Below are 257793 nucleotides of genomic sequence, written 5' to 3' on the forward strand. Positions count from 1 at the left end.
CTTATTGAACTGGTCCAGAAAGGAGCATATGGCGGTGACACAGTGTAGTAACGACGGTACTGCAAAGTCCAATATCCAACATGGAAGGCACATGTGTGGCAAATAAAAACAAAACCTTCTGAGTGGCAAGTGTGCTGTGTTCAGTAATGACAACAAAACTGTTAAATTAAACATTACGATACAAAAATAAATGGAGAGTACAATAAATAAGACATTTTGATCCTGCTATGTACAGTACTTACACCTGATTCATTTACATTATACACACGTGGGCGTAACAGAGGTCGTATGAAGGACGGGTTTGAGCTGTGAGTGGACTGTAGCACCAAAGAGGCAGGAGGTGTGGACAAGCACCTGGAGAGGACTGCAGCTGAGATGAATGAGAATAGATGCTGGAAAGAAATCATGATGCAAACAGCGTTAGCACTCAGTTACTGCTCATGATCCTGCACAGCAACATGAAAACCTGACAAAGAAAAGAGGTGGATTCACTGAACAGAGCTGCAGAGAATATCTTTACCTGCACAAAGGAGCTTATGTTTTCATCTGTCTGTGCAGGATTACACAAAAACTGCTCAAGTGATTTCTATGAAATTTTGTGGAGGGGTGAGACCCAAGAAAGGTCACCATTACTTTTTGGGGCAGATCCAGAGGAAGATTTTTTTTCACTTTCACATAGTGAGATTGTACACTTTGATATTGTTATTGATGCACACTCATCTATATATAGACAAAAAGTTTGACAGATGTGCAATCACTCAACCTGGTAAAAGCCAATCATGTTTGAACATTAAAAGCATTAAAACACCTGCTTGGTTGTTAAAACCTGAACAAGTCTTTGTTGTTGTTGAAGTTACAGCAGCTTCTAGTCCTGTGATCTGAATCTTGTCTATGGTCCTTAACTGTTTGCTTTACTTTAATTTCCGATTGTACCTTTGTTTCAATAAAAAATGACATATTGTTAAATGTATATTTAAAATAAATCTCAAACCTGTGTGATTGCATTAGGTCGTTTCCAGGGTTACAGGCAGACTGGAGCCAGAGGACGGTGTACATTTACCACAGTAGCCTCCACACATTCCTGACACTCTGCTACCATCCTGTGGGCACAAGAAGAATTACAAAAATTAAATATACAAATTTGCTGTTGTGTTTTAGGATTAGTAGGTTTTGTCATAGTGTGATGGTGACACACATCACAGGATGACAGCTTTCTTGCTTTTTGTTGTTTTGTCTTTGTCCTGTGATTAAGAAATATTTTCCAAAACTCAATATACCGATCTGTCAGATTATCATGGGTCAATTCTGTGAAGAAAATAGTGTTGACAGCGACAGCAATGGGTTATGTTACAACTAGTCTCTTGGAAATGTATCTGGATAGGATTGTTTTGGCTTCACTGAAATGAGCTTTTCCTTTTTCTTAAGACTCACAAAGAGAAACTGAGGCCCAGCGCACAGCTCGTTATCAGGTGTGAATTGGGTGATCACCCTCAGCAACAAGCAGGGAAACACAAGCTAATTAATCACTTGCAAAATTTGCAAGCAGCATAATGGACAGCTCCATGCAAGCCTCCAGGAGCCATAAAGGAAATTGAATCAGACGAGGACTCCAAAAACCACTATCCCACGACATGAAAGCAACAGAGCACAGCAAGTGGTTCTTCTGATCTCCTCTGTAGTACTCTCCCCGTCCCACTGTCACAACCTGGCTCTATTTAAACAGCCTCGAGTGCATGGAGAGAGGCCGGCCGGCTGTGGATATCAGGCTGTGAACACTTTTTGGCTGCTTCTCTTTCTCCTGTTTTGCGCCTCGCCAAAAAGCCCTCTCCGGCTTGATCTCCATTTCAAGAGCAGAGGGTGGAGGGTGTGCACTTGAGGGAGCAGCTGCCCAATAAAGGTCCCCTCTCAGCGAGCTTATGAGGAGAGGCTGGGAATACAGAACTCGCTTGGGACTATGCCCGACAGGAGCCCTGAAGCCAGGAGGTCATGCAGAGAGGAAGGAGAGGGGAGGTAGGGAGCAAAGAGACATAAACAGGGAATATGGAAGAGAGCACTAAAAAGAGGTGCTGAAGATAAGTGAATGATTATAAAATCAAGTTTGCACAGAATATGTGTGTCCCGAGCTGCCAGTACCTCTGATTTCCGTACATCAGTCACTGCGTAGTTGCCCTGTGAGATCCACGAGGTTTCGTCAGCCACCTTCAAACCTGTTCCTGAGAGGTTGATCCTGAACTGACCCTGAAGAGGAGGGAGAGAGACGCAAAAGGAATATGACTAAGGATTCACATAGAAATCTATCTAAAGATCTGACTAAGACAAGGAAACAACTAAGTCAACGTTTTGATCAAATTTAAATTGACTAGCTTACTGTGAGCAGCAGAGAGAAGGGAAAAGTGTTAAAGGATGGAGAGAAGGGAATATGATGAATTCAAATCATTCTTGGAGATGGTTTGAAAAGCACAGAGAATGAAAGAGTTGAGATGACATTAGAACAAAACTATTAAATATAAGACACGAAATTTAGCAATGATAATGCTCTTTGAAAGTATTTTATAAAGGGGGCAAACAAGGCAAGGCAGTTTATATAAAGCACATTTCATCCACAGGGGTGGATTCCGTAAAAAAGGAAAAGTACAATCGTAGTTAACGGCAATAACATCTGGACAATATGTAAGTACCAAATCTGTTCAAAGTATTTTTGCTCAATTAAATGTCTTAAAGAATAACTGAGCCATCATCAGTGTTATTACTTGTACTTTCCTAATATGACAAGTTTCCCCCTCAGCATAAAACAAACAGCTGTTGTCATGCCCACCTGTGGACAACGGGCGGCGCTGTAGCAGTCTCCAGCTGTGGCGAACGGAACTCTCTTGCCTTCACGGGTGAACGCAAACTTCCAGTCTGTAGCTAATAAGATAAAACAACAGACTAATCAAATCAAAACATTCTGGGAAATTATCATCTTGAAATTTGTTGCTCTAAGACCTTAGATGACCTCGCACGATGATAGCTTACACCTGCAATAATGACCAAGGCACCAGCAGTAAATCTGGCCTCGGTTTCAGGGTCAGTTTGATGGTAATATCAGTATAATTCCATCTACTTAGAGCAGTTTGGCCTAATCCCCTCAAGCCTTGTAATTGTGTGCGGCTTAAATAAACCTTGAAGACATCTTGATCCCATTAACCCTCATGAGCACGGACATAATTAAATGGCAGAGGAAGCTCTTATTGGAGAGTAATGTAAAGTTAACATTGGCACAGGATGCTCTTACTTGTGTGTGTGTGTGTGTGTGTGTGTGTGTGTGTGTGTGTGTGTGTGTGTGTGTGTGTGTGTGTGTGTGTGTGTGTGTGTGTGTGTGTGTGTGTGTGTGTGTGTGTGTGTGTGTGTGTGTGTGTGTGTGTGTGTGCGTGTATGGGCCACTTACTGATGATGTTCATCTTATTGATGTCCAGGCGAACTTTGGAGAAGGTGGTGATGCCAGCATTGGTGTAATCTCTTCGGCAGTCGCAGTCTGCACTTCTGGAGCCATTTGCTGGGCACTGGGTGGGGTCATTCAGCCTGGGAAACACACACACAGAGACACACAGAAACACACACACAGACACACACACACACAGACACACACACACACACAAACATACACACAGATATCAACTTTACACTTGCATGGAATTTCATCATTTACAGGCAGAGCACTACCAAGAGCCTAATCTTTCATTTTGAGAGCATTATTTCTTCATTTCACGTTGAGATTTTATAATGCGCTTCCTCAAATCCCTGCCCTGTCTCCAATAGACCGTGCTCGCATGCAGATTTGATCTGCTCAGATACACTGCTGCAGCACAAATGTCCTGTGCTTCAGTTTGAGTCCTTCTTCTCGCTCTCTGGCTGCTTCTGTGCCCTCGCAAAACTTCTCCTCTCAGATTTCTAATCTGGCATTCTTTGTGAAATGACCATGTAAAAATTCTCCAACCTAAACCAATAGAATGCCAGATATGAGTCTGACCAATGAAATCCTCACGGGTCATTGTGGGAGTATGCACTTTACTTAATAAAGCGTTCCTTAGGAGTGATTACTCACCAACATGTCAAATCAAGGAACTAAAATGATTATTGTATTGTAATGGTACATCGTACTTTTTAAAAAGTTTAACTGGCTAGATATTTTTCGCCAAAGCAATACACCCACGAACATATGTTTGGCTTTCATGTTTTCATTTATGTGAGCAGCGTGGCAAGGCCATAAACAAACAAAGGATCCTTGTGCTTTCATGATATATGATTTTAGTGCTTGTTATTTGTAATGGGTAAATTAAGTTAATTATCCATCCATCCATCCATCCACTATATATACACTTCATCCACTGAGGGTCCAATGGGAGGCTGGGGCCAATCCCAGTTGACACTGATAGAGAGGTGAGGTACACTCAGGACAGGTCGTCAGCCAATCAAAAGACAGACAATTACAAGCAACCATCCACAGCTACAGTGAATTTAATCCCAAACCGCATGTCTTTGGACTGTGACTGAGTATTTAAACCAAAACGCTAAAAACTGCAGCCCCTTGCCACCCAATGGTAACTAGCTGAGACATTAAGGCAGCAGAAAACAAAAGCAACTTCTCAAACCAGTGACAACATCAATATCTACATATATACACAAATATTCTGTAACTGATAAAAAGCTCAAATCATTTTTGTGCTACATGTTACATGTTTGATCCAATCAAAAGTAAATGCCACAGCAAAATTACTGGACATTAAGATCTATTTTTACTTTATATTTTATCACGTGAGTAGAAGTTATTCCAGAGAGAGGCGGTTTTGAGAAATAATGCTCTCAAAATGAAAGAACTTGCCCTAGAATAAAGAACAGAGGGAAACTCTGTAGTCAAGAGTCACTGGAATTTCTGTGATGAATCAGAATGCTCTCATTGTTATCCTGTAAGCTTTAGAGTTTACCTGAAGCCAAAGATCTCTGAAAAATTCTCTCCTTCTCCCATCATCAAGGTGATGTATTCCTGAGGAGTCTCCGTCTGCATTCCTGCACAGTATACCTGAGGAGAAGAAACAGGTGGACAGAGAAAGGAGGTGTGGAGGCAGGGATGAAGGGATAGAGGTGAGAGAAACATTAGATGAAGTGTATATTAGGACAAGAAGAGTAATACTGTTTGTGAGAATTTGAGGAAAAGCAGCAGAACAGAAGATGGTAATTACAAGCTTCCAAAGAACCCACAGTAAAACTGACCCTGAGCTTTAAAGTCACTTTAATGGCAGTGACAAACTTTCCACTGACTGTGCTTTATGAGACCTGCTGCATCTGTTTGCCACCTTGGGACCAAGCTGCTGAGCCAACAGAGTTTCAACATGTCAGACTGGGGAGATGAATTTGAGGCACTTTGTTTTGTACTGCAGACACAGTGTGTCTAAGTCAAGAGAAAGGAGACAAAGACCTGCATATAAACTCTCAAAAACACCTCGGAGGTTGCACTTACTCAAGTGAAAGTAAAAGTACCACATTAACTTCAACTGTTTAAGGTTTATATGGTACTTTTAGTATGTTTACTTTGAAATATACTTAAAAGTATTAAACGTAAAAGTATTTTCTGAGTGTAACCTTTTTCCAAATGTAACAGTGAAACACTTCCTGCTGCTGCTGCAAGAGGCGGGGTCTATTGTTACAGCCCCATTCTGATTGGATAAGTGGAACGATTCCCCTCTCGTTATTTCTTTCTTTCAAAAAAACATAAATCCATCTATATCGCTTATCTTTTTAGGGTCGCATGGGTAGCTGCAGCCAATCCAAGCTGACATTGGGCAAGAAGTGAAATACACCCAGGGCAGCTCGCCTAGTTAAATAAAGAGTCTCGATTTAACCTTAGCACCATCTGTATGTCTTTTGACTACTGTATGTAAGGAAGCCAGAGAATTCGGAGAAAACCCAGACCGACATAGGGAGAACATGCAAACTTCACACAGAAAGAACCCAGCCAAATTGGGATTGGAACAGGGAACCTTCTTGCTGTAAGGCGACAGATATAGGATATACAGATATAGGGTGATATATGTATATATATGTAGTAAAAGTCAAAATTACCTGAAAATAATTCAACTTCGGTAAAGAACAGATATACAAAAAAAATGTCTTAAGTACATTAACTGAGTACTTAGTTACATCCAACCATTGCCTGTTTGTTTATTTGTGAGTCAACAAGATCAAATACCTTGAGTGCTTTTCCTTGAACATTGAGAAAGTGTTCTCTGTCTGGGAGGAGCTGGTTCATGCTCTGGACCTCCTGACAGCTGGAAGGCAAACGGCCTTGAGGACACAAACAAAAGAAATAAGTAAACTAGCGTATTATACAAAGATTAAACACAGAGCAGGCATTCAGACTGTATACACACTCACGTGCACGCATGCACACACACATTTCAGCAGTTAAATCAAGTGTGGCAAATCGCATCGAATCAAAGGAAAACGAAAATCCTCATTGATGGCCCATCCCATGGCAGGGAAGTAAATAAACAGGACAGTAAATCTTTGATGTTTGCTCAAGAGCATAAATATTTCACTAAAGGCCGAATCTCACAGATCGACGGATCAAGTCGAGAAAATATCTAACACTGAAATCGGTGACAAATTCACTTGGCCCATACGTAACCCTCCACAATACCCATGACCTTTGTTAAAGAGCAGCGGTTTTCTCGCAGTACTCACAGTTTGGATTTCTGCAGACTTTTCTGGCTTCTGGCTTGGCGTCGGGAGAACACCTACTGCTTTCCTGACCGTCTGCAGACAGGCACTGCACCGTCCTCTCCATGACTGCGTCACCACAGCTCACTGGACACTGGAAGGGAGGAGCAACATGGCAGGGTCAAAGAAAAGCTTGTGGATGACAGGTTGGCCAGAGTGTCTATCTCTCTAGAAATTGTGTGTCCATTTTTGCCATTTCAAGACTGGTTTGTTATTGACCCAGGTCGGAGACTGATGCCAGGTTAACTGGCTTCATTTATGCAAAACCATGTACACAAATATTGATAAATATAGATAAAATAAATTAAGCATAAATTAAAATCTTTAATGAGATTAAAAACCTGCAATGTTTGCATTTGCTAGATTATACCAACTTAAATTCAGAGAAAGATTCAAAGACTTGTTTTTGTTTTAAATAAGTCTTCAAAACTGAAAAACAAACATGGTCTACTTTTCTTTTGGGAACCTTAGGTTTAAAAACAATGAAATATTGATAAATGACTGGACGACATTTAGATGCATGACTTGACTCACCTCTCCCCAGATTCCAACCCTCCACTCCTGTGGCAGCAGGCACGGGTCCAGATTACAAGGCATGTAGCTCTCAGGAGGGGTCCCGGGGCAGTTGGACAAAGACTGATGGCCGTACTCATAGTTGTCAGTCTCCACATGCACCTCGCTGCAGGAGATCAGACGCTGGCGGTAGCCCTGGCCACAGCTGGCCGAGCACTGGAGGAGAGGATAAATCAAATGGATTCAAAGATGGCCCTTTACATGAGTGGTCCCTTTGAGGAATCAAATATTACACTTGACGGTTAAGATCTCAAAGCTTTTAGAGGGACTACAAAATCAGGTAGATGAAACACGCCATCTTTGGCTCTCACCTCAGTCCAGTCCCCTGTGATCCAGATGAATTCACAGGCCTGGGTGTTGCAGCTCTCTAGGTGTGGAGGTCTGATCTGCTTCACACAGTACATCTCGTGGACCTCCTGCTGGTTGTGGTCCACGCACTGCAGAGCACGCTGTCTGTGGCCCACACCACATGACTTACTACACTGTATTGGAAACAAGACAGAGACAGATGTTTTACAACGATACCACATCCCACATGGCATGAGAGGTAACAGAAGGAACATCACGATAGTTCCATTGGTGGAAAGTAATTGGGGTTAAAACTAACTATTTTGAATAAGTAGCTGCAAGTGCAACAAGGAGGCTTCAGTTTAAGCACAGTTGGGTTTCTTCATCATAAATAAAAGTGTATCTGTGCATTGTAACAAAAAAATAAAGGATTGTGTTCTGTTGATAATGCAGGACCTTCACTTTATGGGGAGGATGGATTAGAAATGTCATAACAGAAGATAAGAGCTGGGAGGAAGACACCACTGTTGTTGGTGAGTGGAAATTGCTGGTTCTCGCAGCTAAACTGAATTCCTGGCTTGAAATTGCACACAGAGAGTAAAAGTAGTGTGAAGTGTCAGAAATGTAAAAGACTAGAACTACGCTATAATGTGGCAATCTGCCATTATAGTCACGTTAAATAAGTTATTCTCAAAATGGTTTCTGTCATTTCAGCTGAGACGGACTCACGATTGATTACTTCACAGACTCCAAATTACGTCTTTGGCTCAAGATAGCAGACTTTGTATCCAAGATATTTTGGCTTCATTTTAAGACAGCAGATGAAAGAACAGACACGTTGTCTTCTACTGAGGGACGACAGTGAGATTGATTTTCGTATCTAATCTGTGACTACAAGCATGAACACACATCATTTTCAGAAATTAGAACTACTCCTTTAAAAGGGTTAGAATAAGCATTAAAGATGGTTATCATGTACTTTACACTGCCAGGCTCATAGTCACTAAATACACTGCTGTTGATTTCTTTTAAATCCTATTGCGATGAGGTGATGCCTAGAGCATTTAACTATAGAAGCTCCGTGCCATAGAACCACCATGACAGTTTCTACTCTATTCAGTACTAGGTCTACTAGGTAACTCAACTATTATGAAATTCAAGTCTCTAGTATAATTCCTGCACCCACTGTTTCAGGAAAGGCTACTTGCGTCAGAGACGCTGGGTGTTACGACTGCAGCCTCCGCCAGCTGGTCTTCATCACTCTTTACACGCTTGTCAAACAACTGAAATGCCTGGAACTGTTGCTCTCACTTGTGCTGTGCAACAGAGGAATGAACCTTTACCCTGCATGATGGCTTCTGAAAGGGATAGTTCACCAAAAAATTAAAATCCACTCGTTACTCCCACCTTACTGCTCCTGCGGTGTCATCCAAATGTCCGTAAGTGAAGAATACTGTTGTTTTTTTATTTTCGAATACTCACCATTTACTTCAATTGTATTGGATTTGGCTGAAACGCTGTTTACTACTTAGACTCCAGAAGTGTTTTGTGGACTCAAACACTTCACCCACCCCCTCATCTGCATAGTGGTGAGTAGATAATGAGTGAATTTACATTTTTGGGTGAACTATCCCTTTAAGTTTAAGCATGTTTAAGTATACTTTAAGCTACAAATAAAATTAATTAATGACAAGCTCGGCTGCTTTTTGAAAACTTGGATATTTCCTTACTCTTTTATGAATTGCATGTTTACTTATTATTACTTTGCAGATGTCAATTTTTGACTTTGCTCTTTGCTGGAAAAAAGGCAAACTTCCAAGATACAGGACTAATAAGACATTTAAGGATCTAAGATGATATAAAACTGATGTACAGTTAGACATTTATTTCTAAGCCAGTGACAGAAACACATGCTGAATGTTAAATTCTACCAGGTGAACTTCTGTAATCACCTCCAGCCGTTAACTGGGACAACCGGTCAGGGAGCTCCAAACACTTCTCCACATAATTAGGCTTCTCTTTCAGGAAAGACATCTCACACTGATCAGTGACCCAGATTCAACATCACTCCTGAAGAGTCTCCTGCTGCAGCTGCCTGTTCTAATAACCCCAGCTCTCAACAAGGATCTGTAGCCTCTGGCCTACACAAAATTGCTGAGCATTACTCAGCAGGAATGCAGCCGTTTAATATAGCCTAGGTATGACTGCTACCTTATATTAAGCAGCGACACTATTTAACCTCAAGTCCTCTCAGAATCGGTGTAGGTTATAGATACATGGTAATATTTATGCAGAAGATACATTTTTGACTAAAATAGACATTAAAGAAGTAAGTGGAAACTGTGATTGACATCTAGTACCGTCCAATGGGTGCAGATCTAAGGTGTAGGTCGGTGTGCTTGAGCTCTCGTTCAGGCTCCACCCCCACCCCACTTCCAAGTAAGGTTGCTTTTGTTTTCAAAAACCAAGATGGCGCTCTGCATACTGCCACACTCGAGGCTCCAAAACAGCAGTTCACTAACGGGTGGGTGGCGTCTCTGTGGTTGCCCCTTTATTTATATTAAAAATGTTGCTAATTACTGATTGGTGCATGGACAAAAGTAGTACGATCCATTTGGAACTGAGACCTGCCCCCCGTTAAAAACCACGAAGGGAGCACAGATTCAAAATAGACAAAAAAAAAACTACAGATAAGTCTATAATTAATTAAACAAAATAACCAAAATAGTTTGGCAAAAAACATTTTATGTGCTTATATTGGACCACATCCATCATACAAAGAAGCTAACCCAGAAATTTGGTTTTCAAGGCCTTAAATTTAATTTAAAGGGCCCATTTTTACACCTTTCTGGGATTTAATCTGAGGTATTGTTACCCATAAGATGATAAATCAGTGGTTTAAAGTCAAAAAAACTGCTGCAGTGTGTATTTCCATGTCCTCTCTTCTCCCTCTCTCTGGAGCTGCAGGCAACAGGCTGTTTTTGCCTGCCTCTTGAACCCCTCCTCTGATTGGCCTACTGCACTTTGAGTGACACCAAACCAGGCCTATCACCGGTCTCATTCTGGCACATTGACGATGTCTCTGGTAAACACAGCTGAAAGTCACATTGTTATGTTTGGGTACAGCTATAAAAGATCAGCCACATATTCACAGTAAGTAAGTTACAACATCCTCATGTGTGTTAAAGTTTTAGAAGGACAGTCGGCCAATGTAGGTGTAACGTCCCGAGTTACAGTACGGAGTTTCATAATAGAGTTTCTATCTATACGGAGTAACGTCTAGGTTACTGGTGGTGGGTTCGGAGGCTGGACTGGTACCGGCTGGGTGGGGCTGAGAGACGACTGCGATCCTGTATTACTCATACGGGGGAGGAAGTACGAAACAAAACGTTACGATAACATAATTCTTAGAATGGACTGAGTGAAGAAGTCTGCATAGTGGCTGTTTTATACCCTTCAAGTAGTTACGGATAGTAAATCCCCAGAAAAAATATTTAACACAATATAGGCCCTTTAAGGAGGCATGTAGGATTATTGTTTTTATTGTTTAGATAATTTTAACTAGGGCTGGGAGATAAAACAATATAAATAATTATCAGCATACAATTTTATCAATAGCAATATAAGGTTTAATATATCAATATATATTGCTTAGGCATTGTATAAGCAAAGTGAGGACGTATTAATTTTTAACTTAATTTTTTTTCACTGTTTATCAAGTATCTGTCATTCTGTGCTCATAAAAAAGCATCTAAACCATGCAACTTTAGGAGCAAAAACGAGGCTTTAAACTTGATAGGAAAATATAATGGGACATTTATCATTAGAATTATTGATTTTGATATTAACATTTATCTTGATGTAATTTTAGGCCATATCTTCCAGCCCTGTTCCTCAAAAGAGTGCATTTATTCAGGGGTGTTACAAAAAAGTAGGAGAAGCAAGCCGTTGCTGGGGCCCTGAGCTGGGATGCGGCCCCTGAGGCCCTGAGCCACCTCTGCTGAAAGCATGCACTGGGGAAAGCATTAACCACATTAACTGAGAAGAGCAAGATTAAGAGGGTTAAGCTTATAAATGTTGATTTCAATAAATCCTCTCCTCCCCTCCTCCTCCCTCCTCTCCTCTCCCCCTCTCCTCTACCTCCCTCCCTCTTCTCTCCTCCTTCTGGTCTGAAGACTAAAGGCATCAACTCATACTTCAGCAGTTATGATAGAGCAAGCTCATCCCTGCCTGCTACACACTGCCTTACTCTCCTCTTCTCTCCCCTTATCCCCCTCTCCCCTCTCCCCCTCTCCTCTCCCCTCCTCCCTCACTTACCGGCTGCCACTCTCTTTCTCTCCAGTGGTACCGGGAGGGACAGTCAGCAGCCCGGCAGCTCTGGCTGGATGCAGGTCTGAGGCGCTGTGAGCAGCCGCTCTCCTGAGGACTGCGTCGGTCTCCAAGCTGACAGAAGACCTCCCGACGCTGGAGCCCGTCTCCACAGGACGCAGAGCACTGAGGAGAAGTAAGAGCTTTTTAAACTGGAGATTTTAAACCTTTATTACGGTCTTTTAAACCACTGTCTCACTGATAGTCCCGTTACATTGTAAACCTCGCGATACACAACACGCCTCGTGGCCGATGAGAACGGCATGTCTACTTTAGTTAATACTTAAGTATTACAAGTAATTTTGAGTAAGGTTACTTCTTCTTCTTATACTATTATAATTAACTTTAGGTGATGTTATTTCTTCTTTATTAAGTTTTTTAGCAACATTATTTCTACTTTATTAAGAATTTTTTGTAACCTTAAATAATGTCAATTCCACTTTATTAACTAAATGTGATGTTATTTCTACTTTATTGAGTATTATACTTGACTTTAAGTGACGTTATTTCTACTTACTTAAGTAAGCTTATTTATCTTATTAAGTAGGCTATTATAATTAACTTTGAATAACATTATTTTCAATTTATAGATTATTATTTGCAATTTAAAGCAACATTACTTCTACTTTATTAACAATTATAAGTAACTTAAGGTAGCTTTTCTACTTCACTAAGTATTACGTAATTTTATTTGCACTTTATTAAGTATAATACGCGATTTCAAGCAACATTATTTCTACTTTATTAGCTCTGTGGTATTTATAATTTTTTTCTCTTTAAAGGAATTTACTCAACTAATGAGTTTTATTCTATTCTATTAACATGTATTATTATGATTGATTAACTAATTTTGTGACATTTTGCTTAAACTTTTATTGAATTTATAATGCTCACGTTTATATCCAAATGTTGCTGTTATATATTATTATAATTTAATTTGATATGTAAATGCAGATGTTTTTATTCCTCTGTTTTTGCATTACAGTGCTTCTTTAAGTGTTTTCAAAAATAATTAGGCATATGTTATATGGGCATATGTGATATTAAAGTAACTGCAAGCCTCCATTTTCTTATTACACTCATTGTTGATTATCAAATAAAATATTTGTTTTTTTTTATACCCTCAAGGAAAAGTGAAGCTTGAAACCTCGAAAGTAGTTTTTTTCAGCGTGTTTTCTTTATGCTGCAGCAGCAGTGTTTTCAATGAGAGTATTTCCTGCTGTAATGCAGAACACGTTTCTACAGAGAACAGGAATGAGAGAGGGTTGAGGAGTCGGTTCTGTTCAGCTCAGTCAGGCAGGAATAATCACATGACGTGAAGAATGCTGTCTAGCTTCCATCTAAGATGTGTGAACTACATTTTTCTGTTGGTCTTTTATATTTGTCTTTTCTCTTGGTCTTTTCTAACAGAGGAGCTGTTGACGAGTGCTGGAGATCTACATGACAAGCAAATTACATAATTTGAACAAGATAATCATACATTTACTGTATACAGATTTAAAGTGTGTGTGTGTGTCGGGGGGGGGGGGGGGGTGGTTATGTGATGTGATGTGGTGAAGGTGATAAAAGTTTGTCTATGTTTGTGTGTGTACATGAGTCAGACCTCCATCACACCACCACAGCTACAGCTCATGTTTTTTCAGGTTTAAGGAGGAAACGATAAACACATCCAGATGATCATCAGCGGTGAGATCAGACAACGGCACTGGAACCACGGCAGAGGAGTTCTACCAGAGTCCACGTCCACCTCAGTGTGTTGCAGGAATCAACAACCCGTCCTTCAGGGTGTGACACAATGCAACATATTTCACTGTATATTATCTGTTCTGACATCTAAGCTGCTGAACCACTGTAGGTAGCATGTTGCACCATGGGTAATCATGCTGCGCTTGGCTTGGAGAATCCTTTTCTCTTGGCGTGTGTCCCGCTGCACAGCTGTTCAGAGCAGACGCACATCCTCTCTGACGTATGCAGCACATATGTGGCTCTGCGCTCAGACTCTTGGAGTGAATTCAAGCAGACAGAACATGAGAAAAGAGAGAGACAGAGAAAACTGAAATTAAGAGCAAATGGAAGCATAGAAAAAAGGGGGTGCATCCAGCGGCCCAGGTGCAGTCATGATTGGCAACTATGACGTCAGTGAACTGGATCTTTTTTTAGGGCTTTCAAAGACAAGGCCAACATGTGGCTTCTATTGGGAAAGATAGAGAGAAAAAAAAGTGAAGGATTGAAAGAGGGCTTGAGAGAAAGAGTGATCAGTCAAGGCGAAAAGAGAAACAAGGTGAGGGAGGATAAAAGGGACAGAGAGGAGAGAAAAGTGAGGATCAGAGGAAGAGAAAATAGACATCAGATCAAAGAGGTGTTCAAGTCCGTCCTGTTGTCCTTCGTACCGTTCTGTGGTGTCAGAGTCGCAGGTTTACATTTCCTCAAACCTCTGTATGTATCCGCCCCGGGCCTGTGCAACACCCCAGCAACCCACCGAGTTATAAATGTGTGAAAGCACCCTGCCTTAGTTAGTGGCCTGGCATGAGGCATAAATACAGTCAGGTGTCTCTGCAGCCGGTTTAACACGTATGCACAGATCTGCCTGCAAGCTGATAAGCATTAAAGTGGAATGAGGGAGAGAAAGAAGAAAAGGAGGCAGCGTGAGAACATGCGTGGTGGAGGAGTGTTTTATGCCAGGGTCCCACCTCTCCCCAGTTGCCAGTCTTCCACTTGGGGCATCGTCTGCCTCGGCAGCGCCTCTGCTTGCCGGGTTTGGGGGACAAGCTCTGGCAGTTCTCCTCGGTAGCGCTGCGGCCGGATCCTGTCACACAGCTCACCTTACGGGACTTGAAGCCTCGTCCGCAGGAGGCCGAGCACTGCAAGATGTCAGAGGAGAGGAGGGGGTAAACAGACAGGTATGCTTTGTGTAAAAAACAACCTGTACACCAATGAAATTATTTTTTCTTTATATATTCAGTTGAATAAATCTGAATCTACATCTGCTGTAATTAAAAACAAGTTTATTGATCAGATAAATGTTGATTATTGTGTGTGCTTCTTTTGACTCCACAAAAAGAAAGTAAAGAAAAAAAAGAGCGATCCCCATTCTAGTTCCACGTGGACAGCAAGTCCAATGGCAGAGTGTGCCCGATTACCCCGGCAGTAGTTTGTTTCAACTCCGGGTTCACTGAGTTACTGAAGGTCTAACTCATTGTGACAGGCAGACACACACACACACACACACACACACACACACACACACACACACACACACACACACACACACACACACACACACACACACACACACACACACACACATAGCAGCGGCATTACAGGAGGGAGTGGAGAGGGGCTGGACCGTGCTTGGATAATCAAAGGGGGGCGTTGCATGCAGGGATGGATGGGAAGCGACAGGCTCAGAGTTGAACGGGTACGTGGCCCAGCGTGCGGTGCTGTCCTGACCAGCGAGGGACTGTACCGGACAGGAACACGCCTTGACCTCTCACCCCATTCACTGAGGAAGACGGTTAGTGAGGCTCATGAAAGGAGGGACTAATAAAATGCTTACTGCTTCTTTTTTTTTCTAAAATCCAGGCACCCTTCACACACCCGTTTGTTTCGTAGTTCACTAGATTTGTTAAGATTACTTGTGTTGTTCAACTAATAAAGACAAAGAAAAAAAAAGGAAAATAATTGGATAAATATTGTGTGATTCTGTCGTGCTTGACTTTGAATAAAAATGACAATGACTCTGTTTTTTGTATGTGTTTTCTATCAAGAGTGGGATATAAATCATAACATGTGTGAGAGGCAGACGAACCTCATGGTTGTAATAAGCAACTGAAACATATCATGTCAAAATATCAAATATTACCAAGGACCATAAAAACAAATATCATATTTTTTATGTTATTTCCAGAAATGATGACAATCCACATTTGTAATGGATGAGCTGTGGAGAGTAACTAATGGAGACTCCCCAGTATAGGTTCAAATCACTATAGGAAAGTATTTTACAGGCTCCCAGGCTGTTATTCTGCTTAAATGTCACGTCTTTCTCAAACAGTTCAATATACCTTTTTACAAGGGCTGTCCTGCTGCTGTGATGCCCTCACAATACCTTGGGAATCAGTGCCCCCCCCCACTCAACCCCCACCTCCACTCCACCACCCATGCAGGGCTCATTAACTTTGCCCACAAGTTCACCGGGGTTCTGTAATTATCCAGTGCAGCGCACTAATACAAACATCGCTGCTGCTGGCACACACTTGACCTCAACATTTCCGACTTCATCGCGTAATGAGAAGTGAGCGCAATTTAATTTACATCAAATAACGCGACATGCAGCGTTGACAGTGTCAATCGTCGATTTGACCTTTTTGAACTGACATCCAAAAGCAGTTCCCAGGATTATTGCAAACACAAAATGCTCAATTCATATATAGATTTATTGATTTTAAGATGTATTGAACTAAATCTTCCTATTTCCATCCTCAGCACAGTGTTAGGAAATCCTACTTATCTCTTTGTTTTGTTTTGTTGTCTTATTCCTGGATCACAGGCAATTTCCCATAAGTCTGTCTGTGCTGACAGGATGAACCGGGAAGGGGCCCCTCCCTAGATCAAATGGGACCCTTGACCTGCCAGTACACCACCGCATTGTCTTGCTGAATCCCCCTCCTCCCTCTTTAGAGTCACTGTCATGGGCCCCCACATTGGTCAACTGTCATCAACCCGTACTAGAATGGTGTAGAGGGGGCCGGACGAAAGGGGGCCAAAGGGTGCTGGCGACTTCATAGCCAAGCACGCGTCACCAGGCGTCCCAGAAAAAAGCCGCCGGGGCAGGCATTAAGAGTGAGTGAACACAGTAAATGAGATGAGAGCTATACATCGAGGCATTGTCACCACGGGACAAAGATTTACCTTCAGGGAGGAGGCTTTGAACTTCTGACACAGACGGTAAAAAGCAGGGTCGCTCAAAGAGGTCAGCAGAGGCCCTGACCGCATAAAATAACACAGATATTGCTCAGTGATTTGTGCATTTTCATTCAGGAAAAACACCCCATTGAAAAGAGTGGCGGGGAGGAATGCTTCATAAGCTGTTTGCCAGGCATCTTGTTTTAAATCCATCCGCTAAAGTCGAAGGTAAAACTAAATGATAAAGGACATTTCCCCTTTCACAGACACAGTAAACAATCCTCAGTTAAATATTTCAATAGAGGATGAATGTTTTTAAAAGTTGGTACTTGCATAAGTTGTCTCACTTTCTGATTTTTTTGGACAACCAGATGTCAGTTGTGTTTTTTCCCCTTGGTCTTAGTTTGCTGGGACATTGGCCCGGTCACTGCATGTGATAAAATTGTTTTGATTAAATAAGAATGAAGAAAAGCCTTGGATGGTACCTCTACTTCACTTTAATCGTAACCTTTTCTGGAAATGAACAGAAATCCAACAAATCCATAAAAAATTAAATACTGACATAACATTATAATGAAGTAACAATAAATACAAGTAATTACATAAATATACAGAAATCTTCTTGAAACACAGACTTATACTGCCATTTGTGAATAAGAGACATACAATATACTTATTTCAAGAGCCTGTTGGTGTAGAGTTTGTGTTATACTGCAACTGAAAAATTGAACTACATCTAGGATGTGATGCGGTAATTCTGTGATTCAGCCTCGATCGGACTTTACGCTGCTGTACAATCACAAAATCACGTGGGAGTCATGACGAGTGATAGCCCTCATTTTAAATGATGGGTGGTTAAAGTGTTAACAGGCCCTTAAAATAAGGTGTGATGTCAGTACAGACATTTATGACCAGGAAGAGTCAACTGGGTGGGCTCTGGGCTGCAGCCAAAGGTTTCCCCTAACCACAGATTCTGGATCAGTTTTCACTGTCGAGTTTTCAAACGAATGGTACAAGCAACAAGGTGGGAGATGACACACCCTGGATCTGTGTTTAGAGCCATCAACTCCACTGGATAGCCTCAACAACTCATGCTTAATCGTAGCCAGCCAAAATCCCTCCAGGATAAGGCAGGGGGGCAATCATAGCAGAGACTGAGGTAGACACATTAGGTTGGCTCAGAATAAGAGCTCTGGATACAAAACACTATTAACTTCCCCTGTGGTCACAGGTGTCATGTGTTCAAAATATGACATTTTAACAGCCCATTCTCTTAAAGGTTAAGCACGGTGTTTCATGGACATTCAAAGACAATTAAACATTATTTTGACAAATCTGTGATAAGACTTTAGCATTTAGCTGATCACTCTGATCAATCCACTAACTGCTCATGGAAAGAAATAAAACAAATACAGAAAAAGGCAGCATCAAAAAGCGATGTGCCACAATAAACACCAAACTGACCAAAAGTGTGATGGTTCATAGTTGATATTGATATCTCCCTTGTTTTTGGCCAAAGCACCACTGTAGTGAAGGGTATCATAGTTGAATGGCTAGTTGAGTTGTGTTTAGTTCCAAGTGAGGTATTGTTGAGCATAGCATATTTAGCAACTCCAAGTACTTACTGTACAAAGCAAATATTAACTAACACAATATAAATACACTCATATCAAGCACCTTTGGAGCAGAGAGCTTTAAACCTATTGTTTTGGCCACACTAAAAAATCTGGGTCAAAACCCTCTGCCAAACTGGAATACAATGGCTATTAGTTCTAATTACCACAAACTCTGTGAGACACTTTATTTTACAGTGCTGGTACAGCTGCTGTTGTTGATGTTTAGTACTGATACTGGACGTCTCAGGGACTTCTGAGTCAAAGATTTTCCTTCTTCCATACTAATGTCGTTTTTTGGGGCAACACCGCTGTTGGTTTCATAACAGGGAGTAAATGCATCAACTGTAAAATAAAGTGTCTAAATATAGGATTAGTAACTTCTCTATAAAACCACATGTGCCTTGAGACAAATTGAATTCTTAATACAATAGCCATTTCTAAGATGTATATAGTACAAAGATGTATAGATAGTACACAGCCCATATACAGTCCTATATAAGCTGGCGCTTTCAATGTTCACAACAGAACGCCAAACTGTACTGTGTAGCACCGCATATTTGGAGATTATGGGCCATTCTTTGGATAATAAAAGAACAAGGCATCATACTGTATATTCCTGATATACAAAAACATTCATCAGTATTTGCATATGAACAACGATTGGCTAAATGTGCGAATACAAAGAGCTAAGACACAAAATAAATCACTTTTTAAAGTTAATGCTATATACAAAAGAGAAAAAGAGAAAAAATATCTTAATAAATTATCTTTAAAACAATATTTTACAAAACTAACTTTGATTGTGATACGAAGTGATCCTGAATTTTTCAAATACGTACTAGTACACGGCTCATCAACAGTTTTATGGTAACTAGGACTGACAAAGAAAAAATGTTCTTATGGTCACAACTGTCACCGGAGCATTTTGTGATGATGACTTTTTTTTGGCATATTGCAGGCGAGTGTGTCTTTGCCATTGAAGTGCAACAGAAACAACTTTTACGAATGTCTCGAGGATACATTGACCAATCACAGGAGCCAGAGAGGGAGCGGGAAGCGGTGGGGGGTTAGAAGTTAGAGTAGAGTGGGAGTGTGGTTTCTCCAGCACAAACACACTATAGTCATTCTGCCCTTGTAAGACTGTTTGTGAAAGAGTAACACTACAGGTATTTGAAATAAAACGTGAGGTTGAAAAACAAGATGTAAAGTATTTTTTATGAGCGTACCGAGCTCCAGGGGTCTGTGCTCCAGTGGGGGCTAGACGGGCATGGCTGAGTATTGCACTGCTCGCGATCTGGTGGCTTGTCGTGGATCTCGCAGCTCAGGTCGTTGAAACGCTCGCCGTTTGGACGCTGACACACCACCAGCCTTGTCTTGATCCCACCTCCACATGGCTTTGTGCACTGAAGACAGACGGAGAGGGGAGAGGTCGTGTTTTTCAGGTGGGTATGGGGAAGGGGTTTGGGGGTATAAAATAAATAACACCCCAAAAGAACAATTTTCCACATGAAAAGAGAAAATGGAGAACCTCTGATTTGTAAACCTCTGAGTCAAAGTAATTATTCAAACACTAATGAGCATCTCAGAGTTTATACTTTACTGTCTTAGCTCCACATGTATCTATCCCTGGGCCACGGTGAGGTGCAATCTCATGTAGAGTAAAGTGGTGTCTGTCTTACCTCTCCCCAGTTGCCATAGATCCACTGCGGACATGGCCCTGACTCACAGGATCGTTGCTCACTGGGCCGACTGCGATCCTCACAGCTGTTGGCAGGGTAGCCGTTCTCATCCTGGCACACAACCACACGCCGCTGGAAACCTCCTGCACATGTGCTGGAGCACTGGTGTTAAAAGGAGAAGAATGTGCACGGTCAGACAGGTGGTTCTCACAAACAGATGCTGAGTGAAAAAGGAGGTGTTAATGAGTCCTCAGAGGAACATAGCTGTGTGTGATATACATTTAATTTAAACAAACAGCAAGGCTAAACTCATGGCTGTCTTTGTCAACATAAAACTAAATGGTAGGTTAAATGCACTGGAACAAATGACCAGCACACACACAAAAATCAGCTATGTTATATTCGTCTTAGGTCAAACGAGCGACAACGTTTGCTGTCCCCGGGACAGAAGACGGAAGAGTGACCAGAAATAGCTGTGATTGCTTCCTAAACTTATTTTAAGGTCAAACATATTTTTGGACATTTGACATTATCACTGACCCAGTTTTTTAAAAGCAGCTGAACAATACAGAGAACGAGATTGAAGGAAGGGGGCGGGGGGGGGGGGGGTTATTGAGGAAGTTGGGTCACACAATCCTGTTACGTCACAATGGACAAGGCCAATGTCCTTAAAAGGCAAATGACATTGAGCATCTTCGTCACTTTAAGTATCACACTGCAAGGAAAAAATAACTGGCTCACCAACTGTATAAAATGACTGAAATATCTAGAGGACGAATTCATTGGACACCCAAAAGGAAATGCTCCATATTTTGGTTCCTACGCCTATTCACTTCCTTGCTGTGAACAAGATGAGGCAAAACTCTTCTGTGCAAACCTCTCATGTCTGTTCAGTAAATATAAAGCTGAAGCCACAAACTGGTTAACTTAGCTTAAAGACAGGAAACTGGTTACGAGCTAGCCAGGCTCCAAAGGTCACAAAAGCAATGTATATGGATACTTGGATAATTCTACCAATCTCTAATTATTTTTCCATGAATCAACAGAGATTACCTAATACACAATGATAACAAGTGAGCAACTTCTTATTATTAGGATCATACAAAAAACATCATCATTTCAGTGCTGCTGCTCAAAACTTCTCTGGTCTTCTAATGTTTGTGTCAAAAGTTTAGCTGCACAAGACTTAGCACAAAGGTTCAAACACTGTGATGCTGCTGAGTGCACATTAAGATAACTCACCGCGCCCCAGGGTCCGGTCCGCCATTGGTGGGATTGGCTATGGGGCAGGTTGTTCCTGGTGCTGGCGTTTGGTGAGGACGGCAAAGGTCGGGACTCACTGGAGCGGGACGGGCATTGAGACATAGCGCAGTCCTGCTCTGTGGTAGGACGATCGTCTTGGTCACACTCACTAGCATTCACCTCCTGGTCACTGATGACACACACTACCTGCCGTGTCGTCTTCCCCTGGCCACAGGTTACCGAGCACTGAAAACACACACACACAAATACAGTGCATAGATATCAATGATCCGTATAAATCCAATGCAAATAAATATCTGAATGCAGGCAAAAACAAATGGATCGACCATTTGACCACAACACCTGCATATGCAACTCAACACAGATGTGTGTGACGTGTAAAAAGTAGTTAGAAACACGTGTCCAATTAACATGGAGCTTAATGTCAAGTTGTTTCTATTTTCAGACCAAGGATATATGACACAATATCCTTGATGCACTGCACTGTACCAATGTAATCAATGAAAAAAGTTGGTTCAATTAGCTCCAATGCTAACAATTAGCTGCAGCTTCAAATTTTTTGCCGTTTCTGAGCATCACTTTCCCTGTTAAATGAACGAATGGTTGTGGCAGTTGGAAATATCATTACATTACATGTCATTTAGCTGACGCTTTTGTCCAAAGCGACTTACATTTTTAGTACACTCAACATTTATGAGGGGCCATTTAGGGGTTCAGTATCTTGCCAAGGACACTTCGGCATGCAGATGGGGAAGAGTGGGGATTGAACCAGCAACCTTCTTGTTGGAGAACGCCCACTGTACCCCCTAGGCCACACCGCCCCTGTGTCAGTTGTTACTATTCAAACTAAGCTGTTAAGAGTTTGTGTGTGTCTGTGTCTGTAAGCAATTGTTAAAAATAGTTTGAGTAAGCAGAGCCTCCACTCTGAAACACTACTGAACAACTAACTGAGTGAAGAAAATCCAACAGAGTGAGACGTCTTTTTTCTAGAGGCTCTCATCACTGTCAGGGTTGGCATCTCCCAGCTGAACCTTCATTCATATCATATCAGTAATTTATCCCTGGACACAATTTACTATGTATTACTATAAACTATATGCTTGTGCTTTTTCAATGTGTCAGATATACCGATGTCAATATTCGACATCTAAATATTTCTAAATAGGCTATAAGTATTGGATAACAGCAGATACCCAATATCAAAGGACTCAGATCTAGATACAAGCTTAAAGTAGAAATTATTTAAAAAACGACCTAGTGTACCTTTTCTATTCACATATTAATTTAGCTTGTATCTGAATGTACATGTATCTGTATCTTTCATTCAAGGGAAGTGAGCTCATGTGCTCTTCAAAAAAAAAGAATCAATGTTAAGCTTTGAAACATGCATATTTGTTTACTCGATCCCTTTTTTCTCAATTCCTTCTTTTTCACCACATACTGAAAGTCCTGAAAGTCCTGTACACCCCAAAATTGCCCCTGACTGTGCCATCAGGGAATAAATGGTGTGAAGCATGTAGCAGCGCAGAGTGAATGTAATGTCAAGGGCTTTGAGTGGTCAATAAGACTAGAAAATCAGTATATACAAGGGAAAGAAAAGAAATTCATTCACAATTTAGTGTTTCCTATTGTCTCAGATGTGGAGGTGTTGACCACAGCTGTTTGTTTCTAGGTTGAAAAACCACCCCATAGTTTGGTGGAGGCCATAAACAGAGACAACCAGCAGAACAATGATAATTATATTTAGATGGAATTTGATGCCACATGCTTTAAAACTGACCAGACATTCTACCGACCAAAACAATGAGGAGGCACATTCTAACGAAGGTCCAAGACCAACTGAAATATGACTTAGTGTTGAGGATGTGGACACAGATCTCATTCCATTCAAAGAGGACATGCAGGACATTGCCATGACTTCGGGACTGCCTGACAAAGCAGTTCTTCCTACAGGACCCAGGAAAATAAACGTTCCTTTTCCTAAGTAACACAGGATAGATCTTACACAAATCTTAGCACAGACCACTCTATAGCTTGTATAAGGTGATCTTTTATACTTGTGCAACAGCTGTCTGGTCTAAAGCCTTGCCTGGGATTACTCTGTCCAGGGGTTTACAGTGTGCTGTCAAAAGTTATGGATTTCACATGATCATAGGTACAGTTAGATGGTCTTATACATAAAGCTGGTGTATATGATGTTGCACTAAGTAAAGCTGTTGGATAACGTACTGTCATCTGTACCACAATAACAAAAGTCTGTCATATTGGAGTGTTCTGTCACTGCTAGATAAAGTTATGTTGCTCTTGGTTAGTAAGTCGAGTGGGTGTGTGTGTGTGTGTGTGTGTGTGTGTGTGTGTGTGTGTGTGTGTGTGTGTGTGTGTGTTTGTAGCTGGGATAGGCCGCTCAAATCGTTTTTAGCCTTGGGATGAACCATTTCCTTTTAGGGGTCAATGAGTGTCTTTGGCTTTGTATACGTGTGGGTGTGTATGTGCATGTGCAATTGTGTGTGTGTGTGTGTGTGTGTTTGTGTGTGTGTGTGTGTGTGTATGTGGTGACCAGACCTGCAGTCTAGCTGTACTGTATCACTAGGACTGTGATGAGAAACATCTGTAAACAAGACCGGAGCCCCTCTCTACAGCCCCTTGCATCTCCCAGCTCCAGAGTGCCTCACTCCAACTTTCTATCTCTCACTCACACACGCAAACACACATGCACACACACAGTGGTCTTTCTAAAGTTGTGAGGACACTCACGTGTTGTTGCTCCTTGACACGCTAAACCTAAAACCAGTTCTTAACCTTCAAGCAGTCAAATAAAGTTTTGTGGACCAATCTAAACATCCTCACAATTCTGAAACATTGAACAATACGTTGTCTTCACATCCATAGAAAGACACATACTGCTTCTCTAGCCTCATTCCAACCCAACTCCAAACCTCTGCACACATTTGCCTTCCAGCTGCAGCTTCCCTGCAGACCTCTACAATTGCATGTGCACACCCTATTGTCAGTGTAGGTGAAAAATGATGTAGAGAATACTGAAATACAACTTGTAGGAGGAAAAACATCTGGATGGCAGTATTGACCCAATTTAGGTTAATCAACAGGGCTGTCTGTCAGTATAATTAGATGCAGATCTGAGGGGAAGTGCTCGATTCTACAGGAAAACTCCTCTCCTAATGTTCATTTGAAACTCTTCTCTACCACATTGGGTGAGCTCATACAGATCATCATGTTGAGATAACTTATGTTAACTGGGTCAGATATAAGTGAATAAGTGATTATAACAGGTGGTTTTCTTACCACTGTCCATTCCAGCACTTTCCACTGTCCGCAAGCCACTGCTGAGCACACTTCTCTGGCAGGGGGTTTGGGTAAGTGGGCGCAAGCTGACTCCTCTGCCACACCGCCCTGGTTGTCCCGGCAGCTCACATAGCGCATCCTTGTACCTTTGCCGCAGCTGGCAGTACACTGGTGTGCAGATGAGAAAGGTTAAGAGGCTGGAAACCAACAAACTGTGCAAACTGAGGATACGAAAGGACAACCAACCTGAGTCCAGGAACCAAACCGCCACTGGGTTTTGTGGGCCTGGTGGGAGGGGACTTTGGTCCCTGGGGGAACAGGGTGGCTGCTGGGACACTGAGCCAGTTCACAGTCCTGTGGAAGGAAGGACACATACACCCGTTTATGCAGCGATTAACAAAGTGAATATACTGTAACAACATCTGTCCCTGGCCACAAAATACCATGAATATCAGAGATAGCTCCCCTGACATGGGACAGTCATTAACAACTTAAACTATATTCCTTCGGCTCTACATTAGAGAGCAGTTGTGTTTCCCATCAACATTTTCCCCCCACCTTGCCAAAACAACATTAACAGGGTCCGCCCCGTCAGTTCAAACTATGGATTGTGGCAGTAAGCCACTCAGCATAAAGCCCTGATCCCTGTCATAACAGGTCACAGTGGAGTGGTATTCAGGGCTCCAATGCCCATGCTGGCGTGGTTGCAAACTCCACCCCTAATCCACCCCCTTGTCCCTCACCTTCCGCCCTTTCCTCTTTTTCTCCTCATGCCCTCTGGTGCCCTCTGACCCCCAGTCTCTAGGAATGAGGGCCTTAATCAGGTCACACAGGATCTGAGCAGGCTCCACATTCCTCACTCGGCCACCTAATAGCAACAAATAGGCCTTGTGGTGGTGTGCGGTAGTAGCTCTACGCACACTTCCAAGTCGGTCACATTTTAGATGTCAATTCTGAATGAACTGCTAATATATGACATAGTCTCTGATGAGTCTGTGACTTTGTGTGTAAGGGTGCGTGCTGGAGCTTTAATGTTGTAGCTGTACAAATACTGTGACTCCAGCAGTGTTCAGAAGTGCTGAGCCTTCCTTCGAACTATGTGAGGGAAATATTGAGCAAAGCCTCCACCTCTCTACTCCTTGTGCTCAGAAGGACTTCTATCCGTCTATCTCTCCCTCGTTTTCTGTGCCTTGCCTGGTGGCAGTCTGCAGTGGGACAAGCGGCCTGTTGGCCAACTTCATGGCTGGCTGGTTAGAATCACAACAAGGTGGGGCGACTGCTTCAGGGTCACTGGTTCTGTCGGCCCAGGCACCGGAATTAAGTGCCGCTTCTACTAGAGGGGGGCCTCATCCTGGGTCTGCATGCTCAGCCCTCTAAAGGGGGTTTACGCCCAACGCTGATCAAACAAAACCATCATTCAGCTCAAAATAGGCTCCTTTGGTTTTTCTGTCTATGTGTTTGTGAGAACAGTACAGATCCACATATTACACACATGAACATCAAATTTTTCAGTCTGCATGGAGAAGGAGTAGGAGACAGTGCCAAATATTTAAAACTGTAAATTGACTTTTCAACTAAACTGCTCTGTAAATTAGTAATTTTTCATCCAATAAATGTAACTTGTGATATTTATCTTAACTGGTTTGTAGTTGAGTGTCCAAGAACAGCCGTCACAGCTAAAGGGTGTTTTGAAATGAGGGTATGGACAAGATTCAAACTAAGACTAAATACTCTTATGATACACCTGACTTCTGCCCAACATTAAGTGCATCTTACACAAAAAGTATTTTGAAGAGTAACTCTGTAAGATCGTCCTGCAGCGTTTGAGCTGAGAGGTCTTCAGTTGTATCTCTCTTCATGAGGATGATGAGGCCGGTAAACACCTTCCCCTCTGTTTCTCTCTCCACCAGACTACATCAGACAGCATAGCTTTATTGAGTTCAGGTGGACATGAGGTGTGTGTGCTTATCTGTGTCTGTTCAATTGCAGTGTGTGTTAATACGGATGCTATCTTCTCTCCTCACAGTATGAATCAGTTTGTCACTTGACCTTGGAATAACTGTTGCTGCGATGTGGAGATTAAGAGACTGTGGGACGCTGAGAGAACTAAAACAAACATGTTACAGAGAGGGAGAAAGGATGCAAAGAAGGGAGAGAACCCCCTCCTTACCTGGGTGTCGGTGGGTCGGGTGGCAGCGTTACATTCAGTGTCATCCATGACAGCACCATAAGAGCCGACCACACACTTCACCGCTCTCATTTGGTAGCCTGGCCCACACGAGGTAGTGCACTGGGTTTAAAGAGGGGAAAAAAAGGAGCGGTGGGGAAACATTGAGCAAAAGACAAAAAGAATGCAAGAAAAGAGGAAAACAACAAAGCAACCGCCAAACACAAACAAATCAAAAATTGCAAACCAGGGTAGGCGAGTAAAGAAAGGGTAATTTTACTCCTCCACTTCCCTGACAACATTCTTTAGTTTCATGCAGATACAAAAAAAAAATCAAAAGTCAACTTCACGAAGAACCGTAGCTCATTTACATCGTATTGTCCTCTTTCCGTTGCAGGCGAGTCAGAGGGTACTACCCTGCGTTCTCTTCTGCCTCATTGCCTCCAATGAAACAGGGTCAAACTTGTGTGGCGGCGACTTCAACTACCATTTGAACACGCTTCATTAAACAACTTCAAATATACCTTAACATTTGCCATGGGGGTTGGGGGTGGGCTGCATAGAGATGTCTAACATTTTTGGTTGTTCGCTTCTCTATGCGCACACACAACTGAAGCTAAGCATGCACACAAACACAGACACATGCATGTATGCATTAACCTTTACAAAGCTTCCTACAAGAGCAAGACTTCCCTTAAAACCCATAGCTTTTGAATATTAAAATGTTCCCAAGTGTGCTCACACAAAAAAAAGCAGCTTGGCTTAATATCATCTATCAACCAGCTGTACCACTGCATCAGCACTAACCCCACAATTGCCCTTACTGGACAGCGTAGCACAAAGGGCACACTAGTGTCTGCTGTTTACAAGAAGGTGACTCACCTGTCCCCAGGGTCCGACCTGCCAAGATGCGCACTCCTGCTGCTGGCACGTCTGCACTGACTCAGGTTTAGACAAGCCACAAAAGCGATCGTCAAGACGGTCCTCGCCGAACTGACACCACGTCTGACGGTGCTTGTAGCCTTTCCCGCATGTAACAAGGCACTGATGGACAAATGTTTCAGGGTTCAAAATGAGTAAACAGTATATGACATGATGACTAGTTGTTATCAGTCCAAAACAGGGAGTGTTTTTTGAGTATATTGCTCACAGAATGCATACAGTAAAGTGTAGGTATCGGTATTTAGCTGCACCACATGGGAGATGGGAAACATTTCTGGAATGCAGCCCAAAGCTCCCCGCTCTCCAGCGTGTAATCTGTGCAGCAGTTTGCAAAATCTTACCCTGCAATCACCAATTTCCCAACACTCACTGTACAGGAAGGAGGGGAACAACTCTCCCGAAGCCGAGTGCTCAATCAACACTGTGATTTTACATTGGACCCAGATCATTGCTGGCTTACTATACTACAGTATTTACACTAGGTTCTGTTTATCTTTATACAAAGTTAAACCAGCTACGTAAACACCAGTGTGAGGAGGATAACTCGCAGATTAATATGTAGGCACAAGATTTATCAAACTACAATTTGATATATGAACATTTAATGTAACGTTGTGTATGTGCTGAACCTATGCAGTCCCTTTATTGGAATAACTATACATGAGCAGCAGTTATCAGACTTCCTCAACAAGAACAGTACTGACCTCAGACCAGTCACCAGTCTTCCATTGTGGACAGAGGAATTCATTGCAGGACTGGACGGTCAGCTTGTCCCTTTGACTGCATTTGCTCTCATCGCCACCGGCCTCAGCTGCCTTTCGACACACTGCCCCTCGACGGCGGCTGCCCCCACCACAGCTCTTGGAGCACTGCGGCACACGTTACAACTTCAGCAAGTATAAGCATACACGCAACCCATGATCAACGCAAATCCCCAACGATCTTACCTCTGACCAAGGCGAGTACTCCCAGCCACCCGGGTTACAGTCGCCGTGGCAACCTTCCTTGTCATCAGGTTTGCGCTGACCACTACAGTAGCGGTCATCAACTTTCTGGGTCTTGCCATCTGTACGGCTTATTTTGGCACAGTATATTTCCAGGGTACGATATCCAAGACCGCACTGAGCTGTGCACTCACTCTTACGGGCCACGTGCCACCTGTGTCAAAGGTGATAGGATAATTGTTTTAAATCCCCATGTGAAGAAAGACTCATTGACTGGTTCATGTGAGCAATGAAGGATGATTACATTAGTAATACCAACCTGAGTTCACATTCAGTATTGCAGGGCTCAGTGATGACGGCAGGTCTGGCTGTGCCGTGACACCTCTGGTCAGATACCACCACCCTGTCTGACTCTCTGCTACAGAGAATCTTCCTCTTCCGCTCTCCTATGAGACCCAATGACAGAGAGTTTGGACGGTTAGTAAATTTAAAAAGTTAAAGTCTCTAAGCAGAAATACTGAATCCACAGCAATATTTTCATGTATATATACAGTATATATATTGTTTTTTTTTATATGGTTGTTTGATTTTGTTTTATGTCGCATATTCAGGTTTTTAAATAATAAATAAATAAGTTGTTCTTTGGTTAGAAACTTACAGGGGGTACATAGACATCTATGAAGAACGTTGCAATCTGTGGTTTCATAATGCTATCCTTAAATAAAACCTTTTATTATTTATAAAATACCTTCCACAGCCTGATTCAAGCTTCTGCAAGATCCTGCAAGTAGTTATCGGAGGCAACAGCTTGCTCAAGCACAATGTAGATCATTACAGCATCACTGAGAATACCAGAAGCTACGGGTATGTGTGCTTCACCTTGGCTCTCGTGTGGACAAGCCTGCACTAAATCACAATGCAACTTCTGTACAGTAGGGTAGAGAGAGATTTAAACATCATGTGGCCCCAAGAAAGAGATTCGCTATCGGTACCTCATGTTACCAAGTTTTGCAGCTCAGTACTCTGAGAGCTTAGTGTGTCCCGGGCTGGCAGAAAAGCCATATAAATCGGAGAATCAAAAGTGCTGAGGGAATTACATAGTTTGCTGTTTATCCTGCTGTGTGAACTTGTTGGTTTCTCTTTGGAATTTACTGTAGGTTGTTCACGCAGGGCAGTGTCAAAAGGCGGATGAAGAGATTCTCAAATAAAGTGCTTGAGTCATAACACATAGCGGGTTTTCGAGTTTACCTGCAATCCGCCTCTGCACACCCACACACCCCGACATATCCACACTCATGCCAAAGACGGCCATCTGCCACAGCGTACTCTGAAGTTGAGCTTTAATCACTTGTTCCAAACCTATAGGTCTAGCATGGGCTTGTCAAGTTTAGCCAGACAATCTGCTCTCCCCTATGCCTCTGGCACAGCGGTTCACATATCTCCTCATCCCTGCACTCACCACTACATTTATCATTGGCTACGCCCATCACCTCACCCTGCCAACCCCTTGTGCCTCCCCCTCACCTTGGCACAGGCGGCTGCACTCCTGCCAGGGCCCATAAGCATCCCAGAAGAACTGCTGAGGTTTGTCCTCTATAGGGATGTTGAAGGAGTACCTGACATCTGGGTTGTACAGGTTCCCCACAGACAGCACCTACGGAAAGATTCAGACAATATTGTATGTTTTATACTGCAGTCAGATTATGGGTATTTATGGGCAACAGACTGTCCACATCTTCAGGAGTAAAAGTAAAGCCTGCAGAGGTCTCACACTTTAAGATTCACTGCTGCTAAGGTCTCTAAACTCATCTTGCTTGCATTTTCCAATCTGGAATGCTAAGCCATGGTGACGGTTTACCTGGACAATGATCTCCTCCTCGATACGGTCAGTGCAGTTGATCCTCTCAATGACATGGTCAGAGCCACTGTACTCGATGACGGTATTTCCCACTTTAATTTCCCTTTTGAACATGCTGACCACAAACTCTCCATTTAGCAGGAACTCTCCACGGCTAGTTGATATGGCTGCAAGGAGTCAGAGAGAAACCGTGAACTTACTGTAGTTGGTCACACTGACACAGAGGATCACAATGAGCCGTATGAAGAGTAAGTTAAACTAGTGTTGCCTAATTGGTACAAATATACAAAATAGAAGAAAATATGTATAATACTACTAATACTACTAATATAAGTATTGTGACAGCAACTGTTGACAATAAATATTGTAATGTTAAAGACATTATAAAACTTTAAAATTAAAAAGACTTTTTTGTATAATCCTGCTAACTAACAAACAAACAAATGAAAACAAAATCTCCTTGATGGATCTGTCTTTGGCATGTGACAGGGCAACTCAGCATCACTTTGGCTAAAATGTTCATGAGGCACGTGCAGAAGGCAACAGTCAAGCCTTATTGGGGTCAAATTACCCTCTGTTCCTGGAGAATCCCATCCAGGGGCATCATGTTCTGTTAACAGCCAGTCTGCTGCACTCATTCACCCTAATGTGATTATGGAGCTAATTTCCTGCTTTAACTTTCCTCGCCATTTCACACATTACACTAATATGTTTTGGAAATCGACCCTCATTCCAGCAAAATTGTCCCCACTTTGGGCCCCTAATGACTGTTTCCATCCACAAATAAATACAGACAGAATAAATGATGACAACTGAAAGGTCATATTCAGAAGTGACATATAATTAAACATACAGGCGAACAAACAGGCATAGAGAATGAAAGATAATAACAATAACAAGACATTTAGAGACACATGTTGACCTTAATGGAATGGTACCCAGAGGGCTGTCTCAGCTCAAGTATTAGCACGTTCGCGTCAACAAGGCATGTATACGAATAGCTGACAAATCAGTTATATCCAGAATGACAGACAGGTAAACTGTATGATACAGAAACAGACATATACAGACACACACCTACTGTATACAGACACACTAAAGCATATAAACTAATGACCTGGCGGGAATGGTATCGACAGGCCTAACTTGGGTATATTAACACTAAAGGCTAACTCCTATGCAGTACATGACGTTACACACAAGTCTGAAGACTGTCATCCACAAACACAGACAGGCAGAGATCAAACATGCAGCTCAAAAGCAGAAATAGTTATTTCTTTAAAAATAAATTTATGACATCTTACCGAGGTAGTTGTCATCATCTGGTTTCCCTGAGTAGCTGTGTTGACGCACATCTATATTTGTAGCACCACTGGGTATTCGCACTATTTCGTTATAGCCTGCAAATGAGAAAGTAGTTTGTTTAAAACATTAATATACCGAGCTCTGTGCCTTGCTAACAGGAGAGCACCACGGCCAATGTTTATTCTGATGACTGAGCACAGATAAATTATGTGTTGAAGCAATGTGACTTGCTATAACAAAGGGAGGGACTGTGGCTCACCATAGTGGACAATGTTGAAGGTGCCTGCCACAGTTTTGCAGGATGAGTTGTCACCTCCACACACGCCACATTTGTCCCTCCTGGCTTTTGAGTTCAATACATGGTCACAGCCTGCTTGCTGCTCAGAAAAGAGGAAAAAGGGAGGTGGAAGTGGAAGACAAGTTTGAAAAGAAAGAAAGAGAATAATAGTGAGAAGATATTTAAACATGCAGCTAAAATGATATGTAGGCTCCAAAAACAAATATGTCGGACTGATCTTCAAAAAAAGTGATGCTACAGTTTCAAGGAAAAAGTTAATTGCTGCATCATTAACATGTCACATAAACCGTCTTCCATTTGGCATCAACTTATTCACTTCTTGATGAAAAAGTGATTATTAAGCCAGAGTCAAACCCACTGACCCTTGAAATAATTGCAAAAGAACTTATTGAGTTACACCCATCTGAAATAAATTTCCCTTTAAAAAGATATATAAATAAATAAAAAAAATCACACAATAGAAATGGCATAAGCTGTTCCTGCTTGTAATTGGCTGAAGCAAGAGACATTTTTTATTTTCTATCAAGGATGAAGAGCTTAGCTTGACTGCAACAGCACAGATCTTAATGCACATGCCAAGACCAGAGGGGAAACGTTTTGAACCACAATCTAACCAAAGCACTGTGTGTGGCTCAGAGTGAACAAAGAGCAGCCCACTGCTTGTTTCAAGAAGCATACTGACGATGATGCACGATATGTTAGTAATCAAGCTTTCAAACTAAAACCTTTCTGTCACAAGGGGTAAGGGACGTAAACACAGTCTGGTCTGGCAAAGGATTGAACTGCCTATTGAAGGATGCAGAGATATTTATATCCACTCTTTGAGTCAACATGCAGGAGTGGTCCTCGACAGAAACTATATTTGTGATACCAAAAGTCGCTGTACATATGAATTTGAACCATGCAGTCGTATATTGTGAAGTTCAAAAGGCTTAAGGATCTCACCCTGCACAGGCCCTGGACACAGATGTCGTTGGTATCAGGTCCACACGGCGTGCCATCAATGACCCGGTCCCTGAGCTGATAGTAGGCCGTGCTGCCTGCCACCCTGCAGAACAGCTTACACCTGTCCTTCATCAAGACTGAAAGAGGATGAAAATGACAGAGAGAAATACTTAGTACCAACAGATATCAATGCATAGCTCATTTTGTATCTACTCATCATTGGAAAAAGGAGGCTTTGCTGGTGACCCACTTCCGCTGTACTTGGGCACCCAGCGAACATTTGGAGGTAGACCGTTGATGTTGAAGTGCCTGCCGTCAAAGGCAGCACATTGCTCCTCCCTGAAGTCCTTCTTCTGCTTTGAGCAGGGCTCAGAGTTACAGGAACGAAACTTCATCCGCCGACCAACACAATAAATTCCTCCATTCCTGGGCCTGGGAGTGAAATCAAAGAAGTTTAGTGGCTTTAATAAATGTCTTAAAGCACACTTTATAATGCTTTTTGGGTTTTCCCTTTCCTTTTTTGTGTCCTGTAGCTTCTTTGTACATCTAAAAAGTTCACTAGGTTACAGAGGCCAAACTCTGCAGCAGCAGGAGTCCGTCTCTCCCACAAAAGGCCTTTTTTGCATTCCTGGCTTCTTTCCGTTTAAGTGTCTATGTCACCAAGTTACATGTAAAGGCTCACTCATGCTTAATAATGGTTAAGTATACATAAAAGGACAAAGCCTTCTGTCCGTTCTCTGCTTTCATTTTGTCCGTACTATTGCATGTACTCTGAAAGCTTACTATTACGGAAGAAACAACAGAAACAGCAGTACCGGTGGAATTTTTCAGGGGGCAGTGTAGTCAATAATTCAACCATGCGCACAAGGAGGAGTCTTTAACAATAGCAGAACTTAATGAGGAGAGACTTAGTGAGTTGATGAGAAACAACAGGAATCTATATGATCTTACTCTGCCTGGGCACAAGGACAAACATCCGCTAACAACCTCCACTAATGCTGTGTTTGTTGTTGTCAGAAACTCAACTCTTTTGGTATGTAATAGAAGAATAAATTAGCCTTAACACGCATGCCTACCAGCTAGCTTGTCTCAAATTGGTAGGAGACAGCCTGATAGATCTGCCTGTCTTGATGAACATGAGTTATGGAAAGAATTTCCTCAAGGTAGATTGATCTATGGAACACTGACTTTGGCAGCAAAAATGGAGACAAGGTCTACTAGGCATGCATAACTACAAAGAGAGGGACTGCTCACACAGGTCGGTTGCATTCGCGCGCAGCGACCTTGATGCCTCCGCCGCACGTCCGTGAACAGGTACCGAAAGGGCTCCAAACTCCCCATGCCCCGTCCACAGGTGTGGCATCGTGCTCTTTGGCTATACACAGGCCATGCTTGCAGTGCTGTAATGAGAGAGTTGAGGAAAAAAGAGTGACGATAGAAGAATGAAGGGAGCAAGAATGGGAGAAGAGGGAGAGATGGAGGTAGGTGAAAGAAACAAAGAAGACAGAAAATGGAAAAAAAAGGCACAGAACAGACAGAGTGAACGCATGAAATATTATCCATAAAACTGGCAACACTTCTATCTGATCTCCCATTCTTTGAAGCTAATCTGGGAGAAATTATAAAGTGAGGCAAATGGAAAAAAGGGTAACCGAATAAGACGTTTCATGGCTGTGTCTGGCTGGACTGAGGACAGGAAAACGTCACACTCGAGATCAATAAATAAATCTCAGCTCATAACAGGAAGATAATCTTACATTGTTAAACAAACAGACCCCAGATTAAGTGTTTTTCGTGTGGTGCACTCAGGCTTAGCATGGGACGAGAGTTTGGTGTAAACACCAAAAGGCTTCAACATGTGTGTGTATCTTTATTGCTTTCAAGTGCTCACAGTCTTAGTGGCAGGAAACAAGGGGTTTGTGAGAAAATTCTAATTAAAAGCTACACTAAGGCTGTCACCTCGAAAGCGACTATCATGTACGACATAACGTGTCAGTTAACATGTCAGTTAAGTGCAATTTCTCAACTTTAAATGTCTCAGTGGCAAATGTTTGGAAACAATCCTTTCGTCATTTTGTCATTGCTTTGTATCTAAACACCTGTGAACAATTTTATGGTCATGAGTCACTGCAAAAGCTGAGAGATCAAAAAAGGTAACTGTAGTGAGGATAGTAAGCTCACATTACAGAGCCATATGAGTATGACACCATCGTGTAATGGATAAAATGTGGTATTCCCGTGGAGTGTTAAAACATTTCACAACTTTGATCCCTTTAGACATTCATCCCAAGCTTTTTCTCAAATAAAACACAATTCCATCCCTTCTGTCTTGCATCTGGAAGATTTAAAATGAATCATACTTAAAAGAAAAAAACTATGTCTAATCATCTGTCTTTAGTTCCACATGACTTTTACCTTTCCAGGGGAACAATCTGTGCCATCTGCCCACGGCATGTGTTGGGTCCTGCATCCCTGCTGGGCACCCTCTGGACTGGTGCACCACAACCTCCGACACTGAGTCTAATAAACACACAGACACACATATGCATGCACATAAATGTAATGTTTAATAAGCACAGTGTAGACAACTCTGTTAATATATGGACTCAAATTGGCAGAGATCCAGCGTAACCCTCATTATCGAACACTATGCCAGAAAGTGATACCACAGACTGAATTTACTGTATCAGCTTTTTTGCCAAATGTCTCTCAGCCAGTCGATTGTTTGACCTTTCAGTCTGGGTGGATTCATGTGCCAAGAAAACTATTTCCCAGTTCCAGGTGTCAAATGTAATATGGAGATATTTCTGCAAAATCCCTTTAAAATTCAAAATGAATGTACAATAGCTTGGCGGTTTGATGTAATGATTCCAGCTTGATTCTATCTATCTTGAACATAATTTAAAATGTATTGTCTTACATATTAATCTACTCTTGTTTGTTTGCATCTCAGAAAGATCTATAAGTATGTTGTTAAACACAGCGATTGACTTTAAGGGCTTCACATTGAACTGAAGACGTCTGCAGCACATGATCACAACACAACAGGCTTCCCTCACACACCCACATGTGCAGCATGTCAGTTTATTTTCAGGACACTGGCTTCACTTACCATATAAGGGCACACCTGCGTCCCCGGCCCAAATATCAATTCGCACTGTTTATTGACATTGTATATCCGTCCAGGCAGCTGCTGGGGGAGACTGTAAGGCCTAGAAACGGGTTCGTCAAGCAAGCATTCGCCATATCCTGTGCTATTAAGAAATAAAAATAAAATGACTTAAAGAAAAAAGAGAAAAACAAGAGACACAGACAGAAAAAAGACTCAGTACATATCTAGAACCCGTACAGTACACTGTGTCCTGACAGGTTTCTGTTTATATTCAGTCCACTACACCCATCAAGCACAACTATAAAACTGGTGACTGGTTTTACTGCTGGGGCTGATCGTTTCAGGAGTAGTAGGTAAAAAAAAGTGAATCGTTGCCAGATAGTTTTTCCTTCAGAAGCTGTAGTCTGTTTTTTCTCAATGGATTGAGGAGTCTTTAGAAGAGAGGAGACAAGAGGCTGGGACAGCCCCGAGGAATTGTTACTGAGTTTATTTGTGTTTCTGACAATTGCTCCTAAAAGGGGACATACTGCATACAGTACACACTCTGTGAGCATGTCTATGTGTTTCTGCAAATACACTTGTGATATTTCTACAATAGTTTCTAAATATAGCATCTTTATGAAGATATTTGGCCGGAGCGTATAAGGTCATGTTCACCTGATTCAGAATAAGTTATTAATTGATTTCTCCATTAAAGCAGAAAAGCTTTATCTACATGATCTACTGCACATTCAAGTTTGGAACAATACTGAGGAAAAGAGTGTGACATACTCGAGGAACTCTGTGATGTACTTCCTGCTACACTTGGACCACATCCAAGGGTTTGTGTTGTAGTTCAGCGTGGGAGCCATCACATGTTGTTGAATCTTAACTCCGTCCTCCTTGCACTTGTTACTGTCGTCATGAGGCATGTTGAACCTGGAGGGGGAAACAGAAAATAAAGGCTCAGATATTTATACAAAATAATACATTTAAGGTTCAGTGTGTAAAATTTAGGAGAAAGGGATCTCTTGGCAGAAATAAATGTAAAATGTAAAAAGTGATGTTTTCGTATGTATGCTTCATCCAAATTGTCCGAGTTTTTTTTACACTAGAATTAGGTCTTTACATTTAAATACTTTATATTTACATTGGGAGCATGTCCTCTCTAGGGAGGCCACCATGTTTTTACAGCAGTACACACTGGAAAAACTAAACAACATTGGAGTTTTGATGACAACTGAAGCTACCACATGTTCTCTTTCATGTTTGGAAGTGGAGGGTGAAGTAAGGGGTATTCAGCTGCAACATGCAACTAAAAATGGGCCTATTAAAGACGTACCAGCCTTTCTGATTGCCGGTAAACACCGATATGAAAACTTTGATTTTTGCTGAATAAACAATGTATAAAGAAGTGCATTTGTGTTTTCTTAATTAAAGTATTTATGTTTTGTTTTTATTTAGTTGATGTAGAAACTGTAAAATATCAAACCTCAGTTACATTTCTTTGGTAAAAGGGTTCGATAACAACATCGTTGGAATAATTTCCATCACTAATATCAGTATTGGCTTTTGCCTCTGAAAATTCATATTTCCACAATATTAAATTCTAAAACACTGCACATTAGATAAAGCGGAGGAAAATACTTAAACATCAGAACACAGTGGGAATAAGGGGAGCATTCAGCCTCTGCAGGGTGAACAAATATGATCCCAGCTGGTGGTGCACAGGTACAGCACCACACTGCCCACAGCCCCCCCTTTGACCGCTCAGCTCCCCACCTGACAGGTACCACATAACACTGGGCTCTGGGAATAAGTAGTCGCCAAGCATTATGTCATCACTCGATGTGGATAAACATGGATTTCAAGAGGCCTACTTTTTGTTTAGTGGTTAGAAAGAGCATTTGTTAGACATGATGAGGACCGTTAAAGCCAGTAACAGTCGCCACTATCGCAGGCTAAACCCCTCAGCTCTGGTTGGACTCACGGCTTTGTATAATGCAGTTTATGCTGAAGGTCAGTGGCCAGCAATCACAGGTTTTACTTATGTTCAGAATTATAGAATCTTTTGTCTTTCCCTCTCAAAATGAAAGGCAGGCTAGACATCGTAGTAAGAGATGTGATCAAATACAAACAAAAGCATCAGAAATGATTGCGAAAAGAGGAAGGAATGTACGTAAGTTGTGTGTGTAAGATTCTCTGATCTCCATCTGCTGGTGAGGCATTTGTGGATTCTTAGAAAGCTCTACGCATACCCAAAACTTTCACTTGGGAGTTGTGATGACAGTACTTGAGGTAAATAGTGAGTGGAGACATGCTGTACTTACACATGGCCAAGTTCATGGGCGATGGTGAATGCTGTGCTCAGTCCGTTGTCCTCACTGATGCTGCAGCTCCTGTATGGATCACACACAGTGCCCAACTCGGCAAGTCCTAGGAAAACACACGATCAGGATGAGTTTTACTCATTCACACCAGCATAATTTTTCATCAGGATCATATAATGTCATCAATACAAAGATTAGGTTGTGGTTATTTCTTAAAGAGAAATCCACTTACCTAAGGTGTCACACTTATCCCTTGCTCTGCAGATGTCCTGCCTGAGGTGAACACATGGATAATGATGTGATGGTCATGTTCAATGGCACTTTACAAAATAACACGCACCGGATAGATTAAATAAGACCTAAAAACCTGTTTCAAACATATGCTATGATAACAGTGTTCAGGGAAAAAACATTTTGATATTGTTCCGGCACCTGGTGATGAGGATGGCGGTGTCGTGATGGGAATGGTGGTTGTCATCCACACTGTTCTGAATCTGCTGCCAAATGCAGAAGTTCTTTAAAGTGGTCTGTGCATTAAATGAAATAACTGGACCCTCCTGAGAAACACAAAAACAAAAGTATTAACAGTTGCCATTCAACTGATAAGTATATAAGTATGGATATTAAAGCAAAGGTTGTATTCTTACCGGCTCATTGTTTATTATGACTAATTTTACAATCACAATGTTAATCAGGTTGCCAATGCTGGGGTCCTTGTAGATGGAAGACACCTGAAAGTAGGAACACCACACAACCTCAAACCTCTGAAATCACTTTAAAAAATAAGACATAATTCATATTAGTTAATATTATTCTCATGATGTTAGCTTAGTTGGCATGGGAGAATGTATGTTTTGTCTGAATCTTTCATGGACACCCCTGCCGCAGTATAAAAGCAAAAGCCGGGGAATTTGGTTGATTGGAGGATCAAGTTGATAATGGCCTAAGCCCCTGTGGAGAGGCCAGCCTTTGCCAAGAAGAGAATATAGGTCATCTCAGCCAGCCCCAGACGCCTGCAGAAGCTGGTATTTGGAGTGGCCGCGAGTATGCTGTCTATGTGACATACCTGAGCTTATTTTTTAACATTCATCAAGCTGTCAGACAGACTCTCCCTGGAGCTGCCCTCTCTTCCCCCTGGCCGTTTGAAAGTGGTGTTTACCCCTGCCCTAGGCTGCCCTAGGCTGCCCTTTCCCTCCATTGGCCCTCCTCCACAGGCCGCTGAACTAACTCCCAAAACATACAGCAAAGCAGGACAGGTACGTACATTTAGTGCACCAATGTGTCACATAGACAGGTACTCTCTGTTCATGTGCAGGAACACACACACACTTGGAAGCACAATTTAATCTCCCAGCCAACCACCTCCACCAGCCAAACAGTCTCTGTTAGCAGCAATTAAACCATTCAAAAGAGCAGGACTTACTATGGACATTAATGTGAGTATGTAGTGCTGCAGGTTGCTGCCATGATGCTCCACCATTTTGCTGTCAGCCACCAGCATGGCTTCAACAAAGCGCGGGTAGGAGAGGAAGCGTTTTGATCTCCTGTGAGGTCCTGAGTCACCACTGCTATCATTTGATGGTCTAGCGCTGGCACTGCCGCTGCTCTCTGATCTGAGTAAAGCATCGCCGACCAGGCTGGAACTCAACGACTCCACGTCACCGAATACACCGGCGCTGACCACTTGGACTGCTTCGGACACAGTGTTCACCTCTGCCGCTGGCCGTCGCTTCAGCTTGTGCCTCTTTTGTCTGTGTTTGTGTCCTGGAGAGAGGAGCCAGAGGGAGTGAGGGCACGTGTAAACAAAGATGCAGGGCTGAAGGGGGAAATACATTCACTCAGAAAAATAAGACATGATATAAATCAATGTTTGTCATGAGGGTGTGTTTACAATAAAACTAAAGTTGTGGGTTATGCCTTCAAATGCGGAGATGCATGAGGTGAGTTGGCTTTCTGGAAGTGGGTATTGTTAATATAGATTCTTGCCTCTTTCTCTCCTTTGTTTATTGTTGCTGAAAGAGTGGGTTGACAAATGAACAAGGCTTGGAGTCCCTTTTTTTTCTCTCTCCCCTCTTACAGAAGAGGGAAGAGAGAAGGGGGCAAAGAGTTCAGGCTAGGTAAACCTGGCACCCAGCCATAAAAAAATGGAGCACACATACCAAAAGAAGGCAGTGCAACAACCGGGCAGTGGAACTTCTCAAAACTGAAGTGAATTAAGTCAGATTCTAATCAAAACATGGCAACAGAACTTCTGAACGCCAGTCTCATTTTTTTCCTTTTTCTTGATTTCGAAGCGCAGGCAGAACCCCCTCACTGGACCACCAGCAAAGCATCCGTGTTTTCTTAGTTTTGATTATTTAACAGTTTCATGCCGGCATCACTTTGCTATTGTACAATTTACACTGCACGTTTACGGCAGTGGGTCTACCCGACTTTCTTATCACAGAGGAAGTACGAGAGTCAACAGGAAGTTCAGCCAGTAAACTGAGATGGGATGATATAAGGGTGAACTTCCAAATAATTTTCCTGTGTGAGAGTTGGAAAGCTTCCTCACTGCCGAGCGGCAGTTGTAGGAGCTGGCCAGTGCAGGCTAGCATATGATACTTGAGCCAAGATGGTTTCACACCAATCTCTAACTGTTTGTCATTCAAACATTTTTGCTCATGGGGAAAATTTCCAAATTACATAAGGCCATTTTATTGCCATATAATAGTGGATAAAAGTTGCATGGTGCATTGTGGTATATAAATCCACAACAATTATCCCTGAGAAGATTTATTAACTGTTACTAATCTTATGTTACATTAAATATTCCAGGTCTGCACAGAGCCTTTCTTCTTTTTAATCGTTGTCTTGTCCACACACAGAGAGGTTTTGCTTGATTTGTCCAGATAGGCTACTAACTGATTCTACACTGCCCCGGTACAATTACTTTAATAGCTCAATAAGCTCAGCTACTATTACATAATGTGTTTCTGTTGAAACTGATAGTGGAGATTTCGGGGTGATGCAACGATTACGCCTGCTTAGGTCTGTGGGAACTAATTGAAAGGTTGCCGAACACATGCACATATAGACAAACAAAGAACAAATTCTCCACTCCCGATCCACGTGTAGCCCATGAAAACACTGAATCCCTTAAACATACAAATGATGCAATGACAAATATATACTGTATTGTATAGTCCCTGCAAGGTCTATTTGAGGAGCAGCATTGTGCTGGTTAGGTTGAAAGAGTGTTGACTGCATGGAGCAGAAATGTATGTCAGTTTATTGGGTGAGGTGTGAACTAACACTTTCTGCACTTCAAGAACTTGTGCATGTTTTTGTTTGCAAGCTTATGAAGTAGAAACTTTAGAGTGAGTTTGTGTTGAAATTTGTACTGACACTCTCTGTGTGAATTGCATGCATGTGTACCCATCATGTAGCACGCCGTACCTGAAATGTCACAAGCTGAGTTCTCCCCAGATGTCTGTTTTTTGGGTGCACTCTTCTTGTAAACAATATGAGGTTTTGTGTGTTCCTCTTCATAGTGTTCTCCTTGATAGCTGTGTAGGGGCTCCACAAAATACTCCCCTTCTGGAGACCTGAAGGTGCCAAGCTGGATAGCAGGAAGAAAAAAACGCACTGCACTTAGTATTCATCCATGCATCTATTTTCTCTAAATGCTCATTCTTTTTTAGGACTCAACATAAGCAAACATAGAGAGAACTTGCAAAGCCTATACAGACAGATCCAGGGGGAATATACAGCTCAAATATCTTTTAGAGAAATCAGCGAGCCGCCACGCCACACCAACAAGCGAGTATTTTTTACTTTAAAATATTTACAGCAAGCAAACAGTGGAATGTGGCTCATTTACAACTCATTAGAGAAAAGAAAAGAGAAATGCTTGGACCTGAGGGGTTTTGTGAAAAGGTGAAATAGGTTAATTTGCATGCATGTAAAAATGGTCCTAAATCAGGTGGAAAAGGATAATATGAGAACTGTGATGCCTATCATGTAAACAATGAGACTGCATGTTCTTGGCAAGCCGAATTTCTTATTACATGTGTTCTACATGGCCTGTTTAGTGTGAATGGCTGATTTGGAGGTCTATGATGTTCTAGATAAGGTTAATGCCAAGCCAAGCACATGTGGCTTGTTTCTCATCAGCTGTGGAGAATCGTTATGGCAGCTCTGGGGGGGCTGATACAAGATTGGCACAATTATCTGTAACACAAGTCATATTTACAATCCTTGATACTTCAGCATGACTAGTCTTATCATCAGAGAAATATCATGTTTGGCTACATGCACAAAGACTTGCAGCATCAGGGTGGTCTGTTATTCAGCATGGGGGCACAAGAGGAAGCTGCCTGCTAACTTCCACTTGAGCAAGACTCACGACCAGCAAGCTGAATTAACTGAGCAAAGGAAACCGTCCCTGCAACAAGAAAGTGAATGTTACATGGTCTTAGGTTGTAGAGAAATACAATGTAACAGAGGCCAGCAGCATTACTGCCTGTTTGATGAAAATGTGCCTGTAAATGTCACCTCAACTCCCCTGCAGCAATGCTCAAGCATTTAATCCGATTTTACATTAGGTTAGACATTGACCCTTTTTCTCGTAGCCGTCACTTCAGAGTGGTTTGCATCAGAGTACAAACTCAGAGTGCAATTTTTCTGCTCCAAAACTAAAGCTTCTTCACCCCAGGGAGGAGAGGGAGCCAACTCGTGATGACGTCAGTGCCACCCGTGCTTGCGCTGTGCTCACTACGTAAAGACGTAACTGACTGTGAGAGAGAGGCATGGGAGCAAGATGTAGACTGACCATTAAACTTGACTGTAGGCAATGGATTTGGGATCCTCGCAAGTCTGCACAGCTATTAAGAGAGTTGTAGTCTTTTGTAGGCTCTGGATCATACCACAAATTTAAACTTCACCAAGTTATTAATCTCTGGTATTTTTCTTCTTTTTTAAAAAAAAAATACTTGCCTTGATTATGTCTAAACTATGAATTTTTTTCGTTAATTCTATGACAGGTGCAAATCTGTAGATAAGCCTGTTTGATGGTGAAGTAACGGGTGTGTTTTGCACGATCAGTCAAAAAAACAGGTGGTGCACAAGTTTGTGAAAGTTGAAGTAGAAAACCAGCCAATGGAGAGGCAGCTTTTCAAGCCTTGTTTGAGCAGCAATGGCCTCCTAACAACCCACGGTGGAAAAGTAAAACACCCGCTCGTAAAGTCATCACATGCACGGCTGCTCTAACCGTGCGTGGAAACTCACCAGTCCGGAGCACAGGCTGATGACCGCGGCGTGCTCTGCCTGTGCATTGACATGTCCTTTATAGAAGCAGTGCCTCAACTCCGTGTCCTCCTCCTCCTGCTCCACCTCCTCCGCATCTGCTGCTAAATCCGTTATGTTGTCCCCTCGGGGAACTCCGAGTATTGTCACAGTGTAGAAAGGTGCAATAAATCCCGAGTCCAGCGTGAGGTTGAGCAGATAGTCCTGCCCGAAAGCAGAGATCCTGTAGTGGATATTTCGCGAGGCCCAGTGGTCCGTGCTGTTGCCGGTGGTCTCGTCCAGACTTCGCCTTTTCCTCTTGAAGTGCACACTGGTGGGGAACTTGTCACCGGCTTCATTCACTCGCAGCGGTGTTACAATCTCATAGGAGCCCACCTCCTCTTTGACTGGGGGGAATAAACACAGAATAATGGTGTTAATAATGCGGAGAAGTAGCATTCAAGGAGGGTTAGTTCAGATGTGTTGGTCAAAACATAAGGATTGTGTTCACAGCGTTGCAAGGAAATGACAGTCAGTGAACTTTTAGGTATCTAGAAAGCTGCGAGTCATGTGCTTGGCTGAGTTCAAAAACTCATTCATTCTGCGTCTGTTCGAAAAAAATGAACTTCGTGAGGAGGGGGGGTGGGGGTGAGGGGGGGTGCGGAGGCTGTCAGAGGAGCGACATACTTTACCTGCACTCGAATTCAAAAGTAATCTCCCGGTGGACGCGACTACATTCAGAAAATCGGGGAACAGTAGGAACCCCCAGCCCCAGAAGAGCACATGCATGATTGTCCACGTTCAGAGAGGAGTGCGGCAGCCTGCAGTCCTGTAGTAAAGCCTCTGTCTCCCTCAGGTCGCTCCGGGCTCTCCGCCTCCGGTCCGCCGGCCTCATCCAACGCTACAGTCCCCGGCTCTTGAGGAGGTGGTCTCCGGGCGGTGGTGAAGTGCACTGCTGGGACCTGAGCGCTCCGCGGTGTCCCTGCATGCTGCTGCTCAGACAGTCAACTGCGATCCAGCTCCGCCGTGTGCACCAGCTCTCTCCACAACTAGGGGCGGGATCACCCAGGCAAGGTACACTGCTGCTACAGTGAGGGAAGCCACTCCCGTTATATACTGTAGTGACACGGGTGGTCGCTCACATGTGTCCACAGGGGATGATGTGATATGATATGTGACTGACTTCGCCTCACTCTGTGCCTCCGAATGACCAGACAGTGTTTCCGAGAACTGACTTAACGAGGTGCATACATACATTGGACATTCTTGCCTATACCTCCCAGAGCCTGAGGTTCAGCTTTAGAGGGGTGGGCACATCAGTGTGACCATGACAGTGAGGTGGGGCCCTTATAGGAAATCCCTGCCCTGGGGCCACATGCAAGATAATCTGGGCAAGGCTGTGTACTTAGAAGTTCACGGGATCACCGAGTGACAAAATGCAAACTGGCATGCAGCACAGCCGTATACAGTAGTGATCTGAGGTCTTAAGTAGGTGCTGTAAAATGTATTGTGTGGGGGATCATGGTAATGGTTTTATGAGCTATAGTCTCCTCAGCAGGACAATGCTACAGGCTGTATGGAAGCCTTTGTAGGTGCCTCTGTTATGTGGAGGATCAAAGAGAGGGCTATCCAGTCTGCCTCGTGCTCCATACATGCGAACCCCCCCAAACGCACACACACTCACACAGACAATACACATCATTCTCTGTTCACTTTTTGATATATAATCCAAATAGGCACCAGTAGACTAATACATCTTTTATCACTTTTATCACTTTAGTACGTCTACACTTTACTTTACATAAAAGCTATGCTGCTATACGTGCTGTACTTGAATCTGTTTACTTAGAATTAGGAAATGTCTTGTTGTCTTATCCGTTGTGCCCCCTGCACTTTATGTTTCACCGTGGGAGAGACTGGGAAACATTCTGATATAACGATTTCTTTGTATGTCTGTAAATGTAGAGTAATTGACAAATAAAGCTACTATACTATACTATACTATACTATACTTCTGATATTAGCTCACCACACCGCATATGAAACAAACAGGGATGAGTGCAACACAAGCACCTGCCAAATTAGAGCTGTTTTATTTTTTTCATAGTCTGTCCACAAGAGAACTGACAAGTTCATTGTTCAACCAAAACTGTCCAGCCTAGTACGTAGAAAAAGTTCTGAAACAAATAAATGAATAAATATAAATATGAGTCCAGTTATGTGATGAATAATATAACAATAATATCAACACTTCAGTATCGATTTTGGTATAGCGTATCAATACTGCTATAACACTGCAAATTTGCCCAAAATGGGAATCCTATAGGATTTTCTTTTCTTAATAGCTTAAAAAATATATAGAATCAAAATCTTCCATAGCAGTGGTTCTCTAATACAGGTCCATGACACACTGCCAGGGGGTCTGTGAAACTTTCTAGATTCATCCGTTAAAATGATCATATTTGTGTTTTCTGTGTTGACACGGTGAAAATATTTTCACATAACTAAGAACAGGTGTAAGAAAATAGGCCAATATCCCAAGGGAATATTTTCTATCTTGAAGAGGGTCCTGCATGGCTGAGAATTTTTTTTAGAATCTCTGCTTTATAAATTGTCTCCAGTGGGATTGATACAATAGTTTGAAATGAATTGAAACTACAGTAGCCTACCAGGGCACAAATATGGGAACTATGACCTACACCTAGAATTGCAGGCCTTTTGACAGCAGAATTGTTATAAGGCGAAACGAACCACTTACTAAACCAGTATGTGACGTTCACTGGTTAGCTGGTTTTTGTCCTTAACTCTTGCAAACTTTGAATACGTTGTTAAAAAAGCATAAATCTCTTCAGAGAGACCAGTAATCAGGTGTGAGTAGTATTATGTTTCTCTTATTTCTGTCTGTCAGTCTGTTCCTCTCAGTTTTTAAACTCAACACAAAGATTGGTATCTGACGATCAATATTTTAATTTTTTGGGACTAGCCATCTTCTAACATGATATTTCATACTTCTTGTCTACTTAATATAATTGTCCACTTCTGCTGGAGCATGAAAAACATAATACATATCCATATTCACCATGGCAGAACAAACATCAAAAACATCAAACTCATGTGGGTAAAACTTAGTGAACTGGATCATTTTGAACAGGCTTACTTACAAAGTAGACAGACAACAGAGATAAGAAGAGGATTTAGCTCAGCAACTCATTTGTAAAATAATTCATAGTTAGCTTAGCCCTGCTAAATAAACATCATGTCTACTTTAAACACATCGTAGTTACTTATTTGATATAGGAATAAGAAAATTCTGACTCACCAGAGAGTAAGTAGTTTTCCAAGATATTTATAGGAAGAAGAATAAAACGATGTTAAGCAGGTGTAAAGTTAAAACCTACATGATTTAATCTGAAAGTGAAGAGTTGAGGTTTTTATGATGATGTAAACACAACTGTTGTTAAATCAAAGATGGCGGTAGATTGCTTTTTCCTCACTTACTGACTTAAGTGCTCCCTTAGCAGTATTGCGTCCAGTGCTGCCACTAGTGGCTGGAAGCTATACTGCAGCATGTGATGACCCTACATACAACAAACAGCAACTAACCACACCATTAATGGCTGGTAGCAAAGTTTTGACCTAATATAAAAGCATGGGACACACATTGACAGAGCTATTACATAAACAGTAAAATGGTCTTAAATCACTTACAGATTATTATAATACATATTCAAACATGAGCTGTTACGCCAAGTAATAATTCTATAATTTTCAATCCATAAAATTAACCTGTGCTTGAAAGTTTAAACTTTGACAAAGCATTTTAACATTCTAGCACATATTGAATATTTCAGACTGAATGCAGCGTGGGTGCAGCATCTCTCTGAGTTTTACTGTTTCAGTCTTAACAGTCCTGTACTTCCACTGAGGACAGTGGTGAATGGATAATTAAAATTGGATGGATATTGTACTATACCTGGATCAATCTGATTGTGCAAGGCAGCAGGTAGCTCAGAGGTTATTAATGACAAATACACAGCAAAGGATTCCAATCTGTCTCCTCACCATCTAAACAGTGCATATTGGCTTGACCTCCAATAAGTGGGAAAATATGAACAAATTGTTACAATGCAAACAAACTAATGCCTTTTTTATAACCAATAGATGAGAGAAGACAAAATTTAGTTCCATTATAACTTAAATATTTGTATCATTTAAACAAATGAAGGGTTGCTATAAGGATGTTTTATAAGACAATGAAGAAAACTATCTTAACCTGTGTGTCAGTGATCCCTGAAGGAACGACAGGGATTAAAGGACATGTTTGCAGCAAATATAACAGAGCAAAAACAGCCCAGAAACTTCTGTTGACTCTGTAATTACGCTCATTACATGTGCACGCCTGAGGTGCTGAGTCATAAAACATTTTCAGTGGGAACATGATTTCAATAAATTTCACACCAACTCTACATAATCATAACGTTTTGCTGGTCACACAACCTCATCATTTTTTCTAACGACTCATGGGCCACCCTGCACTTTGCAGTGGTTAGCACTTATTTTCCTCTATGATGGAACTAATTAGTTATGGTCTCGGGGGTCACTGAAATGAGAGCATTTGAGATCTCTGGATGCAATGAAGTACTCAGGGATCCCCACATACTCGCTGTGTAGAACTCCCATATCTGCTAACCTTTGCACAGGAGCTGGTTTTCCTCTGCTCCTTTTTGTTTGGTTTTGTGGAAACTCTTCCTCTGGGTCGAAACTAAAACATCAACAAAAATCCCCTTTAAACACAACCCTTCATTCATAAATGGTCCCCTTTCCCAGAACTCCCCATAAAACCTTTTTTTACAGCAAAGGGGTCACGTGAGTAAAAACAGTAGGGAGAAATTGCCCCTCAGCTGTGTTTTGATGTGCAGCAACTACAACTTTAAGTGAACCATTTACCCTGTAATGTGTTGTCTTAGTTGCTGTATAGTTGTTACAGGCACCCCTCATTTCCAACTAAGAATAACTAGTTCAGGTTTCTCAATGAATGGCCATTTGACTCCATGCAGTCGGTGCCGACATGTGGCAATGAAAGGCGACTTCTCCACCTTTAAACTGCAGTGTGTGGCTGCGATCGTCAGTGAACTGACCTTTTTTCACTCTTTCTCAATGGAGCAGTCACTCCAGCTGTGTGTGTTCTCATTGGATGGTCATTGAGGTCATCGGAGTCACCCTTCCTGAGTTGTGTGCAGGCAGCATCGTTCAGAGCGGCTATCAGTTGAGTAAATTTCACTTCCCCTCCATATCAGATCAGAGGCCGATATGGGAGTGGAAAGCTTGAATGAAGCAGGCAAAGCCTGGCATGGGATTTCAAAGAGATACACTTTAATTGTGGAGCTTTCAAAAAAACATGCAATGACAGGAAAATTACATTCATTTCAGTATGGAAAAAATATAGATAAATCAAACAAATACATGCATTTTAATCAGGAAACAGGGACAAAAATGAGGACATGGGTAAAAATGACACAAATGATTGACACACCATGTTGCCTACAATGTAATCTCTGTCAACTTGTATAAGCATCTATAAACATTCTGCATGTGAACAATCTGGAGGCAAGTGACAAGATTTCAGGGATGGTAGTCTTTTGGATTCAGTTTCTAGTTTGACCAATCACATTTGAGCAAGCTTTGGTTGCCTATATTCATATGCAAATAGTTAGTAGAGATTGTCCACAATGTCATCTAGACCTAAAACACCTGCAAAAAGTATCACTGTTTATGGAAAACATTCTACACTGGAAGTTCCAAAATATTGGCTGCCCTTAGAGGTTTACTTGTCATCATATAATAGGCTGCAGGACTATCTACACTGTGACTTGTGCCATGTGTTTTGCCTTTAATAATGTTGTTTTCACAGTTTTTGTGAAAAAATAACCCAAATCTATTTTTAGCAAGAGACCCTTAAATTGAATTGCTTTGTTGTCAGCCTTTTACTATGATGCAATGATTAAGATAATTTTGTAAAATAACTCTCAGTAACTGCTATGAGGAAATCTCCTTATCTGTTTCAACACACTTGTAAAGTGTGTTTCTTTGCATAATGCTTCCCATTGTGAGTGAGTCCTGCAGTAAATGTTTCCCTGGGAGACAGAATATGATTCCTGTGGCTGCAAACGTATTACGTCTTTCAGCATGGGACCACTTGATCTTGATCTTACAGCAGTAATTGGGTAAACAGAGACAGAGACCTCTCTTAGACCTGCAGGCACACACGTAATACAACACACCAGCACAGATGGGCACACATGTTCAAACATCAAGCCCTGTCACATGCCCTCACTCTTTTAATTGGCGAAGTTGACAGCAGGCGAAGAGAGGAGGAGGAGGGGTTAAGCTTTTAGGATGAACCTGCTATGTTGGGTGAGAGCTGAGCAAAAACAACGCTCAACATCTGAAGTGCAATTAGGGCTTTGGGGGAGCTTTCACAGACCACAAGATAGGGTGTCTGGACTCTGTAGTACAGCAGCTGTCAGCGGGTCGCTCCAAATCAGAACGCTTACCAGATTTTCTGGCTCTCGGTGGAATGGCAACAATAGACCTCAAGCCAGAAACCAAATTAATCAGAGCCCTTCATGAAGAGAGGTGGTGGAAGAAGCAAACAGAGGTGAAGTGCAGTGTATAGCCTGGATGGCGATGTGACATAATGTATGCCACACACCGACGAGACGAAAACTCTTTGTTCCTCTAAATTCCAAAAAGCTCTCAGTGATTCCACGAACTCCTTTGTTTACAGAGGAGTGGGCTAGGTGAGTCATTCTCCCTTCTCTCAGCCTTTCTCGAAATATCATAACATGATTACGTTGAGTGCACTTGGTAAAGGGCTTGTGGGAATGGAAGGATGGAAGGCATCGTTACAGGCAAAGATATCTGTGGTGTTAATGCGTGTGATCCACCTCTCTCAGACTGACTCGCCAAGATAATGATGTTGTGAAGTAGTGATCTTGTTCGACGGAGTCCTGATGTCATCAGTTTGAGGTCTGACCCCGGCCCAGGCACGGGCCCCCATCGGCTCACTTGGCATCCTCAACTTAACAAAAGGACGTCACGATGACCTAATCACTCTCTGCTGCAAGGTAAAGTTGAAAGAAAAACTTAGAAAGATATCGTGACACTCCTTACCATCTGAGTTTCTGTATGGACACAGCACAGCTGGAGCGACAAGCTGGAACAAAAGAGGGGAACAAGGGTGTGTGTGGGAAGAGTAAGATAATCAGGCTCCCTCTGAAAACATACATTTACTTAAAATTCCTCCTTAAATTTGACGGGATCTTCATGTTCTTCCTCTCCGGGTGTTGCAGGACCAAAAACATGTTTTTAATAAAAACACTTTTCGTTATTGAGGATAACAAGGTAACAAAGTATGCAGAAACACTTTTCTCCCATTATTTTAGCCTGCTTTATCATAACACAAAAGAAAAGAAAAAAGAAAGGCAGACTAACAAACAAACAGACAAAAACAAAGAAAGAAAGAAAAAAGGATGTACAGACATACATATACGCACATCCACATACACATAGTTTACAGTTCATTTAGTACAATATGCCGCAGTCAGTCCAGAAGCATCCCCCATGGCCAAAACTGGTTGCCATAGTTTAATAAATCCATCAACATTGTCATGGAGGGTAGAAGTCTGTTTTTCCAAAGGGAGTATTCTCAGTACTCCTTGTACCAATTGTCCATTTAGCGTCCTTAAAAATCAAAGATTTAAGAAGAGTCTTCCTTGCTTTATGAAAGTATTCCAATCAGTTTAGCATTGTGGTTGTTCCTTGCACCATCCACTCTAATACACAGAGTGCACTGAAGTGGGGACAATGTGGAATCATATCCCAAACACAGGAGTTTAATAAGGCTATGGGTAGTATAGGCTACATATGAGAACCCAGATGTTAATCCGAAACACATGTGCTTTTTCACCACATGTTCATGCCTGATCATGTAAAAATCTTCGTGCGTGTGAAACGGCATTGCCTCTTTTAACATACGCTTATGTCATTACATGTGGGATTAATGAACAAAGGTGGGTAATGCAAATATAGCTATTTATTTCAAAGGTTGTAAACACCAATTTTTTTTAATAAAGTGCTTAGAAAAAAGTAATCTCTCCATTTGAATGGAGAAATATATTCAAAATATTATATGTGTTCAATTATTATATCATTGTTGGTGAAGACGACAAGAAACCCTCTTAACAGCTTCTGTCTCTTTTTCTCTTTCTATTGTTCAATGTTGTCTCAACTTCTTGCAATTGGTCCCAAAGCCCAAACTATCCCCAAAAAGTTTTCACATTGCAAACGATCTGAACCATGGTTCAGTTTGATCCTCACCCAGACTATATTTTGGTACATAGTTTCAGACCCTGGTCCGAGGCACCTTTCACACCTTGCATTATGGTTCAGACTAAACTGAAGAGTCGGAAGGTCTGGACCAAACAATGTAGTTGTGAAGTACCCGTCATTCCAGAGCCGGAATCGCTTCAACCTCAACACGTAACTGTACTGTAAGACCTGCTTCTCACTGTGATGCACCCAGCCCTCTGTACTATTGGGTACAGTTTAGTGTTCTGGGTCAAGGGATCTATTTTGTGGCTGTCAGGGTTTGGAGAATAAGCTGGCCCAGGTCCTGCTGGCAGAGAATCTGTGTAAATGGGTTATCTGGGGCCAAGAGGAGCCAGCGAGATCACTATAGCTGACAGGCACAGAGCATTGTGTACCAGGACCTCAGATTGATGTGAGGGGGGGATGTACAGGAACACAAAGGTTGTTGAGTAAAATCAGCAAAATTTGTCTTCCTTTTCTTATATATTTCAGTAAGACATAGAGTATCATCAACTGAGCTTTAATATGATTGAGATGCATGCTTATTCTAGGGTGTTAAACTAATGTTGAGGTGACCCATGGTGTGCAGCGTCACCCGGAACATTTCCATTGCTATGAAAGCTGCCAAATAGAGGGCTGTGTTTCAGTGGTTACGTGTTCACTGTCTGTCTCAACCTAATCTTTCAGAAGCTACTTAGGATTATAACAAAACAAAGAAATTGTTTTTCTGCAAGTCTGATTTTATGAATAAATAATCGTATTATGGGTTTAACACAGCAGGGTGAATGGCACAGAGCTGTGACTGACAGTGTACAGTGCAAGCTGTGGAAGGCTGTGGATATACACACAGGAATCAGTGTCAGGGTGATTTTTCTTTCCACTGTCACAGAGTATTTGCTTATTGAAGGAACTGCTTGGGTTTCCTCTTTGAGATGCTTTCAAACATGTACTAACATTCAGACATTTTGTGTGCGAGAAGGGCAAACGCTTGTTGCTCCGATCATTTTCGTTACCCTCCAGCCCTTTATTTAAGTTTTCAAGACACCTCATGTGAAAATACAGCAGGAAAATATCCAGAAAGTTCACAGTGAGTGCGTGTGATTGTGACGTTTCCAACATGTTACAAATAGCTAACGTATAAATATCTCAGGATGAAAACACATACCATACACGTAGAAGACACAAGTGAAGTGTTGAATGAACCTTGGAAAGACTAGGTTCAAAAGCTTTTGGCGATGAGGTCAGATGGGGTTGTTGATGTGCTGTAAACAAAAACATGTGATTTATGCATTTTTCATATGTATACGAGAAAGCTCTGGAAAACCAAATTAAACGTCTGAAACACTTGATATTAGAGATAAATTATGTAGGGATTTGGCGCTTTGCAAATAAAAGTGAACTGAATCATCTTTATATATTGTTAAAATGTTACACAGTTAAATGAAAACACCATGTGTGGATTTTATTCATGTGATTAAAGTATCTTTAAAACTAGACAACAGATTGGTGCAGTTTATGTGCTGCCTCCAGCCCAGAGAACGAGGAACAGATGAGCTTTTTGTCAAAATATGGAAAAACCACAGCGACCTTGTCCTGGAGCTCTTAACAATATATTATGTATGTTATACTTTAATCATGAAAACCAAGAGAATGCAGAAAGCATTTGGTGTATATAACAAACTAGCAATGCAGCCTTTCAAATGCAGACAGTTGTTTACGCATGATAGGAAATGAAAAAGTCAGCAATCTGATGTTAGCTGTGTCGAGCCTCATCTTATTGACTCCATATAATTGCTTTGTATAAGTCACCTCCATAAACAGGACTGCAGGGTCTTTGAGGGCCCCAGGCAAAAGGGACCCCTGCTCTACCTCCCCCCAATAATCGCAAGATACCAAACCACGTAAAGCTCAAGTGCAATCTCATCACCACCATCCCAGGAACATCACACAACACACACACACACACGCAAACATTTAGGAATTCTCATCTTCAACAAAACCTCTAAAACATACTTAACCTTATGCAAGCATATGCAAGGCTCCATAGTGGGACCAAAAATCTGTGACGTGCGATTAAAAATGTTCTTTGGCCGAACCGGGGCACCAACCATTTGGCAGGTCTGTTTCATCTGGTCTGCAGAGTTCACACTCACATACAGAAACCAGTCTGGCCCGCCCCCCCCCCCCCCCCCCCCTCCCTCAGACACATGGACAGTGAAGCTGAGATGGGAGAAGAGGTTCGGTGGAGGAGGCGGTAAATAACACAGGTGTAACAGGTTGGAACAGGTGACAGGAGATAGGAAACACAGAGGATCAAGAAGTGAAGTGACCTGAAATGAGGGAGTTTCTAAAAAAAAAACAGGAAATGAAACAACATTACGATAACTAAAGTAGGAGTGGGACACTAATTTAATCATCTTGCCTCTCCTGTCGCAACGCCCCTGTCCATAAGTATTTCACTGTATTAAGCGAGTGTGAAGCACAACTACATATCTTTGTACAGCCAGTATGTCCATGCTTGATTAGATTAGAAAGTGAAAAAAGATACCATCTTAAACAAAATTCTTTCAGCCATGACAACTGTAATTCAAAGATAAAAAAAAATAAAGAGCTGTGACTATATCTGCAAAGTATCACACCACTTTTTATCTCTGCCCCCTTTAGTAATACTCTCACATTACTGTACGGCCTTACTTCTTATATATAACTGATACATAACAGTTAAAAACTGTTGAATAGAATATGATCTCTACAGACTTTTGCTGCATGAAAAAAGTCTGTATTTTGTCAGTCCTGATGTGGATATGTGAGTGTTTCTGCCGTTGCACTTGTCATCATATCTTTTCAACTCGATGACTGTGAAAGCCTGGATTTTGACCTGATGTGCCTGACCACCATGATGTGGGGTCTGTCTCTGGAAGAAGAAACTGAGGGAAGTCTCTTTCAAACTTTATCAGATGGTTGCAGATTTTTATAAGAGATCAACAGCAATGACTTACATTAGTTATTGTTTAATTCTGTGTTGGAACATTTTTTTTTTTTTTTTTTTTAAGGTATACCACGAAGCCATATGGTTTAGGAGCAATGTCAGTGAAAGCTAGGATGTTACATTACAATCTGCGTTTCAGATAACAAAGAGGTAACATAGAGGTGTCCGGCCTTAACATAAGGGGCCACAAAGAGATTTCTCAGTCTTGTGGAATTGTTATTGTCATTTTTTAAGTTGGATTCATGCTTTTGTTGGAAAGTCCTACAATGAACTCACTCAGTATTTTTCTGGGCATGAAAATCCAAAAGACAAATGATGACCATAAGCCCTTCTAAATTCTGTAGCCTTAAATTAGACATATTGGAATTATTCACCTTATGATCCATGGTTTTGAATCCAGATTTTTTTTTACAGGTATAGATTTGTGCTGACAATACTGTTGTGATGAACGTGTAACACACTCTTGCGGTCCAGGAGTGTTTGGCCATTCAATCCATAGTTTGTGTCTTCTGTGTACATTTCTGTTTAGGATCATATGGCTTCAGAGGCACAGGAAATAGCCCATGTCAGATGGCCAGGATTCCTTTAGATCACATCCCCAGGAGATAGTCATACCTCAGTCAGATATAGGGGCACCAGTCTATGAAGGAAATTGGGTACGGTAGACAGGATTGCTCATGTTTAAAAGACACATGTGATGTTTTTCCAGGGTTTCTTTCCTCTGGTATGTTATATAAGTATTTGTGTATGTAAAGGTTCTGCAAAGTGAAAAAGCAAAAGTCAAAGATAAAAACGGGGCTCCTCTGGTCCTGAGGCTCCTGAAACACCTCATTAGTAGTCTAGTAGTAGATATTTCTGGGTCATCATGATGCCCCACATTTGCACAATGCACACCTAGCGACTAGTCTGGCCCGCCCCCTGACAAACCAGAGCTGAAGACCAAAGCTGTGTCTGAAATCGCTGTGTTGAATGTTTAGTGACATTCTTTATACCCTACTAACCAAGCAATATATACCATCATGCATTGCACTCGCGGCAAAGAGACGAGAGGAGAGAGGGCAACAGGAACAGCCAGACCTCTCATAGAAATGTAAAGCAGAGCAGAGCAGATCATCAAAGCACAAACTACAGCAAACAAGTTTACGTCTATATTAAAGATGATAATTCGACAAGCTTTTACTCAAAAAGTGTAAAATAAAGATAATGCTGTAATTACAGGCGCAGAGAAAATGTAAACTGCGAATGACAATAACATGTCTCCTTTAAACTAAAAGCGATATTGAGGGTAAACACATATTTTCAACAATATTTTCCCAAAAGTCAAACACATACTGTTAACCTAGATTTGTGTGATTTTTGATATTGCCTTTATATGTATATTGGCAGTTCAGTTTAAGAAAAATGTCCAGGCGCTGTCAATGAGTTTCATGGTTCATGCTTCTTACAAGCCCGCGGCCACATGGGTGAAGGCAAGCCAACCAAAGAGATCAGCTTTGCTCACACTTGCTGTGCTCTGCTCTTTCTGTCATGTTTTTCACATTTACTCCCACTTGGCTCAACCCTGGAGGTTGAGTTCTGAGGTTGAGTTTCAATCCAGTTTAAGCAACGGCTTCCCACAGCTGAGGTCATATCATCACACGTCAGTGTAGGGTTTGTTCTTGCCTTATTAGAGTCTCCCATGGGACTTCAGTTCTCTGTCACACCTTTGGTCAAATGTTTACATGGTAATTTAACCTGAGTCGCAACGTATATTATAAAATACCTCCTTGTTTTTGCAGAGATGATGTGAGTATAATCTGATCCAGACATTTTGAAGAACAGAATGATTTGCCATTTGACTCATATATGGCCTTTCCACACATGATTAACCTCTAATAAACTGATCTCTGCGTACTGTGGCTCACATTACAACATGATAGGCTTTAAAAAGAGATGAAACATAATTTCTTAGAGTTGTTGTGTGTGAAAATGTGCGTTACTGTACCTGATGTTTTAGACGCTTAGTTGAGTCAGAGTAGTTTCATGAGCGAGCAGAAAGGGTGAAAAACTCATCACACCCCTCTCTTGCGGCACCTCATTGTTAATCACATCCTTTCAGGTCGGGGCTGGAGAATAGCTGCACAATAATGGTTTAATATTACAGGAATGACGAACCGACACAAAAACAATGCAGAAAGTAAAAAGCTGTGTGTGATACTACTGGGTTAGAGGAGGAAGAAGCTGCATTGTTGCCTGTGTAGGAGGTGCAGGACTCTGTTTTTCAGATTAAAAGAGTCACAATGTTCATAAGCGGCATACAGACCTCCTGTGAAAATATTATCTCCATATTACATTTTTGTTTTGACCCCTCCAAAGAAGCATACCACAATCACTTAATCACCCAGCAGTGGTCAAATAAGGGCTCGCTTTTAATCAGTGTGGAATGGCAAGTCAGGCTGCACAGCTGGGTTTTAACAAGCGAAGAGACGTGAACAACTGGACTGAGTTGCTGGCAAAACATGAACAGTGAATCTGAGCCTACACAGTGTAACACACATTTCATGAGCAGCCTCGCTTACACAAACCAAACCACCAAGGTACTTTGGACCAAAACGCCACAAGCAGAGAGCGGTGGGATGCTGACAGAGGTGAGTTCTTGAGTAGGATAAAAAAATATATATATATTTGGTGAATAAAAGATGAAGATACTCTGCTTGACTCTTGTATCTCTGTGCTGTCCTGTTGGCTGCAGATGCCTTTAAACTCTGCAATAGGGCCAGAGTGGCAGATCGGGTGGCACAGGAAGATTCATGGTGGGGGTCGGGATGGTTGGAGGGCTGCGAGGTCCAGTGACATGGAGGATAAACACAATAGATGAACACACAACACCATCACTCTGCTCGGATGCACACGCCGTGTGACCTCTGAACTTAAAGGGATGATAAGATTACACCACAGACATAATGTGAGCAGATGACTCTGGAAAGGAATAAAAAGACAAGATCGAGAATACAAAGTGAAACGGAGGAGTTTTTTTCAAACAAGCTTGTGGCCTTGTGAAGGTACAGGAAAGGACCAGAAGTTGATGGTCTGTACGGTCTCACACAGCATACATGATAGGAATGAAAGGTTTGTTAACTGCACAATGGTTTGTTATGACTCTACCTAAGTGTTGATGTTTATTGTCTCTAAGCTGCAGCAGCCATGGGCCGTTATGCTGCTGGCAGGAAGGAAGACAAAGAAGCAAATGCCAGCTTTTGAGAGAGGGGACTTGTGCCAAAAATGTTGATGATTAAATTAAGTTTTGTTCTGCTCTGGCTTTCATTAATGTTACACTCACACATTAAGGAGATATATTATGGGGATTAATTATATAACCCTATTATGTATCGTGGTTAGCTCATGACATACCAACACTAGTGACCCCTTATGGTACAGCAAGATATATCAGTATCCCAATGAAAAGTCTATGTGGTCCCACATGTCTAATGGACCACGCGATGCAGATGGCAGAAAACCTTTTTTGGCTTATGTCCTCAGCCAGCAACTTGCAAAGTGTTTGGGCGCCCTCTCTGAGTCTGGTATCCATTTTTTATAACACTTTTATGATCCACACAGTCCAAGAAAGGCGGTCATTCAGGGTAATTTTTATTTTCATCAGAAACAGCTTTAATACATTTATCATCAGTGGCAGTAAAACCTTGTTCAGTTATTTGGAATAATGTTTGGCAGCAAAAGCTAATAATTCAAAATGAATATTTTATTTGCTTCTTCCATTCTTTATACATGGTGACTCAGTGGTGCACACGGAGCTCGGTCCCGTCTCCTTCACTTGTCGATCTGTGTTCTGCTCTCTCGCAGTCTGTTGGACATCCTGCTGACACTATTTTAGCCCCTTTCGCAAGGGTGTGCTGACCGCAGCCTGCCTTTGTAGTTTGTGTACTAAATGCACAGCAGAGAGGGATCCCTTCTGGGCCTGTGGTTTCCTGAAACGAGCCATCTGCAACTGCTCCACTCTATACATGGCCCGGGGAAAGAGGACAGGCACAAATAAAGTGGATTCATATACTGTTAGGACCTCAACAAAGAATTCATTCATTTCGTCGTCCGGCTGTGGACAGGATTACTTCGACCCATAAAACCTTTAAATGGGTTCCACTCATGGTAATTAAAGTCTATCAAAGTCGATTTTTTTCAATGCACCAAGGCCAATGGATGATCAGGATCGATTCTCATGTTTCACTCTTTTGCTCTACTTTCCTCCTCCTTCCTTCTTTTATTGTTCTTTAATGCTTTCCGTCCATTTAACCTAATGACCCATCTTTAGTGTCTACATGATCGGGAGTCTTGGGCGTGGGTGCTGGGGGAAATACGATGAGTGTTTAACAACCGGGAAGCTTCAGGAACAAGCCGATCTCTATTCATACGATCATCAAATGTTTCAGTAGCTCAGTGATGAGCAGCAGGACAATCGGCAACAAGGCTGTTCCTAATGCTCACTTCAGATAGCGAGCGTGCTCCGGGAAGTTTCGGTGTGTGATGGGTAGGAAACAGGAAAGAACGACAGAGGAAGGAAGGGAGAGAGTAGAAGAGGGGGAAAAGAGCGGAAATCCTATTTGGCAGGATAAGGGCAATTTCCTCCAGAGTTTTCAAACTCACCAGAAATCCTTTAGAAATGTTTAACGTGTGTCCTGAATTAAAAGAATCTTTCAAGAGTGCAGATAATGGTAAACCATAATCACCAAATTCAAAGGTTGACCTCTGTGAACAGTCGTACATGGGTTTCTTCAAAATGTATGTCTGACTTCTCTAGAAGCTTCAGCCAAACGCATGTCACCAGCCAGTTTGCGTATATCCCTTACTACAGCAACTCCCATTGTTTTTGACGACAGGCCATAAACTTGAAAACATTTTGGAACATAGAAATATCTTTAATATAAGGGATGGAGTTCATGTTCAGTGTTTAAAACAAGAGCCCCTCAAACTCTCATATTACTGTGGACACGGCTTCCTAAAGAAACCCATAAAAGTGTTGGGTAAAGAGGCTTGTTTTTCATTCGCTGCTCTGCATTATATTATATATATATATAAATATGAATATAAATCTTACAATCCCTCAAGTACTAAGTTATTTACACATCAACTGCTTAGTATCTTCAAACCCTAGACTATAAAGATGGACGACATTACAGCTCCCTAAAAGTGAAGCCAAAGCCTCTCAATCACCATCTGGTGGCCGGCTGCAGTGTGGGTCATAAATCCAGCATCCTGTGAGTGGATGGAAGATGGGCCAATCTAAAATGACAAGATGAAGGTCAAATAATTTTTTCTCACAGATGGTTTCTGTCGTTTTAAGTGCTTCTTAACACACAAAGTAAGTTTGGTTCTAATTTAATGCTATATTGATCCAGTGTGTGTTTCAGAATGACATGCGACTCTTCCCCCGATTACGACTGCTCAGACTCTGACCCAAAATGTGCAAGATGGCGGCGTTTGATAGCAGGATGTTTCGGCTTCAATTCTGGATAGTGGGAGGAAGTGGAGACAGTTTTTCCATCTGAATATACAGTCCATGGTTCAAACCAGGATAATTGTCAGTCCATTCATAAAAGGTCAGTCTTTTCTGGTAAAGAAGAGCAGGAAGCTTTTGTGAACTATAAGAACTGCCAGATGAGCTCAAACTAAAGATATTTTTGGAGTCAATCCCACAGACCTCTTGCCACTCTTTACACATTTTAACATTCACATTTCAAGTGTTCCTTCAATCTAACAGACTCATTATTCACTCATTTAAAGACAACCACAGTATCCCGACCCTTGAGTCCACAATCACAAACCCTGTCATTATTCTTGTGCCCAAACTGAGAATTTCTTCAAAATTACAACAGAACAATGTGAGCTCACGAGAAGGCCACATTCAGTACGACTGAGGGACGCTACTGCCAAATTCCTTCAGCACTGTTGAAATCAGGGCGTATTACAATAAAGCCAGCATATAATTGTATCATATAAAAATTTCAGAGGCATAAACATGTCATCCCTCATCCCATAGTTGGATTTACAAAAAGCCTCATTCATAAAAGACAGCACTAAATTTGATTATTTCAGATTTGCTTGCCAAGCCAGGGGATCTGAAAGAGGCTGGAGCAGCTGGAGGAGACGCTGCTGTTGTGCATCTGTGATCAAATACACCACAACCTGCTGGACAATAACCTCATAATTTACATTTCAGATTTTCAGCTCATAACTAGTATAAAAATATGATTATGCACATAAAGAGCTGAGGATCATGGTCTGTTGCAGCTTTCCCCCTCTCACCAAACTCCATTTCATACACCCCACAGAGCCCAAGTGGCTATACACAAGGACCGGGCCATCAAATGAACAACAGATGAACCAAATTAGATTTGGTTCTCATTCCTTCAAAGCTTTTAACCTGAGGATTCCTTCGGTTTTTGTTTTTATCTGATAAGGAAGCCATCAAGTGCCCTGCAGGGTATGAGGGTTATGAGCCGGCCCAACACCCTCCTCTCAGAATATCCCGCCCGCCATGGTTCCCTCCAAGGAGAAAACATCCAACAAGAGTTGCTTAAATTAGCTGTGATGGATTTATTCTTTTGTCTTTCTAAGTTCTGTTGTTGTCTCCCCAATTTATTGAGAAAATTGGCTTGGGAGATGGCGGACAGAGCAACGCTTATGTGTCGTGACACTGGTGTTGCCACAGATATTGGTCTAATTACAGTTTGCAAATGTTTATTCTATGTGCTCTTTCACAGCTTTGTGTTTCCACATTTCTGATGGAATGGCTCTGGGATTTCCATTGAATAGCCACATGTTTTTGAGTCTGTCCCCGTTAGATACATTTCCCTGTGGTTGTAATTGTGGAAAATACCCCAAAACAGGATTCAAAAATGTCCCATTAATGCCTCTACATTTCTTTTTCTCTCTACGACCATTAAACACTTTTTCTTTCCTGTTTTATTTTTCAGAGATTGAACGTCAATCATGACGTTCAAACAGGGAAAAAGGAGAAAATGAGCACTTCCATATGAAACCACGTATTTAATACTTGTGTTGCTGTGTCCTGAACATGCACAAACGCACTGTGTCCTGAAGCACAAGCATTTTCCATTCCATTCTTATATGAAGCTGCAGATTCTGACATCAGCCTCCTTTTTTTGCCGTCGCTGTCTGGTTGTAATAAAGCTGCAGAAATTAAGTCAGCAGTGCCCTCTGAACCTGTGGCATCTGTTTCTGATGCTGAGATAAGCACAGTCATGCTCTGTACGCTTTGATGATAACAATACTTTTACGAAAGATATTAAGGTGTGTGAGTTTAAAAGGTGCCTTGACAAACAGAAGAGTTGGCAGGAGGATCGGGAGATAACAATCCTAAAAAAATTTTTTATTTTATTTCACTCTACCAGGAACAGAATGTGTCACATGAAGAGATTTAGCTAAAATCAAGACATATTACTTTCACTTCTTACGTATTTCACTGTCACTCCATCCTGTGGCATCTTGTCTGCATGAGGGTTCTTGGTGTGCAGCCATTTCCACTGTTTAAATCAATGTTTATAAGAGGGTCTGCCTGACCCTGATATGGGTTGGATGTGGCAGCCCAGGGGAGCAGGGACCGGCACCCTCCCATCCTGCCTGCTGAATGGAAATCAAATGGGAGATCTTCAAACGCAGCCAAGTATCATTCTACTACGTACTCCGATCTGAGAGCCAGAGGAACTCTGTATACTCACCATATCCTTTCACAGGAATCATCACCCACTGCCCCTCCCTGCACACACACACACACACACACACACACACACACACACACACACACACACACACACACACACACACACACACACACACACACACACACACACACACACACACACACACACACACACACACACACACACACACACACACACACACACACACACACACACACACACACACACACACACACACTACACCCTACACCCTACACCCTACACCCTACACCCTACACCCTACACCCTACACCCTGACCCCTAACCCAACACTATGTCCCGCCCCCCATGCCTCTTGGCAGGAGTGACGGCACTGCTGGTGAACAAATCGTTTCCAGCTCAGGTCACATTTGGGATGTTTAATCTGAGGGGGGAGTCCAGATGTCCTCTGCAAAAAAAAACACAAGTAAATGGCGTCTGTTAAGTTTATGAGCACCGTGATGTTCTTTGGGAGAATCTGTTCTGCAAAAACTTTAGAGATGTTCTCCTACCTGTCCTTCTTCTTCATTGCTTCATTATGAACACATCTTTGCTTTAGCCATAAAGTCCCAAAAACAGGCAGAGCAAAAATATTCAGAAAAACTTGGACAACTGAACAAAACAACAAGTGTGCAAACATGTGGCACTGCAAACATATGTGTGTGTGTGTGTCCGTGTGAGTATGTGTATGTGTGTGTGTGTGTGTGTGTGTGTGGAAACATAACAATACAAATGTTTGATGGTAGTGTTTCTAGGAAAAGCTCTGAGTGGACCTGAGATGAGCTCATGAATGGAGACGAGCTGAGCCACATGGTGCATAACTCTTAAACAAGATATTATGGAAACAACCAGACAGAATTCCGAGAACCCGCAGGAAAAGCTGCAGAAGAATGCGAATGCAAATGTTTGCATACACTACATATTACAGATGCATGCCCACAAACATTGCAACACAATAAGTATTTACTTAAACATTTGACATTTATGTGCATATGGTATATATCTATGAATGCATTGTAACTGTAAGACTGAATGATTGGATGTGATATGTGGAGATAATTGTCCCTATGTTGTGTATTTTATGCCATTTACATGGGCTGTGAGTGTATTGTTGGTACTGCATGTTTTTATTGTACTTGCATGCTGCATTATGTTTTTGTGGAAGGTATTTGGAAACCTGCAAAAATGTTTTCCACATCAACATCAAGCTCTGAAGATACACAGGAAAAGGTCAAGGAACAAGCGTCTGCAACATTTTAGCTACAGATGTAGGGTGCAGCCTGCTCTTTAGTAAAACCACACGCGACCTGGTAATGAACTTTGAAGAAGATCTTTTGGGAATCATCCATGTGTCGACTTTACCATGGCAAAGATAATGAAATGGATAAAAATCCACAAAAAGGGTATACACCATATGCACTGGGTTAGTCAGAGGATCACCAGTCAGAGGATCATCAGTCAGAGGATCATCAGTCAAAGGATCACCAGTCAGTGGATCACCAGTCAGTGGATCACCAGTCAGAGGATCATCAGTCAGAGGATCATTAGTCAGTGGATCACCAGACAGAGGATCACCAGTCAAAGGATCACCAGTCAGAGGATCACCAGTCAGAGGATCATTAGTCAGTGGATCACCAGACAGAGGATCACCAGTCAAAGGATCACCAGTCAGTGGATCACCAGACAGAGGATCACCAGTCAAAGGATCACCAGTCAGAGGATCACCAGTCAGAGGATCACCAGTTGAATGTTGGAAAACACAGCTGGATGTATTTCATCTAAGAGCAGTACGCAGGTTGGACACTGAGGACACCAGAGGAGGTATCTGGTGTCAGGCCCAGAATGTTTCTTGATTTGACCAGGAAGTTAGAGAATGCAGTAAAGAGATAATCACTAAAACAGGAAGATCTTGAGTATGGAGATGGGTTGGCATTTTTAGACCATCTGAAATATCGACTTGGGGTTATAGAGAGTCAGACCCTGTGGACTGTTATTGTGAGGATTTGAAAAGTGATCGAACAACTGCCCTCCACTGTCAGTTCCTATGGAAAAGCTCCATAATTGACAATTGTTTTTGTGGACTGTGCACACTTTGAGGATTCCAGTGCTGAGAATGAACAGACCCACCGAAGCAGTAAGTAGTAACACTTGATGACTGACCTCCAGGTGATGTCGTCCAGCCGCCATTACTTCAAACGACGGAGTTCCAGCTGTCATCAGACCTGTTGATGCTGATGATACCAAGACTGGTCCTGATGGAGTTCTTCTGCAGAGTGAAGGAGCGAGTGGTTTCCATCTCTAAAGTTCCAGAGAACAAACCTGTATTTATCAAACAACCCACAGATGCAGTTTGAACTGGTTTGACATCACCTTAATGTTTTAGGCACCAAAGTTTTGAAATCAAAACTCACATGGAACGAGTGAAGAGCCGCAGGGATTATAGGGAGATGTTTTGGAATGTTTCATCTGATGATACCGGAGTAAAGGCTTTTGACAAAGTCCAGTCTGGACAAGATAAAAGCATGTGTGACCTTTTCTAAATCTGCTGATGATAAGAGTGACCTGAAGTTTGTTAAATGTCTCACTTGTACAAAGCAGTGCTGCGGCCCGGTGTTGGAATTGTAATTATTTCGGAAAGAGTCAATCGAATGCATAAAAACAAAAGAAAAGAACATGTCAAACGTTGTTCAAATGTTTCATCACTGAGGGCAGCTCGCAAAGTGCTCCATGCATCGACTGATGAAAGGTCCAGACAGTGATGGTCAGATGCAGTGTCTCAGCATCATGTATTTTTTAAACAGGTATACCATAGAATTAAAAAGTTTACAAAAAACAACATCCCCAGCAGGGACACAAGCTCAGACATGATTTCTACAAAATGCATTGAGGGAGATGATAGGAAAAGTTCAAGGCTATGCCCAGAGCAACTGACATTTGTGTTCTCCCCATACAATTGAAACTTTCAGAAAGATGTCTGGATTTTAGCGCATGTCTAAAAGCAGCTATAGACAGGTGGACACAAAAGACACTCAACCCATCCATCCATATACTGCTTGTCCTTTGACGGTCACAGGATGGCTAACTGGAGCCAATCCTGACATTGGGCTAAAGGTGGGGTTCACCGTGGGGAGGTCGCTGCAGCCAGTCCATGACAGGGTTTCTTTTTGAGCATGTTAACAGAGCCTCAGAGAGCTCTTTGATTACCGAACAGGCAAAACTATATAACCTCACACTGTATGGAGTTGTAAAAACCTGGAAAGTAGAACCCATGAATCACTGTCCATAACAGTTATTGGCCACCATTCATTATAACAGGCTCCATCAGTCGTGTGACACCAACTTGCAGCTTCATTTCTAGTTGTTTCTTTATTACTCCACAGCCTTGTTAGTAAAAGAATTGACTCACTTGGGACCCATCAACTTTTTTTTTTTTTAAAGAAAAAAACTTTTCTACTCCTCTGCAAGTTTGTGCAATCTTCTACCAACTGTCATACAGCACAAGGATTTACTGACCAATTACACTCCCTATTTCCTGTGGATTCTTTTCCATTTATTTTCAGAAAGAAGATTAATAGTGGCACTTTGCTTTTTAGCTGAAACTGTTTAAATGCAACCACCCTCTGGTCTTCCACTGTTTGGGATTCTAGCAGAAATACTGTGGCCTTCAGTTCGGGGTTGCTGTCCATATGTAAATGCAATAAATAAGATCAGTTGACAAGGAGGTAGGAAAGAGGAAGAACGGCAAGCAGGATGCAATTAAAGACAGTAGGAGGGAGACTGGGGAAAAGAAGGAAAAAATATCCCAGTCCACCGGGCCTGAAGAAATAATGCTGGATATGTGGGATTCTCATATTCTGCCCATTCCTGTACTTTAGCAAGTGAAGAAACAGTCCTGTCGATGAGGGACCTTCGGATGTAGAAAAGGTCAAACAGTGATATTTAGAGGGATTACAAATTTTATTTACATAAAAGGAAAATTGGGTTTCTAAAAGCCTCATTATGAATTTAATGATTTTATGCCAATGTTGAATGTGGATTATGTTTAGACTAACTGGTCACTTTATCAGGAAACATCACTAATACTGGGTACGACCTCCATTTGCTCTCAAAACAGCCTCAGTGCTGTGTGGCATGCCTTTAACAGAGGAGTGGAAACTGAGATTGTGCTCCATGGTCACATGACCTCATGACGTCATTTCTGCACATTCGTCGGCATCACATTCAAGCAGCCATTTCTGTTCTCCTACCACATCCTGAAGGTGAACATGATCAGCAGCAATACTCATATGGGCTGCACCATCACAACCTCGGACAGTTTTTAGATTTTCTGCCCTGTGATTTTTTTTTGAAGGGATGATCAAACAACTTGTCTGTGGTGCAGGTATGAAGGCCGAATGAAATGTGCCTTTTACAGCCCAAAAAGCTTTAACTGTTCATTTGAACCTGATCATTCATCTCTGTATTCTCATCATCAGTCTGCTAACAGCCAAAGCTAATTGCCGGAATCTTCTGCGATTCTAAATCCACAGAAACGTCAACTTTGATGTTCGTTTTGAGGATGCTTGAAAACAAGTTTGAATGCACCATTGGTAAACACTTACACACCCACTCACACAATGTGGACATTTACTTCCATCCCTTTATGCCAATAATGCTGTGGTTTTTGCAGTGTTATCAATGGATCCTTGGGAAGTTATGGAATAGACTAAATAGTCTTGTTCTGTTTGATACACACTCAGTGTCAGTGTGTTCCTGTTTAGCTTTTAGTTGATATGTCTAGTCTGTGACTTCATGGCCAGGTGGATGATCAGACCACAGCCTAATATTCATCTCTTCATCTGCCTTCGTTTATCAACCCACGACTCCTTCTCACAATCATCACCGATGTTACTGAGAGATATCTGCAGCTCTGGTGATAATTCATAAAGAGACTGATATTTGATGATACATTCTGGTGTTAAACACAAGACACAACAAAAATCAAATTATAAAAGAAACGAATGTTGGAATGAGCCCAGTTAAAACTACACTCATCACTTCAACAGGAAGATGAAAGATAAGTGTTAGAGGCAGTTTTTGGTGAAATCGCGGCTGCTTTGTTTGTTATTGCCTGGTGTCAATCAACCACTTCATGTTTTGGACTTTTTTTTTTCAAACGCAAGATGGTTTGTTTGAAATATGCAAGAGTTTCCATTGAGTTTCATGTGTTCACAGCCTCAAAATGAGCATGAGCTGCTGTTCTTTCATTATCAATCCCTCTTTTGTTTACATAAATTCCAACATCCCTCACAAACACTGCGACACATTTGTGATCCAGGGACTGTTTAGCCTGTGTGTTGTTTGCAAATACTTCCTAAACCACAAAAAAGTGTTTCAATGCTGATTCTGAAACATTTTTTGGATCCTATTTGTCATGGACTTGTTGACTGATTAACAAAGAAATATAAAACACTGAAATCCTGCTCTTTTTATCTTCTAGGACCGTTGATGCTGCAAGTGAGCACATGGGATGGGTGAATGAGTTTGTGCTGAATTCCATTATATTTCTTCCGTCAGGACAGCTGCATCTATTTTTGTAATTAGGATGTTTTAATTAGGCTTATACTTTCATGATGGGTGGAAGCACGACCACAGCTGAGTCTTGCTCTGTGAGAGCTCGGAGGAGACCCGGGATTTAAACTGTGCCAGAAGAGCTGCGGTCGGCCGACCACAAACCGCCACATGCATTTTATCTGTCTGCGCCACTCAGCAAGAACATCCTCGACGAGGTCAGCGCCACATCTTGAACCCTTTCTTCTGCCAGCGTGCGGCAAAATCATGGCACCTTTTTCCCCCCTCAGGAATAAAGTTAACTTGTGTGTCACTGGCTACAGTTCCATGGCCAGCAATATTCCAAAACCTGATAAAGCCAATAGTCTAAATGAGAAACTGACGTGTAAACAGCATTTTCACATTACTTTAACCAACATACAATCATATTCAGAATAAGCAATAATCAAATCAAGACTTGTTGAGGATGCCAACCTCAGTCTGATTATTTAGACATGTATACGTCTTATAAACAGAATTACATCCTGTCGAGAATTTGTCAGTGTCTTTGCAACATATGGCAGTTACCAACTCCTTGACGACGCATGGCCTGGGTGTAAACAAAATGTATAAATAAAAAGGACTTGTAGCTTTTGAAAAATTGGAAAGAAAACACTCAAAACGGTATACAGCAACACCGTACATTCAAAATAGTTTAGGTTTAACCAACACCTGCCGTTATGTCGTGAATAACAGCAGACTCTACTTTTTAACAGTGAATCAAATCTATTAGCAACTTATGTAAACAAGAAATAATCAAGATTTTCAGATTATTGGTATCCATGTAAACGTTGTCACAGTTGGGGGGGGGTCATGTAAACCAACATTTCTGAATCATAGAGTTGCCAGAGAGGAAAAGCACATAAAACCTCTACTGAGAAGCCGTGACGAATTAACCAGGCTTTAATTGAATAAACGGATGGGTTATACGTAACGATATGACGACGTGGACCGGGGCTTTGGTGTGGAGGATGTATTGCTAATTCTTCCTTCCTGGCTTCTCTCAGGGCTGTGGCATTGTGTTAGAGTGGTTTTCATCTGCTGAATCTGGCTTTCACTACCACAGGAAATAGAGACACATGCCTGGATTCAGGTTCAAGGCCATCCATGGCGGCGTAGGCCTCAGCGTTATAAGGAAAATTAAATTAAATTAGATTTTCATAGAGAATAGGTTACTTTCCAGAGATGAATGAACACCCTGCCATAAATTAGCTAACTGGGCACTCTGTGAATGTCTGCTTTTTAAATCCAAGATATCTAATGTTTTCTTCACAGAAAGAAGACGAGCATTGGACAACCATGACCATAGTGACCGTACACGACCCTTCATTACGCCTATAAATAATAATTTAAGTAGACTTTTTCAGGCATCAGCATTGCAAACTGCACCACATGAGAATAACTGGAGAAGAAAGCTTGATAAACCTTCAAAGAATCCGTCATGGTTTGCTTCCAAATCCCCATAAATATGAATGTGACCACAGAAATCCCCAAAACAAAAAACAAAAGTCCCCAATGTACTGTAACATGAATCATGACATAACAACCATCCATCATCCTTTGTCTTTTGTTTATCTAGGCTCAGGTCACAAAGCGAGCTGGCCAAGTAGGGTAACCCAGACATCCCTGTCCCTAGCCACGATTTCCAACTCTTATTAGAGGATCCGAGGTGTTCCTGAACCAGATGGGATAGGTTGTCCCTCCTGTTAGTTATGTGTCTAGCCTAGGGTCTCCTCATATATAGGTGTGCCTGGTAAACCTGTAACAGAAGGTGACAACATCAACTGTTCCCTTTCCGCTACTCCGATCACCAGATGTCTAAAGTCCTTACCCTCTAAAGCTGAGCCCAGACAGCCAACGGAGGAAACTCATTTTGGTCACTTGTATTCCAGATCTGGTTCTTTCAGTCACTTCTCCCTATTCTGGGTGACTATGCTAGCTCTATGGTGCTGTTTTATCAAGATTTTCTTAAACGCTTCATGTCTGGCCCCTCCCCTGTGACCACTTTTCCATGGGAGACCCTACCCGGGCTACGATGCCCCAGACAACATAGCTCCCAGGCTCACCAGGAATCAGAAAGAAAAAGTAGATTTTATCAAAGGTGTTGGTCACTGGAGTTTCAATACTGGCAATGACAGTCGTGCCATTCAATGACATCTTCACAGGTTCAACTAGAATGGCACTCAGTAGATCACGTACCTCCGCCAAGTCCCAACAGTTTTCCTTAAAGTCAATTAAGCTGCACCAGATTTCAAACACACGTAGATATCAGTTCCCTAAATGCTTGATCAAGATCCATGAATTTGAAAATGGGGAAAATGTTGAAAATTGTCCTATCTCGCTATGTTAAAGAATCCTGGCTCTGTCCCCTGATCCAGATTCATGTTATGGATTCTTCCCTAACGCTGACCATATCCTTCCATCAAGGTTTATGGTGATCCATCAAGTTTTCAAGCTGAATAAACCTGCAATGAACCTGTCAAGATTTGCTTTCAAAACACCATAAATATGAATGTGACCACAGAAATCCAAAGAGAAGGAAAATCACTAGCCTCAAATGTACTTTTACTGTGACCCACCAGGCAGTAGATTACACACATGTTTGTCACTGGGGTTTACTTACTGAGATTGTTCAAAGACAGTCGAGTCATTCATCTCAGAGTGATGATTCTCAGAGAGTCATCAGCACATTTGGAATGTACACCCCAGATATGTGCAGTAGCTGTAATAGTATTGCATTAATGATCTTAAGCCCTTTTCTAAAGTGTGTAAAACTTCATTCTCCATGTCTGTTGACAAATTGTCAGAAACATCAGTAACGAGGGGAGAGAGACATGTTCCTTGAGGAAAGGTTGGACTGATAATAGCAGGGAAAGAGAGAGATAGAGATGGGAAGTGTAAGTAGTAAGAGTCGATTTATTTACAGCTCTGCTGAAGGAACGGTGACCTCACAGAGCAGCTGCATCTCGTAGGGAGCATTAGAACAGGAGTAACATGGGGGAGGAGGAGGAAGAGGGGAGAGAGAGTCAGATCAGAGATCCTCTTTCATGCCCCAGACTCAGCTTCAAAGTCCTGTCAACACAGCGGGAAGGTAAAACCACGAACATGGCGTCCACACACACATGACATGAATTCTCTGTGCGTCTGCAGAAGCACATGCAAACATGGTGAACATCCAGACACAGCTTGGGCTCACTGACAGAAACAAACTAGTTCTGATGAATCTGTGAAAAAGGGTTAAAGGAGATGACACAGGAAACGCTGTCATGAGGAGAAAGTGTCACTGCTAGATGGCAGAGATGGAGGAAGTACACAACCAGTTTGCTCACGTATAAGTACAAATGAAAAGACCAAAATGTACTCAAGTAAAAGAAAACCTACCAACTTAACTTAATACTTAAAATATTTTTAAGTAAAAGTAACTAATACAACAGTGTACTCCATAACTGTGACAGAGTCTTGGCAGTGGCCTCTTCTGAATCGATTTCAGGTGTTTCTTCACCAGTGAAGGTGTGAAGTTAATATCGCCAGTCAAAGTTCACCAAAGTTGAACTCCACACGAAGCCTCGCCACGGGAAGAAAATGTTTTATTGGCTCCTTGCTCGTACAGATTGGAAGCAAATGGGAGGCAGTAGTGGAGTAAAAGTGAAAAGTACCCAAATATAAATCTACTTGAGTAAAGTATGAAAAATGTACTTAAGTACAGTAATAAGGTAAATATACTCAATTTTATCCAGCCACTGTAAGATGTCAGGTGTTATTGATGTGTAACTTATCAACAGAGCAGTAGAAGGTAAAAAGAATAAAGACCGACAGGTTGTTGACTGGCAGGGTGTGACCAGGATGTCTTATCGGGAGCAGGAACATTCAAAAACCCCACCTGAAAACGCTCTGACATTGTGACACATATTGTATGCAAATTACATGTTTGTGATTTACTGCTTTGTAGTAAAAAATAAGTGAAAACCCTGCATGAAAAGTACCTCTACGGACCCCACCTATCACCATGACCCCTTTCTTTCCCAAAAAATCACCACAGGTTTTCAACACTGGCAGGAAGTTTTTTTTTCTAATGAACAGTCCTCCTTCTTCCTCTGCCCCAGTGTAATATTCCCACACTGCGTTGTTGTTATTTCACATTCCACAAAGGTATTGTCCCATTTTTGTAGCGAGGTGTACACCAGAGGTTTCCCAGTAAGTGGTGTAATGAGCAGGGGTTGACAGGGGTTGACAGAGGAGAATTAATGCCCGCTGAGTCTCTCAGCTGGGGACAGATGAGGGCCAAAGCAGAGGCCTTTTGTCCCCACCAGCGGGTCCCTGTCGCCAAGTCTAAACACCAGAGTCCCAGGCATCGTCTGTACACTCTGTACACCCGCACGACAGTCCTGCAGGTTTTTTTTCATGTACTCCTCACAAAGCCTGAGTTCAAATCCTCAGATTAGCCAATGTCCAAAATCTGGATCTCATCACTGAACACTTGTGGAGTGGGAGCAAAACAGCTGACCTCAACCCTTTAGCACAGGCACTGATGCTCTGAGTACGAACAGAAAGACATGCAACGTTTTGAGGAGACAGGGTTTCAAACAGGATTTAGAATTAAAAGATGCCCAAAAAAACACAAAGCCCATTTAATTCCAAATCACACTCACAGGAGCTAATAACTACCGACTTGTCCATCTATCCTCCGCTCTCAGACATTGTTTCCACACAGAACTAAACGTCCACCCACAAAGATGAAAGATCATTCCTCTAAACAGCCTCACTCCCAGGGTGGGAGGCTAAACGAGAACCTGGTGGTGTGGCAGCGGACCAGCGAGGCAGATGAAAAGCTCTGTAGGCTGATAAGGAAGCCGGGCAGACTGGATGATGAGAAACCTGGCCTGTAATGGGGTTTTGGCGATTTGCTGGGTCTGCCTGCGTGCTACTGGCTGTGGTTGGGTCAACTGACAAGGCCACCTATAGAGATGGACAGAATCAGAGGAGGGGGATATAAGCGGATCAGATAGAGCTGCAGGGAGAGATGGGTCTGACTGTAGAAGCAATGCCACCTCCTTATTTTACACATCACTGCAGCAGTTTCATTTTGTTCCAGCTGAGCTTATCCATCCATGGAAAATACGACAGGACCTGCAAACTAAGTACACAGCGTTTCTTTATAACCTAAAAGAAAGTGAGACTGTTTGTGACTAATGACAGATGCTGTCATCCTGTTATCAGTCAGAGCTTATCTGTACTTCTGAGGGTAAAAGTTGTCGGGCAGTAGCAATTTTTGTCCTGGAAAAATCATCACAATGAAATATTAAGCCACAGGGAAAACAGAAAGCGAGGGAGGGAGGAGGAGTGAAAGAGAGCGAGAAAAGAGGATCTAAAAGAGAAGAAAATAAAAAACGCTGCCACATCTTCACCCAGTTCTCACTCCGATCACGTCTCTGCCTCTCCTATCTCCTCCCTCCTCTCTGTGTCTCTGTCTTCAATCTCACAGGGCTTCAGATCCCCCTGCCTGCACACACACACACACACACACACACACACACACACACACACACACACACACACACACACACACACACACACACACACACACACACACACACACACACACACACACACACACACACACACACACACACACACACACACACACACACACACACACACACACACACACACACACACACACACACACACACACACACACACACACACACTAACCCACCTCCTACTCAACCCCATACGGCTTGAGCTCCTGGCCCCATTGTAGCAAACTGATAGCTCTAACATCCAGGGAATGTGTCTTCATCAAAACACTCTCCCATCTAATTCAAAGGAAAAGGGGGAGATGGTCTCACCTTCTCCCCCTTTTCCTCCTCTCACCTCTTCTGCCAGGTGTGAGGAAGAAGGCAAGACAAGAAATTGGAACAGACACAACGGTGCTGTCGGTGATCAGTGGGATCAGACACCATGAGACGGACCAAAGGCTGCAGATACAGTGAAGATGCAGATATTTGTCATTATCACTGAAATGTGAGGAGATTATAGTGAAATTCAAACTAATAAATTTTTTGTATACTTTGATTCTAATATCAATCAATCCATCGATCAATCAAATGTTATTTATACAGCGCATATTCACAATTAAAAATTTGCCTCATAGGACTTAATAAGGTGAGACTTCCTCTGTCCTTAACCCTTAACTAGAGTGAGGAAAAAAACCTGTTACACTTTAATATTATACTACAGTTAATATTACTCATTGCTCATGCACTCCTTTAAAAATGTGCTGCATTTAGTATTTTCCAATAGTAACTAATGTTGATGGGAAATATTTTGAACTGTTAAACATTGTTTTCTGGTGGATATTATTGTCTATATTTCGGCCTCAGGCGAGATAATGAGAGAGCAATACAAGAAGTGCTCGATGCAAAACTTCTGCTGAAGACTGTGGAGGTGGTAGCAAGCTGTGGGAAAGGCTACACAGTAGAAATTAAGTTGAGAATCTTTAGAGAAAGTTCTGATCACACTTGAATGAGCTAGAAATGTGTAAAGCACTTGACACGTCATTTTGTAAGTAAAAAATCGTCACGCATGTTCTACGTGATTACTGATGACTAACCACTACATCTCCTACATCATCCCGTGTGTGTGTGTGTATGTGTGTGTGTGCGTGAGGGAGGAAGCTGAGTCAGCGTGGAGCGGCTTATTTGACCACTGTCAGTCTGATGGGAGCGTTCAAACACTCAAGGCCCCCAAACTGCTCTGATGGCTGATGGTGATAATCCCTGGTGACCTCCGTGTCTGACATCATCACTGTCAGACAGAGGTCAGTGACAGGGTCAGCCGGGAGGGCACAGGGGTGACTGACCCGAATTTACCAAGACAAGACAAATGTGCGTGTGTGTCTGTATAGGAGTTGAACTTTGCATGCATTTGTAAGCTCACGGGTCAGTGCGTGTTTAAGAGTTGTTCGGGATCATCAATTCATTTTTCTTACGCTTGAGTTGTCCCATGCAAAACTGAAAAGCTGTTACCAAGTTTTATTAGCATTAGATAAAAAGGATCGACTGTTTTTTATTTGAAAAAGGTGAGGAAAAGTAAAGGGAACATCCTCTAACTGTTGCTCTGAGTCAAACCACAGACAAAATTATTGCAAAATATCCCACAAGTGCAACAGCAGCTCTGGAAATGAACTGACCCAGCTTCCATAAACGCAGTGACATCACACTGATGCAGGACTTGTACCAGTGGCAAAGACCAGAGCAAAGTTGTAAACTCCAGCAAACGTCACAGCACTTGTTTCCCGGAGAGCGTTCGCAGGCCTGCTACGTCAGCAGAGCGGAGCAGAGGAGAGGAGCGTAGCCTCGCACGCACGAGGACTCACTCTGTAAGTTGAGTTACAGAGTGTTCTGGAAAATGTCACTGAGAGTTTATTTCTACGGAACTGAATGCTTGGACAGACACAGACACAGGTGTGAATACAACAAAGTGATGCAATAAGCATCTGTGTATCAAGCTTTTAAACACACGAAACATCAAACTAAACTAATCTAGAGAAAGAAGTTCATCCCTCAGACAAAATGACTGTGAGAAAAGCAGTCACAAGCGTAAGGGAGACTGAGATTGTCTGTGTGATTTCTATTTGTCTCTCCCTGGAGAGATCCCTTCAGACTGTGGAGAGGCTGGTCAGCCGAGGTCGTGGAGCATGCTCAGTGCCGGTTTCCCACAGAACCCGTAGGGTTTGCGCCCCGGGTCCTGCTGTGCGTCCAACTCTTACTACACACTGCGTCACACTGCCCATGGAGCGTCACTTCCCTGAGACACAGTCAGCCCTTCGTCTTCCTCTCAGAGCTCAGCTCCTTTACACATTTGTCCTCAGCTAACCTTAGATAAAGTAGAAACTGAGAATTTTTGGAGTCGGGAGCAATTATTTACCCCTTAAACTTTTTACTTTGTGGTTATGTGCCTGCATGGGTCCCTCCAGGATGCATGTCCTGGAGGGACCCAGTCAGGCTTCATGAGGAAGTCCACGTTCATTCAACACAACCCATCCTGTTGCTCCAGGTATGAGACACACCATGTTCTGTCCAGCCACAGCCCTGTCCTGTTAATCACTAAGCCACCACCCCTACATTGTCCAACGTGGGGCGTGTGCAGGTGTCTCTGGAGTGGAGGAGAGGAGGGTCCCGTTTCCCACACCCACACAAACACATACACATACCACCATTTCACAATCTTCATTCACCCTTTCAGTGTTTAGACGTCCGACACACATGCTACTGTACTGTTACTCACACTTACCATCAGAGGATGCAACACACAACAGCAAAGAATTCATGGAAGGAACAAAGATTCTCTCACATGTACACACACACACACAGGTTTGCGCAGCTATTCTTAGGAGGACTTTGAATTGATTTCCATTCAGTGTGGACAGCCTAAACAAAAGCTTATAACCAAATTTAACCATGACCAATACAATTCTAACTCTAACCTCAACTTCACCACAATTCCCATCTTTTCACTTACCTTAACCAAGACCACAGAAATGAGGTTTGGCCACATTAGGACTGAGCCTTGCTTTGGTCCCCATAAGGTCAATGTTCATGCTGGGAAAAGTCAAAAAGAGGTACCAAAACAGAGCGCACGCACACACACACACACACACACACACACACACACACATACTTGTACTTCTTACTTTTACCATCACAACTTAATGCCTAACCCTAACATAAACCTAATTTTAACCCTAAAATCCAAGTGTTAACCCTCAAACTCTTAAACGTGAGGACTGGCCAAAATGTCCTTAATCCATAAGGTCTATGCTCAAAATGGTCCTCACAAATATATAAGTACAAGTTAACGCACACGTACACACGTACACACGTACACACACACACACACACACACAAACACACATGTGCGTAACTCCCACCAAGTATGGAGACCTAGCTCAACACTTGGCACATACAGACTCTTGCCTGATGCTCGTGCCTCAGTGCAGGAATATGTCATCACTCATAAAATTTCATTGCTCAAGACGTCATCCTATGAATCAAAGCTTTTTTTGGCTTCTGGTACAAACTATTAAACAGAGGCAGGAAATGCTCCTGTTTGTTCTTCCTGTCTGTGCACATGCGTTTTTTTTTTATATATTTCCCAACTGAAAGAGATCAGTCAGGATTTATGGTCAAAGCTACAGCCCCTCCTTATTTTCCAGTTATCCTCCACTCCTTTAACACTAGTAAGTCTTCCTGTGGAGATATTAACATACCGGCACAGAAATAGATCTTCACATGCACTACACAGTATCAGGTTCTTACTTTAATGACAAGTGATATTCTCCTTTTAGAGGCCTGAAATCTTGAATTTATGTTTTTTCCAACTCCATTGCTGTTTTTCTGTGACCCTGCTGTGTGTTTTATTACTGTGGCTCTACAACAACACCACGAGAACTGACCATGTAAAATTAGTGGTAAGTATTCCACTGAGACAATGCAGCTGGAGACTAAGGTAATAAAGCAGGGTCCTACAATAACAATAAACATGTCAGTAGATGTGCAGTGAGGAGTCATGCATGTGGCCTGAGGGCTACTTCTCTGGGTTTAATATAGAATTAAAATTCAACCCCTGGTCAAATGGCGATTGGGCGTCCATTTCTCTTTCACTCAGAGCCGTCAAACACACATAGTGCAATACCACACATAAGCTATATTCAAGGATATTCAAACGGATTGTGTTGTTCAAAACAACTGGGCTCACAAATCACAGTGATTGAAGATGCTTCCAGCGGCGGCAGAGACAGGAGAGGAAAAGAAGATTAATGAGGAATGTCAGGTAGCTGCAGTGTCTTACCTCTAAACCTCACTGACGTCATCTATCCCCTCCATGGAAAAACAAACCTGCGTCTGTCTTTGGAATGGAAGGTGAATTGATTTATTATGATCATATCTTGGTAATACCTGCCACTCATTCCAAACTGTATATTTATTTCATGCTGCAGGAATCATTTATGGCCTCGTAAAGTTGATATAGCAAACAACTACCACAAGTCAAGTATTCTGTGCTCCGCCTCCAGCTTTGGTTCCTGACCAGCTCCCGAGGGATAAAACCAGCGTTTAGCTTCCAAACGCTCCTGTGTTAACCAGCCAGTTGCTCACTTTGTGTGTCTGCAATGTGGTGCTTGGTAAGAGGCATACGGCCGCTTCGTCAGAGCTTGTTTTCTGAAAACAGCTGCGGGGTACAGAAAAACCATAACACTGAGCCCAGGGGATCTGAGGGGAATTCTAGGGACATTATTTTCTCTTTCAATACTAGGAAAAACAGGGATATACATTGTTCTGTTGGTGGTCATATAGAAGTACTGACTGGTTTAGCTTCAAATTGACATTTTGATCCCGATCATCTGGGTCAAAATGTATATACAGATGCACAAATTTGAAGTAAAACCAACAGAAAGGATTTTTATACAGGTGCTCGGTCTCCCGAGCATAGGTTCTTGTGTCTTTGAACGCACCTTGGTGTTCTAATGCTGGTGATGGAGAGCACAGTCCAATTCCTAATCTCCACAGGTGTTTATCTGAATGTGGATAAGTGTGGTGGCCATATTATACAGTTCACATCATTGTCACACACACTGTACATTTTCAGATCAGCCCTATTCAGCTAAATATCTAAGGTAGCGTGTGATGTGTTAGTCACTCAACACGTTGTTAAATAAATCTGACCTTATAAAGATCTGAAGGGTATCCAAATGTCAGCTATTTAAAGGGTGCATTAAAGCTGCATTAAAAGGGGAAGTTCAAAAAGGAAAATTCACTCATTATCTACTCACCACTGTGCCGATAGATGGTGGGTGAAGTGTTAGATTCCACAAAACACTTCTGGAGTTTCAGGGGTAAACAGTATTGCAGCCGAATCCAATGTAATTGAAGTCAAAACATACCATGGCTCCTCACTGCTCGTGTGGTGTCATCCAAGTGTCCGCAACAACCGACATTCATATCCGACCTAAAATAAGGTCATTTACATTATGTTGTGGCCCAAATGTCCTCAGACACCACCGAGAAGTATGGAGGGATGTTATGTTATTTTTTCTCTTGTTTTATTACATCTGAGGAAGAGGTCACTTTGGCTGCAACACTGTTTACCCCTGAGAATCTTAAAGTGCTTTGTGGACTCAACACTTCAACCACCCCTCCATCAGCATTGTGGTGAGTAGATAATGAGGGAATGTTTATTTTTGGGGTGAACTATTCCTTTAATCAATGTTTTCAGATCATAATACTCCAAATAACTACAACATATGTATCGTGAACAGTAATTAACAGAGTAACTCTAATTACACAGCTCTGCAGTTAACCCCGGCCCTACAGAACAATTTTAACAATTTTTAGTGATTGTGTTGTTTTTATTGCTGGTTCACCCTCACAGCTCTCATCAGCAGCAGTTTCACATGACGCAGGGAGCAGTTTACACAAAAGAAAATCTACCGACAAACCATCTTAATGCTGCTTAACCAGCACTTAATGTCAAATAGAGAGAAGTTAACACGTTTCTAGTGAAGCCAATGGAGCATTGTGCCGCTTAACAGCCAGATGTTTCCCTCAGGAGCTGGTAGAGACCAAAGCAGAGTTAAAATTAGTTGTTATTGGACTAACTTCACCAGGTGGTCACAAACATGAATTCAAATGAATGTGTAGCAGCAAAGTGTTTGCTGACACACTCACCATAATGAAATCACAAGGTCAGTGTCATGTCTACAGTTTAATATGCTGCCCCCAAGTGGACAAAATCTTAATGCAGGTTTAAATAAACATAAGTAAATGAATACAACACAAAGGACACCCATCCTTCTTGTTTTTACAAAATCCCTAAAGCACAAATGAGCTTCTCCAGGTGCAGCAGCTTGCTCCCAGTGGTCAGGATGGAGCCTGGGTTCCTGTAATGGCTGCGGTCTCATGTCCACTCCAATGAAGCTGCATCTGGTCAGCCGCTCCACACCAGTTCAGTGCTCCCAGCAGGACGTTAACATAATGCCACAGTCGACCCAAAGTGTTGGTTCAAGACCTCAAACAGCCTCTGTCATAATTCAACAAAGAAGAAGCTTTAAAGCAGAGAGTTTCAGGAGGGTTTGATGCCACTGAAACTAAAGTCCTCCACTGTCTCAGTTATCCACAGCCTGTTGGCTCACTCACAGTCAGTGGGCCCCACAAAAAGGCTTTCGTTTGCAAAAAGTGTCGATTCAACATTTATTATTTTCTGCTACAGGCCAGCAGCAGGGTTAAAATGCAGATGTACAGTATATATCTGATCTGTGTTTTACTTGGCTGAATGAGGTTTATTAACATGCTGTGGATCTCTTTGCAATCCCCCCACCCCCAGCCTCCCAGTGGTGGAGATTGACTCTGTGTGTGCACTGCTCAGCGCAAAGCCATTCAGGTTGTGTACATTAGATAATGTGTGGGCTCGGTTATACGTGCCCCAGCCAAACCTGAGGGACTGAATTAACGCAGTTCATTTAAACAATGGTTTTGTGTGTTCATGTACATCGTGGTGTGTGGGTCTGGCTTATAGATGGCAGATCTTTTACTGTACAGTATGTTTGTTTTAAGAGAAGCTACTATTAAAAACGGGGGGGGGGGAGACGTGAATGGTGCCATGAGAAAACACTTAACCTGGGCTAGCTCAACGGGTTTCTCCGCAGAGGACTCTGTGTCCTGCCCCGCGGCCTCCTTCTAACTTCCACCATGCTATAGATCAATTGGTGCTTTGATGTTGTGATGCATAAAGGCTTATGGAAAATGCACCGTGCAGCGGTCAGGCAATATCTCAACTTGAAAGCAAAGCATGTTGTGTTTGTGTGTGAGCGTGTTTGTCGGACAGGCGTACACAGCGTATAGGGAGGAGGGTGAGTCATGCTTTTTCGTGCAATAAACACAGAATCAGCCCACGCAGGGCCTGTCCTCTCACCGTCCTTGCTGCAGGACTTTTTATAACACTCACTAAATCACATGTCAGTGTCACAGGCCTCTCAAACCTTTAGGCAGTAGGTGGACGTGTGTTTGGAAGTGCAGAGCCCCAGCCAAAAAAAGGAAAAAAAGGGAAACTAAGTGTGCTCAACTCCGCTGATATGACTGACCCACTCATATCCAGTGTAACAAAATAAATCACTCAAAAGTTTAGTGCTTGCTCAGTGTTTCAAGTTGGAGCGTGAGATTAAAAAACTGTCTCCGGCATGGAGAGAAGCATTTCTCACGTTTGGATAAGTACGTTGAATTTATCCTCCCAGTGACACGTGCATGACTCTGTGTACACCTCCCTCACCCTGTTTCACCCGAGCTGCAGCGGAGCACGTTTCCCCACAACGTCAGTGACCCTGAGCTGCTGTGTGACTGGGTGACATCAGCCTGTGCTAGACTAAATCAATTCCCTGAATAAAGAGGTTTTCAGAACATCATCTCCTTCTGACCCTGAATGTGACAAACACAAACACACACAGACACACAAATATTCCTTTGGTGACATATGGACCCGTCTCTCTCTGACAGAGTCCTTGGCCTCACATGTTGAATGAGTGGCGGCCTGGCAGGACACTGGCTGCTTTATAATGGAGACATAGATTGCTCTGATTTTGGAGAATCAGTCACACTCGAGGGTCTGTCGGATGCAGGAAGTGGTCTGTCGGATCTGTGTCGTGTCTGCTCCCACAGCAACACAATCACAGTGGGGGGCTGACCAGTGATCATCACTGATACCAGGGAGGGAGGATGTGATGACTTCAATCTGCCACTAGATGACACTGTGGGACACACAGTACCTGATATGTTCCCATCGACACTGTGCAGCTAACACGCAATGTTATATCAAATGTTTGTGTTTTGTTTGTAAACCATGATTTTGACTTTAAATTAAAAATTCATGTTCCTTATCACCATTCCACATGTTTTTCCTCACGAGAAATGATAAGATATATATGCTTAATTGTGCTCAAGATAACTGTTTGTAACTATTAATTTAAAGGTTACATTCAATCTTCAGTATCTTAAAACAGCGAAAGTGTCCATTCACAAGGTAAATCTATGAGTTCCGGTTGTGGCTGTAGAATTCTAGAAGAATCTGGGGTTTCAGCAGAGTTAAAAAATTATTAAGCTTATTGTGTAAAGCATTTTCACTGGAGTTCTCTTTTAGGAAAATACAGATTTACGTGAATAAACTATGTTGACACATTAGAATAATAATTTCATATTTATAACTTTTTATTTAGGCACCATGTTTCAGTCACTTTTTATTACGCTGAATACATTTGTTGACAACAACACCCCCTTCAATTATGCAACATAATCAGAAGATTGAGTGGAGGTTATTAAAAAGTGTGAATGATTTGACTGTTTCTGAACAGTTCACTCATTTATATAATAGAAACCCTGCATTTCACTGGCCACAGGCTGTAAGTGATGACAATATGTTAACGTTCAGACAAAAATGTATTACTCACAAAAAAAAAGTAAAATAATGGATATGATTAATTTAGTAGTTAATTTATTCTGCTTATCAAAATAAATGGAGAATAAAGAGACTCCTTTTGTAATCTGAATGAAGTCATCAGTGTTAAAGACGATATTGATGACATGTTTCACTTTTCACCCACAATGCTGTACTTCTGCAATAATCTTGGATATTAATCATACTGACTTCCAGTAATGCCTGTGTCTTATTCCCTGTGCTGCAGCAGGAGCATCTTCTGGTGTTTCTGTCTCCACAGACCTGCCTCTGCCTCTCTGCCTCTGAGGTGTGTCACATGCATTGTGGGAGTTCAGGGTCAAACCTCTCCTCCTCTGCCCTTTCATCACTGAAAAAGAGAGCCAACACTCACCTACTCAGGGTGACAATGATGAACCCTCTTCAGCGGAGTCCTCTGCATCCGCTTGGTCAAACTGCAGAGACTTCTCCTCTTGTTGCTGCTTTGCCCAATCAGAGTCGCTCGTTCAGTCAAGGGCCCAATTACAGAGGCATCGGTCCGCAGTGAGAGCTCTTTTAGTGAAAGGGCAGTTAATCAAGGAGATGGCCTCTTCAATTGCTAGTGTGGCATCGCCAAGTTGCCCGGTGGCCATGTTACCACGGGCCAGCGTCCATCACATCCAGTGGACCCAATAGTTTGTTACATCTCTGAGCGGCCCTGCAGCGAGTGTCTGCTACAGTTCTCTCTGCTGCTTGCAACCACCATCAGGAGGTAAAGTGAGGGGTCCACTAATTAGGTGGTTGGTGATTGGATCTTTGGCTCTTGCTGAAGTGTCTTTGGACAAGACACTACATTTAGGCTCTGCATGACTCGCCATCAGTGTGTTTTGTTGAAGTGCTGGGTCTATATACATGTAGACGCAGTCCATTTACCATTCCATGAATTCTACGGTCGGTCCATTTGATTTTAGAATCAAAAGTATAACAATGAAATCAGTAATCATGGGATAGACTCATGGTAGTTGCTGCTCCTTGCACCATAATCTAATTTCTTGGTTCCCCTGTGCATTTGCACTTTACTGGAAGAGCTTCAGAAAAATAACTGCAGCAAACAATAATAAATAATCGTGATCCATTATGAGTGACCAATGCAAACAGTGTGAGCCAACTTGATAACATGCTATCAACATGTTTTCTCCTTCATCATCTGTCGTTTGCCTTGGAAATTAGAGCAGAAATGGGAAAATTCACGGGAAACGGATATGACGCAGATTAAAGGCAACCAACATTAAACGTCTTGTTACCTTGAATAAAATTAAGGATTTCTCTGAGTTTGAACATTGTAAGAAACGTTTTGGACGATGTTAGTTCACAATTCAGGGAATATATAACATAGGTCTAGTTGTTTTTAGAGATTTTGATTTAGAATTGTATATTATGTAATCATAATATAATAATATCTGGTAGAAGGAGTGAGTCTGAATTATAATAAATTATTTACTGAGCAGCTGATGAACTGATCCCTTCTCTCTCTAGTTTCATCAACTATCAAAGACAGTTTCTTTTGTTTGTGTGGACATCACAAGTATAAGTAATTGCATATAACTCCTAGTTTCCTGTACAGCATATTCTTATTCATCCGCAGTACAACATTCACCACAAGAAACTAACCCCCTTTCATTATATCACGATGCACATATATTACATATAAATGTGTAGCAAGCATTTCCAACTTGTGAATCTATAGCAGACCACAACACTGTAAATCATGCTTTACTGAGGAAGCATTAACATTTTGTCAATTCCACCTCCTTTGTATAAACATAAATATGTATGGTGCAGGTGGTGCATTCAGAAATGTGTCAGGGTAGGTTTTATTTATGGATGGGGGTTACAGAGGAGTGCATTCATATACACGGTGCTATTGCTTTCAGAAAATGTGTCCGCTCCATTTGGATACATAGAAGGAATTTAGCCTTGAGACGACGCCTCATGTAAAAGATGTTTTTAGGAAGGAGCCTCCAGCTGCACTTGTAAATTCAGTCCACAACATTTAAGCTATGGGTTTTCTTGTCCAAGGACCACAACCTGCTGTGTCTATGAATTCATAAAACACTCTGAACTGATAAATCAACCTTAAAAGTATCACTTTGCTAGAACTTTGTTTTATTTGTGAGCGTATCACTCGATGTAGGTCGGGGATGATGGGTTACACACTGTACACTATCCGATGTCTCTTCTCCCTTTTCCAAATTACTCACCCACTTAAGAACATCTCGGTACGGTACTCCTTTTGTTCGTTGCCAAAGAATCACTCTCCCCCCCACCCCCCTACCTCCACTCCCTTGAAGCAACTTCACAGCATCAATATTTAACCTGATATTGTCAAATCTAAAAAAAGAAACGCTGCTGAGAAGAGGGCTGAGCTTTCAGACGTGTTTGTCTGTGGACCGGTGCTGAACACGTAACTCGATTCCTCTCTGGAGTTTGACAACAACACAGACACACACAGGGTGGATCACAATGGAGGACACACTACAGCCATCACTGATTATGCCTTCTGTCATAGGGCTAGGCACAGGCAAGTAAACCGATGGACAGATGCAGCACAGCACTTGACAGATATCTCTATGTCATATACAGCTCTATGGAAGTCACAGAAGCAGCTGAAATTTAGATCCATTTTTCTATCCTGCTCCTACGAGCAGCGGCAAAACTACGTAGCTCTGTCCTCTCCCCATTCATTACCTCTCTCTTTGTAGCTCCACCTTAACTGCGCTCTGAGGATCGTGTCCTAATCCCATCTTCAACACAACTATCTTCACAGCAATGCACGGGGGCTTTGTTTCGTAGGTGGAATGATTGCAACGTCCTAGTGAGGTCCCCCTCCCATCAGCCTGGTTGCCCCTCAGCTGGATTCTGGCATTCAGCTCCTCTGCCTCACCTCTCACCAGTTGGTCTAGTTATTAACTCTTTAACGCAACAACTAGCAGGTATACACAGGGTTTTTAAACCCACTTAAAAAGGCGATTGACTCCCTTTCCCACTGCCAGTGGAGGAGTTTTCCATTCGGTTGTTTTTCTCTGCAGAGCTCACTCACGTCACTGTTGCATCTTGCACGATACAAAGACGTTTTTTTTTTGTTGTTCCCAAGATTTGAAAAAAAAAGGTTTGTGGCTATTATCGCACCAATGCCCAGTCGTTCAATGTGCGTCATAACGTCGTGCAGAAAAAGAACAGCGTCAGCATCTGAAACAAAGAAGAAGAAACTAACGTGTTCACGCAACTGTCTGTTACATCACAGCTTATCAGAGCCAATGAAAACCTGTGTCTACTGCAGAGTCAATTGACCTGGGACAGGATGCCATTGAATCCATTCACATCAGAGACAAAAGACAGATATAAGTGGGTTTTGGACCAATGGAAAAAGGGGCTTTACAGTCCTAAAGGCTGTGATCCTGTGGTGACATGAGTGTGATCGATATTTTTCTTGTCGATTTCACATTTACTCAGCTACAATCATCACAAAGAAAGATTTTAATGGAAAAACTCCTCAGACGACCTGGGTAGTGTCTTCTTAGAACAACCATGGCCCAAACAGCCACACACAACAATGAATCATTCAACAGTGCAACAGGCAAAGCGGACGTTTGCACATGCATTTCTTATGACAGCATAACTATTTAATCTGCTCAGTCCAACACAAGGACATTTCTTTTTTTTTTAAAGAGTGGATGAGTCACTCTGAAAACTGCGTTATTCGGAGGTGTACAATTTAGCCTTTTTTGATCAGAGGCATGGCTTGCATGAAACAGGATGCAGGATTTGGTTTTGACATTGACGGGAAGAAAAACACTCCAGTCTGCTCAGCACACACAAGTGGGGGCTTTGCTGGTTGTTAGATGCTCATGCATGCACACATCTCAGCAGAGGAGGAGAGCCGGGGGCAACACCTATGGGACAGGCAAAAGTTCAGAGTGTTTCTCAGAAGGAGTGTTTCCACCGCAGGGACACAAAGCCTCTCCGCAGGAAACCACCTCTGGAACAACTCGAGTATTCTCTTGCTCACTTCGCTGTCAGCCTCCCACTAAATGGGACTTGGTTCTGACAAATGCATGAAATCATATCTAAAGTCAAACTCACCACTCTTGCATCATCTGTTGAGCCACTTCTTTGCCGTTAAATCCAAGTATTACACAGTGAGCTTATTTACATACATACAGCTGGTTACATTACTCTCCAGGTTTTTGGACTGATGACACTATAGCAGTCAGCCACTATGGGTGGGTGGGTGGGGGGGGGATAACTGTCATGCTGTCCTTCTTTTTATACAGTTTATTATTCTCTGCAGCTGATTAAAGCTTCTTTTTTGCAAATATATTTGCCTTATAACTGTCTAAAATAAGCCATAACAGTGAGCCAGCATGCACTTAAGTCAGAACCCTGAAACTGAAGCATCAATATAGAAAGTAGCCGCAATTTAATTACACCTGCAAGGTGTAAACAAACACAAATAAATAAATGTACTCTGTTCAGCAACATATCGTTGGCAGGTTTTGAAAAGTTCAATCTGAACCATCATGGTTTAAACCTCATTTTGTAGTTTTGAATGATTCTCGACAGCTTCATGATTTGACTAATTCAACAATATACTGATCAGCCATTACATTAAAACCAGTTAGCTCACATGTTGTAATGTTTTGGCTGAGTGATGTGAGTGCTAGAACAAGAGTCAGTCTCTTTTCAAATGAAGGGAACTGGAATCAGGTTCAAAACGAGCAGCTGGTAAGGCAAATATAACACATTCTGTTGGGATCTCTGAGAGATTTGCTTACAACTTCATATGACCACAGGGACTTAACAAAAAATCTATATGCTTCAAAAAAAAAAAGGAAGGAAAGGCAGCATTTAAAAACATTCACTGACTGAGCTGATGAGACCTGGTGCCTGTGGATTTCTGTCTAACAGCTGCTGATTGATGAGTGTGACCGTCCAGTAAAATAGCCTCAAGTGTTACATGCACATACACCACATCCTATTGATCCCTGTAACCATGACAAGAAAAACACACATGTGCCCTTTGAACCAACGTGTTCCTTCACTGAGAGGCTGATTTCCAGGCACAGTCAAGCGTGAGGCAGTTATGAGGACAAAGAGCAGAGTTAGTTTGTAGGATGATGAACTTCCTCTGAGAAGAGTGACTTGAGCATACTTTTTTTGTTCTCTTGAGTGAAAGCATCTTGAAACCCCGAGCACAAATCCTGCCAGAAATCACTTTTCTTTTCATTTGCTTTTCTCCTAGAGCCTTGTTTACGCATCTACAGCTCCTGTCTGCTCCAGTCAGCTCAAGGATGGAGCCCGTTGCTTTGGTGTTTCCATGGAAACGCGGAAGCAAGAGGGCTCCAAGGTCGCAAACGAGGGAACCCCGAGCCGAGCTGATGGGCGAATAGAGGCTTGATGTGGTGGGCGCCGTATTCTTGTTGTTATTGGACATTTCATTACCGCCTCCCCCCGCCTGCACTGACATGATAAATTGTCAGCTGACACGGGCTGTTAATCATTTCTGGGGGTCGCACAAGCAATAAAACACAGAGCTCTGTTCCTGCATCTGATGACAGGAAGGAGCGGAGTCCGTCCTGCTAAAGAGCGAGAGAGGTTTCAAGAGAGGGGAGGAGAGACGAGGAGAGGAGAGTGGGATCGGTGCTGGAAAGTGGATTACATCCATTATTTAGACGCTGCTTCCCCTTCTCCGAGAGGAGGGAGAAAAGAGAAGGGTTTGCAGGATGCAAACATCTCTTTGTCCTTTTGCAGGCTGCAGTGGATATGACCCAACTATAGAAATATATATATATATATATATTACGTAAAAGTATCAGGTATTGCGGGGTATATGTATTAGTTGTTAACAAGGATTAACAATAAGACTATCTCTGTGCAAGTACAAGTGTGTGTTCCTCTTACTAACAAGAAGCCTGATTCGTGTAAAAACACTTTCAGATCGTTGCTTCAAAAGCACAGCGATGCGCTGAGGCTCTTTTGAATTGTGGAGAAAGTGGGCCAGAAAAAAAAAAGAAGCTCTGATACGTTACTGTTTGATCGCGATGCTTCATCTCTGGTTCTTATTTCCCCTTATGAGCCGCAGATTGTGTCCACAGGGTAATCGAGAATGCACACGTTTGAACATATGGTTTTAAGTACCTTGGCATGTGCCGCAGCAAACTGGGAGGAACTTCACATGATGGAAACTAAGAACATCTTCAGTTTGCTGCATGTCAGACATGTGGACACGTCAAATGTCAGAGGGAGGCATGGGAGGAAGGTGCAGTCGATACAAGTTAAACAGAAATTATCATAGTGAGATATTTAAGTTCCAGTATCTTAACTCTGAAGGTCGGTAAATGTTATGAGAAGAGTTAAAAGGATAAACATGCAATGAACCCCGTGAATTTATCAGTATTTCACTCTCTGCCTCATCTTAACATATTAATCAAGCAAATGCCTGACTGAACACATTTCCCTGTACGAGTAAATCCTTGCTGGCATTCACAGGTCACCAGGAGCGACCACTCTGTTCTCCGCCGTCAACTCAATTGTCGTTTGTAGGGGGTGGGGTCAAAGTCCTTTACCTATCGCTGTCACCGTCCTGAAATACACAGCTTCCCTCGCTGCCTGGTCTCTATCAAATGAAAAACCTTCGAGCAGCCACGATCCGAAAGAGGACTATAACTGGGGAGGGGAGGCGAGTCAGCAGAGCGGGCACACATGAAGCACAAATCAAAGTAAGAAGTGAGAGGAGTGGGGGAACATTTTTATGACTGGCTTTGATGTTATGAAAAAAAGATGGACGCGCTTTGCTTTACTTTTCTTCAAAGGGTCGAAGAAGAACGCACATAGTTTGGGGAGGCCTGAGATAACACTTTTTTTGTCTTTCTTTTGTCCAAAAGATGAGAACTCTGCAGACGTCAGACTCTTAGATTCTACTTTCTGCTGCCACCTTTGATCCGTTCATATCACATCGTAGTTCATTCAATATCAAAATGATTCGACAGGATGGGATGACACAAAGAGATTGAACCAAAACAAACACACATGCGTTCAGTTGTTGAATATATTATTTTATTTTAACATCATCATCATAGTTAACTTTTAATTTCCCCCTCATTCATTTAAAATGATCACCTCTGAATGTACACATACTGCAAACTGTCAAAAATATACAAACAAATGCAGGCTTGTGCTATAGTCTGGTCAAATGTCTAAAAAACAGTGGCACTGGGGGGGAGAGAGAGAGAGAGAGAGAGAGAGAGAGAGAGAGAGAGAGAGAGAGAGAGAGAGAGAGAGAGAGAGAGAGAGAGAGAGAGAGAGAGAGAGAGAGAGAGAGAGAGAGAGAGAGAGAGAGAGAGAGAGAGAGAGAGAGAGAGAGAGAGAGAGAGAGAGAATGAAGGCAGGGCAGAGACAGCAAGAGAGGGAGAGAATGAAGGCAGGAGAGAGAGAGCGAGAGAGGGAAAGAGAGAGAGAGAGAGACATTGAAACCGGTAAAGACATGCACAGCATCATTGTGAGCACCGGTTACAGTCATCCAGGTGCGCGGCTCTTCCATGGGATCCGTGTGGAAAAGTACAGACATGTCTTCATCTGACAGCGCGTCACAAAGCGCCTGCCACATATCAAATCAAACCAACAAAAAAAAAGTTGCTCGTTAATGGAAAACTGTTAGGCACATCATTGTTTTTTATGGTTTTACATTTTCTGGAAAAGTCTGAGTTACTGTAAATGTAGAATGCTTCAACAAAAACAAGGGAGAAAAAAATGAAACATACAATCGAAGAAAAGAAAAAATAAACAGCTTTCAAAAAAAATCATTTTGGAATCACTGTCTTGTTCGTAACTCAATGCTGTTACATAATGTGTGTCTGTGTGTGAATACATAGCTGGGTGCATTTCTGTAGAACCAAGTGGTAATATGAGCTAGTACTTGAGGTGTATTGTGGGTTGCCTGCTGTGATTGGCTGACAGCCGTCCAATCAGATACTCAGGTCTTTGGGGTTGTCCTTGTAGGTCTTCTTGGGCTCGGGGAGCGAGGGCCTGGACGACTTACTGGTGTCGGTCTGGAGCGTGCTGTAGTACTCTTTCACTTTAGCCGCTACGAACATGTCATCATCCTCTTCGTCTTCTGAGTTGTCTCTTCTGGGACTCCTGATCGGGGAGATGTCACGTCCCAGGCTTCGGGCTCGGTACTGCGACTCGGGAGTACTATCTCTGCTGTTGTAGCGCGTGTCCCTATCCGTCCTCTCAGGTGAACGCCCCCTCAGCAGTGAGCTGTACCTCTTGTAGGCGGAATCTGAGTCGGGGGTGCGCACTCTGGGCAAGGTGGTGTCTCTCTGGCCCCGAGTCGCCATGTCCCTCAGCAGGCTGTCCCCGTTGTAGGCTCTGTCCCCAGAGGAGGCTCTCATCAGCAGGCTATCCTCGCCATACAGGTGCTCCTCCCTTCGCAGTGATGGAATCGTGGGCTCGCGGTTCAGGCGGTCCAGAGCCGGGGCCTCTCGGAGGATGCTGTCCTCAAACGGGAAGCTGAGTTCAGGAGTCTTGGGTCGCTCCTTCAATGCGGCAACAGCCCCGTTGGGCTTTTCATTGCTGTAGCTCGGTCTCTGTGGGGAGGCATACCGGCGGTAGGGGTCGGAGGAGTGGGCGTGGCGTCTTGTGGGGGACTTGTGCCGATGGCGGTGGGGAGAGCGTTGGGGAGACCTGTGGCGGCGAGGCGAGCGATAAGGAGAACGATGGGGAGAGCGGTGGCCATGGCGTCTGTCAGGGGAGCGACCATGGTGGTGTCCCTTATGACGGCTATTGAGGGTGTTGTCTGCACTACGAGTCCTGCCATTCTTCCTGTCGGGCGAACGGTGGCGACTACGATGCTGCCCGCTGGAATGGTGGTGGTGGTTGTCACTCCCCTTGCCATCCTTCTTTTTGAACACCTTCAGTGGGTCCTTCCCCGTAGACTTTTTCTCCTTGTGTTTTCCCGTGCTGGTTTTCTTGTGTGGGGAGCTGTGGCGATGCTTGGAATGGTGCGGCTTGCCGGTGCGGGTAGACTTGTGGCCCGACTCCTTCTTGCTCCGGGATGGTTGTTGGGGTTCTGGTGGGTAACTTAACTCCGATGGTGCGTTGGTTGCGGGCAGGGTGCTCACTTCCGCAGCGTTTTGTAACCCTGTGGCTGCGTTGGCTGTGATGCTGTCGTTAGGGCTGCCGTCTGCAACACAATGTGACATACAACCAGGGTAGGAGGATGAAAAAAACAGGTAGACTCTCACAGTAACCATGCTGAAGCACTCAGATATGAAGCTGAGCACATTTCCAATGGAAAGCCATTCTGATGTTAATGCCAGCAAAGATGGCAAGTTGTTAGATGGCACGGCGACAGCCAATGATAGAACATGAGTGTAGCTACACAAGAGAATAAAAGGCAGTGAGACAGTTGTATAGTAGCCATCGCTTGAGGACCCTTGTTACCCACAACAAACCTGTAACCAGGGAAACCTGGGGTCACTGGAATTGGACTTGGCCGGTCAGGCGACCTGACTGGAGGCTGGTTACAGTCAGTGCCAACGTGCTGCATGTTGGTTGCTCGTACTGATTAGCCATGCTCTTTCATGCAGTCATGATGCCTTCAACAAATCGTAAATGTCTCAAGAAAACGAAAGGCTTGCGTTGACTTCCAAAGACTAATGCCGTATTTAGGTTTAGGAGGCATTTTACTGTAGTCAGTTTTGAATAGCTTTCCTTAGTGGATTTCATTCCTCTGGTTTCACTAAATCATCTATTTAAGCAGCCACTACATTTCCATAATCAGATGAAACCTTAGGCTAAGCTTTCAGTCTAAATCTTAAGGAAGGTCTACAAACTGCAGAGCAACGACGACAGTGGAAAACTAACACGGTCTAAAGAAGCAAAGACACTGAATCTAAACCAGTTAACAAGAACAAACGAGCGCTGTGCATTTCACCTGTGGACTCGTTGGCCAGAGGTCAAGTACACATAGCGCAGACATACAGTATGCATGAAGAATCCATCACAACGACTACGGCGACACTGGCAGTGCATTTTGGGTGAATGGATTTGTATGCATGGAGTAGAGCACGGGCACAGGTGATCTGAGGCCACACCACACACATCAGGATGGACGGAGAAAGAGATCGAGAGAGAGAGAGATCGACAGGAAGAACCCAGACGACAGCGAGGGACAGTTACAAACCGTGGTCTGATTTTGGAGGACAGAGGCCTCCCCCATCTTGTCATTTCTCATACATGCAGTGAGATGGGGAGCGACCATCCCTGAAGGAAGACAAGAGCCCAGTGCAATACGGGGGAAGAGGGAGAAGATACACAGAAACAGAAGAAAAGAGAAGAGCACAGTTGTTTAGATCCCTGGAACCGACATGAAGGAAGAAAAGGAGAATTATTGTGTTGATTTTTTCAATGAAAAAAATGTGTTTATTTGATCATTGAGTCACCGAGAATAAAGAGACAGTCCAGGAAATACCCCAAACCCTTCAGTGGAAAACACCAGTTACAGAGAAAAGTCCTGCATGTGCACACACACACACACACACACACACGCACGCACACAAACAACCGCACAAACACACCTATAGATGTGAACACAGAAGCAGCAGAAACCCCAAAACAGAAAGTAAAGACAGTGAGACTTGCACATTCACAACAACAGTATATGAAGCGGTTTACATTGCTGACAAAAAATGAAAAAAAAATACTGGCAAAACTGTCAAAAGGTTGTTCCAACTTAAAAGTACAAACAATGACCCAAAAATATACAACTTTACATGATGTCGTATCAGAGAGGGCTGTCCCGAATTCCTCAAAGCTTCGGCAGTGACCATTGTAATCAAATGAAAGTCAAATGCTGCTAATCTAGCCCAAAAATTCTAATTAGTTTAGTTATTCTCAGACAAGGATATTTTTTATCTAAACTGTGAGTCTTACTTGGACAGTGACAAGTTTCGAGCACAAGCAAGTCAAACATGTTGGATATGAAACTGGCAAACCTACGACGAAAAAATAGTAGGTGTAGCCTAGACGTCGCTAAAGTTAAACTGAAGCTTGAAAGACTTTCCAATAATGACTTCCGCAAAGGAGATAATGTTTTCACATGATGTTGGTTAGATTGTTTGTTTGATACGCAAAAATAGATGCAACCAATTTCTATGAAACTTGGCGGAAGGATGCGGTACAGGTCAGGAAAGAAACCATTACATTCTGTTAGCGGATCTGATCAGTCGTCGGAAATTTTTTCTTCCACTTTCCTCAACATTGGGAGTTAAGAAATTTAAACTGATTTTCCAGGGAATATTTCATTGATTTGACGAAAATAATTATCATATTACTGAAACGTCAAAGCTCTTCAGTGGCATTCGGGACAGCCCTAGAATTGGTGCAGGTACAGACGTCACAATCTTAGCCCAAAGAAAATAACACTGATGAACTTTTCAAGACAAGTAAATGCATCTCCACTCAAAGTAAGAAAACCCCCCAGATATGATGACTTGTTACTATCAATCAAAACTGGTCAATACGAAGAAGAAAAAAAATGAAACGTTCCATAAATATTATGGAAAATAGACATTAAAAGGGAAAACAATCCAATTTACACTTTTGACAAGTTCATGCAGCAATAGACTTTTATCCATTAATATGTGGCTTGGATTTATGGCTCTGTACACGGAACAAAAATATTTGTAAAAATGCATCTATTCTTTTCATCACTGTACAAAATGTCTTTATAACTGGAGAGGCTCTTTTTCTATTTTCAACAGGGATGGGTGGAGTTCCTATCGTCACAGCTTTTCAATGACATTAACAGTGGGTGCAAATAAAATCCATGGATTAGTGAGTAATATCAAGCACAGTATCGTGAGAGTTTTGTCTTTGAAATGGTAAAAAAAAAAGCATCAAACAGCCTTTTGTTCAGCTCAATACAGATCTCACTTAAAACCCTAAACGAGTTCAGTAGCTTACATTCACCTTCAATAAATATTATAAATATGTCCTTACCAAAGCTGCGAGATATCCCATTTTATCAGGGTTACAACTTTCTCTTCCTCTGAACTAGTGTTTAATGAGGAATCAAAGCCCACCGATAGCACTTCTTACCCACCAGAAACATCGATTTTTTTCAATACTCCGTCATTAAAACTCTGTAAACAGTTTCTATTTTCATGAAGCACTGAAATCAGACCCACCACCTTCCTGTGAAGTCCCGGCGGAGTGCGTATGCTCAGTGGCCAGACGGTGAGGAAGTGACAGCGGGAAGACACAGAAACTGAGAGCAGGTGAAAGCAGGGCAGGGCGACGGCACCCTCGGGAACACCCTCCACCCCCTGCTCGTCCTTCACCCCCCCAAAATCCCAAAGCCCAGATTTGACCTCCACCAGAAAGAGAACCACCACCAACCAAACCCAGACTAACACTCCCTGGAGGGTTTGTCCCAGGGATGAGTGAAGGGTCCTGGGAGGGCAAAAAGTTCTTCCCCCGCTTTTCCCTTCAACCCACCACTGTCCACTGGGCGTCCCCCCTGGCTCAGGGTGTGAAGATGGGGGAGAAGGGAATGTTTTCGTAGATTGACCCACCATATTCCGGCACAGAGCCGTCACCCCTCTTGAGCACCAGATGGACGCGCCGGCCTCCGCTCTTGATGAGCTCGATGGCTCTTGCGTGCTTCATGCCCTTTGTGCTCTCGCCGTTGATCTCCAGGATCTCATCACCAACCTGTGGAGAAATATGGGCAAGGGAACAGAGTGAGACAGAATGCAGGGAACAAGTGACAGTGGGAAAGATAGGAAAGACCACAGGAAAGATGAGAGGCACAGAGGTTCAAAGGGACACGATGACAGAGGAGGGGAAGGAGAGGGCGGACAAATTGAGAAGACATTACACATCAAATCGTCTGAAAGATAAAGTGCAACAACAGCAACATTTTATATTAACAGTTTTCACAAAGGGCAAATTATATTGGAGTGCAGCAACGTTAACGCAGAGAGAGGAAAATGAGAACGAAAGGGGGAAAACCGGATCCAGAAAGACAAAAAAACACTCTTTGCTTCCTGATTCTTTGCCTCCACGCCTCAAGTTATCTGTCAGTGTTGTCAGCACCGAGGGAATTCCTCTGGCAGTCTGGATCTCTCACTGACACCACTCTCTGTCTCGCAGAGCAGCTCCTATTAATACCTCTGCTAATGTGGTGCACAAACACAAATGTATGTTTTCCCATATTTTGCTTGTACAAAAAGTGCTAATACATGCACACCCACACACGTCCTAATCGACCGTAGCACATTAAATATACAAAAAAACACCCTATAGCTCAAACATACTGTATATACTGTATCTTCCAGCATGCTCTCTCTCCGCATATATAAACCCACAGAGAGAATCAATTAACCCTGTGCTGCATTTTCAATCAAGCAGCCTGGGGGAAGCGCTTAAGTAATTCAAATTCAGATCAAGAGACACAAGAGGAAAAATCCAACAGTAAAGAATATATAATTGTGGTGTGTAAATGCTGGCTGTTGTTTGTGTCCGTACCCTGATCTTTCCGTTCCGTACGGCCGCTCCGTCCTCAGCTAACCTCAGCACGTACAGGTCCATGTTGTATTCTCTGCCTCCGCGCAGACTGAAGCCAAAGCCTTTGTTGTCTCGGTCCAGGTCCACTGAGTAGAACTCAGAATCCTGATGGAGACAGACCACACATCCACGGAAAGTCAGGAAAGGAGAATTTGCATGAAGGTCACTTTTGTGATTCAGATTTGAAGTATATGTGTATGTGTGTCTGTGTGTCTGTCCTTTGAAGTGGACCCCTATAGAACCCCTATAGAAACTCAGATGTTTTTAATAGCTGTATATATGTGTGTGTGTGTGTGTGTGTGTGTGTGTGAGCGTGTGAGCATGTGAGTGCGTGCGTGCTTATGCTCAGGTGTAAGGATGCTGAATTATTGATGCCTCGGGCTGTAGGTGGACAAAGAGAGGGGGCACAGGCAGAGCGAGGGATAGAGACTAGGAGAGAGGGAGAGAGGGAGCCAGGCAGCACAAGGACATGCAGACGGCCATAGCAGCTCCCGTCTTCACGCCCTCGTAATCTCCTCTGCTGGAGAATCAATGCTATCAGTGAGAAACATCTCTACACCGCCAGATTAATTCAGCGGCGAACACAGTGGACTGAGAGGTTACTTTGAAAGCAAACAGGCTTTCCTCAGCGCAGCCGCCGATAATGTGGCCAAGAAGACAAGAAAAAGAAAATAAATAAATGAGAAGGCACCTTGTTTGTCCTTGGGAAGCTGGATGGGTGGATTGGTTGATGCATGGAGGATAAATAGGTTTGTGGGGGCTACAACAGCTGGATGGATGAATAAAAAGGCGAGTGTGGATGTGGATGGATTGCTGGAGTGTAGATTACCGGGATGTTGGATGGATGGATGTATGAATGGAGTGACAGGTGAATGGATAACCATAATACCTTTCTTACCTGAGATGAGACTTGTGTCGGGGCCTGGGGAGGAGGTCCTTGTGGGGGTTTGAATTCAAACGATTCTTGTTTTGGTTTGGTGTTATTCCTGAGACGGAGAGACAGCATTGTGTAAAACATTTAAAGCATTAAATGATTCAATTAATTCGCATATTTTCCACACTTCTTCCTAAAGGGGACTCATGATGGCTATTTCCAGCTCTATATTTGTATTCTGGGACTCCAATAGAGCAGTTCTGTATGATACACTTCTTGAAAAAAAGCCCTATATATGTCAAACTGCCTGTTATGCAGCCCCTCAGTTGAAGCCTCCTTTAAACCACACTGTTCTGATGCTTGTGGACGCCTGCAGACAGGCAGAAAACAAAGTATTTTGAGCATTGCTTCATCCTCTCATGCTTTAGTATTAACTAAACTATAAGGGGCTGGGAGAGATCATTTTTCAAATGCAAATCCATCATTTGTCTGAATTCAATCTGGATAATGAGAGTGGACTGTACTACACTTAGCAACAACAATAAAACCTGCCTATTGTGAGACAGTAGATAATAGTTGTGTTTGATGGAAATGGGCTAAAATGTTGCGGTAAATATACAATATGTAACTACAGCCTCTAGGGGTCTCTAAATCAGGACAATAACAAAATACCTAGTTTGATAATGTCATGAACCAGCATGGAATCATGGGAGTTGTTGTCTTTACCACCATCTCATATTATATATTTAAGTGGATAAACATCTACTGTCCCAAAATACTAAAGCTACCATTGTTGGTAAAATGGTATTATACTGGAACCAAACAACTGGATAGCAAACATATAGGTGGACTACATTAAGACCTACTACTCAATAGATTGCTTTGGGAGAACAAGTTGGACGGATTACCATATAAAGAAATCTGGAAATCACTGAAGTACATAAAAGTTTTCCAACCAGTTAGATGAGTTCCGTGTAACATCTGAGCTTCACAGAGTCTCACAGGAATAACTTTCACATATATCTACCTCATTATTTGAAACAGCATCCATTTTAATATAGACATTTAACACTGCAACATTACGAATATGACAGAAAATAAAGAAAAACAAAAGGTTATTCTTAGTTGACAAAAAATATCTAAAGCACTCGTTTCCCAGCATGCTCCTTACCTGGCCTCCGGCGCGGCTTGTTGCTGAGGTGTGTGAGTGGTGGTTATGGTGGCAATCTTCTCTGCATTGGTCAACAAAGATGCATTTGACGACTCTAAGAAGGAACGAGTGAAAAGAAAGGGAAAGAAAGAAGCTTTAAGGACATTTCCATTAACAAATGTGAGGGTAATTTTGAAACTGCCACATGAATAAAAATCACTGGGTTTGGCAAGTTGATGCAAAGAAATTGGCTTCATATAAAATAATTAAAAAGAAAAAAGAAAAGTGAAAACCATTTCAAGAATTGATTTGGCAAATTACTGCTTTTCAGTCCAAAACATTTTTCGCGCTGTCCAAAAGCCTTTTTGCCTCCAGCGAACATCAAACTCTCAAAAGCTGTACTGAATACGTTTTAGTGACATTTTCTTTTTCCACACAGCTTCTAATTCACTATATCAGAATTTGCATAAAAGTGCTCCATTAGAAAAGACTCACAAGAACCTATGTGATGGAATTAAATCCATATTTTAGACATGGAACATTTTCATTTTCCCACTTGAACACTGGCGTAGATTCAGCAGCTGTCACCTTCAAACATTAGCTGACCTACGGCGACCGAGGCTACATCCATACACCAAGATTTAGTTTGAAAAGGCATCAACTGGAATTGCTCTTGGCCCCGGTTTAGTTTGAAAACTCTGGGGCAGTGGTTTAGTCGACAATCACAACCACTTGATCCACTGATTTGAAAACAGCGCTTCACCTTCTTGCTTTCAGTCATTTTGTCAAGTTTATTTTCCAAATGGCGAGCATGTAATTTTCTGCTGATGTGAACTATCACTTGGCGAAGGCCATTAAAAGCTCCTGGTTATTCCATCTCTTATCTTTGATTCAATTACTTAGAGTTATCAATGAATCACGCTGGGCCTTAATGACAGAAACACATATCATTACTCTTCTCTCCGCGTAAAGAATCCTTTCTTCTCCTTAACAACTTAATCTTCTTGGCCATCTAGAGGTATCCTTTATTTGATTACAACGCTCCTTTGCTCTCCTCTGTAAGTCACTCCTCCCTATTCCTCTCACGGTCAGTTAGTCTCTCATCTATTCATCTCATCCACTTCCACCAGTCCCTTCGAAGCCTGTTGGCTTAACTCTTTGATTGCCCGTTCCCCCAAGAGGGAACAAAGTCAACCAATCGAGCTGCAGTGTGGATAGGGCGAACTTCCTCTTGGACCGTGGAGGGGTTGAACCATCGAGTTTGATGTTTTAGGTCGGTCCTCAGCAGGAGGTTTGTCGGTCTGCGTTTCATTCTCACACATTTTCTGTTGCTCATTTCTCACTTCCTTAGCTTGTCCCTTTTACCCTATTCGCCCCTCCCGCTTATTGGCAAAACCCTCTCATCCTGCTTCCTCTCTCCATTTAGCTCCTCTGCAATGGTTTTCTGTCTGGAAATTAATCGAAAAAGCTTTTGTTTCTCTCTATCTTTCTATGGTGCTGACAGGCCACTGCCTCTTTTCCCCTGGTTTGCATGAAATCATTTACGACGCGCAGGAGAAGCACTGAGCTGTTTCTGTAATTTGTCTCTGGCCTTCGTTTGACGTCCTCTGCCCTGAACGGACAAGAGGAAGGATGGAGAAAAGGTACAGTCAAAGAATGAGAAAGAGAAAAAGGAGTGGAGAAGGAAAGAAAAGGAGGGGAGATAAGAGAAGTTGGAGGGCTGTGCAGCAGAGGCATGAGCTTTAATGAAGGCATTAGCAGAGGGAGAGGGGAGCTCAATGGAAAGAAGCTGAACCCGGCCTCACCTTTGAAGAACCTCATGCGATCGTATTTATTAACGTCGAAAAGTTGAGACAGGAATGATTCAGACAAAAATAGTCCTGCTCAGCCATGTGTAAACACAGGTGACGAGAACAAGTCACTCAAAGACACAACTCAGCAACGCAAGCCACAATCTTTCCCTGTCACTCTCTCTCAGTCTGCGTGTGAGGCGGCAGCGCTTTGTTTGACACATGCCGGTAAACACAGACCGGAGGATTCCGATAAGGCGCATGCCGTTATTTCTCCCTCTGTGTTTCTTCTTGGCAGAGCAATTTAGTCTCACCGTTCTCATCAACCGCTCTGCAGGAAGACAAAAAAAAACCCCACACTCTTCATCCATAGGAAGTGAGCCCAAAAGCAACGAGCAGCAGAAGAATAGATACAATTTCTAGCAGCGCGAAGGTTGACAGGGAGTATCGCCTTCCTCTCGCACATACACACACATTTAATTAAACATTATTTGTGAAGCATGCCAGGGTGGTCTGTCAGGACAAAGTAGAGCGAGCTCTCAGCTGCACAACACAACGTGCACAAACTTCCTTTAAAAAACTTGGGCAGAAAAGACACAACAAAATATACAGAAGAGGTTCTGACTAGCTCTTCTCAACCAAACCTTGAACTGAATCTAAACTTAACCTAAACTTACACTTAACCCAAGTCTAACGTTAACCTAACCTTAACCTAACCTGCATCTAAACCACACCTAAACCCAACATGAACCTAAGCCTAACCTTAACCGAACCAAAACCTAGACCTAAAGAAACGTCTTCACCTTTAAATTGAATGATTTAAATTATGGGGATTTTTTTTGTCATCATAAGTAAGACAAGTCCCTATTATGTGACAGTGTAAATAGATTTAAGTCTCCACAACATGAGCTACACCTGGACCACACACATACCCCCCCACTCCACCACACACACAGAATAACAGAACATCTACATTACTCTTGCATGTTTTAAAAGCGCAGTCACGCTGAGGGCAGAAATGCAATGGCTGGGAAAGTTCCCAAATATCCCAGCTGATGAAGAGTACTGTCAACACTGCGGGGGCGTTCCAGTCCCTTTGAAAACAAGTGAAGGAACGCCGAGCTTTATGTAACACTACTGGCATACATAAGCACCAGCCATGAGAGGTACGACACAAGTCCTGCTCCTTAAATACACTCAGTCTCTGTAACAACACTAATAATAACTGATGACTGTATTGTTTGACATCCGTCATCGTGTCATGGGGCCCGAGACACTTGCAAAATCTGCACTGTTACTTGGACAACCTTGAGGAACAAGCTCTTGCTGACTAATAGAAATTATTTTGAGATGTGGCTGAATGCTACCAGCTGAATGGGTTAATGTCAGAATGTGCCGGTTAGCAAGATTCCTCCCCCGTCCTTGAAGGCACCTCTGGGGGTCCTTGAGGGTGGCCCCATTCTGGGAGTAGTTTATCATGGGAATATCAATTATGATGATGAGACCAAAAAAAAAAAAATCACATTTAATAGCAGAGCTGAATTTGGAAGGCTGGCTTAAACCATCTACTCACCGTCTCCAGGAATGATGCGTAGCGTGACGGTGTTCCCGGCCTCCTTGATGAGGTTGACAATGTCAGAATGCGACTTGTTGGTGATGGAGCATGCGTTCACGGCCAGGATGCGGTCGCCCACTTTCAGCTTCCCGCAGCGGTCTGCCGGGCTCCCCTCGATGATGCGCCCTATTTTGTGGGGCATGGCAACACATGCATTGCCAGCTACGGTCACCATTGACATGTGATGCGTGATTCAGTGTGAAGTGTTGTTGGATTGTGAGCGGAGGGAGAGAAGGAAAAGGAAGGGAAAAGGAAGGGATAAAGGGGGAACGGAGCAGAGAAAGAGGATCAGAAGGTTCTGTGTTAATTCAACAGCCAGCCGAGCAAAAGTCGTTGAGAGAACCTGATCAGAGTTACGGCAGAACAAAATGCAAGCGCTGGCAAAAGGAGAAGGGCAAATTTCAACAAGCTCCAAAAATAATCTGTCAAACTGTAATTCTTAATACTTTTCCTGTAAATTGGCTTTTCAAATTAAGCAGTGAGGAACCTGAGCTCAATGCAACATTCATGTGTCTATCCTCCTCCACCCTTATGTCTCATTCCGCCTCGTTCACTTCGATCTGCTGCAGCATCACGTTTCCAAAACTGGTATCATTAGAACATTTCTATGAAATATGTTGTCTACATCTACAATGCTTGCACCTCCAGAAGGTTTGAGACGACAAACATATATCAGAGCTGACATTGCTTAAACTACCCAGAGGCCTCTGTGCAACCCAACCCTTTCCCTCTCTCTCTCTTTGCATCAGTCACTGCAGAGAAAGTGAGTGTGAAATCCTTTCTTTCCCCTTCTGACTTTTCATTCTCATTCATTCATCCTCTGCCTCTGTTCTGGCTCTTTTGTACCTCTACATACTTGTCTAACCCTGACCTCTTCCTGCCTCTTCAACTGAATCCATCCATTCTGAACTGTAAAAATATAAAGTGTAGAATCACACACAGAGCGATGAAGAGAAAATAAATACCAAGGTGCTTCATTTTTTTTTTTATCAAAAAAAGTGCTTCTCTGAAAACCATCAGTACGGGTGGACTAGTTTCTGACTTGGTAGACATCGAATTCAGTTCGAAACTTTCATGCTGCCACTGACTTTCCATTAGATTTTTTACATGTCAGGTCAAATCAAATGGAGCTTTAACCGTCTGCTTGTGCTTTCTACACTGGCCCAAAATGGAGCTTTGCACAACTTATGAAAAGATGAGCCTTTCAGTTTTTTTCAGTCCACCCACACTGACAGAGACGAGAGCACGGAAAACAGTGGAATGCCACGATGGTGTGGGCAGGAAGCCACGACAGCGGGGCAAGAGTGCAGTGCAGAAAATAAATTATTAGTTTGTAAAAAGCATAGAAGAGTCAATTTGAACAGAATCTATTTTTGCAGGGATGTGTGAGATCTAAGAGCGGCACCATTATAAGATTAAAAAACCCATATGGTATTAACTAAAAGCTGAATACATGGAAAATAATCTTCATAAAAAGTAATTTGAAGTCATTGCATCTCTCTGATCGTACATCAGAAAAAAACTAAATCCACTTTACATCGATCATTTCCCCCATTTATCCTTCTTGCAGCTCTCATTCTCATCAAGTTGTCATTAGTCTTTCAACGCTAACCTCCTCAGCAGAATCCATTTAAGCTCAGCTGAATAATACAAGTGCCTTATGTAAGACCCACTTCACTTGTGATTAATTACGAAGGCCTTCTGTGAGTGTAGCAGCAGACGAAAGAAAAGGTTTGGGTGTCTTGGTTTGACAGGCCCAGATGAAAATGAGAAAGACAAAGCGCTTCTTTGAAGGGTATCGGTATCGATCTGGTGGGACTGTAAACAGCCAGAGAGAATCTGTGCAGCTTCTCAGGCTATTTCGTGTTCAGTGATTTTACACATGATTAAAAGGTTGCGCATAAGATAGGAAGATACAAGGCTCCAGTGATTAGGAAAAGCCAGAGTGTGTTTCATGTAGTGTAATTTGGAACTGACTTTTGTAAAGACATGTATGTATGTACAACCAACAACAAACGTGCCTGAAAGATGAAATGTAACTTTAAGAACACTGAAAACAGACAGGTGTGGCATCTCTTACCGAATGTGGTGCCGGCTTCGGGCCGCGACACGGACGAGACGATGACGAAGCCGAATCCTTCGTTCTCGCCGCGGTGGATCTCCACGTCGTATGGCTGCATGGTGGAGGAGGCAGTGGAGTTGGCATTGAGGGGCTGAGAGGAGTTGGTGGCGGCCACGGCCGGGACGACGGTGTTGCCGCTGCCCCCTGCGCCTCCGCCCCCTCCCCCGCTGCCGATGCCGGAGGTGGAGCCGCTGCTGGAGCTGACGGTGTTGAGGGAGTTCTGGCTGCCCTGGGGGGTGCGCTTGCCTATCTCTTCTGTCAGGCTGGGTGCCTGGGTGCTGCTGTGGTGGGAGGATGCTGGCGACGGAGGGACGTCTCCCTCAGCTTTGGCTGGAGAAGGCAGAGGAGGATAAAGTGAGAGGGTTAGCATTAGCCGATTAGCATTGGAAGAGCAATCATGTGGAAAATGACAGAGCAGATGGATTTATGGAAGAAATAAAAAGGAACAATTTGTAGACTGGGTATGTGAGATAGAACAGAGGCATCATATTGACCCCAGGAGATCAAGAAGAGGGTGTGTTCAGGAGAAAATGGAGATGAAAAAGCTGAGTGAGATACATGTGCATAATAAGGCAAGATAACAATTAAACAAAACGTTCAAGATATGACCACACAGCTGACTATGACATCATCTGAACAATCTGAAAATATAAAAGATTGCAAATAAATTCAGACGTTTTTTTTTTCCTAACACAAGCCACTTTCTCTTGATGATAATAGACATGCTGGCCCGACAGGGGAAAAGCCTCTCCAACAATCTCCTCTCGGATCTGTTTTGAACAATAGATGAACTAAAGATGCAGCCCGCCTCTAGTAACTGGACATTTCATTCCACATTTCATTTCCTGTAGAGCTGCTTCGAGGACGGCGCTTCATATTCTCGGGACTTAGAGGCAGACGGGGGAGCAGCAATGCACTAATGTCTGGCCACTGTCATCGTACTGAGAGCGGACCACCCTCTCCATCATATTTATGGGCCTTTCTGCTGAGTGCTGCTGAGCAGAGCGGTGCACAGGTAGTGATGGGGCGGGGGCGTTTACACGCGGTGGCAGCCCAGTGCGTCCTGCCGCTACACACCCAGACTATTACTGAGGAAAGAGAGGTGGGAACCCCTGCACACTGTAAAGCAGGCCTCTGGCTCCTGAGGGCTGTTCAGTGACTGAATACTGTTGCAGCAGTGGATGTGCTTGTGTGTTGGAATCAATACAAATGTAGACATCTGATTTTGAGTTAGTAAAGTAAATGATTTTACAATAAAACAAACTCATACCGAACACAATTACTGTCATGCTGGAATATCATAAAAGCAACTACAAGGAAACAGACACTGTCAAGGTAAATATCTATCTGCTAGTTCCAGAAATGTCTGTCTGTGTGTGGCTCACATATCTAGAGAACCATTCATCTTATCGGCTTCACCCTTGGCATGTGTGTTTTAAGAGGTGCAGTGTTGAATTTGGTGTAATTTGGACACGCAATACATTTTATATGAACAAACTTACAATAGTTGCAAATAAAGGAACAATTGGAGGAACAATTGGAGATAATCTCAAGTTCACTTCAGCCTTTAACTTTTCTTTGTTTTCATGCAATTAAAACAATTCTTTATATTTTTATTTCCTTTTCTTTTAAATGTCATTTAAATATGATATTTTGTCAAAATCCTTAATATATTTATCAAATAATGTTGTTACGATGATATTCATGATTAGTATTTTTTCTGCAATGGCCAATAAATGTAGTCATGTTCAGTAATTATCACTATATATTATATTTCTATAGTAAAGTATATATTGTACATGGCTGAGTCCACAATTCTCATTTGGATTCAAATAGCACAAGTGATTCAATGAAAACTAGGGCTGCATGTGATCCCGTGTAGTACGGTCTCAGGGTTTCACAGCTGCTCACTCTGACATATTTCTCTGCGCTCAGTGTGATCTGTTGGATGAGGAGTTGTGTTGAAGTTACAGGCTGCAAACTTCCAGCTCCTCAGCGAGGTAGCTGTGCTGAGCTCCGCTGTCATGTGGAAAACAACTTGGCTGCGAGCAGCAGAAGTTCGTGGGTCAGGGTGTGATAGAAAGAAACTCATTCCCGTATCCGAACAATGTGAAGCTGCTTGGCTGCATTGTAAACAAGCAGCATTATTAAACAAGGAGCACTGAATCACACTTACTGTTACCAAGGTAACAGTGGGTGTCACCAAGTCAACTTTTCTGGCCTTGTTTTCTCACTTACGCCTTATGTATAGAATAAATTTGCATTAAATAACACAGTCTGAGCACAGTCTTTGAACTTGAGCCATACAATATATCAACCAACTATTGGAGAGAACATTGACCATTGACCCGTCAGCAGTTATTTAACAAGTTGTACTCCTAATACCTCCTTGCTTCTTACCGGTGTAGTTGGTTTTACGCCGCACAGTGAGGTTGACGTGGCCCTGCTTGGCCGCCTGCTGCATCAGCTGCACCACCAGTTGGTGCGACTTGCCCACCACCGCTGTGCCGTCCACGCATGTCAACTCATCGCCCGACCGCAGGCGCCCGTCCTCGTCTGCAGCACCAAACTTCACTATGTGGCCAATGTAGATCTGTTATACAACCAGAGAAGATGGACGCCACTGGTGAGACTGTGATCATGAATGGGTAAAGACCAAAGCCAATAGCTGCGTGATTTAGTTTTTAGGTTACATATGGGAAAAATGCATTTTCTCGGAAAAAATAATTGCACACACATAAATAATTATGAATAGTTATTAAAGGCATCCTATTTTTCACAGCAGCTATAAAGATGACATGTCTGCTGCGATTTAAACGTCACTATTAGGTCTTTACTCTTCTTTACTGCCTGCGATATTTGTCACCCGAGCCGAACTCTTAAGTTAATCATATCTTTTTTTCCCCTCTCAAAAACGCAGTGCAGACCAGTGAACGAGAAAAACTTTGCTTCTTTATAAAAGGAAAGAAAAAAGGCACTGCATGCGAGATGGATTTTTTTTTTGACTGATTGAGGCTACGTTGGTCAGATCAAAGAGTAACTGTGTTGCAGAAATCACTGATCTGAATTTGAATCCAGCACAGAAGCTCAGAACGACACAGGAGGAGAGATAGAAAACAGATGCAGAGAAAATTCGTACTGCTCTGACCGGTGCTGGGAATACAGTCTCCTTTTCATCATGCAGGTTACTTGTCAGTTATAGTTAATAGATTCACAGAGTTTTAGACGGAACATTGAGGTGACTGGAATACAAACAGAGGGATTCAGCTATGAAAGAAGGTTTGAGGGAGATAAAGACTCACCGGCTCTCCGGCCTCATTGCCTCCGAGAATCCTGAAGCCGAACCCTGTGTCCTTCCTCCACAGGAAAATGTCCTGCTCCTGGAAGTCTGGTTCTGTAAAATCAACAATATTATTATTTGCATCGCCGTGTTAATATAGAGCAAAGCTCATGGGAGTTCCAGTACTAACAAGCCCTGAGACATTCAGTTACACCCCTTCATTCAAAAGATCATGGTCTTGCTTTGTCATATAGAGGGCTGCAGGCAACGGTGGGGCCACAGTGGATACTCTTAGGAAATCAAACCATCCGCCTTCTTATGTTGACATGCAAAAAATCCTCCTTCCAACTGTTCTAAGCTTTGTCACCAAGATGGAACTATGCGCAAACAGTCTGTCTGAAGGCTCTGGGGAAAGAACAAACAACAGATCCATCAAGAGATAAAAAATATCTATTTTGGGTAAAGAGCGTAGGTATATGGCTGAAATAAACTATCAAAAGATAACACTCTCATTAATCGGTTCCATAATTAGAAATGGTCAGGTTTCAACTCCCCACTGATGTCTGAAATAGCACAGTTTTATGTTGTCGTAGCTTTAAAAAAAAAAAATATTCAGTGACTTTCCCGCAGAGTGGACATTAGTGTTTAAATAGTCCAAACTGTTTCTTTTATGAAGTGATGTGTGACATGCAACTCCACTTCTACTCTTGCCCACATTCAGTAGCACTTCCCACCAAAGACAGGTGCTAATACATACCGGGATGGGCAATACATTATTGAGCAGAGGGTGTGAGTACGTCTTGTTCACACACCACTCCCATCCATAGTAGACAGAAACGTGCGTGTGTGTGTTAGTCACAAGAAAGGTGATGTGCTATAAAAGAAGTATTGCACTGCAGCGACTGACAGCTCATGGTTCATGAGGCAGGGGAGCCTCAGGGGGGTTACTGGGGAGCCAGGGGAGCAAACGAGTGAGTGTGCACGAATGTGGCCTCCTCCTGACGCACACACGAACGGATCTGCTTTAAGCATGTGTATATTTATTCACATATGCACGTATGTGCATGCATCTGTGTTGTATTTACTGACAAACACGGACCCAGGTGCAAACTCCCAGGGAGATTTCCTTTTGCATCAGTACAGTTCTGCCGCTGACAAGACCACAACCGCCACCGAGAGTCAGCACGGTGGCAGAAGGCGTGAGCAGCCTGCTCCCAATCTGTTCCTACAGTCAACAGTTAAAATCCCCGCGGAGCGCAGCTATCTCTTTCCATCTATCACACTGTAAATGTGGAGGAGCTGGAAGTCAGGGGCTAACTGTGGCAATCTGCACCTGCACACAGGAGGGTCAACTGCACTGTTACACCCTGCTCCTGCCGATTAATAGACCCATGAGTGATCTCCAAGGTAAGGCAACTGAGCGCGAGGGGATCGATCAGGTGGCCGGACCTGTGCAGACCTATGAATGTTATGGCTGCAAATAAAAAAGCATGGGTTGTTGGAACAGTGGGGGGCTATAAGTGGAAACTTCAAAATGAAGGCAAGTAAGGAAAAGTTGTTCTCTTACGTCCCTGGCTTTGTTTTTGCAGGTGTTTAATGCTGGGTGAGTTTTCGAGGAGATTTTTGTTTTCGGGAATCGTTTTGCCTCATAGCATTTGAAGAGCTTGATCTATGCAGACATTTTCATTAGACCTAATGTTGTCTCCAGGAATGTTTCTCATATAGCTGAGGCTAAAGTCCTATGGGATGTACACTGCAGGTGTTTAGGAGAAGAGCTCGGTGCAGTTTGAGGAAGTGGAGGATTCACCTGTTCTCCCTATCATTCTCTTTGTTACTTCTTATACATAACTCACAATCTCTGGATCTCTCAATGCTTGACCTTTCTCTTCTCCTAACATTTATCTTTCCCATCGCCTTTTATGTTTTGCCATGTCACTTGAATTTCATTATCCTTTGTGCTCCCTTTTAGCACTGAGCAAACTGGCTCACGCAGTTAAGAATAAACCCTTTTAAGACTCCATCAAGTTAGAACAGGTATGTAGACAAAATCTCCCCCCTTGCTTTTTGTTTCTTCCCCTCTCCATCTCTATTCTTCATTTTTTTTTCGTTTTAAATCTTACACTATTGTCCACTCAGCACTTCATGACAGCTTACCAACAGGCGTCTACGCTATTAGACGTTCAAACTCCTTTGTTTTTTTCCCTGACTTGACAGTAGATCTGAGGTTATTCTTTTTAATTGGAGCTATCCCCCTGCTTTGGCAAAACTCGACGGAGATATTTAAATTCACTGACATCCACTACACTATTGCTGCTTATTAAATGTCCATGTGTCTCTAAAGGGAAGTCTGGTGTAAAAGTGTGTCAATGGTGCCAAAGTCGACAGCTGGACCAAAGTGGGGTAGAGTAAAAAGGACTGGACCAACATCATGTGGACCAAAATCAAGCTAACTCTGTGGTGTTGAATAAAAGAAGAACTGTAAAAGAACTTGTGAAATGGTGCTGATTCACTTCCCTTTTGAGATTTAGATGATGTCTGTGTGATATGTATAAAGCTAGAGGCAGAACGTGATTAGCTTTAGCTCGTCAGAGTCTGGAGGGGAAGGAAACAACCAGCCTGGCCAAGTCAAACAAATCTGCCTACCAGCCTGAAAGCTACATTTTACTAATTAACATGTTGTGTGTTGTTGGTTGAGTAAATATCAATGCTAACTATTATAAACTTAACATGTAAACATTACATTATATTCTTTATTATTTCCATTGTTAATTCTAGGTGAATTGGTTTTAAATGTTATTTTCATGTTAGCAGTATTAAAACAGTCAGCTGACAGTTTATTAAGTACACCAAGTTAGACTTGTCTTGCAACAGTCCTGCAATATGTATACTTTTGGTGCTGTTCACGTAAATTTTCACAGTTGGGAACAAATTTCTTCTGATTATACAGACACCTCTTGAACGCACAATAAGTTTGTGATGTTGTTGAAATATGTTGCATGATACTGATAGGTGTTTCTATTATTTTGTCCACCCAATTTATATCAATGAAGGTGGGCAAAATAACTGAACATTCAATTTTTATGGATGTGTGGTTAACTATAGAAACATTCCAAGCACCAAACTGAGACCAAACCTCAGGACAAGAGGACAAGAACAGGTCAGGTTATGTTTCTGTTGTGTAAGAATATAAAGCAGTTACTTACATGCACGAAACCTACAGCGTCTCTCATCCCATTTCGCTTCTCCAAAACGTGCAGTACCATTTTAAACACACCAGTTGACCAACAGCCCCATGCAGCCCTCATCCAACCGCCACCAAAAATGTATATACTTACGCCTACTTTCATACATGCTCCTGGATTGGGCCCAAATCTTAAAGGGGTCCGGCTTTCTCTGGATGGTCCCGTCTGCCGGGATGTCCTGGGGCGGCAGGCCTGGCAGCGGCTGAGAGGGTGGCGGGGGAGCGGAGTTCTCGTTGAGAGGCGGAGCCAGGGACAGGTGCACGGGCGAATCTGTGTGGGCGCTCCGGTGGCTGGAAACGCTATGCTGGGAGCTGTTCTGACTGTCCTTCCGTGATAACTGCTGTTGGAGAAGCAGATCATGGAGGCGGAATTCAGCAGTGACAGACAGGTGGAGATTAAAAATGCATGCTCAGCAGTGGGAAAGGACTGGGAAAGAAAAGGGGGAACCGGGGTTGTGGTTTGTGAGAAGAGAAACAGACGATGAAACCATGAATTTTTTGAGGGAGTAGAAAGATAAAAGATTTCTGCTCCTCCTGGTAAAAGCAAAAACAGCTTCTATGAGTGTACAATGTCAACCACTGTTGTGTTGCCGCTTTATTCAACATCAATAACAATCAAGCTGTTTTATTTTGGTGAATTCTTTTAGCAAACAAAGACCTCAACAGTTTCTCATGATTAAGTCATTCAGCTGTTGGAGAAATTAAATCGTGGCTCAATTTATGAGGGTGCATTGCTTATTCCTTTTGTTTAACAGTGTGGTATGTATAAACAAGAAATCATCTCCTGCTGCATGTGTAAAGATATTCACAGAGAGTAAAGCACTCGTGGGGTTTGAAATGAAGGCAGAATTTCCGTGGTGGAGCCAGAAATGTAAAACTCCTCATAAATTGCCACTGGCCCCTCAATAACATGGGCACTTAAGCGCCCGCTCAAGGATTTGAGAAGAGAGGCGCCTGAGCAGAGTAAAGCACATACAGTCCTGACCTCGAGTACAAGTACCCTGTGAGCAGAAGCAAAAAATCCTTCCCATGACCTTTGTCACGATGTCTGGATGCACAAAAACATACACCTTGAAGCAGCTGAGGCAAGTGGCTCATCTGTTCACAGATATCAAAGTGTTTGGCTTTCAAAGCGCAGCTATGTCTTATGTCAATAACCTCTGCAATTCATGTTTATATTCATCAACCTTGTTAGACATAAAAGATAAGAACTTTGGCGCTTTAGCAAATATTAAGTTGCTCACTCCATCAGCGTTATGAGAGTAACCACACTGTGTTGTGTGGTGAAAGTAAAAATCAATGGGCTCATACATTTAGTCACAAACGCCGGCCTTGTTTGGTGCTTTAGTCGGAACTCAAGACTGATGCTTCCCACTGACCACAAAAAATTATTTTTAATACCTTTTTTATTCCATCAAACAAAATGGCACCTCCATAAGTCATTGAGGCAGAGTTACGTCTTGTTTTCTCTCCATCCAAATCCAAAATCCTGCTCCCCTTTCAAAAACAACTTCAAGTCTCTTGTTCTTTATAGATGTATTAGCATGACCTTCTGCAGTCACTGTGCTCTCCCTCTGTGCTCCAGCTCTGCTCTAATACATTCGTTTCTCCTGCTCCAATAACTTATTAAGGAGACAGAGGGAGGGGGGAGGGGCCGGAGCAATGAAAACAAATCCTTGCAGCTTCTCCGAGACTCGGCTGTGTCCTGCTTTGCCACCAGCAGGCCAGACTTCACCACCTCATTACATCACAGCATAGGCAGCTATCTTAAAGGGATGGTTCACCGAAAAATGTAATTTCACTCATTATCTACTCACCACTATGCAGATGGGCAATTTATTCAGTCTCAGGAGTAAACAGTGTTGCAGCCAAGGCGACCTCTTCTTCAGAAGTAATAAAACAAAAACGAAAAAACATAACATTCCTCCATACTGCTCGTGTGATGTCATCCAACTGTCCCGACATTCATATTAGACTCGAAACGAGGTCATTTACACCTTAATGTGATGCTAGCAGAGCAAGAGTTTGTGAGGATGAACACGCCTCTGAGGAGGATAACAGAGGACATTTAGGCAAAACACATGGTGTAAATGAAGCAGTATGTAATATGAGCAGTAAGGAGGCAGGTTTTTGTATTTGTTTCTAATGTTTTTTAACGTCTGAAGAAGGGGTTCCATTTACTTCAATTGGATTTGATCCGGCTGCATCACTGTTTACCCCTGAGAGTCCAAAAGGGTTCTGTGGACTCAAACACTTCAGTGGTGAGTAGATGATGAGTGAACAACTCTATGCATGCATTAGGATCATTATCAACCATCACCTCTGTTATCTAATATATGTCAAACCATCACCATCATCTTATATATTTTAAGCACCAACACCACCACACCTCAGTCACCCAAAACTTTCCACCTCATCTACAAGGCATCACATACCCTCCGAGTGTAATCTCTGTACGGAGGTGCCAGCTCTAAATCATCCTGCAAAAAAAATTGACAAACACACGTTCAGTCACAAAAGGGTCAACAGTGAGAATGCATTAATGCAGCGGAAATCACAGGAAGAGGCCGTCGCTTGGTTGCGATCGTACATTCCACTCTCACACAGCAATCATTAGCACCCGGCGTGATGCCGATCATCAGCGTGTTAGCAACTCAGCTCACGCTGGCATCAAAGCCCCTCGTCCCAGCCCCCACCGGGGAGGAGAAGAGGAGGAGGGGGGAGCTGATGTGAGGCTACAGGGATCCACCCCCACACACAGTACACAGCATCCCACGTCTACAAACAGACCCACAACATCGGCACAAGTTCCACCTTACAGAGGGGACTTCGAGATGAAGCAGGAGAGAGGAGGCAGTGAGAAGGAGCTGGATATTTCTTTTTTGACAGATGGAGATGAAGGATAAGGGAGTAATGGATGGCAGGGAAAAAAAGAGAAGTAGAAAGAGAGAAAAAACAACGACTTACCAGTTTGGGGCTCTTCTTTGCAGGGGCCACCCCTGTGAGGGCAGACAGAAGAGAAACAGAGAAGAGAACGTTACCAATGAAGTGACCGTGTTAATTCCACGCTGAAGAAAAATAATTCAAGACAAAAAAAAGACAGATAACGCAGACTCCAAAACAATGTCACAACTAGCTCTCCTATCCCTCGTCTCCTTCTCCCTCCTCTTCCGCTTTCCCTGCTTTTGGTTCCTTTGCTCGCCCATCCACGGCTGGTTGTTTGAGAAGCAACGAAGGGAGGGAGGGAGGGAGTTGTGGGGTGGAGGGGGGCGTAGAGGCAGGCAGCGCGATCTATCTGCATCACTGCCGCGGCCAGCGCTCGGCTTGACTGGTGCAGCGGAAGAGTGGGGCCAGCCCCGAGGGCTCGGCCGGCTTCTCGTTACAGACCCTGGCTAACGGACTTGCAATGTCAGCGTGTGTGTGTGTTCGAGGGGAGGACAGGGAAGAGTTGAGGAGGAAGGACAGAATCCTGGAGAGCAACACATCCAGAGAATGAAAGAGAGAGAGAGAGGAGCAGAGAGGAGAAAAAGCGAGCTGTGCTCTGGAGTTCCTGGCCGTAGCATTACCCATGGAGAAGGAGTCCAAGATACTGAACATTAAATTATAGGCAACCGTCAGTTCCCCTCTTACTGAGACCATCTTCCTGTGTCCGCTGAGCGCTGCGCTCCAGTGTCGAAGGCTCCAGCATCTATAGGCAGTTGGCGCGTCCTCCCCGTCTCTCCCTTTCCTGCTGTCTTTTCCTTTTTTTCCCTCTCTCTCTCTCTCCCTCCCTCCCTCTCTCTCGCTCACCTCTCTGCACAGTGCCCTCCCTCCCTTCTCAACCCTCAGCATCATCACTCTCTCTTCCTCCCATCCTCTCCCCCTCCCTCCATCTCAGTCTCCTTCCACCCCCACATGCTGATAAACATCCATGTAGCTGCACACAGCAGCAGACAGCTCCGTGCACGCATGGCTCCTGACACACATCGTAGTTTGATGAAGGTGCGACAGAAAGGCACGCGTGAAATATATTGTTGTATGAAATTATGGAAATGAGAGTGGGAGAAGGAATGCATCCAAACAAAGAGAAGATGCAAGACTGGTTTGGTGTGTGTGTGTGTTTGAGTGTGTGTACCTTTATAATGCTTAAAATTCAAGAATGTTTGGTGTATAACACACACACACACACACACACACACACACACACACACACACACACACACACACACACACACACACACACACACACACACACACACACACACACACACACACACACACACACACACACACACACCCCCCCCCCCCCCCCCCCCCAGGTTCGTGTGTAACACATGTACAGCATGGGTGAGACTCAGCAGTGTCTGATCTGAGAAAATGGGCCACTATTGTGTGTCAATCCTTTAGGGAAACTGAGATGATAAGATCACACACACACATACACACTCTAGTCGTCTTTATCTCTCAGACATCTGGGTTCATTCAAAGCTGACAGCCCCAGCTGTGGTGCGTCTGCAGCTTATTTCTTCTCTCCTTCCTCTGCTCTCCTCCCTCTCCTCCCCTTTTCACCTTTTTTTTCATCATTCAGCAGTGTGTAGCCCCCCCCCACCCCACCCCAAATCAGACGCCTATGCATGTCTCGAGGTAAGCATGCTGTCAATCAAAGTGTAATGCTGGCGTTTGATTATTATTCATCCATCTACTGCAACTGATCTGCCGCTGTTGTCTCTCAGTGCGCCCCGGCCCTCTCTCTCTCTCTAGCTTATATAGAACCATAGGTATAGAACCAGTCCTACACAAAATGGAAACACTCGAGCAAACGCACATTTATGATTTGAGGTCAGACAGCAACATTAAAAGTAAGTCACAATTTTGTGATGTTAAATGAAATAATCGAGTTCTACTGATTAACTGTTTATCAGGTTGCTGTTAATCAGATGACTGATGAAGGAAAAAAGCATTAGCTGCAGCCTTAAAACCATTTAAAACTGAATACAGCTGTGCAGAGGTTTGCATAACATTGGTATCTGTGTGTGTGTGTGTGTGCGTGCGTGCGTGCGTGCGTGCGTGCGTGTGTGGGGATGTCAGAGTGTGCTTGAAGCTCCCAGATCAAAAGGTATTGTGGATGTTTGGGCCAACCTTCAGGCCTAATTACATACAAGAGGGAGAAGAGAGCGGCCATCGGGCCTGGCCTGCACTGACAGCCTGAGTGAGAGAGTGCTGACTAAATCCTCTGCACCCCCCCGCGCTCAAAATGTTGCCCAGTCCTCCACAGCTCATTTCATTTTAATTACTAAATCTTCAAAACTGTAGCCCTTAACATTGAAGAGTGAGGGACTATTTAACCTACAGGGCAGTAAATACGTATAACGTGTGTTTTTTATGATTAATGACATATCCTCAGATTATTATGAATTCCAGTGAAACCAAAATAATGACGTAATCAATAAATGTGATTGCAGAAATAAAAAATGACTGATATTTACAGTCTTGTTTCACCGTCTGGAGGAAAGAAATCCATGTATTTCATCAACTTGTTAGTCTGGTTGACTCTTTTGTTTGCATTGGAAATAACAGGCGGTGGAATGAAGACGTTTGTACGTTTGAAAGCCATGGCACAGAATTGCCACAGGACCCCTGGTGTGGATTAATTGTATTCTGCTGAACTCTGCACAGGTTGACAGGACACACGGCGCCCCACGGCTGCAGGCAACAGTTTCCTTCCACACACAGGAACTGTTGTACCAACCTGGCAGCTCACCAGTCACTAAACGGCAGCCATTACTAAGCAGATTATGTTGTCTGTCCACAGTTCCCGCGTGTGTGTGTATGTGTTCCATGTTGCTAGATCTCAGCTGGGAGTGATGGCTTCCAACAGGCAGGTCCATCTGTCACCGTGGCGACAGTGCATGGTGACCGCAAGAGAACCGACAGACGGTCTCCAAGCAACGGTTGTTGTGGGGAGCTGCTCTCGACGTGTACGGTGAAGGAATGAAAGGCTCCAATCAGCTGCGATGTGACAGCCCAGTGGAGTACGCCTTTATTTAGCTCTGTGTGCAGGTGTGTGTAAACAGTGTGTAAAAATGTGACAGAGGAGCACAGGCAACAGGCAGGCTGAGCTTGCACGTGAACAATTGTAGGGGGAAAAAACTGTAAGGGAGCAGTTTTTCTTGTAATGAATATCGTGGCACTATATAATCTAAAAAAATCTGAGCTGCGGAGTGGTGTCTCCTCTGTATTGTGTGTTCCACGGCTTTGAGAGAAAGCAGGGGTGAAATCCGCTCCTCCCACAAATGCACACGTTCATCCAGAGGAGACCCGAGTGCAGATTATCAGCAGAGCATTGTCATGGAAACAAAAGATGGTGCAACGGTGGAGATTTACGACTCGCCCCAGTGGCTGTGGAGGTGTGAAGATGTGTGAGATTGGTGGTGGGGGTGGGGTGAGGGAGCCAGAGGCTCACCTTGTCCCTGTGCAACAAGCAGTGATTCACCGGCACGAGCTTCCAGCCAGCCAAAAAATGAGCAGAGGTGAGTCGTGGGCACCCATAGGCAGGCAGGCCACCTCCCCCCCATCATCATTGCTTTTCAGGACTGCAATGCTGTACATTATGGTGCCATTGGAATGTGCAGTCAGCAGAATTTTTAATGCAAAGTGGGCAAAAATACAACACTTCCTGCCCATACAGTGAATTGATTTTCTATTTTTTCTGTGCACAGACCCATCATCAACGTTTATCTCTTTCTAATGGGTGTGTACAAGGCTGTCTACAGTATATGGGGCCTTATGAATGAGGGTGCCGGTAACTGTGGGGTTTGTTTATGTGGGTTATGTAAGTTCAAGTAATTGTGTTTGTGCCTCTCAATGTGTCTTCTCAAAGAACACTGATCGGTGGAGTGCTTTTTGACAGGAGGCACTTACAAGCTGTCTGTGCTTTTGCCGACCATTATGCCAATAAGAGCCATGTAGTGTGGCATTGATCCACTTGGTGTTTTTACCCTCTTTAAAAGGTGCATGCCCAGAGAGGGAAAAAACCAACAGGAAAACACACATTTCAACCTGTCTGTCTTCAAAGGGGACAATAAATCTCCTTCAAACTGCACTTAAAGGCAATGAGGGGAAACGCAAACAAGTACAAACAAGAGCAAGTACACCCTCCTGTGCTTTAACGCTATGGATGCTTCGCACATGAAGGCTCCTCATGGTTCCCAAGTAGCCATGCGGATAATGTGACGTCTCTGAGACATCTCTGGGTATTTACCCGTTTATTGAAGGGCAGATAAAGGAGGTAACTGATCAGGCTAGGGTTCATGAAATTGTTTAACACCACTTGCATTTGTCAGTCCCTCGATCTGCCATTCGTCCTTCTACTGGCTGCAAGGGACGGAAAAAACAGCCCATCTCTCCTTCAGGAGAAGAGGCCTGATTGCCTAGCAGGGACTAATAATGCATGTCACCGCTGATTGATTCGAGTCATGAAGTGGGGGAGTGAGAGGATTGAGAAGAGAGCTTAGCATCGTGGGGGTTTCTGCGCTGCTGTTTCATCATCTCTCTGATCCTCTGACGTCCGCCCCTTCTCTCTCCCTTTCGTCCACTGCAGCCCTCCACCCCTCCATTTCCTTACATGGCTACAGGCAGTTGCTGAAGCCAGGCACATATCACCTTGCTTTCATTGCAGCACCTGCCTGGCCTTACAAACAGGTAAAAAAAAAGAAAAAGAGAATAGAATGGGGCTCAAGACGCAAATAGGCTTCATTTTTCTACAGATGACTAAACACACATGGGCTATTGAGAGGCTGTGTTTCAAAAAATTGTGCACCCAAACAATTTCTCTCTGATAAAAGGCTGTGCAGCAGGTGCATGCTTCCCTATGGACACTATAACAATTATTCTTACTTAAATGGAGCACAGGAGAGGAAATGAGCGTCTGTGCTACAGCAAAGCATCGGGGGGAATTGGATTATGTCATTGCCTCAGTAGGGGCAGGAGAAGACAGACAGAGGGGAAATGAGTACATTTGAGCAATGTATTTAGTAATTACACAAATGAAAGAACGATGTTTCATGAAATACAGACTTGATTCAAGTCATAAATCATGCCCATGTGTATAGGTAGTACATCCCAGAGTACAAAATGGGTAAAATCACATGTGTTCGACCTGTGAATCTCCAGCTCAGATAAAGAGAGCAAAAAAGCAAACTTTCCATAAGATTCACTTTTTTTCTAGTCCAGTCTGCACACTGTTCCTTGTGTGGAATGAAAACACTTGTCATAGTTTCACACAAGCGGACACTGCTCTCGGTGGGAGATGGGTGAGGGGCACAACGCTGTGCACAGCCTCCTTAACGAGTGTGTGCCTTAACGCACAGATCCTCAGGGATAGTCTCTCGCCTTCATGTGGGCGAGCGGGGTGTGAATCTACATAACGGCAGTGGGGGGTAGAGACAGAAAGAGAGGGATACAGGGGGGGGATCTCCACCAATTAAGACTATACCGGGGTCTTTTCTGCTGCAAATCTTTAATTGGATGCATTACTGTTCCTGTTTGTGGTCCACTGTGAGTGTGTGTGTCTGTGTGTGTCAGTGTGTGTTTGCATGTTTGGATGCAACCGGTGTTTGCAGGGGGAGGAAGAGATTCTTGATGGATGGAAGGAGAGCGAGTGTAAAATGAGAGCGAGAGGGAAAAGATGTATGTGTATGATAAGCACAGCCGACATCAGGACCCCAATTAGAGGCCAGTGCGCCTCGTTTCTACAGGCGGAGCGAGAGAGCAGCAAAGAGAGGAGGAGCGAGAGAGTAATTAAGGTACCGCATGCAGAGCCTTGGTTTGATGTCTCAGGAGTTGGCCTGTGTGAATACGTTTGACAACACGCATGGCATGTGAATGATTACCAGGGCACTGATACGCAAGAGAGTGCATGATTCAAAACAAAATCACCATTCGACAGAGAGAAATCTGATGAAAATCTGGTCACTTACAATTCATTGAAAATGTTTGGGTTTTAGACATCTGGGAAGGTCTAAATGACATTTTTACTTTCTCAACATTTTATAGACAAAAACACTAAATTAATTGGCCAGAAAAACACAAATCAATAATCCATAAATAAACAAATAAAAAAAATGATATATATATAATTAGTCGCACCCCTCGAGCAAATATATTTCCGGGTCTTTCAGAAAATGATATTCCTAAAACATATGCACAGGCTGATTATTATTAAAGAAGTTAATTACTAGTACCAATATGATTGAGTATCAATGACTTATGAATATGAACACAAGCATCTGTACAAGATCTTTGCTGAGGTTACTGTAGCACTACTTTGGTTCTCTATTACTGTGTTGTGATGTTAGAGTGATCAGGTTCATCAGCTGAAAGCAATATCCAATTTATTCCATCTGCACCAAAGTACACACAAACTCATATTAGTTCTTAGCCTGGGTGCCAGACAAACTTAGCCCCGCCCACAACATTTGAGGTCGGGAAGTTCGGTCTGGCATTGTTCCGTTGGGGAGAAACTATGGCCGAACATAAACTTATCGGACCAATCAAATTGTCAGGGCGGGCTTTATACGATGATGGACAGATGATCAACAGTAACGTAATCAACCACGTCACCAAAGAGCGCTTGGGTTTGCACCGTGAGCGCAGATGCCAGCTGTTAGCATCGGTGCTGCGCCTCTTCAGGAACTGACCAGGCAGTATACTTGGTTAGAAGGAGAGAGAGAGAGAAAGAGAGCATGTATCTTGCAAGTAGGGATGGGCATAATTAATCGACGATCGATTAATTGATCATTAAGAATTAGTCTTTCATCGATAAAACTATTGCATGTTCGCTATGTGGCAGGAGGTCGTTATATCCGAGGTGCCCTGAACGCAGCACAGCGAGGCTGTTAGCAGCTGGAGGCAGCAGTCCGGAGCTAGCCTCCGCGGCTCGGCTTCATGTCCGCACACGGACCGCCAATCCACGGGGAAGGGAACCCGAACCCCGGAGCGGCTAGCTGCTCTCTCAGCGGGGCTTAGGAGTAAAGCAGCGCATATTTTCAAGTGTAACCATTGAACAGATTCCATTTAACTGCCACAAGAGTTGTTCATCTTGTAATAAAGATCTCAATGAGGAAACACGCTGTGTTGTTTTGTTTTTTTGTCCGTGGTATCGAAATTGGTATCGAGAATAGTGTTATTTTACTGGTATTGTCACAGACTACTACATTTTTGGTATCGTGACACCCCTACTTACAAATGGTAAGAGAAAGTCCTGACTGTCTGACTTAGTAAATAACTCACAATGTCGCTTGACATACGTCACATACTACGTTGCTCTGATTGGTTGTAGGTCTATCCAATTGAGCGAAGAGGCATTTATTTTCCTGGTTCGGTTGAAACACGCCCCATAATCACAGCCCAATGGAGCAGTATCAGACTCATATTCTAACTAGAATTATGAGTATCACAACGTCAGGCTAATTAATTCTCTAAATAAGCCATGAATTTTTCCCGCCCTGATCCAGATCGACACCAAAATTGAATGGGATCTTTCCTGATCCGTACTGCATCCTCCATCACGTTTTATGGAAAACATAACGCCCCGAAAACATTACCTCCTTGGTGGAGGTTACCAGCAACCAGGAACGTGCAATGAGGATTCTTCAGTATTATTTATTTGCATAAACACCAGATGAATTCAACTGAATTTAATGTTTGTTTCCTGCGTTTGTATGTTTATTAGCCCGTTGTCTCCCTTCACACTGAACTGTAATTATGATAAAAACAATTTGCTGGTACAATTAAATTAGTTCCATACAGATTATCATCATCCATTCCCTAGTGTTTTATCTTAGTGCCATTCCTCCTATCACAGACTGTCTGCAGCTATCAGAGCCAGACACTTTGCTCACACACAGCACAGCTAAACTGCCGTCTGTTTTACTGACAGCCCATGATGATGCTCTATCACTTTATGGGCTTCTGTATACTAAAGAGGAACGAGTTGTGTGTGTGTGTGGGTGTGTGTGTGTAGGTGAGACAGAGAGAGTGACAGAATGGAGAAAGCCAGATGGAAGTTGAGGTGAAGTTCCAAGTGGAGAGAAAGACTGAGATTCAATGCAAGACTACAATGTGACTTGTCTACTGTTCATCTGACCAATATCCCTTTAGCAGCTCTATGCCTCCAACCCTACTGTGGTTATAACTGCGCTGTGCACACACAAAGACAAAAAAAAACCTTTTTGGTTATTTGAATTAATAAGCCCCAAAGCAAGCTATGGACAGCCTGACAGAGAAAATGGTCCAATTACTTGTATCACACAGTGCGTTTAGAGCTCTGAAGATCTGAGAGTCTGAGGGGGATTGGAGAGAAAATACTGAAATTTAATAATTTCAGTTCTCTCCTCGATTCAAAGTTGCTTTGTTTCCATTTAATGCTGCGTCTGTGAGACACAGATTTTCAGTCAGGAGCCTTGACAAGAGCCAGGTGGGGCACGTTCAATAGCAGCATTAGTTTGCACTGTTTCTGGAGCGATGACATTGACCAGTGAAAACGTCTGTCAACAGCTAAATGTCACCGTCTTCAGCTCATACCAAGTCAGGGAAGCAGGTGGGTGGATAAAAGCGAGCCAGCCCCATTTTTTAACAGACTCTAGCATGGGCGTACACTAAAAGCCAAAAAACAAACTAGACATATTCTCAACAAACAGAAACAGAGCACCAGACGGACGGGAAGAAAATAAATATTTCACACTCTCTGACCTGAAACAGCAACCAAACCTGAGTTTTCTTTCCTGTGTTTACCCTTCTTTTCCTAGTAGATCCATTTACTCTTTTAACTTCCCTTTTCTCTGCCACCTTCCCATCTCAAGAGAGCAATAAGGTTCTGACTGTTGATGTCATTCAGCGTAAAGACTTCCCTCTCTATTCCCACTTCACTTCTCCACGTTCTCAAGTGTTATTTCAACTTTCTTTCTTCCCTCTATCATGCCTTCTTTGCAATCGCCTGTTTGCCTCCAACCTCTATTTACATGAATACATTAATATGTACTGTATGTCAATAAAAGCTCTATATGAGCTGGAGCAGCCTGTAAGGCAGAGACCGATTATTTCTTGTCAACTGCATGAAGCAGATATGAGGGGTTTGCTTTGTTTTGCAGCACCACATGGACCTCCACTTTACTCATCTCCATCTGCTTTCACTATTTACAATACAAGTGGTGAATGTACTGACACAGCGCGGATGCTTAAAGAGAGATTGGCCTGCACTCACCTCTCTGCACCAGCATGGTGACCTCTCTGCCTTTGGGACACTTGCTGAGCATGTCGACCACCTGGTTGTGAGACATGCTCTGCACGTTTCTCTTGTTCACCTCCACGATGATGTCCCCCTCCTTGAGACCACGGCAGCGAGGGTAGTCCACGATCTGCTTCACCCTCTGCCCCCCACCTCCGGGACTGTCGGCGATGGTAAAGCCGAAGCCCTTGTCTCCTTTCTCCATGTGTACGGTGATGAGTTCTGGTTGCGTGGCGATGGATGAGGCCAGGGTGACCGAGTCGCTGGGGTAGCCGTGCTGGGAAGAGGTATCGGAGGCCAACTCAGCGGAGGGGCTGTGGGATCGCGGGAGGCCATTGAGGGGTGCGCCTCCGTTGTTCAAGATGTTGTTGTTGTTCTGACTGCCGTGGCTGGATGGGGAGTCGTAGCTTTTGGTGGCCTCCTGGCCGTTGACGATGATGGGATCTTTGTTTTCAAGAATAGCCACTGAGGTAACCAGGCTGGTGTTGGGGTCATCGGGATCAAAGGGGAGTGGGTAGCCACGGCACAGCTCCAAGTTGACCATGGAGCCAATTGGGATGGACTGGAAGATCTTTACAACTTGGGCATGGGTGTAGCCAAGTACACATGTATCGTTGACGCTCACGATTACATCACCTTAGAGGAGGGAGGACAAGTTAAGTAAAGCATTTTATGTATTCTGCCAAAGTTTCCCTTAGCAGCCTTCCTTCTTGGTAAACTTTAAATTCAGTACACCCACCTGTCTCCATCTTGCCATCCAGGGCTGCAGGTCCATCAAGGACCAGACTCTTTATCTGTAGGAACTCGTCTGGCTCGTCGCCTCCTACGACAGTGAAGCCGAACCCCCGGCGACTCTTTTTCAGCTTGGTGTCGATGAAAGTCCCATTCAGCTCTGATCGGTTCCGAGTAAAGAAAGGCTTCCCCCCTGAACACACAGACACAGACCATTAACTTTAGACTGTACTGGTAGACAGATGTAACAGAGCAAACTGTATTAAGAGGCTCTGGATTCTGTTTGTTCAATACTGTTATTAATCAAAACATTTACGTTTCATTCTCTTTAACCACTGCAACTAAATTAAGTTGGCCATTACTGGCCATTATATAGTGTTCACCCAAATAACACAACATTACTCACAAAGGACTGACTACATTAAATGGATTAGAATGTAATCTGAAACACAAAAAGGAAAGGGAGATAATCCCAAATGCAAAAAGCCCAATCAATCCAACAATTTCAGGGCCACGTTTTGTTGGGCTTCAACCACTGCTTCCCTTAATCAATGCTACTGGCTCTAATGTGTGACAACTGTTAATAGTAGTAGTATATACTACTGGCTGAATATACTTTGTTAGATGCTTGAAGAGGATACTGTCCTGATTAAGGTAATATTGATCCCTTAAAAGTATATGAGTCTAAAGCAGTGTTCAAAGCATAAGTTAAGATATCACTACTCGAAAGGGGACTTAAAGTACTTCAAACAATACAAGACAAATATTAAAATTCCTTTTTTAACATGATGCTGCAAATTAAATGATACTATTTTCTGTCACCTTTACTTAGAATGGTTTTTAACAAAGGTTAAATGACATACATATGTGCATACGAGACTGTTTTGCGTTGATAAGTAGCTGCCGATAATATTCAACACTGATTGCGAAGGTTTAATTAACAGATTTCTCCATTAAACACATTTCAGAGTGGTGTAAAGCAATGAGAAGTACTCAGACAGGGCAATCCAAACCCAATTAGTCAGCTTCCCTCCCTTTGTTCTTGCTTTTTTCTACCTCATTATGTATCATTAAGGATACTAGCAAGAGAGATAGGAGATGTTATCAGTCTAAATCGAAGAAATGGAGTGAGGTATTCACGACTGCAAGTGAGAGGAATGAGGAATTGAATAGACGGAAGAGGAGCCACATACACAGGGAAAATGATTTCACATAAATTAGGTCATACTTCACAAAAATGAATGAGGAGTTGTTGATTGAGGTGAAGGGAAGACACAGGCTGAACAAAGACAAGAGGAAGAAGAGAGTGAAGAAGCAGGGACCACAGAGGAATGGGCTTAGGGACCGGCCGGACCACATCGGGTGATAGCAGTGTTACGGTTGATGCATTCAATGAAACATGCATAACCACTGGACCCACTTGGTGTCCTTGTGTTTCTGTAGTTTTGTGCATTGTGTGTGTGTGTGTGTGTTTATGTTTATGTGTGTGCGTATATTCGTGTGCAGCGCCTTTGAATCACATTTTTCAGAACAGGCAAGATGCAACAAAACTGCGAGCTGAAATGGCGGCTTTATCCACCAGGGATCCACAGATGTAAGAACAGACCAGGAAGCAGGAGAAACATGAAAGCCAAAGAATGAGATAAAGAGATTTCAAATGATGACTTTCTCCGGAGGAATGTCAAGGCCCAGGACTGCACGGAACAGTAAAGTCAGGGAGGGTGGGGAGAGACAGAGACAAACAAAGATGGAAGAGACGGAGAGATGGACTGAACAAACAATTGAACCAAAGCAGAGGGAGGGGTGGGGGGTGGGGGCAATAAGACAAAAGACAGCGAGATGGCCAATGTGAGCTATAAAATAGAGAGATCGATGAGGGAGAAAGGAAAAGGCAGCTGATAGAGCAGCGAGGGAGAGTAAGAGGGGGAGACAGGGTGAGGCAGTTAATTCTCTGGCATGGATGCGCTAATTAGACAAGCTGCTAGTGGGAGGCTGGTATAAAAGGAGCTGGCAACAAGGAGAGGAAGAAAAAACCACAGTAACGGCGAGACACTGTGTCTGTAGGTGTGAGCGCTGGTAGATGACGGGTGAAATCAGGCCACTATTTGATCCGAAAAATTGGAACAACATGAGATAGGTTCCAAGAGAATCAGCATGTGGCCACAGTAAACACGGAGGGAGCACGTACATAAAACAAAACCGCGCCTGGCACCGTCACATCCAGTGTGTTGGCACAAAAATACAAACATGGCCTTGAGTGCTCTGTTGGGAAAAAAAAGTCTACTGTACATAACCAATGAGTTGAATTTGACTATACTTATTATGAATATGTGATGAAGCTTATACAAGGAGCTGCTTTACAGTGTCAATTCATAACTGGTCCTCCATCATGAAAACTCAAACATGGCCTGAGGCAGCAGCTCAGGAAAACACACCACTGTACGAGCTGAATTTGGTTTGACTCATAATAAGTCCCTCTGGGTAGCACGGCACAGAAACAGGAAAGTAATGAATAATACTATTCTCACATGGTTTACAAGCTCATAGTGTATAGATGAAAAACATACGTTTTTGTCCCATGGCGTTGGGGACTGGGGGTGCTGTCTGAGGGTCCCTGTAGGTCTCCTGGTGGTGGGCAGCATAGCTGGCCAGAGGGGCACCAGCCAATGTCGAGTCCTCGATCCATTCTGCAACATCAAAAGCCAAATGTTCTCTAGTTTTGGGTTCAGACAGGTGCATAGCTGCCCTACTTGGGGAGGCAACCGGGGCTAAGGGCTCTGGGACACGGTGGCCTACTGTGCTGCGAGTTTGGGACAAAGCCAGTCAGCGTCATTTGAAGCTAGAGATGCAAGTGGAGCTATAACTTCTCTGTGAAAATAACAGATTTCCTGCTCTGGCTTCTGTCTGTTGTAAGTCGTAAGATACAAAAGCTTCCCACCGAGCAGGAAGTGAATATGGTTCAAAGGTCTAACAACCCACAGATCACCAAGATAACGTGGGACCAATATAGTTTTGCAAGTAATAAGACTAAGCATAAACCCAGGTTGAATAGGCCTTCTAACATTGTTTCATGTCGCCTTAAAATAAAAGGAGTTTTGTGGAAATTGAGCGACCTATTAATTCATAATGGCCACCTCCTTTGATAAATCACCTTGTTACAGCATCACAGCACCAATCGCACTGCAGCCTTCATTTATATTCTCTACAGTGAGGTGGAATCAATGCGGAGGTGAAAAAATGCTTTAAACCCTGCTTGAAGGTATTGAGTTATTCCTTTTTTTTTAAAGAGAGATGGGAGTAAAGTCAGCAGGTAATCGAGCGGAATCAAATGATTTCTGCTGAATGTGCAGAAGGTGGAGAGTGATAGGAGAATCCCCTTGTGGGCTGGCCTGCATTTACAATTAATCTCTCTGCGGGATGTCCGGTGAATGCATTTGAGACAGGAAGCAGGAGTGGGTAAAGAGCCCCTTTTAGACAGCCTGTTATAGGCGGGAACGTTACGCCTTTATTTGTCCTCGCCATTCTGTATAAAAAGGGCATAATGGGCGGAGAATTGTTGTTCATGGAGTCATCTCAATATCTGTGTTAAAATAAAAAGCTGATATGGCAAGCACATGATGGCTGTGTTTGGTTCAGTGTAAACTAGTACACCTGGCATAGTAGTATTTACGGCAATATAGTGGGATCTCTATCTCTATAAAGCTACTTTTCCACTGGTCAAAGAAAACACTAACATCCACTAATTCAATTTGAATTCAGTCAAATGACTCTGCAGTAAACAAAGGTTTTTTTGGATATATGACACCAGGTGAACACGCCAATTTCTTCTTTTTTATTTTGCTAGGCTAGACGCTGACGCTGCAACTTACGATTAATGGGGAAGGAATCAATCCCCTCTTTAAGTGGGTTCAATCACATTCATAAAACCTGTTAAGGAGGTATAAGGGACTAACGTATTGGTTGAGTTTTGAAGCAAGAGTCTTGTTAGGGCATGCAGCAATATTAGTTTTGGAATGTCAGCACTTTCTTTGTGACGGAAATTAGAAAAAAGAACCTCTTAAGTGAACAAAGCATTTTCAGTTGCAGAGAAACTTACCTGTTTTCTCCTTGGGGAGGAAACGCTTTTAAAGTTATTACCACAAACAAGTATCAGAAGACAGCATTGAAAACAGAAATTAACCTCAAAAGGGCTGTGCGGTACAGCCGCAAATAATAGTTATGCCTTTATGGAAGAGCACTTAGCAAATCATAGGCAGTAGCAGGCAACATCAAGTCAGACTGTAGCAGTATTTGGAATAAAGACACACACATACTCTCGTTCTCATACAGACACATAGGCAGACGACTCAGTCACACACATGAACAGACAGAAAGGAAATGACGCCCTTAGCGGGGGCTTGTGAACAAACCTCGGATGTAGCGCTCACCTTCAGGTGGCTGCTGGCTTTGCGGCTGAGGCTGCTGCTCCAGCTGCCTGCGCCTTTTAGCCTCCAGCACTGGATTCTCATACTGGGTCTTCCTGTTGATATGACTTTGGGATGGTGAAAGCAGGGACGAGCAGACGGAGGTATGGAATGAGTGACAGAGGGAAATGAATAATAAGAAAGAAAGAAAACAAGAATACAAAAGAGGATGTAGGACAAGAAGTGAATATCAGCAGGAAAGTGGAGCGCCACAGGCAGACAGACACAGAGAAGAGGAGGAATAAGAGAAGAGAGAGAGGGGGAGGGAAGGTCAAGAGAGGGAGGGGAGACATGGTGATAAGCTTTGATCAATAGTGGCGCAATACACATGCATCCATCCACACAAAACTCCTGTCTGAGACATGTGCTACACAATCACAAACACTGGTCACATCACATAAATCCCATTGTGATGATGGCTTAATTCACGAGACTACAAACACCTTTCACATCACATATCAACCCCGGGGGAGATTTTCTACTAAGCTACTAGCATCCGAACCAATGACACCTGGACGCACCACATTATACAGCAAATGAAGGAAATGGTGAATAATGTATATTAGAAAAAACTGAGCCGGCAAGTGCTGCTCTGAACAACATCTAAAATGCATGAAACATATTTATATTAATGATGAATCCCAGGTTGTTCACACAAGATGAGATGCACACATATGCACACACCCACCACACGCACTTGCTGCATGTTTTCCCAAATGGTAATGACACAAACAAAATGGCCTACATTTTCCAGTCTACAAAAGAGCTGTGTGTCGAGACTGAAAACATGTGAAAGCGTTCTACATACTGTATGAAAAAAAAAAAAACTAAAAAAAGTCCTCATATTTCTGAACAACTGCGTGCACACTGCCAGCGTTAAAGCATCCTTGCAGTTGCACAGTGCACGTCACTTACTCAACATAGTAGACCCCATACACTGGATCATCTATTTTCTCCCATCCTGGTGGAAGTTCTGGAAAAAAAGAAAGAGAGAAACACAATGAGACAGTGAGACAGACAAACTTGAGGCTGTGAAGTTGCTAAAGGCCATATATAGAGCCATTAGTGCCGAGGCCAATGGAGACCTTTTGCCTCCCGTTTGTGTCTCCCTGTCACTCAGTCTCCGGGGCCAGAGTGACTCAACAGCTTCACAGGCTGTCTGACTGCCCCCCCCCCCCTACCCCCACCCTTCCCCTCACACTGCTGACATTTCCTCACATCAGAGGAGAACAGAGCAAGGCCCCCACTTCGGCTCAGATGGATGGATGGTTTAAAAGAGGTGGGAGAAAGAAGTGAGGAGGGGTAAGAAAGAAGGAGGCACAGAGGACAGAAAAGGGAGAGAGGGTCAGGTGAATGTAAGAAAGGGGGGAAACTACAGGAGGGAAGGACGAACACTTCAGGCTACATCCACACATCTGTGTTTTCATTTGAAAATTGCGTTTTCAAAGTAAAAACATGTGTCGACACAAGCGTCTAGGGTCCGGATAAACTGTAATCCCCGTCCACACTAACATGCCCAAAAAAGGGATATAAGGTGTGACTGCTTAAGTGCACTGGTCCTGCAAGGCTGTGTTCACAGTGTTCACAGAAGGCATTTGGTTGTTGGTTGCAGAGTTGTCGTAGATTGCTCAAATAATAGCTCATGTCCTACACATGAGCTATTATTCAAGAGAAATAATACATTTGATTTGTAATGAATGTAAAAAAATGTGGACACGTCTGGCACAAACCACCTACGAATGTGTTCTGGCATGATCTGATCGTTATCCGATCTGAGTGCGTTCCCACCTGTATTGGGAGATGTCTGCTTGCGGTTTTTGTCTCCGATCACAAAAACCACATGTTCATATCAAGTGTTTACAGGGCCCATGACTCGTCCAAAACCTACGTCATTGGATGCAGCTGCTTACTCACAGCGACATAAGAGCACAGGTGCTCACAGAAAGAATAAGTGAAATCCAGCCTAATTACCGCTGATTAGCAAGAAAGATATAAATATGACTGGGGGCAACTTCAGCACTGTGTAATTGCCCAACGGAGCAATCTCACTGTGTTTCTGCTGTGTGTGCCAGAGAGAGTAATGCCATCATGCATCCAACAGGACAATCTGATTCAGTTCTGTATTACGTCTGATTACAGCGGAATTGATTATTGGCCGCCCTCCACGTAGATAATGTCAGAGGCTTCTAATTGGTTACAAACACAGATTGTCCAATAATCCTCTCCTGTGATGTATACATTTTACATACTATAACCCTCAGCCAATTAAGCCTCACCCTGTGTGCGTGGAGATAATAATTACAATCATCCAACTTGGAGAGCCTCCCTCTGTTTCTAATGAGGTGGGTCCTTGGTTGGAGTGGAGTCAGCAGCAGAGGCAGTACAAATGCTGCTGGAAGGGAAGGTTTAAACTTACTGTATATGACACACATCGTACCACAGCCGATAGTGTTTCATTCACCAGCTAATGAAAGAAAGCTCGTGCAGCTGAAAAAGAAAAGGCATGGCTAGAGTGCTGGTGCTGTTATAACAGGGTGAACCCATGGAGCGGGCGTGGTGTATTTTTCGTTCAGATGTGTTGATCTGGAACGTTAAATGGAAAGTATTCCCATCCCGCCTTTGCGCAAAAATTGTAATCACCCACTTGATTTCACACTGCACTAGTTCCGCTCCTTGAGGAGCGCCAGTGTTTGTGGAGTCTTTGCAGGTGTTTGTGAGAAAGAGAGAGCGAGCGAGAGCACAGAGAGGATGTTTGGTACTGCAACCATCTTGACAGCGTGGTTTACATTTCGGCATGTGGAAACCGAATGAGCGAGACAAAGAGTGAGAGATCTGTCGCTCATTACGCTGGGTTTTCTTCTCACCCGTCCCCCCTCCACTCACGTCCAACCTTCTGTGGCGTATTGTGAATTTAAGACGCAGTCAAGCATGATGAATTGCATGTTTAACTGTTTGCGGTGATTGATTTCTATTGAGTAAGCCAGTGCTACAGGGGCAGACTGACACGTGTGTGTGTGTGTGTGTGTGTGTGTGTGTGTGTGTGTGTGTGTGTGTGTGTGTGTGTGTGTGTGTGTGTGTGTGTGTGTGTGTGTGTGCGTCTGTGTACACATATGTGCTGGCGTTCATTAAAAGCATGAGTCGGCTTCTCCTCAGAGCTCTAAAGTTAATTGCGTTTCATTGCCCACCTGTATTGTATTTTGCTGATCGATAATTATTGGACATGTCTATCCAGTGGAGGGTTTGTCTTGTGGAGACAGGGGAGTGGTTATATCTGATGATAACAACATGGCAGCAGTTTAAAAGCGAAACAATTGAAGCCCGGAAGATGCTGGATTATCATTTTTATTATATTTATTTTCCTCTTCCACTTTCATGTTTGGTGAAAACATCTGTCAGCTGCCGGCAAAGAGAGTTATTTTTCTCTGTAGGTTTCACCTGTCACATTGAGCCGTTTGTCTCAACGTAGATATCAAAATAATTATGAATGCAGCTTTAGACAGAAAGGAGAAATATAATCAGTTATGATACATAAACAGGATGGCATAAGCTGGAAAAATACCCTATGTCCTACCCTTAGAACCTTAAAAATCCAATTTTGAAAACTGAAATGATTGAATATCATGCTGACACACACTGCTTTTTCAAGGAATGTCATCATTCAACATAACAATAGCAATATGCATTTATAAATAGATATATGAACACTATGAAATGTGTGTATTTATCTTGCTCGTCCCTGAATCCCAAGGTACCCACACAAAGGGCTCTAGTAAATCACTAATCAACTGTGTCCTCTGATGGAATGACGTCATTCATTAGCACAACATATCGGAGCAGGGCACAGTCTCCAGACATCATTTATCCTGCAGCCACTCTGCTGTGTCTGATAGACTAGTTAGTGTCCTGATGGGAGTCGGGGAGAAAACGGGCCTGTTGCTATCTGGCTCAGACAGACACCCATTAGGAAATCATCATCATAAGAATCTTCTCTGGATCAGCAGTCATCTTTTATGTATGAAGTGATGGTCTGTGGATGAGGGAGTATACTCTGTGTGTGTTTGTGTGTTTGTGTGTGTGTGTGTGTGTGTGTGTGTGTGTGTGTGTGAGAGAGAGTATGTGTCTGTGTGTGTGTGTGCGTCTGTTTGGTAGCATGTGGCTAAGTTGACAGTTGAGTGTATGGTAAAAGTCAGTTTTTTTAATCACACACAGAACATATTTGTCAGCACCACATACTGACTGTAGGCTAGCTAAAGGTCATGTCTCTGATAGCATAATGTCTTGTTTCTACATGATTAGAGTCAATGTCAAAGTCAACGCTCACCAACGCCCGTCACGCTGTGTGAGCCGCTAGTGGTTGTGTTGTGGATGAGCGTAATTAATTGTCCATTAACGGTCGTCACTCCATTATCCTCATTTAACCATTTCAGCCTCAGTAATGCTACTTTCAAGTGATTTATGTGTGTAAACCAAGGTGACACTTTGATATTTGAAATGCTGATGCACATCTAATAGGCTGAAGTAAAAGATAAGGTGCTTACCTAGGTCATTGTCCAGCTCCTCTGTATGCACACCCTCTGCTCCGAGAGGATGAACCCAGCAGCACCACAGGATCATTGAAGGAGGGAAAGAGAGGTGAGGGCACAGAGGGAAAAATGTGTTAGTTAGATGCAATAACAACATGTGGCCACAGGGTGGCGAGAGTTAATCAAGCATGAGCCTCAGCCTCATGTGACAGTCCGTGTTAACAAAATCATCTGTGATCATGAAACAACAGTGAAGAGCTGATTTATAATTCTATTCAACCTCAATGATAAAAAACATCAGCAGCAATAACACAATTTTTAGGTTTTCATTATGAACATGTCTGGATGTCTTACGAGAAGAATTATTATATATTTGCAGAAATCCTACAGCTCATCTTAATACTGTATGTATATCTTTGTGTGTCTGCATGAAAGAGTTTATGGTCTAAAATATTCTATGTGTATGCTTAACCTCAGAGTGCGTCAGGGAGAGCGTTATGTTTTAGTGCTGGATGATGGAGTCATCACTCCTCAGAGCTGAGGGACAATCAGCAGAGAGAAGGAGCAAAACAGAGACTCCGATCAACTGCTCGCCATTTTCTGTGACCCAACACCGACACCTATGGGCCACTGAGGGGTAGCAGCACTGTGGCATAGTCATATCAGATTTTCATAAAATCACATCTTTATGAAACGAGAGACAGGAGATGTTATCTCCTGTCAACCAATCTCCACTGGGTCTCTCGTTTCTGGTGTCAATAAAGGACTGAATACAGGAGTATTCAGGGTGAACGATGAGACACAATTGATTATCTAATACTTATTTATCATCTTAAAGGATTTGTCTTAAATTGCTTGAGAACCTTTAAAGGATTTTGCATAAACAAACAATCTCTGGGTTATTAAGCGCTCATGTAGACGTACCATCATCTTCACATTCTTCCAGGGGTTTCTGAGGCTTGTCCAGGCACCGAGGGTCTATCCAGGAGGTGGTTTTTGTACTGTGGCTAAACAGAACATACAAGAGTAAAGTTAAATGGCAGGAAATGTGAAATCACAGAGAAAAGGATGCTGACATAAGCTAAAGGTTGTAGTAGAATATATTAATAAAGAAGTTCTGGTTTAATATGAATTAATAAACATACATGTTGGGGTCAGCAGTTGTTTCTCAATCTACAGAGCTGAATATCAGAGCTAATTATCAGCACAGAAAAACATAAAATCCTAATTGTTTTTTTTAGAGGAATATTAAATCATTAAAGCACAGGAGTTGAGTCTGTTAACAGCAATATCAAAAAGAGAATTGCATTTAAAGCAGACTTGATTTGTAAAATCTAGATCCAGCGAGTAACAATAACCATGAGGAAATAATAAGGAATTAATATATCCCTAAAATACAATGTAACCAGAGGCCTTATTTATAACCTTTGTGTACGAACAAACGTGGTCTTAAAGATGCGTACGCCACTTCTCACACAAATGTTGGGATCTACAGTATAAATAACAAACTTGACAGGAGAATGTGCACACTCATACACCATCCAATGTGTACGAATATTTCTGAGACAAGAAAATGATGATGCAGACATGAGGAAGTGAACTGAAGCCAGATTATTGAACAACCTGATCACTATTTGATCAATAAACTGAAGCACTTCATCTGTGACGTTAAAACCAATAGCGTTATTTGTGCTTGTGTGAAAAAACTGTTCCATAAGAAACCTTCAATTGTAAAAGATATAAAACAACTTATAGCTAATTACGTTAAGATAAGATTAAACAGCAGAGGTGCAGAGCCGAGTCATTAGTAGTTTTATTAATAGAGACGTAAGACTCCAGTTAAAGCAGGGCCCCGCAAAAACAGCCTTTCTGCTTCCCATGTATTTACAGAACATTAACAGTCTCGATCCTCTTACTCTATAAAGTAGACCTCCCCATTCTCGGTGTAGGCCATCTCCCAGTTATCAGGCAGAGGTCCCTGTGGGTCCTCCGGGGGAGGATGGCTCGGGTGAGAGTGTGACTGCTGTGTGCTCTCCGTGGTGGCCGATGGTGAGGGGGTCCTCCCAGGATAGACCGGTTCACTCTGGCGCGGGATGTAGGGGCGCACCGAGTGATGAATCTCGTCTAATTCACTGGAGTCTCCTGGGGGGACGGGAAAAAACATGGCTGTTAAGTGTGAAGAACATTTTGCAGGCTGGGAACACTTTCAGGAACAAAATGTAGCTGTGACAATGATGTGGTGCCGCGAGAGGTGCCTCCATACATGATCGGCCAAAAATGGCTTTCACAGAAGCTGTTGCTACCAATGCTAAAACAGCTCCATCACTAATTTGAGTGGATTTTCAATGAAGGGGGCATAGTTACACTAAACACAGGACATAGTTTAGCAAGGCTTCCAAATGTTAGTCTAAACAAATAGATTCGTGAGTAAGGAAATGTTTGAAAGAGAAAAGGGCAAAGACTTTTCATAGTTTTTTTTAAATATTTCTTTTATTATTTCTTACTATCAGATTTCATTTTTGTTCATTTTCACCTTTTTTATTGCATTGTTGAGTATGATCTGGCTTTTCTATGATTAGCTAACTTTGTGCTTTAATTTGTATATCATGAAGTATCTTGTAACACTGGTTTTAAAAAGGCCCTATAGAAATTATGATTATTATTATTACTATTATTGTCATCATAAAAGATTCTTTCTTTCATTCACTGGATTCCTAACATTTAACAACAAATCTTTTTTACCGGCTCAAATACTTTCAATAAGAGTTTTAAGAAAGCCACATCTTGCCTCAGTATCAGAACTCAATCACGAAATGTTAAAGAGTAATCTTTGACTAAGCACTCCAGTACTACAGAATAAATCTGTTTCCCTAAACTACCTCTCACAGCTGAACAAAGATGTTTGCCTCAGTTGAGGCCGTTCACACATCACACCACAGACGTGTGATCACCTGGCTTCCTGTTATCTCATTTCACACCCACACTTGATTGGCAACTCTCACAATCCCAGACAGCAAATAAACAACTTGCGGTCCCACCTTGTAAATATACATGGCAGAAACAGCTTCAGGCCTGAGGCAACCTCCTTGTAATGCCTACTGACCCACTAACACACAAGACGAAATATTCAGAAATAACAGCAGTAAATCTGTTTATTTCAAAATCAGCACTGAGAAATTCCCTTTAAATATCACTCATGTCAGCACTATGCTTGAGATTGATAAAATAAAATCCCCTCTAAGACAAACACAAAAAAACCTGCAATTAGTAATAACATCATTCAAAACCAGTTCAGATATGGAGGTGGTTCAACTGTCTCCGCTGCTCGCAGCCAGGTGGCACTATTTTGCATCTCTGGACACATGGATACAGGCAGATGAAGTCAAACCCAGAAACCACTTACTCACCAATCAAAGAAGCTCTTGTATTCTGCAGCCCCTCACCACTTCTCCCGCTCTCCACCTTCTTTGCGCTCCTTCTCCTACTTTATCATTTTCTGAGCTTATCCTCCTTCACACAAAACAAACCTCCCTTGCTTCTTTCTCTCTCTCTCTCTCTCTCTCTCTCTTTCCTTCTGTCCAATCCTTTCCAGTCTTGCCAACCTTTCCCTCTCCCAGTCACTCCCCCTTTCTCTTTAATTTCCTGCTACCTTGTCTCCACTTCCATCCCCTCCCACTTCATCCATCGCCGCTCACATTCTCCCTTTTCCTCTCCTTGCATGTAGAGCTGCAGAAGCCAGGATCACATTCTGGTGTTATACTCCAAGCTAAATAAAACACAGCGTGTTCTCATGTTGCACCTGAAGACAAGCTCTGCAAGCAACCGCCCTTGTGCTTGCTGGCTTGAGGTCTATTTGCTTTAAAGGAGTCAACACCAGTTGAGAAAGCATGCGAGTCATGACGTAAGGTGTTAACATACAACAGCTATTATAATAATAAAAGGACACCCAATCACATGACTTCTGCTGATTAGTTGCATGCTTAATGAGTAGAAAGTAAAACAATCTGAAATGGTGACAATTGAAGTGAGCTCGTCTTTACACACTGTGTTTATTGATGCCAAATGTGGCGCCTCAGTTTGGCTGTTGTGCGTGCGCGAGGTTGCCAAATTTAATTTAGTTTGGGGTCTGCTGCCAGTTTTGGGGCCTGTCGCGGCCTGGTACGTATTCTGTGTCCAAACAAAAGAAAAAAATGTGTCTAAATACATTTGAGACTGAAATTTGTGAACACCGGGTTTCTTGAGTGAATTCGCCTCCCTAGTCTCATTATGAAAGTGCTCAACAAACGAAATGCACAACACTGCTCAGATAAACATCTTGAGGAGGAAATGTGAGGAGTGTTTGGTGCGACAGTGTGAAGGCCATAGACAATCAACTGAGAGCGTTTTGGAGGTTCAGAGCTCATGTAGCATTACATAATTGCATAAAATAAGTGACAGGCATTGTTTGTGTTGAATGTATGGTGTGGTATAGCAACTATAATAATCAATTGATCCATCTGGTATTTTGTCTATATTAACTAAAGCTAGGGTTGGTTAACCTGATAGTTAGCAAGAGCAGGCCACACTTCGAAAAAATGCAACCGATGCATCCCACCCTCTCCCATCGACCCTCTGTCTAAGCTCCACTCACAAAACACTAACTGATATCTGAGATTTAAGAGACAGACATTCTGTCTTGTCTCTCTAGTAACACTTTATGTTAAATAATTGAACTGGTCCCTTAATGTCACAACTGACATCCTCGGCTTTTATCTGCGGTTGGAAACTATCTGAGAAAAGTTATTTACAACAAAATGTAAGAAGAAATTTGACTTTAATGTGACTCTTGCATCAACCACAACCCATGAAAACATGCATTGACCTCACCACAATACATTATGCTTTATTCTCCTTGACGTCCCGACATGTGCACGTACCTGTAAAGCTACTGTTCATGTCAGGGAGGTCCTCGTCGTCCTCCTGCTGATGCTGTACGGGCCCTACTCCAGCATTGTGCATATCATGGTAGGACTTGGAACGTCGGGGAGTGGAGTTCTGCGAGCCTGGTAGGCTACGGCTGAGCCCGTCTGGCAGTGGGGCATCACCACTGCTACCGCTACGGCTAATCACTTTCCCACCGGGGGGCTGCACCGGCGGCTTGGGCGTCCCATAATAGTTACCTAGGCAACGGAGAAGAAGGCAGGGAGGAGGGGATTAAAAAAAAGACAGATAAAAGAAGGGAATTTTAGGAGGAGGACAAGAGAGGAGGGGTCAAAGGTTGGTGTGTGTGTGTGATGGAGGGGGTTTAGTCATAGCCTTTGTATGCAAATGAAGAATCTGGAATTGTCCGTGGGAGAATGAGAATCTCTGAAGCAAAACTAAGTTTCTTTCTTGTTTGGTCCAAATAAGGTTCACAAACGACACAATTCAACACCGATTGTATTTCCTGCCATTTTCCAGTATTATTACTTAATTAAGTTCATATTTTGTGAGTCAAAGTTGATGACATGGGTTCCACACACCACAACCAAATGTTTTACATTCACTTACTCATGGACAGTGCTCGTCTAAGTCGTCTGAACACATTTAGTGAGGCAGTTTGCAGCTGAATTGTTCTTCAACCTAACAATTTTAAAGGGATGAAAACCAAAACTTCATAATATTTGTTTTCCTCCCACAAACTTTCTAGTTTACTTTCATCTAAAGTAAGGCTTAGCAAATCTGAAGAGACTGTTAGCATGGGAGAAACAAAATCAAGCCAACATCTTAATGAGACACAGTGCTATAAGCATCCAATATATAAAGGCAGCAGAGAAAAAAAATTGATTTGTTGGCAACAGTCACAAGTGAGCAGTTCAGAAAATATATTAATGTCAAATCCAGTTAAAATGTTTAGCTTGGGCCAAACTGTGACAAACCAACCTAGTGCTGAAGACAGGCTGATAATCATGTCTCCAGAGGAGTCACAGTTTCAGTTGGACATGTTGGAGCAGAACATAAATCCTACAGTCAAATATAACAATAGAAATATTCAAGTGTAAGGATTTAGATGGTGTCAGTCATCATATCGCAACCAAAAGTGGGTCTATAATTTTTGAATAACACCTCAGAACATAGAGTGATTTATAACTGAAGTATCAGCCCTTTGCACCAGTGAGTCATTCCTTCTTTTTTCCCATCATTTCTGCTTTATAGCGACTAAACACAAAAGCGAGCCAACGCTGCCTTTGGACGCTGAACAAAATATTTTAATTGTGCATCAAGCTCACTCGACTGATTTAATTAAGTGGCAAATACCACTGGGAGTTAAATTTTGCCTGATTTGTAACTTTGGTTTCAGCTTATTTGTGGTGGACAGCAGCCAGCAAATCTCTGCAGGATACACTACCGCCCATCTGATCTCTGGGATCATCCCATCCCATCTATGACATCTGGCTCAATCTTTGAGTTCAGCACACACTTGGAACTTAGCAGCCTGATCTGAGCAGACAACAGGATTCTTCAACGCATGTAGATGCATTTAGCTTTAGTGGAACTTTGGAAGTAAGTGAGCTGTTGCCTGCAGAAGTCCACTGGCTTTGTTTACTGCTTCTGTTTTGCTCTCAGAGGGAATTTCATTGTAATGGAACAGTGAACAAGATAAGTGGACTGGACAGACACTTCGTTAAACATTATCTGAGCGAATGGAGGGACTACATGGTAGTGTCGTTGTCTGCAGTCCTTTAGCTTGGTTTATCAGCAGAGCACAAGAGTTCTCTATCTATGTGATGCACAACTGTCTTAAGCCGGTTTCAGACATGACCTGTGGGCAAAATCCGGAACACTGGCTACGGAGTTTACCCAGAGTGTGCTTTTTCATGTTCTCTGTGCAGATGTGTAACAGAAACAAATCCTCTGCATCATTCAGGTGAGAGGCGGAGCACCCAGGTCCAACAGGCAGAGGCAGGAAGTGACGTATTAACTCCGCTGCAATGAACACACAGACCGGTATCAGGTCACTGCTATTCTGCATTAAAAACGCCATCAACCCTCCCAGTCGCTCGCAGTGAATCCAGCACGGAATCCCCTGGTGTGTTTACACATCGGATTCTCCTGGATTTCTATGGACTTTGTGATAAGGGGCCATGCGAAGAAAATCTGCAGAAACTGCGGAGCATCTCACTCAGACATTTGTGTTCATACATACTCCTCTACCGGAGAGAAAACAGGAGCAGGATAAACAGGAACTGCAGAGTTCAGTGCATGTCTGAAAGCAGCTTTATTGAGACTCAAGAACAAAAATGTAAAAATAATGAAAGAAAACTAAGACCAAGCTGCACTTCCACCATCAAGCTTTTAACATAAGATACTTTGGAGTTCTGCATCAGTGTGACCATACAAACATCGGTAAATTACTGAAGGTTCACTTAATGTATCCTACATCCACCACATTATTCTTTCATAAATCTACCTTTGATATACTGTTTGCATCACAACTTTTCGGTAAACTTTTCCCATGTTATGCTGCTCTAACAACTTTTCTTGTTTACCTCCAGCTAGTGTTAACCAATATGTCCGCTGCTTTCAACAGCCCCCAGAGAGCGGCGCTAAGCATGTTGCTCTGGGCTATCTGACCTAGATCTATGGTGAGGGCAAAAGCAGGTGCATACCAAAGAGCAAGGGACTGGAATTTTTACATTTCAGAAAAAGTGCCTTCTTGCTGCATTGCGCTGTGATGTATGGAGGGGATCATCAATAAGCATGTGCTCTGTGGTCGGCATGTTTTTGGTTGGAAGCAGAGCAGGCTCCTGCTGTGCCTGCACATGCACCTGTACAGAAGAAGGCTGACTGGCCTGGACCAACACAAAATGCTTGTTTGCTGATAATGTGGTGGTAAAATTTTACTGAAGAAAAACATACAAATAAATAGACACAAATCTACTCAAGTAAAACCACAAGTGTCCCATTAACTTCTTCTACGTGAGTAAAAGCTGAGTGTGGCCTATTCCTATTCATGGCTCCTGAATCCTGTTCTTTTTTCACCAGTGACGCTGCAGCTGCAGGAGGCAGGGTTTATATTACCTGCTAACTCTGATTGGATCACTGGACCAGTTTCCCTCTCATTATTGATTATTCATAAAATTTTTAAAAAAAAACATGACCATGTAACCCAATGCATTGTAACCCTAGCCCATAATGTCACATTCTCTATTTCAGGTCATCTAATTTTGCATGACAATAACAAAATGGACAACCAAACTACAAAATAGGCCCTGTAATGACTAGTAGGTGAGACTCAATTGTGCATTTTCCTTAGAAGATCACAGATCCATCCTATGTAATGCTGCAACCACACACAGTATGAGGGACGTGTAGTGGTTTACTAACAGCCTAGTTAGCAAACCCCCTACTATATATTAAGAATTTACCTACAATACACCCATGTTCATTTGTTATTTACCGTCATACGTTCCTATCTCCAACAGGGTCCCACTCTTTTCCAATTCCAGGAAGTCCTCCACTGAGAGGAAGTTGTAGTCCACGCCACTAACTTCTCCTTCACGTGGGGAACGGGTTGTACCTGGAAGACAAAAATACAGTACAAATTGAAAAAAATATTTTCTAATAAAAAAATAAATAAAAGTACCAACTGAAAATAGGAATAGCAGCCATTTTTAGTTGATAACAGTAAATATATTACAGACCTCAACAGTGTGCATCTGGAAGTACAAATCCCATTCATTTTCTGAATAGAGGTTTTGATTAAACTATCCAATGTAGACTTCGAAATTGTAAAACAATGTTATATGCTCCTGTAGAAGCCACAAGTCTGTATAACATCAACTGAGTTTTAAGAAAAAGCTGATTTGTTCGCAATGTCAAAGACGCACCTCCAGTAACCCCTGGTGGAATTTGCTGTCACAATGGAAAAAATTTACCACAACTGCAAAATTATGTCAGCTACTACACTATGTCACTACACTATGCTCTATATGAAACACCATATACATATATACGAGACAGTGAAGACAAAAATTGCAACATATTGCAACACTATACTAACAACAACGTTCATTCAAAAAGAAGCGCAATGAAAGTCGTTGGAATTGGATCATTTGCACACGTACACAAAGCTGATCATCCGGGCTTAACACTATTTTAACAGGATTTTCTGAAACTTTAAAGGAGAATATAAATGGGACCTTTAATTCACAACCAGAGCCGTACCAAAAGTGGTGGTTTATGTTGCGCTCTATTTCACGCTTTTAAAAATTTCCAGATTTACAAATTAGACAGGGTATATATGGTGTCTTCAATATGCTAAATTATATATAGTATTGGTAGATAAACATCACAAATAACGTGATAATAGGAGCATCTCAGAGCATTTATCGCTCCACACTGACAGCGGGCTCTAGTAGGGAGATGATCCATTGTTTCCTATGTGCTATGATCCTCCCTCACACTGGGGTAAAGTGTGAGGTGGTGTAGTAGCACTTACGCGATCCTGCCATATGTTTGGGGTGTGAATGTGATTCTGTATTGTTTGGCATGTAGCCGGTGAGATTCGAGCATTGGTCGTAAATGGCTGTTTAGAGTTGGCACGTGTGGTGTCAGTGGTGAACAGCTTTACAGCACAATGGTGAGATAAGAGCACTGCAAACCAATTGTTATAGTCAATTTTTTTTTAACATTTTCTTCATTCATTCTTCTTCTTTCAGCGATTCTAGTCTTTAGATGGCTAACTCACATGCTCCACACTTTCCTACAATTGTCTGACAATGGTAATGTTCTCTTGCTAGGCATCTCACTCTCGACTACTCTTATTGTATCCTACTTCATTTCCTTTTCTGTCAGTGCCTTGAGAAATGGATCAGTTTGAAGCATCTAGACAGCGCCATGGAAAAATGTCTTTCTCATCTTGCTTGTTGTGATAGACATCTATTCAGCGACAGCAGAGGTCTTTCTCTTCTTCTTGGCTTTCATCCATCTCTTAGTCTACCTGTCTTCTCTCCATTGGGTTGCGGGTAAAAATAGATGAGTGGGGAATTTGGGGAGAGGCTCCCATTGCAGCCACATTTACTGACACTGGTGATAAATCACACATGTGATGATCCTAACTAAAGCAAGCATGCATTATACGCAAGTGAGCATGCACCATATGTAGAGAGGCAGGCATGTTGGAGACTTCTGGGGACACTGAAGGTTTCATACAAAATATTCTTCACATGCATCAGTTCAGTCAAATAACTCAGTCTTTTATGATATCTCTATTTTGAGCTACTCAACAGGGGTATGAGGATTTGGCAAATCTTCCTTCAATAATTTAGGCCCCTTTGCCACTAGTCAAAAAACCTAATATTTGGATTTTGTCTGTAATTGGAAATGATGCAATAGGCATTCACACCTTGGGTCAAATGACTCTGCAGTAGACAGAGGTTTTCTATCTGCTCTGTCTCCGATGGAAATATACACCCAAATGAATGAAAGAATTTCATCTTTATTTGAGCCGTCTAGATGCTGATGCTGCACTTGTTTTGCGTGACGTTATTACTAGGGATGAGCGAGTACAGCATTATCTGTAACTGTATCTGTTAACCATATGAATTATCCGTATCCGTACTCGGAGTGGGCGGGGCCTAACCCGGAAGTGGGTGTGATTTAACCCGGAAGTGGGCTGTTCAACATAACTTTCTTTTTTAACTTTGAATTTTTTTTTTATGATTTTTTTATTTTTAATTTCTTTTAAATTTATTTCCACACCAGGTGTGTGTGTGTGTGTGTGTGTGTGTGAGTGAGATGCGAGGGACGTTCATTGTCTCCCGGAGAAACGAACACTCTGTGTCCCCAGCACAGAAAGACGCGATCCACATTCGTTCACAAGTCACACAGACTGGCCTTGCTATTTTCACCTTACATTAACACTTAAAGTTTAGTGCAGTGTAATTGTTTGCCGTGATAATTAAATGCCAGTGTGATAATAAATGACAATTTCAAACCATACAAAATGTCATGTTGTACTGTATTTAATAGAGGTTTACTTTACTGTAAAGTAAGTGTAAATGTAAAGTGAAAACAACAAAACCAGTCACCATGACCCGTGAACAAATACAATTCACGTCTTTCCATACTAAAAACACAGAGCGTTCACTTCTCCGGGAGACAGTGAACGTCCCTCGCATCTGCAGCGCTCCTCTACTGAGCCAATGCAGGTCTCGTGAAAAATGATCCAAAGACTCGTACCCGAAGACCCAGTCGGGAAATGAACGAATCATTTCTGCTTCCTTGACTGAGCCTATGGAACAGTCCCGATGCGCAGTGAACCTGAGTGACTGAGAGACAGAGAGCTGTTCTGTGAGTGAGTGAGCAGAGCCGTGTGTGACGGGAGGAGCGCTGTGACGCTGTGTGAGGATTTTCATTCAGTCCGAGCACAGATAATGACTCCGATTACTCGTATAATAATCGTACTCGGCAAAAGTGCTTTATCCGTACCGGATACTCGTTTCAGCCGAGTATCCGGCTCATCTCTAGTTATTAAGCACGTTGAACTTCTGGGCATTGGTGCATAAATAGCCACGATTGTTCTTGTACTTTGTACATGTACTTTTTTTAATCTTGGCAACAACGTGCAACTGCAATTTTCTTCTCTTCATTGTGCAAGATGTAACCCTGAAAAAACTGCTTCCCAGTTTCCGGCGCATTCGTGACATCAAATTTAACTCACCACAAAAAAAACTGAGGCAAACTTGTCTACTGGTAATGGGAAAGGAGTCAGTCACCTTTTTAACAGGTTTACCCATACAATACATTGTGCGTATTCCCACTACTGGTTTAAAAGAGGAATACAATTCAGTATTCATTCCAAAAAACTTCACTTTCACATCAAGTGAAAACTGATTTTGGGTCCTGAGGACTATCAGACAAACTGCATCCAGCTCTGAGTCTTTTACAGACTGTCAAACTTGGGGAGTCCTCTACCTAAGCAGAGCGTCCAGCCGACTGTCAGCTCACTTCCCGCACAGAAGCCTTCATTGATTCAACTCCATTTGCAGCTTTTAGAAAACCAAACAGGAAGTGGAATTGTGACCGGTGTTTCAACAGGGATACAAATGCAGAGGCCTGGCACAGAACCAGGGGTGAGACACTGTCATTGCTATAGGCCTAATTAATTCAATAGTCTATCCCCACAAAAGCTCCATTGACTCGGCTGTGAAATAGAGTTTCACAGTAGTTGTGAGTTAGGCACAGGGACTCTGGCCTAGAGTTGGGATTGGGGGAGCTGAATGACAACTCTTCAGAATGTTGACCTCTAAAATGCAGACAAAGCTAGAGAAGGAGTGAGACTACCAAGGCAAGCAGGGGTTAGCATAATCCTGCGACTGGCACACATGATGATGCCTGGGAGATTTGCTATGAGGGGGTTCGTCTAGCGCTGGCTGACTCGTGGCTTTACAGCTCCAACATATTCACCAGCTGAGATGGATGTGTGGGCGTTGTAAAAAATAAATTATCATTAGCATTTCAAGAAGATGATCAAGGAAGCAAGTGTCGAGATACTGGCAGGCGTACTGTAGTGCGGGGAGCTTGGAGCTGCTACTGCTGCATCAAAACACATGCATGGTTGAATGCCCACAAAAACAGTAAATGTACTGTAGCTTGTAACTGTGTAGCACACCACAATAATCCAGGATTGTATGTTGTTCTCACAAATAGATAAGGAAAAAAAACGGAAGTGATTTGTCAGTTTTCATGCATCATGTGTCACAGGGTTTCAGCTGTTGCTAGGGACAACCCACGAAGGATCGGAAATACAGAGAGAGATATGGGGAAGCTACATGAAGAAGTTTGTCCTCCAGTGATGATGCTGTCCTCTACACAGTCTCCTATGACTTCAAAACTCCCTTTTTAATTCTACCACAAAAATATGAAGTAGCACAGAGGTTTGGCTCAAAGGCCTGGTCTATATGAAAAAGCATAAATAATATATGCAGGAGAAAAATGAGGGTGGGAGAAAACAGAAGTAGAAAGAAGAGAAAGCGAGAAAAATACACTCAGACAAGGAATGCAAGGATCGAGACAGAAATGTGTTTGTTAGGCTTGTAATCAGACTAATTTAAAGGTGGTTGTAAAAGTGAGACTTGGAAAGAGAACAGTTGTAGGGCTGGGCGTTATGACTTCCAATCAATATGATTATTTCTAACTTTTACCTCAATTACGATTAATGAACGATAATCTTATGACACAAACACCCCACCCTCATGAAGTGCATCACTCGGCGCATTACTCAGTGTCGGTCAACAAGTGACTCGGCTCCTCTGCTCTTTTCTAATCACTCACACGTAGAGCTGATCTTTGTAAAAACCTGCTGGATTCATTATTATGTGTTCATGGTAAATGGGGGGGGGGGGGGGGGGCTTCGCTCAAGGTTAAAACACTGTATAGGTTATAAATGGCAGTTTCTACACATTTTTGGCTAATTCCCAGCCCTACACAGTTGCATATTATTATGCTTAACGGTGCATATTCTATAAAACACTGTGCTTCAAGACATTGTTCCTTCACACGTCAGCTATGTTTTCCCTATGTAAGCATCTTCAGGGGTTATGTGGAGGTGGAGCGTTTGTCGGCAACAGGTGGACTGCTTTCATCTGCCACTAAATATGACAATTTCAACATACACATATAACAAATTATGTCTCTGTTTTCTAAAACACACTACATTATGAATATAATTCTGAAGTTCTTTTCAAATTAAAAATAATTTATCAGAAATTCCTTCCAAATTGTCAATATATTTGACTGAAAGGAGGAAAACTTCAACAAGGACTTGGTATCCCTAGTCGGTATGTGTTGGAGGGTTGCAAATGTTAAGTAGTAAGACAATTAGCCTGATATCATTTGAATCTCTGGATAAGGACAGCAGACAGTAGGGAGCCAGAGTGAATCACTCTGCAGCGGATCTTAACATAACATTTTGTGAAACTGCCATGTTTGTGGCATACTAATTTGGTAACACTCAAGATTTGAACCGCGGTGAATAGGCAGTTCAAAATGTAGAGCAATTAGAGCTCGACACATCCGTTGCTTGTGTCATTCTCTCTCTCTTTCTCCGTCAATCCTCTCATTTGTCCCCTCACACACACCCAGACACAAGGCATGGTCCAACGCCACTTTTTCCCTCTGGCAGTCCAGCAGAGAGTTGACTCAGATGCCAACAGTCACGCAGCGAGTGTTATGACTCCTGCGTATGTGCATGTTTGGCATGCACATGTACATGTAAAGAGCTTGTAATGGTACAAAAGGGTTGCGAGGGAAACACCTTCTGTTACAATCAGCAGCTGTTCCACAAAACACCACCCTACCAACCAGCACGTACACACTAGTGACAGTGGGGAGGAGGTGCACGGCCACCAACATGGTTTGTGTCTCAAAAGGAGCAGTAGGTGGAGGGTAATCACTTCATGGGGATTAATGCAGCATAACGTCTACTACACACACACAGTTCCAATACTGAGAGGGGACAAGAGCCAGGAAAAAGATGAATTAAATCATAATCAAGATTTTAGGATGGGTTTGCCCAAAAATTTTCCAATAGGACGCAAAGGATGTTAAATGTGTCAGAGCTACAACAAGTTGTTGATTGATCAATTAGGCGATAGACAGAAAATTAAAAAAAAATTATTTTAACTAACTGTTTACTAAAACATGACATCTGAATGTATCTCATTGGAATGTGGTAAATTATATAAGAAATCCTTCACAAATTTCTCATATTTCATGGACCACATAATTAAGTGATAAAATAATGATTTGATTAATCAATAGTAACATTGATTGCTAGCTGCAGCCTTAAATTGTTTCCTAACACTCAAACTATACACATTTGGTAAAACGGGCTAGGATTGATGCTTAGACTAGTAGGTAGTTTGAGAATGCCACGATCCAATCTATTTCAAATGTTGACTTTTGTTTTGTTTTATCCTGCAGCTAAAAACAGATTTTTTACAGTTTATAAAACAAATAGCAAACATTTCAGTGTCAACGTGACCTTGGCACTGACAATCAAAATGTTCTTCTCTTCACACAGTATGTCAGGATTGGGCATAGAGAGCATCCAGTTACACCATGATGTCTTTCGAACAACAATCAATACACGGCAGCAACTGGACACAACCCTCGCAGTGACCTTGGCCTTTCAAGTCTGTCTACACCTCCACTCAGTTGACACAGGATCAATTTCAGATTCTTTCTGATTCTTTCTGACGGCTTCTCAAAATCTCCACTGAGCTGACTGAACCGCGGTGTTCATGGTTCACATCTTCGTTCAAGAACAACGATGAGGACAACTGCGTGATGGTGTTGGTATATTCAATAAACAAACATCAATAGCATAGCTCAATGGCTTGTAAAAGTCAGTTGATAACAAATCTATTGCAAAACCTCTATAGCTAGCATCCGTCTCAGACTATGCAGACTTTACACTCACTTTGACAGTATATTGCCTTCATGAGTCACCTCTTCAACTAGTATTCAACAACAAAGAGCTTTCTACTCTACTTTTATGAGAATAAATTTGACATAAATCTGTTTGGATTTCTCAAACTGAACAAACCACAGAAGTTCAAAACCTGAAATAGACATTGTGATTTAAATACAACAGAACAAAATGGGTTACCTTAATGTGCTTAATATATGGACGATCTGTACTCCTTCCCTCTTCAAGCACAACTAACACTCCCTGGCAGACAAATCCAAGCACCTCATCTATATTTAATTGATGGGAGACTATTTTAAGGGAGCATCTGCCCTTCGACTGGCATCGTAGACTCAGACTAAGGTTGCTAACATTTCTGAAGGCAGAGGATACTGAGGTGAGATCTCAGAGTACAATGGTAGTATAATAAAGACTAAAATGAATATATCCTTCAATCCTGCTTCCCTGTGACACCTTCCACAACACAACGAAAGACTGAGGTGAATTACGATCACGTCAGCCAGGCTATTTATTGTATGAGGACAAGATGCAATGAAAAATAGTTCAGCCCAGAAACAACTGAGCTTTAGTGACAAAAGAAAACACATGGTATTTAAAATTAGCCGTCTTTTTTTTTTTTTTTCCTCAGCGGCATCAAACAGATGAAAAACGTAAAATGGAAGTTTAAACAGGCACACGTACAGGCACAACCCAGCTTCTAAAAATAACCATGAGTGAAAAATCTGTTTATTTCCAACTCTTGCGTCCCCATCAGAGCAGTAGAGCACCCTGAGCCCACATATCCCCCAGGCCTGCCCTTGTATTTCAGCTGTGACCTACATTTAATTCCCTCCACAATAAGGACAATGTTGGGCTTGACTCCTTGGACAACTTTGGACACTTCACTGTAAGCTGAAGTAGGGTCTTGTTCGACATCTTCATTAGATCCAGTGTGGACGTGTAGCGTGGCAGCTTTCAAAAACGTGGCTTCGTCTTGCTCAAATCGTACAGTTTTCTTGATGTCTAAAGATGTAAGCGATCCATACTTAATAACCTCGTTCATATTAGCACCAGGTTTTCTTCTCTTTTTTTGGCATCCGAAACACCCACAAAGGGCGAGAGAAAGAAAAGTGAACATGTCTATGTTCTGGTGCAACCAAATCAGACAGATCCAAGTAGATGCCAAATATCCTTCGCTGCTCAAACTGTGAAGGTGGTTCTACAAAGACGAAATTGCAAAATTACAGCAAAGGTTCCATAACCGTATGCATCTTTCCTCTTGGAACAAAGAATTTAAAAACATCTTGAGCAGTCCAAATTAGTTTGATCCTTTGTGAATTCTTTAAAAAAAAAAGACCAACAAAAATTCCTGAAGACTGAGGTGAAACCATAGTCCGATGTTAGTATCGCTGAAAAGGTTGCTCCACTTGAAACGGAATTCTTGTCATTATTTACATAGAGAAAAAAACAGACACACAGACGCACCTATTGGCCGGTGCAGTTTAGATGAGGCCCTGAGGGTTGGAGGGGGGTGAGCTTAGCTAAAAATGTAAAGTTAAAATAACACAAAAAACACTTGGAAGGTGAGGGCGGAGAGGGCTGTGTTTCACTGTGTTGGTTATAGGGATCAGTTTAATTCACTTGTTGCCTAAAACTGACGGAAATAAATGCTAATCTTCCCCCCAACAATCACTGACATTCCCACATATCATTATGTCATTGATGAAAGAACTGCATCAGTTGAAATAACAAGGGCATTTGGTGTTACTGACCAAACAAGTTAGTCAGGCTCTAGAGAAAACACACCTCTGTTACTGATATTTAGGAGGTGCCTGAAAACACTGTTTCCATAGGTTATATATAGTGTCATAACTATGTATATCGTGATCACACAACTCATTTTTTGACTAAGACAAGCCTTCAGAGTAAGCCCACACTACACCAACAAATATACAGACTTTAGTATGACCTAGTTAAAAATTGTTTTCAAAAGTCAGAGGGTTCAGATCAGAAAAACAAAATGCAGAGTAAGGTGCAGGAACACCTTTAGTTAAGAGCTCTGTGGGTTTATTTCTTGGGCGATTCAAAATTGCAGGGATGAAAATAACACCATTTTGTTATGACGTGTTTCACCATATTGTTCATAATCATTGTCATTAGTGAAAAGTAGGCCATCATAAATGTGTTTGGCAACGATTCATTATCATAACTGTTCTATTAATATCCCTGGCTATTCTTATTCAGCTTGTATTTAGGCATTCGGGTCATTCAGGATGGTAGTTATTTGAAAGAGTGCACTTTAAGCAGTTTGCTGTTGATATGGAAACAATGGCAGCACTCACAAGCTGACCGGGGTTTAGGAATATTTTTAGTTTTTTGTTAAGTGGATGAAACGCATGCATCACTGACAAAATATTGTGTGCAGTTACATGCATGTCCAAGATGAGATAAGCTATTATTTACAAAGCTTAATTACAATTATCATGAGCGTGAAGCTTTGGATATACAATAAGAGGTTATCCTGCCCTCCCCTCCATCACTCCTTTCTGCTCCTATGACTCCTCCACTTCACTCTTTGCTTTCATTTCAAGCTTTGTTTATTCCGTCTTTAGCTGCTCCTCTCATTTGTTCCACTTCTTTAAATCTTTAAAAACACTTGCATCTTCCTTCTCTTAATCTTTAAGCCACTATTCATCCACTCTTTCTTTTCATACAAAGAATATTAAGAAAGTTAATACCACAGGCTCGTCCACCCATCCTCTGATCTGATCATTTGTGTTTTGGCAGATGTGACAACTGCCTGTGTGGCCAGGCACAACCGTCCCTTATTTTGGGTTTGACTGGAGGACAACTGCGGTCTTTCTCAAATCCTGCCAGAGCCCAAACTCAATTGTTGCCACTCAGATGCTGATGATGTCATATGATTTAAAAGTACATCAAATAAAGCCTTATACTTCTGGGCTGCCTCACATATTTAAAGGATTTGTGGTCCCATGAACCAGATGGGAAGGATAATGATGATTCTCTAATACATTTTGTGCATTGAAACAACAGAAAAATGTTTTGTATCAGAAAAAAAGGCAAGAAACAGGAATAAAACAGAATATATAATGATGTTACAAATATTTATGAATATGTGTCATCATCCATGAACAATATTGACGCCTTTATCTACACTTGTACAACAATCTATGATTACATTCATAAGATTAGAGTCACATTGGGTATACGGAAGCAAAGTCAATGATGCAAAACCAGGGATATCATTTTTTTAATCCACTCATTCTTCTCTCTTGTCAAAACCTGGCAACTGAAGTGTCCATGTTGAAACTCTAGTGCCGAATGTTCAAACACGACATTTGTTTGTTAGGCTGATGTAGCCTGAGGTCACTTGTCTCAAGCAGAGATAACAGAGGTCTGGTCACTCAACACGGTTATGGTTTTTAAACTTGAAAGCTTCAGCACCGCTCAACACTAATTCGAGTGATGTCACTTGAGACAATTTATCAAAATTCACACATCTACTTCTGAAGCCACAAAAGGCAAAAGATATATTATTTTACATGTGCAGTATAGTTTACTCCCATAAGCAGACTTTGATGTGTAAACTAAACTTAATGGCAGCAACATGGAATAAAGCAATCCTTTACCTTTGATAGAAAGCCCTTAGAGCTAGAAAGTCATGTGTGCTTTGCTCAAAGACGTCAGGAGACAGTCTGGTTTATTCAGCATTAGCATAAGTCTGGAGTATAACTCCTCTGCCGTCCTCAGTCTAAGCACGTCTCACGCAAAAGAGTCAAGCTAAGGGTTGAAGCAGTGGCCCATTGTGATATGTGCGCTTAAAGCTCTGGCTTCCTCTCTGATAAAGATAGGTAACTCAATATACAGCCACCAAATGCTTTCCCTAAGTCTTGCCTGTATTAACTGCAGAAGCAATTGCCCCATGCACTGAATCAAGCTGCTTTGAAATGAAATGTGATGACTGTGTAACTTTAAAGCCAAATCGTAGTAGTGGATTGAATTAGCCTTCAGTATGTCTTTCACAGTCCAGTCATTTCACTTTCAAGTCAAACACATTACACATATCTACTATATTTCCTACAATGAAAGCATGCCACATTTCTAAGCCTAGTCTGCAAGGTATTTATAAATTGTGAGGATGAACACAGTACGACACTAATGGCAGTAACACACATAAATAAATGCATCATACAGTCATATCTTGTGTAATCTGGTTTTTCAAACTGACCACATTTTGTTGACTTTACTTTAGAGTCTATCTTGCTGAGATAAGCGACCAAATAAAGAATATTGTATGTACTGTAGAAGGTGGACGATTCATAGAGAACATGGATAACAGTCCCTGTTTTGAAAAGCTGGCAACAATCATCCGCCCAACTGTTTTGCAGAAGCTATTACAGAAGCATTTCTCCAAATCTCCACAATAAACATGCTCTCATGTCAACCTAGCCAGCCAGTCCACATTTTCCAAGAAGATACTGAGGCATGTCCTCATGGATCATTTTCAAGACACACGCGACTGCACGCACCCAAACACAAGTGGAGGCGCAAGCAGACCGGCGTCATATTCCAAAACCAAAAACAGATCCAGCCACCATCTTGGCCGGTGTTAGCCTGCCAGTACTTTTTTTTGCATGAAACTCTCACACACACACACACACACACACACACACACACACACACACACACACACACACACATGCAGGGAGGTGTGAGGAGCTGACTGGGGTTTGTTCGGTCAGCAGGGGGATGGAGCCATCTGTCCCAATAAGGGTTAATCCAACCAAAAGCACAGGCCGCAGATTCCAGCATTTTCCAGTCCTTAAATTCCTGACTACGTCCTGGCTGCATGTTTAGTTTGCTTTGCTTTATTTTATTTGTCCCCCATTAACCATCCTACTTGATTCTTTACATCCCCAAAGATATGTCAGGAGCCCTACCTATGTGGCAGTGATTTGAATTTTGGAGAGGGTGTTTTTTTGTTATGGCTACACATGCCTTTCATTTGAGATATATGTGTGTGTCTGTCCGTGTGTGTGTGTGTGTTGGGGGGGGGGGGGTACTCTTGCTGGCTAAAGGAGCCTCCCAATGAGGGGGCAACACACACACACACGCATGTACAAAACCACAATAATATCAAAACAGGCCTTTCTCTGGACCTGTGACATGCTCCGATCTTTTGCCTTTGCTTTAAGCTCTAAATAACCCCCATACAGAAAGGAGTGTATGGGAGCAAGAGGTATTAGAACGAGACACAAAAACCTGAAGGGCCAGTCGTGCGGTGTAAAGCTAAATCAGCCAGAAATCTTCCTGAAAATGCCCCACGCACACACTCTCAGCCAGCCTTTGTCTTTTTAGTCCACCCAGAAAAAAAAAACAGAAAAGCACCACAGGCTTTTCTACCTTACAGCAAACATATATAAATGGAAAAGAAAGGCTTTAAAAACAATCCATTTAAAAGGGGCGGGGAGGGAGTGGGGATGGAGGGATACGGAATGGGGGTGTTGACGGTGAGGGAGGGGGGGTCATCCAGACATGACATGGATTGAGAAAGGAGAGAAGGAGGAAGAAGGGAGGGTAGAAAGGTAGGACAGCTAACCGTACAGCATCCTGGAAGCTCCAGACAGACAAACAGGCAGACGGCAGTTTGCAGCTGGAGGTAATGGCTTCCAATATGATCAAGCATGTCAACACATCACAGCCCTAATGCAGCCATCCACCAGAAACACACATCCTGTTCGTACACACATGGGAAGTGGCACTTTGGGCACACACATACAGAGGAATCAAAGGGGGGCACTGACATCACACAGACGCATGCATACCTGAGACAGACAGACACAGACACACACACAGCTTCCTTTTGACCAAAACACATCAGCCTCCATTACTGCCAGCAATGTGCCTCCGTCCTCCCTGCTCTGCTCCTGATGCCTTACGCCTGACGCACAGCCATCCTCGCCGCCTGCCTGCCTGCCTGCCTCTCCATCTCTCTCCATCCCAACCCCCAACCATTAAATCACGGCGACCCTCAGCCTCCCTTTTTCAAACGCCCAAAATCACAAAAACATAATACCTCAGTCAGGGAGCCCGTGGTGGTGGGGGGGAGAATTTCCCGTCCTTCTCCTACAGTCCACAGAACAACCACCACGTCGATCAGGAGAAAAGAAAATCCAATCAGGTGTGAATGAGTGGAAGGAAAACCAGTGCAGATTCACAGCTCCTTCTGCTCCTCACCCTCCCCTTCCTCCTCCCATGCGTCTGTCCTCTGTCCAGCTTTGGCTTTGTGATGCTAAGCTAATAGGAGCTACGCTAAGCAGCATCCACATTGGCTTATAATGCTCTCCGTCTCATACAAACACACACACACACCAGTGCTAGGCTTCTGTCTCCCTCTCTTTCTCTCTCTCTCTGACTGACTGAGCCCCGCTGTCTCTAGTCTCGCAGGCTTCTACTTGCACCCGCCCACCTCCCCCTCTCTCACTCCCTCTCTCGCTCGCTCCCTTTATTTCACTTGGTTGTTCACCCCTATTCTTTCTTGTCCTCACAGAGCAGATCATATATTATTGTTCTTCTGCCTCCTCTCCCATCACCTCTGTTTTCTTTTCTCTCCCCCCGGATTGCGATGTCCTTACACGCACAAACCCATGTTCTGAACGTTTAACAAGTTCCACACCAGTCATCCTTGACCAACATGTAAAGAGGACAGAAGTCAGGGGAAGAATCTGAAAAGGAAAAGCAGAAGAAGATGGGGACTGCCTGTGAAAAGTGCTGGGCGGGGTGGGGCATGGACAGGAGTGGGGCTAGAGCCATGTGAATTTCAACACAAAAGAATGAGTGCAAAAGTTAAAAAGGGTTCAATTCCAGCAGATGATAGTAAAACACATAGGAATGAGCAACATGTGCAAAGAGCCTCAAAGGAAGCAAATATCACTGTTCACTCAAGATTCAAGATGAAAAATGTCAACAAGACAAAAAACGAGAGTCAAAGTGGTAAACTGGCCCTACCCTGCCATTTTCATTCTCTATGATGAGAAGAGGGGGATGGGAGTGAGGAGATATGAAAGGGTGGTGGGTCAAATGTCACGTGATGTTCCATTCTATACCTCAGATAACCCTTAAATAGAAACTAAAGTGGCAGTCCAATAGTTAAGACTATCCAAGGATGTCAGGAGACCTACCAAATCCACTTGGTGTGTGAGTGTGGTGTTGATGGACTCTGTTGTTCCACAGTGCAATGAGTGGAAGAAACAAAGGAGCAACTCACAGCTGGAAAATATTTAAAGTTACAGTGAACCGTGTTGAGTCAACTCCAGTAGGAGCTCAAAAAACAAAAAGATTAATTGTTAAATCTTTGGACGAAATGTTGCCTCCTCATAAGTTATTCTTTGGCAGTAACTTCTCAAAGCCACAATGTAATTGATGGATGTCCTGCAGAATACTTAGTATGATTTATTTTGGTACAAAACAGTAATAACAGTAACAAATAACTGCCTCAACAGCACTATTTGGCTCTTTTGTGACATCCCATTGTTAGTTCTCAATATCTGCAGTGTCATGGTTTGTCAGCATCTTAATGCACAACTAGGCCTTTACTGAAAGTTATATTATATGTATTAAAAAAGTTATTTATAACTTGAGATATTCATACTTTAAATTTATGAATTATGAGACATCATGTAGCTTCAGACAACGTATACTGGGATGAAAAACTATAGATCAGATATAACCTTCATCTAATCTGACCATGTGTATCATGATATCAGTTGCAAATAGTCAATAGTTATTCATATAGTGTTTAGTTTCAATTTAATAATATTGCCAAGTTGTACATTTTTGTTTGATAAAACTGTGTCAACGGTTAACTGTACCAGTTTCAGACTGATCATCAAATGTAACACAGCATGAGCTGCCATTTCTGCAAATGGATATATTTCATATGTCGAAACAGACTCATATCACACAGAGGCAGAAACAAGCATCCGACTTTAGAAGTACATCCTCTCCTATCGCCATGCCCCCGTCTGATAAGTGTGTGCAACAGTGTCAGTGATTGAGTGTGTGCATACAATTCATGCACCAGAGTGTGTGGGTGGGGCTATGAATCTGGGCGACTTCTCCCATCATTCACTCTGTTTGACAACCTTTCTTTGACTCCTGCTCATGGTGTGTTAGCTACAAAGAAACTTCCCCACCAGCATCAGTTCAACTCCTATTGTTTCCCTCCCGGCATCTGTTTGGTCTACCTGCTGCATGCTGGGAAGCCCCCACAAATCTAACTAAAGCTGCTTTCAGACATAAACTGAACTTCCGAGATTTATGTGGAGGAGGTTTATTTGCGCACGCCAGTTTCTAATGACATTCTCCGCCTGGCCCCCTGGTAGAATGTCAGCAAAAGTCCAGCAGAGCCAATGTGAGAACACAGCAGGAGATCCTCTGCAGGATTCAGTTGGACGTACGGATCCCACAGACTCTTTTTCATTTATGCTTCTCCTACAACTGTACATCGAGAAAACAACTCACCGCCAAACAGTAGGTGGCGCAACTAAAGACGAGCTCAGAGAAGCCTACCTCATTTGTGCGTAGAAGAAGTCCACGTTTGTTTATTTACCTCCACCCGGCTTTCCTCACGCACAATGTACGATGGCAACTTAATGAAATAAAGTGACACCCAGCTGGTCAAAATGCTGATGTCGTTTCTTAGCGCAGCGGTTCCACGGTCTTGTTTCCGAACTGCGTTGCTAATTCCACAGCTTGAAGCTACACGGAGGCACACACAGTCAGCAGGGACTCCCGATACTAACTACTACAAAGTGTTTGCTTCTAACCGGATTAGAAAAACAGTGTCATGATAGCTGTGGAATTAATGTCGTGACAGCGCGTTTTTGAGCTGTTACCACCGCAGTTAGCATGGTGGCTAGCACGCTAGCGTCGTTATGAAAGTTCATTATAACTGTATCTGACCGTACACACATGCCGTTTGTGCTCTAACAAGCCACCGTCAGCCGGACAACTCCGCTGGCTTAACACACTTGTCACATTAATCGTAGAATCGTAGTTGTGTTTGGGTTTATTGTGATATGGGGAAGGTAACAGGAAGTTTGAGGTCCGGAAATGATGTCGTTCGAAATACTGTCGTTAGCGGACCAATCACAGCCAAAGGCTGTCCCTAGGCTCTCCGAAATCATAGGTGCACGAAAAAAGCTCTCTAAGGCGCTCGGAGAGGGCGTTTCTCTGTCCGTTTCAGTCCGTGTCAGTCAAAACAGAGAAGCATATATCAGCCTTGACACTTGACAGATGCAAACATTTAAAAAACAATAACAAAACAAATATCTTTGCATTAAAAAGTGTTGAAAAGTGAAAACACACGTCAGACAGAGTTTGTGTTGATAAGAACCGACGCCAGTGTCGATGTGAAGATTGAGCCAGAAGGTGATCAGCTTAGCTTAGCACAAACACTAAACAGTTTGCCTGATTCTATTCAGAAATAAGTCGTTTTAAACAAATAATATACAATGCAACAATAATTTAACTTTTGGATCATGCAGGCAGAAATGGTCACTGCTACCATTTTTTATCCACATTAGTGCTAGCTCAAAACAAGTGAGCTCAGCTGATACACACTGTGCATACCCACTGATCTTGACTGTGTCCACACATGCAGAAACTGCTCTGGAGCTTCAGCGCTCGTCAGATCCTTTTGTTGACCAAAGTCTGACCAAGTTTTAAGTTCCTAATAAAAAGTGTTTATATTTGATTTCACATGCAACTGTTGTAGTGTTTCAGCACAATTACCACATTAAGTCAATTACAAACATGGATTGATTTCATTAGTCATTTTGTACGTGTAGCCTGCAGCTTATTATTTGTTTGTGTGTCCTACACTCTTGTGGGAAGATTTTCTTCCACTTTTCTGGAATGGATAATTCCCAGTGCACTACAGCTACTGCCAAGTCACGGTGCTAGCCTAGAAAAAAGAGACTAAACACGGAAACATCATCATCATCGTCGTCATGACATCATCAGGAAAGAACTGCAACTGTCAGTCAACTCACAACACCGAGGGCTTTCACAAGAAAATGGTTGTATAGAGTTTTGGAAATTTCAAGAACTGAAACAATAATCAATGACAAACTAAATGTTTGAAATTGTACAGCACTTTTGGATCTGCTACGCAGAATTTTACGATTTACTTTTATGTTACTTCTGGACTGACCAAGGCTAGCTGTTTCCCCCTGCTAACAGCCTTTATGCTAAGCTGAATTAAATGTCTCCTGGCCTCAGCTTCAACTCTAATGCACTGATGTGAAAGTGTTATCAATCGTTTCAACTCACTCTCTGCAAGAAGGCAAAATATTGTTGCTTTTGTCTACTTGTTTTACATGGTAATAATTTAAGGTATGTTTAACCATTAAACAAACCTTTGATAACAGTAATCCAACAGTCTTAGGACATTTTTAGATCTGCAGGGCCGGGTTTACCTAAGAGTTTGCCTTTCAATTACTTTCTCCGCCTGGCCCCCTTGTATAAAGTTGGGAGAATCCAATGTGAGAACACTGAAGTGCCTGGGATTCAGTCTGAGCGAGTGGTGATGTTGTTGACGCTTCTAACAGGTGACAGATGCAAAAATGAAGATAAAACTGACATAAAATAGCGGTGTCCTTCACTTAGAAGACACAGACAAATATGTCTAGAGAGCTTATGGCGATAAGAGACAACACCTGTGACTTTGTGTTGTCAAGAAAACCACGTGATCTCCACAGCTGAGTAAATACTTCACTTCCTGCCTCAGTACCCGGCTGCTGCACCTCTCATCTGAATAATTCAGAGGATTTGTTGCTGTTGTGAACGCATCTGTTAAGAGAACCTCCTGCTGCGTAGTACATGTGGGAAAAACAGACTGCAGGTAAAGTCCGGACCCAATTCTCTGGACTTTTTATGTCTGAAAACGGCTCGAGTCTACATTCACTGTTTTGATACTAACATTGTTTGTAAAGGTGGCCATATATCAGTTGTGAGGTGGAGTCCAGTACAGAGCAGAGCAAACTACGTAATTTGTGCAATACGGCGTAGAACTGGTATGACAGGAAGGACCTGTCATTACAAAGTCATGTCTTGTCATCCCTAATGTAATGCGTGTCAAACTGTTGACACACACACACACACACACAGAGTATCTGCCTGACAGCCTTCACAGTTTCGACTCTCTTGATTCACCACTTTTTGCTTTTCAGGAACGGCGCAGTCATTCTCAAAGTGAGGGTGTTTCTTTTGTTGAGGTGACAAAGTGTGATTGAATCTGTAGATGGTATCTGCAACCTCACCAAACCAACACCAGGCTGCTAACACATCACACTGTAGATGCAATCACACACAGAGACATGCCCATATCAAACCACACAGTTATGTATGGCACAACCACAACTCACATCATGTGTACATATGTTTATGTTAGCTTGACTAGCTAACCACAGCCAGCGTTGATTGGAGATTGTGTGTGTTTTTGCATCCCTCCATCCCCTCTCTCTCTCTCTCTTCCTCCTCTCCACCCATCCCCCCTCCTTTCACCCCACTCCCACACCCAAACTCCACCCCACCCCCATCTCCAGCCCCGAGGCTTCAGCCCCCACCTCCCTCTGAGCTGTCCTCTTAGCCTATATACAGGTTGTCCAATCGTCTCCGCTGCCCGCCCCACGATTCATCACACACTTGCACGTGCACATGAACACAACCCTCTGAAACCTCGCTCATTTGGGAGACGAAGCCCGAGTCGTCAACATCACAACAACCACAGCAGACAATGCTGCAACTTGCCTTAATGCAGGAGAGACCAGAGCTTTCTATTCAGGGCTCACATGCACATAATGCTGAGCTCATAGAGCATAAAGACCAAACAGAAATCCCCCTCCTCTTCTTCGTCTTATTCTTTCTGCTACTGCTCTGAGTGACTGGCAGGAAAAATGTGACTAGAAAGAGAGCGATACAGATGGGATTGGGAGCAGCAGCAGCAGCAGCAGCGAGAGGCAGCGGTGTCATGAGTTGGGGGGGGGGGGGGTCAGGAATGAGAGTGGGAAAGGGAGGTGGAGGGTTGGCGAGGGATAATGGAGATTGGGAATGCTGAACGTGCGGACGGGGGTGACCACAAGGGAAGCTGACGGACGCCTCAGCTGATGGGGGGAGGGTGGAAGAGCTGTGGCTCCAAATTTTTTAACAGGGTTATGGGAACATGAGTGGAGAGACTGAATAAACTGTCTGAAGGAATGGGTTAAAAGTGTTGAATGAGGTATAAAAATGTTACATCTGTTATATTTATATTATAAATCCTTTTATATGCTATATATCCTGATGAACTACTGATGGACATACTGACAATGTATATGTTTTCGTCATTTTTAAACTAGCCAAAAATAAGTTCTACTTTTTTATATGAAAACCATATCTTGGTTATTGGTTTGCAGACATGTTGTAATGTTGGCGTGCATGGCTGGCACAGAGTAACCACACACAGCATGCCAACCCCCAAAACTAGAATCACCAGCCTGCGGTTGTACAGTTCTGGCTCCAATAACCAGTGCAGTTTCAATCTAAACACCTTTTCCCCCAGACTCATACAAGGTCAATTGCCCTTTACTTTGAAATCTAAATCAATTAATTTATCAATCCAAATGACAATTGGTCAAATTGTGAAGAAATTCCCTCAAGACAGACTTTAGGTCATGATAGAGAGTTTTAGTATGACATTGAACCTTGACAACCAAAAGTCTAAGTGAACATTTTTGTCAAATTCCAAAGGATTTTCTCGGGGTGTTCTCTCATGAGTTCATGAGGTAAAAAAGGTTTTGTGTGTTCACCATGACCATGTCCTTGACTTTTGACTTTTAACCACCAAATTCTAATCGATTCATCTTTGAGTCCAACTGAATATTTGTACCAAATTTGGGAAAGAAATTCCCTCTATAGCGTGTTCACAAGACTGGGAAAGACAGACAACCAGAAAACATTATACCTCCGGTCACAGGCTGTCGCCGGTACACAGGAAAACAAACACAGTTGACAGTGATCACATGTAAAGCTCAGTGAGGGATCATGTCCCTATTGCCTCCACTCTGACTCCTATTTGTTGTTTGGGGCCCCAGTGTGAAGCAGGCCTGAGTTTGTATTAGAGAAGCCACTTGGTGCCCATTGAAATAAAGGTAGAAACATGTTGCATCGTATTACAGACAACACATGGCATCTAAAGAGTCTCTAGGCTAGCACCGTGACTTGGCAGTAGCTGTAGTGCACTGGGAATTATCCATTCCAGAAAAGTGGAAGAAAATCTTCCCACAAGAGTGTAGGACACACAAACAAATAATAAGCTGCAGGCTACACGTACAAAATGACTAATGAAATCAATCCATGTTTGTAATTGACTTAATGTGGTAATTGTGCTGAAACACTACAACAGTTGCATGTGAAATCAAATATAAACACTTTTTATTAGGAACTTAAAACTTGGTCAGACTTTGGTCAACAAAAGGATCTGACGAGCGCTGAAGCTCCAGAGCAGTTTCTGCATGTGTGGACACAGTCAAGATCAGTGGGTATGCACAGTGTGTATCAGCTGAGCTCACTTGTTTTGAGCTAGCACTAATGTGGATAAAAAAAAGTGTGCAGAAATGGTAGCAGTGACCATTTCTGCCTGCATGTAGAGGCGGGAGGGGCTCCAGCTTCCACGGACACACTTCTCCATCTGTTTCTCCACCTGCTGGCAGTGCATTAATCACACCTTCACCTACTCCTACACATGGGCAGTAGATTGAACAGCCCTCGGACATATGTCAACATGAACACACACTTAAAATCACAGGCCAGAGCAGTCCAATCTATCTCACTTAGAGTAAAAGATTGTTGCTTTCAACAAAACTGCTGTCTTAAGTCTTGTATTGTTCTGTGAGTGTGAAGGGCATTAGAGAATATGTATGCATTGACAGGGCCCACTTTAACATAACCTCACATTAAGGTGAAAAAATTAAGATGTGGCTAAGGATTTATAAATTTTATGAGCCAACGAGTCCCACACTTCTGTACAAGTGCACGACAACAAAACTTTACAGTCCTATAAAACATATGGCCTAGGGAACACCTTCATGCTTTGTTTACTGCAAACACCAAGACTTTTTTACTGGTGTCCATTTGACCACTGAGTGATTAAAATGGCCATTATGGTCAGACCCCCATCCTCCAACAGTGTCTGGCTGACATATGGCACTGGAGGTAATGCAGATAAAGTCCCTTAAACAAGCCTCTGTAATACAGAGAGTAATTTGCGTGAGAGGGCCATGAATAAACTAATTGAAAAACAAACGGATGAGAACTATTAAGGGAAAAGCATGGGTTTGGGGAAATAAGAGAAGCTTTCAAGTCCAAAATAACTGCAAAAAAATCCAATAGGCTAAGTCTTTGGAAAATATATTGTGATGGTGGAAGTGAGAAGTAATTACCAAGAAAAAAGTTGTTTCAGGTTTTGATGAGGTCTGAATATTCCAAAATGAATTTGGAACAGTAGTCCATTCAATTTGCAATAGAAAAAAAAGCAGGAAATATGTGGCTGCAAAACTGATGCAATTATTCACTAACTTGATCAAAAGATAATTAATAAGTAACTTTTTTAATTTAATGGATATTCTTATATTATATTTAACAAACAATCTTTTAATAAACTGAACAAAATTCAATCTTAAATTCTTACTCCAGTGTTAAACAACAATGAGCCTGACTGTGATCTGTGTAGTTGATTGCATGCAGCATGTGATACTAATCTTACAGTCATTGTAGGTGTTTATCTGCTTCCCAACAGAGGGAGCAGCACTTTTATCTGATGTATCACTCTGTTATTATGGTGCTAATGCTACATTTCAATGTCTCTAGCAACGATGCCGTCTTCGAGGGTTGTTTTTCACAGCGGGGAAGTATAAAACGCTTCACATGTCTACTTAAGTTTTTGAGCAGCAGCAGCTACAGAGGGAGATATCCAGCGTCAGAAAACAAATGTGCCTTTAGATCTTTGCTGTACGACAGTCAGAGGGAAAAGAGTCAAAGACTCAAGCCTCTATTCCTGGATTATGAGATACCATTTGAGATGAGATACCAGTTAGTGATAGAGGATGAGGGACTAGGATGAAGTCACAACGTCTATAATTACTGGTGCTATTGATCCTGCGGCCATGAGATACTAAGAGCCTCTTCACTGTGGAGTCACAACAAGATGTTTTCTCTAACTGATCGAAGGATATTAGTAAATTAGCTGGATGAGTTTACATTAACTTGCTACTTGTAAGCAGCTTGGGAGTCAGGTGAGAAAGTGTCGCGACTGAATGAATCGTTTGCAGCTCTGCAATGAAGATAGGTTTGCTCAATTCAAAAAAGGTTATTAATCATTATGTGGTGATCAGTGTAGATATCAGACATCAGCTGAGAAGGGGCCCTTTAAATGTGGCCCAGGATGCATTTGCGTTCACACAGTGAAAAGATTGTGGTCACATGCGTCCCACCTCAGAATGTAGCTTGAGTGAGTGGATCTCAGAACGTATTCAGGATGCATTTGGGTGCTTCCAGTCCTGCACTTAGCACTGACCACTTGCAATTGGATCACTCAGGACAGATGTTAACGCCACATCTGAGCAGGGTGATAGACTTCTGGGTTACAGCAAGTTCTACGTGTTTTAATTCAAATAAACAAAGTGTCAAAAGCAATCAATAGGATTTGGAAGAAAAAAATGAGGCCAGAGCATAAACACAAGCGTACCAGGAGACACAGGGAATAACAAAGGTAAAGACAGAACAAGCTGAAAGAAGTTCAAGGACTCACAAGGCACGGCGTGACGGTAGAGGTTGTCTCGGATGGTCTGCTGCAGCTCGTGGTCAGCCGAGGACTTCTGGAAGCGCAGGCTCAGATAATGCTTCAGGTCCTTGTTAAGCTTGTTTCCTGTCATTGGGGAAACAAACAGGAAAACATGTGATAACTGAATCAAAACAGCTGAAGCAAACACACACAAGGCTAGCATCAACACTGTTATAATTCATAGTCAAGTGTCAAACAGCCCCACATCTCGGCTCCCACAGAAAGAAATACTCAAGTTTACCCTGCTACCACAGCAAAGCTGGCTGCTGAGTGCATGGTCGTGAATTGTGCACTTGCCATTGTAACTCTACTGGGGCTACTGGCTGCAGACTCTCTCCCAGCAACCAGCCAAGGCTCGCAAAACTTAAGACTGCTATAGCGCTACAGCTAGCACCGCAAATCAGCCCCCCCACTGCTACGCCATCTGGACCTCAGACACACATTAGGCTACTGAGGGGCAGCTCGGCTTGAAAGTGTCCGAATGTGTGTGTGTGCTTGTGTCTGAATGTGTGTGTCTGTGCTGCCACTACAGTGAGTGTCCACGTTACAGGCATGTGAAAACACAAAACGACAACGACATGACGAGTAACAGAGCAGAGATGTGAAACGCATCCTGTCTGCTTCAACACAAAAGGAAAAAAATAGATAATTTACCTAATGAATATGACAATGTCTTGATCCAAATTCAACATCATCACTGCTGCGGGCAACAACAAACATCTTATGACGTTCTGTATTAGTACACGTCCCATTATTTACTATACAAATGATTTATCTGCCGTCTTTGCTTGGCTGCTGAGATCAGTTTTGGTTGTCTTGGGCAAACAACCAGTCATAAAAGGCCCTGGATCCTGTTTCCATGGAAACTATGTGTATGTGTGTGTGCGTGCGTGCATCTGTATGTGTGCGTCTATGTGTGCGTGTGTGTGTGTGTATATGTGTGTGTGTGTGTGTGTGTGTGTGTGTGAAATAAGATGATTGAGATTGCTAGCGTAGTACAGAAGAGCAGTCTGTACAGTTGGCAGAATAATTGTAGGTTTATATGATAAAAACACAATTGTAGCACAACTGGCACATCCCACAGACATGATACAAATTAGTCTTTTTTTTGTGACCCACATCTCTATCTGTCATTCATATAAAAATGCATGAGAAGATTGTGGAAAACTAAAACCGAATTATGGTCACATTAGGGGGTGGGAAGCTGTTGGGCTTACCATAACGTGTTTAATATAAAACCCAGGAATAAATGCAAGAAAAACAATATTGCTTTAAATTCAGGATTTAAGATAAGTATAATGCTCTAATTTGGTTCCTTTACAAAAATTAGGATTCATTACATCTTTTGTGAATCCAGGCTCTTGAAGTAGCAGGGGATTAATTACACTCTTTGATAAAGAATATACGATGAACCACAATAGGCCTCATACTGATGTGACCGTTTAGTACAGTCTGTTTAAGAAAGGTTGAGTCTTCGCCCTGTTGCCTGACCTCTCCCTGAGACGAGACGCTGCTCCTGGCCCCGTCCCGTCCAGACACATCACTGTGTTGTAATCCTCACAACAGGTCACGAGCCAACGCTCTGGCCAACAGTGAGCCCCCGATGTGCTGTGTACACACATCAATTACTGGAGAGCAACGGGTATACCTCACAAGCAGACCTCCAACTAACCCTCTGACCCTGTGAGATTTAGGGGTTTAGGACATTAGCACCACTTCAAGCTTGTTTTCTGAAACTGTAAAGGTGACCTGAAGTACAGTCTGAAAATTGGACCCTATGCCCACAACTGACATAGACAAGTTGGCACCAAAGGCTGACATTAAAACGCACTTTGACACAATAGAAAGGAGTTCAGCCAATGTGCGTTTCATTGAATTGAGTCTGTCTTTACGCAACTTTATGCAACTCATAACAAAAACAAGTAAATGCGGAAGACCACAACACTGCACTGAGGTGTCGGCTGGAACCAAAGTATGCATGAACTCTAGGAGTTAACACATTTTGTGGCAAACCAGAGTAATGTGTTCTTTCTGGTGTGAGGTCAAATACCATTCCACCACATTTCCTTTCTCTTTTCCTGTTCCAGCCCATGACTTAAAACACCATCAGACTCCTTTGAATCCACTCTCATTAGGTGTGTGGATTTCTGTGTTTTGGTTGGCTGCAAATCAAGTCTAGATTTGTCCAAACACAGCACAACTATAGTTGACTATGTTATCCTTAAATTTCACATTCTGCAAAAGCCAAACCATGAATCTAATTCACAAAAATGCAAAAAAGGTCAACTCTCACCTCCATTTAAGCCTTTAAGGCATTTAGTCAGCCCATTTAAGCCAATGGTGACTATGTTAACACCATTAGTCCTTTAACTGCTACTTTGTTGCCTTGATCTGTTTTGGTACTGTGTAGAGAATGATTAAACATGCTAGCTGTGACGGCAAACAAAGGAGACAAAGCTAAAGTGTAGTATAGTATGATTTTTAAAGCAAAGTTCCGACATTTGACCAAGTTTGCACACGTTTAATTGACCAATCACTCATTTCAATTTGATTCATATTCAACCAATCACAGAGGCATGCAGCCAGCAGGACTGGGCTGAGAGAACATTTGGCCCAGCAGCCACACACCCAAATCCCTCTGCAAACACATAATTAGAAAAGACATATCCTTCAAACACAGCCCACCTGTTATAGATTTTCCATAAGCCCCCTAAACCAAGCAGGATTTTTGGGAAGGAGACATGCAGTCCATGGCAGAAGGAAAGTGGGGTTGAAGGGGTTTATGCACGAGAGAGAGAAGCACAGAGAGAACATCAGAGTTACCCTGACAAAACATCAAAATAATTTTAGACACAGCACAAATGTAAAAACGCCCCACTACTTTTCCCGGCATCTCCCATTGAGCACGACCCGGCACCCCTGAGTTCTGATCAGCCAGCCAAGGACCTGCTCAGACATGCAGAGCCAGAAATGGCACCAGCCAGACCCTCCGCTGGCAGCTGACATCTGTATTCACAGCACGGGAAAAAAAAAAAAAAAAAACTTCACTGAAACTCGATCCCGCTGCGACTTTGGTTCTATACGATTCCTTCACGCTCCACATGAGCAGCGTCATTACGTAGTGTAGAGCCCTGGTTATTTGCTTGATACGCAAATGCTTTAGCTATGTTTACGCTACATGATTGTGTCTGTATGACCTCACTGTTGCTCCTGAAAGTAATCATAGCTGTGTGTATGGTTGAAAGCTGGGGCTGTAGATTCGAGACTTCAAAATTCAAACTAACATTCGCCTCATTAGTTTGACTGGAGGAGGCACTGTAATTTGAACATACTATTAAACATACTTTAGGTTTGCTTTTAGAGGAGCCTTCACAAGTTACCTTTCCTATCTTATATGCAGAATGTACATGTTCACTACAGGCAGATATGTCACAAAAGTTTTCCCATCCATCTCTCAAATACTTTAGTACGGACGGAAATATCTATCGGATAGACTCCCATGTCATTTGGTGTGACCATGGTCTGCAGAAAATGGATCCTGCTGACGTTGGTGATCCCCTGAACATTCCTCTCTGCAACCAGGAAGTTGACGTTTTGGATGGAATAAAATAACTCAAAATATTGTAAATATGGGACAGGAATTAATGCCCCACTGGACTTGAGTCCTGTTGACTCTGACGACCAGTTACTGGGCCAATAAAAATCAGTATAAGAGACATATTGTTGGTGTTTATGTTTGGTGATATGCATTTATATGAACACTTTTATCTTAGATAATAATCAATGGAAAAAAGTTATGCATTTTATATTTTACATTTAAAATCTTTTCTCTTTTTTAAATTCAAGTTTTTGTTTGATGATGACATCTAAGGAATCATTGACAATTTCTTAAATATGTATGTAAGCATATATCAGTATATTTTTTACTCTTCAATATCGACATGCCCCCCCCCCCCAAAATAAAATTCCATATCTTACTCCAATGATCACCTGCTGTTTTATTCTATTAACAACAGCAAGTCAAAGGTTTCAATTATCTACTGAATAAATGGATGGATATAGGCTAAATATTTGGCATTGAAATTCTGGGGATGCATTTCACTTACTTTGATGACCATCTGAAATTCCTTATAGAAAAATATTGTACATTTTTGATTCCCAAAGATATGAACAGGACATTTTGTGATGATTTGTAATCGCTCTGTTGATCCCTGGACAATTTTTCTACCACCATTGTCAAGTCCAAATTTGCCTTTGTCAAATAGTTACGGCATTTCATGTGTAATGGTAGCAAATGCTAAAACAAAAAAGATGTAATCAGTGTGCCGCTAAAAATCGGTATGCTAGCATTGTCATTATAAACATTCTAACATGCCGTTGTTGGATATTTATGTGACGTGCACAGATTTGTACTGCAGGTAACACTGTTAATAATTACAATGTATTGCATGCCTAGGAATAATTGTAAGATATACTCTAATTTCAATCAGCAAACTGGACAATAGCAGCTACAATTACCGTCTTAACACAAAGCAACAGCCTAAGTAAGAAAGCAGTAAATATGCTAGTGTGCCAGCCTGTTTCCCACTAAGCCAAGTCAGATTTGGCAGAGTCACCATGTCTGGCTGGAAACTGACTGTATTATCAATGTAGAAAACTCAAGAAGTCTGGCATGCAAGGAAACAATAACCTTTTATTGTCATCTCTTCAATAGTCTTTTTAACATCAAGGGAAAGATTTCCAGGCAGGAGCTATGATTAGAACTATAGCCTTCTTCAGTGGGCTGTTTATTGTTAAATTTAGTTTCTCCAAAGTGGGACATAGTAAAGAAAGTAGGCTTTAAAGTCAAATGTATTTCTGCCATTCAAATATAACCCACTTGCAGTTAAATTTAGCCACGAGACACACGGGTTGTTCAAAGTCACGTCTTAAGTAATCAACTCTTAAGTGAGCAGTACATGCATGGCTCTAGTTAATCAGATAATAAGGGCTAATCACCAGCTAATTGATTTACGCATCAGCAGCAGCAACATACAGTTAACGTTCTCATCACCACTTAACCATATGTCATAATGATTAGAGGATGATCACAGGAGGCAGAGAGAGAGAAAGAGAGAGATCTGACCCCTGACAAGTGATTAGAGGTCGGATTTTCCAAGTTCAGGTTCACTGCAGGTGATTCCGTAGAAAATGTAGGTGGGGAAATTCTCCTTATGTAAGATTGATAGACTGATCCCAGTAGGAATTCAAGTGAGGAAGTAGAAAAAAAACAACTGTGGTCATTTTAAGTAGTAGTCCATTCTGTCATGTTCATGTAGCAGGTAGTGTGTGTGTGGTGTGTGTATGTGTAGTTGTATGTGTACATATATATGCATTTATGTATGTATTTATGTATGTATGTGTGTGTGTGTGTGTGTGTGTGCTTGTATGTGTACATGTACATGTCTGTGTGTGTGTGTGGTTGGAACATCTCACTTCTCTGAGCTCAACACTACCCCCTATGTTCATTTATTTGATGTGGCTTGCATCACAGCAATGGCCAGACTCTGTATCCATAGCAACAGCTGCTAGATGAGTACTGGCTGTGGTGAAGGTGTTGATGGCTGTAGCCAGGCATAGTCTGCTGCCCCCCTCTGGACTAGTGGGGTATTACAAAAACAAAGTAAAGCCCTTGCTGACAATGAGCAATCCAATACAATGGATTTTGAGACTGTAATCTATACAATTTTTTATACACTTTTACAAAAATGGACAAAAAAACTAACTAAAATATCACAGAGACAGATAACAAAACGCTAGTTTTTAATACAGTGGTTCTCAAACTGTGGGGAAATAGAGCCAGTGCATGGGTGTGGTCGACCAGGGAAGGGGAAAATGTGCTCTGTGCTGAACTTTATTCCACTACAATTAAACTTGCATCTTTTTTTATTTTGCTCCACCTATCACTGTTAATGTTAGTGTTAAAAAACTGTGGCGTGGGGTAGTGTTTATTTTTTCCAGCTTGTAAAGGGAGAAATGCCAGATAAAGTTTTAGAGCCATATAATAGAGAAATATGAGGAACTTACAAGTTACGCAAAGTAACATACAGAGGTTTGTGTGAAACATTTAAACATTTTAGCCTTCTAATGTCTGAGATGGAGACAAGTCAATAGTTTCTCCAGTAATCAGGTTTATAATGGTGTCTCTATACTGTGGCTTGTGAGGGAGAATAACCGATAGTAATGATATTTGTATGAAGCTGTAAAGTGGATTCTGCAGTTCTCAGACACAAATTTTTGCCAATACTCATGTGAATAAATGCATTTTCTCGTGGCTTTTCTTGTGGCTGGGACAAGCAGCCTTCCAATCAATGCTTGTATGAGGTAGCGAAAATCTGAATTGATGAGGAAATGCAATCAGACACTAAAATAATGAAACTGGATATGACTTTTACAGCATGAGCCTAAACCTTATTCTTTCTACTAAAATACTTCTAGACCTACTTTGAACCACAACATCCCCTAATCATATTATAAACCGAAAATTATCAAATAGGAAATGGAGCTTTTTGTGAAATTGCTTCAGAAGCTGCTTCAGAAATAACGGTCCATGAAAATATAAATAACATATTCAGGAGTATTCTCACCGTCTTTGCTGTTGAACGACATGTTACTTTAAATTCCCCTGAGCTGATGATATTCAAGTATTGAATTAAGCACATGTGCAATGGTAATAATCACTATGGGTACATATGTATGGGGGAAAGACGCAGAAAACAAACTGTTAAAGTCAAGCCAGCACAGCTCTGAAAAAAAAAGATATTCTTATCATTTGACATCTGAGTCAAGACAGAAAAACACCAGATGCAATGCAGTCAAGATTAAATCTATGACAGGTTTTCTGTCTATATGGTTGTGTGTTTTGGAGCTGCTGGCCTGTTTACTATGGTCCAGATTGCTTTCATTGATCGTCGCCGTGCACGAGGGGAAAAAGAGAATCCTGAGAGGATTCATTTCAGCACGTTGGGCAGCAAAACGAGCTGAGGCAGAGGTGTCGATTACCCTGCTGCAATCCAACAGTGGATTGAGAGGAGCACATCCATGTGACTTTTTATGGGACCATATGTGTGTGCACTGTTTATGTCCTTGTGTGTGTGTGACCACATACATTTCCCTGAGCACTTGTCTAATTTGACAAACATCAGCACGTGTTGGCCAAGGACTCAAATATAAACAATAATACAGTGCCTGCCTCGTGATTTATGTGGGTGCTCAACACACTATACTACACTACGTTATTAATATTCCTGTGATGATACCTGTGAGTACGAGCCTCTACGATTGAAGCCCCCTCCTGAGAGGCTGGTGAATGAGAGGATCCATCATCCACTGACACACAGGAGGGCTTTGCATTTACTCCCAACAAGTATTAAGCACAGCAGATGTGACTTTTAATGATAATACTTTAAAAGTCTACTGAATGTCAGAGACAAAAGGAATGAACAAACCACCATTAATTCCTTACAAATCAATAAATTAGAGCTTTCCTCAATGCAAACTTGCGCTTAGGCCGGGATTTGCCCTGCTAATGATGTGATTATTTACTGACTGAGGCATAAGCCGGTGGGACTCAAGTATTTTCATAGTAATGACCTCTCCATCATTGCCTCTTGTCATTGACAGGAGGCATTTCTGAACCAATGGGAGTATTAGTTTAATGTGACAGGCCAGCTGATTGGCTTCCCTCCCCACTAATAGGGCAGATCAGCACGTTAATACAAAGGCTGAGAACAGGGGCACAAGATTGTCAGGAAGATAGAATGAGAGAAAGATCAACCGAAAAGTGGAGGGGGTGGCAATAGATTTTTTAAAAAGGGTCAAAGGCTCATATGACCAGAAAGTGATGTGTTTACAGTCTGAGAGAGTTGTGACGGCAGTGTGTGGGGGGGTGTATTTACAGGGAAGACATTCTGACACTGATAAGACGATCCTGGGATTCTTCAGGCTTGAACGTTCACACACTTTGGTTCAAAAACCAAAGCTGGTTTCTTGTTGAAAAAACAGCTAAAGTGTGTGTTGACCATGACACAACAAAAAAAACCTCTGTCTTTCACACGAAGTCTATCATAAACAGCAAAGCAGCATTTCTTTGTAAATCTGAGAATAAAATAAGACATTTTCTACTTTTCAATGACAGAATAAGTAGTTAATAATTTAAACAATAGGTTATGAAAACAGCAAAGGAGATAGTTGTTAATCATATATCAAATGTATCAAATGAACATGAAAGAGCAAGAACACATACAGCCGTGGCCAAAAGTTTTGAGAATGACACAAGTATTGGTTTTCACAAAGTGTGTTGCTTCAGTGTTTTCAGATCTTTTTATCAGATGTTACTATGGTATACTGAAGTATAATTACAAGTGTCAAAGGATTTTATGGACAATTACATTAAGTTTATGCAAAGAGTCAATATTTGCAGTGTTGACCCTTCTTTTTCAAGACCTCTGCAATTCACCCTGGTATGTTGTCAATTAACTTCTGGGCCACATCCTGACTGATGGTAGCTCATTCTTGCATAATCAATGCTTGGACTTTGTCAGATTTTGTGGGTTTTTGTTTGTCCACCCGCCTCTTGAAGATTGACCACAAATTCTCAATGGGATTAAGGTCTGGGGAGTTTCCTAGCCATGGACCCAAAATTTTGATGTTTTTTTCCCCGAGCCACTTAGTTATCACTTTCGCTTGATGGCAAGGTGCTCCTTCATGCTGGAAAAGGAATTGTTCCTCACCAAACTGTTCTTGGATGGTTGGGAGAAGTGGCTCTCGGAGGATGTTTTGGTACCATTCTTTATTCATGGCTGTGTTCTTTGGCAAAATTGTTAGTGAGCCCACTCCCTTGGCTGAGAAGCAACACCACACATTAATGTTCTCAGGTTGCTTTACTGTTGGCACGGCACAGAACTGATGGTAGCGCTCACCTTTTCTTCTCCAGACAAGCTTTTTTCCAGATGCCCTAAACAATCGGTAAGGGGATTCATCAGAAAAAATGACTTTACCCCAGTCCTCAGCAGTCCAATCCCTGTACCTTTGACAGAATATCAGTCTGTCCCTGATGTTTTTCCTGAAGATAAATGGATTCTTTGCTGCCCTTCTTGACACCAGGCCATCATCCAAAAGTCTTCGTCTCACTGTGCGTGCAGATGCACTCACAACTGCCTGCTGCCATTCCTGACCAACCTCTGCACTAGTGGTGCCCCAGTCCTGCAGTTAAATTAACTTTAGGAGATGGTCCTGGCCCTTGCTGGACTTCCTTGGGCGCCCTGAAGCCTTTTTTACAATAATTGAACCTCTCTCCTTGAAGTTCTTGATGATCCGATAAATGGTAAATTCAGGTGCAATCTTACTGGCAGCAATATCCTGGCCTCTGAAGCCCTTTTTGTGCAAAGCAATGATGACTGCACGTGTTTCCTTGCAGGTAACCATGGTTAACAGAGGAAGAACACTGACTTCAAGCACCACCCTCCTTTTAAAGCTTCCAGTCTGCTATTCTGTCTAAATCAGCATGACAGAGTGATCTCCAGACTTGTCCCCATCAACACTCTCACCTGTGTTAACAAGAGAATCACTGACATGATGTCAGCTGGTTCTTTTGTGGCAGGGCTGAAATGCAGTGGAAGTTTTTTGGGGATTAAGTTCATTTTCGTGGCAAAGAGGGACTTTGCAATAAATTGCAATTCATCTGATCACTCTTCATAACATTATTGAGTATATGCAAATTGCCATTATAAAAACTGAGGCAGCAGAATTTGTGAAAATGTATATTTGTGTCATTCTCAAAACTTTTGGCCACAGCTGTACACACAAATGAAATGCTACTGATCTATTGCATATTCACATACGCAACAGTAAGTTGTTTTATACTAATAGTAAAAGTGCTATAACAGCAATTTACATAGATCAAGGGGAATATCAGTGGATCCCACATTTTTTTAACTTTCACTTGACCCACCAGACCAAGCTAATATTCTTTCAAACTATGCTTTTGAAGTAGACCTTTAGTCAAAACCTTAAAGGCTAAGGTATTAGCGGGCAATCTGACAATTTTAAATCAATCTTGGACACACAACAAAATTAGCCGTCCGCAAAGAAAATCTAAAGAGTGACAATTCAAACATATGGCAGAGCTGAGGATCCAGTTTATTAGGCCTCGATGCAGTGGTGAGATGTATTACCATAATATCTTGGCCTGTCTCCACCCATATTCCATTTCACAGCAAGACAAATGGGCGACTGCTGGGGTGTAATCAGAGGCAGTGTGCTAAGTCACCCCAGGCCCACAGTGGGGGAGCCCCGCACTGACAGACCCACCACTGGTCCCGGGTGGGGAGGACAGCAGAGGGCAGAGGGGGAGGTGTCACATAAACAACAGGGGGAAAGATGGAGAAATAAAAGCCAGCGGAGATGGAAAGAAAGCGAGGGGGTGTAAACAAAGAGGAAAAGCAGGAAAACACAGTGATAAATAAAGATAAATGAAGAAGGTAAATCAGAGAACAGCGTGGAACATGGAGGTGTGTTCATGCTCTAGACTAGACAGACCCAGAGTGAGGCATCTTCTTCCTCCTTCCTGTCTGACAACTGTACACCTCACGTTTTCATCACATATTTCCTGGATTCTAATTGGCCACAGGGGTGAAGATAGTTATTCTCCGTGATCAAGTAGTGTCTGCCACAGTCCACCTCACCTCAGGGCCCAGGACAAGCTCATTAACTCTGCCACCAGGGGGCGTATGTCGCTCAGGATCATTAAGTGAGAGGGGACAGCACATGACTTGTACTGTGTTTACAGTGTGCCCATGCTGATGAATTTTCTGATCTCATGTAGATTCTCCACAGATACATTACTTCAGTCTTTGGAGCTGATCTGTACATCTTCACATAGAAAAGGGAACTTAATCATAAAGTGTTTTTGTTCAGGGGAGAAAATGTGACCGTACAGGTTCTGTCACATATAGTCCAATGCTCCATCTTCACACAGCTAGCATTAAGTCCAAGCTGAGATCGTGACATCAGGGTTATATCCTCAACATCTTTAAAGTTCCTTCCAGAGCCACAGAAGCAGAGGTGGAAACTCACAGAGTACAAATACTTCGTAACTGTACTTCAGTAGATTTTTCAGGTATCTGTACGACGACTTTTTCCTTTTACGTCCTATATTTGAACACAAATATCTGTACCTTCTACTCTACACAATTTCAAAACAGGCTTGTTACTTTTCCTTATAATGCATTGGGAAGATATGTGTTATTGCTTATTTTGCATCATCGAGCACTGCCTTCCCAAAATCAAGCTAAATATACAATAACACAGGAAAGACAATTCCTTGTTGTATATCAGTGCATATCATTCACAACATGCATGGCACATTGTATTAAGACAAAACAGGCAAGAGAGGGAGACTCAGCCACAGAGAAGAGGTGCAGCTACCATGACGGATATAAAATGACATAAGTCTAAATTGGTCATGAATAAATAATGAAATACATAAGTAATATTCATTTTCTTAATCCCCAAAAAATCTAAAAAGAAATATGATATACACAAACACCCTTTTCATCGCAAAATTGTATTTACTTATACTTCATCTTCCTCATTCTTTCTTTCCTACGTGACAAGGAGTTAGAAGATGGAAAAAGTTGAAGAATTTGCCAAAATCACAGATAACATCACAGACGACGTAGAGCAACATTCAAAACATTGCACATATTTTCTCTTGGACTATTTTTCATGATCTCAAATCTTTCCTTACTTTAACCTTTGTTTTTATTTTTTCTTTAAATATTCTACTTGAACTGAAAGCGATTTAACTTAAATAATCTTTAAACTATGTTAATAAGACATGAGACCAAGATTTTTTACTTATTTTCTGTGAGTACATTGTACAGCCTCTACTTTTACTTGAGTAAAGAGTTTGAATCAATATTTATACTTTTACTTGACATTTTTAACACAAGTATCTGTACTTTTACTCGAGTAAAGAATGTTTACTTAAGCCACCTCTGCACAGATAACATTGTTTCACTTTCTTCAAAGACTCACCGAACTTCCTGTTTTACGAACTAAGAGATTAATTGTCCTCTCAGAATATAAGTAATTGTACATAGCTCCAGTATCTATCCAGCTAATCAGATAATTGTTGTTTGGAAACTGCTGTGAGACACATTTTATAATATCTCTAATGCATTATATTTGTTATGAGTTTACTTGATGAAAATTCATCTAAGCTCTAAAATGTGCCTAATGTCACTTGTGCTTGTTCAGCACTGCCTCTCTCCACAGCTGGCGACTTTGCATTCCAGTATTTTCCACCTTTTTTGCTGTCCTCTCATTTTCTTGCCAAGTTCTGCAGACTCCTTCTCTTTCTCTTACTCTCATCCTTTTCTTGTTGCCTACTTCCCCTCTTATGTAACTCCCTACTTAGCCTACTTTTCTAACCTTACATCCTTGTTTCCTTCTCTCAGCCAGACTGTCTGGAGCAGTCAGCATCCACCTCTAGTCATCTTCAATTCATCCAACTACACGAGCAATACTCCAGCTCCATCATGTGTCAAGAGGGCACGACTGACCCACTTTCCCCCCGACCCCGTCACCCTGTCACTCGCTGACTCAAGACGCGCTCAAGATGTGTGCGAGTGCACAAATACAGGCGTGCAGACGCGCTCATGCAGATGAATACGTTGGGCAACGCATGCATACAAAAGGGACACTCAAACAACATCTGCTAACAGGTCTAATTTTAGAAACAGAATGGGAACACACACACACACACAGACAGACAAATGCACACACACATATGAACACAGGAGATGAACAAAAATAGAAATGGAGGTAAGGAAAACACTGAAACGTGCATCTCTTCCATGCGTCTAAAAAAACTAACCGAATACTAACAAAAAATGTGCAACTGTGTGTGATCGTTGACCATAAACTCTGTGTCAATTTTATATAGAAACACACAATTCAAATATAGACACACACACTTTACAAAAGCTGTGTGTGTTGCAGTGGTGTGGGCTAATGGGGCAGCAGTCACCGATGGTTACATCTACAGTCGTTTCTGGGTCAGCATCAGGCAACACTCATCCAGCACTGCAGCCCTTAACAGCTGACTCCAGGCCAGACATGGCACACACAGACACACACACATAGACACACCAGATGCGTATGAATGGTATTAACATTTACTGAAATCTCAACCGAACACACGATTTTATTATTTATCAAATATAAATTGTAACTGCAAATCTAAAAAGATTGAATGATGAATACATTTATTAAAATGAGAAACTATTGGTTTAATCCCAAATGAAAAACCCATCTCATCTCAACACAGGGAGATGGATTTGACCTATGAAGTTTCAGGCACATAGACATCCACAAGCCATATTGCAGGCGAACACACACACACTTGCACACTCATAAACACACGCTTGATTGTCTACACGAAAACGATCTCATGCATCAATTACTTCACGTTGTAATTTACTTTTATGCCTCACAAGTACCTGTGTCCAGATGAGGTTGTACTGCCTGTGTGTGTGAATGTCCACTGCTCGTAAACAGGAAGCACACACATATTCAAATATGGTCTCTCGTTACCCAGAGTAGCCTAGCAGCATAGCACGATGAGCAACATGAAGCCCAGTGAACCATGGGAAGAGCGTTGTTTGTGTTAGAGGGCGATAATTATGTGTGTAACTGGGTTGTTCAGTTTGCTCTGATGAAGTTGTGACATGCAAACACGCACGCACACACACACACACACACACAGTATTACGAGAGAGGCTCAGGCTGGAGTGGGGCCCGTGTCCGAGGAACCGGCCGCCAGTTCACAGTCTTAATCCACGCGGTGGTGACGACACTCTGACAGACAGACACACCTCCCTCTTCGCTCAGACTGTGACACAGCATCCCAGAGCAGTGCTTCTTAAGAAAGCAAAGCAAACAGCTGCTGTGTTCAGTGTGTGACTGACACTGACCAACACTGAAGCATTACATATCTAGAATTCAAATGTGGAAGACCTGTTTGCTTCTTCATTCAAATCCACTTTACTTTGCAATGTAATTGTAGGATTCTTCGAGAAAGAGAGAGAGAGAGAGAGAGAGAGAGAGAGAGAGAGAGAGAGAGAGCGAGAGAGCGAGAGAGAGAGAGAGAGAAAAAGACAGAAAGACACACAGACAGAAAGACACACAGACAGACAGGGGATCAGCTGGCTGGGAGGCAGCAGCCAGTAATCACTGTCAGCAGCTTACTCTTTACTGATCATGTGCCTGAAAGTAGGAAAAGTCCACAAACAAGTGGCTGAGACACCAGGTCTTATATCTATTGTTACGGACAAACCCCCCCCCCCCCCCCCGCACACGCACACACACACACACACACACACACACACACACACACACACGCAGATAAAAAAGTGAAGTGCTCCATCCTTCACTGTGATAACTACCACTCAACTGAACAAAGAGATAAACACACAGTGAATAAAGGATTCTCATCACATGACAACTGAAACAATCCTCTGTGATGAAATGTCTATTAGATTTTTGGTTTGTTTGAGCGTCTGTTTGTGTGTGTGTGTGTGTGTGTGTGTGTCTGTTTGTGTGTACCGTGTACTGTGAACCAGCTCCATGACTGGGAGGGCTGTCTGTACTGCACAACTTGTGAAGACCATTGTATATTACTGTGACAATAATACTGCTTTTCGTCTAGTGTCTACTTCTGAGATCTGTTGGTGCAGTTTGGGCCCAGGGACAATAAGTGACAATCTGAAAAGGATAACTGCAGAGAGAGATGTGGAGGGAGGGAAGTGCTTAAAAGGAGGCAGAGGAAAACAAAGATAAAATGACCATTAAATAAGGGAGGGACGAGCAAAAAGTAAAAGAGGAAAGGGAAAAGGAGGGAGGAGGGCATGGAGGTCTGGCAGGGCGCCAGGGCAGGGAGTGTGCCACAGATGTGCCCCCACCACCCCGGGGGGGAATGTGCTGAGTGGGCAGAAACGCCCCTCCACACACACACACACACACACACACACACACACACACACACACACACACACACACACACACACACACACACACACACACACACACACACACACACACACACACACACACACACACACACACACACACACACACACACACACACACACACACACACCACCAGCTCTCGTTTAGTCATCAAACAGGCAGGACCACCCAAGCAACTCTAGAGTTTACAGAGACCCTATATGTCAATCACATGTATACAAGTACAGCATATATTTAAGTTCAGGCCTTTTTGGCTGCTTGTTGGCAGATCCGTCAGGTTTGATTAAAATTCATTCTTCCTGAATGAAGGCTCAGCTTTATGCTTCTAAAACTCAAAGAGCTACGGTATGGAAGAGCACCATGGATGGAATTATCCCTTTTTATTAAGTTGAAAAATAATTTAACATTCAATTGTGCAGCCACCTGTTGATCATCATACATGGCAATGTATCACCGACGCTGTGGTTACATCCTCGGCAGAGCCCGCCACCGAGATCTGTATCCACTTTATAAGGGACTGTATCTCTTACTTCAGCTGAAGCGCTCAACAGATGTTAGGTTGAAAAGTCTATGGCTCTTTATGGGCAGAGCTGTCAGGTGGCTCACGGAAGTTTTCCATGCACTTGTCGCATATGCACGATTTTAAAAAGGTGAAAACTGCGTTTCAAAAACTCTTTTCCCTCAGAAGACCTCCCCCTGTGAGATTTATCACGCTGCCGCCTCACATTACACTTATCTGCGGTCTTCTGGTGAGCTGCGAGAGCTGGATCCTCACCGTGGCTCTGCAATTTTTGGGAGATCAGAGGAACGGAATGGAAAATATACTAAACGTCAGTAACAGTGACACAGCGAGGTTGGCTGCGGTGAGCGCCCACGGCTCAAGGGATTGTGGGACGTTAAATGAGCTGAGGGGAAAGAACATGTCGTAATTTTTTACAAGAGAAAAACTCCATCTGGCTTCCACCACAATGTTTTTAAATGTGTAAGACAGGGAAGACTTTGCACCTGTCCAACTCCGAGTAGTTTTACCACTGTATTAACACAATCATCAGGCTTCTGGTATGTAGACTCATGCAGTCATCTACCGTTTGAATGTTATTATAAACCCCCTCTGGACAAACAGCAGGAAATATCTGCCTCATTCCTCATCTCCATGGCTTCCTCTACTCTTCTGTCTAAAATGTGTGGAATGATCAAAATGTAGCATTTAAAAACCTGTCATGGTTAGGCCAAGAGAAAAGAATCCTCATGACGTGGGAGGACAGGGGCGGATATTCATCACAATACATGTAAACAAAATTCACAGTATAAGACTGGACTTGTCTTACCTGATGGAGTAATGGATGAAATATCATCATCCAGCAAGAGGAACCCATGAAAGAGAGAGAAGACAAAGACAAAAATGTTAGCACTGCAGTCAAAATCAGATCAGTTTACAAAAATGATAATATCTTTGATTTAATTAGATTGGACTTCAAGGTAAGTAATACCAATAATATTGATAGTAATAGCAATGCTTGCTGGAGTTAACGTAATCTAGTGGTCAAAAATGTTTGTGAACAGGTGGGTTTTATGGTGGTTCATTGCCGATCTCTCTGCCTAGAGAGAGTTCAAGAGGCCAGGGGCTGCCACACTTAATGTCCTGTGACTGTAGGTTCACAGGCTGGTGCAGGAGGATGCAGAGCAGGACCATAGGTTTGGGGTGTAGGGGTGGAGGAGGTCAATCCATTTCAAATCATCGCACTTTTGAGGTTGCAGAGAAATTGTACCATTATATACTCAAGAATATTGTTTTAAATGTGGTTGTAAATGTGGAACTGGAGATGAGCTTTAGAACAATATGATAACTATTTCTCTGTGATCTAAATTATTGGAGATATGACCATTCACAGTCACAACCAAAAACGGTCAGACTTCTTAAACCAATATCTCCCTGAATTAAACACATGACATTTCAGTTCCATATGTTTCTAGATGGCCAAATCAGCAGTAAAAATATCATTGATGTCTGTGACGTTGCAGCTGAAATGTGTGATGATTTGATACGGAATGACTCAGATTGGGAGGTGGTCCAGGATGCTGGCCTTGACCACACTCCAGAGAAGTCGTATTAGGGTGGGGATAAAGTGCTGCTGCTGCCAGGGCCTCATGCCTGGATTTCTACAGACATCATACTAGGAAGCCAGACAGAGAACGTCCACAGAAACTGCAGAGCCTCTCACTCGGACATTTGCATTCACACATGCACCTCCTCCGGAGAAAATACAGAGGAACTGTGGAGTTCACTGCATGTCTGAAAGCAGCTTAATGCTTGTCAGTCAATAATCCCTTCTACAGATAACACATCTACTCCGATCGCCAGCATCTCCACAAGCTCTAGTAAAATTCAAGGGACACCTTCAGCAAAACTGCTCCAGTAAACAAAGGTTACAGAGAAAGCCATAAACTCTGATGACACACATGGGCCGTGTTCTGCTCCAGCACAGTCAATTAAATCAGCAATTTCTGAAAAGTGGAATTTAAAAGCGGGGGATTAGTTGATTTAAGATCCCATTAAAAATGCTCTCGGTGAAAGAGAATCAAGCTGAGGTAAATCAAGACAAATACTTCTGTGTTTAACGCTGTCACACAACATGCCATCAACGTAGCCAACCCGAGGAGGCACAGAGACTTTGTTTTAATTATGTGGTGGGGGGGCTTACGGTGTTGATGTAGCAGCTCATGCTAAGTCATGGGCACAGTCAGAAGCCTTAGTGCTAACTCTGGGAAATGTGCTGGAGCCAGACCCAGGGCTAACATTACACAGAGCTGAGGCTCCTGAGGCTTACAAGCGTGTTTACCTTGGAGACTGGCTGCGCAAATGGAGAGGTGTAACTAAGCAATATCCTGCACTCATAAAAGCTGGAGAAAGACACCAAGACAAACCAGTACTAATAACAACACAGTCATACACACACGCACGCACACACACCCCGGCATGAACGTGTGCACCCAAGAGAAAATAAAAAACATATATAGGAGCATGATCATGTGCACTAAAATTCAATAAATTCAGTTGCACAGGGCAAATGCTACAAATGTGCCGAATACACATCTATCAGAAGCTGAAGCCTATTTTATCCTTGAGGTTTGTTTAATATCTCTCCACTTAAATATCCCTCCATAAAGCCAAAACACAGTCAGAAATAAAACACATTCTGAGCTTCACTGTAGTCTTTCCTTGCTTTTCAGAGGTGTTTACGAGACATGTATTTATGTGTTTGTGTGAGTATTTCAACCAAAAGCATGTGTTTGAAACCAGCAACTTTCTATTTATGTCACTCTACACTCTGTTTACGGTCAGACAGCATGTGTGTAAATGTGTTAAGTGTCTTCGAGATAGGAATGAACAATACATCAAAGTATTTTCCGACACATGACTTCAACACAAAGTCTTCTGATGCTAAAAGAAATGTGAGTTTTAGGAAGAAAGTGAGACAGAGAGAGTTATTGTGGTCACGGGTGCTGACCTTTCAAACTTCTCTACCTATGACCAACAGTGCACGTGCCAGAGAAAGAAAGAAAACTTCAAACACACAGCGCGGTCCAGACGTCTGCCAAGTGAATGAAAACCTTTAAGACTTTTTCCTTTTCCTTTTTCCGAAAGCTATATTTCATCTAGTTTTAATAAAAGTGGAAGAACATGTAAACACAACACTGACATATTGCCAGGTTATACATTTAGTATGGCAAGTGCACAGTAGCAAACAGTTGTACACGTCCAGTGACGTTGTATTAACTTGCTTTTAGCCTTATTTTGTTGTTCACCAATTCCTGAGAGAAATATCTGGTACAAGGTTCAGATCTTCAGTCAGAGAGCTGCCTGTCGACTGTGATTCTTCAGGTCAGACTCTCAGTCAGAGTGAGCGCTTGTTGTCTGAAGTAAAACAGCTCGACTGTGTCAAGTCGTCCTGTCCACTCGGTGAAGACGCCTGTCAGGAATCTTTCACATGCAGACGCATCAGACGGGGACCCAGGATGAGTTATGGAGGCAGCTGCCTGTTCCCATTGAATTATCTCCTGCCTTCTGCTTAGAAGAGGTGAATTTACAGCTGACAATGTCATTTGTGGCTTTGATTTGGTATCTAGTGTCTGCATTATCTTCATTCAGTTATAAAAAATAACCTGTAGTCAGAAATATCATTCTGACTACTCTTACCAGGAGGTAAATTTTTCACCCTAGTCCACTGAGTGGAAACTGATGGGAAGGATGGGACATGGGCAATGAAATAATTAAACTATTTTTGGGAGGGATCCTGGCAAAGGTGTGGTTCCAGGAATCCTTTATCACTTTCACAGACAGCGCAGTTTGACATTTTCAAGGAAATCCTTCATCGATCTTAGTCAAAAAAATCTGGCACATTGAGGGAACTGATATCTATGAGTATGTGCAATTTGGTGCAGCTTGAGTGAATTTTAGGAGACTACTGGGCCTTGGTGGTGACTCTCCTCAAATAATAAGGGGTTGCTTGATTTGATTGGCTGCATGGGCCAAGTGTAACATTGACAAGCTCTGCTACTCAGTGCATTACCCAACAAATTTGAAGATATCTCAACTTGTATGAGTGTCTAAATGCAAGAAATGGGTCATACAAAACAAGTGTACAAACGAGCAGGTACAAGGTGCAATGTAGCAAAGAAAAACAATGGCTTTACTGGCAGGGTACTGGTGGGTATGACAAGAATGTGTTTTTTGCTGGAAAAGCCCACTCCTGTTTGCAAAGAGTGAATAAAAAAAGACCAAACAGAGGAGGAGAGAGAAACATCTGCTCGAGGAAAGGAAAGAGGCTTGTTGATGAGAAGAGGTAATGAGTGTTTGTGAGTGAACGATTGTTGGGACAATTAATATTCTTCAAAAACTGGGGCGTGCTCGCTGCTTTTCTGCCTACTCTGAAAAAGTGCATCATTCATCATTGTTTTGGGGGGAGGAGGAAAGCAATCTTCAGTCGCAGGAAAAATAAAAACCTCCAGCGTCTGCGGGCAGGTAAGATCAAATAATGACACAGACTGGTTATGAGAGAAGACACAGGGAGAGAGAGAGAAGAGATGAGATGTCGGACAGGAGGCGGCTGCTCCTCTCTCAAGTGAACCAATCAGACAGTGGTTTGAAATCTCATCAAACTGCTGCATTAAAATCAATTGAAGTGAAGGGTTTGCCAGGCAACAGCTCTGATCAGTTCACACGGATGTTCAATAACACAAACTACCGTATTTGATATCCTCACTTTCTGCATCAGTTGCTCGGTCTGGCTAATGCAAGTGAAAAATGTGGTAATGAGAAGTTGTAAGAGTGTGCAAGAGGGAGAGAGCGAGGGAGAGAGAGCGAGCATCTGTTGTCAGTACCAGTGTCAGCTCCATCTGCTAACTGACAGGACGAGGTAGAGTGAGCGGTCAGCTGCTATGCAACTCTCAGGTTTGATTAAAGTGCAGCTTTAATAATGATTCAAAACCAAGGAATATTTGCGGCATGTGGCCGTGCCTTGAAATGTTTGGAATATAGTCAAGTGGCCTGAGGCAAACGGGTGCAAAACAGCTACTGTAATAACATGTAGGGGAAAAGAATGTCCAGCTCGCTTTACAAGATCCAAGACGAAAATAGGCTGGATGAGGAAAGAGACAAAGAAAGACACACAGAGGAAGTTGGGCAAGGAACAAGGGGAGGAAGGAGGAGACGGAAAGCACAGAGGATATGAGTCAGAGAGGAGGTGAGGGGAGAGAGGATGTTGGAGGGGAGGGGGGGGGGTCTGGTTCTTCTGCCCCTTAACCAGACTCTATTTACCGCTTTCCCCCTCCCTCTGCCTGTAATGGACGGATCAGAGATAACAACCAAAGTGGAAACTGTCTTGAGAAAGAAAAAGGGAGATCCATCTGTCCCCAAATGAGATATGTGTCATGCACGCTGGAGGAGAGAGTGAGTGAAATTCACAGACGCCCGGGAAGAGCAGAGCGGCCTGCACTGCGTCCATCACTGCACGTGACAGACTTTATCTGCTCTACCACATGTACACGCACACACATAACAAAGTTTATATTGAAAAACAAAAAGACTTCAATGCGTGGTCACTCGTGGAGATGAAGCTCAAAATTTAGCAAAAGCTGTTTTCTTCTCCATTCAAATCTTTCAACCAGGAACAATTAAGGAGGAGAAACCCAGTTAAGCATTTATATGCAAATTAGTTTTAATTATCAATGACAACTTATTCAAAGAGGTGAATCCAACGAGGCTCTGGCTAACGGTTAAATCCCACACACAGCTTTTGTTTTAAACTGGACTGGGGCGGCTGTGTGAGCGATGGGTGGATGACATGACGCATGATTTTTCTGTAATTAAGTGTTAATGTTTATTTAGATGCATTTAACCACTTAAACAACATATGGATGTGATGCATATTATGGTACTTTGTTTTAAACTTATGATTTTGTATGTAATATCTGTTATGTTTTGATTGTATTTTAAGGTAAATTCGCAAAATGTCCTGCGGTGTGACCGTAACATAGGTGAAGCATTAAACTTACATATTAACAAAATAAACCAGAATTATCTGGAGCAGGTAATAACTGCCTTGGCATTATATTGTATATAATGACTTTATTAATATTAGGTTTTAATATGCACAAAACTAGTATATTAGTATTTACAGCAAAATAACTTTCGTAACACAAATGCTGTCCTGTGGCTTGACATGGAAAATCTGATTTTTGAAACGGCTGTTACATGGACAACTATAGGGGCCCTTAGTTTATCCCACTACCAGGAAGACCCCCAGATGTTGGAATGTACTGTGTATGTTGAAAGGTGACTGTTAACCTCTGATTAATTTCATACATTTCACTCTTTCTGTCAGACAATGAATGTGCCATTTTTTGAGAGTCCTGTAGTGTGACGGCTGTAGTTAAAAATTTGTTTAAAAAAAAATCTTTAAGTGTTTTTTTTTTTAATTTAATTAAACATATTAAGGTTAAATTGTGTTACTATTCAGTTAGCATAATAGCTAAGGTCAGTCTTGTATAGCAATGACTCAAAATGATGAAAATGTCCTGTGGTGTGACGGCCAGTCACACCGCAATGAAATTATACAAACAAATCCACGGAAAACTAGCAGTTCAGCATTTGAACATTATAATTTCATACAACTGTAATCCTTATTAGAACTTTATTAAAAAAATACTGTTTCACCCTTATTTGTCAACTACCCGGGCGTTAAAGCAGAGAGCGAGTCGGCCCTCGCTTAGCGGCAAGATGGCGGTTGACAAAGACGAGGGAAATGGTTATAGTAACAGTGAATGCAGGTTCAAAGAGGTGGGTGAATGATGGTGATGAGTGAAATTTTTAATAAAAAGTTACTCCAACATGATATTATGTCTGTTGCAGCTCTTCCTAATAGTCGTTAAATTATATGCCATTTAAATCTTAACTTAATGCATCATTAGCGTAGTTTGTATACCATAGCTTGGAAGAATACCTTGGCTTTACTATTTTACATTACATTGTTGTCACCCTTAATGTCCCACTGAACTCCAGTGGGACATGCAATAAAGCATTGCTGTATAGCTTATGAGAAAAAAGGGAATAAATCTGCCTGGTCTTACAAAGTTTTTAAGCCGGGTATTTGATTAAAAAGCATACCGTTCAGACGAAACTGAAAAGTCTTTAGGAGTGTATGACTTCACTCCAGCAGAAAGAATTAATGACATTGTATTTTTATTATTGTGTTTACTAGACAGAACTTTCAATAGCACATATGAAAAAACAATTCAGCCCATCTGAAAGAAGACCCTGTATTAAATGCATGTGGAGACTGAATTGTAATAGCATGAACAGACATAAGAGTGACTCTACAACAGCTTTCTAATCGATCACACTGCTCTTCCTTTTCCAAACATTTGCATAACCTCTCATTCAAGGAATCCTTGTTGATTATTTATGACCCACAGCACCGGAACTCATCATCATTCATTGTTAATAATTCACAAATTATAATTAAATCGACACATTTTCTTAGATAAAAGGATGAAGGACGTTTTTTTTGTAACTATACACAAGATATGACTGGACATTCAACTTAAACTGAGGTGAATTAGACTTGTAGACACAGGCCTCTCTTTCATAATAGCTGTGTAAGAGTATAATGAAACTAAAGCGCCAGTAGAGATCATACACCGTCATAATCTGTGTGCACAGAAATGAGCATCCCGCTGTCCCACTGGCTCCAGCTCCAACAAGTGACGTATGTGAATTATGTGACTAATCAAAAACATATTAATCACTTCCATGAAGCTCACAGACTGTTATCACCTCTCAAACACCAACTCCATGTTTTCTGCTTAGTCACACCAGTGAGACCGGCTGGACAACAAGTCTTCAGCCAACAGCCAATTAAAGCAATGACTCTAAAAAATACAGCGAAGGCAGACAACACAAAGAGATGTCAGTGTTTTCACAACTCAAAATATTGTCAAATATTCATGGAAATAAAAAAAAGTGCAAGACCAGCAAACCCGTTGCATAAAACTCATACATTTTTTACTGCCAGTGCCCAAGAGAGACACAACTACCCAAACCATTACAAAGGCTCCCACCATTTCTTTTTAGTGAGCCATGGACTGCGGATGTACGCAGAGGATTTTATAACATCCCATGGAAGGCTGCGGGAAACTCTGAGGGGAAACCACGGTCGATGACATAAATGAAGGAAAAACAAACACTGAGAAAGCACCGGATAAACTTAATGATTTGGGCCTGACTCCCCCAGGAGGTAAAGGAGGTGTGTGTGTGCGTCTGAGTGTGTGGTTGTGTGTGTGTGTGCATGCACATTAGTCCTTCTGCAGCCTCTCATTTGTGCATGCGTGCATGATAAAGCGTGCATTCCAGACGAGTGAGGAGAGAGGCACTCTGAGGCAAGTTGACGCAGACTGACGGAGATGGAGCGAGTTTGAGTCGTGCACCGTTGGACCACGTTACAACAATTAGTCAACTGCCCCCCCACGCACCCTCACCCGACCCACCTCCTATAATACTCACTCCCTCCCCCTTCCACATCCTTACTCCCCCTGCAGGGGAGTCTGTGTGCAAGGCTGCTGAACTAGAAACAGCTCTCCAAACTGAATGTCCAGATTGACCTCTCGCCTTCGACCAGACACCAGTGAACAATGGACAATCATCAACAGTTTTTATGTTTTCCTATTCGTGCTTTAGCATCATGGCTGTAACATCTGCCTCTCCCTCTTCTGAATATGCTCAAACTTCCCTTGCTGGTTCTTTTGATGTGGTGCAAAATATGGCCTAACATAAGCTTCAAACAGACACGCGCTGAACTCCCAATATTCTCCAGAAATTAACCACAAGGGCTGAATGTGACGACACAAATATCTTTCCAGACAACGCCCTTGTACAATGTCTGGATATTGTCTGAGTGAAACACATGAAAATACACTGGGAAAATTCACAGCGAACCAGTGGGTACGTTTCTAATAAGCAGACGCCAAACTGAAAAAAATGGAATAATACAAATATCTCAGGATTTAAAAGAGGTGTCATACCCAGAAGACCCTAAGAAGATGTCAACTGGGAAAGACAACGATAATCAAGAGCTTTTGGTGATAAGGACAGACGCTGGAGTCATCGTGCTGTAAACTCCTGATCTCGGCAGGGGAATTGGTCGAAAATACATCTGCAACCAATTGTCTGGACACTTTCCTTTTTTATCTCAATAAAAGGTGATTGTGTCTCCTTAATCCAGGGGTCAACAGATGGATCACAGGACAATAAATGATAATGATAAAATAGTGCCTGTGCAGCACAGTTTACCCTCTTCATGCTTATATGAAAACAGATTATAACTGATCATAACTAACAGACATAAAAGTGAAAGTAGAAAACCACTGCCTTAATAACCCACAACCGAGCCTGCAAGGATTTAACATAAAGACGCAATATGATGATAACAAATTCTATCCGGCCCTTTGGAGGAATTTCTGTAAGCCTTTCCCCTACAGAGTTACAATGGACTGAGAGCTTTTCAAGGAATATACAGAGTTCCTGGCACTTTAAACTTGAACATTTGGAGGAGCAGTATTTGTTTTACTTTGTGGATGAAGTGGAATAAGTCAAACACCAAATTTATCCCTCTGCAGACAAATGAACACCTAAGTCAGCTCCATGTTTCATGCTCATGTGTATTTCTACTCACACAGCATGTGTCCTTCATGGTATTCTTTACAAAGCAGGTCATGGCTTTGTAACCTTGTACAGTGTCTGTTATGATGCGAGTTAATTTCGGATTTGGCAGCTACATGGGGTAGAAGTGTTTGATGGCCCCAGAGAGGCAGCGGCACCGGCTCAGTAAGACAAAGACAGACTGATAAATGAATCAACAAGTCGCGGGCGGACACAGCGTGGGGGGGGTGCAGGAATAGCAGCAAGTGATTTATCGGGCAGAATTAGTGAGACATCAGCGCCGTGGCCTTGGTGCCCTCTCCTCACCTCCTGTACCTCCAGATCTCTTTGAAATCTACTGGGGGGGAAGGGAGTGATGGGACTGAGGAGACACCAGATAGAAAGTGAGCAGGTAGAAGGAGACAGTGTTTGGGTATCAAAGACTTCATAACATTAAACAGTGACAGATGGATGAGGTCAACACCACAGAGCAGGCTGTGGCTTCCTCAACACTTACAGCTCCAAACCCAAATCAATGTAACTGTCCCTTCAACCTGGTCCCTGACATCATTTATGCATCTTCGGAAATGTTTCATAAGGACACAAAAGAAGCAGAGGGACAATTCTTGATGAACTTACTGTCTAGCAAACACTGTAAGAGGCTTTTAAAGGGGAAGGGATGAGGACATGCTTCACTGAGAATGCAATAAAATGCTACCATATAAACCGAGAGAGCCTTTTAGATGCCAATGCTGACATTAGGGATATAGGACATACAGATACATCAGCCAAAATTATATATCTATATATTATGTAAGCCTTCTGATACAAATTGTGATTTGTGAATATGGGCTATGAGATTTGATTGATTAAAAATTGGCACTGATCCCTAAGATTATGCTTTCAGGGAATGTTTTATCGGCATGACATTAACCGTTTAACCATGAACGTTATTATGTTATATCATACCATATCAACTTATATTCTATTATATAATATAAAATGGCACATATTGGCAAACATATATACAGACACCAGTGTGTCTGTGAAAGGCAAATGAAGACAAACTTGCAGAGATTTATTGTAAAGTACAGTAAATCCATCATTCAGTAAATAAAAGAACTAGCTCACTTTAGCTAACAGTCTATAGTGTAGGATAATGGTTGAATATGAAGTCCCTTTTATATCAACCTACACGCTGGCTTTTACTGAAATTCCCACACTGGTATCATGTAGCATGGCTTGACTTATTTGTCTTAATACTGTATCTTACTAAAGTCAGAGGTTTGCTGAAGCCTGTACGACTTTTCCCTCTGCTTAACGGTGAATATCCCCCCAATCATACCATGACACAAGCCATAACGTTGTAATTCAAGAGTTGCTCACAACTGCTTTCAATCATGGATCAGGTAAAAGTTAAATCATACAATCTTCACAACAGAGGGTCAGAGCATGTGGTCATGATTTGTTTGTGCACTGTTCACGCACATAACAATGCATACCAACAGAGCTACGTTACACTGTCTCTGACTCCAACCAGCCTCCAACCCTCTGACATCAACAAACAGAAATGCCCGAAAGGATGTACATGTAAATGTAATTATACAGCAGATTTTAATGTCAGGACATAATGATTAAGATCCGGTTTTGTGTTTGCCAACACATTGGTTTGGTGTTTGTTTAATTAACCTTCACCACCCACTCTTTTTGTTGAGAAACTCTGTCTTTATTTTGCTTACCCGTCAAAGTAGCCTTCACTGTACCTACCAGACCACATGCTAAATTATTCTTACTTTAAATAACTTTAAATAACACTTTCATCAACAGCTGACCAGAGGGCAGGTATACAGAGTAAAATCAAAGTAAATGGAGTGCATCACTTGTGTTAGTAATTAGCCTCAGCATGGAAAATCACTGGTACAGTCCTTTAAATTACAGCTGAGAGAATAAGACCTGAGGCCCTGCGACCTCCATCAGTGTTTCCACTCCAAAGAGAAAAAAGGTCTTAATGTGAGTCATCACTCAGCACTGACCACATTAGGCCATCAGCCTCCTACTTGGATAGCAGATCTATGCTAACAATGTAGCTGCGGGGGCCTAGCTGAGGTAAAAAGGTCATCCCAAAACATAAATTAGCCTGGAACTAACAGATGTGCAGTGAAAGAAAAAAAGAAATCAATGACTAATTGAGATGTACAAGGAGAACGGCCGTGGTAGAGGGAGGTCAGACTGGCATGCTGCGGGAGCGTGACGCAGAGGGAAAAGTTATTATGAAGGGATGACAGATGAATTAGAGCAAGCAGGAAGGAACAAAAATCATGATATTCATAAAAGCATCTTGTCCTGATTAGAAAAAAAGCTTCCAAAGTAGGACAGTAATATGATTACTGATTGAGGATTTTTGTACATGGATGAATGGAACATGACACTGGTCTCAATCCTCTTCCGCTGCTGGTGCCTTCTCATAAAAGTTGCCCTTTAACAGCAGTGCTGCCTCAGGAGCCTTGATTAGAGAGAGATGGAGACCCAACACTGTTGAAAGAGAATCACGAGAAACTGGAACCACAACCACATTGGTTCTGAACCTCATAATCCAGGGACCAAACTGTACAGTCCATAAAAGTTAACCTTCACAAAATCAATTTGGAAAAACACAGACGTCAAACTGCGTTATATGAGGATTCAACAAATTTAAGTATGTTTTTTCTCATAACCATGAAATAACGTGAATCCTAGCATCCTAAGCCGGTCACAATAAAACTGCATACTGGACAATGTACTATACATGGAGCCTTGTTGATGCATGTTGATGAACCAATGAAAACCTCCAGTTAGCCCATAAAGTTAACTGGCTGAGCTAATGCAAATATGATTTGCCTGGTGCTTGGCTGTGATTGAGCCCAGCAGGGGATGGACCAATAAGTGGCCAAACATTTATAGCGCTTTTGTGGGTCTCTCATGGATTATAAGGACACAATACAATGTCCCAAAGTTTAGGTATAATGGGGGAACTTCCTGTTCTTCTGGAGTTTTTGGCGTCCTGTAGTTTCTCATAAAACTCACCACAGTCACACTTCTACTCACTGTTATTTAATTACTGAACTTTGAAAAAATGTGGAGAGCCAAAAGAGCCCTGGGTCATTTATTGAGTATTCTCAACACGCTATCAGTGCGATCACACCTTATTATTTAGAATTCTCAAAGAGGTCAAAGGAGGCGAACACCGGCGTCGTTTGCAATTAAAGAAACAATAATGACAAAAACGGAGATAACGTCTCTTCATTACAGGCGCTGATGGAGGAATCCGTCTGCTGATAACCTCCCTGTGATTGGACACTTTAATCAAAAGGACAAAATGTCTGTCTTCCAATCTCATTATGCGACAGAGGAGAGGACGGCATTAAAGAAGCTTTATAGTCAACCTGGAGCCTCTAAGCTATTGTGCCTGCAGCTGCACTGCAACGCTACTTGCTTTCTATTGAGGGCAAAAAAGTAAAAGAGACTGAACTGCGTTTGTGAAACCATCATCCAAATGCATTTCTGTTCAGAATAACTCACAGTTCCTTTTGCTTCTTAGCCTCTTTATCCAACAATGTTGTCTATTTCACATCTTTCCAATGCAGAGTGTTCAAATTCCTCTATTCTACCAAAGTAGAGAAGCCAAATTTCCTCAACACTTGAATGACCATACAGGCTTGAGTGAGCTTTGAGTACATACCACTGTAAATGCTTGTATCTCCAGCTGAATCAGGTTATAAAACACAAGCCATAATTGGCAGCTTATAGGTGCTGGCGTTACCATAAAAACACCTGAAGGTGTCTGGAACAGCCCGTTAAAACGGATTCAAAGATGATGAAGGGAAAATGCTGTGTGGACAGAAAAATCTTTGCTGTCACAGTGGGAAAGCAGGGCAGTAAATAGAGTTAGATTTGATTTCTGTCCACTGTGCCAAGAGGCTGAACTGCAAACAGTCTCAGAGATAGATTTGTATTTGACGCAGGGTCAGCGCTAACTCAGATGCTGCTTGAACAGCGTTTGTCACACTGATGTCTCCCTCCAGATAAATTCTACATCTTTAACAGATTGTTAGATAAGAATGAATAAAAATGAAACAAGTCTTAGTATTAAAGGATAACGGTGTGATGAAGACCTCTTGTTTGTATTCCTTTTGGCTCTGTGCAACTCCTGCATGCCAACGTCCTCCATTTCCCAATGACTAGATATGATTTGATTATTATCACCACCTTATTGCCTATTTGCATAAACGCGAGGGGCCGCTTTTCTGTGGCAAAAACAGAAAGAAGATAAGTACACAAAATTGCTAATGCTCATTGCAGTGCACGGTTGGTAACCAACCAATCACCCCGCACGGCACTAGGGCAACACAAAAAAAGCCACAATCCTGCATGTCACTGCCTTGTTGCTCTGTAACCTCGGGGACAAGAGTATTACTTTTGCAGACTGCTGAACGCAGCCTTATTACTTGTTCTGAAATATTAGATCCTTCTGCCACAGCATACAAAGAGCTCTCATTATATTGAAGCAAAAATAAAGTGAAAACTCTGATTGTGTCAGTTGGCTGAGCTGTGTGATCAGATAAGGTCCTATAAACAAATCATCACTGTCCCTGTCCCTTAACCTGTCTGAAGCATTTTTCAGACATGAATTCTGGAGAATGCCCATTCTTTCTCTGGAGCTGACGGAGAGTTCAGGTGAGGGTAGCAGCATGCAGGAAGGAGGATGTATCAAATGGATTCTTTAGCAGAAATCTCCAGTTTGTTTTTTACAACACATGACACTAGCATCGGCCTATTTCAATGAATGTTCTTAAATCTCATCTTTCCAAGTTGAAATCTTCGCAAGTGTCTTCAACATGTATGACTCCTCTTGTTCATCCCGAGATATAAGTAGTCTTATTTAATTTCTTTTCAGTTTTGCATCTGTCGCATGTTAGGAACATCATCAAAAGGCCAACTTGAGTTTTAACTTAGGGGCTACAGGAGAAGTATTCTTACTTACAGACACGCAATATCATTTTATGAGATTATTTTGTGTCCAGTGCTGGTGAGAAAGCAATCTCAAGAAATCTTTATACACTCATGTGATCTAAAATAAAAAATACTATGAACCAGGGACAGTTTATCAGGAATCAGGAGCATAGGGAGATCAACAACAACCTATAGTATAAGTCCATTAGGAGAGAAGAGCTCATGTCCACATTAGGCATGTTGTGGCATGAGTATGTCTGATGTTCACTCTACTAGAAAATGCATGCAAAAATCAAGACTATTGATCCCTTTTCCATCGATGATCATCAGGATTGCATGAAGATTCGCAGCCAACAAGTGAGTGTAATCTGTTGTAATGAGCAAACACACAAAACGTATGAACTTTTGTGTTTCTGTTTCTGTCAACCTGCTATTGAGTCCTCAACATCAAGCTGCCGACTTGCTCGCCTCTCACGTTCTTCGGATGATCACAGAGCTCGGCTGTGAGCCTGATGACTGAGGCTGCGGAGCGTCTCTGCCCTGCAGACAATCAGCCTCTGCCCTCCTAATGAGGCCCTTTAATTAGTCGTTAAAAACACTGGGACCGGCCAGGGTTTTTTTGCCTCTCGCACCAACTGATCAATAGCCATGACATTTCTGTTTTCGAGACCTCTAATTACATTTCAGCGGGGGGAGGAGAGGTGGGGGTTTTCACCGCCTCTCTTGTGGTTTAGCTGCAGTACAACAATCACTCATAAGAACAAACAGCATAGACATTTACTGACCACAAAAGTGAAACCATGTGCAATAAAATGAAAAATCTTCGAAAGTCAAACAATGTGACACTTTATTTGTGTTAACACAATCCTAGTTTAAGTATTAGATTTCATTACATTGAAATGTGCTTTAATAATTTTTTCATCCCCACTTCAAAACAGGGGAAATGTTAAAAATAAGGCAATCCCAAACAACACCTGTGCAGAGCTCATAAGTCTCCATTCATTTGATTCAACAACCCTCTCATAAAGTCAGTCGTACTGCCGTAATCCATTTGTCTGGTCATTAAATGTGTGAACACATGTACAGAGAGAGGGGGGAGCAAACCTGAACACACATATTGGTGTAAGTTGAGGGGCTAGCAATTGATTTGTGTTTGTTTGTACCAGGACATCCTTTCCTAGAGAGTTCCCAGTGTTTACATGTGTGTGTGTGTTGACAGCGTGCAGTGGCCTCCGGCTGCCAAGCCCCCCATGTGATCAGTTAAACACGGAGCCGCCTCTTAGATCAGTAACATCCATCCTGGCCAATGCTGCGCCTTTTTGACAGCATATCATAGCACATACCATAAACCACGGCCCTGGGGGGACACAGCTGTGGGGCGGGTCTCTGGCCTTGTGGCGAGAGCACACGGGTATAGGGGTAGATGATCCATCTGGGGTGTGTTGTAGCATTAGGGAGTCACATTAGTTTTTTCAGCACGGGTACAAACGCTACTAACTTGCAGATGAGACGTGAGAGTTTGTGCATTGTCAGAAGCGATAAGGGAGGAGTTTGAGTTAGCGCTAACGTGACGTTAACACCAATTAACCTCCACATCTCTTCACATTACATACCTTCGCTCATGAGCATGAAGTTATCACATCATCTTAACGTTCAGGGCACCATTCTGTGCTGTCAGATCAATGACAGTATCATCTTACAGAGGGACACTCACACCACCTCTTCACTTTTAGTCACGGTGGTGGTGGTGCTGGTAACCTACTCCTGACCCCGGCCTGACTGAATGTGCCGAGCTGCTGCCAGCGCTGCGGCTAAAGCACAGCTGGAATAATAAACCATGCTCAATAGCAATGACACAGTCGTCAGAAAGAATGTATGGAAGCGCAGCGAAATAAAGGAGAGTTCAATATGTGGTGATAAAATAAAAATGATGTGCAGACTAGAGTGGTGAAAATGTGAAGTGGAATTGACAGAAACATTACACTGATGTGTTCACTGAGTCCCTCAGCAGACCTCACACATTCACTTTCCATCCTCATCTCCTCCAATGGCTGCTGCCACTGCTACAATTTAACAATGGGTTTTCACATTAACATTAAAATGATCAGCACAGAAGTTAATATTCTGTGCTTCCATTCTCCAGCATGGATTATATTATAGCACACAGGGAGATTACTTAATGCTACATGATAGGGAAACACGTCATTGGATTGGTGCGAGCGGATCGGGCATTAGCCCAATTGCAACTGATCCACACAGATGAAAATATAGCTTCTTTGTAGATGTCTTTATATAAAGTGAAGTAAGTAAAGTTTATTTTGTATAGTACCTTTCACAGAGTAAAGTAACAAAGTGCTTTACAAAAGCTGAAATGTGAAGTTCCTGCTGCAAATTTGATTAATTCAGCCACAGTGGGCTGCCAACTCAGTTTTTTAGTTCCACAGCAGATCGGTAATTTCAGTTAAATACCCTGGGTTTTTTATGATGATATAGTGTCAGTTATAAAGAAGGTTCATCACAAGGCTGGCAGATTTGCATGCGGAGCTAGTAGAAACAAACTCAACTGGCTTCATGGGAAATGTGGTCTAACTTAACAAGCACAACACAATATCCCTGCTATGAGATTGAGACAGAGGCGACCAATTATCCCAGGAATGGTTTACATCTCTTTGTTTCTTTATTTCTTTCTTTCTCACTTTTCAGTTAAAAACAAATTCCCTCCACCATGTTTGAGTTCTTTTTCTAGCACTTCTGACATTTGCAGGAGCTAAGTTTGAAATCCAAAGAGAGGAAAAGACTTAAAAACTTGTGCACAAACTATTTGGACATATAACTCCACACAGATGCACAAACACAGTGCACAGCAAGATTGCTACGTAGAGGAGTAGTAACAACCCTTATGATACCTGCATTAAAAAAATATGGGTATTGTACATCACTGTCATCTTTATAAATCGACAGGTGAAGCTAGTGTGTCTCTACCTTTCAGCACTTTCATAACTCACATCAACAATTCAGCCTTATGACCAGCGACAAAGGTCTCATAAAGAATCTATCACAGTGAAGTTTGTATTTCTCTAACGTTCCTATCTCGTCTTGAATTGGGATAAAAAACCTACCCAGCCCGAGACCAGCCCCATTGTTTGGGGATGACAAACACAACTTCCGGATAGTTCCTATTGAGCTGAAGAGGCATTATCCAGGGGAAAGAGCAAAAGCAGGGATCTTACCTTCAGCCTATCGTTTCCAAAGGAGATTTCTTGTTTCTGTGCAGTGTGGGAATTTAGGCAGAGTTCAGTCCCCTTTTCCTGTCTCCTCAGCAACTCTACTGTGACTCTACCGGTATGGGACGCTTGCTGGTGGCTTCACAAGCATAGACATACTGTATTACACGCATGCTCATTTGTCTGTGACAGTAGGGAGGGCCATAGACATGATCCTATCACTGCCTCTATTAAAAAAAGAGTCACAACACTGAAAATGATGGAGCAATTTGGGAAGGGAAGCTTCCATCAGCACGCTAGCACATGAAAGTGGACTGATGATACATAGCCAAAAGACCACCAATGTTCTTTCAGGATACCTCCTTTGTTAAAAGTTATATCAGGGAGTTGAGAACATGCCATTCGTTGAAAATGGAAGTGGGGGCCTAGGACCAGAGTGCACATCTGTTGTTTGTACAGCTATTTTTGTATTTCCCAGAGTCCCAAGGACTAGGCCATGAAGGTGATCACTGAGTGCCATAGCATTAGATGGGAGATCAAAGAATAAATAGATAGGGAACTGAAACACGTGTATGTGCACTGAAACTGAAGCTGGGCCGTGCAGCACGAAGGCAGAAACTGGCTGCATGTGTGAACGATGACATCAGACCACCCACATTCCAACTGAGCAGGTCCAGCCACATATGTAGCATAGAGTAAGTGTGCCGTCTCTTCAGACACACTCCTGTTTTTTCTCTTCTTCATTCCTTGTGTTTCACAATGCCACACTGAACCCAACATACCTCTTTCATCATCAAAGCTAATAGCAGTGCTTCTTGTTCCATTCCCCAGTGTTCCAACATGACATATAAAGAGATAATGACTGTCTTCTACAGAAGTCAAACTCTGCTCCTTATTCAGGCTCTTATTCAGCATCTGCGTGGTCCAGAGCAAAGCACTAAACCCAGTTTATTGATAGAGGGAGAAAAAATACTGTTTGTCAAATAATTCAGCAGGGGTGATGAATGCAAACCTGTCAGCTCAGTAAGAGCAATCCATCACAGCCTGGGAAGACAAAGCAGCAGAAAAGTGTGAAACGTCAGACAGACATGAGCGATTGAGCACGAGTGAGCGGATGACACAGAGACGACCAAACAGGAAAGTGGATGAAACGAGAGACGCTGGCGGGGAGTGACGGAGGATGAGAGAAAGTGCTAATGCATATGACACTAGTGTCAAGTTGGACAAACACATACAGAGTCACCGTCCACCTGCTGCAGTGCTTTGTAGCGTTTTGTCCTCAGCTGACCGACCTGAGCGATGAGATATGGGGTCTTATGGGCCAGCAGTTTGACAGACAATCAGCCCCACATAAAACAACAATATACACTTATGCCACAATCAATTATCAATTAGTGACACTAAAGAGGAACACAAGGGCTTAATATCCAGACATTTCTTTCCCTCCGCCATGAGGTTATGTTATCATTGCCCTTTGGTTTTTTTTCACTTTGGGTGTAAGCAGGATTACGCAAAAACTACTAAACCAATTCTAACTCGGTGAAAGAATGAGACCTAAGCAAGAAAAAACCCTATAACTTTAGTCAGGACTCCTCACAAAGGAGGATTGAAGTCTATGAGTGAGAAATTTAGTGGAGTTTGATTGGACCTGTGTTGGGCCTGGGTGGAAGTACATGACATTCTACACAACCAGGGATATACTCAGCAATTCTCAGATAGAAGGCTTTGTAAGAAGTTTTCAACTTTTTTTTCCCAATGCAAACTTATATTACTGAACAAAGGCTACGGATCTCTGTCTCTGTCTTTTTCTGGACATGTGACAGAATAAAAGCAAATTGTGACTTGTCTTCTACTACTCTAATTTACGTAACATTACTTGAAGCATTTTCTATCCGCCACCCCTGTGGTCTGGCCATAATGGTGGTGCTAGCATGCCTACTCTTACTCCTGTTCGTATTGGGTCTGCTATAGTGAATAAGGTGCAATTATAATTTTTTTTAAATCCTAAAACTGCTTTCAATTGAGCACTTCAGTTACAAAACAGTACAAAACTGTAGAATGACACGTTTCCAAAAAAAGAAACTTAATCTGTTCATTAAGTATCTGCACATTCACCTCCTCCATTTAACCTCCCCAGCTCCAGCAGAGGAGATGGGGGTTAAATGTCTTGCTCGAGGGCACCACGGCTGTAATGTGAGGCAACAGAGTGCATTATTCATCTCTTCTTCCTGCAGCTTTCCTGCCAGTTTTGACAGTCTGACCACGAGCTCTCGTTTAAAACTGCTCTGCCTCATCAGGTGTGATATGAACTGTGCGGAAAAATAATATTTAAAAGCCTGCTGATATGAGAAGTTTCAGCCGAGCAAATCAACACAATCACTAACTGAGTGGCTGTCGTATTACTGGCTGACTGTAGGCAGGACTGGGTCCACAGGGGAAGAATGCAAGGCATATGGTTAAGATTAAAACAGGGGCAGCGGAGCACGGCGTTTACATTAGTAGGCTGCCCAGGGGCCGTGGAGCTTTATGAGGGGCTGTGCCAGTCACGGCGCTCAGTCTGCCATGCTGTTACTTTATAGAGGCAGAACTAAAGAGTCCAGATCCGAGGCAGGGGTGTATTTTTCTACCTGTCTGCTGCACTGAGCAAGTTTATCCCTTTACAATGACTGGAATAAAGTTTGAGGATTTCAACAGTCTCACTTCACTATGTGTATTACACAGCTTGTCAAATAGTTCTATATTAAAATTGGTGAAAGCCAATCCAATTTAGATGTTTGACAGCTGAACAGCTCAGGAGAAAGAAAGACAGCCTGCATCACAGCTTTGCTTTCATGGCTTCCAGAGGAGCAGAGCTTCGGCCTGAGCTGTTATGGCAGACTGATGGGACAGAATTCATACTTCATCTTATTATCCCCAAAATAACAACATAACAAGGGCCGTTTTCAACCAGCAGCTTCACTTTAGAGGACTTCATGCACTTTTCTTTTTACCTTGAGCAACAGAAGACAGCTTTGCTAAAAGTGCTGGCTTACCGGTTTGTCTGCAGTTGCCACACTGCAGATCATTTGCTATGCATTAGGAGACAGTTTTGTGTAACCTGAGTATTTATGGCAGTGTATTACTGTAAGTGGAGCAACGATTAAAATGCAATAGCATATGTGACGATAGACTCAGGCATATACCTGAGTGGTTAAATCACATATCAACAGCACACATGCACCAATGTTTTCTTTGCCAGCACACAGAACCTTTATTCTGTCTTTTTTTTTCTGTACACTGCTGTCACTTCTATCCACCGTCAGCATGCTGCTGCCACAACCTACACAGAATGCTGCGGATTCAAAGGCATGGCAGAAGTTGAGGAATATAACAAAAACAGGAAATGTTAGTGATTGTGGCCGCTGATCATTGGCACAGTCCACTTTGGGCTGATTAGACAGGGGGAGCGGCAGGTCACCTCCATTCCTCCTGACATGAAATATGGAGGTAATATCTGTTGCCTTCTGTCGGAGGATCTCAACACAATAATTCAGCCAGCGATGTCAGACAAACTTTGGTTCTTTGACTAAGTTAAGTGAATTCATGGCGTCATTTATATGTCTGGACAAATTTCACAAACACTGCAAATGCTTCTACTCTTCATTTTTTCAAATAACACACCTTATTTTCCTCTAAACGACAAACATGTAGGTGGAGTGAGTCTCAACTCACTCACCTGATTTCTTGTGAGAAAAAAAGAGTAAAAAGTCCAAACCACCAGATCCGGTCAATAAAAACACTATGCTGTCTCAACTGACTCTGTCCCCTCCCCCAGTGTCACCACTGCCATCATCCACCCATCCATGGCCTTGCTCTGGCCTTGTTTTCAATAATGGTTCACCTGCTGTCTGTTGGAATAAACGTGACAGCGTCACTTGAACAGTGTCAACAGAGCCACTGTTTAGTGTGGGAACGCAAAGAAAGCCAGGCACCCAGGGCCTGGAGAGGAGGGGCCTCGAGGTGGCACGTACCTAGGACAGAGTGACACGTCTGTTGGGCCAAAAGCCCAGGGGGCGTGGAGGATTATCCTTTACTAAAGGGGAGAAGAAGTAGGAAGAGGAAATGAGAGAGGGATGCGTTTAAGAAGGAAAGGACTGGAGCAGTAGGAATTACACTGGATTTACTCCCATGTGATGTAATTGGATTCCTAGCTATATGGGCTTGGGGGAAAAGGATGGAGAACTGGGTGAGGCGACTGAACAGAGAGAGAGAGAGATAGAACAAGGAGGGGTTCAGAGCGACAGGGTGGAGGATTGATTTCAGTTTGAACGCTGGAATGAGTCTCAAGGGCGGAGGGCGGGAGGGAGGGAGCTTTAGTTGGTGGAAAAGCCCAGCCAGTTTTTGGTTCGGGTCCTCGGGGTCCTGTGGCTTCATTAGGCCGAGTCGAGTACAGCCGCTGGATGAATCTACCCGCACCCACGTTTTATGAGCCACAACATTTTCAGTCTCCCCGGAGAGAGAGAGAGACACAGACAGAAAGAGAGAGCAAACAAGACTGAAATTAATTTAGGGTTGGTGTTAGCTAAAATGCTAATGAGAGCAAAATGAGGTAACCGCTCCTTGTTCTTTCTGGTTCCCATGACGCTAGACCCAGGACTTCCTCACATCAGCGTCCAATTTTAATTCTTAAAACTTTAAAAAATTTGTGACTTGACCACTGACGGAGCCACTGGCTGTCGTGTCAGACTGATGAGTGTTGCAGCTAGGCATGAAAACACAAAAATTCACTTTTCTGAATGTTTATGTTAACAAGATACCAAACCTTGCTATGAAAGGGTTGGATGCAATTAACGTATGATATTAAAAGGTTAAAATATTACGACAGTTGACATAGTAAGAGCTGGAGAAAGCAAACTTTACAAGATGATCAGATCATCACACATTAATACATGTGAGAGGCTGAGGTTGATCGTACGTTTCTCCATCAGGTGAAACTCAACCTGTCAAATTGTCAGCAAGGGATCTTCAGTATTAGTGAGCTTTCAAAATCTCTGTTCTAGCTTTTCGTGCTGTGCTGGTTCAGTGTGTATCCAGGGCTCTTGGTTGGCACTATGCTGGCCACTGAGTTCAGTGCAAAAAGAAGTATTCCATTTATCGTTTCACATTTCTCCTGAATGTGTTAAAATGTGTATGTCTAAACATGTGTCATATATTACTGGACTATCAGGGACACAGACAATAGAGTGTGGATACACAAGCCATGTTCGGACAAAAAAAATTGCCTGTCAGGCTCCGTAAATTTTCTCCCAAGACTGTTTCGGACATTCAGCTTTTCCTCTATTGTGCTTTCCGTGCCATGGCTGGATTCTTCTTTCTATCGGACTATGTGTTTCTATGGGTTTGCCACAGATCACAGTGGTCTGGTGATAGTAAAAACTTTGAAAAAACATTCTTGCGCATTGCATGCCATTGAAAACATTGGGCTTCAGATAGCAGTGATAGCACTGTGTAAAGCCTTTACGTTAGGCATGTCATATGAACATGACCATACTCTGTTACAACTATCATACCTACATTGTCCTCAGCCTGTCATTCAGTATCCTATAAATAGAGTGATGGGCTCTGTGGTTGACCTAGGCTGTGCTACCTGAGATACCTCCACGTACAGCTGGCGCTTAGCAGGGCAGAAACAAGTCAGAGAAATGGACCAGATGAGCAGGTACACACACACTCACAAACACACACATGCTCTATCAAATTATAAAAAAACTCAGATATCTGCTCTCTTCCTGTGTATGCTCTAATTCATCTGAGTGTCAGGCAGATGGGAAATGTGTACCAGGCTTTTTGTGCGTGTGCATGTGTGTGTGTGTGTGTGTGTGTGTGTGTGTGTGTGTGTGTGTGTGTGTGTGTGTGTGTGTGTGTGTGTGTGTGTGTGTGTGTGTGTGTGTGTGTGTGTGTGTGTGTGTGTGTGTGTGTGTGTGTGAGTGTGTGAGTGTGTGAGTGTGTGCCTTTTAGCTGCCAAAAAAAGTGAGTTGGAGGTTAAGCCAGGATCACAGTTTGGAAGAGCAATTTCAACCACATCCACTGGGCCACATCTGAACATTACAAACCGGGGTTGGTTACATCTCTACCTTGCAGTGGTGAAACCAGCACAATGAAAAAAAGAAATCCAAAAAGTAAGATAGAAAATCTTCCATTCAGGACAAAGGCACATGTGTCAATGACAAAAATAAAGCCAATGGTTGACGTTTAATGAGCAAACAGTAGCTGAATGCACATTTATTGCTGACTCACATCCAACAAAGACACAATCGCCTGCGGAAAACTGGATCAAAACATAAGAGCTGGTCTATGTTTAGAGCAACACAACAAAGTCACTTTTATGACCTTGTTTGTGCCTTTTGGCGTACAATGATTTGGGCAACAGTAAAGTGCTGTATTTAGACCACACACACACAGGCATGTATGCCAGGGCAGAGTTGCCATAGCGCACACACTCAAACACACATTTACACACACACACTAAAAGGGCATGCGGTCAAGAGTCTGGATACTGAGAGAACAAAGCAACATATTTTTCCTCTGCTCTCCTTTACAATGGAGAGAAAAGCTATGACATCATTTGTTTAAAGCTGCGTTCAGATATAACTCCATCCCCAGCTACAGATTTCCTGTGGAAACATGAATGCTACTTCTCCCATTTCCCCTGTTGTTGCCCTTCAGTTCATAACAGTTAACTTAAACGTTCAGGAACATCCCCCACATACAGATGCTTTACAGCAGAGCCTGTAATTTTGTCGCTTTTCTTTATATTTCCAAATTTGTTTAAGTGATACTGCACTTTAATGTGTTTTTTAAGCTGTAAACTTAATTATGTATGTTCTTTGATGAAATATATTTTTTTAAATAAAATAAAATAATATTTATGGGTCGAACATGACTAATAACCTCACCTACTATTTCAAACAGTTATGGACCTTGCAGGACTATAGCTTGAAAAGAGTCAATGACTATGTCCCATCAGCTATATATTTTTGAAAGGGTAAACATCCTCTCATCAAAGATGGGCGGCCCTCAGCACCAGCAACCACTCGTGAGCGACGCTGATTTTCAAATCCATCCAGAATTTTAAATCCTAAACTGCAACATTACCACAGAGACAACCCCCATCTTCTCCTGCTCGTCAGCTGTCTGACACACACACACATTCTTGTTCTTGTATCTAAAGCATGTGCACCTCCCCAAATATGTAACTACACAGAGCACAAGAGCAGTGATTCGTCCGCTTGGTAGCATCGCAGACTCGCCGCCGTTTTTGAATTGTGTTGAAGGAATGAACACGGACGCGGCTTTCTTTTTTTTGTTGCAGTTCTTTCAGAAAAAGTAACTGCTCTTCAACATCTATTAGCTCCAAATCCAATATGGTCCACTTAGTTACACTCACCATTGTTCTGAAGTAAAGAGAGATGCCAGAGAATTTGTAAATAAGTGGACGGGAAATGTAAGACTCAACACCAGCAAAGAAACTGTACCGCCACTAGCGTTTTAATTGCAGAGCGACTCACCCACACCTATGCAAAACAATGAATTCTTGGCCCTAACCCTAACACAGCCCTTTGAAGAATGTGAGGACCTGCCAAAATGTCCTCTCTTTCCAAAAATGTCCATACTCTGTAAGGACTATGCTCAAAATGGTCCTCACAAATATATAGGTACAAGTGCACACACACACAATCAGATTTGTGTCTTAGCCCCGCCTCCTAGTACTGCTTTCTTACTTTGAATTCACAAATGTGAAGAGTAACATCAGTGATAATCATACTACTTTGCTATCACTTGATAAAGAATTATTCCCACATGTATAATGACTGAGATAAGTCATTATGAGACACGTTTTCATGCTAATCCCTAAGCCTCCTCTCTCCTGTGTGCTATAGATTAGAAGAAGCTCGTAGCTTATCTGGGAGGGCAAGTCTGAGGGGAGCAAAGGTGCCAAGGTGTAATGAAGAATCCACCTCATGGGGCTTTCTGATGAAACTACATATTTGTATTCATGACTGAGAGGAAGGAAGAAAGGCTCTTATTACTCCAAAATATCTGAATGAAGCAGTAGAAGTGGTACAAAGTGTGTAAAATCAACCCTACCAAAGGATAATTGCACACAAACATAAACTTATCATCGTGTAGCGGTTTTCAGTTTAATAGCACTTACAATAAACCTCATTTAGATTTATAACTGAATGATTGATCTTAACAGACCTCCAGCGCACTAAAGCTTATGAGTTATTGTGTTGTGAACCCACAAGTGACTTGAATTTAGGACTGCCGACAAGAATAATCTTGATCATCAAAAGATTTGGCAAATATTTTTTCAATTAAAAATGTCAGAAATTAGTGAAAATATCCCTTACGATTTCCCACATCCGAGTGAGATGTATGGAAATTACTTGTTTCAAAATCCCATTGTTATTCAGTTTAATATAATTTGAAAGGAATTACAAGATTTTTTTAATTTGAATCTAAATTCAAGCCCAAATTAGCAATTTTTTCAGCTTACGTCCAACTTTTGACACACAGCACAGTTTGCTGCATGCTCTTTCGTGCACTGGCTTTAACCACCACAAGTACGCATCATTCTCAGGTCACTTATCGTTAAACTCCAATTTCCCTGTGTTCATACACAAGCTAGTAGGCTGGCTAGAAAGGCATTTGTTAAACACATAAACTTAACCAGAAACAGACTAATGAAAGCGTATATGGGAAACGTAGGGACATTTCATGTTGACTTGCTGAAAAAAACCCATCCAATCTGAAAATGTTCTTACTTTTTAAAGCCTTTTATTTGTGAAACTTAATTAAGACATTTAAGGGCTTAAAGAATGCATCTAAAACCCTACATTTGAGAAGCTGAAGGCTGTGTCAGTATGGCATTTCTACTTCTTAAATTACTTTCAAAATACATTTCTAAAATGAAGTTTCACAAGGCCTATATAAAATCATAGCAAAGGCTCAACTCCTACTAGATGTGTACAGGGCTGTTGTAACTCTGTGTGTGTGTGTGTGTGTGCGTGTGTGCGCTTGCAGAGGGAGGGCAGGAATGTGGTCTGTCCATAGTCAGACAACTAAACAAAGTTATCTGCCTGCAACATCATGAGACTAGTTTCTCCTCCTCTCCCCACCACTGTTTATCTACCGCTTTCCAAATCTGTGTATGTGTGTGTGTGTGCGTAGTGTGTGTGTGTCCGGGAAGATTTTATTTAGTAATCAGCCAAGCCCCTGGAGATGACCGGTGCCTCGAGATTTAGGACCTCGTTGCCGCGGCAACCAAAAGGTCACCTGACACCAATCACATCAGACGTCATGTTTACACTCCAGTGAACAGAGGGGATAAGAGTGGAGGGATAGAGAGCGCTCAAGTGTGGTATTTAACCAGGGTAAAGACACGTCTGCCTGAAAATCAATCTCTCTGAAGTGCCATCTACAGTAAACACGTGGCTCTGACACTCTGTTAAAGTGGGTAAGGCTATTCAAATTGTGTGTCTGGAGAGGTTTAACCGCCCCTGAGGAATTTGCATTTACCGCTGATGAGGCAAGGACACATTAAATAACGTTTCCAGGAAGTACAGCAGCGTCCGATCTCTATCCCGCCCCCTCGTGATGCGAGCACCACCCAGTGCACCTGCCTACAGGTGCCACGGAGGTATGCTGCAGTTTCACCCCAACCTGTCAGACTGGTTCAGTGATGGGAACAGGGAGCATACACACACCAGAGCAAAAAGGGTGGTTTGATAACAGGACAGTTTTCTCAGGTGATTCAGCAGTTACTGTGTCATTAATGTGAACGTCAACTGGTTCAGGAAATTGCTCAGAAAATAGCTTGAAGAAGGAATAAACCTCTTTTAATAAAAATCCACACCAGCTAATTAAGAAAGGATACTTTGCCCGGTACATTACATCTGTTTGCTCCTGAAAGTGTTTAATTTTAAAAAGAACTGAACAAGAATCATCTTCTAGTTAAAGGTGAATTTCTTTTTCACAATGTTCCTTCTCCTGTTGTCAAGGACTCTGGCATGTTCCCGGGCGGCTAACTGAGAGCAAGGCAGAGACACTGTGACACTGAACAGCAAAACAGCCCCAACTGGCTCCATTAGATTCCAACCATTCCTACCTAACGGACAATGAACCGGCTCCAGCTACACAACGACTCACTGGCAGCATTACGTCTTCAGAGTCTTTACAGGTTGAGCATGTTTTGGCAGACAATGAGGAAAATGTGGGATTGTTCTGTTGAGTTTAAATGACAATAGTAAAAGACTGGACTATAGCAGGCATTATGACATTAAATTACGTTTTTTGTCTTCTTTTCAAGTCAGTAGTCCCTATTTCATGACCTGTTTGGAAATGTTGCCCGTTTACTCTACCTTTCCATTCTAAATGTATGTGTGTGTATGTTTGTTAATAGTATTCTCTTCAAACAAACTGTCGATGTGAGTCTGATTGACTCTGATGACTCACACTGACAGTTTGATGACGGTGTGATTCAAAGAGTCAGCTGACTCTCATTGGCACATTTGTATTTGAACATTGAATAAAACACACCCCTGCCAAACATTTCTTTACACTGAGACCTGTCGGGCTGCTGAGCGTGTTCTCGACTTTACAAACGGCCCTACCACGTCAGTCCTTCTACAGAGCAGGAAGTGTCGAGCGTACCTTTGAATATCAATCAAAACAAAGTGCCATGAGGAGAGCAGCGACACAATGGAGTGAGGAAGTGACACACAGGAATTAGTCAGGAAAACAGAGAGTCAGCGATAGAGAGAATGGATCTTAAAAAAAGCTGAACGACAACAGAAAAAAAGGACCTTTTGAAAGGCTCGGCAACATATGACAAAGATGAAAACGACTCTGCTTATCACAGTCTTTCCCACTCTGGCTTTCCAGCTGTTTGCTGTGATAGCATTGTTCTGAAGTGAGTGGTGCTTTCGATGACCCCTCCAGAGACTGGGGACCAAAAACACTGTTCAACACTCGTAGTAAACAACAACAGCTTCTGCAGCTGTGAAGGAACAACTCCACACAGGCCTGTCATGTGCACTGCAAAAAAAAACAACATCCCGAGTATGTGTGACAGAAACAGAGTACTACTTGTCCATGGTGACTCAGCACACAACTAGGCCACAATCCAGTTCCAACTGTCCGCTTATCAGCCCATTTACATCAAGAGGAATAGAAATCAAGTGCCCCTGAAAAGAAACAGCGTGGCTGCGAGGACTCGGAGCCGAAGAGCCCCACAGGGAAATTAGATTTGTCTAATTTATGAGCTTTGGAACCGAGTGCTGCTTCTCGACAGGGGAGGGGAGGGGGGCAGTGTTCTTCTGCCTATTTTGCACCAGTGAGTTTTAAAGAAAATAGGTGATTCTCTATGTTTTTAACAGATTAGTGCAATATATCATAGGGTCTGTCATATCACAGCACAATGCATTGAGAGTGGGGCATCAAAATGATGGTGCAGTAGAGGTGTGTTAGACAGATCATATTTGAAAAAGACATGCCGTCACTGTGAATGTTAAAACCTACACATATGTAAGGAGGTACATGATCTGTTAAGGTCTTGGAAAGACATTTGTACCTTTCCATTAGTGATACCTGGACTTCATTGGCCGATGCCAACAAAAGCTGCTATGGAATAATGAAGAAGTAATAACTGGAGAAGTAAAATTACAGCTAGAGGGTTATCTAGAAGGCATTAATCTGCTTAAAAAACATGGTATCGGATCAGTGCATAGAGTTGTGTACTCGCTGGCATCAGAACATATCTCACATCAATGCATTTGGTATAAACTGTTGTTGTTTTTCCATTTTTCTTCTGGGTCTGTTGATCAACTGTCTTTCTGAAAAAAGATGAAAATCAATAAAGAAATAATTGTGAAAAAAGACATGCTGATATCGCACAAAGTTTTCAGGAGTACTGGAGAAATTCATTTAGAGGAAAGGATAGAAAGATAAATCAGTCCGTAATTTGATGGGTTTTCTGCAGGATTTCAAGTTGTGGCTCAGCTCTAGCAGTGAGAAGAGAGGCAGGTTAAGATATTGCTAGACAAGTTAGAGTTTATATGCAGAGGAGGACACACATTCATCACTGAGGCAACATGTAAGACAAACCAATTGTAACCAGCTTAAAAAAAACAAAAATCTTTCTATAACCTTTAGCGCGAAAATAAATGACATTAATTCTGAAGTGCTTTTCAGCGACTGTGCTCAAACGTCCCTCGAGTCTCCAGGCCATTGTGTCGTCCTATAAATCCAGCAGACAAAAGAGCGGACCAGCCGTACTGCGAACGGTAACATAACTGTCCGTGACATACAGCAGACACCTGAGAGACTAAAATACTGACGTGGGCCAGTCCCAGCTATGTAAACAGAGCATTCCTGGACGGTACAGGGACCAGGCAGACAGCGGTCAGTTCATGTGTCTGCGAATCTGAGCAAGAGACAAAGAGCGACAGAGTCTATTTCCCTACATGCAAGCTTTGGGTAATATATCTTTCCGCTTTAAACTTCCATCTTTAACGCATGGGACTGGTTGACTTCCAATGTGAGTGGATGTTTATCTGGGTGAATGTGAAGCTGCAGGGATGGCACTGAGGCATTACAAAGACACAAACAGGGATTCTGACCCAGCCCACATGATCCTGCTCAACTGACCCAGCAAAAAGAAATCACATGGTGCCTACACAAAAGCCTTGCAAATAGTATCAACAGTGTGCTATGTGTGGTAAACCTCAGCTAAACAAAGCCTCCATCCAGGCCAGAGACAGTCAGTCAGTTTGATAAATGGAAACATACAGTCAAGTCATAATGCTGTATGGCTTTTTTTCCATATGGGTGTCAGATTAGGCGTCATGGCGGCCACAAGAAGCAACACTGAGGTCTGTGAGACGACATCAGCTGCCCACACTGACCTGTCTGTCATTTTCATTTTCTGATAACGCACGTTAGTCAACAAGCTGCATCATGAACATGCAAAGATTCAACACTGAAGTGAGAAATGTGAGATCAGAGAGATTAGGGACGTCGATGTAGTTATCAAACACCCCCACAGCTTCCCCTGTTTGATAATAAAGCCTGTCTGTATCAGCAAGAGGCTTTAATGTAATGTGCATTCAACTTTTTGGCAGCCCTGTGTTTTGCCTTGATTACAACTACAAAGTGGCCGCCTATGGAATTTGTTCACAACATTTTATGTGAGCAATGGGTGTTTCCACTAAAAATAGTAAAACCTACGAAACAGCTTTTCCTCTCTTCCTCCTCTCACCGCATGTGTTAACTGCATTTTGTGGTGTCACATCTTTATAAGATCAGACATGGAAAGAAACCAGAGTGGCAACATACTCCTTAGAAAAGATGTGTCACCTAAAAAAGACTTTTGGTATTCTGGTTATGTAATATCCCTGTCGATTTAAGAGAAATTGTTATTTGTATTAATCAGCTATTCGTACTATAGACAATTATGTGGACCACAGCATCTGCAGGAAACTGGTATCATATTAGTTTGCTCTGTGTGGCTAACGTTACCAGTGCTAGCACCAGCAGACTTCTTAACTTGCTGGTTAATCTGCACATACCTGTGTTGAATGTGGTTACATACTGCTCCGGTCAAATTATATGGCAGTTTTTTTCTGCCACAGCAAACACACAACCTTACTTTGATTTCTAGATCAATATACAGCCAAACCATGATGGTTTTACTAAATGTTGTAACAATAGACTGTACAAAAAGATGGACGACATCACGACATGACAGCATCCCGCACATCCTCTAAACGGCCCCCTGGTGGTTGGCTTCAGTATAGATCATAAATATAGTCCCTTCCGTGTATGTGGGATGGGACATGAACCAACCAAAAGATTGAAGTCGTATTTAAATAAATGTTTCTAAAATATATAAAATGGGGTGAAACAAGATGATTGTCAACCTACACTGACTCGTAATTACTTGAGCGTGACCACTCTGAGAACATGCACAGACTCGATTTGTCTAAATTTTGTACAACGACCTCCATCTTTATGTACAGTCTATGGTTGACATACACTTGCAACTTGCTTGTTTACAACATCTAGACATTATCATGCAGGTTTGACGTCTGCCAAGAACCAGCCTCATGGCAGGTTAAACAGCATTTTAAGTTCAAACGACTGGTATTTCTGTTGACAACTATCATCCCTTATTGGGAAACCAAAAAAGATTCAAATGTGATTGATTAACAGAAAAACAGATAAGCCTCATTAAGCCTCCCTCCTATCAGCAGATTGTGAAATTTAGTTGTCTCACCGCATTTTTACGGCTTCAGTGTTATGACTGGGTAACCTCACCCTGGACAGATAGTGTGTGTATATATACAACCTGGTGTTGCACAATTTCGACCGACCTGTGCATCATATACAACAGTAGCAGTTCTTGAAGTGGACTCAAACTCAAATGACATGTTCTTATGTAAGTGTAGCTTTCAGAATGCTCCAATGAATCCATTTTATAGCCACTGTTGTTGACGTGAGTGCACAACCAAAGTAGATTTAACTCAATGTCAAATTCATTAAGGGAAGGCACATGATGGCCGTGTGGTTAAAAAGAGAGCGAGCGAGAGATGAGGATTATCACAATCTTGTCAAAATGTGAAGTCGAGGTGTGAACATTTACATAAAGAGTGAATTGCAATTATATTATCCTTAAAGTTCAGGCAAACTGTTAGCTCAGATTACATTTTCAGCAGCCTAACTATTGTGTCAGTGTAACTGAACAAACCATCAATATCAAAAGTGGCAGGGTTGTCACATCAACAGACACAGTTGCTTCAACACACGAGACGTTAACATCTGTGACTGATGCCAGCAGAGAGGAGGGAAGTCGGACACCAGTGACCTCTTAATTAAGACTCAAGCCTTTTCCTGTCTTTGCTAATTAGTCACCGCATGTCTAATTAAGATTCCATCAGTGAGCCGTCGATTTATACTCACTGTACTGGTTTAATGAACCCGTACAGTAAATGATGATGATGTATAGCCTGTGAAAAAACTCCATCTGTCGTATGTGTACTGACCTTAAAGTGCTTGAATGCATACTGACCTTTATGGTATATTATCAGACGCACAAACGCATACACTGGGACGGCGCAACTTTTGCACAGACATGGTGCTTGGTGCTGCAACGGCAGTAAAAGCAGCCAACCAGTCCCAGAGCTGGGTGAAGCCACTGACACTATGAACAAATGGTTTCTGTAAATACTACAGTCATCAGTTCCTCCATCAAGAATTGTATTGTGCTATCGTCTTGTTTAGCTCACATTAACTGTCATTTAACAGGTGTTGATATATTATGAAATCTACTTCTATCTTCTGTGCTTTGCCCCTATAGTTTGATATAATCAAGACTGCAAAAACACTCACTGGACTATTTTATTGGCTGAAATGGCAGTTTGTTACATTAGTGTATAATCCCTATGATTAAGAATCATGTTCTTTCTTGGTTTTAGTATCTATAGAAGTAGTATCCTCTTCCACAGAGTCCACCATGCTGCCTCACCATGTTTCTATGGAAGCAAGTTATATGGACAGAATCAGCTGAACCAGAAACTTCCCCTACTTTTCCACTAAGATATGATGCATGAAAGTACTGGAAACCGTGGAGGTTTAACGTGAGTCGTGCAAGTGGTGATTGAGTCCTACAGTGGGTGTCCAGCTTTAGGGGACACATGAACAGCTGATGCACAGTCGGCACACAGGGCCTCTCAGTGCAGTGTAGCGCAGATATCAGATAGTTGTAATCGCTGTTACACACTTGGCCCTTAGCTGCTATCCAGTCATTACTGAACATCTATTAGCACTGGGAATCCACCTGTGAAGCTGATGACACAATCATATCTCCCATGCCAATATAAGAGATTACTACGGCCATTTAGTACCATGAAGGCTTCACACTAACCACACGCTTTTTCAATCAAGACTGCCTAAATGTTGGTCACCATCACACAGGCTGATATTTCCAGATGGGGAAACTGCAGGGGTCTTTTTAAATGTGCTCAAGCCACAAAAAACAGACATTTCAAATAATTTGGATTTTACAGACTTCTTTTGCCATGTTACTTTTGTCAGAGTAATTTCCCAAACTACTGTCCATTACATTCTGGTGCAGCTAGAACCACATACTTCACGTACTTTGAGCTGAACCAAACAGTCTTTCCCTGTTTTACATCTAAACTCAACCCCAAACTGCCATCAGTGGACAGGGCATCTTGTAAATATCTAAACAAGTGTCAGGCATTGTAATATTTAGGCTATAGGTAGATTATTTTATCACACTAATGTCAAATGTTTGTTGCCAATTGTTGGGTCACCTGACCAAACCTGATATGAACCAGAACAATATTTTGAAATTTATGTCCAATTCTGGCCAGACAGTCCTGTTGAGTCCCATCAGTTCCTGATACCTGTGAGTATCCACTTACTAAATACGTTGTCTTCCATAAAAGTGATTGGTCCTAAAAAAGTTAAGCAGTAACTAGGGACGTCAGTCTTGTCAAGCTTTGGATTTCTTTACATGTTGCAGCAGTGTGCATGGAAACAATAGATACTGTAGAAACTAGGATTCCCTGAGGAGTTGAAAGGGTGTTGTCTTTTTGCATTCCACAAAACAGAAATTCTGGGTTTTGTCTACTCAAGCATTAACTGTCAATGTTACATATCAAGCTAAGTAGCTTACCCCAGCAGTAGCCTATCCCATTGTTACTTTTGAGGTCAAGAAGCATTTCATACCACTCTATTGTAGAGTTTCATATTGTGTGAAGAAAATGTTCCTCACAATAACACATCCAATGTAACACTTCTCAACTCTGGGGTAGCATGTCCTGAATGCTACTGTATCCTACAGCAGGCTACAGTAGCAGCTTTGTGATTTTGGGAAGTTTAAACAACTTAAGCTAAACTCATTCTTGACAATTGGTTTATAATTGTCAGACAAATTGGCTAGTTTTTCTTTGATATAAAAAATGTCAGAACTTTCAACAGCGATATTGTTTTAAAGTGAAACACTCAAATTAGCCTGAGGCCGGGGTTTCAACCAACTCACGCTGCTCACATGAGCTTAATTAGCTAGCTGGCTATTGCTAATAAAATGTACCACAGTCAACAAAAATCGGCAGTCACAGGATATGAGATGCTGCTGGCGCCACCAAGCGACACCCACACATCAGTGAACATTTCTGAACCAGGCACACTGAAACTCCTTTATCTGTCTTCCTTATATCCCTCAGTTATATATTTCATTTTACCCATAATCCCTTATGCTCTCCCTCACAGTGACTACCATCCACATAAAGCAGTCTTCAATGCTTGGCCACACACCGTCATCCATAACCAGTGTTGGGGAGTAACGGAATACATGTAACGGCGTTACGTATTTAGAATACAAATTATGAGTAACTGTATTCCGTTACAGTTACAAATTAAATAGATGGTATTCAGAATACAGTTACATTGTTGAAATCAGTGGATTACATGACAGTACTTCTCGAGTTTATTCACTCTCTCGTAAATCCACCGGCGGCAAAACCCCCAGGAAGCAGCTGGAGACCAGGGCTGCCGTAAGAGCGCACCTTCCCCCGGCGGCGTGAAGAAGCCTCACCGCTACCGGCTCGGGGCCGGGACCGAAGCTCTGAGAGACTTCCGTCGCTACCAGAAATCTACGGAGCTGCTGATCCGCAAGCTGCCCTTCCAGCGCCTGGTGAGAGAAGACCGACCTGCGCTCCCAGAGCTCTGCTGTCATGGCTCTGCAGGAGGCCAGCGAGGCACGCCGGGTTCACACCGGACGCTGAAGCGCCGGGCAGCGCTAATAATATCACCCGTTGATCCAGAAGTATAAAAGCATATGGTCACTTGTTGCTCCAACATTAACTGTAACAGCGTCCCAATTTAATGTCATCCATCTTCAAGAACTTCTCCGCTGTTTGCTCCGTTCAATGTCGGGTGTCGAGGGTAAATTACGTATTCTCCGCCCCCCCCTCTCTTTTTATCTTTATGACTGCTTGTGTGTCTGTAGTGGATGGGCAGAGGGGGGCATTTAATAATGTGATCGGTAAAATTGGTAAAATTAAAACTCCAGGACACCAGAAGGGGAATACAAACTATGGGATGCATACTTTATCATTTATATCATATAAAATGTCATCAATATCGTTTCAAATCATTTTTCAGTGTGTTTCCTGGAGCGATACGCTCGCGTCAAGCGCAAAAAAAAATAGACTCGACGCCGAAACGATCGCTGCACGGCGCGAGGCAGCCTTGGCGCAGGGGGGGGGGGGGGGGGGGGGGGGGGGGGGGGAGTCCTTCAGCCTCCGGTGGGGCCGGCACAGAGGTGGGAGAGGATGGGAGCCGGACATCCAGCTGGCCCGCCGCATCGGCGGAGAGAGAGTTTAAACTGCTGCTGCTCCACTGACTATAACAACGCCGCAATCATACACTTAAAAAATGCAATACAAACCGGAAGTATTCCAAGTATTCAGAATACGTTACTCAGATTAGTTAATGTAATGGAATACGTTACAGATTACATTTTTGGGCATGTATTCTGTATTCTGTAACGGAATACGTTTTGAAAGTATCCTTCCCAACACTGTCCATAACTGCTGTGAAGTGACCCGCTGGACCATTCTTTTCATTAGGAGACTTAAGCAGGAAAGAGAACAGGGTGGGGGACTCCGTCAGAGCAGGCTGCCCCTTAATACGAGTCGCCACAATTCCTCCCATATTCAGACCACAATGAGTGTGGAGAGAATAGATGAAGACTTGAGTGGATAAAGAGAGCAGACAAGATGAATAGGCAGAGGAAAGATGAGGAGGAGGAATAAGGCAAGCGTGGCGTAGCAAGGCATTGTTGTGCGCTGCATAATTGTCACTGCAGGAAGACCCCGGGAGTTTGGGACTTGTGAGCATGCATGCGTTTGTGTGGTTATTTGGTGTGTGTCTTACTGACGAGGAAAAACAGACAGACTGTCTCTAAATCCTCTTAATCAGGGCTAGACGGTTTTTCTAAACCTGCAGATACTACTACAACTGTGGGTCTCAACCAGAACGTAATTAAAAGGTAAGGAAAACAAGGGGGCAGACTGAGGGAACAGGGCTTTATATATCAAGGAGCCTGAGAGATAAAGTATAGATTATCTGGATGGAACCACAACAAGAAAGATAACAAGCCGACAAAGACAAACTAAGTCCATATAAGCTTCTAAGTGCCTTTGTAAAAACTTGCACCACAATAAGTCATAATGCAACTAAGTAATAGAACAGAAACATGAGCTTGAGTTAAAAATGCACCAGCACTTAATTACTTTGTGCCAAAGTACAGTCCCTTCTGGTTCAAACACAACTTGTAAAGGCTTCAACTTTTCAAGAGAATGGCAGCTTTTTCCCTGTGCACATCCACTTGCCACTGCATCTAGTCTCCGTCATTTTAATAATGCCCACAGCCACGACCAATCCCATCATTTTTCTTTCCTAGTTGTGCCCCCTGCAGACATAACCACATCTCATCTGAGTTTAACAGCAGCCAAGCTGACAGAAAGACTTGGCCACGTCAGCCCGTCTGGCACGCACACTGGCACACATGCATGCACGCGCACACACATACACACCCCTCTGATATCTGCAGGCATTCCCAACTTCACACGGTACAAAGCACATGTTATAACAGTGTAAGGACTCGACACAGGGAGGGCGGGCAGAGGCACTGTAAACAACAGCTACTTAGGATGTGAGTGCAGGTTTCACAACTCATTTACTTCATATTTGCAACGTTTACCACTGGATAAACAACAGGTGTGACACTCGAAAGCTGGAAAACCTTTTGGTACTAAAAGCTTTAAGAGCAAAACAGTGTTTTGGCTTGTACACACCCCTTTCACAAATGTGAAAAATGCTCTCAAAACCCACCCTCGCAAACTTCACAGCCTCCTGACATCTGTCAGATTGTTGCTCCAGTGTCCTCCTATCTACTCTTTACCAATTTACACTGGCATATTCTATTCAGAAATCATTGCACCATAGCTATATTATAAGTAAGTATCCATTTAACGTCCATTTCAAACAATAACTTTTTTTTAAAACTCGCAGACATTAAAAGCAGTAAATTCAGAACACATAGTTTATACCTGGTGGTTCAGAAGCCATTTAGCTCCTGGCTTAGCTTAGCAAGGCTTTAGCAGAGACAATTAGTCATGACAGGATCAGGGAGGACACTGATGCGAAAGGTCTGATCGGTATAAGCTCTGATACTGACTGTTATAAGCAGATATGGTTACTGGCGACAATGTGACTGATCCACATTAAATACAGTTCATTTGTCAACGTCTTTACATGATTCAGTGGATTCCACAGTTTCATTTATTCAGTCGGAACAGGCTGCTGACGACTGTGCTTTTAGTGCCTCAGCAATACCTGATGTTGCCTTACATAAAAAATGATTCAAATGAGTTCCCACAGTGAGGTGTACAGATAATAAAACTAGGGGAAATAATGTTTGTATCAGGCCGTAATATGAGGTTCAGCAATCAATATCAGGAGAGAAAATGTTGGATTTGTGCATCACTCGACAAAGCAGGGCTAGGGTAACAGTTACTTTAGGTACTGAACCAATGCAGGTTCATATTAAGCTCCAGGCTTTAATTTCACTGAGTATTCCGACAAGCACAAGGGACCAATCGCTTCATCGTATGACAGATGGGGAGAAAAAGGCACAGCATGGTTAAATGACTCCATTCTATGAATCCTCAAGAACTGACCACTGAGAAAAGAGAGTGTTGACAGACAACCCCAGGACAGGTTCAGTAATGTACTGAAAATGTCTCGAGGGAAAATTTGTGAATGATCTCTTCACCTACTTCCTTGGTAATAGCTGCAACAGCTGCCTATTCAAAAGCTTTGACTTCCAGTTTAGGCATAGTGTCATCTTTATGTTTACAAATCTAAAGCTGTTTTCAGACATGAACTTTAGAAAGACTAGAGAAAATTAGGTCCAGACATTTTCCAGAGTTTGCCTTTTATATAAGAATGCAATAGATTGTCCCAGTCAGATGCATTCACAACAACAGGAAAATGTCGAGAAAATTCAGGTTGATTGGTGGCGACTGGGTAAGCAATGCCGGAGGTAGGACATGACGTATAAATTCTACTGTAGAAATCCTGTACTTTTGTTTACAGCACAACAACACTGGCTTTGCTTCTTATGACCAAAAGCTCTTCAATCTTGTTGTCTCTCCAAGTTACGTATTTCACTGCCTCCAGATAATTTCCCTAGAATGTTTAGAATTCAGTGCATGTCTGAAAGCAAAAAACTGATGTTGGTAATAAGGACATTCCTCAGGAACTTTTGTCTAAATATTGTCCAAATCTTAAAGCATTTCCATGGAAATACACAACTACTCCTCTTATGTGCACATACACAATTTTAAGGACACTGGATAAGAGGTCTTCAAAGGAAACTGCCTGCTTGCCTACCCCCGCCTAAACTAACCTCACCATCGTAAATAAGTCGGCCTTTCTCCTTCTCTGACAGTGTGTGTAACTGCAAGTGCCAAGTATGACCAATTGCCTTTCACACTCAATACAAGCGCCTACTCTTAAGCTAATTAGGAAAAGAAAGAGTATTCTTTAGCAAACAAGAGGAAAAGACTGCGCACATGTGCACACGTACCTCTTAAGTGCGATTACAAAAAGTGCTGCATTAGTGAGACAGCATTTCATGGTCTATTTAGCTGGTAACTGAGTGTCCCTCCAGTGTATTTAAAGGCAGGGCTAAAGCTGAGCACCAACAGCCATAAACACAAATTCAACTCAAAGTAGCTTATACCGTACACATGTGACTATCTCTCCCACTTTCTCGCTCACAAACACACACACGCACAGTCCCACTCACACACACAATGTCATAGATATAAACATGCGGCCTGAAATTGAAGCCAGAGATCTTTCCCAAAGCAGGCTTTAAGGGAGGAAGCGAAGTCGTTCCACCGCTGTCAGAGAACACAAAGGTGGAAGAATGGTTGGCGCAAAGGAGGGGTATCCACTTCCTGTTGAAAGAGAAGAAATAAACACTTCCATATGCAATCTCTGCCAGAGACACACATACACACTCCTCCACAGCCTGGAGTTAATGTAGGAACACGCTGTAGTAAATTTGAGGAGGGAGGGCCCTAGTTAGCAAGACGCGCCACCATATGAAAGAGAGAATATTTTCTACTGCCAGAAATTTATAGCAAATGAGGCCTCATTCATCAACACACAGGCTCTATAACATAATGCAGCCGAGAACAAAATAAACTCCAACGAAGCTGTAGCACTCCACTTCCTGATTGGACTGGGAGAGAGCAGCGGTTGGGTTTTTATGCGAAGAGGATTCAAATTTCGTCTGTGTGTGTGTGTGTGTGTGTGTGTGTGTGTCACATGCAACAAATCCTGTTGACTGAGGCCGCTCCCACACAGCATACCTCCTGCCTGGGGGAAACCCATGAACTCTCGGCCACTGTGCAATTTTTCATATCCAGATAACACACTTTCATATACACACACAATTATGTTACACAGATTGTGCTGACCGTCCCTGGTTACACTCCCTACCCTGACATTTCCAACACACGCATACAAACCCAGCCATACACCTTAAACTTAAATACAATTCCACTCTTGAGCTTAGAACATAAGTCACCATCTCTCCCCCTTGATGGAAAATACACTGTACACAAACATGCAAAGTCACACAGAAAATAGCATAGAAATTTCCCTGATCATTAACACACCCAACATGTGTAGTGAGACTGGAGCGAGTGCATGACACTAATCTGATCTCAATCTGAAACCTCTCTGCTGTGATTGTGTGTTTGTTTGCGCTTAGCACGTGTTATCCGCGGTGTTAGCTGGCGACCGTTTCCCATATATGGAGCAGTAGGTCATCTTCTTATGAAGATTATCCATAAAAAAGTTCCAGGGGTTTACCACATTGACGGGTCTTATCAGAGGGGGAATTTCTGTTTGCAAACACAGCATACTGTCTATGTCATTATAGCATATCACTCACTTTGATGTGCGATTAACTGCTTTCAGACTTGAACTCAGGAAAATCTCCAAACATTGAGGTCCGGACTTTCTTAAGAGTTTTGAAGACCGAAGCAGGAGATTCTTCAGTCAGACGCTTTCACAACAACACAGAAATGGAGCGTTCAGGTGAAATCGATGTGCGTTCACGTGGCACATCGATTTCACTGAGGGGATAACATGTTTTTGTTTATAGCACATCGACACTGGCGTTGACCCCTATCACCAAAAGTGCTTGAATCTCGTAGTTGACACCGACTATGTCAATCTTCCAAGTGGACATAGTTGGTGTCTTCTATTCAAATGTTTGAAACATCATCAATTTGCCCACTCAGTTGCGGAGTTCATTGCTTGCTGAAAGCAGCTATGCATACATTGATCAGCCTGATGCTAAATGTGTTCAACATTAAACTGCATTCAGACAGTTAGCTTGGGTGAGGAGACAAAGGGAATGTCTGTGTGTTTATGTAATAGTCCTAAATTACATAATATATCTATTTTCCCAGAGCTTCAGAACAATCAATACACAGTGCAGCAGACTCCACGGGTCTTGGGCTAAGGGTGTGTGTTCTGCCATGTAAATACAAGTGTGTGTTTGTGTGTGTGTGTGTTCTTCCACCAATACCCTATGCAAATATCACAATCTCTGCAGTAGCGCTGGTTACAGCCTCTTATCAACTCAGTGTGGAGGTGCTCCTCTGCTAACAGGGCTGAATAGAGTGCTGAAGGTCTCGACTTAACACTTTTCAACACGTCTCCTCATGCTGGTGGCAGTCAGCAGCAGCGGGCCGAGACGTCCCAACAGCACCTCTCCACACATCTCACTTGATTAAAGTGAGAAAAACGAACACACGCCCTGGGTAAAATTAGGTCACTTTAGATTTTACAGATGGCCCTCGTTGCCAAGCATATTTTCCCAATTAAGGCTGATCAGGGAAAAGGAAATTCCCAGACAGCGTGAATTATTAAAAGCTTGAAATGGAATCTGATCATGTGATGGTGTACGACTCTGACACCCGACATCCCCAGACAGGTCCTGGAAAAAAAAAAAGAGGGGCTGTGAGCCATGAGACTTGTGATTGGCTGAAAGTGGGAGTTTCCTTCAATTGTTTAAAGTCATTACCAACTGCAGACAGAGTGGTATGGTTCACAGTCAACTCTGGATGATGGAAGGTAAACTGAATTTTTTAAATTCTAAATCCACAAAAGAAGTTTCCTCAGATAGAGAGCATTTAATAAAACGACGAAACACTTTTTTGTTTACATGCTTCACAATAAGATTCCAGAAAAGGTCTCTGAATCCAGCACTGGCAAAAAACACGTGTGACATTTGACACTGTGATATTTTTCCTGCTCTTTTTTTTTCACCTGTAGCAAGAGTTTTATCATAAAACACTTTCCCCGCAGTTACTGAATGTGAGAATGAGAGCTACCTACAACGCACACAATTTAGAATACCCTGGAAACAGGAAGTGACAAACACAAATATTACTGAAATCTTAAAAAGGTAAAGAGCTCTTAATTCATCCACATTGGGACCTCTTCTCCAGAAGGTGTGGAAGTGTGTACACATCCTACTGTGACATTTCAAAATGCACGGGGTGCAGATAATGAAATGAAATAAAATAAATGCATGCAGGTTCCCCGTCCCACAGATCAGAGCCGTCCTTATCTGTATTATCATCAACACCAGTGCTTTTCCTATGATGGTAAGTCAGCACGTCTGTTGTGGAAAGAGGTCGACTGAGGTTACATGAACCCTATTTCAGTTTCGTTTCAATACAGCGCTTTAAAACGAAAACAAACCCTGTCTATACTAACATGCCTGCAAATGCACATCACATGACCATTCACGTGCACCGGGCATGTGCGTTTTTTCGCCTCCTCGCTCACACAGATCGGAAGTGAACGGGATGTGAATGGTCACCACTGATTTATCCACGTGACCAGACCCTCACCGATGGTCAACCTGAGCACATCCAACTCAAACAACTTCTGAGGATCCAGTTATTATAAGATGTATTTTCCTACTCCTTCACGTCTGGGAGAACAGTTCATTCTTGTTGACGTTTTGTGCAAAAGTGGTGGCAAACAGAACGTGGTTGCACAGAATTTCATCTGCATGTTAAGACTGAACAACTTTCTAATCATAACCATTAACGTACTCTGATGTTAGCTTATACACAATTGGTGACTCTTTAAGCAGGTCTGGTCAATACAGCTCCAGACACTAGCAGGTTATAAATATATGGGCCTGTCCTTGAAGAGCTGCTGCTCTTTTGTCTGTCTCTACAGAAAGTGGAGTGTGATGCGCAGGCTGCCTGCGAGCCTCCCCTCAGCAGTCTGCTTTACCACGCTGGGAGCCTGTCACAGCGGCTCAGTGTCAAACCACCGGGCCCGGCTTGCTGAGTCAAGCTGACCATGAGCGAGCCAGAGCGGCTGGGCACAGGCCTGATGTTAGTGTCTCTGCTGGGGAGCTGATATTCCCACTCCTGTTGGGTGTCACACACGTTCAGTCCAGCCCGTGTGAGGAGTGGACAGGATGGAGTACATTCCTGACAGATACAGCTGAAAAAAAGGCCCAAACAAAAGGCACATTTTGTTGTGTGTAGTGGATGATATCTGGGTTTAATGCCACTAAATGATCACTTATCTATTTCATCTGTCTGGTTTACTTGTATCACCTGGTATTCCCTCAACATGGAGGCAAAGAATGCCTGAAGTAGGATGACCTGTGCGGTTTGGTTATTTTAGGTGTTGAGTGTTGCTCTAAAGATAAATGTCACCGGCCGACACATTATCTGGATGTGGTTTATAAACATGTTGGTCATCTCCCAGGTTTGATAAGGCGACAGAACGAAAAGGGGGAAAGCTGACTAAACAATGTGTGAGAGAGCCTGTGTTGTTTACGTGTCCCTGGACCTGACTGGTGACATTTTCTCTGGGGAGAAAAACCACAGCTGAAAGGGCCAAGTCTATTTAAAGTGACACACAAACACACACACAAACTAACACAAAGTCAGGACATCCTGGGGGTTTATCAAGCACTCTTCACCTGGATGAATTTATAATCCATCTGGCAAAACTTATCTCCACCAACTTCTCACCCACAGGACTCCCCCTTGGAAGGAGTAACCATTTCAAAGTGGCTGTTTGGTCACTTCTTGAAGGTGAACTGTACAACCCAGCAAGCCGAAGTGAATTAACATTTCCTTCTGTTGTATTAAGAGACTTCACACACAAGTTGAACACCTGGTCACGTTTCAGTAAAGCGGGAAACATTGATTGGCTAATTATCAGCCGCAGCCCTCTTACCTTGTCTCACACTTTTCAACCTGACGGCCCCTTTGCAGTTGTTAATCAGTGTCTGCACGTCGTACAGGGGTAATCCCGAGATGGAGAGGTTCTCCACCTCCAGCAGCAGCTCCCCTTCGATTAATTTCCCAGTTTTGCAAAGCACCAGGTCCTGGTTCACCGGGCCGATGTGGGCGAACTCCCCGCTCTCCGCGCCGCCTCGCAGCGGCACGTTGAGCTCTCCGCGGGCGTCTTTGGCCACGGAGCTCTCGGTCACCCTGGAGGTCCAGTGGCTCTTCTTCAGCGCGGGTTTGGACATGGTGGACACAGCCGGAGCCGGAGCCGGGGGGGGACCCCACCGCCGAGGAGAGGTCACAGCAGCGGCGTGTCAGAGAAAGTGGAACCGTGTCCGGGAGAAGCGCAGCAAACTTTGTTCCGTGCGCCGCAGGAACATGAGCTCCGTCCCGCCGCTCTGTGCCGGGCACAGCAATCAAGCATCCCCCTCCGCACCGGAGGAGCTCTTCACTGGGGCGACTCAAGTTTCATTTTTACACCGAAGAACCCGAGATTTAATCCTCCTTCATCGATGGCATGTTACATGTGCCACCGTCTCACTCCCCTGACTCTCTCTCTCTCTCTTTCTCTCTCTCTCTCTCTCCTCTGAAGTGACTTTGAACGATGGAAGTTTCTTCTCCTCCACTTCCCGGCGGCTCCTCTCTCTCTCCTCTGGTGTGTGAGGAGCAGCTGAGCTCACCTGCAGCTGTCAGCTCCTCTGTGAGCAGGTATGAAGCTCCTGTGAGTTCAGGTCGGTCACACTCTTCCTCCTCTCTGCTCCTCTTCTCCTCTTCTCCTCAGTTTCTGTCGAGGCGCTGCAAATGTGTTGCTGTTCGTGGTGCTTTCAAGAGCTGTCGGACAAACTGAGATCCAGCTGTAGGGACATGAATCTAGAAAGCGGCTGGAGATAGAGGTAGAAACATCAGTGACATATTCACTTAATACTTTTTGAATGTTATGTGTAGATGTGTTATTTCTTAATTTAGCAGCAGATACCTTTCCTTTTAAAATGTTAAATTTATTACGGCCTATAACTTGTTTAAATGCCAACAAGCAATTTATGCATTGAATTATATGTTTATCTTAACTGCTAACAATTACTTTAAGGGAAGTCTGTCTGTCCATTTTAATGAACAACTGCACCAGGAAATGTGGTGCAGACACATGTTCCCATCAGAATGAATTATGACATTGAGGATCCCCTTCACTTACAAACAAAGGTCTGAAAGGGAGGTTCTGTTGTCATCTGCGTTTGTTTGTGTTTGGTTGTGTTTGTTTGTGTGTTATAAGAACAAACAAACCCACACTTACTCTATGGGTCAGGGAAGAACCCATTAAGTTTGGTGCAGATACAGATGAGGCAAGTCCAGGATGTATTTTTCTCTTTCTTTGACATTCGGAAAGTTTTATAACGTTTTACTTTGCTTCTCAGAGAATTAAATCAGTATCACGATGAAAAAGAAATCCAGACATGTTTGGGGGACTGAAATTTATGAGCATGTGCAACTTTATGGAGATGCTTATTAAAATCTGGATCTGGTGTAATAAAATGTGTACATTTATGGCCAGCCATCTATTTGGCATTGCAGCTGTTTATTCTGTTTGTACAGTGACTACTAAATATTTAAAGTAATATATGCATTGTGTATGAATATAATTCGTTTGTACTGTTAGAATTCACGACACCAATAGCATCTTGAGTTGGGACACTGACAAATGTTTTAATTTGGAGTTTGGAATACGGAGCCTACAAAGAGCACGTGAAGGCAGCAATGCTACCTCGCACGCATGCGTACTCCTCAGAGCAGTGAGGGCAAACCTGGGTGAAGCCTCTACTATACAGAGTGGGTTAAATTAAAGTTGTTGTGTTTATTTCTATCTATTTTAAAGTGAAATAAAGATTTTATTCAAATGAAATCATTAACTATAAAATCTCTATAGTGATTCGTCAGATGTTCCTAATGCACTTTTGTTTCTATGTGGAGATTTTGAGCCGATACTCAAAGACATTGAATTATTTATTTAACACGCTTGATATGATGATTCAGAGGGAAATTTTAATTTGGTAATGACCTACAGTCAGCGTGTGGCTACACCTTGATGTGAACGTGTCTGTTTGGATTCCTGCATTTCAGGTTAGACAGGAGGCACACCATGTTTCCATGTGTGTGTGGGGCGGGGGGGCTGCCCTCACTGTCCGGACACTCCCAAGTGTGTGCTAATCAGTACATTGAATCCATTCTTGCTTTTTCCACTCTTCGAGTGACGGAGGGAGGAGATGATGGGTTAGTCACAAACAGAATAAGAGGAGAAAGAGCAAAAGCCATGACTGTGAAGCATTTCTAATGTCCAAGATAAATTAAAGCATCACAACAAAAACAACACAATGCTATAGATGGACAGCTATGAATCAGGTGTTATAGAGGAGATAAATACACAGCTTCATCACATGAGTCTCTCATTTATAACTGCAGATGAGCTTTTCCCAAACTAAAAATAACTGAAGCGAAAGTACTCCTGGTCCCATGGGAGAAGAAAAAACATTGGCCTGGATGGGACCGGAAATAGTAAGTGAGCTTTTAAGCTGAAACCTCACAACTTTCCCTTATCTCTGTCCGTTATCAGCTGCTCATACATGAAATGCACGGTTCATATTTATTCACCGCAGTGCAGTTTCCTCTGAGGGAACTTCTCCTCGCAGGCAAGTGATGAACAATAAACATTGATACAGAAAAGTACTTAGCACAAGACAAAAGCCTCATAAATCATAGATATCCTCATTCATCTGCAGAGCGCCATTAAAACTAAGCAGCACTAACTCTGCACTTCTGTCCATCGTATGAAAAATACATTAACTTGAGGTAAGCTGTTACATAGTACAAGAAACAAAATAGCAGCTTTTTTCCTGTGGGAGTTTTTCTTAAGTGATGTGAACCCTCTGATGAAGGTTAAAACAACCTAGTGAAGGAGGAGGATGGACTTGCTTCTTCTTGTTTTTGGCACAGCTCTCAGGATGGAAGTCGAGACAACTGTTAGATGGATCGCCATGAAATTTTGGGCCGACTCTCATGTTCCCATCAGGAAGAATTTAAACTTTGATCATTCCTTGACTTGTACTTCACTTGATCCCTTGACTGCACATATCTAAATCAGATAGCTGCCAGGAAAGTTATGTTTTCATCTGCATTTGTTTGTTTGTTGGTTTGTTAGTAGAATTACGCAAAAGCTACTGGACAGATCATCAACCATTTTGATGGTAGGATACGATATGTGTCAGGAAAGAACTCATTCAATTTAGGTGCAGATTCAGATCAGGGAGGGGATTCAGGATTTGTGCGATAACATTGTGGGCCTTTCTTTAACATTTTTTGTTGTCTTCCCAGAGAACTGTGTGAATATAGATTTTTTTTAAATCACACATATTAAGGGGGTTTTGAGTTTGTGCAATTTTAAGTAGATCCAAGAAAAATCTGGATGTAGTGGATATATATGTGGTTTCATTAGGGGTGTACGCTTTTTTCAGTCCCAGTTTGGTAATAAATTGGACTAAAAACCTTTAACTACCACAAGTGTACAGCTGAGAAATGCGATGTTCCTTAACCTAGAAGGCTTGTTTTAATTTAATGGGACTGCAGGGCTTGGCAGAGGAATGCGCTCTCCTGAGTATAATTCCAGATTGGATTTAGACAGAACACTAACTTTAAGACTCTCATCAGCCTCAAATCTAATTTGTTCACATTTAACGTACAGCACCAGTGTGCCCAAATACAGCCTTAGCATAAACAAACTCTTAATCACCTTGCTAGATCATCGATAAAGTTATTACAGCATTTTACTGCACTGTTGACAGTTTGGATTTTACAGTTCTGATCATTGACCTGAAGGAAAGATGGACCAATGAGGAAGTCCAGGAATTTTGCAGCTGTTGACTCAACAGTTAATTATCTACTTCGTGCCATTTATTGCTTAATGTAAGATCTTTGTAAGGTTTGTATTACATCCAGGGGTAGTTTCGCTGACAGGAAACTTCTCTTTATCACATTCACACAGTTGGACACACCTGGATGTTGCACACAGTAACCACAGTCAGACACTTTGGCCACTGAGCAGCTTCACGGGGAAAGATAGGGTTAAGAGCCTTGCTAAATGGCACCAAGGGGAGTTAATGAAGTGTTTTTACACCTTTCACCTCCAGATTTAGTCCTGCTCATCTGGGGATTGAACCAGTGATGAGACTCCTTCGCTGACCTTTAGGCCACCACTGCCCCACCATTAAGGGGTCAGCATAATGCCAGTCTGAATTCCACTGATTTAAGCCTGGTATGAAGGCGGATTGTGAAGAGTAAAGAAAGGGGGAGTTAGATTTGTGTGTGTTTGAATACATATACGTGCCAGTTACTTCCATCGTGACCGGCAGTGGGGAGGGAGGTCACCCAGCTCCTCTGACAGCTTCCTGTCACACAGTGTCACCCAAATCAGATCGACACAGGCACACTGCTTCTGGCCCCAAAATTTCTTATTCCTTCTCCTCCCATCCATCAGTCGGTGTTTGTCAACGTCTTCTTGTTGGCTCTCGCTGTCTCATTATATTTCACTGAGCAGATATTTGCACGCACAGAGAAACGGTGAATATGTACACAGACAGATTCAAGTGCCAAGGTGTTTATTGTCACACTGGTTGTACAAGTACAATCATGAGAAGAAACTTTTGCAGGAAAGCTCCACTTAAAAGAGAAAATAGAAAAAAATGATGTTGTAATAATAGGAAAGCGATACATTAAATATGTATTTACAAACAATATAAGAATAAATCAGTATGGAACTAGAATGAAACTCTGTAGAAAGCACATATCCACCAAGGCCCAACAGTCCCCTTATGAAACCACATTTAAATTCACGGGACATGGATTTTGCTTTGGATCTGCACCAAATTGCACACACTCATAAAATCCACCCCCTAAATATGATAAGACATTATTCTCTGAGAAATCAATGAAAATGTCAACAATGCCCTATGTCGCAATGTTAAAGAAAATGAAAAAACAATATTTCTGGATGGATCCAAAGAAAACAAACTTACCTTAATAAAACCTAAAACTAACCAAAGTGTTAAGGAGCTCTCTGCATGTCATTCTCTCTCAACGGCGCTGTCTTTCAAGCTGTGAGCTACACAGGACGCAGCTGCGTGTTCTGTTGTATTCACATGATTCAGTCCACAATCACTTCAGTGTTGGACACTACATCACATGAAGGGCTGACTTCACAATCCCCTCCATTATTACATGTTTAGAGGATTTTGTCATTCCATTTTACAGTGCTTTCCTTTTATAGCCAAACATCACAGGTTATACAACATATCCACCGTCACAATTGATATATTTTATGGCACAGCAGGATATTAAAATCGCGTAGCAAACGTCTGCGTCCCTGTGTTCTTGAGAAAGTCAGGACCTGGTCATGGAGAGATCTCATTATAGCTGCTTTAACGTTCACTTCCTGCCATTGTGCAGGTCTACGGTCACACCATGCTGTATGTCATGTCGAAGTACTGCTAGAGCACGGCTTGTTTATCATGAGCTATTATTAACCACCATTTCCATTCATCCAGGCTGACGCGCCGGATGTCACCACTGACAACTCTCGACATAGGGAACTTCATGGCCAACAGTAATAACGCAGCTTTCAAATCTGGCAGCTGAGCACGGAGGACTTTGGTGCTGCAGTCAGACAGTCCTCCACCATTAGGAGCTTTCATTATATGGCTGACTCATCCTATAACCGCTCGCTGATTGGTCTGGTTTTTTAGCGTGATACATTGTCTGTCCCAGTATTCATTACTTATCATGGTAAGTCCAACGGTTTCCTGTTGAGACATTGGAAATGTCCAACAAATGCCTGTTAACATTGTTGGTTGGAGATATTAAGACCACACTGCTTATTCAACCAGAGTGGTGAGTTCTTGTGTTTGTACTGGGATGGTTAGTCTATGTCGGGTTGATCTGTGTAATACTGGACTAAGTTCAGCACAACGATCCAAGATCACAGACTAGATTGATTCTATATCAGCTGATTAACTGATCATCATCATGGTCCGGAAAATCTTCATAGTCAGTTTCCTCCTAATCCTTTAATTTACTTTCTCCTCCGTCAGTGCCAGTGCATCCATCACACACAAAAAAGATGGTGTTACTCTCATACTGAAAAAAATGAGAAGAAAGAAAGCTAGAAAGAATTTGAGTCAATGCTGCTTTAACTTAGCCATGGCTATTATGGCTGTAGAAACACAGGGGATTGTATAATGTGATGCAGGGCGACATCTGACCTTTCAACACATCCATCCTCCCCTACAAGTCATCCCACCTCAAAGCTCCCTTTGGTTTGGAATCTTCCACAGTGTTCCCTCTGACATTTCACATCTCAATCTTTCATGCCTCTGCTATCTTCTCCGGCTATCAAATGACATGAAGTGAACTTAATATAAATATTTCACTGAACTCCTTATTTCTTTTTAATTCTTAGGAACTTTAATGGGTTAGTGAATCTGCCAAAATCCAACGTCTCTAAAGTTTCTTTTAGGGCACATCCATCCTGGCTCGGGCTTCGATGAATGAGATCAGACTGTTGTGATCTGCAGTTGCAAACGACGCAAAGCTCGTTTTGATGGATGAAATCCAAACAGTGTTGTGTGTGCATGTATTTGTGTAATCCTTTATATGCAACCTGCAGGCCACACACGCCCTCATGTTATCTGTGGCGTGACATTGTATTGATGCAGCATTTTGCACATCTGAACGGCAGCATCTGCATCATTCATAAGTCATTAAAACCATATGAACCTTTTATTTCTGAGGTCTGCCAGTGCATCGCAGCATAAGTCCCCTGAGTGGCTTTCCCCGCGTTGGGTAACAAACGAGTTTTGCTCATGTCATGTTCCCTGACCCACGACTTATCCGCGCTCATCACTCTGCATGGGCTGTGTAAATGAGGAGGGTCATTTTTCTGCTTTAGATGTCACTTTAATCTACTTTACCTCTCTCCCCTGATAATGCCTCATTCATCATAATATCCACGAAGAGTTAGAGGGAGAGAGCAGGAGAGAGCGACAGCCAGAGAGAGAGTAGAAGTAGTAGTAGTAGTAGATTGAGAGAGTGAGAAAAAAAAAGTGAAATCCTTCTTTTAACTAATGCGCTGCTGTAAAGCTGAGTGTTGGTGTGGTAGATTAAGAACGAATGGCTCGGCACAAAAAGGCCATACGATTATGTGAGCGTGCTGCGGAGAGCTGTCATATGCAGCCAATGACAGAGGGGGGGACTAATGAGGCACTTGGTACTGTTAGGACCCTTTACAGTACTAAAGCATCCCATAAAGTTAACATGTTTCAGTATTTAAATGTGATCAGGAGTGTGCAACAAAGTCTCCAACCACTTTTAGCCAAGAGCCAGAACAGGAACGGGACAGTGGGTGAATTGTGCAGATTATTCAGCATATTTATCTGCCCAAATCCACGTCAGCACATTTTCAGAGCTGGATCTGATCCCAAGCAATGAAACATCAGCTGGATCTGGATGCTGCAAATGTTTTGGCTCCTCGCTAACTCTGATAAAGCACAGAGCAGGCCGTCCAATCCTCTTCTTCTTTTCCTCTTAATAACAAGAAGAATGAGAATGCACCAGCCATGGGCCATGGGCCATCACTGTTATACTGTATATTTATTAAAGGTATGAAGGAATATCTAGGAACATTTACATGATATGTATATTGAAGACCCAATCGGATTTTAGATTACATCCTAACCAAAGGGAACTCTGTTTGCTTCCAAAACCCACTGCTTGATCACTCAGGTCCCCAAATTTGAGTAATACAAAGAAATGAGCATCATCTTCAATGCTACAATATTACAAGAGAAAAACCTCCCTCTAGGTCACCCTGCAGGAGTCGTCTCCCATCAGGACTGCTGGCTTTAATGATGCCTTCAGACGTGTGACATATGGGTCATCGTGTCAGGAGCGCTCCCAGTTGCCCTCGAAAAGCTCCTCCTGTCAGGGAACCCGGAGAGGATCATCTTTATTTTTTAACAGACAGCTGAGCACAGTTAGGTTGTTTTTTTTATATCTGCACTTTCAGAGCCTTGGGGAAGAGGACTGACTGTATTCAGATGAAGACTGGTAGACATTTGCACATTTGCATGACAAATGAGGAGTTTTGCTTGCTGTCCTGGTTTTTCTTGAAACTTGTATAGGTACATGAAGATAAGTAAAAAATCACCCTCACAAGCTACCGTGGGTTTGTTTTCTCTGCTTATACTAAATGTATTGATATTGATGAACACAGATGCTGTGTGCATTTGCATTTGAATATAATAGCATGTACTTTGCATACAGTTGGTCTGTCAAGTATCAGTCTTGTGAACAATTCCCTCAACCGATCTAAAATTTCCCAAGTGGCCTCTAAAAAACTCACCCACGAAGACTGAACTAATATGAGAAGGACTGATCAACGAAGAATTTCTTATTTGTTTCACTGGCTTTTCTGGCTCTTACCATTGCATCATTTGCTACTTTGGCGTTACACTTACTGCAGCTCAGCCACCCAGGTAGCTTGCTCGTTAGCTCGTCACTAGCGAGCAATGAATCCTGGGATAGGTTGACATGAGCAGGATCCAACAGGTGGATCCTGTTACCATGGAATGAAAGGGCGCATTTGTCGGCCACGTCTGAAAGAGTCTCGTCTAGTCGCACCGATGTTTTGCAATAACATAGCAGTCTTCAAATGCGGCCTCCACAGGATGTGTCAGTGTTTAACACGTGTTTCCTATGCCCTTTAGTTGCCAAAAGAAAATCAGGTTTTATAAATTCAAAGAAAGATTTATAACATTTTTCAGACCCGAAAAAGGTTCTTTCCTTTCTATAATTTTTTCAACCGGTACTTGCATAGATGATGCAAAACATTAGAATTTCCCTTCAAATTATCAAATCACTGAGAACTATTTCTGGAAAGCCAGATAAAATGAAGACCATAGGAAGGAAGTGAAGATATAGGAAAATAGAGCAAAGCAATGAAAGTGGGAGAGAGGATGAAGATCCACGATGAATAGCTGTGTATGGGTGAGGTCACGTGTGTCATGTTAAAGCATAAGTGAATAATTCAAAGTCACACAACACAACGTCTGCAAAGAGCCGGCTTTTTCTTCGCCTTCTACCTCCACATGCCAGATCAGAAGCTACCCATGGAATGAAACAGAACGGAGAGAAGTCAATTTAACATGTCGAGGTCAGAGCTCAGCTGCACATGCTAATGATGCACTCCTGACATTGGGGATATGTAAAAGACAACATCAACAGGGTCATATGCTGCTGTCTTTTCAAAAAGATGCTCAGTCTTCTCTGCTTTTGCTTTGACGTTCTCTCCTCTATGAGTTTGTTTTAGCATAATAAACGAGCGGGAGAGGCATGAATTAATAAAAAGAACAAATGAAGGGGCAGTGTGCTGCTTTCACAGATGGGTGGTTAATGTTAGGACCATATGAGCTGTGCCCTCTGTGCCTGCCTCCCTCTTGCCTCAAGCCAGTACTCTGCATTTCTCCTGATTTCAGATATGATTACATGAAGATGCTCGGCCAGGCCACATGAGCGATGCAGATGTCTCTCCTCCTCTTCCTCCTTCTCCTGTCATTGTTTTCCTGCCTCTTTTGCAATCTTCTCTATGTAGAAGTATATGTTTCGACCTGTCACAGCCGCTTTTCAGAAAATTCAAAGAATAAACCGAATTATCGATTGTTGGGAGGACAACAATGAAGGAGTATCATCTGGTGGTAACATGTGGAAAAGTGTATTGGATTCAGTATGGAGTAACTAAATAAACTTAAACAAAATCAAGCTGTGATGTTTAGGCCCTGAACCTAAAAACTAACAACTTGGCCCTCATTAGAGTGCATATCTCCACAAAGGCCCAACAGTCCCCTAAATCAAGCTGCTCCAAATTACACAAACTCATAGATCAGCTCCCTTTCATCAAGATCAATGAACTGTTCCCTGGGAAATTAGTGAAAATGTAATCTCAATCTGTTATTTTACAATGTTAAAAAACAGATCAATTGTCCAGATCAGTGCCAACATTTACCGAGTTCTTTTATAGTCCATCCTTCTACCAAGCTTTGTGGAAATCAGTTCTGCAGTTATGGTGTAATTCTTCTGATAAACAAACAAACCAATGGACAGGGCTGAAAACATAACCTCCTTGACTTGAGTAATAAAATGCAAACAAACATGGATTAGATGAGGAGCTTAGTTGTGCATTAAAACTTTGGATCTTTAAGCTTGATGACTTTATACCTCTTTGGTAAAAACTTGACAACAATTGTTGATGCTGGGAAAAATTCCTGCTAAATGCAGTTGAGTGTAGAAATGAAGCAACTCTTAAATGAGCCATCCTTCTGCTCCTAATGTATTTCCACGTAAAAAAAAGGGCAAGTTGTTTGCTACACTGAAGATCAGAGACAGATGAATGATGGTTTCAGTGATTGATATGAAGTTGTATAATTCACAGCTTTGTTACTAAAAAGACAAGAATCCCCAAAACTCAGCTAATCTGCTTCATCAGGACTGTGTGGGTGTGATCTGATCACATGCTATTAACATAAGGAAGAGAAAATATTAACAACCCCACAACTATCATCAGATTTTAATTCAGATATGGCCGAATTGAGTTATGTGACATAACCCCTTTTCGTCATGTGCCCCACCCACAGAATACCATGTGAGAATAGCACAGATACAACACACACACAGAAATACACACACACAAATCTCCCATGCTGGGTAACTTTGTTTGTTTTCAGGACACTTGTGTTTAGCTGAAGTAGAAATTCCGACCTACTGCAGTGGTGATCAGTCAACCTAAACCTGTTCAGTTAACTGTGAGGGAATCTCAGATCCCTGGCTGATACCAGTTCAACAGGGTCGTACCTCCTTCTACAACCGTCATCTCCTTTGGGTGTGGCTAACAGCTAGAACCAGATTTTAGAATGTTGTACATGCCACAGAGAGTGTGACAGAACATAGATAATGTACACCAACTCTCTTGGCCCTGTTACTCAAAGGCTTCTCTTACCACAGTTTGCAGATGAAACCCAACTAATTCTCTCATTTCCACAGTCATAAACACAGGTAGCAGCCTGTGCCTGTCTGACTGACATCTCTCAGTGGATGTCGACACACTACCTGAAAATCAACCTTGACAAGACCAAGCTACTTTTCCTTCCAGGGAAAGGCTCTCCCACCCACGGCCTGACTATTACCTTTGACCACTCTGTGTTAGCCCCCACCGAGACTGCTAGGACCCTGGGTGTGACAATCGACAGTCAACTCTCTTTTACCGCCAAAACATTGCTGCAACAACCACATCTTGTAGATACACAACATAAAGAGAATACGTCCTCTTCTCACTCAGAAAGCGGCACAGGTTCTGGTGCAGATTCTTGTCATCTCACGCCTGGACTACTGCAACTCCCTCCTGGCTGGTCTACCCATAGATATATATATAAAGGCTAGATGATAATTATTCATAAGTATGCAGTGTCACTGCAGTGTCACTGCATACTTATGAATAATTATGCTTTTTCTAAAAAATGTAGTAATTTATGCAGTGTCATAACTACATCTCTGACGTTTATAACAAACCAAACCGTTTAAAAATCGGTTGAAAATTGAGCAAGTTATGGTTATTTAAAAAGTACGTACCACTACAACACAATGTTACGGGTGGGCGAGCTGCCTGTAGTAAGATGGCCGCCATGTGCGGACGTTCGACTCCGTTGGCCGGCAACACAGACGAGACATCTAGCCTTATATCTATGGGTCTACCTTTCACTGCCATCCGAGCTCTGCCTCTCATCCAGAATGCAACAACTCGTCTTCAACCTTCTACCTAAGTTCACTCACACTACACTGCTCCTCCGCTCCCTTCAATGGTAACCAGTGGCTGCCCGCATCCGCTCAAGACACCAGTGCTTGGGTACCGTGCTGCGAACAGATTGGGTCCAGTTTACATCCAGGACATGGTTAAACCTTCCGCCCCAGCCTGTCCACTATGCTCTGCATCAGCCAATCGGCTTGATAATAAACCATCGTCAACTCTGGTGTACATATTTAAAAATACAAATACATTTTTAAAAAGTATTAGAGTAGTAGTTACACTTGTATCTTGCACTTACATGTAGCACGTGTAGTTTGGCTTTTTGAAGCTATTGTACTTCCATGATTCTTGTTGTTCTAGGTTTGTACCTTCGTGATTTAATGCACTTATGTAAGTCGCTTTGGATAAAAGCGTAAGCTAAATGATATGTAATTTAATATAATTTACAGTTAGCTCGTAGGCTGTGAGTCAACACTGACAGACAGCTTAATAAAATCAGAGTGATCACTTCACCTCCTGCTGTAGGCCTCAAACCCTGAAATACCTGTCATGCTGTCACATGTCGGCAGAACAAGGTGGCTATTGTGTAAAGGTGCTGCTTTGTTTGCCTGACCGAGCTGGACGACTCGGTTGGCATGACGAAAGGCTAAAGTACACAAGGGGGTGGGTGCGAGGGTGCTGATGGCCTTGGCAAATTCCTCGCCACATCAGGCGTGACCCCTACCTCAGTTTTGGATTTGGTGGGAAAGTTGCCTCAAAGTTCTGGAGCTACAATGATTGACAAACTCAAACATGTTTGAACACTATTCACAGCCCCTAAAGAGTAACTGCTCTGCTGGTTTTCCATTTCCACAGAAAATTTCCTACATATTGGTATCAAATTTCATATAAAGCGTAACAGATATCCTTTTTTCGGAATATGTAAATGTCACAGTGTTTCTGTGGCCTTGTTTCCTGTCCTATTTCACCCAGCCAGCAGACACACAAGCCTTTCTGCAGCGTCCCTGCAAACCTGACAGTGGAACCATTGGAATCTGGATGTGGTCCAAAGCATACGAAAAAGGTTTGTGTTTATACTTTCTTCATACATTAGTGACATAATGGTAATTTCCCATGGCTCCACCAGATGGCTTTAAATCAAAACCTTGAAGGTAATCTCCTTTTTCAAAGTCTTTACATCAACATTACATCGTTGTTTTCTCAAGCAGTGGGAAAGAAACATTTTGGCGTCAGCTATGAAAATATATAGGCCCCTTTATTTTTCTGCTGAAGTCGACGGATTGGCTAGAAGACTATAGCATCACTAAAGAAAACATTGGATACCACAAGCTGGCGAGATTTCAGCTGCGGCACAAGGCAGGTTTGGCCGAATTTAGCTCCGGTGCAGGAAGCATATGAGCCCTTTTGTCACTGTGCAGGTGGATCTCCTCTCACAGACTGGAGCGGCTCCATCAAACAGCCAACACAGAGCTTTGTTCCACAGCAGTGTAAACTGATATAGCCACATCTGCTCTGTGCACTAGAAAAGCCACAAGGTTTATGATCTATAAAGTGTGTTTGCATGTTAGTGAGCTTGACAACTACATGAGACACACTGATACATATTGTGATAATGTGTGTGCTTGATGGCTGTGTGCATGAAATGCTTGGACTGAAAAATCATGAAACTTTCTGAAACACTGAAGGGGGGCTAGGGTTAGATGTATGCAGCCTCATGCAATTTTGTTGTTGCTGTTAACAGGATGCAATGAAATGATTTCATGTCTTAGTACTCTGAATGCAAACATGGCCTGATGTACTGATGCACAACTAATGCACCTGTACAACACTAAGCAGGAAACAGTAAGAGATTTGCAAACAAAAACACACAAGGTTAACTAGAGGCCATTTTGAGAGGGTTATCACACGAGCCATGACGTCTGTCGAAATGCTGCTGTTCCAACCACGTCCATCTTCATTTTAAGCCTTTATTTTGATCACAACTACACACCTATAATGATTCTCCCCCATTTCTGCATGCTAAAGTGTCCTTGAGCAAGACACTGGACCTCCCTTACGGCTGTGCTGGCAGTTTGTGATCGATGTCTGATAGAGAAACTGTACTGCAAAGAGCTTTGAGTGGTCATCAAGACTAGAAAGATGTAATATATACAGACGATTTACCATTTACAAGGACCCAGTTTTTATCTCCAGGTTCCTCCACAAATACACAGTCACGCAGGAAATCAGGTTTAAAAAAATCTGTCCATGGATACAAAAACGCCAAAGTACTTTGATGCAGGTCTGTGGTGGTTCGTTACTGTAAGTGTCTCGACTCTCCAGGACCACATTTGCCCGGATGGCATGGCACACACACAAGGTCAAATCACACTGTTGTGGCTGGGAATAGTTGGAATGGGAAACAGAGAGCATTAACAGTGGCAGGCAGGCCAACACGACCGCAGCTCCACTGACTGCCAGCTGACCTGCCTGAAGCTGCGTGGCACTACCCACCCTCCGTCTGCAGCGCTGCACAGAGCCAGGCTTTGTGTCTGAACCTAACGCTGATCGGAGGAAGGTGGATTTAACGTGAAGAAAATGTTGCTCTCACTGGGTTCACTGTCTGGGGCCCAGTTGATGATTGTCACGATATATGCTGCTGCCTGTCAACACAACACAACAAGTAGCTGGGATATATATAGTATAATTTTGATCTTCAAATGCTGCGATATTTTCAGCAACCAGTATCAGCCGAAACAATGTTAATGCAGTATAACATTATATTCTACACATTGGATTGGACTGAATCAATAGCACACTTTACAATGTATTACTATATAATTACCTTGATATGCTATCCTTTGTGAATCTTGGAGGTTTTCATTTCTGTTGTCTGACTATTAGAAGGATTATGCGAAAATGACACAACTGGTTTTCTTTGATAGAAGAAGAATTTGGTAGAAGACTGGGGTATGGCCAAAACATTTTGGAGCTGATTCAATTACAGGGTGAATCCAGGATTTTATTGTGTGTCTGCACCAGTGTTGCCAGATGTTCGATAATTATTGAATTTGTACGGTAATTTAGCCCTCTGTAATATATACGATCCACAATGCATCATGTATGATAAATTTATAATTTTATCACACTTTCTTTCTATTATCAGTTGTTATCTGGATAGTAAAATATGGATCACGTCTGTTTTTACACATCTCTTCTCACATGACGTCTTTTCGACCAATCATGCTTGTGATGGTGAACCCCCTAACCCCTAACCTCTCAGGAAGCTGGAATTTTCTAGATTAAAGACTCAAGGCAACTTGTCAGAGCTAACATGCTGGCAAACGGTTATCTATTGACACATTTTTAAAATATGGGGTAACTTTAGCTTTTATTTGGTTTTAGGTTTTTTGGCCACAAATCAAATATCTTTCTGTGTTACCATATCACTAGCAAAGGTGCGGTGCACAGAACAGTGGATTAATCTGCCCTTTTCAAATGAAAGCACCCTAGACAGCTGCAAACTATAGAGATCGGCATGAGAGTAAAACAAATTATTGAAGTTGTGGACTATAAATCATGAGCAATGGGCTGATGGTCAGTAACAAAAAACAGGAAACTGTAGAAACGGCTCATTTTCATTGCTTCCATACTACATGCTGCAACTTTACACCTTGTTATTTGACCCATTGTTAATACTGTATAAAAAATATGGATTACTGCACCTTTAAATGGATGCAACAGTCTTTAACTTAAGATCTACTATACAGATCCAAATCAATATGTGTTCATTTCCCCCTAGATTATCTGTATAGAGGTAACAATCTCATGTGGGCCTGCCACAACAGTAAACGTTTGCTCCATCTGCTATCCCCGTGGTGGATGAAGCCTTGGCAGAAGTCCAGGAGATGTAGAGGGGAGACTGAGCGAGATGTCCCCCAGAGAGAGCATCTGCAGGCTCGTAGGGCGAGGGCCGCGGGACCTGGGCGTGCCTGCTTGTTACTGTGCTCCAGTTATATATTTCACGGCTGTATAAGGTTTCACATGGAGAGGCGGCGGGAAGTAGCCCGGGAGAACATTCAACTGCAGGGAAGTCCGCAGTCAGGAAGTGGACAATAATTCAAAACAGAGCCCCAACAAAAGAGGCCCTTCAAATGTATTGACTTTAAACCATATCTTTTATCCACACATTTATGGCATCCCACTGAAAAGGCACATAAAGACTTTAAAGGTCACAGATGCAGTTTGAAATGGAAGAAGTGCATTTAAGCATGTTTGGGTGGAAGCATACATTTTGGAATTTACTGCACATGTGCCAGTAGATCTTAGATGTTTATTATAGTGTAGAAGTGGCAGAGTTCTATGGACATTTTCATAGTTTTTGTCTCTTCCGCTCACATCCAGTGTAACTGACTTGTTCACAAGCTGACCACATCTGTGTTCAATGAAGAAATACAGTACAAAGGTTTTAAAGGGTATTTTCAATCCTACAGGGAGTGAGTGATCTTCAAAACATTGAATTACAGGTGGAGTATCACTTTAGGCTCATCTCAATATCAAAAGTCATGCGCTGTTTGCTTGTTACGTAAATGGAGCCGTGTCATTGTCCAACACACCACATCCCTCGTATTGTCAACAGATGGCGTGGAGTCTTTTCCTGCATTGACACTACACCACAAACCGGCCACACAGCTATTTATATCTATTTTAATGCGTCTTTATGTGAATATTTAATGCTTTACAATTTTCAAAAGTGCTAAAGTTCTGAAATGCATATTTACCAGAGACATGCACATGCCAGACCACATGTATGTAACCACACACACACACACACACAGAGGCTTCTTTTCCTGCTTGCTGTATAACTGTGGAAACAAAGTGATCCACTTCAGTGAGCAGTCAGTAAAGCATGAGCGTCTCTATGTGCTGTTCTCTGTGCTGAGCGGGATCGTCTGCTGCTTCACGCTGTGCCGTGCTCAGCATGAAGCTGCCTCGCTCACTGGCTGATTCTCTGCGATGCTCCCCAGACCTGCAGGTCCTCACTGGCTTCTCACTGTGATCCGATGTGGCACCGCTGATCAGCTGACTCATGTACAGCGTGTGTGCGAGTGTGTGTGTGTGTGTGTGTGCTTGTACATTCAAATAAAAGGAGAGGGTCGTGTTAGAACTGGTAAAGTGTTTTATGCATTTGTGTACAGAAAAAAGTGTAGTTGAACATGAACATGCATAAACAGGATCTGTATATCGTTGTGAGTGTAGTGTCCTCAAATGTGTGAAAGTTGTTCAGGTCAAGCTCCATGATAATTTAGAAGACTGCATTATCACAGTCAGGCAACTTGTTATGTCTAATTTCTTGTAGGAACATCACTGTCATTATCAGTTTCTGGAACCTTTGGGAGGAAACCAGTGCAGACGTGAAGCCCAGTGACTCACTAACCCAGACGACAGTATAGATCTGTGCTTTTAAAATGGAAAAATCTGCACTATAATATGATTTGTTTTAGGAATTAGATACAAGAAGTGTATCTGACATTTGCATCATAAAAAATGTTAAGGTCTTAACCTTCAATGTAAAGTGCCTTGAGATAATATACATTATGATTTGACACTAAATTGAATGAATCTTTCAGTGAAGGGTTTGTATCTCTTGGTATCTCACTGTCTCTTCCTCAGTAGTCGCCTTGCTGCTTTTTGGTCAGTAGAAAGTAATGAGGCCAGCACACTGTGATGCTCTTTGGCCCTGAGGGAAGACCTCATGCTGCTATAGTAAATTTGTAGCTGTAGCTAAAATGTTGTGACATGACCTGAGGTCATCTATGTTTGGCATCTAATCTACTAGCTGGAATATGATTTGAATCTCAGAACTATTGTGCATGGTGTGCAAGATCTGAAGTTGTCATCACTAAAAACAACTAAAATAACACACGACCGAAACTTAGGACCTACTCTGTTTTCTCTTGAGACTTCTCATCAGCTTTGGAAAGACATGTAAGCTGTTATATAATTATACAATTAGTATTTTTACACATGACAAGATTATCTCATGACTTTCTATAAGTTATTCATCTTTGAATATTATTTGACACGCTGCAGCGCCACCTGAACCTGAACTTTAGAACTCGTATGAGAATAATAGTTAATTCCAGGGAGAACAAGTATAACCTTTCAACAGCCTCATGCACCGTCAGGCTGTTGCAGCTGCCCCCAGACAAAACAGCAATTTCACTGATGCCTTTGCGCCCGGTCCCCTGCCACTATGGCTTACACATATTGATCTCCATAAACATGCTCATAAACTACCTCTAACACTTCTCGCCTTTGAAGCTTACACCAAAGGGGGGCGTCCACTGGGGCCGGGACTGCAGATTATGTGATGTGGTTTATCTAATAACCTCTTGGCAGCATCCGCCCTCTCACTCTCTCTCTCTCTCTCTCTCTCTCTCTCTCTCTCTCTCTCTCTCTCTCTCTCTCTCTCTCTCTCTCTCTCTCTCTCTCTCTCTCTCTCCCCTCTTTTGATTTACCACTCCTGTCCCTCCCCTCTCTTAACCCCATCTTCCCACTATCACTATCAAAGTGGCTGCTCATCATATGGGCAAATATATTCCTTTTGTTGCCATTAGTGATATTAATCCCTTTCACACACACTCTCTGGCTCTCTCTCTCTCTTTGTCACAAACACACACACACACAAATGTGCAATTTTGATGCAGGCACAACACCCATCAGGGAACAAGGCAGGGCAGAGAAAGACAAACAACAAACATACAATGTGTGCATGTGTGTGTCTATTTACTTGCCTGATGACTACTGTGGGTTATCATTTTATGTTTTATAACTGCACGCACCTGCTATTATATGTTTGTTTGCGAAAGTCTTGTGTGTCTCTGTTCCCATTTAGAGTTTTTTACCCACCACTAAACTAGAGGGATTTCCAGATGTGACCGAACAAGTGATCACTGCTGTACGTTCTGTGTATTGTGTTATTCATGAAGTATGTGTAAAGACATCCCCAAATGAGTTAGAAAACTCTGGTGAAGGTGAGTAAATGAGATCCCACAGGATCAAATGTACTGTGAGACTGGTCATTGTTTATACACACAGTGTCGAGCAATTCCTCTGTGATGTGTAAACATTTTTAACACAACTGCCACAAGGTGAAATATCTGTATATTTTGAGAGGTGAAAATATGTGTGGCTACTGGGACCTTTGCTTCCACTGCTGCAGGATGTTCCTCTCTGCAACTGCACACACCAGCTGCTCAAAAGTTCGGATTTAGCTAAGTTATAATCACATCACTAAATTCAAACAAACTGCATTGGTTCTTGCATCTGAGGTTTGTAACTGAGTGGTAAGCTAAATGAACCATAGACTGAATATAAAGATGGATGACAAGACTACAACCCGAAAGTGAAGCCAAATAGTCTTGATCGCCACCTGGTGGATGGTTGCAGAATAGGTCAAAAATACTGCCTCTTAGCGAATAAAAAGGGAAAATGGCTCATGGATCAAACTATAATGTCAAAGTTTCTTAAAGTAGGCTAAAGTTTAGGCAGTTCTTATCACACTAATGTTTGTTTAAGTGTTGACTCTGACTCAGGATTGAACGATTGCTTAGGGCAGACTCCAAATCTGCAAGGTAGCAGTGTTCATATTCAGGACATTTGAGCTTTTTTTAATAGTGGGAAAAAGTTGAGATATGCCATCCATCTTCATATACAGTCTATAAACTGAACTATCTGACAAAGCTAACGTTAGCTTGCAATGTGACCCGTTTAGAATGAGGAGCTACGTTAGCCACTAATACATCACAATAGTCTTTAGCTTTAATGGTCGAACCAAATTTATCATAAATCACCAGTATGAAAGTAGTTATTAAAAACACATTTTAATAATTGATTCATGAATAGTGAGGTAATTCAATCCTACTTTGTTAAACCAGTGCAGGAATGAGAAAGAATAATCAAACTTGTTAAAGTTAAAGTGCTGCCATCTGCTGCTACACGATGCACACTGTGAAAGAATAATCTCATTACCAGAGATTTAGCTCTCTGGCTGAATAATTCCTCAATCCAGTGGCTATTATGTGGCCTTATTGTGATGACAAGTTATCCAGAACCGCAACAAGCACTCTCTCAAGTGGAAATACATTAGTGGGTCTGTCTGGGACAATGCAGCTTGACTGACGGGTGAAAGAGAGGACCACATTCCCCTCTTTCTCCGCAGCCTTTTGATGGGATTACAATTTGAACCAGTGGAGGGAGGATCACTGCATATATTTACTATAGAAGTAGCTTAATAAGATTAGCTTTATTGTATCCTATCAGTCTCAGACGTGAAGCATTACTGCCTCATGCTTTGTACAATCTGCGTATCCACTGATGCAATCTTAACAACCCTGAGGTTTTGAAATCAAAGGATTGAAGCATGAGGCAAGAGAGCATGAGACAGTTTCTGCTAAAACTCGTAGTGCCTTTGAATATTCAAATAAGCTTTTGGGGTGTTAGCAGTAGCTCTCAAAGGATGGCGCTGAAAGTCTGTCACTCAGTCCAACAGATTGATTCAGCCTCAAATATCTCAAAACTATTGGATGGATTGTTATTAACTTTGGTACAGGGATGTATGTCTTCCTCATGAAATTATAAATAGCAGAGTGATTCCCTGACTTACTGCATTATCATTGGGTTAAACTTTACTTTGGCCATGCTAACATGCTAAATCAACAAGGTGAGTGTGGTAAACCCTTCGGCTACCAAACAACAAAGCACCATGCTTGCGTTTTTGCCATAAAAACTATTTCCCTGACTGGCTACTAGTCTTTTATTGTTTTTATAGTACATCATCATGAACTGGCTGACATGAGATTTATTCTGGGTCACATTTTAATGGACTGTTTTCTACGTTTAAAGCACTATGCTGCACTTTTTAGTCTGTTTTTTTATGGTTTTATTTTAGGGAATTTTAGAAACACACAATAACCTAAAACTAAAGCCATACTCTGTGATACAGGTGCAGGGTTACAGAAGATATTAAAAACTATTAATCACTTGTTTCTGTAGCTGTTATTTTATGCTATTTGAGAGTAATTTGCTTTAAGTTGTGTTATATATTTTACAATTGAAGGTTCTTACACAAATAACACTGTTCGTTTTAATGTTAAAGATAAAGTTGATCTATAATTTGGCTTCACGTCTGCATCGCCACTATTACGTTTCCAAAATGTTCAGACTCATGGGTCAGAGGTAGCGTACAAATGCACACATTCTCCTGTTAATTTTGTTTGTAAATATCACAACGTTAGCGTAAGAAATGGCGTACGTACAAAATGGGCTCTGAAAGATGTGTACGCAACAGTAATAAATGAGGCCCCTGATCCTGGAGATTAAAGTTTCAGGTACATCAGAAAAATGTCAAATAAACTACATTTGAATCTTTAATCTCGAGGAGAAAGCCTCAGGTGAAAGTACATCCAAGATCATAATGATTAATCTCAACATACATTGTTTCACTGAACCATTATTATGCAGAAAAATACTCTTCTCATCAGTACAACTTTGCCTTATTTCACATGGCCTGTGTCAGCCCCTGCAGCTCCCACTGTAAATAAAGCCAGAGAAATTGATTAGTGGTGAAAAACATCTACTTTAGCTCAACACTTGTGTGTCTGAAACTTGTGACACTTGTTAGACTTGTTTTACCGCCTGTGACCACTCAAACTGCCCCTCAGCCACGGGAGACGGACAGGTGAAGTCTCTGTCCATTATGAAGATCAGCTTTTGGCACATCCACCCATCTCTCTCCCTCCCTCTGTGTCTCTCTTTTACTGTGTCTCTGAGCAGGTAGAAAAAAATAATCCTCATATCCAGGCTATTAGTCACAGAGGATTAGACCCCTGGCAGAAACAGGCAGAGATGGTAGGTGAGCAGAGAAAGAGAGAGATTATCAGCCGACAGTCTTATGATGTAATGCTCAGAGGCCCCAAGGAAGAGTGTGATCCATGAAACTACAGTAGATATCATAGAGACTGTATATCAAGATGGACGACACAGATCTGCTTCTCCTTCTATCCAGAAATAAAGCTAAAATATCCCAAATATGAACAACTAAGTCTGCTCTCTGGCTCCAGATGTGATCAGGCGATGGCGATGCACATGCTAGACCAATCGTGAACCAGTCTCAGCTGTAGATCATGACCTTGCACCCTGTTTTACTAGCCTTAAAGAACTTAAATAACAGAAACCATCTTTTGAGACAGATCTTTTGGTCCATGTCCTTGTATGTTGGTGATCAAGACGTGCTGGTTTCACTTTTGGGGAGCTGTCATAGTCATTTCGTCCATCTTTATATACAATCTGTTGTAGATACATTTTGATCAGGTGAAATATTTCCAACATGACAGTGAAGGTGGTGATACATGTACCTTTGAACAGGCCTTGGTCACATACATGTTTCTCACATCTAAGTGACAGCACTTCAGGACTGTGTCTTTGTATGAGTACATGTTATGCGTTGTTAACAAATCCATCCCGCTCTTGTAGAGATTCCCTGATGAATTGCAGAGTTTAATATCAGCGTGGATCAAGATCTCTCCACCTCCAACCCTTTCAAAAGCTCATTTAAAAGTCCACACTCATTTGTCAGCTTATGATCCAATTAAACAACCTGGAGGGACCAAACATTATCTGCTCCATTAGCCACAGGCGTGGCATTAGTAGAAAAAGAAGCTCCCATCCTTCACAACTTTGAGACAACTTTTCACTGTTGCTGCTCCTGCAGCAGCTGTTCAGATATTTGATGGGTTTTTTTAAGTCACCTTTTATTGCTTTTCTTCTAGTGCTCTTCCCTCTGTTTTCCTCCTCACTTTATGTTTTATATCGTTATATCCTGAAACTAATCATGCCAGAACCGTTGACTGACTTTCATGAGAATACTGTGCAGGGTTTTATATGGCAACTGGGCTTCAAGTGGATTCATGGTTTGATGTTAATAGCCTGAGGAAAATCATGAGTCAGTTTGGCCTGGGGGTCAAAGATCCACTGACTGATCTTTGGAGGTTTTCACAGTAGATCAGAAAAACATGTGCCCTCTCTGCTGGTGACTTTAGGTAACGCACATTTTTTGCAACATGGGAAACCTTGAAACATGAGGCAATAAATAGAAGAGATGCATGATTCCTGCTGTAAAGATTTAGCAAAATTGAATTAAAAATGTATCCCTATGGAAAAGCCATGTGTTTATTAGAATTGTATCTAATTGATGTCACCTTTTGACCCGACTCCAAGTATTTGTTGTCATTGTCATGCATTATTATGCTGCCACCAGAAATGTCCTATATATCTATGACCTCTTATGATGATTGCTCAGTGCCATTGTGTGCTGAGCATATCCAGTTATCACTGAACACATCGCCAGTCATTTTGAGTGGGCCTGCAGGCATCTAGGAACATTACCATCGGGAAAATTAAGTGGCAGCAGTTTCCTAAGATGACAGACGATGAAACGACCAATTAGGACGATGCAACACATGGCGGTCCCTGAGTGAAGAAAGATAACAACATAGGAAATGTACTGGTGGACTGTCATCAGCCATGTTGGCTGTCCAAGCTATTAACACACGTTTGTGATGCTTGCAAACAGGCTGTTTAAGGTGATGGGACATTGTCTTATTCAGTAGAGTTAACAATAGTCTTGTCTTATATAGTTATAGTTATATGCATGGTTCAATAAACTGACCAGACATCATGTTTTAAAAATAGACGTCTCTAAAGGAGAGCTGTCACTTACTCATTAATCATCTGTCAGTTTGGCAGGTTTATAGTGGAGGAGGAAGTATTCAGACCCGGTACTTCAGTAAGAGCAGCAATATAACAGCATGTTAGATACTTAACTATAATACTCAGTACAAGTGTTGAAACTGACAAATGTGGTTGTGCCATGAAATATCTTAGATAGATAGATAGATAGATAGATAACATTTTCACTGTATTCGTTTGTCAGCACAATTTCAATAGCAGCAGGATTTGAAGCTCAAAGAGAGATGGTCTCTTTTTTTATGATAATTTTTACAAATTATTTGAACAATTTTCATTTCAATCTCTGTGTATTAATAATTATTACAGTTTTTTAGTCGTTTATTTACTTAACTATCTATTATCTCTTTCCCGACTGCCTGTTTTTTTGCAAATGAAAATACATTTCCCTGTAGGAATCAATATAGTTTTTCTGATCTATTTACATAATAGTGTCATATCATATGTTGTATTCAAATAAATGATCTGGAATAACATAATTTTATAGGAAACACACACATGCATTCAATCCCTCGCTGTTATAACAAAATAGTTATATCTACCCAAAAAATATAATACATTTAAATAAATGAAATGAATTAAATTATGAACAAATTTGCTCAAATAATTAGTCTGTCTTACTCACATCTGCAGGGCTCAAATTGATGTATGAACATTGAATATTAAATATATATAAATAAATAAAATAACCTCTCTCCAATACTGCACATCATACAGCCATATGTGTGCACCTGTGGTGGTGGCTGCAGCCAATGTATCTTCATCTTGCACTTATTGAGTGGACTGCCTCCTCAGAGACCTCAATCCAATGGATCCAGGATTTCGGGGATGATAAGCTCTTGAGCAGCTCTGCAGCACCCCGGGGAGCTGCTCCCTCAACCTTCCCCTCTGCTCATCCTGAGACTTTCCAGTCCAGCGCTGGCTCCGAGATACTGAAGGTACCATAACATTTGACATTGATCTTCATGGTGTGAGCTTTAAATTCTGGGCTTTGTAAATGTTGGTTGGCTTCTGATAAATATGCTTTAAATGCTGAGTGTTTTTCCTCCGTGAGGGTTTTGGAAATTTTTAAGGTTTGGTCTTTTGATGCATGAGTAAGTCTCTGAGACCAAACAATTGGAGAAGGTTGCAGATTTGTGAGCACAGAGTTAATAAAGTTATTATTCATTATTCAACTCTATGTTTGTGTCCAATGAATACCATCCTGTGCAGAAAATGTATGAATGTTGATTGACTCATTTAAAAGTTGATTGAACCTCATCTTAATGATTTAGAGGTCAAGGATCATAGGAAAAAAATAACCTTCATGGCTGATTCTCATGAGCTAACACGTTGTGACGTGACCTGGGGCGGGAGGTTGTGTAAACAGGAGAACAAGGTGGTGAAGGAGAGCTTGGTGAGAGCCTCCACCAGTGAGCTGCCAGTTCGATCAATCGATCACAGATGCACAGTTGTACAGGTTTAATTTGTAAGTGTTCACTGGCAGGTTTCGCAAGACGTGTAAGACTGTGTAAAAAAAAGAGCTAAAAAAACAACAAGGTTGTCCCTTCAATGCCCATGAGAGGAATCATCATTCACTGGCTTATATTTATATATTTAAATCACCTACATTGTGTAATGTTGCTGGCTGCCGCCCTGTGTCACTTAACATAAATCATAAAGGGCATTTAAAAAATATTTTTACAAATGAGGACTGCCCCATTTCAGTTTATATTAATGCAGGCCATTAGTGCAAAGATGAATTATGAAATTAGCATGCTAATGGCTTATTATCCCACAATCACGTACAGTGGTCCCAGAAGACTCCTCCCCTCCCTGTGGCTTGATGAGAACATTTCCGTGTGGTGAAGGGGGAGAAAGGCACGAGGCAGAATGCTTGACAGATGATGAATTGTAAGAATATGAATTATACATGCAGGGTTCATGAAGGCATGTAATGTTTTTATTTCCTCACAGTGGCTCAATTAGGTCAAGACATTTTATTGTAAAGATGAATCATTGTTCTGCAATAGTGTTTGGATTTATTTGTGTAGTATTATTGCAAAAGGTGTTTATCTTCCAAAATGTTGTTCCAAAGTGTGTATTCGAGAGTATAAACCCTGTTACATTGCCTGATTAAACAGTGTCTATTTGAGATATACAGTACAGTGTCAGAATAACATTTGGCCACTAGATGGCACTGCGATACCACGATAAATCAGGCCAAGCTGTCCAGATGTTATTCAGATGTAAAGGTCAGCTTCTCCCTCAGTGCTCACAGTGTCTATGACTCTTTGCTATTTATAAGGTCATCGTTTGCAAGCAGAGGATAATCTGATGTAACATTTTTGTAGCTGAATCATAATTGTCGTCTGCAACAGAGTGCAGAGTTGATCACTATCAAAGTTTGGACCTTGCTCTCGTTTCCAGAACCTCACAAGGTTCTCCAATGTAGCATGAAGGTGACAGTGGGGAGACAAGAGGGGTCGGGCTAATGTCTAAAATGTATCTCCCCTAATGAGAAGTTTCCGGTACGAGTTTCCCAGCAGCGTGGAATCGTTTTCACATCCTTGGTAACAATTGTCGGAGTTCTCCTGCGACTCGGTGACAATGCAGAGTGTCAGTGTGTCACGCTGAGGCCAAATTGGGGCCAGTGTATCAGCACATGCAGGGATGAATCAAATGTCAGTGTGACAGCGAGCGTACGAGAGCAGATCCATATTTCTATTAGGCTCCACAGACGGAACAGATAGGACTGGATTGCCGAGCATGTTTGTGCATATTTTACAGTAACACAGCTCCTTCATCTTCATTGACTCACAGGGACGGGGATAGAGACGCCCCAGTGGAGTTTACAGATGCATTTACTAGGCAGGCACACACACATGGTCACGCAACTGACACTTTCCCTGTCCTCCTCTTCCATTTGATGTGCATGCCCTGAATCGATCCATACAAAGCGAGCAGTTCTGTTCAGGCTTTTTGCCACAAGAGCCACTCCGAGACTTCTCATTCTGGCTGTGACAGGAGACTGGTGTTATTGATCCATCTGCAGCTGCCTGAAGGGACTGGCTGCCAGTGCAGATGAAATCCACTTGTTCACATCTGGTTCATCTGCTGCAGAGGCCTGGAGCACAGTGTGGCCTATTGGCAGGCCACACATCAACTTTGAGCTCTCAGACCCAGATGACACTGGTGGATATTGACTGTGCTGTGCACTGTGAGGTGCACTAATAGAAATGAAATGTGGTGCACCACAGCTGAACTTAGTTTCCTTATGGAAAGCAAAGAGTGTTGTGGTGTTTCAGAGGAAACTGAGGAGTTAGAAGTTACTACATTAGCCAGATTTACATTTGGCTGTTAAACACGATGATCAAACTGGTCCTGCTTTAGCTGCTCATTCCACTTAATTTATTTTCCTTAGGCCAGATACCTCCTGTTTAGCCACACACTGGCAACCAGATGCATTGTGATGCAAAACCTTGCTCTGTATAGGAGCGTACTGTACATGTTACTGGCGTATTCCACCAGAGGGCACACCACAGACCACATGGAACCTCCAAATTTGCTTTCTGTAGATAAAAACATGGCGACACTGGAGGTCACACACAGCCCAAATCCAGCCAATACACTGCCCCTACAATTCATGTGCATATTGCATTTTGCAGACATGTAGCATACATTTCCGAGGGTTTGGAAAATCAATGCACTAAATGGACACGTAATGCATGAGGCAACCATCTTTCTGGCCTTAGATTCTGAGTACCATCTGAGCAATGAAGTGGTATAAAGTACTAGATTTAAAGATAAATTGCATGATAACAGTAGTGATGACACTCTTAACTTTCCTTATCATTCTTCTCAACAGAAGTGTTAAGGAGAGGTTGGGCAGTTCTCTTACCTGGAGCACGAGTTAACTCCTGAACTGCGTCGGTAATTAGCACAGAAAATTTGAAATGTTTATTTTATACTTAATATTAATACTTTTAGTTAAAATGCTTGTTGAAAGACCATGTTAAAGTTTAGAAATAACCATGTTTGCAGCAGTTTGTCCTGGGATGATCTGCTCTGCTTGTATTTACATATGTACCAGTGCGAGAGCAAAGCATGATGGTATATATTGTTCAGTTAGGTTGTTCACTACTTTTTGTGATGCATTGTTGGAATCAATGAGTGCACTAGATAACTAGAAAAAAAAGGAGATAACATGAACAACTCACATCTAAAGAGGGTTTCAAAACCAACCAGGACATGCTGTAGAGTCAAGAGAGTCACTCGGGGCACTTCATGTGTGTATCAAAGTGGCAACCATGAGAAAAGCTGTGCACTGTTGCATAAGGTTTTGTCGAGCGTTTAAGTAGCGATCAGGCATCAGCCACTAGAGGGCAATCAGGATTGGCAGGGATATCTGTCACTGCAGTCACAAAGACAGGGCGGCATTAGCCGAGTCAACGAGGTGTGGGCTGTGCTCACTTCACACACAAATGTTCTCTAATGGAAACGAGCACATCATACTATAGAAAAAGTTAAAGGAATTTCTTTGGTGTAGAAGTGTTTGAGTTTCCCGTCCTTTGAATTGTGCTGTTTGAGCCGCCGTGCGTGTGAATCCATTCTTCTCTATCAGACCATCACCTACTGAATGTGTGTGTGTGTGACCCAGTCTATAGGGGGAAACTGTGTGTCTGAAAGAAAAGCAAAAGGCAGCAATAGCACGATTATAAAGAAGTGAGCCTCGCTGTAGCGATTCATCACTTGGTACAGGACGCTGCAAACAAAGCTCACACCATTCTTTTTGCAGCTCTTTGTGAAATATTGCTGTTTGGGTGCTCTCACCTTCTCCTGCTCAGCACTTAGGCCGTGACAAATGCAAGTGTCGCCTGTGACTGGGAGCCGAAACAGCGAAAGGCCAGTCAGTTAACACCGGCCGAGGGAGGACGTCAGCCACACTAGTAGTGATGAATAGATACTGTATCTCCTTTGTGATCATTTTGTGTATTTGGCTTTCTGGCTGTACATGTGTCCTGCTTTTACACTGGTCAGCACATTTGTTCAGAGACACTTCAACCTACTGGTTCTTTCTGTCCCACCAGTGCCCTTTCACATTTGTTAAACCATTTTGATGAACAGAAATAGTTTATCTTTGTAGAGAAGAAAGCAATTTTTGTGACATTTATATATTTCCTTTAAAAACCTTGAATCTGGGTTTCGAGCGAGTCTGCATTCTGAAATAACTTTTGAAGCTGAGTGTTTTATTCTTGTTCAAAAATGACAATTCCTCAGTGAGTTTTGGATTTATGTAAACGTTACAAAATATCTCCACACTCTGTGTCTCTAATATTCATGTTTAATACTGTACATGAGTGAATTATAAGTTAACTTAATATCCATGAGAAACAAAACGGCCATTAACGTGAATGTAGATGTTAACTTATTCATAAATAATGAGGAATCAATTCATTGAAGGGAATGAAAAAATGTGTTACTATATAAAACAAACCACCAATCATAATAGCAGCAATAGTAAACCTGAGCACATATGAGGCTTGTTATGAGGCCTTTACAATGATCCTTTGTGAACCAACTAAATGAATTAATATTATAATGTAACTAAATAGTTGAGTTGCAACCAGCATTAGACATGTAATGCATAATATTCAAAACTTCCTCTTCAGTATTGTCCTCTACAGTGTTACAGGTTATGTTAGCTGATGTCTCTGCAGCAGAAGAGATGATGACACACTTCCTGGCGAATCCACGTTCCACTTCTGTGTGTCAGCCCCATCCCTCGGCTCACCTGCTCTTTCTGAGACGACGACAACCAGAGCACAGAATTCATCAGCATGCATCGTGGTGAAATTGATCACTGCAGTCGATACCAACTAGTGAAGCCACTGGCACGGGCGCTGCAGAGGAGGAGGAGGAGGCATCAGTAGTGCTTTGTCTCGTCTGTGATCTATCTATCTTCAGGTGGGAGCGAGGTATGGGATCAATATGCTACAGGCAGCTCATATTTCAGTGGTGGCCCAGCAGGGATGAGAGGCCATGAGGTGGGGGAGAAAGGGGGAAGTGGAAGATGGGATGAGGACATATGGTTTGCAGGGCTGCCGGGGGTCAATCCAAAAAAGCAGAAGGCATGGAGCAAAGGCATGTGATGTGGATGCAGCCAAAAGGTGAGGAAAGGAGAGAAAACTTTTAGGTCTGTGACGTAGGCGTCAATAGTGCAGCCGAGGCTTACACGCTATATGGACGGCGGCGCAGCCTGACAGCTTGTCGATTCAGTGAATTTATAATGAATGTTCTTTTATTCTCCGCTTTCTCTCTAACCTTTCCCGTCTCCTTTCCTCCCTTTATCTCACCTCCCTCCTTCCTCCCCTCCTGTCACCTACCTGCTCTCTTCATTTGGACCATCAGTCCTCCCTTCCACCCCCTCCCCTGCCACGGACTCATGTAGCCTCTCATCCCGAGAGGAGAAAACGAGGTTTATGAAAGGCGCTTAGTCGCATCTCCTCCCATCCCTGCTGTCGCAGTGTCCTAATGATGCAAATGTTAGGCCGGCTAATGAGCAGGAGTTGTGTTTGGGCTGAAGTTTACCACGCTGCTTGACCACCCTGCCTCATGAATAATATCGCCGTGTCAGAATCAAGATGTGTGTTCCTCTCAGCTCGCGAATAATGACCATTACAGATGGCGCTTCCTCAAATTACGTCCAGGAAAAAAAACGACAATCGCTCGTCTGTAACAGCGTCTAAAAGGAGCAACTGGGCCCTCAAGAGGGATAATGAAAATTCATGATAAAGAATTCAGAATGTCAATTATCAGATACAACACACACACACACGCACACACACACACACACACACACTCAGAAAGAAGCAGGCAGAAAAAAAGTCTAAAAACTTCAGGGGGAACTCTACGCACCCTCTCACCTCTTTGAGTCACGTGACCTTTTGACCCAGGGTTCATTTCGGCTGTCATTTATAACACACACGTTCCTCTGAAGGCGAGCGAAACCCATAGATGTTGCTTCTGTTTTGACAATAACCCTTATATCTGCCTGCATTTCTCTCCCTCCCCACCTCGTGGCTTAATCCTCCGTGCTTTTGCCCTTCAGTTTTTCAAAGACAGCCCGCGGGCTAGAATTGCCCTTTGCTGACTTGTGGCTGACGGTGAATAAGTTCCCCTCTCGTCTCCTCCCTTTTATCTCTGAGATCATACTCGGAGTGGGTCAAGATCAATGGTGCTTCCTGCAAATCTGCCCAGGCTGCGGGTGCCTCTCATTGACCTTACACAGGGGTAACTGAGCCCCATGTACTTCTCTGGGTAAATTCACCTGCCTCTAACGGGTCTTTATCAAAAAGACACAGGCTGTTTGTTTGAGTTCTTCAGTTTCAAACTGTAAGATGCCCTCCTGACATGTAGCCAGGGACACATTAAAGCGACTTTCAGACATGCTCTGAACCCAACATCCCAAATGTCCTTGTTCTCCCTCGTGAGAATACAGCAGGAAAATATCCAAAAATTCACGAAGAGCAAGATGAGATTTCTATCACGCAACACAGACGCAAAACTGAAGGAACACAAGTACCTCAGATGTAGAAGACACTGACGAAGATGTCAACTTCGAAAGACAACAAGATGCGAGAGGCTTTGGTTATATGGGCCGATGCCGGTGTTGATGTGTTGTAAACAAAAACATTTGCTCTCTGCAGCAGAATGTATTTGTCCTGCTGCCTGCCAACAGTGTATAAGGGATGTGTGACAGTGAAAGTGTTGCACATAGATGCACTGTTTGAATGTGTGTTAAAGGGACTCTTACCTTTGTTGCATTTGAGAATTACAGCACATTCGAATCATCCCGCCTTCCTCCAATGCCCCACCCCCTCGTTCCCATCCGCGGTGTTTTTTCTTTTGTTTTTCCCCCTGGGAGCGGCTGTTTCAGTACGCCGTGGACCACTTTGGTCTGCCATCGTCAGTCGCTACGGTCGATACGGTCGCTACTCGCTACTGTCTGCCGTGGAATCAAAACAAACCCTATAGTTGAGGACGCTCCTTGATGACGCGAGCCCGAATGCGCCACAAGAAGCAGACGGGCTTCCTGTCTGTTTCCATGCAGCAAACAGACAGGTCTGTCCGCCAATAAGGTCCTTCGGTCCGAAGAATTTTATTGGTTGAAGTTTTCACTAAATAGAGTGAAATAATTGTTTGCTTTAACTCCTGGTGGGTCTGTCTTGCATTTTAGAGTGTCATTACCTTATTAATACCAATTTAACCTTATCCACAAAAAGTGTAAAAATGCAACAAAGGTAAGAGTCCCTTTAATGAATAACAAATACAGACCATTTAACACAAATTACCTAATTTTCCGGACATTTTCCTGGGTTTATGTCATGAAAACAGCTCAAGTTAAACTGACGTTGCGGTGAGTGAAGGTGTCAAAAGGTGATAGGTTGAGATTTCCCCACTGATCATTACATAAATAACTAGAAGCTACTTCAGCCCCACACGGTCTTGTTTAGAAACGTTAACACTTTTTAATACCGCCGTAAGGTTTTTTTTGTACGAACAGTCCATTGAGACTGACACAGATACAGCGATCGGAGCACAAATGACAAAAATCTCAATAACCAAGGACGTGCTGTGACAGGCTGATAAATGGCTTTGTATGATGGAACAGACAGTACTCTGGACAAACTTCTCCACAGCAGCACAAAGAGCGAAAAATCAATTTCAGGTATGGTATAGAATTAATGTGCTGTATTGACTGGGCTGGGGGGGGGGGGGGGGGGGGTACGGGACAGCCTCAGTCTATGTGCGAAGGGATGGAGCGTTTAGTGTGGAATCAAGTCAGCATCACAAAAACTAACACAGTGGTAAAACGTGACCACACAACCTGACGAAAAGAGACCACAACAGCCCTCACACATGTGTTCCATGAACTGTGTCCTCTGAAGAGCCGCATCGAGACGATGAAAGCATGAAAAGTGGAGAGAAAGTGATGCTGTTGTCGTCCTCGGGCCAGATACAGACGGAGACAGCAGAGACAGCAGCCCGGTCCAGACCCAGCTGGGGCTCACGATCACTGGGATCCCTGCGAGACCGGCTTCAACAAGATGGATGGCGAGCAGCGAGCTTCAAACTGGGCGCACTCAGCCCAGACATCATTAGGTCCGGGCTGAATAAAGAGGTGGCGGCCCCTCGCCTGCTTTTCCCTAATAGGAGGGGCTGCCTGTCTGACAGCAGCACATAAATAACGCAGTGAGCGTGTCACTGGAAAAAGAACACACTCACCTGAGCACACTCACTCACTGGCATCATGAGGGAGATGCCATGTTCTTACACAAGAATATAAGGCCCTGCAGTTATTCTGTACATGATTGTGTGTCTGTGTGTGTGTTTGTGTGTGTGTGTGTGTGTGTGTGTGTGTGTGTGTGTGTGTGTGTGTGTGTGTGTGTGTGTGTGTGTGTGTGTGTGTGTGTGAAGGTAGGTCACAAGCCCAGTTTTAATATCTAATTTTAATATTACTGAATACATTTATTTCTGCAGGTGTCAACGAGTACAGCATAACCCTTCATACATCTCAAACTACAGTCTATACCACCTCAAAGAAAATAATTTTGTGTTCTCATGGTTCTTCTCCCCTAAACTCCTTTTTCTCTCTCACTACCCGACTTTGTCACAGAACAGAGGTTTTCTGCAGGAGTCACTCGCCTCTTATATTCTGTTTCTTCAGCAGTGGGAAGTAGATCCAGCTCTCATCCCCTCAGGGGGACAATCAAGAACTCTCTTAGGAAGATGGAGGAGTCTGATGAGAATAGAAAAGGAAGTCAGAGTTTAGTTTAATTAGGCATGTTTGTGTAGCTCAGTAGATTAGTTTTCCGTGGCTACACCGTCTTTTGCAACTGGAGAAGACAAACATAAGTGTTCCTAAAGAATTCCTACACCTTTTTTGGAAAGAATATTCCTGACTTGTGGTGCCAGGTTACTTTAGTCTTTTATCTCTAGGATTATTGTCATTATTATTATTATTATAATTACTATTATCATTTATGTACTTCCTTCTGTATTTTAACAATTTGTTTTCATGCTATGCAGCACTTGTACTTTGTG

General features: G+C 42.4%; 2 protein-coding genes across 5 annotated transcripts; both read right to left on the minus strand.

Annotated features, from left to right (window-relative positions):
• Positions 1-1004: 1004 nt before the first annotated feature.
• LOC132999899 (A disintegrin and metalloproteinase with thrombospondin motifs 9-like) lies at positions 1005-44685 on the minus strand. The gene is made up of 39 exons (XM_061069699.1): positions 44589-44685; positions 43900-44303; positions 42070-42232; positions 40055-40395; positions 39279-39362; positions 39064-39188; positions 38864-38904; positions 38632-38737; positions 37094-37240; positions 36323-36464; positions 35626-35730; positions 34465-34610; positions 33461-33642; positions 33211-33347; positions 32227-32344; positions 31967-32062; positions 30663-30829; positions 30329-30458; positions 29124-29250; positions 28808-29018; positions 28565-28729; positions 27801-27962; positions 26922-27041; positions 24998-25105; positions 24752-24919; positions 21428-21673; positions 20186-20347; positions 19733-19909; positions 14676-14846; positions 11935-12111; positions 7641-7811; positions 7291-7485; positions 6721-6850; positions 6227-6321; positions 4965-5059; positions 3428-3561; positions 2816-2907; positions 2134-2238; positions 1005-1100 (listed from the first exon to the last, which is right to left on the minus strand). Exons 1-39 carry the CDS (start codon positions 44683-44685, stop codon positions 1005-1007), a joined length of 5838 nt encoding a protein of 1945 aa, XP_060925682.1.
• Positions 44686-90435: 45750 nt separating this feature from the next.
• magi1b (membrane associated guanylate kinase, WW and PDZ domain containing 1b) lies at positions 90436-224814 on the minus strand. Of its 4 annotated transcripts, none has more exons than XM_061068993.1 (23): positions 223975-224814; positions 164026-164142; positions 141141-141260; positions 137638-137880; positions 134638-134863; positions 133646-133728; positions 132737-132772; positions 129114-129171; positions 128163-128266; positions 126303-126422; positions 123743-123928; positions 122980-123639; positions 113706-113737; positions 110833-111079; positions 107520-107611; positions 106618-106810; positions 104176-104547; positions 102054-102257; positions 98712-98805; positions 97565-97652; positions 96628-96771; positions 95673-95811; positions 90436-92278 (listed from the first exon to the last, which is right to left on the minus strand). In XM_061068993.1, exons 1-23 carry the CDS (start codon positions 224270-224272, stop codon positions 91059-91061), a joined length of 5076 nt encoding a protein of 1691 aa, XP_060924976.1. In that variant the 5' UTR covers positions 224273-224814; the 3' UTR covers positions 90436-91058. The 4 variants fall into 4 exon arrangements, with proteins under 4 accessions (XP_060924976.1, XP_060924975.1, XP_060924977.1 ...); XM_061068992.1 differs by having other exon boundaries at positions 110839-111079; positions 128145-128266; XM_061068994.1 differs by having other exon boundaries at positions 102054-102221; positions 128145-128266.
• Positions 224815-257793: the final 32979 nt, after the last annotated feature.

This window comes from Limanda limanda, chromosome 4 (genome assembly GCF_963576545.1).
Source record: "Limanda limanda chromosome 4, fLimLim1.1, whole genome shotgun sequence".
In the NCBI taxonomy this organism is placed as follows: domain Eukaryota; kingdom Metazoa; phylum Chordata; class Actinopteri; order Pleuronectiformes; family Pleuronectidae; genus Limanda; species Limanda limanda.

Excerpts from the sequence above, each read along its gene's own strand:
- magi1b (XM_061068991.1), bottom strand. The coding sequence starts at position 224,272 with ATGTCCAAACCCGCGCTGAAGAAGAGCCACTGGACCTCCAGGGTGACC. Across the intron at positions 141,261-164,025 it reads CTACCGTCACGCCGTGCCTT|GTACAACCCGTTCCCCACGT; the intron begins GTGAGTCCTTGA and ends TTTGTCTTCCAG. Across the intron at positions 98,806-102,053 it reads ACGCATCATTCCTGGAGACG|AGTCGTCAAATGCATCTTTG; the intron begins GTGAGTAGATGG and ends GTTCCTTCTTAG.
- LOC132999899 (XM_061069699.1), bottom strand. The coding sequence starts at position 44,685 with ATGCATGTGCTCTTCTGGGGCTGGGGGTTCCTACTGTTCCCCGATTTT. Across the intron at positions 25,106-26,921 it reads CCCGACCCACCGACACCCAG|GACTGTGAACTGGCTCAGTG; the intron begins GTAAGGAGGGGG and ends TTCCTTCCACAG. Across the intron at positions 6,851-7,290 it reads GGGTTGGAATCTGGGGAGAG|TGTCCAGTGAGCTGTGGTGA; the intron begins GTGAGTCAAGTC and ends CCTCCCTTCCAG.